A 288,358-nucleotide genomic window follows, 5' to 3' on the forward strand; every position below is an offset into this window, starting at 1 on the left:
GGGGTATTGCCTAAGAAACTTTGCTCTTCGATAATCTGGATTTTGTGCAAATTAAGTTTATAACCTGAGAAGTGGCCGAAGTGAGCCAACAATGATAAGAAAGACCTGATATTCAACATGTTTTTATATATTACAGGGTTTTTTAATTGTGAGTACTGTTATTGTACTGTTTATTTTAGAAATTAGCTCAAGTTTCTCCTTTGGTTACCTTTTTAATGTTAACCAAAAATGAGATGATTTGCCCTCTCAGGATTTCAGGGTATCCCAAACTTTAAGCTCAAAGTTCCAGAACAATATTTAGTATCAAAGAGTGTTGTATTTGCTCCACTATAAATTGTTATCTGAAAGTAAAGTGGAGTTCAATCTCTATTAATATTCACATGATACAGGGAAGTTGGTGAATGTATTGTATTTTGAAATTATTTTGAATAATTGAGGCAGATTTACCCGTGATGACTGGACATTGACAAGATCTGTCTTGAACAGATTCAAGGGGAGTATTTAATAGATCACCTCCTAGTATTAATGATAATTGTTAAGATCCGGCAGAGCCCTCCATTCATGCTCCACACCAGAAGACAAGCTCTACAAAATCATCACCTGTTCCATTTTTCTAATTCTAAATTTAAGGAATGAGAATATGCAGTTCTTTTATCAATGATGTATATTATGAGAACACAACAAGTAACAGAACATTTTACTAACAATAGGTGAGACAACCTTGTTATTTATGTCAATGTATTGTTACGGAACGACGTCAAGTGGCTGAATCTGTATCAATTTCGTCACAGTATTGCCACTATCCATGTTAATTGCTAAGATGGAATATTATCCACTTACTTTTTCGTTTAGACTTGAATCGTTCCTCTGCATTCAAGAGAGTGTGATGGAGAGCCGAGCCGGGAACTGTAGTGATGGTTTGAATACACGGTGTTGGAATGTAGTCCTTTACCACTCAAATAAGCTTTCCGCTGTATTTCAAGTTCCCCCTCCAGGGATCAGAAGATCTCTGTGAGATGTGCTCTCTCTGTGTTTTCCAAAAGGCCGAGGATATGAATGTTTTGGCATTTGGTCCTCCAGATCAATTATTAGTTTATAGTTAGCCCAAGGCAGGCTGTGTTGAGAGCCTCTGACTGTAGTCCTCCACAGTAGTTCGATTTTGGACCATTTTTGACTCCATCTAAAATAGATACTCTAACTGCACTGGGAATCTTGGATGTTCTTTCTAAGATTCCACTGGCCGAAAATGGCAAAACCTATTGAGGAAAAATGGCTAAGTTGTGTAAAGAAAACGGCAATATTAGAGAAATCATTGAAACTTGTTCACATCAAAGTTAATAGTCCTCTTGAATTAGTATGCATTGCTTTTCTGACATTGGAACCTGAGACAAGGGACACTCGAAACATCCTACTGCTAACTAAATAATCTAAAAACTTAACAAGCTTCTGTGTTATTAGAGAACTTGAAGAACATGACATTTTGTTTTCCCCCAAAAACTACATAGTGATCAAGGAGCTTGTTAAATTACTTAACTAAGAGGTGGCAAAGCTTTGTAACTTATCATGAATCTCCAAACGTTATATAAACTACTCTATACGATTTTCTGCCCCCACCCCTTAAATCATAGAAAGCTTAGAGTGTGTCTCATTTGAGATATTTTCTCCCCCGCCATCCCTCTGCAAGCCACAATGATGCTATATTCTAGAATCAACATTGAAAAACTAAAAAACTGAATAGTCTTACTGTTCAGGCCTCCCTTGAAGAAAGGGGGTTTATAAACAGTGACTGAGAAGTGTGAAACAAATGTACAGTTTTGAAAATATAATAGATTTATTTTAAGATTAAGATTATTTATTTTGTACTTCACATTCACGGTAGGTTCACTCAATATGGATTGTGTTTGGCAAATTGAAGCAGTCTTTTCTCTAAAGAGGCTGAATTGCCACAACATAATACATTTTCAAAACTAACAGACAAATAGAAGAGTTTCTCACGTTTACTTTTATTGTAAAGGTGATATTATTTCAAAATATCAATATGTTAGAGGAACAGAAGAAAAAAAGACAAATACATCAACAAAACATATACACGACTTTGGTAATAATCTAAGGACACCATTTTATTCTAAAAAAAATAAATCCACTGCAAAATAATGCTAAATATTATTTGTGGGGCTTGTCAATGTACAACAATATAGAAATCCAACAGAGCATTAAGTTTCCTTTTGAAACAACCAAATGATTGAAATCCATATAAAATACTGGAATGGCTGGATACCTGTGCTCTTAAAGTCTTTAACACACTGTTCTACTAAAGGATACCACAATATTGAACAGAATTATTGTTATTTAATCAATTCATATTTAAGCTTTACCACAACGTTTACTATCATCCTGTGAGAGCTGGAGCTGGCTTCAAAACATACGAGATTCAGCTCAATAAACCCAAAGTGTTCACTTCCTCTTGAAATGGCTTACTTCTAGATTTAATCAATTTGATTCAAGTGCCTTAACAAGACTGCTTCAGATCATCCAGGGAGAGTCATGTCTTGACCTTCCACTGCCTTGACCCCTCTCCAGTCAGGCCCACCACAGACTCTCTGTTCCGACTTAGCAGGGGTGCACATTACAAGCCCTGATCTCCTTTCTGTCTTTGCAGCTGGACAGAGTGGTTTTTGACTTTTGTTTGACTGTCATGAGCCGCTCTTGTATCCCTCCACCACACAACTTGGTACATTCCGTCCAGCTTGACCAAGGCCTCATTTTACAACCTGGACGAGAAGAGAGAAGGAAAATGTTGTGCGATGACTGATTAGTTACAATGTATACTTAAGGTGCTTTCAAACCAAATATGATTTTGCAATTAGTTGGAAAGCAGATCTTAAGTGAAGACTAACACAGAATTGTATATCATATGTAAAATAACAAAAAAAAAACAGAAGAGAGAGATAGAAAATAGGGATCTTGGAAAATCACCATGTTGCTGGGACTCAGTTTCCAAGCCTATGCTTGGTAGAAGAAGAGGAGATCTAATAACATTTGTTAACATCTCTAATGATCCAAATGAGTAAACTTTGTTTATTCAGTTGGTAGTTTATTTTAATGTAAATGATTTTTCATCAAGTATCAAGTATATATACCGTCTGTCTAAGCAAGTGCATATATATTTATTTTGAAAATATCTGTAGAAAAGTATAAATGTGTAATTATTGAATTTATTTATTGAAAAAAATACATACATTGATATAAAAATCGGTGCTGTCCAGAAGGTAGCGCTAATTTGTCTTTACTTACTTTCCACCTGGGAACAGACTATTTTCTATGTTCAATTATGTGACTTTTACAGCAAAATTAGATATAGACTTCAACAGAAATGCACTTATATTTAAATGTAATTTCTTTAGATGGATAAAAGTGTCGCGCTACATGATCCGAATCAATCTCGGGCGCTCTGCTTCATGTGGACCTGGATGGATCTACCTGGATGTTCAGCAGCAATTTCACTCCGTCCCAATTTGCTTTTCCTTTTTTCACGCAGCTCTTTGCGGCGTCTCTTCTCCTCATTGTTGGCTTGTCCTCTGCTACATTTCCTGATCTTACACTTCTTCCTTTGAATGGTCTCAGGGCAGTGGTCCCCGCCGAACTGGGGCTCCAGCTTAACCATGCGTGTCCGGATCGTGTGTCCTTTCCCGCAAGACTTGTTGCACTCGGACCACTCGCTCCACTCTGACATGACACAGTTGATGGCTGAAGAAGCGGGAAAAAAAATCAGCTTATTGGCACAAATGTTGACAAATGTTGAGTTAATGCTGAAATGTATGTTTTGCGTAAACAAAGAAATTCAATTATTTAAAATGTTAATTTAAAATTATTATTTTATAATGAACTTTACTGATCTCAAATCAAAGAATTCACTTCTTAAATTTAAAATAAGGTTTTCAAAACTAACGTTTTCATCTGTAAATACTTGTGGTTAAACAAGTCACTTTATTACTTACGGCATTCAGGTAACATGCATTTCTCCACTTGGTCTAACTCTTCAGTGCAATCTCCCAGCTCCACCGGAGACTTAAGCATTCGCTGTCTTGTTCTGAGACCTTTTCCACAAGTGACGCTGCAGTCACTCCAGTCAGACCACAGAGTCAGCATGCATGGGATCGTGTCTGTCAATGCAATGAACAAACAAAGACGTACACATAAGACTAAAATAATGTGATTCATATATGAAAGTACAACCACGTTATGTTTTTAATAAAATTATGTTTAAAAGCTGCTTGAAGACCAACAGAGATTAGTAGTTTGGTTACTCACGACACTCTGGCATCATGCACTTTTCCACCTCCAACACCTCGGCTCCACAAATGGAACCATCAGCAGGAGGCATCTTCACCATGCGCTCCCTCCGCCTCATCCCGAGACCACATGTTGCGCTGCACAAGTCCCACTCACCCCACTCTGTAACCAAGCAGCTGCTAGGAGCTGAGACCGAGTTGTGTAGTTAGATAGAAAATGGCTTCCCTCCACAGAAAATACTCACAGCATTCTTCGTTGACCACACAGTCCTCTGTTTCCTCCGTAGGCACTTTGCAGATAGAGCCATCATCAGGAAACTGCTTTACATAACGTTCCCGTGAACGTGTCCCTAGGCCACATGATACACTGCATGGAGACCAGGTGATCCACTCGGACATCATACAGGTGGAGGCATCTGAAGAGAAACATGAAGTAAAACTTTTGGTTTCTCTCACTTTAGACTCTCTGTATGGCAGTTGTATAAGACCTTCTAAACCATGACAGATTCCACGTATCAACTAATTACAGTTCCTTAACCGCTGGATAACAACACAGACTTTTTTATGCTTTATATACAATCAGATATCATTTGACAAGGCCTTTTCAAATAACCTTAACTTCCCTAGGGTTTATCGTAGCTAGAAATGTATCGTCAAAAGGCAGTGAACCCTTCCTCACTGCAGTAGCTTCCCTGCATTTCTGCGACCAAAACACACCAGATTGACCTTCTATGTCCAGAGTTATTATTTCTTATTATTTTTCTCAGGACAGGATGTCAGGAACAGTTTGATGCCATTAGTAATGTCCCTTAAAGTAGCAAATTAGTTGTGATGTATGTAATCGATTCAGCACTTAGTTTACAGGTGCGATGAATGGAGCAGTGTCGGAAATAAAGTTTGTTATGTGTATTTGGTAAAGTGTTTCTTTTTTTCCGGTAGTTGGGCAGTGTTGTTTCACAGCTTTTGTCTTTGTCAAAATCTGCAGCTGTCAGCGAGTGTGGGATGATCAACAAAAACTTAAGTAAACAACTAACCAGGACCAGAAATATGTAAGGGAAATGCTATATTTAATACATTATAACTAAAGATGATTTCCAGAATTCCAACTACTTTGGGCAAATGGAAGGACCACAATCGACTTGAACTTTTATTTACATAATTCAACCCTAAACTCGAAAATAGAACCGAGCAGCTTGTATATACGTAAGAAGCAATGCTCTACTATTCAGATGTTGACAACAGATGGGATAATTATGGATAAAATGACAAATAACATCACTCTGACTCATAAAAAACAAATTACCTTCTTGTAATTCCTTGGTGCACTGTCCCAACCCTTTTAAACATCATAAGCATCACTCTTTATATTGTAATAATTAAAAGAAATGAAAGTCCTAAGCAAGACCCATTACACTCTGTCTTTCTGAACTCAAAGAACCCCTGAATTATAATATGAGGATCATTCTTCAGTGGTCCCACTGGAAGAAATCCCGCTTCAATGTGCCCTGCTCAAGGACAAACTGACATCAAGAGTAAAGATTGTACTCTTTACTCAATTCCACTAAGAGCAATGAATATTCTGAGCTACAGAACAAAAGTGATAAGTCATAATGTCACAAAATAATTAATCAGTTCAGTCATTGTAAAGCTTTCTTTCTTTAATCAAATTTTCCAATTCTGATTACATTTGAACAAGCTCATGAAACATATATTGATTCTTATTTGATCACTTTTTGAAGGAAACATTGATTAAAGATATTACTTTTTTAAATGAAACAATAACGTTTAACTTTGAAAAAATGTCTTCATTTTACATATGAAATGTCTTTGGTTATTGTGTGTTGTTTTAATTTCGTTTATATAATTGACTTAAAGGCATCACTGTCTCCACATCTGCTGCTCGTTCTGCTGAGCCAGCAGTGTTTGAGCTAGAAGTTTGTGAAGTGAGGCACACATCTGTAATGAAGCGTTTTTCCTGATTCAACCTTTTCTGATGAAGCCACATTTCAAGAACCTTGTTTCCACTCATTTGATTGAAACAAACACAAGTGAGCCTGCAAGTAAAACATAATCCCATGAGGATTCAACACCTGAAGACAACAGGTGGAGTGCCTTGGAAGTATTACGACAGGGACAGATGTTTGTTACATGCTTTAACTTATTCATGGCCATGTCCCATTGAGTACGTTTGGATACAGGGTAAATATGGGTTGATCCAGTTGACCATTGGAGATGAGAATTCTACCCGTGTCATCCACCTTTGAGGAGAAAAAACAGATGGACTGAAAGAATGTGCTGTGATGCAAGAACCAATTTGCTGACCAAGACCCTACTTGAATAAGACTCATTGATATGTCCTTATGTATGAGTGTAAGTGTGCACATTTGTGTATGGATCTTTGTAAAAAAAAAGTTAGGGATTACATTATAAAAGAAATCACAGAAGAATGAAAACTAATCTGGTAAACATAAATGATATGATGCCTAGCCATATAATACCACATATAATAAGTGTTTTAATGTACTCAGTCCGGTGGGAAATAATCTAGATAGAACAAGTAGATTAGATTATCCCAAGATTAGATTATTCCCGGGGAATGAGATGTCGAAGTGAACCTTTCATCTTGCCCCTCTTCATTGTCAGCTTCACCAACTGCCTAAACCCCTCGTTGAAAGAACCCATCTTTCTCCTCATCACTTCCATTCTCCTCTTCACTTTCTACCTCCTCCATCAATTTTCAGAGTAATAACCTGACATTTCATTCCTTAAACAGATCGATTGTGTCTGGGGTTTTTAATCTGTTTGTGGTATGTTGGTAGGACTTTATGTAAGATTCTTTCTCCGTTTCTAGCAGTTACCAAACGTGCCATAAGTTCATAATTTTCTCTTGTTAGATGCCTGAAATGATCATCCATCATCCCATTTCTTTAATAAATCTATAAAACGTCTGGTGGTTGTACGCATATTCTTTTTGGTGTTGTAATTATCAATTTAAGAGCCTCTTTTTCAGTAAAGAACATTATTCGCACTGAGGTAGTGCTTTGATCAAAAATATTTAATAATTAATTAATAAGACCATTTAATTAATTATGAAATAGTTTCCTCTGTACTATAAATCAAAGGATGGTTTTCCGACATCAGGTATACTTATCTATAGGCATTTTAAAATTAAATCTACCAGAACTTAGACGTTCTGAAATGATAAACCTTAATATAGAAAACTACTATCACTACACATCCTCACTCAGAGATAATTTAATCTGAATAAATGTACACTCCTGTGAAAAGCTAAACCTTCAGGGAGAGAAATTAGCAAGGTTCAGTCTCACCCTCATCACTGCAGCCGGGCCCCATACATGGCTCAAAGTCCTGTGTGTGAGGACAGGGGACGCTTAGGTCCAACTGGGCCTTTAGCATCCTCTGCCTCATCCGTTTGCCCTTTTCGCAAGTGGCCGAGCTGCAGGCCGACCAAGGGGACCAGTTGGAGTAGATGCAGGTCTCTGGAGTATCATCTGTAGGGTGAGGAGACACTTGCTGTTATAGCATCTTGTCATCATACCTGAAAGAGTGCAGGACACACACCTTCCTCTTTCTCCTCCTGGGCAATATCCGCCACAATGTCATCCACGTTGTCGGGCACAATGTTGCATTGTTCTCCCTGAAGGGACACATAAGGTTTAGGGATGGGCAAAGGAACTTAGGATATGACATTACTAGCACCTACAGACAACACGTTTGTTAAATCGAGATAAGAAGCAACAGTTCCATGAGATGCCCGTAGGTGGCACTAACGAGCTGCTTTCAGCTACAATCTCTGATGCACAGGTCTTCTGCTCATCATTCATAACGTTTGATTAGAAAAAAAAAGGCACATTGTATTATTCTCTATTCATACAAAGATCATGAAGTCAAATGCTTATGATTGCATATTTCAATGTATCTATACTTAAAAAAACACTTACATCCCATTACCAAGAAAAGGTATAGATGTTAATTTGCAACCTACCACTTGTATTATATGAAACTGGAAAACAAGTCATTAATATTTATAATACAATGAAACTAAAAATATCGTTCACTTCTCCATTGAGGCTGACAATAATAGCTAATGTTTAGTTTATCAAAAACAGTTTTTAAAAATGTATTTGAATGAATTGAATCAAACTAAAATAACCTTTCTGGCAATGCGCTCGATGACCAGCTTGGCCACAGGAGTGATGGCTCCCCCCTCAGGGTCATAGAAGGGGCTTTGAGGGTGGTCCAAGCTTGTGAGGGGGCGGATCTTATCCTGAGGCGTAGAGGGCTTGTTGGGAGACTAAAAAGAGAAAGAGCAAAACTTTCATAAGCATTTGACCCTGAAAGCACTCAACGAAGTACAATTTTGGAAGTCAAAGTCACGAGAAGGACATCTCCCAACAGAGGGTCTCTGTGGTGAAACTCTTTTGTTTTTATGGTAGGTGCACTGGTTAGTCAGCACTAAAGGTCTACCAGCATGAAATCCATCAAGCACCAGCGCCAGAGGCTGTCTCGAGCAGACCAACATCTCATTGCTCACCCCCCCACTGAGACAGAGCAGTGTAGAAAGCAGTCAGCATTTGTTACAGAGGGGGTAAAGAGGGGTGAGGAATAATGAGAAGACCCCAATCAAATGATACTGTAAAACTGTTGCTGCACATCGACCAGTCATTATTCTGCAACAAGCATCTTCTCTGAACAACTTTGGAGAAGACACCTAAAGACACACTCCAAAATAGTACCTGTGTCTCTGATACGTTGATGCCAAGTCACGGACTGTCATGTCATGGCTCACTCATTTCAATGAAACTAAATATGAAGACAAAAACATAAGAAAGTATACAAATACAACTCAAAACAATCCAAATGCCCATTTAATTTATGTTGGTATGTATACCAACATAAATACCAACATAACATACCAATATGTTAAACAATTTCCCAAAGGAGACCTCCTGAGGGATCAATAAAGTTTTACCTTACCTTATACATATTTCTGTTTGTCTACATAATCATGTTTTCAGTGTTTGTGTAATACATTTTATCGGACTATTTACTATGTTCGCTTCAATTTATCATTCACTCAGATTTTGTGGCTCCGTGTGTTTTAATTAGACAGGCTCCTTATCACACAATGAAGATTGCAGATCCCTATTTTAAACTTAGATGATTATTTGGAATGTGCACCTCGTCATTTGCTGTAATTTAATGGATGTGTATGACCACTTGTGGTATTAATGTAAAAATTCTATTTAATATATTTTTATAAATTGCGTTTTTGTTTTACACAAATAATCACTTAGTATCTTCGTATTAATATTTTTGCATGTATTAAACATGGTCCTCTAAAGGTATTGAGTGCAGCAGGTTGAACCATTCACACTCATGGATTCAAGTTGCTTTTAGGGGAAAGACTTCCGGGTTGTCCATCATAAGTCAAATGGAACACGAAGGTTCTGATCCATGTGTCTGTTCTTAGTAAGTCAATATTTAGCTAATGTGGTCGCCACACCTGGGACCCATACACACTTTGGGGGTTCATCTGGGATCTCCCATCTTCAATCACCGAGGGAAGATCCAGGGATACCAGAACCACGACACAGCTGTGACCAGAATGGGACTGGCCAAAGTAGGTGGGTGCCCAGGAGTAAGATCAAGATAAAAGGATCTTTGTGGAACCATACTAGAGTCAGGAAAGTGTTACATACTTGATACTTGAGATCGATACAAAGCTGTCATACAAGGATCAGCAACGTCAGCCACCTGTACAATAACTATTAACAAAGAAAGGAATTCATCTGGAGCTTAGAGGGAGTTTGTTTGCACAATTCAGTCAAAATCTCTCCAAGCTATAAAGAGCTTACATCTGAAAATAACAATTCAGATCAACTCAGCCAAGATTATGAAAATGGTTGCATGGACTTCTTTTAATAATGAACAATTTAGCGAATATTTGATGAATGTGAAGGGCCCTCAGTACGCAGGCCACGACCCTCCAATGCACCCACTCCAAAATCCCTGACAATCGACCAGATATTATAGGAAATATTAAGGAAAGCTTTGTTGTTTCATTAGATTGAGGGTGTGTGTGCTTTAATTAGCTCTCTATCATCGCAGAACTCTGACTCCTCGCTCTTCCCTCCCTCGCCATTCTCAGGATTAAAGGCAAACAAAGAAAGCGACCATTGTATGGATTGAGATTTAATTTTAAAATTAAATATGTTTTGCGGCTCCCAGTGTTGTTTGTTTTTTTTCTGTAGGAAATGGGTCCAAATGGCTCTTTCAGTGTTCAAGGTTGCCGACCCCTGGTGTAGTGAGATGAGTTTTGATGCAAAATCGCTCAGATCCAATGCTGATGATGAAGGTGCTCCTTTGGTGTTTCTGATCCATGGCTACCTTAGATGATGTCTCCCAGGCAGCAACTATATCTACGTCAGAAAGGCACCAATCAGACTCCTTGGCTCTTATTCATGAGTCGTGAGCAGAGCTAATTTGTGTCAATATTTTTTTCTTGTGATAGAATATCTACACCTGCTCCTGAGCATTTGTAGAGTTGGTGTAAATTCAAGAATGCACTAATATAATGTTTGTCACTATTGTAAATAAACATTTTAATTCACATTGCGCTTTGTGATGTAAACAATACGTGGATGTGTTTGAAAAACGGGACTTGAACATTAAAAAGAAAAAAATACAACAAATTTACTTAAATTAGTGGGTTTCAAATCCAGATTATATTCATGAATAAATCGTTTTAAATGGACTAAACATACTACAATTTAGTCTACATGTTGAATGTTTATACAATAATAATTTAACAAATATACAGTAAGCCAGGCGCACGTTGATCACGAAGCGAGTAGATCGCGTGACACAATAAAATATCATATAAGAAAATAAAGAAAAGAGCTCAGTTTGGCTGCTCTGCATGTCAATCAAATGTTTTTTGATTGACATCCACAGCAGCCAATCTGAGCTCCATACCTTTTCCATTTTAATCTCAGCAAAGTTTATATGTATCAAGAATGAAAAGAGCAAAAAGTGAATGTTATAATGTTGTCTGGGGTTAGTTTTACTCAGGCAGTTCTTGAACCACAAGGTTCTCTTTTAAGGGCCCTAGGAGAGATAGCAGTGCTTGATTAGCCACACATGAAGAAGCATTGAGTTTTGAACATGCTGAGCCACATCACCTAAATGATCAATAAATGATCAGATTCCTGGAGCAAGTGATTTGTCAAGACTTCACTTTATTACATCGGCGACGAGGATAAACTAAACGTCTGAGTGGAAATGGCGACATATGGAATATTAGAAAGTTTGATCCGGACTCTAATGACTGGCAGCAGTATGAAGGGCGTTTGGATTTCTACTTCGTTGCAAATAAGATCGTTTATTATGGGTTGAGGAGGATCTCTAGTCCGCACAAGCAATCATTTTTGGTCTTAAAAAGTTTCACCAGTACTTGTTTGGCAGACATTGTACTATTGTAACTGATCATAAACCACTTCTAGGTAATCCTGCTAATATAATGAACAAAATCATGTGCGTTTGATCGCTTCAAACCTTTGCTACAAGAGTCACAGAAACAACATAACTTCAGTTCTATCAAACTCAGCTGCAGGTTAAAATTAAATGTGCAACAAAAGCTGGTTCTACGTCATTTGGTGCTCCGCCCTCTGACTGCTTCGCTACTGGTTTATCCTCGAGGCCCTGCCTTGTCTCTGAGAAAGCTTAATAAACTCGCCAACCAGCTGGGTGCAGCCCACTTTGGAATCCCAACCACACTTCCACTTCCTTTTCAACTGAGCAGAAAGCTCCTGACAGTGAAAAGTGAAAAGATCACATTGGAATGTAACTAAGTAAGTAAGTAATTTGTATTTATATAGCGCTTTTCCAGACCAGGGTCACAAAGCGCTTAAACAATCAAAACAATATTCAATAAAGTATATACTTTAAAGGTCAAGATAATACTGAGAACAACACAGGAGTTCCAGAAAAACAAGGAAAAGCCTGCACAAATAAAAATGTCTTAGGATGTGGCTTGAAGGAGTCAGTAGACTCCATCAATCGCAAAGAGAGAGGAAGATCGTTCCAAAGTTTAGGAGCAACAGCCTGGAAGGATTTCTGTCCTCTGGTCCTGAACCGTATGCGTGGAGAAGTAGATTCTGATCCACAGACCTCAGAGCCCGAGCTGGGGTGTAAGGCTGGATCAGATCAGTGATGTAAGGAGGAGCTTGACCATAAATAGCTCTGAAAGTAAGAACCAGAATTTTAAAATTGATCCTGAAAGAAACTGGAAGCCAGTGAAGAGTTTTAAGTATCGTTGGATCAAAAGAGCAGTAGAGCTGGATGTCATCAGCAAAAATGTGATAAGAAACAGAACAGAACTTTGAGGGACTCCACACAACAGATCCACTGATTCAGACCTAATTTGATCGGCAGATACACTAAAACTGCGCCCAGAAAGGTATAATGAGAACCATTGTAACACAGAGCCAGACAGTCCCACTTCATCCCTCAATCTGGATCAGTTGATCAACTGTGTCAAATGCTGAGGACAGATCTAAGAGAACCAGAACAGTGTATTGACCCGAGTCAGCCGACATCATGATGTCACTGGACACTTTCAGTAAGGCTGTCTCCGTAAAATGATGTTTACGGAAGCCAGACTGAAACTTCTCATGAATGTCGCTCTGATCTAGAAACAAAGACAGCTGCTCAGACACCACCTTCTCCAAAACTTTGATAAGAAAGGGAGCTTAGAAACAGTCCTGAAATTACTGAGGTAAGTCGGGTCAAAGCCTGGCTTTTTGAGCAAAGGCTCCACAATGGCATGTTTAAATACATTGGGAAAAACTCCTGTGGAAAAGGAGAGGTTCACCATATTGGTTACCTAGGGGCCAATTACATCAAATACTTGATAAAAAGCCTACAAGGAAGGACGTCATCTGAACAAGAGTAGGTTTTCTTCTTGTTCACTAGTGCCTAATAATATCACCCAGAGATACAACACTGAAGGAAGACCGGGAGGAGGAGAGAGGCTCAGAGACAGCAGGGGTTCCACACAAAGAGGGAGACATTTTCTCTTTGATCAATTTAATTTTGTCAATGAAAAAATTCAACAATGCATTGCTGTCAGTTTCACAGAAGAAATGCGTGATTTGAGGAGCAGGAGACACGAGAGAATTAATCATGTCAAACAACACTGTGGGTTTTTTTCTTATTTGCTGCTACCAGTTTTCTGATGTAATCAGATCTAGCAGTATCTGTAATGTAATGATGGCGAATGAATATTGAAGTGTACAAATCAAATGTACAGTATGTGCATGACGTGCTAAGACTCCCTGGAGAGGGGACACACACATGTCCTCTGCTTCATTTGCCTAGGCCCAAATCACACTATGGCTGATTGTGTGGCCTGCCGACTGCTTCCCACGGCACTTGACAGCAACGAGAAGCGTATAAGGCTTGTCGACCCACGGCGCCTCATCCTCAGAGATCATGATTATGATTATAACATCATGGCCCGCTGCATTGGCCATGAGGTATGCGAGAGCGATCCAGGTAAGTATCTTTTGCAGACAACATGGCCCTCCTGCAGTGCACTTGACGGGCTCACTTCTACAGTGTACTGCAAATGAGGTCAAGGAGAACCACAGAGGCTGCCCTGCTCAGGATGACGCATGCATATGCTCTCCTGGAGGAGATTCAGGGACGCTGCTCGGCTGAAGCATCGACATCTGTGGTGATATGAAACGGATTATTCTTCTTTGGTTTATTACGAGTGTTTTTATTACTAGTGATTTTCACTTCCCTGTTAACGTTTCGACCAACGTTGTGAAATCAATCAATCAACCAAAATGTCACAGTCCAACATCCTAATGCTATCAAGCAGCTCCACCTCTGTGGAGTACGTGAATCCCCAGACCTTCTGAGTGTGGTAAAGAAGATTTGGCTGTGGGCAGACCATCATGTTGGGTCAGATGAACAGTATAGCCCTGAGCTCATTCAGAAGAAATTCTTGAGGACATTAAGTACTGGACTGTTGAGTGACCACATCAAATTTCAGCTTAAGTCCTATCTTGACGATCAGCAAGTGACAGATGAAATATTTATTGACAAGATGAATGATGCAGTAAGTGTGGAATCAGAACAACAATTGAAGCAAAAGAACACAAGTAGCAAAGTTGCAAAAGTCAATGAAATACAGACAGGAATGCAGTTCAATCAGCATGGTCATGGTGTAGCTGAAGCTAGAGTAGGTATTCAAGAACAGTCGGCTGAGGTCATGAAGCCAAAGAAACTGACCGTCGTCCCTCGTTCAAGAGAGTCAGAGCTTTATGAAACGGTCAGGCTGCAAAGGGAAGAGATTGCTGACGTAAGGAAAAGCTTAAGTAACCCCCAAGCGCCTACCCGCACTATCAGAGCAAATACCAGGATGGGATGCAAAGCATGTCAGGAGCAAGGGAAAAGTGATCAGTGTGAACCAGACGGATATCCCCTTTGCAGGCTGGGTGGAGATCAAGTTCAGACTTGGATCAGTCTCAAGCCCACAACAAGAAATAATTGTGCCAGTGCTAGTCTCAAGAGAGCCAGGAATAGCAGACCCACCAATGATTCAGCATTTAGTCCTAAATGGGATGGAGCTTCCACAAGTGATACCTGATGTGGTAAAAGATGATTTCTCCATTGACTCCAAGAAGGCAAGTGATAAGTGTAGTTCAAAGTGGTGTCCTGCATGACAAAGAAGGGTTAGCAAGAGCCGGAAAAACAAAGATTGTGATCCCTAAGAGGTGAAGTGCAGTGTGAGGACAGGTCCCCTTTCCAATAAACAGGAAGGCATTTTAGAACCAGAGGAGCTACCTAAGTGGCCAGAGGGCTTAAACATCTTGGAAGCTGTCATCTGCCTGCAGAAGGGAAGCTGGTCCAAGGTAATGAAACCTGTCACTAATGAGAGTAACCATGCCATTACTCTCAACCCCCGTACAGTGCTGGGACAATTACAACAAGTTAAAGCAATATATACAGCAGATGTAAGACCAGCCACAGTGAATGGAAACAAAATCAAAACATCTAGTACAAGTGAGAGCAGAGCAGACACAGTCAGCACTCCTGGAATGCAGCAAAAGTGCTACAGACCAGTGGACTAATGCACACAAGATCTATGGGACCCTCCAGTGGCAGTTGATCACCTGACACCAGACGAGCAGGAAAAGGTGAGACAAATGTTGAGGGAAGAAAGTGCAGCATTTTCTAAAGATGACCAGGATGTGGGCTGTATACCATCTATACAGCTAAAAATCAGATTGAGTGACACAACTCCAGTCAGATGCACCTACACCTCTGTACCCAAGCCACTTCAAAAGGAGGTAAAGGAGTATCTGAAGGATTTACTGAACAGAGGATGGATTAAAAAATCCCAGTCCCCATACTCCTCACCTATAGTCTGTATCCGCAAGAAGGATGGGAGTTTGCGCCTATGTGTGGATTATCGTGAACTGAATCAGAAATCCATTCCTGATTGCCACCCCATTCCCCGAGTGCAGAACATGCTGAATAGCTTGACTGTTTTGGACCAGGGCAAGGCCTACCATCAGGGTTTCTTGGAGGAGAGTAGCAGTCCACTCACAGCCTTTATAACACCCTGGGGTTTGTACTAGTGGGTAAGGATCCCCTTTGGCTTGTCCTCGGCCCCAGCCGAGTTTCAGCGCAGTAAGCCTCTCAGGTTTGAAAGACAAGACATCGCAATGATATTTGGATGACAATCTTGTCTACAGCAAGACTTTTGAAAACCATCTGAAGGATATGAGAGATGTCTTATGCCGTTATCAGGCACATGGAGTGAAACTTACACCAAAGAAATGTGAAATGTTCAGAGACAAGGTCAAATTTCTGAGAAAGCTTCTATCCAAAGATGGCTATTACATGGACCCTGCTGAAATTACACCAGTACAAACGCTCAAAGACCATAAACCTGAGACTGTGGGAGACCTGAGGAAAATGTTAGGCTTCCTCTCATACTATCGACAGTATATAGCGGACTTCTCAAGGACTGCCAAACTACTTTACAGTTCGTTATGCACAGATAAGACTAAAGAGAGCAATGTTCAAGGATCAAAAGCAAGTAAGGCCAGAGGAAAATGCAAGAAGTCAGAACAGCTACCCTCTCGACAGCCGGACACCTGGACAGAACTACACCAAAAAGTGCTCTGCCAGCTGCTTGACTATCTTCTGCATCCACCACTCCTTGGTTACCCAGACTTTGAGAAGCCGTTTGTACTGCATTGTGATGCCTCCCAGGAGGGGCTGGGTGCAGTACTGTACCAGAGACAACAAGGTAAATTGGTCATCATTGGGTATGGGTCAAGAACACTTGACTGCTCCAGAGAATAATTACCACCTTCACTCAGGGATGTTAGCGTTCTTAGCAATGAAGTGGGCAATTTGTGAAAGGTTTCGTGATTATCTGTACTATGCCCAATCATTTATAGTGTACACGGATAATACCTTAAACTATGTGTTGACCACAGCCAAGCTGAACGCCACAACCCACCGGTGGATTTCAGAGTTAGCGAACTTTACCTTCTCAATTAAATACCGGCCTGGGAAAGTTAATGGAGACGCAGACGGCTTGTCGCGGATGCCACTTAACATGGAAGAGTATATGCATGCCTGCTCACAGGAGATGGAACCAGAGGTGATCGCCACTGTCACACAGGCACTTCAACTTGAGTTTGACAAGCATGAACCTTGGATGTGTCCAGTCACTATTCAGGCAGCATGTACTCATGTAGAGCAGGAACAAGTAAAACCCCCAGTGGCAGAAATCTCCACAGAGACACTCAGGAGAGCGCAGGAGGATGATCCGGTCATTGGAAAGGTACTAGAGTACCCGTCAGAGCAAGGAAGTGGCCTCATCTGGGAGAGAGAGACTAGCGTGATGACATATCTATACTGGTGCAGCTCGAGCTCAACTGGTACTGCCAAAATCTCTCCATCAGCTGATCTACCTGGAACTGCATGAGGAAATGGGACACCTCAGGGTAGAGCGGACACTCAGTTTGATCCATGATAGATAGATAGACAGACAGACAGACAGACAGACAGACAGACAGACAGACAGACAGACAGACAGACAGACAGACAGACAGACAGACAGACAGATAGATAGATAGATAGATAGATAGATGGATAGATGGATAGATATTGGCCTCGTATGCAAAGAGATGTGGATCATTACGTCACCAAGTTGTGCCGCTGCCTAAAACAGAAGCGTCCAAATAAGACAATGGTTAATGTGGTAACTAAATACCCCTTTGAGATGGTCTCAATAGATTTCCTGCACTTGTAAAGCTGCAAAGGAGGATACGAGTATATCTTGGTAGTCATGGATCATTTTACGCGCTTCGCCCTGGCCTATGCTTGTACCAACAAATCAGCTAGGACTGCAGCGGAGAAGATCTTCGGAGACTTTGTGCTCAAGTTAGGATTTCCTGCTAAGTTGCATCATGATCAGGGCAGGGAGTTTGAAAACAAATTGTTTTCAAAGTTGGAGAATACTGCGGTATAAAGGGCTCCAGAACAACACCCTACCATCCAGCTGGGAACGGTCAGGTAGAAAGGTTTAATCGGACACTCCTTTCCATGCTGAGAAATCTGACACCAGAAGCCAAATCAGACTGGAAGAGCTCCTTGGCAAAGGTTGTACACGCGTACAATTGTACACGTAGAGAAGCCACGGGATATGCCCCATACTATCTCCTGTTTGGCAGAAACCCCCGTCTCCCAGTCGACCTCATGTTTGGTTTGACACCAAGTGAACAAAGCAAATCTCACTGTGACTATGTCAGTAAGTCGAGCAAACAGATGCAAGAAGCATATGCGTTGGCATCAGAAACAGTCCAGAAGGCTAAACAAAGGTCGAAGAAGCAGTATGACAAAAAGATGCATGGAGCAGAACTGCAGCCAGGGAGTAAAGTGCTGGTGCGGAACTTCAAAGACAGAGGAGGACCTGGAAAACTTAGGTCTTATTGGGAGGATCAAGTCCATGTAGTGACTGAAAGAAAGCAAAATTGAGTCCAGTATACGTGGTAAGACCTGAGACAGGCCCAGAAAAGAATAGAGTGCTGCACATAAATCTGTTACTGCCCTGCGACTATTTGCCAATCGACGTAGATGAACAGAAGGAAAAGGAGGGAATGAAAAGAAAGGCTAACGTGGACGGACGGAAAAAAGACAAGTGGAACAGAGGGAGAGGGACATTGACAGTAGCTCAGAGGATGAAAGCAACTGGAGAGTCATCACCGCACATCCAGCAGAGCCATTTAACCTGGTCAGAAGCCAACTCAGAGTGGAAGCAGAGGAATTCCAGCCACAAGAAGCTTACAGAGAAATGGTGCTGGAGGTGGATGAGCAAGAGGCGATAGCTGGTGAAACAAGTGTGCCTAACCTTGATTCATCATCAGATGAAGCAGTATCAAGACCTCTCACACGTACTATCAAGACCTCTCACACGTACTATCAAGACCTCTCACACGTTCTACCAAAACCTCTCGCACTTACTATCAAGACCTCTCGCACTTACTATCAAGACCTCTCGCACTTACTATCAAGACCTCTCACACTTACTATTAAACCCTCTCACACCTTCTATCAAACTTGCTCACATCTACTTTCAAACTCTTTATTAGCACTTAATAGTACGTGTATGAGTACTTGATTGTACGTGTATGAGTATTTGATAGTGAGTGTAAGAGATCTTGTACATAAGTGCATGAGGACTTGATAGTACGTGTGAGAGATCTTAGAAGTGCGTGTGAGAGAACTTGATTACACAGGATGCAATCTTGATTACACCGGATGCCGCCCCTTTTTTTAAGCAACTTCAAAATAAAGTTGTTCAATCACTACTTAATCTACGGCAGTTTAATACAAATGTTTGGATTGTTATCATGTTATTTTTGACATGATCACTTTATTTAATGATATCGCAGCATTAATAACACAATTATTAAACGTTTCTGCTGATGTTCATCATTTCCTCCTGAAGTCCGTCTAAGCGCCTGACTTGTTATAAACCAGTGGAGCCTGAAGAGTGAATTCAACGCTCAGAAGATGAGCATGTAAGTTGTTTTATTATTATCAGCTCTCGTTGTGCACATCAACGTTATATTGTCTCTTTTTAATACACTATTGCAGCAATATTATGGCTTTCGCTAGGAACTGTTTGATAGTCCGGTAGGACCGTTACTTGTGTGACACCAGTGAAAACAGTTTAACAAGCTTTAAAAGTTTGTTTCTCCAGTTAATTTTACACGGTTGGATCTGAATTTGTTCGTGAAGAAGTAAGTGTCATACAGTACCAGTGTGTGCTTGTAGAATGTTATTGAGGTTTTAATATTTAATATAGAGTGTTTGTTTACGTTTGTTTAATATTTAGACAAGTGTTTGTTTACGTTCGCTCCGGTGCATTAAGTCGAAGATATTTCCAAATGTATCTTTATTTCAACATCCATGTCTGTCCCTGACGTGTCTGACGTGTTTCTGATGTTTAACGTCGTCTCTCATCCCTCGCTCGTCATTTATCATCAATCTAAAATAGTATAAATAATAAACTATAAAGTCCTAGTTTGCAAATACAGTATTAAAACGTGACTTCAACACGGAAAACTAACTTCTCATCCTTTTTCCTTTTTTTTTTCAGATTGATGTCATTTGAAAAGAAAGAAACCAAATCATTCATTAACTAAAGGCAGATATGAAAAATGTAGAAAGTTTAGATCAGTCCTATTTCTCCTTAGGTGTGACACATGGTAATGTTGTAAATATTAATACTTACTGATCCTGGGACCACAATGTAACTCATCTGGTGCTGGATCATCTCAAGAGTCTCTCAGGAAACAATGAACAATTTCAAACACACACAAAGGCAGATAAAACATAAACATAAACTAAATTGACCATTTAAATGTTTAAACATCAGGTGATTATTGTGGTTCTCTCTGTTGAATTATCTTCAAAGTGTGGTCACTTCCAGAAGCTCATTTGACTTTATCTAAATATTCTGAACAATAAATAACTTTCACTTCATGCACTTTTAACTTTTACAACTTGAATTTTGTTCACAGTCCTTTATACAAAATAATGTGTTTTGAGTTGTGTTAAACATATATTTTGTAAGTACTGCAGTACTTTTGACAAGACAACTAGCAAACATCACTCATAGTACAGACATAGAAAAACATGACAAAATTGTTGCTGTAAATATTTTCTTCTTCACAGTGAAACATGAAATGTTTTGGAATTGATTTGTCCCAATAGTTTGACCCCTGACCCTTCAGAAGTGCTTCACCAGTGTGACATGATCCCGGTAAGTAGGAAAAGCCAGAGAATCATCCAGGAATTCGATGAACGTTGCGTCAATCTGGGGGAAAGAAGTAATTCTTTTTGTAGTATTTTCGTACTTACTATAAAGGTCCAATAGGCTCAACACTCAAACGTTCTTATTTGCTTTGACTATATTTAGATTTCAAATAGGCAGTTCTGTGTGTATAAAAAGTGAAGCACAATGTGGAATTATCAATTGATCAATTATCAATCAAACTTAACATCACCTTCCAAGCATTGAATTCATTCTTCAGAAACTTTTGTTAAAAGTCCATCTGTGATTTATCAGGTGTTTGTGCTATTTCCACTGAATCTAGACGCACTTCAGGCAGATGTACTTCATCAGAAGTGTAAACTACCTTAAAAAAAATATTGTTTTAACGTGATGTATTAAATAATGTGATAATATAAAAAATAACGTGATACCAAACCAAACATTTGTATTATACTGCTGGCAGCTCTGAAATTCAGTAAAGATTAAACAATTTTATTTTTAATTTCATACAAAAAGGGGCGGCTTCCTGTGTAATCAAGTTCTCTCACACTCACTACCAAGATCTCTCGCACTTACTACCAAGTTCTCTCACACGTACTATCAAGACCTCTCACATGTTCTATCAAGACCTCTCACACGTACTATCAAGACCCCTCACATGTTCTATCAAGACCTCTCACACGTACTATCAAGATCTCTCACACTTACTACCAAGTTCTCTCACACGTACTATCAAGACCTCTAGCACTTACTATCAAGACCTCTCACACTTACTACCAAGACCTCTCGCACTTATAAGAGACAATATAATGTTGATGTGCACAACGAGAGCTGATAATAATAAAACAACTTACATGCTCATCTTCTAAGAGTTGAATTCACTCTTCTGGCTCCACTGGTTTATAAAAAGTCAGACACTTAGACAGACTTCAGGAGGAAATGATGAACATCAGCAGAAACGTTTAATAATTGTGTTATTAATGCTGCGATATCATTAAATAAAATGATCATGTCAAAAATAACATGATAACAATCCAAACATTTGTATTAAACTGCCGGAGATTAAGTAGTGATTGAACAACTTTATTTTGAAGTTGCTTAAAAAAGGGGCGGCATCCGGTGTAATCAAGATTGCATCCTGTGTAATCAAGTTCTCTCACACGCACTACTAAGATCTCTCACACGTACTATCAAGTCCTCATGCACTTATGTACAAGATCTCTTACACTTACTATCAAATATTCATACACGTACAATCAAGTACTCACACACGTACTATTAAATGCTAATAAAGAGTTTGATAGAAGGTGTGAGAGGGTTTAATAGTAAGTGCGAGAAGTCTTGATAGTACGTGTGAGAGGTCTTGATAGTACGTGTGAGAGGTCTTGATAGTAAGTGTGAGAGGTCTTGATAGTACGTGTGAGAGGTCTTGATAGTACGTGTGAGAGGTCTTGAGAGTACGTGTGAGAGGCCTGATAGTACGTGTGAGAGAAAAACTGAATTTTGTCTCAAACGGCCCCTCATACATTAGGTCAACCAACACTCACAAGCCAACACCAGTAATGACTATAGTTAAGAGTTAAAAAGGCACAAATACAGACCTTAGTGTCTTTTTGGGTCCGTTCGGCCTTAGATTCATTTGATGAACAGCAAGCATGTGGGAAGCAGCTGAGTCAAGTGCTTGTGTATTTCTGTTTGGTAATATAATGTCAGTGATACGCAGAAATTGTGATAGTTGTTCATGTGTTAGGCTGACAAGAGGCGTCTGAGTTTGTGCATTACCCGAGACAAGTATTGTATTTAAATTAGAAGTATGTATTGTATGTGCGCATGTGTGAGAATGTTGTGAGTGAATGTTTATGGTGAAACTGAGAATGGAAGGTTTGATAATATGTGTAAATTTAAATATTGGTCCGTTCAGCTCTAGATTCATTCGAATGAACAGCGAGCATGTGGGAAGAAGCCAAGTTAAGTGCTTGTGTTTTTTTGATATTAAATATTGCTTCAGGAACCATCCAAGTCTTTGTCAGCTACATTCCCAAACTTAGCCACTGATCACGGCAGGTCAAACTTCCAATAGCCTCTTTAGCTACAGCATTTTATCTTTTAGGGACCTGATTAGATTGTATATATATTTATCGCCTCGTATGACAGAATTAGGATGATTAACGGCATCTGTCACTGCCCTGCGCTTTGACTCCACAACTTAAAGAGGAAGAAAAAAAAATCTGAACTCCACCTAAAATGCATTCAATCTCCGCTTCAGAAAAGTTTGTTTCTCTCTAATTGATCTGCTTTCACTTTTAGGATTCATCAAATACTCACGTGTTTACAATCAGACCTGAGTGTTCAGACTGGTTCATGAATCTGGAGTAGGATTCTCATAGCGGAGACCTGTGTGTGAAATCTGTGCAGGGATTTACTCGAGCTTCATGAATGAGACCCCTTGTGCATATTTTAAAGGCTTTTCTTGACATTGAAGACTCAAAATAGCAAACTAAGTTTTATTAGACCTTAAAAAATAACTTACATGTTGAACGGTGGCCTGTTTTTAGATGTACAAAACGATGCTAAAATAGACACACTCAACTAACTGGTGACGGTGTAGTGGTTTTGTGCCTCTTAACATATAGAATATTTAAAAATACACTTACCAGCAATGCTGAGCTACTTTAAGATGTATTAATCTTACTGGTATTAAATATAAGATTGATTCATACTCTGGTTTGTTTGGGAGTAAATGGAGCACAGTTGTAATCCATGCAAATGATGCTAACAAGAATGTGTTGATGTGTATGCAGTGTTAGAAAAATTTGTACTTACTGTCAGGTGAAAGAATGTCATAATTTCTTTTTGCTTAATTATGCAAGAAGATGAAATTGGTTTGACTCACACGTTAAGAGCAAAAGTCAAATGTTTCAGTTTTTGTTTTGCTGTACTTGATTCCCTTGGTTTAATGATTCAAAGATGTCCTGATGTTTCTCTGCTCTTTTTTGCTGATGACATTCAGCCTTACTGCTCATTTAAACCAACTGGGTCCCAGAGGCTGAACTGCTTAGTAAATTGAGAATCTTCTGATGGTTCCTCGCACATGCTTCCGGACCAGAGGAGAGAAATACTTCCAGGCTGTTGCTCCTACACTCTGAAACATCTCCAACATGCCCTACTGCCTCAGCTGCCCAACCCCCCACAGCCACCTCTCTCTGTTACATCTGAACAGGTGAGGAGAGAATAAAGGCGACTGAAGATCAGGAAAGCTGCTGGACCAGATGGACTCAGCCCCAGACTGCTCAGGGACTGTGCTGATCAACTCTGTGAGCTGGTCACACACATCTTCAACCTGAGCCTCAAACTGGAGAAGGTCCCGGTCCAGTGGAAGACCTCCTGTGTGGTTCCGGTTCCCAAGGCGGTGCACGCGAAGGAGCCAAGCCACTTCAGACCAGTCGCCCTGACCTCCCATCTGATGAAGACCTTGGAGAGGCTGGTACTCCGCCATCTACGCACGACGGTGAGCTCTGCGTTGGATCCGCTGCAGTTCGCCTTCAGGCCAAAGATGGGGGTGGATGACGCCGTCATCTACCTGCAGCACCGGGCACTGTCTCATCTGGAAGCCGCCGGTAGCACTGTGAGAGTCATGTTTTTTGACTTCTCAAGTGCTTTCAACACCATCCAGCCGGCGCTGCTAAGGAAGAAGATGGAGGACACAGGAGTTGGGACACAGCTGACAGCATGGACGATGGACTACCTCACCAACAGGCCGCAGTATGTGAGGCTGCAGGACTGCAAGTCTGAGGTGACCATCTGCAGCACCGGGGTACCTCAAGGGACAGTGCTGTCACCTTTCCTTTTTTCCCTCTACACGGCGGACTTTACCTATGACTCCAGCAGCTGTCACCCCCAGAATTTTTCTGACGACTCGGCCATTGTGGGCTGTGTGTCTGGGGGGGGCGAGCTGGAGTACAGGTCAGTCATCAAAGACTTTGTCGACTGGTGTGAGAGCAACTACCTCTGCTTAAACACCGGTAAGACAAGGGAGATGGTGATTGACTTCAGGAAAAAGTCCCCACCACATCAACCGGTGAGCATCCAGGGCTCGGACATTGAGCTGGTGGACAGCTTCAAATACCTGGGTGTTCACCTCAACAATAAACTGAACTGGTCTACACATATCAACGCCGTGTACAAGAAGGGCCGAAGTCGCCTCCACCTCCTGGGGAGACTGAGGTCCTTCGGAGTGTGCAGACCACTATTAAGGACCCTCTATGACTCCGTGGTAGCCTCTGCTATCCACTACGCTGTGGTCTGCTGGGGAGCAGGCAGCACGGACCGGGACAGGAAGAGACTGAACAGGCTGGTCACGAGGGCCAGCTCTGTCCTGGGCCGCTCGCTGGACTCGGTGGAGGAGGTGGGAGAGAGGAGGACACTCTCCAGACTATCCTCCATCAGGGACAACGCTCTTCACCCACTGCACCTGACCGTGGAGGAGCTGGCCAGCTCCTTCAGTAGCAGGCTCAGGCAACCCCAGTGTAGGACGGAGCGTTATAGAAGGTCCTTCATCCCAACTGGTGTCAGGATATTTAACTCTCTACTTTAAATATCCTGATGCTAATCCGTAGTGTGTTTTTCTTCTTGTGTGTTTTTATTTTTTGTTTTTATTTTACTTTATTTTATTTTATTTTTATTTTATTTTATTTTATTTTATTTTATTTTATTTTTTATTTTACTTTATTTTATTCTGTTAATAGTGCTAATTTTCTAATACTGTAAATAATTTGTATATTTTTAAGATCGTTTTATTTTATTTTATTTTATTATCTCTTTTACTATTTCTTTTTTTCCATGCACTTTATTTTCATTGTCCTGCTGCTGCTGTTGTAAAATTGTGTTTCCCCTCTGGGGATGAATAAACGTTTTCTATTTCTATTTCTATTTCCTCTCCCTCTGCGTTTGATGGAGTCTACTGACTCCTTCAAGAAACATATTAAGACTTTTTTAATTGTGCAGGCTTTTTCTTGAATATTTTGTCACTGTGTTGTCCTGACCATCTAAAGTGTATTGTTTTGTTGTTTAGCGCTTTATGACCCTGGTTTGGCGAAGGTTCTGTACGAATAAAAATTACTTACTTACTTACTTACAACACTGCAAACCAGGGACAGAGACTATCAAGACTACGAAAGGAGATCTAGGGGTGGTGTCGTCGCTGAAATGATGCGGTTTGGCAGCTTGTGAGGAGAGGAGACATTATACAAGGAGACGTGCGGGGTAAAGGTGATGTGATAACAAGGTCAAAGAGTGAATGTGATGACTGCAGGTGACAAGCGAGAATAGAAGGTTGTTCAGGAGGTGGAGGCCGGAGAGAACATGGTTAAAGAAAATGCCTGTAATTGCTTTGACACTGCAGGCTTCAAATTAGAAAAGAGTTTCTATTTTTGTGTGTTGTTTTGTGCAGAACAAACCAGCCTATCCTGTTCTACTATGGAAGTTATATTGATGTGATGCTCAGGGCTACAAGAACTACCTAAAGAAAATTGTAAGACACAATAGCTTCTAATCCAATTAACAATTTCCCAAAGGAGATCTCCAGAGGGATTAATAAAGTTTATCTAGTCTTACACACTCTTCTGCACTTCTACCACAGCAGTCACCTGCCTTTAACCACATAGAGACGGTGAATCCGCCCCGTTTAATAAAACCAAGAAAAAATGCCTGCAGTAGAAGAGTTGTCTAATTCAAATCTAATTAAAATATATACTATTGTGCAGGACAGCAGAATTAAGTGTGGATTGTTGAATATCCGATCCCTGTCCTCATAAGCTGCACTTATTAATGAACTCATATGAGATAAAACCATTGACTTATTCTGCTTTAACGAAACCTGGCTGTCCATAGATGATTACGTATCCTTAAATGAATGAAACACCACCCAGCCACATTAACTTTAATGGCCCTCGACGCTCTGGTCGAGGAGGTGGAGTCACAGCCATCATAAACTCATGTCTGTCAACTTTTACTAGACCACAATCTGATTTCAACTCTTTTGAAAGTATTATACTTGGCATATCTAATACAACCTCGAGATCAGGTCAGTCACTTCTCTTTGCTGTACTCAATCGTCCTCCTGGACCATATTCTGAATTCTTGTCTGAGTTCCCTGAGTTCTTGATGAATCAGATAAAAGTTATTATTGTTGGTGACTTTAACATCCATGTCGATATGGTCCATGATAGCTTAGCTAACAGGTTTAACTCTATCCTGGAGTCATTTGGTTTCTCTCAGTATATACATGAACCGACTCACTGTTTTAAGCACACATTTGATCTTGTCCTAGCATCAGACTTGAAATTAAAAATGTTATTGTCTCTCCTCAGAATTCAGTTCTCTCTGACCATCAATTAATAACCTTTGATTTTATCTTAAATGACCCAAGTCTACCGAGCAGGAGCACTCTCAAAAGATGTCTGTCTGAAAGTGCCAAGAAGCTAATAAGAATAACCCCAAGTTCTTATTCAGCACTGTAGCCAGGCTGACACAGAGCCATCAGTACATTGAGCAGTCCATCCCTCCTCATCTCAGTAGCAGTGATTTCATGAACTTTTTTAATGAAAAAATTCTTCTAATACAACCGTTTCCGCTTCACCGGACACAGACACTATAACTGATATATATTTTTACTCTTTTTTACCAGTGAGTCCTCGACAACTGTCCCCAATTGTTTCCTCTTCAAAGTCCACAACATGTCTTCTGGATCCTATTCTGGCTACTTAAAGAAGTGTTCCCCTTACTTAGCACTTTCATACTTGACATTATTAACTTGTCAATAACATCCGGCTATGTGCCTCAGATTTTTAAAGTTGCAGTAATTAAACCTCTGCTTAAAAAGCCCACTCTTGATCCAGAGGTTCTCACTAACTATAGGTCTATCTCTAATCTTGTCTTCATTTCTAAGATTCTGGAGAAAGTAGTTACAATTCAGCTCTGTGATTATCTCCATGACAATGATCAATTTGAAGTGTTTCCATCCGTTTTTTCTAGATCTCAGTGCTCCATTTGACACTGTTGACCACCAAATTCTTCTACAGAGATCAGAAAACCATATAGGCATACGTGGAACTGCTCTAAACTGGTTTAAATCCTACTCTACTCTAATCAACACTACTTGTCAATGAAGCCAGATGAAAGAAATCAGCTAACACAACTACAGTCCTGTATTACAGATATCAAGTCTAGGTTCTACTAGTTGGCCCACAACGTGTCAGACAATCATTAACTAATGATCTAGCTTTACAGAATGGACTTGCTCCTGCTACTAGCACCACTCTAAAGAATCTGGGTGTCTGCTTTGACGAGGACTTATCATTTAACCCACAAGTAAAACAAATGTCGCGGACTGCCTACTTCCACCTTTGTAACGTTTCAAAAATCTGGCACTTCCTTCCTTTAGATGCTGCTGAGAAACTCATCCATGCATTTGTTTCCTCCAGGCTGGACTATTGTAACTCTCTTCTGTCAGGATGTTCTAAAAAGTCTCTCAGAACTCTTCAGCTCATTCAGAACTCAGAATGCAGCTCGTGTTCTGACTAAGACTAAGAGGCGTGATCACATTTCCCTGTACTGTCCTCTTTACATTGGCTTCCAGTAGAATTAAGAATACAATTTAATATCCTTCTCTTAACCTATAAAGCCTTACATGGTCTAGCACCAACATACATTAAAGATCTAATCCAAACTTATCAACCCTCTAGGACAGGGGAGGGCAAACTCGGTCCTCGAGGGCCGCAGGGTGTGCAGGTTTTTGTTCCAACCGATCAAGCATTCACATTTTAACCAATGAGGTTTCAGCTGAAACAAGCAACACCTGACTGTTAATCAACTGATTACACTCCTTAGACACCTGATTGGTCAAAATGTGTCCTCTTGATCGGTTGGAACAAAAACCTGCACACCCTGCGGCCCTTGAGGACCGAGTTTGCCCACCCCTGCTCTAGGACTTTACGATCCCTAAACTCAGATCTATTAGTTATACCACACATCTCTAAATGTAGATATGGAAGGGCTTTCAGCTTTCAAGCTCCTCTGCTGTGTAACCAACTACCAGCTTCAGTCTGGAGGGCAGACACCCTCTCTATGTTTTAAAACAATATTAAAACCTTACTTTTTGATAAAGCCTATAATTAATTAGTTTGTTTCTCTTAGCCCAATCCTTCCTCCCAGCTGGTCACAGCAGGAGGTCGTCAACAATGAGTCTGGTTCTGCTCGAGGTTTCTGCCTTCTAAAAGGAATTTTTTCCTCGCCAACACCACAATGTGTGTTACTCATTGTTGAATTCCTGGGATCTGTTTTTCCTTTCTCCACTATAGTCTTTCTTCAACTGTAAAGGGTCTTGAGATAACTATATTCGCAAAAAACAAACAAACATATGACTGAGGCAGCAGCTCACCATATACCTGTTATTAAGTCTTACTGACCTCATATGACACGCCGCTGTCAGTCCCAGCATCCCAGGGTATCAGGTCTTGGATTACCCTCTGTGCCCAACCACATTCCTTGGTGCACAAGTCCTCAGCAGACAGACCTACGTTCCAATCTGGACTGGGCCCCAACATGGTCAGGAAGGACATCAGGTGCCTGGTTCGGTCCACTGAGAACTCTGCTGAAGGTGCAGCACGTCTGAGAATGAGAATGTTCTTTAGATATAAAAGTTAAGATTACTTTATAATAAAATAGGAGAAACATTTCCAGAAGATAAAAAAGTAAGTAAGTAATTTATATTTATCTAGCGCTTTTCTAGACCAGTGTCACAAAGCGCTTAAACAATCAAAAAAATAAAACCCAAAAGATCAAGATAACACAGAGAAAAACACAGGTATCCCAGAAAATCAGGGAAAAGCCTGCACGAATAAGTAAGTCTTAAGATGTTTCTTAAAGGAGTCAGTAGTGTCCATCAAGCGCAAAGAGAGAGGAAGATCGTTCCGAAGCTCAGGAGCAACAGCCTGGTCGGATTTCTCTCCTCTGGTCCTGAACCGTGTGCGAGGATCCATCAGTAGATTCTGATCCACAGACCTCAGACCCGAGCTGGGGTGTAAGTCTAGATCAGATCAGAGATGTAAGGAGGAGCCTGTCCATGAATAGCTCTGAAAGTTTGTAATAATAAACTGTAATACCACTTCACCACAAAAAAAAACCTGTTTCGTTTTAAATTAGTGGCAATCACATTCTCATTCAAATTATGATATGTAATTGGTAAAAAAAAACACAATTTTCAAGGTACTGGAAGGACAAGAATCTGACAAATTATTAATGGTCCACTCTTATTTTGTATATGTTAGACATTGATACTGTGTCCTGACATTTATTGTCTTTATTCTAGGAATAAAACAGCAATAACTAGCATTGCATAAATATAACATTTTAAAGACACCTTTAGTTTTAAACTGTTTACTAGAACTAGTCATGAGGCAAACAGAACACATTAGGAAGTACCTAATGGATCATTGGCCTTGAGTTTGTCTTGCTGACAGACTCCCAGAGGCAGTTGAGTCTCATCACCATTAATTTGTCCTTGTAGAAGAAACCAAGAGAAGAGATCATTTCACCACCACTGATATGAATTTTGTATTTGAAAAGTAGAAATTCCAGTATAAAACACATAAAAGGTAAAGGTGTAACTCAGCATTCAGACAAACAACACAAGTTCACGCATTAATCCATTGATTGATAGTAATGAAGAGACTGGAAATCTAGAGTTGTTTTTTGTCAAAAACTCTATAATATTTCCTAACATAAAAAACAAAAACACTTTAAGATCTCTGGTTAATAGAGATATGACATAGAGGCTAATGAGGAGCCATCGTGAAGAAAATTAATCTAAGAGAGTATGAAATGTTTGAAAACTTGAAACTTGAAATCCCATTTCTTATTTATTCATTTTTAACAACATTGAAACTGAATGCGTGTAAGATTTGAGACTCTGACTTGACCAGCAGAACGTCTTCCACGAAGGCCTTCTCTCCCTCTTGTTTCACCATTATATCTGAACCTCAGGCTCGTTCCCTCCAACATTATTTCATGTGGACATTCTGATAGCCAACAACAGCTGTTTTGAAAATGCTGTGTACAAAGATGCCAAATATGTTTTGGCATATATATATATATATATATATATATATATATATACTGTATATATATAAATAAAACACAGTAACATACATCGGTACGGAGTCTCATTTCATCTTTCTTTTGGGATTTTTCCTGTTGGATATAGCAAACCCGAACTTTGATCACCATTTTCTTTCAGACTAAGGTTGGACATAGAAATGAGAACTTTGATATTCTTTTTTTGGGTTGATCATGTTTGTTCATTTGTTTTAAAACAATCTGTTGATGTACAGTTTACCGCCATTAAAAAACACTTTCAGTTTATTAAAAATCAAAGAATGATGAATATATTTGCCTCTAAATGGTCCTTCATTAAGTTGTGTCACTTTGTGTCAGCGGGACTGCACCTGAGCTCCGTCCATTTGAAATGCGTTTCTGCACTTGTCTTGTAACATACCAGATGTCACAAGGAATATATATATATATATATATATATTATGGTATATACAAGCATGTTTTTGGTTATTGTTGATGCTCTGTAAATTTGTTATTATATATTCTGTTTGTGTTTGTGAATTTGTATGGCGGGAAAATTCGGGGGAAGTTTTTTTAAGGGGTTGAGGGGAGGGGAGAGGGAAGTGAGAGGTGAGTGGAGACACCTGGGGAACCAGAGGAACGAGAGGAACCAGCGACAAAAGCCCGAGGCAGGTGGACAAACTGTCCGTGTCCTTCAACCGGGGAATTCTTTCTTCATCACGCCGGCAACACGGATGAGTAGTTTGCTTTGTTCCACCTGATCGTAACGCAGTGATTGCGCGGATAAACGCGACTTCACGGCGGGCCGTCCTGCGTCTCTGCGGGGAGTTCACCTAGGATTCACTTAACGCGGCCTTTTTTTTGGACAATAATGGACTTGAACATTGGACACTGATCGCGGGGGATTTGACTGTGGGGTGTCGTGAGTATTCGTTGTTTTGTTCATGTTTGTTTGATCCTCCTTTAAGGAGCGCTTTTTGTTAAATGTTATTAAGTAAATATATTTTGATTAACTTCTATAACGGCTTCATGTGTGGTCAGTGTTATAATTAATGCTTTCACTCTGGAGCGTCACCAAGTCCGCACCAGAGTTCCCATGAAGAATGTGTGTGTGACGATCTCTCGAGGAGTTATGTGAGAAGGTCCGTTACATAGTGGTGGCCCGTATGGGGAAGGAGGATATCATTCTGGTGTAGCGATTTAGATTTTGTTGTAAAAAAGAGAGTAATTTAAAATTGTTTTGTAAACCTGTTAAATTGCGGGGATTCTTTTTTATGACCGTTTGTGTTTGTAAATGTTATAATTCTGACTCTATGAACAATAATTAAGAATTTCTAAGTTGGTTCGCTGAAAGTTGATCAAACAAAGTATTTTGAACGCTGTATCGTTTCTAAAAATACCATAATCTCATTTTAGAAATTCTTTCATTATCAGAAAATTATGTCCTTCACTGATAGACAGACCTCTCTCAGGGATGACTCCTTGGTTGAGGAGCACTTTCCATCTCCTCCTAGTGAGTTAGACATGGACATACGGTCAGTAGAAAAAGACGCTTTCCGCCATGTTACAGTCAGACAGGCAGGACTTGAGGAGCTGTGGACAACCGACTACATCTGACGACCAAGACGAGCTCCCTCTCCATCACGGACAAATTCAACAATTGCATGAAAGATGTGATGCAATGGAAAACCACCTGAGGGAAGTGGTGGACAGTGCTCTAGGCCGTGAGGAGGGTCTGAGAGCTTCCCTAGATGCTGTGGCTGCAGGTGATCAAGCTTATATTGATGCCAAGCTAGAGCATCATGACAAAACTATTGTTTACTGCTTGAAGAGGCGTGACGAATTGTGGAAAAATGAATTAAAATCCAGCCTTAATAAAACTCGCATCTCATGGAGACCGGTGGATGTCTCTACTCCAGCACCACCCCCAATTAACCACCGGTATCAAGATATTACCTATCCGGATGGAGTTTCCACACTTCGAAGAGAGTCCCGTAGCTCAGTGGATGTCACTGATTTTATAGATCAATGTGAGAATTTTTGGACGCTCAGGCCATTGAGTGAGCTAGAACTTGTCAGCACATTAAACTCTGTCCTAAAGGGTCCTGCACGTAGCTGGTGGCTAGCGGCCCGAAACAAAATAACGGACTAGGTCAGCTTCAAAACGACTTTCTTTGAAGCTTTCCTGCCCACCGACTTCCAGGCAAAGATTGAGGAACATCTGCGCTCAAATGTCCAAATTCCTTCTCAGTGTCTCAGAGACTTTGCGTACGACCATCGAGCACTTTGTCTAAAATGGAGACCGGAGATGCCTGAAGAGGAGATTGTGCGCAGGATACTAAATGCCTGTAAACCAAAATTGGCTAGCGGTTTGCGTGGGATCGTCTCCACTGTAGAACAAGTGGTTAAAGTTGGCTCACTCATAGAACGACATTGGAGTAATTCAAAGGACTACTGGAATCGAGTTCAGCAAGCAGGTTCCTTGAACGCACCTAAAAGATCGTCCAGAAGGCCAGAACCAGGCCAATCTAGGGGCGCTGGGGCTGAAGTTGGGGTGGTTTCAGGGAGGCCCTCTTTATTAGTTGTTCCTGTCCATATTAAGGGCGCTCAGGGGGATGCAGTCCTAGATTCGGGTAGCACTCACTCATTGATGAGTAGTTCTTTGTGGAAGTGTATTAAAGATGCAGAAGAGTGTTTGGGCCAGAGTGAAATACCCCGATTCATTATGGCTAATGGTCAAGGAGGCAAGGCGTTGGGCAAAACCATCCTGATGTTGAACCTGCAGGACTCTAGAGTTGCTGTGGCCATCCATGTGCTCGACGATGACCAGCTCTGCATGCCATTAATCCTCAGCATTGATTTGTGTGCAAGTCAGATTGTTTTGAAGCCCCACCTGCAGAAGTACAGCCTACCGGGGGGGAAAGAATATACATTTCTCTTTTAAAGGAAAGGGAATCACTGCACTGGCAACCAACCGGGGCAGCAATTCACTTGTACATGGCCGAGAGGGAACTTCTCCCAGAGATAAAGACCAATGCACTTTATATGAATTCCCAAGCTGAGGTAGTCAGGCCACTGCTGCAGAATTGGACTTCGGTTTGGTCCCTCAAGAAGGGCACGACTTACTTAGTCCGACACAAAATCCTGACCGTTGACGAGGTGCCAGTGAGGAAGAGAGCCTATTGAGTGTCTCCTCAAAAGCAAGTAGTGATAGAGGAAGAATTAAAAAAGATGTTGGCAGACGGGGTTATAGAACCATCAATGTCAGCCTGGGCCTCACCAGTGGTTTTAGTCCCAAGGCCGGATAACACACCACGTTTCTGTGTGGATTACCGCGGTGTCAATGCCAAGACACACCATGACGCCTATCCCACGCCCTTGGTCCACGAAGTGTTGGAGTCGTTGCAGGGATCCAGATACTTTAGTTCATTGGACTTAAAAAGTGGCTATTGGCAAGTAGTAATGGACGAAGGAAGCAAACGTAAGACCGCCATGATAACCCACATGGGGTTGTTCCAATTTAAAGTCATGCCATTCGGACTGAGGAACGCCGGAGCCACCTTCCAGCGGCTGATGGAGTCTGTATTGAGAGGATTACAGGGAAAGTCTTGCTTTGTTTACATAGATGACATCATTATCTTTTCCAAGACTAAAGAACAACACCTGCAAGACCTGGAGGCTGTGTTTGAGAGACTGCACCGGGCCCACCTGACCTTCAACATAAAAAAATGCCATCTCTTCCAGACAACTCTACATTTCCTTGGCCATGTCGTGACCGGAGAAGGAGTAGAAGTGGACAGGGAAAAGGTTCAGGCCATCTCTGCTTTTCCAGCCCCCAAGGACCTTAAAAGCCTACAGCCCTAAGGTTTTTGGGGATGGTGGGATGGTACCATAAGTTCCTTCCTCGTTTGGCTGACATAGTAGCACCACTCAACCATCTTAAAAAGAAAGACGTCCGGTGGGAATGGTCCACTAAATGTCAACAGGCCTTTGAGCAACTGAAGGATCTGTTGCAGTCCCCGCCTGTGTTGGCCCAACCAGATCCCCATCTCTGCTTCCAGGTGCACTGTGACTCCAGTGATGTGGGTCTGGGCGCAGTCCTTGTCCAGACCTTTGATGGTCAAGACAGACCAATCGCCTTTGCTTCCCGAGCTCTTCAGGGTCCTGAGTTGAGATACTCCACCTCTGAAAAGGAATGTCTTGCGGTGGTCTGGGCGGTGGAAAAATGGAGGCACTATCGGGGGGGCGTTTTTTTAAGGGGTTGAGGGGAGGGGAGAGGGAAGTGAGAGGTGAGTGGAGACACCTGGGGAACCAGAGGAACGAGAGGAACCAGCGACAAAAGCCCGAGGCAGGTGGACAAACTGTCCGTGTCCTTCAACCGGGGAATTCTTTCTTCATCACGCCGGCAACACGGATGAGTAGTTTGCTTTTTTCCACCTGATGGTAACACAGTGATTGCGCGGATAAACGCGACTTCACGGCGGGACGTCCTGCGTCTCTGCGCCTCACCGGGGGGAGTTCACCTAGGATTCACTTAACGCGGCCTTTTTTTTGGACAATAATGGACTTGAACATTGGACACTGATCGCGGGGGATTTGACTGTGGGGTGTCGCGGGTATTCGTTGTTTTGTTCATGTTTGTTTGATCCTCCTTTAAGGAGCGCTTTTTGTTAAATGTTATTAAGTAAATATATTTTGATTAACTTCTATAACGGCTTCATGTGTGGTCAGTGTTGTTATAATTAATGCTGTCACTCTGGAGCGTCACCAAGTCCGCACCAGAGCTCCGCCCCATGAAGAATGTGTTTGTGACGATCTCTCGAGGAGTTATGTGAGAAGGTCCGTTACGTCTCACACAGACAATGAATGATCCAGTTAATGTAAAAATCTCTTCTATGGTGGTTGGTGATGTTTATATTATAGTCTGTGTCAAGTGTAATTCAACGGCAATAGTGTTTTGTTTTAAAAATTGAGCGGATACACGGACTGGTAATGCTTCTCCCCACTAAAAGGTGAAGCTCTACCCTACTGATGATGTGTGGCCATGGATTTTGTTCGTACGTTTTTTTTTTAGAAATAACATTATGCCCTATTATTATAAATATGCTTTCTTTTATTATTATTATACGCTGGACAAAAATATAATCCCAACACTCTTGTTTTTGCTCCCATTTTCTGTGAGATGAACTTAAAGATCTAAAACATTTTCTACAAAAACAAAAGGACCATTTCCCTTAAATATTGATATAGTGAGCACTTCTCCTTTGCCGAGATAATCCATCCCACCTCCCAGGTGTGGCATATCAGGATGTTGATTAGACACCATGATTATTGCACAGGTGTGTCTTAAACTGGCCACAACAATATTTTTATGACGTGTCATTATTATTTTTCCTTCTCTGTTGTGATTTACACTCAATATGTTTAAATGACATTTTTTGCAAAATGGATGTTATGGCATTTCTTCATATGGAAGAAGAAATTGAGATACGATTTGAATCAAAGATCATTGTTCTAAAAGTAATCTGGATACTATGCACTCATACAGAACAAAATGTCCATGAAGAGATTTTCATGAAAACATGGCAAAATTAAACTTGTATTTTATTTGTTTATTACATTCATACCAACTAACACTAGTGAAAGTTAGACTTAAATTAGGCTTTTAGTAGAGCTAACAGAATTTTGACCTAGATCTTATCTATTAAACATCGCCCCCACTAAAAAAGAAGTAAGACCTAATAATATTAGCTCAAGTTCTTTTTTTAAGGGTTTTTTTTAAATACAAAAAAACTGTTGAGTTATTTACCCACCAGTGGTTCTCATTAAAAGACCATTATAATTTTAGTACAACATCCACGTCACCAAAGTTTCTTTTTCTTTTTACGGCTGTAGAATTGCAAACCAGTCCCTTTTTATTCTTTTTATGATAAGTTATCATTTCATGAAGTAGTTTCTTATATTTTGTTAACATTTAATGAACTGCACAGTTGGGGAAAAGAAACAGAGAGCTTCTAGATGCAACATGCGTCTTGTTCCCCTCATGAATAAGAGATCAAATAAATTTGTATCAGTGGAGAATATACACCGCAAGCATATTAGCAGAATATTTGGCGTATAAACACTTAAATAATTTGACTTCACGCTAAACGACAGCTTAAACATTTTGAAAATAAAGACCCATCATCTTTATCATCATCATTTAAGTCATCTTTATAATACTAATATGAAGAGACTGCCTCATGTTGGCAAGTCCTGAGAGTGTCATATGATAATGTCTCAGGGATTGTAGCCAGAAACGACATAAGACATCTCACTTTTGTGTTGTGTCATATGGGCTGTTTATAGGCCTATCTAGAAGGTTTGGCTCAAGAATAGATTGGATTGAAGGAGTTAAAAGAAGATAGACAATATTACCATCAACACTGACTCATTGACTCTTCCAGACTGTTGAACAATTGCATAATTTCTTTCTTTGATAAAACCTGGACAACCATCAAACAATCATCTGAAGTAGCATCATTAATGAAAGCTTTCAAAACCAATTCCACTCAGGTTTGTTCTACAGCACACTTTGGAGAACACAGAAGAACCTTGAAAGAAAAATAAATTATTGTGAAGGCAGGCAGGTGAGTTTAAGTCACTTGTGAGAAAAATCATTTTCATTTTGCCTTCGATTTTAAAAGTGCTTTTGCTCTTCCCTTGACAGGTGTGTGGAGGAGAGTGAACGATAATAGAGCAAATACTCACACATTAAGTGGCTGCCAAGCTGGCCACTGTGCTTTCATTTTGATGACAGTAAGGACCTCATCACCCTGTTAAACAAAAAGACAGACAGGACAGAAAATTCAATCGCGAACCTTTGAAAGAAAGAAACTGACATTCAGGCAAATTAAAATACTAAAAATGCTAACCTTTTCCCTTTAATTCCCTTTAATTTATTTTTTCCTAAAGAACTTGATATCATTAATGTCCTCTCAGTGGCAATACGCTTCAATTTTAATATTATTATTAAGAGAATTACACTCAATATATGTGCTGATATAAAGAGTGTTTGCACAACCAATCCTTGAGTAAATATAACAGAAGAACATTGAAATACAATTTGAATTGAAGATAACAATAACAATAAAGTTCTACCTAACCTAACCTAAACTAACCTAATTTCTCCAAAAGTATTACCAATACGCTGCATCTTTAAACCAGGAAAAAATGAAAAGAAGAGATTTTCATGTTTTAAACATGGCAAAACTACATGTTTTAAAATAAATGTTTTTGGGACATATTTATCATTTGACTGGTTGTACAACAAACTTTGTCTCACCCTGTACTTGTATCACCCTGTTCTTTATAAACATAAGCATGTTTATATACTTACATTAATACATTCATATGTAAAACTGTCAGACCTGAACTGAAGTAAATTTCAATCAACAGTGAAATAAATAAGTGTAAATTTCAGTTGACGTTTTTTTAAAATAGCATTAACATTTAGGAAGTCAAATAACTTGTTTTGATTGTTTGAGCGCTTTGTGACCCTGGTCTACAAATATTAATTATTTAAAATTGTGTTATATTTAAGGCAAAATAAAAAAGACATTTTGATTCAGATCCCTGTGTTTGTCTCTGCCTTTTAAAGTATATATTTTAACTGTGTATTGTTTTTGATTGTTACAGCGATTTGTGACCCTGGTCTAGAAAGCACCGACCGACTGACCGACCGACTGACTATCTTGATCAGCATCTATAGACACTTATCCTCGCCATGCTGTCATTCATCACATCCAGCATTTGATGGTTCTATTCTCTTTTTACTTCATACCTCCATCTCCAACATTCTCCATCTGACATGTGAAAAAAACTTTAATTTTTGAACTCAAACAAATCAAGGGCACAGAATAATTTTGACATTCTACGACAAGAACATAACAGTCACACTTTAACAAAACTTACATGTGTTGTTATGTTTAATGATCTCTCCTGCTAACATTTACTGGCTTAATGACAAAACGGGTCACAGATCATTACCTTGCCACAAAAAGACGAGCTTCAAACAGCCTTTTCTAAATGAAGCTCTACTTTGTTAGCATCAATTCATCGTATCCCACCATTAAGAACAGATATAGAGGGATTTGTTATAATGATTTACAACCTGACATCAGAGGATGACAAAAGAGATGAATGTCTAGGATCAACTTTCCTAAAAAAAAAAGGTTGATTGAAGAAACACATTTGTGCTCTCATTTGCCTTTTTCAGCTGACAAACCAAAAATGATCAGCTGCCATACTTATCATCTCCACATGCTGTGAAGAATTCCACACTACATTTAACTGATATATAAATAAAGCTGCATGAAAAGCTTCAATGTTTAACAATTCCATGGCTTTTATTCAAATGGATCCTTTGATCTTGAAGCCATGTTTGCTTCTTCTATGTTATTATTGTAAAATGTATGTATCTCCTGAATTGAAAATAGTTATACACCGGTAATAACCTATATAATCTATATAGAGTAAACAATTTAAACTACACCAGATGATATTTGTGTGCACCTTTACAAATGACTTATTTAAACATGGCCTGGAATATAGAAAATATTCATTACAGCTTTTCTAATGAAATATTAATTAGCAAGATTACTGATTATGGTTTGTATTTTAGAAGGATTATGTTTTAGTCAATCTACAGCACCAGGGCACTGCGGCCAAATATAGCAGCTTTAAATGCAGATCTTTGCCTTGAGAAAAGGATGTGGTTTGACATGATAAAGACAGTTGAATATCAACCTATGACCAATTACTTGAAGTTACATGCACCGAAAAGTGTCTGTTGCAAACAATGTGAACAAAAAGACTAAAAGTAATTCTCATATTCTATTCTATCCGATAATGTATATATGTATCAACAAGAACAGTAAGCCTAGGTATTGGGGCATTATTTACATAACTTAACTAAATCACAGAGACGGACAAAGAATATATGTTGATTTATGTGTACTTCAACAAACATTTATTCTATCTACCCACAACGGTTTTCAACTCTGACATCTTGCGTAGATTACTTTGACCTTTGTGAGAGCTTCATTTACATCATGGTTACCAACAAGATATTGATTCACTCCGGGACTTGGTTTAAAATAGACAAACATACACATGTTTTGCTCTAATTTCATCTTTGCGACTTGGACACATGAACAAAATTGTCAACAATTTCATTTTCTTGCTTTATCTTGACACACAAAAAATCTCACTGTAGCAAGCGCTGCTAAACATTAACTTGATCTGCTTCAATTTATCTCTCTTGTTAAATAACCTTACCGGCAGAGTCTGATGCCAGAGTCATCTGAATCCCACAAGGCCGAGTTTATGCTGCTGTGAAGGAATTGACCTGTCGTACTTTCTCACACTGAGGAGATCAACCATGAAATTAGCTTGAGGCGAGCTCAAGGTGTAGCCTTTAAAACAGTCTCAGAGAGATAATGCCCATAAGCACAGGAAATGAGCAACTCTCAAGTCTGATATTTGTCTTCTACGACCACAGAGGCGGGAAAGAGAGGCTGTTTTCCACACCTGGGTGACTTCTGGGATCAGTTTCAACATCCAAGGTTCAATTAACAACAACCACACTCTTGAACAAGCTGATATGGTTGAGTGATATTTAGGTCTTATCACGTACGGGCTACTGGACTACAATTTATCAAAACTTTTCAGCATTCATTCTAACCAGCTTTAATTGGGGGGAAACAGATAAAAGAGATTCTTAAATGTTGAAAGTAGAACAAATCTTTCAGCAGCAGAGAATCTATTAAAACTAAAGACGGATAAAGATGCATCCCATCCTTTTGTCATTATCGCTGTTATGTATGATATAGTTTTATGTTTTCACTTAAGCAGTGAAAAAAGGTGCCACATTACACAAGTCCCTTATTTTCACAATGTGTTGAATAAGAATGAGAAACTTTTGTGAAATAATATAAATCGAATAATAAAAGATTATAAGATATATACAATATATAAAAACAAAATATTATATATTACCATGAAATAATTAATACCTAAAAATTGGTATAGTAAAATTGTTCAACTCCTACTTCAGCTCTCCAGTGAAGATAATGTCATCTCCACTGTCTTCTAAATGTCGAGCTGAAGGTTGATTCACACTGCACTTTCTGTCTGACAGGATGTCAACGACCCAACTTTTCACAGTTGGTTGTGTATAGCTGGGAGAGTTTGTCCTGGAGCCAGTCAGGGACGACTGGGATAAACGCTGAAGAATAGACTACATACAGGATCTTAGCGTAGTATCATGCTTTGTCCATGTTCTGCAGGATGTAGAGCAGGCCCAAAATCAGAGCACTGTCAACAGACCTCTTGGCTCTGTGCAAACGGCATCAGATCTATGAGGGTCTCTGTAATCCTATTTAGGTTGACAGCACAAGACGCTCGAAATACTTCATGACCACAGAACTCTGAGCGCCCTGATGGTCCTGTGCTTTTTGGCAGCAGGACAATTGTTGAGGACTTGAAGCATGCTGGCACATGACTAGGTCTCTAGTGAGATTTCCATGAACACAGCAGAGAGCTGAGCTCGAGGTTACGGTGAAACACAGTCGGGTCCTGGGGCCTTCCTGACCTTCTGCCTGTTGGATATTCTCCGCACATCACTCTCCTGAGTGCCTGGGGCTTGTAGTTTGTAATGTTCCCCAAGCCCCTCCATACAGATTCACAGTTATTAGTGGTTTATATGAAAAAACAAAAAAACACCTTTATTATCTTGGTTTAATCAGCCGTAGATGATTATATGTGTTAGTGTGCCTCATACAGACCAGATGCATCTTGACAATGGGACAAAAATGTTGTTACTCTCTGAGTTGGACAGAGATTCAGTGTTGGCTTCCTACTGTGTGTTGTATCAGTGATTCCTGGATGGCTTCTTCCACATCATATAGCTAATGTAAGATTTTTTAAAAGCTACGCAGCGGGGGTCAGTGCTCACTGACTATGTTCCAGTTCAACACACAATTTGCTTAAAGGACTTGGCAATGAAATAAGACTGAGTTCCAGAAATGTAACAACGAATTTTGTTTCCATTGTGAACCAACAACTTTTGAAGACAGTTGATCTTTTCATAGTTTATTGTTCATCATATTATCAAATAGGGAATAAAGTTGTTTTGTTTGACTTTGCAAGAGTCTTAATTAAACCTCACAGTTTTTGTACTTGAGCCTAAAGCTGTTTCAGTTGAAACCCTAGTTCACAATAAACTGCGTTGCCAGCAAACATAAGTAAAATAATTGAATACCATTATTGAATTTTTGAGTTTGGATTAAACACTAACAAAGCAGCACTTATTTAAACAATTAGAAAAATACACACAATTAAAAACATTATGTTTAAAAGGTAGATATAAAGGAACCACTCAAGACTTCCACGCAATCCTAACACTGATTAATATCTTGAGAAAGGGGATTCATATTTGAATCACGCTTGTTTACAGGGGCAAAGACGACACACTTTCTCATAACAGAAGGCTGAGATTCTTACTGCCGTAATGATTTCCATCTCACCCCCCGAAAATGCTTTGAACACTCATTCGGGATGTGAGACTTAGCATTTGTAATTTCCTCTTAGGCAAGAGATGGCATTTAAACTGGCGTAATCAAAAATAGGAAATGGCTGTGAACTGAGTCATAGTTTTAATGTGGCCTTATATCTGCTGCCTGATCCACATTTCTAATCGCTTAATATGAACATGTGGGAGGGAGGCCATGCTCTCTGAGCTTGCACAAGGCAGACAAACACTGGTTGGTTTGATGGATGATGAAGTCTGTCATCTTAAATTGTCTTGGAACTTTTTAGAAGAACAATAAAAACGAGCATGCATCTCCGTAATTCAAGCACATAAACAAGTCATGATAACTCATATGCTGAGTGTCTTCTGTGTTTTTCGTTGGCACTTCCTTCATTTATTGTGTTTTTATTACGACACGCTGCATTCTAATTTGAGATATTATCCTTTTATGGTCTCACAAAGTTTTAATGATGGTCGACAGCATTTTCATGTTCTGCACTGAGGGGTCAATATTATGTGTATTTAATTGAAAGGCTCTGTAGTATCTTATTTTTAATAAAACACAATTATTTATAAGATACAATAGTAGTCTCTTCCTCACTAGTTTAACGAAGAGTGAGTTTCCAGTCACTGTACAAAAACAGTGACTGTCATTAATTTCTATTATCTATCTATTAAAAAACCCAGAGATGGTGTATACTTCTGCCAAGGCACTGGACATTGTATTTTGTCATCACAGTCCCGTGAAAGTTAATTTATTTTGGTGATCCGACTGCATGCTTTATAAACACTAAATTTATTTTGATTTGACATGCGTCTCCGTAATCTGGCTGAATATTTAGTAAATGATGAACACCGTTACAATCAAGTGATTTCAGTTTTGGAAGTATTAAACAAAAACAAACAAACCAACTACACAGTGGCAGGCCGTGCATTTCACACATAGGCCTTGAGTGGTGCACGTTTGAATGAATCCACCTCTCAATAACTACGTTAAGGTTCTTTATACACCACAGGTATCTGAGTGGGTACTGTTATAGGTCATTAAGATGTTTATCATCAAATGAACACAATATCAGTGCATTACATCAAAATATCACTCCAACTACAGTCTGTGTGGTTTCCATGGCCACGACACGCACGCTCTGCCACTTTCTTAACAAAGTCCTTCTTGAAAATGGCTTTGCAAGTATATCCGCGATCAAGCTCTGCAGCCATTGTGTTGAAAAAACAAACAGTTTAATTAACTCAAATCATCGTTTCAGCTCCATGTGACTTGTCTCAGTGCTATCCAATCAGAGGACATGAACGTGTCACGTGTTCAATGCGTTCAGCGTCATGGAAGCTGTGAGAAGAGTAGCTTCCATAGCACTGACGTTGTGTAGCCAACTCGAATCTGATTTGTTAACACAATACATCGGCTGCCGTTGATTTCAATAGACAGGGCAACGTCTGAAACGACTGAAGGCCTCGGGTAGATTTCTTCTGGCAGCACGTGACAGCTCAAATATGATTGGATGAAAGCTCTAACGTGAACATACAATCCTGGAAGCAGTGCACAACTTGCGCAAGCAGAAGGAAAGAAATTAAATGAAGAGAAAAGACTATGAGGAATAACTTAATACATATTTATGAAAAATAAAAAATAAAAAATTTAAATTTATTTTCTGATTATGTTTAGGCGAGCAGAGAAGGCCTTACTGGCACTGACGGCCCGCCACTGCAACTACGTGATCTTTACCACTTCTTTACCACTAATAATCATTTACAAATTAGAAACTGGGTTACTACAAACAGGGATTTCAGCGTTTTCTTGTTCTCTAAAATTCGTTCATAAAGTAATTCGATTTATATGATAGAACAGATTTAATACGGCTTTGTAATGGAAATTTCTGCAGACAGGCACAGAATTAAAATAATTCTTTGCTCACCTGCACACAGCTTATCCAAGTCAGTTTTGTGTTGATTAAGCATTTGGAGAAGTCTCCATTTCCAACATTTGAAATGAGTTTGAGCCAGGTAAATTCCCACTACACCTTTCAATTGACAGGCCTGTTCACACATGCCTTAACTAATCAGTTCCCCAGGTGGTAAAAACATGTTTTCTTGTTTGCCAAATGTTTATCATACACATACGCTACATTGAAGGTACAGCTGTTGTATTATACCCAGATTAGACTGTATTGCATTAAAATGGGTGATTAATCACCAATGTTTTTTCTGTGCCCCTGTCCTTGGGAAAACAATACATTTAATGAAATTCTAATCATGCCCTGCAGATTTAAAAAAAATCAAATGTTCAAAAGCTGTATTGATCCCAAATAAAATACATGGCTAACCTCACAAATATACTATTATTAAACAAAACAGCTTATATGCAATTCAATTGATGTTGTTCCCTGGTAATGTGTAGAGAAGAGGTGCTTGAGAATGAATCCACAACATTACAGTAGTTTTGATGTTACCATGGTCGCGGCTATTTCTTCTATTCTGTTTTTTAAAACGGTTATTGCCACACAGTGTGGACAGAGAACTAATAGCTAATCTCTTTCTTCGCTACGACAAAGTGAAGACCCTGCACTGATCTGTCCATTAATCTTATATTATATTATTTTATATCTTAATCCTTCCTTCACTTGTCTAAAAACCTCAAGCTACTTGTCATGACAACCAGAAATGAAGGATCCGATCTTCTTCCCGAACGCTTCATGCTTAGCTGTGAACAGTGATGATTGTTGGTTCCTTCTTGATGCAGCCAACATAGAGATCAAGAAACAGAAACTTATTTTCATCCCAGCTGCTTCTACAAATCTTTACCCAGAACCCGCTTAAACTTTCCCATACATCTGATAGATCTATGTGATATAGAAATTACTAGATATCTCACACAACCTTATGATTTATGATCCATTGATCCCAAGTCACCTTTGTCGCAAAAAATGTCCAAAACACAGTAGGGTGACACTGTAAAGGTAAGGGAGAAAACACGTTGACGGGAAATCTTCTTTTCCTGCAGCAGATGAGTTGGTAAGTGCTGACTACATGCAGACTTGAGAATTGATTTGCTGACTCCAGTCGTCCTCTGAGGCAATTTTACAAGCCAACAGTCTACAGGGGTGCTGGAAACACGCGTACCACAGCTCACAACCTGAACTTGAGCGGATGAAGGCTTGAGGCGATGAGATATTATTAGATGAGAATCGTGGTAACTGCCTTTAATGACCCAGTTCATCCTGGTTGACTCATTTTCTAACTCCCAGAGTTATTAAGTTACACGGTCGTTGTTCTGTTGGAAGGTCAGTGCTCCCTGAGTTTTATGCCCTGTGTAGCAGTGGGATCATACCACTTCCAACATCACACTTTAGAGGAGGTTAATCATTTTACAGTACCATTATATACGATGTTAATTTAATGAAATCCCTTGAGACATAAACTCAACATTACCTCAAGGATGCAAAACAAAAACCTGCTGCTGGAAGATATTTGGCATATAGTTAACAACTTGAGGATATTTAACATGATGGAATGTAAATGTAAGAATGTTTAAAAGACGAAGAACAATATATTGCACAAAGTACTCAAGGAACATGTGGAAAAGAAGACAGAGACTGTGTGGATAATCGGTCAGTAAAAATAAAATTAAATAAGGAAAACTAATAATAATAATGGTTTTGCTTTACAATTATTTATAGTATTAAACAGCTGATTCAGTGTTGGTATTTGTTCATTGTTGGGAACAAAAGCTTTGGCAGCTTGAAAAACGACAGCAGACGATGTTAACCCCTTTTAAATCTAAAATTATCTGTGGTTATGACCAGTGAAACTGTAGCCTGTATATGATTCACGGGTTAAGATCTTAAGATCTAGATTTTTTTATGGAGCCATTGGCAATAACAGACATGCTGGGAGTGTGGTTATTCAAATTCAAGTCTAGATTATATTAAGTTTACTTTATTAATCCCTCTGGAGATCTCCTTTAGGAAATTAGATTTCCAGTTCAGAGCTGATCAAAACTAATAATCTTCGCTTGATCTATCTTATATTTTACTTGTTTGAATTTAATAAGATACTGTATGTGGACAAGCAATGTTTTCCCATTGTCAACTTTTACTCCAAACTTTTTGTCATGAACTGTCCCTCTAAAAGAACTTGTCTTTCGTAGTCACTTCCAATGAAAACCTGAACTCCTTCAACTCTGACTCTTCTAACTCTTTGTCTTTGTGGCAGAGCTATTGTCTCTAAAGAATACAAGGTAACTTACTATAACTATAATAAGAATTGCTTATATACCACCTTTTAGACAAACAGAAGTCACAGTGTGTTGCATGAAACAGAAATAAAAAGATGATTCAGTTCTACATGACATAGTACAGTAAAAACGTACAGTAAAGATGTTCATTAAATTATCTGTACATTGCTTTATACTATAATTAATTCATTATTTTGTATGCTGTATCAAAACTATACTGGTGCCTCAGCAGCACTTCTGTTACTTTGCCTGGCAGTTATTGTGTAGTTTCCCTGACAGACTGACAAATTATCAAAGCCACAGTCATGGGTGAAAACATAACCTCTTTGCCAGAGGTAATGAATAAATTCACCAACATCTATATTAAAAAACACAATTAAAAATTAAAATGTTGGGCATGCATTTGCATTACAATGACTCTAACTGTGCCACTCTTAAATCACCATTAAATCAAATGTGACATATGTAGAGGTGGAGATGGAACGCTAAGGTATATCAAATAAACAATAAAAAAAAATAAAATATGCTGAAAAGACACAAAAAGACAGCTGGAATATTAACAGCACTGTGCTGGAACCATGTGGTACTCTTCTTACTTCTTTCTTATTCCTTCTCTCAACACTACCTCTCTGGACACTGCAATGACTTTTTCAAAGTAGCTTCTGGCCAAGATGTGGAATTCAAGAATAATCCATCTTTTATCCGTGTGAATGTGTATGCAGCCCTGAGTTCTGATTTTGTCGGATGCTGAAACCAGTAAGTCAACATTAGTGACTACTAGAGTATAGTGCACACACACAAACACAAAATACCAGTCTGAAAATGTCTTCCAACCATTCAGCTAGAAACATAAACACCTTTATAGATAGCCAACTGCATGTCCCACAGGGGGCGACGGCCAGAAGTGCATGTTCGTTTTGAAAGTCAAGAAGAGTGCCAAGATGCACATTCTCAAAGCACATATTGGCAAAGGATAATCTATTGAATTTCAAATATAGTAGAGTACTGAGCAGGACATGGGACAAACAAAGAGGGACGTGTCATCAGATGGTTGGTGGCAACTTCCCTCCCACAGTGTTGCCAGGAGTAAAACTGGGAATGTTGGCCTGGTCTTTCACCCTCTGTGGATTTGGCACAGTCCACATTGGATTGGCCGACTGAGGCACAAAGCTAGGGTCATGACTTCACTCTCTGGGGGGCCCCATTGTAACTAATTGCTATCCCACCGTGGCAAACTTGACCTCTTGCAGCTACAGAAACTGAATGATACACGGCAAATACACCGACAATAATGGAAATAAATAATGTTCAAAAACAAAAATAAGGTGCTGGGAATGAATTTCTTTAATTTTATTTTATGAAGCCCTGTTTTAATAAGCTGCAGTGGTCAGAATCCATTCAAGGCAAAGACACAATTCTTCAACACCTTCCTGGATCAAATTGTAATCCATAACACAACAGTAAAAGACGGACAGATAGAAACACATTAGAACACTACATTTGCACTGTAGATTTATTTTGTTTCTTTTTATTTTATTGATTCATAGTTTTAACTCATCCTCAAACAGTAGTCCCCCAACAAACACGCTTCATCTGCAGCGCTCCACTTTAACCTACAGGTGACCCAACTGCTCCCACCATGAGATGAGTCCAGATTTGATCGGTACACACAGAAGAAAGGGAAACACTGGTAGTAGGAGTAGTTCACTGACTCGTAAACGTGATTTGACCAGAGGAGCTAAAAGGTATTTATGAAAATGGAAACATTGTTTAGGACCTGGCAAAGACGATAAATTACTCTGAGAGGACAAATGAGACCAACACAAAAATATTTAGCCCTAACAATACAAACGTGCTTTTGACCAGAAGGTGATGGACTGTGGTTTTATTTTAGATTCTGTGAAGGATCGCCACTTCATTATTTGTTTTGTCTGATAAACACAAATTTCCTCCCTTTTATAGCAGATAGAAAACCGCTGAAAGACCCTCCAGTCCGCTGGCCAAAAATGAACCTCTGGTGGTCTGTCTTTTAGTGTTGTGTTACAGATTACAATCTGATCCAGGAAGGTGTTGAAGTTGAGTTTGCGACCTTTGATTTATATCACTGTGCTGCTTGTTCTTAATAACACTTTGAGCTCCATCTGATACATTTTATAATGCATGTATTTTATATGCGTTAAGCCATTGGTTGTTTTGAAAATGATCCTATGTGGACAATAAAGCAGAAACAACCAATTTCCAAATACCACTCTAAGAAACATCAATATTCAATATTTACATGACAAGTTTGCATGCTGTTTGTCCACAGGAAAATACTGTCCATGTAACCTCTTGTTTCAACTGCTGGCATAATTGCTTGTGAAAGTTGAGGAGGTGGAGTGGCTGTGTGGGATGAGTGCTCTTACATGTAATCATATCTTTATTACCAAAGGTCTACCCATCTAACAACAGCTACAAGCTTTCATTTATAAGTCATATAGTACCATATGTACAGAATATAAAGGGTGTGCACTCCTGAACTCTTCTTGAATCTGTGATTCCTTGCAGAATTCCTTGTGCCCGATCCCAAGCGTTCACACTCCCTGAGGGAATACACATGTGGAACATATCTCACTGTGCCACAGATGAGCAGAACAGATGTTACATGACATCCACTCCCGGGTCTCAATAGTGACATGCTCCCATTCAAAATAAAGTCATCCCATTCTGATCTAACATGAATAGAATGTGTGTGCATGTTCACGTGTTTGCGGCATTGCAAATGAAACGCTGTATGAACACACTGATCAGTGTGCCCCTTCGCTGGATTGAAGTCTGGCTATGAATATCAATTTTGCCTTCATTGCTGCTCCTGCTGACGATCCCTACCTGACACAAAAGCCAATCAGCTTTCCATTTGTGTCAGCGTATCTTCAGAGGACCTGTAAGCCTCAAAAATGAGAGACTCCTGGATCCTCTAAATGTCCTTGACATGCCCAGGATTCTTCTTCACTACTAGTATGTAGTTTGAGTATATTTTGAAATCTAGTCGAGTTATTGTCGCTTGCTTGTATTTAAAATAAAACAGATACAAATTTAAAATGAGCCAGGACTCTTGACAAATTTAGAATTCATTTGGCAGTTAAAACTACATACAAACAACGTCACTGTTTTTATGGATAACATGTAATAAAAATAAACAACATTACAATGATAAAGAAAAACAGTGATTAATGAGTATTTAATGAGTCAGTAAGAAATTACAAAAAATAAAATAAAATAAATCTGACAAAGTGACATATGACCAGTTTTGAATTTAAGCCAGCCATTTTCTTGGTCAGTAATTAAGAACTCTAAGGAAGAAAACAGTACTTTCCTGTTGGCCAAAGATCAGTTTAGTATCTAAACTCGAGTATCTACTTCCATCCTTTCACGTGGTTAAAAATGTTTATCATGTAAACTAATTTAAGTCCCCATATTTCCTTCCTGTCTCATCAATAATTGCGTGTCTTTTCAAACAATTTATGGCTGTCATTTAAACTGCTTTAATCGAAAATAAGGCCGTATTTATATCCAATTGTGATGTACTTTTGCACTAAGACTGGGAAGACACACATTCAAGCGTAGAGGTAAAAATAATGGAAAACGATGAGGCTGTAATTGCACACAGAAAGCAGCTATGACAGAGAGACCCCATTGTTCACACTGTGCTCTCATTATCTGCTGTGACTCAAAGTCTTCAATATTAGCTAACAATAAGCTCTGCATGACCATCTGTTCTGCCAGCAGTGCTAATTTTAAGACAGGATAAGGGTCTGAAGGAGGATATACGGTGCCAATTATTTGCTGCAGGAGGACAATGTGAGGATTAATATGTGGAGGTATACGGTGAGTCCTGTAATGGCATTTACCTTGTTACAGTCTCTCCTGTGGTGAAAAAAGAACCACAACCTCTGATCATCTGTACAGCAAATCAAAATAAAGAAATGAGTCTTTATCTGACCCAAGACAAACAAGCTCAAACTAAAGGAAAGAAGGAAAATCTATCTTCCTTCCTTCCTTGGGCAAAGTAACAATCTGTCAAGCAAAAGTCAGACGCTGAAGAAAGTAAAGAAAATCTAGCAGCTACAGTCAGACATTAAAAAACCAGGAAGTAATATATGCAACTAGGAACTGCTGTGAGGTGTTAAGATGTGTACTATCCAATTTGTGATTCTGCTAGTGCACGCTCAATCTGTGTCTTTTCATAGCCTCCCTCCCTCCCCTACCTTCTTTCCTTAAGTAAAACACAACATGCAAACAAAGTCGGAGATAAAAGTAGTATATACACATTCAAGCGAAGAGGTATATATATATATATATACTGTATATATATTTACTTTTGTTAACTACTAGATATAAAAGTCAATACAAGCTTCAAATATGGAAGCAATCTTTAGGAGTGATTTAAAGAACAAGATTAAGACACTATGAAACTGTTGTGAAATTGCAACTTACTTCTACATTATGCCCTGCATCATTGTAAAAGCACAGAAATTCGCCATTAAAAAAAATTGTGTGGTTATCTTAAATGTAATACCGCTGTATTTTACCCTGCAGGATATGGGTCTTGAAGCAATCACTGTTGCTTTTTATTACACTGAATCCTTTTATTAAACTAGTTGCACAGCTATATTTTTTTTACTTTTTTTCTTTTTTTGTTATTGTCTCTAGTTTATTGTTAACAAATACACTCTTGATCTGCTGAAATACATACATGCTTTTATTCAAAGAGAAAATACATTTTCTAAAACTCATAACAGTCCCTTGAGGAGCTGCAACCATCGCACTAAGACTACCAGAATGTTCAGAAAGAGTGTTCATATTGCTCACATTACATGCCTAACAGAGCACAGCAGAGGCAGAGAACAGCGTGTGCTGAATAATCTCTGTCCTGTGAGTGTTCCAGCATCTGTCATGTCTGAGAATGGACACATATTACCTTCTGCCGTATCTCCTCCTCCATCTTGACTGGCGATCCCAGTTCTGCTACCTGCTTGACCCCATCACTTGCCAATCCCCCGTATTCCCACAGTACATACTCCCTAGAGTGGGATGCTCCGATGATGGCTGACCAGTGGTTTGCACGACCTGTTAAATCAGAGAACAAAAAATTCAGTATCACAACATCAAAACCAAAACCTCATTTAATTTAATTAATCACTTTGCATCTTGACAAAAAAACTGCTAAATTGACTTTGAGCTGAGCTTTTGCTTTTGTTCTGAACTTTTTTTTGGGCGTATAATTTGAAAACCTTTGTCGTTGTTTTTTCTTCATGTGCTGCTTTTTCCAAAAAGATTAAATATAGATGAAATCTGTCCAAAAGTGAATATTGATATACAGTATATATTGATATTGATGTAAATAGTCTACTTGAATTTACTAGTGCAGTTCATTATGGAGATAAAAGACAGCAACAAACACATATTAAAGGCAATAGTAAATGCAAGGAAATGGCAAGAGTGGCAAAAAAGCTCTACAAAAAACTTTCTGGTACATCGACGCTCTCAACATCAAGAAACCAGGTTTAAAAACAACCTTCTGGACTCAGTCTTCCAGATGAAGGGTCTACATGCGATGCTGGGATTGTCTGAATATGTGCTTTTTGTATAAAGGTGGATTTTTGCATCCCTGTGCTGCACCCTGTAGGATCAGGGCAGAGATTACTGTTTTTATTCCCACCATCTGTCTTTCCGCATGTTGTTCTTTCTCATCTGCAAAAGGGAGCACCACACGAGTGGCTGCTGCTCCAGCCTACATGATTCTTCTATGTTTATATGGGAAGGAATTCCCCTTATTTAATTGTGGTCACTGGAGGCTTTTCTGTAAAAGCTTTGAAAATGAAAAGACCTTGAATTCAAACCGACTCAAAATCTTTTGGAAACTTTATTAACATGAAAAGTGTTGGTTAGGTTCTTTCTAGTGTGGTCCAGCGAGATTATCACACAGATTAACTTCGATATTAATAAATGCAAGTTCCGACCACAAGGTCGACAGTAGCTACTGGTGATTCCACCAGGACGCCTGAAAGTAGATGTTTCTGAATCTGATGGACCATCAACCCAGAAATTGTGAAAAAAATATTAATCAAACATATATTTTTATAATTTTATAATTTACTTTCTCCTGTGACTGAGTAAGAAAAGGGTTAAGGTAAAGTATTAATTTAAGTAATAAACCTTTTTAAAAGTGGATATTGTTAAAAAATAATAAGGAAGACACATGTAGATATGATGACTACTTTAATGTAAACAGTGTGTTTGCAGAGAGTATTTAACTTATCTGCATCAATGAAGTCCGCCTTAATAAGTATATAATAAATGCAAACTTAATATAAAGACACTCTTTGTCAGCCCACACAAAAAATTAAAGAAAGAACATTATTGAAACTACTAGAAGTTTCGCTCCTGATACAGAAAGATGATTTTGGATTCAAAAATACAAATAAAACTCAGAAAAAAGTACTTACTCTACATAAAAATAACTTTAATGAATCGTGGGACACTACAGAATAGTTTTATTCGGATGATTGCATGAGAGCTTGAGTGTCTAACCAGACACAGTTATGAATATCATGATGTATAATTTATTTAAGAGCGTGGTGAGAACAATCTACCAAATATTCAGTTGTTTATTAGCCTGAGTCAGGTGCTGAAATCATTGAAATAAACATTAATTGTGTGTGTCTTAGGTCAAGCAGTTCCTGCGTAATTTGTCATTAAATGTGATGCATAGTAACTATATTCATGTTGTTTGGCTGGATTGGTATATCACCCAAATCCATATATTAAAATTAACCAAATATTATAATTTCTTAACTGAAGATATTTTATATTTCAATCAAATAATTTGTTCTTTTTGGATACTTAAAGATATATTGAAAAAGCGAAGTATATACTGTATATATTCCGTAATAACACATGAAAGCTCCTCTGCTGAAAACTGTCTTTCACTTTTGTTGAAAATTGCCATGGCAACTAGTGCAGATGCAATCACAACAGTGCACGCATGGCTTTGGGAAGTGATGGGACGATTAAGCTTCATGAAGCATCTACTTTATTATTACCAATACGCAAAATGTCCATCTTTTCTATAGTCTGGTTTTAATACCACATGTAGATGTTACTCACTTTAGACCCATGTTGGTGTAAATGTGGTTCAACTGGCTCCTCCACCGACAATTCCATTGAAAAGTCAGTGAATTACAGTCATTAGATCTGAAGGTCGATTTCGTCTCTGTATTGATCTGAGCAGCATGGGCCGGGATTAAACAAAGGAGCCAGAGTAATCCAAGTCAATTCACAACCTGAAAGTCGTGGTAAGAGGTTCACACACGTTTCAGCGTATATTAGGTATATTATTTGCAGCTCGTCACAGACGACGATTTTAAAACAGTGATAAAGCAACAAATCTCAGTGGTTCAGAGTAGAGCCGCACAATCAAGATCAACGGTAAGATATAGCTGAAGTGACTCAAAAGAATTGATCAGGGTGGTTTGTGCTTACGAGGGTAGTCTTTGGGATGAATCTTCTCCGACCAGTTTCCGTAGAAGGTGACTCTGTACTTTGCCGTGCCGCAGGAGCAGCATTCAAGCAGAGGTTTGTCTGTTGTGTCCCCGTAGATGGATTCTGTGGAGGATATTGATGTGCATGCAGGAGAGGAAACACATCAGATCAACAGAAGGTGATTACTGGGGAATATAAGCAGTCAGAACCCATTATTACTGCTGATAAAGGTGCAAGTGCAGAACATGACAGAGGAGAAAATGCTAGGTAGGAGAATAGAGAGTATGAGCAACGTGTTCTTTTGATCTGTAGCTCAGTGTGGCATTCAATGTCACACAGCCAGGAGGTTCAGACTTATTTATTCCAATTCACATGCCACAGCGCGACAGAGCGGAATAAGTTTCCTGCTCTAAAACCATGAATGGAAAGCAAAAATGGGAAATCACAGAGATAGACAGTACTGAGGTCTGTTCATTAAAAAATAGTACCTTTCTCGCACATTCTTTTGGTGAGTGAGCCTTCATCCTGGAAATAGATTATCCTCTTTTGAACAATACTAGCCCTGTATAGAGAAGAAATATTGACAGTGAGTTGGAAACCATGTATTATTCTTTCATTCATCTATCATTTAATGCTTATCAGGTCACATTGTGGGGGAACCAGATGGAGCAATGAGCACCAGACTTTCCTTTCGCCAGAAGGCTCCTCAGGTTGTTCTGAAAAAGTACAGTGGCATTTCCATGCCAAGTGGGAGACATCCTCCAATTGGCTTGTGTCTGTCAGTTGGACCAAGGGAGGCTTCTCTCTTGACTGACTGAGCTCCTCTCTAAGGGAGAGCCCATACACCCTGCAGAAACAAAATGTTTCTGCTGCTTGTATCTTGGTTTCGACAGAAACCTGGATGGACTTGTAAATGCAGTGCTTAGTCTTTTTGCTGAGCCTTCTTTTTTTCAACACAGATAGATAATCACCACAAAAACATTTAAAAATAAATCACTTGAGCCAGAAAATCTATTATAAAATGTTCCCTCCTTAAACTACACATGGTCCATTCATTAATAATTTTGAATACTTGTTCATCCTTCAGCTTCTCCATCTTTAAAAGTGACCTGTTTCTATTATCGCATCTCTCCTTCCTCTATCATCTCACTCATTTCAAATCTAGAAGTGTCTCATTCACAAACTGCACTGTCCGCGACACCCGTGAACACTACAAAATGAAATCCTGAAGACAACTGGTCTCACTGTTCATTTATTAAATTCCTCAGACAATCTCCACTAATGGAAAGTTCCTGCTTGAATTTCTTTCGACAGATAATCCACATGGCTCCTCTCCACTCATCAGTGCTAGTTAATAAAAAAAAATTGAGCTGTTTCTCAGCTAACATGTGCAAGAACCTTCATTAAATTCACGATAGAATAGAATAGTTACATTATCTTGACTTGTCTTGTATAAGATTATTTCTTTTTCTGACCACCTCACTGCTGCCTTCATCAACTCCCTATGGTGGACCTCAATCTACTGTGTGTATTTTATGTCAAAATGTAATTTGAGTAATTTCCTCCCTTAAGTCATCCAGCCATCCAACTGTTTTCACCTTAACCACCAGTCAATGGTGCCCAGCAAGATTATTCTTCATCAGAGAACTCAATCATTACGTTTACATGGACTCCAAATTCAAACCAATTTTATGAGACTAATCTTTGACTTATCACATTTTTATTCGGCCCTAAATCTCTTACCATAACTCTGTGAGCAAATCCCAAACTATCACAAACTCATTTTCTGTCACTCTTGTTATACTCAAAACACTTATCTGTTCCACATGAAATGACAATGCCACCAGCCATGCTACACTTTCCAAGTTCCTCAGTCACCTACTTGCCAGTATTGAGCCGGATTTCATATTATCTAAACAGCCCTCCTTAATCTTAAAAAGCTCTGCATGAATAAAATGTATTCCTATAATTGCTGTAAACTCCTCATCTGTTGCCACTCCCCTCAACTTCATCTCCCTCGTCCTCCAGATTGAGCAGTCTAATGCACTCTAGAGCAGTCTTGACATGTAAATTAGCCTAAAATTAATCTTTTCTTAAGGCCTGAAGACCTGAAGAATGTCAAGCCCACTAACTTATTTTGCAAGACAAGTCTTGTTCAGGGTTGCAGCAAGTTCCCATGGCTATGAATGCTAACAATCAGTGAAGTGCTGTACTGCTAGCTGATTGGATATTCTTTATTCTGAAGTATTAAACTCCACTGATTCATAGAGCTGACAAAGTTGTGATAGACCGCATCGTATTTTGTTATAGTCAACCCTTGTTTCTGAGGGAGCCAAGAGCTTGAAAATAAAATTTGATTTGATAAGTAAGACTTTATTGTGCCATATCTCATTGGGAATGCTGGAGGGAGTTAGATGCTATTTGAGCCACACATTTTCTGGACCCTGGACTTGAATGATCTTGCTCCTGGCTAAGGTGGTTATAATCATAAGATCAAGACAAAAATGTAATCTGTGGTGCTTCTAGCGCCAAGGAAAGGGTACCGTCAGGTTGATTCGTTGGAAATACATTTTACACACCAAGAACTCATATAACCTTTTAGTCACATTATATCTTCTTGCAAGAAGTTGCTTCTGGCCAAGAATCATTAAAATAATCTTTATTTCAGGTGGAAGTATAAACATCTGGTAAAAATGTGTTTATACACATATCTGTGATTAGATGATACAGGTGATACAATTGTAGTTTTTTTCATAGCAATGAGTTTTGCCATTCCCTTATGCTGTCTAACCACCGCTCTAAATGCATTCTGAACAAGCAAATAATAGAGAACTTGACTTAATTGTTTACATTATTTGGTAAAATACGGTTCAATTTTGACTCTTCATTTAGACTCTTCATTTATTTTTTGCATCATGAAGTATTTATATTGATTAAATTGACGATATATATTTTTTAAATCAGGTTAGCCCAACATCTGTAGCAGATGTCCAACAAAAGAAAGAAATAATAATAAAGTGAACCTCTGGATTTAAGAACATGGTCATAAATTTGGGGAGGGGTAAAAATTGTAGACTTCTTTGCTACACACAGCATAACACACAGATACACAAACGGAATTGCTATTCTGCTTTTCTGGCCATATAAACTGTCATTAATCTGTTAAACTGATACTTTTATAGCCAGGTATCTTTATAAATGATAACATGATTTTCCACATGAGGGACCGTACAGTTGATTTAGGGATAAAGTGCCCTCATAGCAAAGACCTGCACATTTCTAATTGGTCATGCTTTAATTCAATCTCACCCCAATTTCCCATATCATATTGAGCGAAAGTACAGCCTGCATTGCACTCGACCACTTTCCTGGGCTGACCAGACAATCTGGAAGAGTAATGCTTATTTAACATCCAATTTATATTCTATCTCACTTCGTGGGATCCACCTCGCCACCGATTCCAATCACCCCTGAAGTGATCCCATTTGTGTGTATCTGGGAGCGTCAGTGGACAGTAGGAAGAGGAAAAGAGAGATTAGAGGTCAAGGATAAAAAGGATTTGTCTTTTTACTCGACATATTAAATTGCATTTCTCACCACTTACACACTACAATGTAAATGTTGATCCAGTTCAAAATCCACTCAAGAATACAATTAAATCATAAAGATGGAATTATGTTTTCCCTGCCGTCGCTTCAAAGACTTCTCTTATCAGAGTTTTGAAGTAGATGGGCAGGTCCTGACAGCTGACCACTCAGGTGTCACTCCCCTTATCACTGATACATTTCCCGAGCATATCAGATTGCAACCTGACATATCATACGGGAAATAGAACTGACTGAGGAATGAAGTTAGCATCTTCAGTGGTCATTGCAATATAAGATGTTATGTTATGACTAAAAAAATAAACTGTGTCACTGTTGTGTCTGCCAAAATCCTTGGTTTTGGAAATATACCAGTCGGTTAGCTAAACCGTCCTGTAGCTTCTTAGAAGCAGCTTTAAGCCACATTTTTACAGTTCTGTTTGTGGTAAGAGCACTTTTTCTGAGAGTAGTGCATGCTAGCATTAAGAGCCTGGTCATTTGGTCTGCCTGACCCAGATGATAAATGTTTTAGCCCTGAAGCCTTGTTTTATGCTTGGATAGACGTTGTCAATCGTGTTTTTTCCCATGGTAGCAATTTAGGTTGGTGGGATTTAGGGAGTACTGCCTTTATATCTGCATGGTTTAATTCCCTGATGTGTATAACCTCGGAGGAGAATAATTTGGTTTTAATAGCCCGCTCGCTGTGTTAACCTGCCGATCCTGGTGACTGTAGATGGTGCCGAGTAGGATTTTTTTTATCTGCTGGTAGACAGAACAGCCGATAGACCAACCTGTGTGCTGTCTGGGTTAAAAAAACGTTATCCTGTATCCTGAGTGTCTGAAACTGTACACAGTCAACAAAACTCTAAGGGCTTTCATGTTAAACTCAATGAGGCAATGGAATGCCTTGGCATGTAAAACAATCTGGAATGTAACAGTCAGATGCCGACCATAAAGAGGCTGATTTGATAGCAACAACAGCCAAATACCTCAAGCAAGTAAAGAGTCAGCTCAATGGCAGAAACAAGGTCCAGGCAATTAACAGCTATGCCATACCAGTGATCAGATACCCTGCTGGAATATTAAGATGGCTAAGTGTAAGTGAGCATCAGATCCATTATCCAATAAACATCCAAGCTCCATTTCAGGAAGAAGGCCCCAAGAGATGAAGTGTTAAGTAAATTTTTCAGACAATGTAAACTTACAAGGGAGGAACCAGGTGACCTCTTGGGGATTAAACCCCGGTCACGACATGTTCTTTCAGTTCAAGTTCAATCAGGATGATCTTGTTGGCCCCCTAGGAGGTTTAGAAGACCTGGGGAAACTGCAGCTTCCTCCCCAAGTCCACCCTTATCTCCCATGATGGTGTGGTCTGCAGGAGGCACTTCTTGGTCATCTTGGGTGCTGGTGGTTTTTCCCCTTCCCTGATTAACTGTACAGATGGTTTTGGTCCCACACATGCTTGACGATTTTTCTGTCTCTCCTGCGCCAAGATGTCTGCCAGTGCTGTAAGAACCTTTTCGTGGCGCCAACGATATCTCCCCTGGCTCAGAGCTGACTTGCACCCAGCTAATATGTGTGCCATTGCTCCTCTCTCTCTACATAGCCTACAAAGCTGATCCTCTTTCAAACCCCCCTTTGCAGGTTTGCTGGGGATGGAAGTGTCATAGACAGAGCAAAGTAGGAAAGACCCTAGACAATCTCCCTTTCTCCTCCAGCTGTCGGACCTCAGTTTGGATCATGCAACCTTAAACTCCTCAACAACAGATGATAGTGGGAGTTTTAACTGGCCAGACCTGTTGTAGAGCCCTACTGACATGAAGCTTGGAGGAACACCCAACCACCTCTGCAGTTGCCTTTTCACTCGCCTTTTAATTCCTTCTACTTATGTCATTGCCACTTCGTAGATTGAAAGTAGCCACAGAGTCCTAGAGTGGGTATCAGGCTGTGCTGGAAGAGCCAAGCCTTGAACTTGCCTGGTAAGCCTGATCCATCAATCCATCTTTCCTTTCCTTAGCCTGCTTTTCGATCCTGGAAACATTAGTTTTGTCGTTGAGTGATGTATCGTACCATTTTCCAAGGCATTTGATAGGGTTCTCAGTAATTGATGGTATGGCCTCCCCCAAAGAGTTGATATCCGTCCGCAACTTTGCCATTTCTGATCACAATGCTCATGACTTTTTTCGTTTGAACTTAATTCGAGCCCACGTTGCCATGTCGTCGAGCGCCTTCCGAATCCATCTTGCTACTACGTTCTTATGGTAAGGTCATCCATAAAGCTTCTCATTGAAGATTGGCGGACACCAGGCCCTCTAGATTCCTTACCTGCAGCTGATATTAGCAGGTTAATTCCCATATAAAACAAGATGGGGGAGATGGTGCACCCTGTTACTATTCCCTTGTCCAGGTCCTGCCATCTGGTTGTTAATTGGTCAATCTGGAACTGGAACTTCAATCCTCAGAAATAGCCGGCTATCATTGTCCTGATGTTGTGTGGGATGTGATAGTGTTCCATAGCTGCTTCAATTAGGCTATGCGGAATGGATACATATGCATTGGCCAAGTCGAGCCAGATTACTGTTAGGTTCCCCTTTGCTCTCCTTGGCCTCCCAGATCAACTGACTGAGGATCCCAGTGTGCTCCAAGCATCCAGAGAAGCCTGGTATAACTCCCTTCTGTATCGACGTATCTTTTGGTCTCTTCCAGTATTATGCCTTACACCCATATCCTCCTCAACGCCCTCCATAACTTGCAGATCAGGATAGGGCATTTCTTGTATACCTTGTAGGGTATGTCGCTAGTTCCCAGGGCAGACGCGGACCGGGTATTTTGTACAATGTCCAGGACTTGTTTGCTTCTTGTTTGCGTCTTTCAATCTTTGTGTTTGCAACCAAGGCTTGGTCCCTAAGAGCGTCCCTGTGGCTGTCTACCAGGAACTGCTCCACAACTTCCTTGGTGCTGGTTAATCTCCTAGATCCTGTTTCACCAAACAGAGTTTCGCCAAACCTGTATGGGTCTCTGATGAGCTAAGCTCGCTTCGCCTCATTCACTCAAATGTTGCAATAGTGTGCTAGTATGACCCCTATCATAACACCAGCTGGAGTGAACCAAGACTCACAAGGTCACGCTCTTTAACTGTAGGGTTGCATTTGTCCCTCTTTTAAACAGAAGCGAACCAGAAAATATAAGTTAGAAGAGTAGGAACATATTATACTTGTATACAAATATTATGAAAATTACTGTAATTATTGCAGTTCTTTCTGCAAAAACCTCCCGTTATGATGACTTTACAATCAGAGGCTTGTTAGCAAAGTTACCTCATGTTTCATTGTTTTATTACAGCCTTGTTGTTGAGATGGCTCTACCGGTAGCAGGCCTTGGGGAGGCCCAGGTAATGCCGGAGAGACCATGTCTTACCGATTAATTTGGAACACCTAGGGCTCTCCTGGAAAGAGCTGTTTGATGTAGCTGGGGAGAGGAAAGTCTGGGCCTGCCTGCTGAGGCAGCTGCTCCTGCAATCCGAACCCCGGATAAGCAAAAGAAGACCAGGGTGTTTCACTTGATCTCTGCTTTCTATACCTCTCGGCTGTGGCCTTGTGTTCTTGTATAGCTAACGAATTTGCTCATCACGTAAAAACTTTTACTCGACTCAGATTGCATTAAATGTTAATCATACTACAATCAGTCACAAGGATAAGAAACTTTTGTAGTTCTATGAATTTTAATTATATCAGGGACTACAGTATTATATGGTACATGCAAATCTTGACTCCATGTTAGAACACAGGTTTTATCAAATACTGAAGAATGCTGATTAAAATATATTTGTATTCATTTTCTAAAAATAATTATTTACACACACACTTCTTTATTCTTGCCAAGTCATAGAGGAAGCAACCTTCACGTTCCAGCTGCTTTGGGCCAAAGGCAGGGGACAGCGTTGTCAGGTTGGCAGGCCAGCACAGGTTACACAATCATAATTATGAATATTTAAAATGAAAAAGGTTAAGGTTACTGTAGTTACGGCCTCCTGGGAACTTTAGATTTAGATCTCTTGACCCACAGCTCTAAAAACTTGACACTTTCAAGTTGATATTTCCCTACCTGCAAGCTAATGTGCTCCCGACATTCAAGGACAGATTATTCATAAAAAGTAATTGTATAAATTGAGGTGGCTGAAGGCAAGAAGATGAAGATTTAAGGACTCTTTATTCAACAGAGTAAACGTCACTGTGCTTTCACTCAAATGGCATGACTTAAAGTCCCAGTCTGGGAATGTTGATTATCCATGAACCAACACAATTTTCAAGACATGTATATTGTATACTTGATGTGATTGTTTGCTTGGTATTTGTAATTTCATGTGAAAATATTTTTTATTCAGGTAAAGTTCTCCTGCCCCTTAAAACCTACACTGAGAGCAGTCTAAAGGCAAATTTTTAAGATATTTTGTCAATGTTGCCTTGTGCGTGCTTTCCTTTTGGCGCCATCATGTAATCAGAGGTGTTAAACCTCTTCAATTAATTTATTGAAACTTTTGCAGAATGTATAGAGTAACATTATCATTATAATGAACACCCATGAGATCAGGGTAGAAGCAGGTACAAATGTCCACCACCAGACTGTAATCATGATTTTATGAGTTTCTTTGAACTGTTAGCCCTTCTGTGTCTCAAGATGTGTTTTATTCACTTCTTACATCTTTGGAGTCTTTGCACGTGTGCTAAAAGGGTGGGCAGCAGTCTCAGGAGGAGACCCCAGAAACTGAGAAAGTATAGATAAAGAGATAGATCACCCGAGAGCAGAAGAGTTCTTAAGATTCATGAGGAATGTGCCAATGGAAAAAGAATATCAGAGACATGGAAAAGGGGAAGCTCTTCTCATCCCTTTGAACAATCAAGATGAAAGTACATTTAATGTCGTGATGCTCTGGACATGATACATTAGATTTTCATCTGCTGGTGTTTCTTTCCTGAGAGGTGATAATATTGACTTTCATTGAAGTGTTGTGTCCGAGCACTCCCAAAAGAAAAACAGAGAAGCAATGATTGGAATCGATAAAGTGTATCATTAATGAGGTTAATGAGCAGAAACTTCCCACAAGCCAAATGAACATAAGATTCTGCAGTGGGCTGCCATTAATGTGGTGAATAGAAGATGTAATGAAAGCCATAGATCGGGTATTTTAGGTATTTGACCAACAGAACTCTTGCCAGTAAGAATGTAATGTTACACTAAAAGTGATGGATCTTTAAATTATTCATGGATCCAGATGATCAGAACACCACCAACTGTTTATCGACTGTTCTTTTACATCTTTACATTTTCTGAGGATTTCAATGTAATCTTTCCTTGTTTGATTTATTTTTAGAGACTAGCGTAGTTGATCATAGTCATCTGTGCTCTCAACAACAAGAAACAAGCTTTTACATGTCAGACCTAACTTTCAAGATGAATTGTCAACAGCTCTTCTCTGCTGACTGATGCCTGCTTTCTTCTTCAATCCTGCTCTGTGATGTTGCTCATGTTTTGTATTATTTGATGTGCTGTTGTATTGCTATCATTCCCAGGCCTCAAAACTCATCATGTCATTGAATGAAATGCAAATAAAAAATCTTGACATGTCATGAAATCATTACATGAAGCTGTCAAACATATACTGTAATTATAATACTAATGAAATAGACCTGTTTATTTACTTCAAAGTAAAATTTAAAAAAAGTTATATCATCAGATGTCAACGCAATGTTATTAAGATTTAATGTTCTTGTTGTTAGAGTAGAGTTTTGGATCTAATTTTGCTGCCTGCTCCCATATTAGCAGCAGTTTTCTCTGCTTCAAAGTAGTTTCGTTGTTCATGGCTTCAGATAGTTTTACTTTACTTTCCAGATTGAATATTCTTGCTGCCAGTGTACAGACTCACAACTTCCAGGCTTAGAATGACACCAAAGAGAAAATTTTGTTTAAACCACATTAAAAATCAGATGATTTCACTCTACAGAATACATACTTGAGGGAGATACATCCAGTTCCACTGGGGGGCGCTGTCCAGAACACCTGGATGCTAGTGCGCCTGCGAGGAGTGCTCTCAGTCACAGCAGGTGGGCAGTTGGTCATAAACTGTGTTTCCTCTTCATCAATTATCTGTGTAGGAAACATACAAACACTGATTAACTCAGGTGTGTGAACATCCGCTGGAACATCTGCATGGAATTTCTCAGATTCGTTTCTGGATCAGTTTAAAATTATTAGCTCTTGTCAAGTGTTGGAGACATACTCAGACACAAAAGACACAAAAACATAATTACATATTATCAAGACGGAGTGGTTGACAATGAGTCATATAATACAAATCAAACAAAACAAACTAAGAAAGATTAGTAAACAGAATGCAGGCACCAATTTTTAAGTCAGATGGGTTAACAAGATTAGAACTGTTAAAACAAGGAAGGAAACTGAAAGGATCAAACGTTTTTATCAATGAGCATCTGACCTAACAAAATGCTGATATAGCCAGAAAGCACGCTTCATGAACAAACAGTATTAGTATTAGTATGAGTATTCATTAAACTAAACGGGACACCGGAGCAAGTCAAAGTTCTGGTGATCAGGGATATTAAGGAACTGGACAAGTACGGACTATAAGGTATGATGACTCATAAACAACACACCACCATGACACAGTCTGGAAGAACTTATTCATCTACATCTGGAGACAATAGGAACATAACTCAAAGGGTCATGAAAAACTGGAACTGAGAACATTTCAATACACGGACCATAGTTCACTAGACTTGGAGCATGATATAGACCCGGACAATAATTTCCTCTCTAACATCAACGACAATTCTTGCTATTACACACATGAACAATACAACCAGACCATCAAAAGGGACAGCAAATTATCAATCATCCATTTCAATAGTAGAAGTCTGTATGCAAACTTCGATAACATCAAGGCATATTTCAAAGGTCGATTAAAAAAAACATTTAAGGGTCAGAAAATAAATATTAAAATATAAGAATATAAGAGTTTACCAATATTATAAGGGTATGTAGGAAGGAATACTACAGTAAAATAGTATAATTAAAAATGGTGCCAAACCACAGAGCTCTCCTAAATATTTAATTGATGACAATATTAAAAAGGAAAATATGAATGATGTGGTCAGCGAAATTGAAATCAAATTAAATTGACATGAAAGTTGAAAAACATATTGATCAATAAACTTGAACAGTATGGGATCAAGGGGTTGGGGGGCAAAATGAAACTGTGGTTTGACAGAAACAAATTATCATTAAACTTAAGTAAAACCAAATTTATGTTATTCAGCAATTACAATAAAAATACACAAGTATACAAGTAGATGGTGTGGATACTAAAAGAGTTTATGAAAATAAGTTTCTTGGGGTAATAATTGATGACAAAATAAACTGGAAGTCTCATATAAAACATGGACAAAGCAAACTGTCAAGAAGCATTTCAGTTCGGAGCAAAGCAAAACACATTCTGGACCACAAATCACTCCACATTCTCTACTGTTCACTGATTTTACCATATGTTCATTATTGTGCAGAGGTCTGGGGCAATACTTACAAAGGTACAACACAATCACTATCAGTACTGCAGAAAAGAGCCATAAGAATAATTCTTATTTCGGTTATAGAGATCACACAAATTCAATATTCTTTAAATTAAAAACCTTAAAATTCAATGAACTGGTTCACTACAAAACAGCACAAACCATGTACAAAGCAATAAACAAGATACTTCCTGGAAATATTAAAAAAAAAAAAATGTTAACAGAGAAGGGGTTTATAATCTGAGGGGAAAGCTTAACTTAAAACATCAGCAGGCACGTACAACATTGAAAAGTTTCTGTGTTTCTGTTTGTGGAGTGAAGTTGTGGAACAGATTGGATGAGGAGCTCAAGCAGTGTCCAAGCATGAGCCAGTTTAAAAAGCAGTACAAACACATGATTTTCACAAGGTACAGGGAGGAAGAAGGGCTTTAACAATTGGGTGTTACTCATTTATGTTTTATTTGTATACTCTATGTTGTAAATATGTTTTATGTAAATATGTCAATTTCTGTTTGCTGTTATTTATTAAGTATTGAAGAAGGAATAGATTTAGGAATAGTATCTAAAATTAGATTTATGTTTAGGGTTTTTTTTGCTGGGGGACTCCTCCCTACCACATTGGCTCGAAGTATCAAGACACCGTTGTGTACTGTATATAATTATATTGAATTTTTGGCTGACTGAATAAACATTTACTACTTAGAAATGTAGCAAAAGGTTCCATCTCTCTTGGGTTTTTCTGTGGTCTGCCTTTGGCTTAAAATCTTCTCAAGGATAGCAAACTCTGTGACCTTTTATATACTATTTAGATGCTGTCACTGTGCCTTGCAACTGAACAATTGTGATAACACAACATTATATAAAAAACTGTGTTCAAAAAAGAAAATTAAAAAAAAACAGACCATTGCCTGACCAACACAGAAAGACTAAAGGGACAACATTTAAAATGGAACACATGAAACAAACCATAGAATAAATAGTTTAAGACAAAAGTATTGGCCTCAAAGAAAGAGAAAAAGTAAACACTAACTCTACAAATGAAACAGAAACAATGAAATATGCTATTGTAATACATTATCATACTATATTCCTTGTGGGAATTATAAGCGAAAATCAAATAAATTAACTCTTGTCTAAGAATATACCATTTAACAGTTTAAAAAGGATTTACGAAATGCTACGCAAAGTTATGACAACCATTTTTAAGCAAAATATTTAAGATAAAATCCACTGAGAAAAAACAATAAGTCAAAATTAAAAGACCACAAACTATTTGTTTAAAAAGAATAATACATCTGAGACATTCCCCAAAAAGATACGGTAGCGTGTTATTGTTTTTTTTTTAACCCAAATGAATGTCCATACATTAGAAGTTATCTTTATAATACAATGTTTTTTTTATTTTTTGTATCAGAAAGAAAAACCCATCCTTGCCTATGGTAATAGACATTAGACAATAGACAATAAACAATAGAATAAAGTGGATGACAAATCATAGCCCCTCGCTTTTCAAGGGTTCATGTTATTCCAACAAACTCCCCATATTGTTCTTTCTTGAAAACAGACTAATTTAGCTTCAACGTGTGATGTGAATGTCTTTTGCGGCTTAATTCTAATGATTGTTCTCTGCTGAATAGAGTGTTCGATTTGTGATGGATCACTCGGAATGCATTTTAATGTTCATGGTTCAGGTCTGAGTGGGGAAAGGTGGTATTAGGAGGATTAGATTAGGTAATTCAGCAAAGAGCTGTACAAGTGAGTGACTTTTGTGTGGATCTCAACATGACAGATTCTACCCCCCACACCTTGTAGCGTTTCCATGGCGCCTCAAAAGAATGCTGTGCTGAGTCTCTTCAACTCTCTGTGACCCAAAATATTCCAGCCTTAAATTTGAAAATTAAGGTAAACTTTGATGACCAGGAAATTAATGTGATGATGCTGTAGCGTGGGATCTGTTTGACCCTTGTATGAGAAGCAATTTCTCCTGCTTCCGACAAATCCTGCTCACTCTGTCAGTCTGCTCCACAAAAGTGCTTTTCATTTGGTTGGGATTTTTCCTGAGAATGCAGAGTTGGGGCACACCCACTGATTTTGAATGAGCTGTCTGTCAAATAAAGCATGACGTGTTCTATTGCAGTCTTTACGCCTCTTTATTTTCATGTCTGGAGGCCAGCCCACCCAACAAGCCTCAACTTTCTCAATGGTGAGACATTGTCTGTTTGGTCTGCACCAGTTTTGGAGGTAATAGTTCCATATATCAGAAATAAAAGAGAGTGTGAATTGAGCAGATGGAGGATGTTCCTATGGGAAGCAGTATTTCTTTGTAATGAACTATTTCTGTCATACATTTATTGGTAAAGCTGGATTTTCAAAACTAATACATAAAAAGAAAATACAAAACCTGCAACCGATAATTATTTTAGGTTACCTCCTTCGAAACTGAGGAAATGTGTATTATACTTCAATGTTATATGCTATAGATTTGTCATATTTTGCCTATTCTTTACAGTAAACAGTACTTCAATGTTTTGGACTGTTAATGGAAACATTGTAGTTGTATGTGTGTCCGCCTGATCTTAATGTCTCTGACTTTATAAATGAGACCCATAGAGTAGAAATATATTAATCTAAGGAATGGAGTAAAGGGAGATAGGCTATGATGGAAAAGGCTGACTAACCTTGACTGCACTAACATCGTGGGGTATCTCCTCTAAGACGAGACTATCTATCATCAGGCTTATCATTGTGTGCAGCAAAGTGACTAATAGTCGCTAAATGGGTTGTTGTTGTCCCAACTTCTCGCACTTGTTTAGTCCCCGGTTAGACTATGCCAGCGTTTGCCATCTGCCTGTGCAGCGTTCTCAAGGCTGGCACTAAATAACAATAGTATTCATCAATTACAAGTACAAATAAATCAAAACGAACGTAGTCAGAGAAGAGAGGTGGACTTACAAAAAAGATTCCTGTCATACTCTGTGAGTCTATAGTGCCCCACTTGCGATAAAACCAACTATTGACTAAAAGAGATCTTTAAAGTAAATGAGTATTATTATTATTACACCCATGACGGCAAGTTGTCAGTTGTTTAACTTTACCTAGGATTGTAATTATGCACATTTTGTATCAAAATCATTTCTGTGCCAGGGATGTACGAAACAAGATCTCACATTTATAGAAAATAAATGACCTGTGATTATTACTAACCCATTATCCCCTTTTCTGAATCGGCAATGCTCTAATGTACCGTCAAGGATTGTTCCTTCTCTCCCTGCACGCATTATAATAACGAATGGCCCATATGACATATTCCAGTGCGATCACGTTCAGTAAAAGCACCGGTTTGCCTGCTGGCTCCTTCTCTTCCTCAGTTAAATGCTAATCAATCTTTGTAGCTACAGCAACTACACATAACCTTAGCATATACGCACCCACAACTTCTATTATGAAGCCAAGTGAAAGTGCTCTTTAAATATGCTGTATAACACATATTTAAGAAGGTGAAAATGTTCAGAGAAATTAAGTCAGACTTGTAGGCTGACAATAAGAATCTACAAGTAGTTGTTTTGTGTTTTACTTTGTTGCGTCCATCCATCTATGTGTCTGTCTATCCACCCAGCCACCAAAACTGCTTCATCAATCCCAGAATATTATTATTACGTCATCATGGACTCCATTCTCGTAACCTCTTATTCACTTTTGGATTGGGGAGAACTTCATAAAGTAATAACCTCAAAAGATAGTCATAATGAGGGACTTTTTTGTTGAATTGTTGAGATCTTGAACACATCTTTAATAACGTTGTGTATTAGTGTATGTTGTGGTTTAGCCCACCTGGAAACTCCCGATATAGTCCTCGTCCTTGTCTCCCACGGTGCCCTCCTTCAGGGCAATAAGAGTGAAGCCTCTGAAGTAGGAGGGGCTGGATGCAGACACAGTCACTGGAAGACAATCAGCAGCTGTCAGAGCTGAAAGTAAAATCTCCCACCTATGCTGCCAATTAAAAAAAAACCTGCATGTGCATGATAACAATAATTACAATTAATTATGTCTACAATTTCACGAGACATATCAAGATTACGTTGTGTCTACCTGCAAAATGAAATGTTTGTACGACTTTGCAGGTAATCACTTCTTTAATTGGTTTGACTGATAATTGCTATTAAAGCGGCTCCTTTGTCAAATATTAGAGCTAATTAAATCGTTTAATAGGTCAGGGGATGATTTAACATTTAAGATTCACACTGCAGATGATACATGCACGACAAGGTGATACAGTATCACATCACATTATTACTTTATACATTAACCCTGTTGTTGATTTTGAAGCAATAAATCATATTTTCTCCAATTAAATATTATTTCTAATAATCACAACATTAACTTCATCGATAATTGATACAAGGACTGATACAGGGATGATGAAAAAACTGGCTCCTGGAAGGGTGACAGTGATAATCTGATGACTATGATGTACCTGGTGTTTTACAGGACACCTTATATTAGAGGTTATTATGTTGAACAGAAGGGTGGGCTTTAATCCACATTTCTAGAAAACTCCCTTTTTAAAATTATAAATGTTCATTACATTAATAAAGGGTATCTATCTATCTATCTATCTATCTATCTATCTATCTATCTATCTATCTATCTATCTATCTATCTATCTATCTATGTATCTATCTATCTATCTATCTATCTATGTGTACATTAAAAGGACAAGAGAAATGAATGCAACCTCCAATTAAATATGCAGATGTGTAAAATGAAATACAACACTTGCTCTTCTTCTTGAATGTATTTCCAACACAATAACAATGTTAGCACCCATGTCTGATATGTTGCAGGAGCATCATTAAGGGGCTCTCTACTGTCACCCCCAGGTTGGTCATTATAATAACAAGTGAAATGCCAACAGCTTTTAACCAAGTCAATCAATGACATACACATTAGACACTGACATATTCTTTAATTGAATTTTTTTTTCTGTGCAGAACTTCTTTTTAGGAGACAAATGCCGTTTTTCATTGAAGGATGACATACTTTCAAATAGCTCATGTAAAACCATTTCTGCGCAGTAAACAGCCAAGTACTTTATAACTAATATATTTTCTCTTTCTCTTCTATGGTGACCATTATTACGCACACTTACCTCTGTATGTGCTTCCAGGCTGGTAGCTCTCCGGGTCTCCTTCTACTCGCAGCCGAAACTCATTGTTCACGTCTTTTCTATTGCTCTGCGCCCGTAAAATGGGGCTGCAGTAGCCGTCGGTCCTGCCGGTTCTGTCGGACGGTTCCTCGGTGAACGCTTGGCTCGCTGCGGTGGAGAAGAAGCAGACGAGGAGCACCAGGCTCCGGCGCTGCTGGCTCCCGTTCATCGCTGCAACACTTGCCAGTTTAAACACGAAAAGCAGACGTTTTGGGGGTAGAAAAAGGTTCGATCCTTGATTGGAAGAAAGTTGGAGGACAGTTGTTGTCGCCTACAGATCCATCCTCTTGTGAGAGCGAGAGAGCGAGACTCCGCAGGGCAGCGGGGGTCCGGCGAGAGAGCGTCTGTCTCCCAGACCACAGCTATTTACAAACCTGCGGCCGAGGAGAACCCACAACTAACAAAGCAAGGACAAAGACAAACATGCCCACCAATGGGTGCTTCGAGGAGGCATCACGTTTGAGATATTTTAAATGCGAGCAGAGACGCACAAAAGAACCGATGTCGCGCGGACTTGTCAAACAAGCGATTAGTTTCTGATGCTGGCAGATCTGCTGGTGGTCCACCTACTGTCTGTTTGTGTTGTTGGTGGTCCACCTACTGTCTGTTTCTGTTGTTGCTACACTTCCCCTCAGTGTTTCATCTACTTATACGAACATGGAATTTGAAAGGAGATGTGGGTTGTTAGACTGTACATTCATAGAAAGATTCAACTTGTTTTTAAATTTAAAAAGAAGCCCAAATCCAGCTATACATTAAAGATAGATAGATACTTTATTCATCTCCTTAGAGAAATTCACGATTATTATTATTCATTATATGTATATATATATACAATAAAAACCTTAAAACCCAATTTCCTACTTAAGTCAGTCGCACTTTCTTGTTAACCAGGGTATCAGATATCTAAGAATGCAAGAAAGTTTGGATTTTTTGGTTATAGTTACATATGGATGTGTCCATTTGATTATTGGTAAGATTGTAGGAGAAAAAATAATTGTATTAATCTCCCTGTATTGATATAAACAATTGTGTGTGAGGCTTCAGGTTTTGAGCGGTGGCTTGGACCACAATTTGCTGATGATTAACTAAGATTGCTTTTACAATAATATAATTTAATTCAAGATTTTTGGGGGGGGGACTGGGGCGTAGAAGTAGACCAAACAATTAATAAATGAATAAACAATCCAATACCAGTCAATCGTCCACTGTCACTACAGCATTTGTCAGTGTTATAAAACATCGAGGCCAAAGTCAGCATGAACACATGGAGACAGAAGTGCTTTCTCACACTCTGCTGGTGAAGGTACAGAAAGTTTCTGCTTTTCATTTGTCATCAACAATTAATAAGTATCAACTTCTTAATAGCCAAGTATGTGCCACAAAATATATTCTTATGACGGCGAAAAATTAGAATCCGAGAAGGTGATTCTCACTATTATTGAATCTTTCAGGGCTACTTCAATAACTCCTGTGATTGGCTGAGCCATAGTCCACAAACCATGTGAAAAAAACGATTTAAATAGTAAATATTTACATTTTGAACATCTTTTGCATTTAGACGCCTCAGTGATGCATGATGCATCATGTGTTGCACACAACTCTATATTAAAATACATGTTCTTTGCTGGGAAATTATTTTTGTGTTGGTGTTATTGTAATTAAAAGAGATATAATGGTCGCATATGAATTATTACTAGTCCCGTGTTGTTGGATGAACTGTGGAACCTCACCGTATGTCACTGCAGTATTAAGACGTTGAGTAAATAAGCATCTTATTGCATTTAAACAGGTGTTATTAATATCACAGAAGGATGCTGGCAGTCAGGTTTTCAACAGCTTCATTACTGGTATAGAGATGTGACACATGCGACAACATTTCTAATTGGCAAAGTCAAATCTCCCCATGTAATCCGTCATGTTCGTTAGCGTCTCAATCTTGCTCACCAGGTAGGCTTCAAACTATCCCTGATGGGATTTTGTTACACCCACCCACAGAGTGTATTTCAGTCCTGAAAAGGGTCAGCGAACATGTAATGAGAATGCAGCTGGTTTTGATGGGCACGGACAAATAGTAAGAGGCTGCATCCTGTGCTGCTGGATTGATGGATGAATGGATGATTGGCGAGGAAGGAAGAGTGAAGATCGCAGGAAACATGAAGTGTGAATACATTTAGTCTAGCAGGGATACTGAATTAAATCACTTTAGCTCAGAGGTTATTTTCTGCAATTTTTATTTGTCCTCAATACATCACATTGAATCCTTTAAATGATCGTTTTATATACAAGAAAAAGCATTGAGAGAAGAGCTTTCAGTTAAATTCCAACAACATGACACCGTCATAAAAACTGCTTCTTATTAATATTATTGTTATTTATTGTTCATTTCTATCTCATCTTGTCCTTTCTATCAGTTTACAGTATAAACCGTAAAAATATTTTATACCACTATACACTTCAACTCATACATTTTTTTATTATCACATGCACAATTCTAGAATCCTAACCATTTTTTTTTTTTTATTTGACAAAATTTACAAAATATTGTCATTTAAAATGTATTGGAAGATTCACTGGGTTTTGCTATGAGAAACTGTTTCTGCTTGATGACATACTCTGACCAAACACCTAAAGTCTAGATGCTGAATTATGGGTTTGGATGATAATGAAAACATTATTTACTGGATCCACAGCAGCAACAGCAGCTGCTATATCAGTTGAACTTTTATATTTTCAGCTGCAACTGCATTTTTCATTGTCAGATTGTGTTCCACTATGGTGCTGAATGTAAATCTTCACTATGACATTGGCCTACTCTGACTCGTCTTTTTTTTCTTCACAAGGGAACTTTCCTAAGGTATTGATGAAGTAACATTTATCTATAAGTAATGTATAACAATTTCTATGAGAGTGATTCAGGAAATCAACCTTTTACCTGCTGTTCTCTCCATTATCCGATTGTTATCCAGAACCCCACCACATTTTTGAGATTTTTCTAAAAGGCAGAGGGCACATAAATAAAAACCTCCTCAAAAAATATCCCTATTGTTTTAGACACATATTAGTGTTAATATTACATCTTAACTATCAGTATAAGATTATCTCATCTGATACTTAGACATGGTTAAGAAAATAGAAATAATTTGTTACTTACTTAGTTATTTGTTCCCTGTAAATGTCTTTTGTGCTTGGAAAATAAAATCAAGAAGATCATGAACTCTGCAACAGAGCCCAGATGTTAAAATGGCGACAGTTATTTTAGTTTATTGGTGGCAGCCAACATTGCAGCTAAATGTAAGATAACAGCCAAATATTATATATTTTAGCCATACTTATATCGCTACTTAGTGTCTTAAAGCAGCTCTCGGTAGTTTTGGGTACATCAATATTTTTGTACTAAAATAACTTGTGATGACACTCAATATAACGATCAACTTAATATAACGTGACTTGACTCGTGTTTTGTGTGATTTTTATGTTCACTTTAAAAGTTCTTGGGGTTGGTGTAAACATGCTACATATTGAGCTGGTTGCGGTTAAAGTTAAAGTTATTTTATTTTCAAAAAAAAGAACACATATTTTATTCATATTTCATTATCCACAATCTGATTCATTATCTCATCGGTATTCATCCTTCATTCAGAATGGAAGTCTAGAAACAGAAAATTCGTCCAACTGCTATAAAACTGGGACATGGGAACTTTAACAAGTGAGTGCTCATGGGTAATGTGTTCTCCTGTCGGGCTAAACACTACCACTTTAGTCCACTGGCGTCGCGCGACTAAAAATCACATAGAACTGCTTAAAACACCAGTGTATAGACTATGACAACACATTTAATCACAGTGATATTTTTCCCTTGTTAGTTTTGTTTCTTTTTTTTATGGAAAGCATTTTTGTAAAATATTATTACTGTAATTACGTTTAGATTTATAAGTCAGCATAGAATCCATACATGCATATGACAAAAACGTCAAAATGTTCTTCAAACTAAACGTGAACACCAACAAAATCCTTTATCATTATGATGCAATATTTTGTTTTTGAGGTAGTGGGTTTACAACAAATTAAAACACATTACTTATTATTTAATAATCGTTAATAATTAGTTACAATTATTTTTAAATATCTAGACTTTATTAATCTAATCAGAGATGTGAGAACATTTAACATATCTCTTTAAATTGATCTGTTTCTTTTTTACCCTCTGGGAAGTGTAGATGGACAAGAATATTAACAGCACACATGTGAAATGTTGGCTCGGGAGCAGATAAGACAATCTTAAAAAAAGAATAGTTTCTCGTTTTCTGCTGGACATTTAACAGAAATAATTCCATTTGGTCTCGCCAGAACTAGTTACACAGCAATTCATCACTGGAGAGAAAATGGTCTGGCATAGTCATATTACTCATTCTGTTTCTGCCCTGGCTTGTTTGTCCTTCTTTAAAGCAATCACGATTGTCTGGGAAACTGCTAAGCCCTGGATGCAACCACAGTGCTGCTGGCAAATCTCTGCTAAATCCACCACAAACAGTCAAACATATGCTGGCAATCCAAAATGACTCTGTGAGTGGAGGTTGCTCTTTTTTTGCAAGGAAATAATCTAAAACTGAGATAATGGGAGATGCTAAATGCCAACAAACAAACAAGAAACGAAACAGACAAGCTGAGAAGATAAATGAGTCGTCTTAAAACAGAAAGTGGATACTATCAAACATCTTTTAAAATAACTGAAACTGCTGCTAATTAAAATGTTTTCCCAAGCTACAATATTTTGTTAAAATAACACATCATTAAGAATGAGAGACAAACAAATGGGTTCACTTTCAAGAATACAGTTGAAATGCTGACCAGCTGAAAGCTCATCAATGTTCTCATCACATTCATCCGACCCAGTATGCTACATACATAATTCCCAGAAAATATATATATAATTGTGAATTAATTCTATTTGTTGGCGGTTTTCGTTGAGATTGGACAATTATTCCAGCTTTGTGAAAAAAAACATTCCAGTAAGTAAGCAAGTCATTGTTTTTGAAAGTAATGTTTTTACATTTATTTTGATCAATGGTCTAATCATTGACACTTTATAATGGAAACTTAGGGCCAGTGATAAACCATTCAATGAAATTTGTCTGAACATGTATGACTGATGTTGACTCACTCTGATATTACAAAAGTCACATACAGGTTTATCTTTCTGTCTTGAAAAGTTCACCAGTTAAGTTAGTAATTATTATTTGTATAGCACCTTCCAAGGACTAGGGTCACAAGGCACTTTAACAACAAAACAATAGACGATCAAACAGGATTTCAATGGGTTGTTCTTCTGAACATTGGTTCTCATCTGTGAACCAACAAGGGTTCATCAGGCCTCAAGAAATGTTGCATCCTTTATTGGACCCTCTTTCCATGAAAGGCTTTCTAGTGAACCCGTGAAGGTCCCTTAAGACCTTCTACTTATGTAATTACTCGTTCCAGGACGCTTCCGCTTTATGATATTATTTGTCACATCACAGCCTTCAGCCAACCACCACACCCGTAGTTCTATGCAATCAGCCCAGCATACTTTAGCTCCAGCTCCACTTACACCATTTGCCAGATCGTCTTTGCACTCATTTGCACTCCAGCAATTTGTCTTGGACCGATCACCTGTTACAGACCTGCTTTGTTCCCATTCATTCGCCTTGCCCTTGTATTGATTACAAGCATTCAACCTGGTTTAGCTCCGACTATGTCTACTAGTCTGTTCCTAGACAAACCACCTACTCTTCTGTCCCTGACATTGAGTCTTCAGCCGTTGAATGCTAATCCGGACTGCTAAACACTTGGCCCAGAGGTAGCCTCGCTGGCCTTTTTCCCGGCAATGTAGGATCGAGCTGTAACTGCTGCACTTTTACCTGAGAGTTGAATAAAGACCATTGATTGCTACATGATCTGCTGCTTCGCCTCTGGGTTCTTTCCTGTTAGTCTGGATATGACAGAAACACCAGAATGAATTATGAGGGTTGGATCTGGTAAAGTGCTGAGGGAAGTTGTGCTGCTTGCATGTCCTCAAGAATGATAGATATAAAGGGCTTTGAACAACCTCCTCCTGTACTCTAATAAAGGTAAGAGATCGAGTTGGTATTGTTCTGCAGGCAGAAAGGTATATTAGATATACAATGTGGTCAACCACAAAGATAAGTCCTGGGAAATGTTTCTGCCAGTACTCTCCTCATTTCCTTTTTTTTGGTCTGGGTTTGTTGTAACAATCTATCTAGCCTGTCATGGGCTTTCAACCGAGTTCAGCTCACATTTATTTGTGCAACTATTGGGCATAATTAAGTCTAAATTATAAACTCCCATTAAGTTTAAATATGTTTTAGTTTTGTAAACAAACTTCATTCACTGGGCTTAAGAGACTGATTACTTCCTCTTATATAAGGACTTTGTGTCCTCCATCATGAGTCATTATCAGCTTGGCTTATGTTTCCATGATATTGTTGTAGTTAAATTTTATCTTCAATCTGAGAAAACGTACAACTTACTTACAACCGCTTTATCGTTGGTAAAGGCTGTCTTAAAATATTGTTGGACAAAGATTTGCAGACAATGAATGGACAGTGCAAAGTATTAATCAGATTTTATGACAACGATACGGAGCTTGTAATCAATGCATTTGTGTCTTCTCGTTTAGACTATTGTAACAGTTTAATTTTGTGTCTAACCGAGAAGGAGCGGTCCCACTTGCAGTTAATACAAAACTCTGAAGCAAGAATTCAGACCCGCTCTAGTAGAAGAACTCATATTTTTCGGATCCTTAAAACTCTTCACTGGCTGCCAGTTTCTCACAGGATCAATTTTAAAATTCTGGTTCTTACTTTCAGAGCTATTCATGGTCAGGCTCCTCCTTACATCAGTGATCTTATCCAGCCTTACACCCCAGCTCGGGCTCTGAGGTCTGTGCATCAGAATCTACTGATGGTTCCACGTACACGGTTCATGACCAGAGGAGAGAAATCCTTCCAGGCTGTTGCTCCTAAGTTTTGGAATGATCTTCCTCTCCCTCTGTGTTTGATGTAGCTTACTGACTCCTTCAAGAAACAACTTAAGACACTATTTTTCGTGCAGGCTTTTCCCTGATTTTCTTGGACTATTGTGTTTGTCTTGTGTGTCTTGGCCTTTAAAAGTATACATTTTAACTGTGTATTGTTTTTGATTGTTTAAGCGCTTTGTGACCCTGGTCTAGAAAGGCGCTCTAGAAATAACCATTACTTACATACAACCGCTAATCTGAGCGCTTTTTCCAACAGAATCAAATCCATCTCCTTATTAGGATGAACACCTTGCAAATAGAGGGGCTGAAGTATCATTGGATTTTTTTAAAAAGTGAAGGGATATTAGTGCATGAAATTGGTGATATTTACAGTCATATCCATTCATTAAAAAAGGGAATTTCGGTGCTATTTAATATATTCACATGGTCATGATGTGTTCTTCTGTATAGCATGTGTAACAAAAACAAACACACACAAAATGACCAATATATATTTATATAAATATATTTTCCAGATTCAAATTCTGTCTATTTTGATGTACTCCCTTTTTTAAATCTGTAAATTTTCTTCTCCAAGATGCATTAAGTCCCTCATCATTTAAAGGTTTTAATTAATAAAGTTCTCGACAATTTAAAATCTAGGCGAATGGGAGCCCATTATGACGGAATAATGGCCTTCATTCCTCCTCCAGCCCCTTTGGTAATACAACAAGTCTCTTGATGATGCATCGTGGTTTCAGTGGGCACCCTGAGAATAACATTTTATAATGAAAATATTTCGATGAAAAGAGAGTTTTGTACAAACAGACATATAATCATGAGTACAATAGAGGTTCAAGATCAATTTAAGACACACTTAAATCAACACATTAGTTGCCCTATACAGACAAATGTGCCACATTTCCGATGCTGTTGCCTTTCCGTGTGTATGTTCTCCACGTGTTTGTATGGGTGCACTCCGTTTTCCTCCCAGAGTCCAAAAGCATACAGAGGTCGATGGGAAACTCTGGAAATTGTCCACAGGTATGATTGAGTGTAAATGGTTCAATGTTTCTAGGTGCCTTGTGACAGAGTAACAACCTGTTCAGGGAGTCCCCTGCCTTTAACTCAAAGAAGGCTCCAGACCCCAACTTGCAGCAGAAAGCAACATATTTCTATCTCCTTCCGGCTTTCCACTCTCAATGTCAGCGGTCCTTTATAAGCCCTAGAAGAGTTCCATGTGCTTTGTTGTTTTCTAAGAGGTATAGAGGTCAAGAGAGAAAATCAAATGAGGTGCCCATTTGATTGCAGTGAAGCTAGAGTGCTCACTGATTAAAAAGCCGAACCTCCTGCCGATAAGTCATTAAAAGCCATATTGACCATGTAATATGAAGAGAACTTTGGATTTTCTCTACACACATTGTCCCTACACACAGATGAAAGTTATCTTAAATAAAAATAGACTTTGACATTGTAAACTTCAATTCATGACTTCATTTACATTTTTAAAAGGCTCAAATGTCACTCAGCATCTGGGGGGAACCTCAAGGGCAGACTGAGTCAACATCTTTATTTCCACTTTATATTCCTGTGCCCTGGCTTCTTGACTGCTTGAGGTCTAATATATTTTGATGCCCATGTAAAAGCCTTATGAACCACATGCTAACGGGGCAGAAAGCGTGTGGTGGCCATCACAAATGATTACAGTCAGCCACACGGGTGACGAGGATGGCCAGGTGCCGAGGCCTGCTGAGGCAGTGCTTATTGAATCCTGTTACGTGCTCTGCAGAGAGCAGGCAGATCGAAATGGCTTTGAGGAAATCACACACCCCATCAAGAACTATTAGGGTGAAGTCTCTCACACACACACTCACACACACACAATCAGCCAGAGTGTTAGACAAGTATTTAATAGAAGACATTTTTCAATTTGTTATTTTCCACATATCACCAAACATTCAAACAGTAATCACCAATTATTTATGTATATTATTGTCAGGATATCTTAGCTGGCTAATCCTGGCTTAATGTATCTGAGATCCTGTTGTACCAAGACAAGATAGTAGATAGCATTACATGTTATGACATAAGTTACCATGAGGATTTATTAAATCTCATTCTTCATCTCAGCCAGTAGACACCCCAAAGCCGATAGTTTTTCCACTGCCCCACAACACAAGGTTTTAACTTCAACTATACTCACTATCATTATCTAACATTGGTTACAATACTGAAAACGTAATATTTCTACACACAATGTCAATGTTAAAAACATAAAGAGTAACATGATTTTTCTTTATTGAATAAGAATACATCAAAGATAGTAAACATCTTTCAAAACTGAACTCTGTCTTTACAAGACAGAAAGCACAAATTCATAGCATATTATATAGGACATAAGAATGGATGCACATTTGCAGAACAAATCTATACAGATATGAAAAGACAAATTAATGGATGCACATTTCTCGCAGCAAGTCTGAAGGCATATAGTATACAACACAAACATCATAAGAGACCTAATGTAATGAAAATGATGAAAACGGACACAACTTTCTTTTATTCTTTTTATTAATTATTTAAGTTTGTGAGTTGCTACTAAAATATCGGAGCTACTAAAATATGGATGAATGCGTGAATGCAATTGAGCCTTTGGCCTAAAGTAAGAATAAATAATGTTCATCGTGTAGCAGTAACCTGTATACTATATGCGTACTATGTAAGTAAGTAAGTAAGTAAGTAATATTTATTTATATAGCGCTTTTCAAGACCAGGGTCACAAAGCGCTTAGACAATCAAAACAATACTCAAAAAAGTACATACTTTAAAGATCAAGATAATACTGAGAACAACACAGGAGTTCGAGAAATTCAAGGAAAAGCCTGAACAAATAGAAACGTCTTAAGGTGTTTCTTAAAGGAGTCAGTAGACTCCATCAAGCGCAAAGAGAGAGGAAGATCGTTCCAAAGCTTAGGAGCAACAGCCTGAAAAGATTTCTCTCCTCTGGTCCTGAGCCGTGTGCGTGGAACCATAAGTAGATTCTGATCCACAGACCTCAGAGCCCGAGCTGGGGTGCAAGGCTGGATCAGATCAGTGATGTAAGGAGGAGCCTGACCATGAATAGCTCTGAAAGTAAGAACCAGAATTTTAAAGTTGATCCTGAAAGAAACTGGAAGCCAGTGAAGAGTTTTAAGGATCGGAGAAATGTGAGTTCTCCTACTTGAGCGGGTCAGAATTCTCGCTGCAGAGTTCTGAATCAACTGCAGACGAGACAGCTCCTTCTTGTTAAGACATGAAAACAAACTGTTACAATAGTCCAGACGAGAAGAAACAAAAGCATGGATTACAAGCTCCAGATCATGTTCCGACAACATTTTCCTAAGTTTAGAGATTTTTCTCAGTTGAAGGAAACAGTTTCTGGTCAGTTTTCTGCAGTGTCGAACAAGAGACATGTCTTTATCAAATACAACACCCAGGTTTCTCAGGCTCAGTTTGACAGACTGACCTAAGTCACCCAAGTACTGACTCAACCCTGGAATCTTATCATCAGGAGTTTCAGTTTTGTCCACATTTAGCTGTAGAGTGTTTTCACTCAGCCATTGTTTGATTTCTAGCAAACAATTGACTAAGCTGTTCAGCCTTTGGGGCTCAGTTGGGTCAAAAGAGCAGTAGAGCTGGATGTCATCAGCAAAAATGTGATAAGAAACATCTGGAAATCTCTGAATGATTTTACCGAGGGGAATCAAGTACAGCAAAAACAATAAAGGACCCAGAACAGAACCTTGAGGGACTCCACACAACAGATCTGCCGATTCAGACCTCATTTGATTGGCAGATACACTAAAACTGCGCCCAGAAAGGTAAGATGAGAACCATTCTAACACAGACCCAGACAGTCCCACTTCATCCCTTAGTCTTCTCAGCAGGATCTGGTGATCAACTGTGTCAAAGGCTGAGGACAGATCCAAGAGAACCAGAACAGTGAATTTACCCGAGTCAGCCGACATCATGATGTCACTGGACACTTTCAATAAAGCTGTCTCCGTACTGTACTGTGCGCTGAAGTCGGCCGGACGTCATTTCCATTTCAGAGATAAATAAAACATGGCATAGTGAAAAGGGGAATGGTAACTGGGTGTATTGTTTTTGCCTTGGGTGATCCTCGGGTGGCGCTTAGCTTCTAAGTAGGATCTGACCGTGGAGGAGCTGGCCAGCTCCTTTAGTGGCAGGCTCAGGCACTCCCAGTGTAGGACGGAGCGTTACAGAAGGTCCTTCATCCCAACTGGTGTCAGGATATTTAACTCTCTACTTTAAATATCCTGATGCTAATCCGTAGTGTGTTTTTCTTCTCGTGTGTTTATTTTATTTTTTGTTTTTATTTGATCTTATTTTATTTTATTTTGTTAATAGTGTTAAATTTCTAATATTGTAAATAATTTGTATATCTTTTATTTTTTTATTATCTCTTTTATTATTTATTTTTTCCTTGCACTTTATTTTTTTCAACTGTGCTGTTGTAAAAGTGTGTTTCCCCTCTGGGGATGGATAAACATTTTCTATTCTATTCTATTCTAGATGCCTATTCGAGTCTACTGACTCCTTCAAGAAACATCTTAAGACATTTTTATTTGTGGAGGCTTTTCCTTGATTTTCTGGAACTCTTGTGTTTTTCTCAGTCTTATCTTCACCTTTAAAGTACATACTTTATTGAGTATTGTTTAGATTGTTTAAGCGCTTTGTGACCCTGGTCTGGAAAAGCACTATATAAATACAAATTACTTACTTACTTACTTACTTATTAAGGCAGGTTGATTAAGCCTAGCAGGTATTCTGATTGTTAATTTGTTCAAGTTGTAAAAATCGTTTAAAGCGTTTACTCGGCTCGTGTCTCTTTCCTCACCCTGCCACAGTCGAAACAACAAGACAGAAACCAGAGTTAGCCTATTATTCAAGGTTTAGTTATTGCTCAAAACAACGTCTCTTATTGAGACTTTAAGCCATATATATATATATACATATATATATATATATATATATTGTTACATCCCCCAAATTTTTTTTATTAAACAATCATGTAAAAATGTTAATAACCAGACGGGTCTCGGACCTAGTATTTCGGCCCGAAAGCCTTAAGTTGTAGTCATGAGCTATAGCAGCACGTCTTTTTTTTTTTTACCATGTCATGTCCGGGGCCCCATACATTTGTCTATCATCAAGGCGACATAAACAATACTGTATATGTGTCCATTGTCGCAACTGTGGACAATGACTACTGTATAATTATTCAATGTGTAAGAAGGTCTACTAGATTGGATATTATATTGTTAAATGGAACATGTGACACATAAGCTTTATTTATATTTTAGTTAAATTATTTAATTAACCTATCACAGTGGTAACAGGACAAACAATAAAAGAAGGTTTACATTAGTCTTATTCGGTTGCTTTTTTGTAAGATGCAAACATTTTTTACCTGCTGATCTGATACAATGAGAAAACAAACAGAAAATAAAATAAAATAAATGTTTCTCTAATAACATTTTACAATTTCACCGAAAACTTAAAACAAGCTCCCATTTGTTGACGGGATATCTGTGCTGTTAAAACAACTGATTTATCAGGCTTTCCTGTCTCCTGTAAATGTCACATTAACAGTCAGAAGTAATACATGCCATAAGTGCATAAACGCATGCAGGAATATTTGAAGTCATTATTTTTGTATGATTCTTCTCTCTTAAGGGTAGTTTGTAATTGACCTTTTCCTAATCTTGGCCGTCCATTTGCAACTGACCTTTTCGCTGAAAGCTAAATGTAAGTACAAGACATACAGTAGTCATGTTCTGTCTAATGTCAAAGCCAGAAGCAGGTTAGCGTAAGAAAACAGTGGTCTAACTGAAGCAGAGTAGCCTGGCTGAATATTACGGAAGTTGATGATGACTTGTATAAAAAAGACAACATAACAAGAGTGTCTAGAGAGTCAAAAAGGTCAAGAACAGCATAGGTAAGGAAAGCCAGCTGTTTAGGACTATTGTAAATTCCTGATACCTAGATGTGTGTTTTTATGTACTTCCCTTTTCAACTGACAAAAGCCTAGAGCAAAAATGTGTATAAAAGACTACAAAATATCTATCGAAATTATTGTTCGAAACAACTGTTAAAGAAAAATGAAGTGACTATAATTACTGATTTTTACCTTTCTGGGAAAATGTGTAGAAATGGAACAATAATACACAGAAAATGATGTAGGAAGAAAATGGAAAAAGGAAAAACAAAAGGATGACTGAATTAATGTTGTGAAATTCAAATAACAAATGTGACTGGAAGATGTGAATGAAGAACAAAAAACAACTGATGCATACAAGCATGTTTCACAAGGATAAACTGTAAATGTTTGTTGAGACAATGATACACTTAACTTTAACTCTTTCTACTTGGGCCTGATTTAAAAACATTATTAACATATTCACACATTATGTTGCATTTATAAGACTTTATAGAATATGTTTTGATGGTAATTGCTGCTGTCTGCTTCACCAAATCTTGTTATCTTGTTATCTCTAATAACAAGGTTTATTATGTATTATAAATGGTGGACTTAATAAATTATGATACATAATACATACTTAATACATAACAATCTATGTGCAGTATATTAAAGTCTAAGTGTGTCCATATGCAGACATTTTGATAAGCTGAGTAAAGCCTGTTTCTGGGATAAATTGAGATTATTTGCTCCCATACCCAAAGACATTGGGCAAGGAACCTGTTGTGGTGTCAAGGAGGTAGGACTTAACAAGGTAGGGGTGGGGGACTATGACATGGTGGCTGAGATCTCTTCTACTGGAACAGAAGCAGCCAACTACCCGTTGGAGTGGGCTTTGAGGACCAGCATGTTCGCAACCAGCTTATGCCAAGTCATGGCTGAACTGACCTTAAAACAAATGCGCTGCGCTGACAGCGCCTCTCCTCTTATATTGCTACCAAGAAAACAAAAGTTTGTCCATACGTCTGAACCCGTCCACTCACCGAAAGCTTAGAGTGTCCTTGCTGGACACAACCGATGGAGAAGAGCCAAACTTGAGTCCTTTTGAGGTGGCTGGAAAAAAGTTCAAAGAAATTCAGCAAAAGGAGGAAAGGCAAGGTTAGGACGCAGGAAGACAGACGCCAATTCGACCAATGACGGGCAACCTGGGCTAGTTGAGAGATGTACAAATCATTTGCTCTCTTGGCAGAGGCCGGGGTAAATAAGAGCAAGACCCTGAATGACAAAAACATCTAAAACTAGCTGACCCAACAGTTCATTCTTGGGCACAGAGGACAGCCAAAACCAGCTGGACATCTTACTAAGACTGACAGTACGTCGAATTCTGAGAGCCCCTGCAGGTAATTGGAGCATGGCTACTAGCAGAAACCCAAAAGCCAGTATGGTAGGCTGCAATAGTTGCAGCAAGTCCTTGAGTGTCGACAATGCCTGGCCCTAGTACGGCAAAGACAGAAGAAAAGGACAGAGCATTCAGAAAGAAGTGCTGAAACTGAATGTCAGCTTGTTTGCTTATTTTAGGGAGCATAAAGGTGTATGTATAGTCGGGCATGCTCTATACCAGACCTGGGCAAAGTGCGGCCCGGGGCCACATGCGACCCTTGACTGTATTTATGCGGCCCTCGTAATGTCAAAGTATGATCATGTAGAAAGGGTTCTAATGCATTAGCAAATGTATTTTGTATTTATTATTATTTTCACATAACACTTATTTACTATTTTAACATCCATTTTGTGTATAATTTTACAATATATTAATCCCTCTAAAAAAATGTTTTAAGTTAGTTGAAGAAATGTTTTGAAAAAAAATATATATATATATATACAAGAATTAAATTGCAGCTTATTTAGCTTAATAAATGTCACGGCCTAATGACGAATGTCCTTTTTCTTTACGGATTTTTTCATCTTTCTTTTTGCTTGACAGCCACTAACAACAATACAGAATTGAATGTGGCCCTTGAAGAATCATAATTGTCCACCCCTGCTCTATGCGCTCTCCCTGGAACCCCTTCTTCACAAGATACGCTCGAGAGTTCACGGTCTGTTTTATCCTGGTTTTAGTGGGAATATGGTTTTATCGTCTTACTCTGATGATGTTGTGGTTATAGTAAAAGATCAGCACGATGTAAACACACTTATCACTTTATCAGAGAAATTCTCGATTCTTCTCAGAAAATGGAAATGGATACAAAAATAAATATCTTTTAGAGGGAAAACACTTGTTTTAAATAACCTCGTAGTCTCTGCTGTGGCACCAATTTGCTTTTTTAACTGTGTTAATATTTTAAACCAAAATAACACTTTTATGACGACCGACCAATACATGGACCAACAGACTTGGGTACTGGGGACCACAGTGGAGGATTTTACACAGCAGTATCAAGCAACTCCCTATTTAATATTTTCAACAATTTTGAACATCTTGGCTTCCCACCAATCTTAAAACAGTCCTGTTTATCATGTTCCACATATTTCCACTATAAAAAATTAGAATACGTTATCAAAACAGACAGCTCTTGCCTCTTAATGTATTTATCAACACTAGTACAAGAACTGCATTTCTTTACTCCGATTAAAATTACCCTGGCTGCAGTTCACAAATCTTCCTCACATCTCTTGGTACATTTCAGTTAACTTCAGACCAAACAAACAACATGTCAGCGAAGACTGTTTGGAGAAGAGCACGCTTCATCAGAAGCGATTGCGGCTTGAAAGGTTTAATAACTTCAAAAAAGGTTAAATTGATGATGATCTCAGAGGTTTGCCAAATGTCAAATGATTTCCACTTCTATAAAACTGCTGCCACTTCCTCTCAGTAAGCATTTTTTTTGTAGAATAGATGAAGGCTTTACTGCTCCGAAGAGGGTCACTATTGATTCAGGGAGGAACTGTTTTGGATTTTCAGAAATGATTTCAATTCAATTGGTTTGGTCTTCTGCTGCTGCTCATCTGCTTAACACTTCAACATGGTCTGGTTCAATGGTCGTAAGAAGTGGTTATTTAAGTTGTGGTTAACTTTTAATTACCTTGGACAAATCTTTTTAACAGCGAGGCATCAAAATCTCATCAATGTGTCCGCGTATCTGTTTCTTTTACGATGACAAACATAGTTTTTACATTTTTATGGACTGAAATAGGAATAATGTTTGAGTGAAAATGAAAAACATTTAATAACATTTACAGATCATAGCTAATAAGAAATCTGTACCGAGTTGGTTCAATAAATAGAAATGTTTATATGTATGTATAGCAGAACAACATGTAAATTAACGCTAAGAAAACAGTGGAGATGATCGTTCAATTTGATCGGAGAGTTGCAGCCACCACCTTCCCTCTCATCCCAGTGGAACCACAGTTGACATGCTGGAGTGTATTCATCAGCTGGGTATTGTCTTCACTGGTGACCTGAAGTGTGAGAGAAACATTGGTCTAATCGTGAACAGGGTTGGGGACGAAAATGTACTTCCTGCATCAGATGAGGAAATTCTACCTCCCACGGATGATGCTAATGCAGTTCTACACGGTCATTGTGGAGTCCATTAGCGCCTGATGGAGTCTACAGACTCCTTCAAGAAACAGCTTAAGAAACTTTTATTCGTACAGGCTTTTCCTTGGTTTTCTGAGACTCTTGTGTTTGTCTCTTTGTTATCTTGACCTTTTAAGTACTTATTTTAACTGTGTATTGCTTTGATTGTTAAAGCGCTTTGTGACCCTGGTCTTGAAAAGCGCTATATAAATATAAATTAATTACTTACTTACATTATCATCTCTACAACTACTGTGTGTGTGAACTCCGCTGCAATATTTGCAGACCGTAACACACTGAAGCGTACTATCCGTTATGCGGAGAAAGTGTTCGGCCATCCTGTTGCATTACTACTGGACCGTCACCTGGATATAGAGGCATGCAGGCAGGATTGCACCTGATGCCTCTCACCAGAGACATCCCCTGTATGAAGGGCTCCCCCTTAGGCAGGAGATCAAGATCACTTATGCATGTAATTCAATTTAAATTAATTAAATGTATCTAATACATTTCAACTTTATTTTATTATACATTTGTATATGCTCCATTTAATATATCATTCAGTTATTTCTTTCATCTTATTTTTTTTTATTACTCATTTACATTTATACTGTCATCACAACAAGCATAACCTTCCCTTTCATATACGAATTTGCATCAAACATAATTTCTTTAATAACAGGAACACTCTACTTTCTACTTACCACAGAACATACTTCTTCCACATGTGATTGTTGTAGCTCCAGAAAAAAAATGTAGCTATATAGATGTAAGGATCAACTATGATCAACTATGAAAGATCCCACTATCCATAATAAACATTATCTTTCACTACAGGCCACAATTATTATTGACTTCTTACAGAATAAATTCACCAACTTTTTGAAGTGATCAAACAGGATGATGTAAGCATGGCAGTGGTGAGAAGAAAGCTACTTGAAAACAGTGTTTAATCAATTATAATAATAGGAAAAGGTCCGACTGTGTGGAGTAAAAGGCGAGTTTTGAAGTGCTAGACACTGAAGTGAAGATCGGTGTTGGCTGATGCCACAGAGACTGGAGGCGTGGAGCTCTGTGGGGAACATTTCAGATGTTTTGTCGATGGTTGCTGTATGAAGCATGAGAAGAGACTGAAATACACTTCAAGTTCAACATTTCCCACTCTACTGGAGGTGTGCGTGTGTGTTTGTGTTGCTTGGAAACACATTCTTTACAGCGAGATGTGTCTTTGAAGAGCATTGTTGGCCACCCAGGCTCCCACTCACTTAGAGAGCCCTCAAGAGTGCATCTTATATACAAGCTCAATTACTGATTACAACATTGATTTATCAACATACTTAAGAATATTGATCACCAGATTATTAGAATGAGCATTTACCTTCTGTATCAGTTACATTATGAACAAGAGTGCTATAACTAGACATTAAATATTCAAATCATTCTCAGAAAAGGAAAAAAAGAAAGAAAGGCAAATGAAAATAATTAAATATAATAAAAAGTGTATGCATTACAAGTCCCGGTCGTCCCGAGACTTGTCGGCGGATAATAAGGTAATTTTTGTGTGGTCATGTTACTTCTATTGTCCTCGCCGTAATATACAGAAAGAGCAAGTGGATTTATTGCACTCCATACATAACTCACAATTCCATATTTTCATTTATATTAATCATAATATTATTTCACTAATGTTCCATAGCATTCCACTGTACACGATCATTCATATCTCTATGGCTTTTACTAAAACATTTCTGTGTTCTGTTCTCTTTAACACATAGATTAACAGTCTTTCAAACCTGTCTCTCTCTTTCTCTTACACCTACTTTTTTCTCCTCGTTACACAGAAAGAGGTCAACCGCAACGCGACCCGCTCTGTCGCAAACTTTGGTCAGTGCCCGGCACATTATCACCCTGCCCCCTGCTGCTCAAAACATGAAATTAAACATCTACCTATGAAGCATCATATTTTGACTCCACCAGCCATAAGACAAAGACACGTACATTTAACATGTAAATAAAACAAAGTAAATATTACCATTGTGACTGCACAATGGGGCATCACATATGTGTAGGAAAATTAAAATTGACAAGGTACAAAAAATGAGTATAACTTTGTTAAACTATAAAAATAAAGGTTAAAATAACTGCGTTTTGCCTTTCAAATGGACTTTAGAAAACTTAACAAAATCCTTTTGCTGTGATGTGGATTCAATTAATTTAATTAATGATAATGGTGTCGTTTTATCATTCTTGCATTTTCAAACCAATAATATTAGGAATGATATAAAGCTTTCTGCCTGACATTTACAGACCTTGGAAGGCGTAAATGGCAAGATGGAAATCTAGCCTAACTCAAGTTAAAAAGAGCACTTTTCCATAACACATGATTATTAAAAGAGAAAACATACCCATTTTAAGATTCTTTTATTTGTTTCTAAATCCTTAAATGGCCTCGCCCTGTCTTACTTCTCTGAGCTGCTCCACCATCATGCTGCCTCAGGTCGGCTGATCAACTGCTCCTAGCAGTGCCAAGGTCCAAGAGGAAACTCAGAGAGGACAGAGCTTTCTTGGTTGCTGCGCCCCAGCTCTGGAACAACTTGTCCGTGAGCACAGTCCATTTTTAAATCTCGTCTTATAACACACTTTTATTCCCTGGCTATTAACACAGCATGAGACTTGCTGTTTAAAGTCATTTTATTTGTTTTATTTGGTATCGGATTATCTTAGCATATCGTGTTTTTAACTGTTCTTTTTTTAGAGATGTTTTTAGGTTCTTGTACAGCACTTTGTATTAACTGCTGTTGTTGTTGCTTTATAAATAAAGTTGAGTTGAGTTGAAGAATTGTCTTGGAAGGTATTACAAATAAACATTAATTCTCTGGAGAGATTACAAAGTAAATAGAAAGAAAACATAAAGCCGAGAGGTCTAATCTTCTGTTTTCTAAAGTACAAAGTGGTATAATGGTATAATATGCAATTCTATACCATTGCTCAAAAATATGGCTCAGTGTTCCTCCTTTTGGATAGTCTTGGGGCCATGTAAATTGACTCCAAATTAGCTTTAGTTGAACACAACGAGATAGAATTAGAGTAAGAAATATTCTGAGAGGCTCAGATTAGAGATACATTTTGACATCTGACCAGGATGTCTCCTGGGCACCTTATTGTAAGGTGTTCAGTGCATGTCTCCCAATGGAGTCGCTGGGAAGACACAGGACAAGCAGGTTAAGAACTAGAAGATGTGGTCAGGGAGTGGGAAATATGGGCATCTTTTCTGCTGCTCCCACAATTTCCTGAGGGCAATAATCAGTACAGTTCTACCACATGATTTCCCAAATTTTTTTTTAACGTCTTCATTAAAAAGAAACCACAAAGCAATACCCCTCAGAGCGATGATAAAAGTGAACCGTCACCCAAGCCCCCCATCTCGCTCATCACATCTAAGATGCTAAATTAGATTCATGAGAAAATGTGCAGAGAGGATAAAGCAATCAAAGACTGCAGCTGTTCCATACCAACAAGGGGATGTAGTGTATAGCTCAGTATACTTGGGGATCCAGCACAGCACTATTGTAAAAGCATTATCGGTATGCCCATCATGCAATGACATTGTCTTCTGTTAGAAGTTAATTCTAGTTTCTCATTCAGATCAAGTGCACTGCTTAAATACTAAATATATGGGAAGAAAAAGTGTTTTGTGATTTTTATTTGCAGAAACATACACTCTCCCTGGAGTTTCCAACAGTATATAGGAATCACAACAGAGACTGAATCATGAGATCAATTCAGAGATAGAGAGTATTTTAATCTAAATCTTATCAATTTCTTTATAATTGCATTCCATTTTCAATTCAAACATGACATTTTTCATGGAACTTAAATTTCATTTGAATCTAATGATAATGTCTTCTACCTGGGACAAATGTAAGTTGTTGAAATCATTGTGAAAGAACAAATCTAAACATTTTCCTGATGCAACCAGTGTAATCACTACAGGGGTGAATGATGAAACCGCTAAAATATACGAAAATACAATGGTTTTCTCTTTGCAGCAATTCGGATGAGTGACTAGTTGCTGCATTTGTTTAAAAAGTAGTGAGACAATCAAGTCGTGAGAAGAAACACAAAAACATTAATGTCTTGCCAGCACAGTGGAGCAGATACATCTCTTATATCTATATCCTTCATCTCCTGCTGCAATTCAGCAATGTCAACATTTGTTTGAGAAAAAAGATAAGGGCTCGTGTCCCTGCACCAGCAAGGACAAATCACTTATACACCTACAATCTTCCGACGCTAGCTGCTGTGTACACGGCAAATCATTCCTGTACTTTGAAGAACTAAAGTACAAACAATGTGTCAAAAGGGAAATCATCTCCCCTCTTGCCAAGTTGATCAGCTTTGAAGGGCAACTAGATTGAATTAAAAGGCCATCGCGTTGTTGCTTTTTTTGAGACCAGCAAGACCTTTAAAAAAAAAACCTGTGAAGAGTAACTTTGTGTCTAAAGATTAAAGGCGTGTAATGACGTGATCTAAAGATTTTTTTGTTTGTTGCAGTATTTTTGTCAGATTTCACCGCAAGTTTCCTTGATTCATCTATAGAAAACTGTGTGGGCTGAGAGGTGCAAAGAACATAAACAAATTACAAAGTAAAACATTAGATAAAACCAATTACAAATTCACAAAAATAAACACACAATCACTGAAACAATTTAACCATTACACAAAATAAACAATCGCTGAAACAAATTACAATTTCACAAAACGAAAAAAATCAATCGATCTTTTTGTAAAAAATGTTGTCCACTGGGCACCGCTTCATTAAAATGTATGTACATTTTTGTCTATAACTCCAAAGAACAAATTACACTAAAATAATACAGTAGAGTAGAAAATTAGTGAAGTTTGAATTTTGGGTAAACTAACCCTTTAAGCCCCGCCCACTGGAAACATATTTCATGAGAGGAAATCGTTATACAGTGATCACTTTGAAACGGCCCAAGCACACTTTACAAATAAAATTCCCAAAGTATTGATAAGCTGACCCCATTTTAATGCTGGAACACAAACGGTACGATGCAGTGTTATTTATTCACTGAAATTAAATTACGTCTGATGTATTCTGTTCCACAGAAGTCTCTTGTGACTTCCATAAGCCTGGTTAACAGCAACAATGTTATTTAGATTCATTCCTGCACTAGTGGTTTCATTGTTTTTGAGTGTAATTCAAATATTGTTTGTCACAGAAAAGCTGTATAATACTATTTAATATCAGCATATCATTCAAATTAATTTCCTAAAGTGTGTGTTTTGTTTTGTGAATTAGTTAAGTTGTTTCATTGATTTATTGTTGTGTCTTGTGAATTAGCAAATTTCTTTCAGCGATTATTTGTTTTGTTTTTTGAATTAGTTTAATTGTTGTGTTTTGTGAATCTGTCATTTATTTTATTTATTGTGTGTTTTTGTGCACATTTTTTAAAAATAGTTCAGCGGTTGTTTGTTTTTTCTGAATAAATCTGTGACTTTGACATGTATTATTTTATTATTAATAAAAGTATGTAAGTAATTTATATTTGTAAAGCCCCTTTTTAACCTCACAATGTCTTGCTCCTTGTCTTCATTGATTTAAAGTACAAAACATTTCCTGTCAATATTTTCCACATATATACATATGTCTATATAGATGGTTTACAGATTATCTGGACTTTCATTTCTTCATTTTTTTTTCTCTCATGTTTTTTTTTACAATAAAAAGAAAAACGTTTTATGACAATTCTTACCAGATGAATTCAGACAAATGGAAGAATAGCTCAGTCACACATTACATTCATAACAAACCTTCAACGCATCATTTAACAACACATGTTTCTGATGATGCTCACATCAATTTAATGATACACATTTTAATATGAGGAATAATTCAGCTGCAATGTGCAGATTATCCGAATGCAAAGGAATCAAAATGTGAATATTATAAGGCAAAGCAGATTCTAAGCAGTGGACGCACAGTCAGAGTTCATTAACTAACTACGCTCGTCTAATGAAGCTTTATCCGGTTCAGGGGTTTCAGGACTCGTAGTGAAGCCACTGAAGCGTGAGACGACTCTGGAGCCCAGCTAAAGCAGTGTCAGCTGGCACACAAAGGCTCTTCTCAAGAGAACAGTAAAAAAAACGGATAGTCAAACAACATGATCATTTATCGCAAAAATAAGAACATTTTCTTTAAACATTGTCCTTTTCTACCAAAGTGCTACTTTAGTTCTTTGGAAAGCAGGAGAACCAATGAGTTTCATGGACACTGAAATGAGGACAGTAAAAGATAGTTACTTCAGAGCCTGATAAAGATCACTGTTTAGGTGGAGGAGGGCGACCGTCAACACCTGTTGGGATATGCCAAAAGAAAAAAAAAAAGCATTTAAAGGTCCTTTATGTTGTCAAGAAGGAATGGGTGAGTAAATGAAATGTTCATGAAATTTTAAAGTAATCTAATTTGAGGAGCACAATTTCCTCAATCATTTCCAAGTTTCTTCCACAGGCAGTAGAGAAACTCATGGTGTGGCCCCAATCTTCCCCTGACCTCAACCCTATTGAGAACCTTTGCAGAATCATCAAGCAAAATCTCTATTAGGGTGGGAAGCAAATTTGCAGTTCATGTCAAAACAGCAGCTCTGGAAGGCTATTCTGACATCCTGAAAAGAGATTAAATTATTAACTCATGAAAAACTCACAAGAGATATAAGGTATTTTGACCACAATATCCAGGTTAAATAAATATTACCTCCTAATGCTGCAAAATCTATAAAAGTTTACTTTGGAATAGTGCAATTTGGTAGGAAACAGACAGCACACAATGGTGTTCCGTTACTGTCAAGTGTATAAGTGTACATTGTTGAATTGCTGGGATCAGTTTTTGCTTTCTCCACTATAGTCTTACTTTAACTGTAAAGTGTCTTGAGATAACTTTGTTATGATAAGAAACTTCAAAAATTGAATTGAATTGAATAAGTGATTTGTTCTTGCTTGTGCAGGGAATCTATGTGTTTTTAAGCGCCAATGTAATGCATTGTGGGTGATATCTAGCTCCAGTGTGAACATTGTTGTTCACTCACTCCTTAAGGGTGGATGCCCCTAAGAAGAAGTGCTTATGACAAGTGAGTGAGAGCACATGAACCGACTACTGAAAAAGCAGCTATAGTGTGTTCCTTGTCAAACTTCATACACAAGTACAATTCTTTTTGGAATATTTTTGTGTTGTTCTTCTCCTGGTGTTTTGCTACCCTTTTATCTTCGCCGTCCAAATCCTGTGGTTAGGACGACTCAGCTAGGCCTGTGAGTTTTCTGGATTTGTTTCACGCTTTTGTTTCTACTGCTGTTTTTCCTTGTTCAAAGTCTTGTTGCTCACAATTTAGCAGGAAATAAAATTGCCAGAGTAAAAGAGTAAATCAGGAACTGACACAGTTGACAAGATTGTATTAATGTAAAGACAATTAAATTCCACTATAACTTTTTCTGTGCATGATGTTGGCAGCGTCAATTCCAATATTATACTTGGGCACATTTCCTTTTAGAACACTGATGTTTGTAAATAAAGGTCTATTAGAGATCCCTCTATTAAGGCGATGTTGTTGATAAGAGAAGCCATATAAAAGCATGTATTACCTTTAATAAGAAGTGGGTCACAAATCCTATAAAAAAGTTGCGTCTGAACAAATTTAAAAGGATTATTTTCTCAAAATGTTTTAGTATAACAGTACATCGGTTTAACCACTCTGTGATTGCTTGCATGGTACTAGGCGAGAACAATCTATGCTGGGGCAGTAAGCTCAGTTGGATTCATGGTCTGAATGTGTGAAAGATCTTTGACTAGTATAAATGAAGGGGTTCCTGTTGCCTAGCTACAGGCTAACTTAGTGATATAAGAAACTAGAGTTTGTCTCATTTAGCTGTTGTCATGGTATTTCTTCTTGTGAAAAGTGTTGCCTATCTAGTGGAGTATGAACTTAAAGAAAAATAACCAGAAATCAAGTATATATTTTGTATTATGTCAGATACTATCTAACTCGGAGAAAGTCACAGTCTTTGGTTGCAAAAGTCCTTCAGTATCTTCATGCTACATCTGAAATAATTCAGTTGGCTTCCAAACTATTTGCATATAAAGAGGAAACTCTACACTGACAGTATATGGAAAATCCATTTCATGATATGCATCTCAAGGATCTTGAAATAACAAGAATTCCAATTATTTTTAGGGGATTCTTGGATGTTGTGATTCATATAAATAAGGCTTGTATAGTAAATGATAGCAGCCTCTTATCACTCCACTGTGTTGATCAGAAAGTGCATTTATTCAGAATTTGGGGTGTTCTGTCTATTATTGAGCATTGGGAAAGGTACATTTTCCACTAAAAGACACTATTGTTGTACTGCCTGGGAAGCCTCCTTGGTCCCAGGGAGGCTGAATTGTCTCAGGAGATAAATAAAGAGAATCAAAAATGAGAACCTTTAAAATAAGTTCTGCCTCAGTGGGGTATGTCTGCTTATGGCCAGTGTGATTTACACTGCAGTAGCACAGACCCATTACCAATGAAAAAACACACTCTCTTTCTGGGAAATGATTTACGTGTTCAATAAACCCCTCTGGTGTTCATTCGTTCATTCCCCTCATTTCACTTCCTTTTTCTTGAAAGCAGTATGAAGAAAAGCCGAGGCATGTGAAGTGAAATCTATCAAGCGTGGCATCCCAGGGTTCGTACAAATGCTGCCGCCCCATGAACCTGCTGTTTCACTGCTTTGCATGGACAGTAAAGTTTACTGCAGCAGAAAAGTTTTAAGGCTCTTTATAAGAATCAGTCAACATATATTTCCCCAATGCATTAAAAGTTTTACAAAATACCTGTTTGTGGTTAAGGTTTCATCTTGGACTACTCTTTCAGGCTTTGAATCAGGCTATCAGGTTATCTTGTATATATGGCTTACAAGTTGCATATATGATTATATCATGGCTCAGACGGTAAACTGGTTTGCTTAAGACTGATGGAATACTGAAAAAGCTTAGAAAGCACTTTATAAGAGCACCAATATTCATTTACTATCAAGCTCATAAATAAACACAGACATTAAAAAGTAAAAAAATAAAGTACTTGTACCCAAGCACCCTCCATTAGGCATTGTTCCTTGCTGTACAGAAAGAATAGCTAAAATAGATATAATTTCCATTATTAGAGACAAAAAGGGGTATTAAATTACATTTCCCATGCACATAATATCTGTTGTTATGGTAATTAGATTATTTTATTTTTGCTATACTAATCTACCAATCATGAAGATCAACTTTTGAAAATACTGCCTACATTTAAGATTCTGTAGTACTGACTACTATGCCACCATGTGGCGCGCTGGGTGCGTATTAATCAGGAAGATGTGTATCTGCAACTACATGCAGAAGATTTCTCTAAATAATGCTCTGCCATGGATTTTGTGAGAAAAGGTCCCATTGGGACATTTTGAACCTTAGCCAGCAAAAAGTCTGTGCTGGAAGAATGAAAAACAGGGCTAAATGACCAACATAGGAAAAAAAGAGTGAATAATGTAAAACCCTGCAGCAGTGCAAAATAAAGACCCTGAAAACAGGTTGCCGAGTTATTAATCCCGGTAAGGCCGTCGATCTTTGCCAGCACAACTGCTCCCATTTATGCCGACACACTGCAACTGCAAGCCCTTACCCAGCCTTCCAGATGCTTCTAATTAGAACACGGGCAGAGTTTTACATTATAGCCAAGTCAGCTGGCTTGTCACCACAAAACAACCTCCACTCTTCTAACTTTATTCCAAGAGCATCCTCACAGCCTGTGATCAGTAGATATCTATGTGCACTTCATTATAAATAGAGTAATTATGGCTTTTCAGTTGCTTTAAAAAGATATAATTTTGCTTGCAGCTTGGCCCACAGAGGGTATGAATTATGAAGATTTGGATCCCAAAATGAACTGTGGGTTGAGATTTAAGTGCCATTACGTCATGTCTACACAATTAGGAACTCTAATTTAGATTGTTGATCTGTTAATCAGAAGCCGCAGGCCACATCCCATTAGAGTTATTCCACAGAGTCTATGACTGCTTTGACATGAATGAACCTAAGTAAAATAAAAAGTGCATGTCCTAGAGTGGCTTCATTCTATGAAACCATTTACATCATTACTTCTTAAGTGAAAAATATATTTTGATCATTATTTTGAGTTTCCTCTGATATTCACAGACATAGACATTTAAAAATAATAATATTTGTCTCTCTTTGTAAGTGTAAATTGTGATTAACGGGCAATCTTACCTGGGTATCCCTCACTTCTTTCCTGGGACAGACTCAACACTCAATGGTCCAATATAGGCACTCAGCAGTGGAAGATGGATCAACCCGTTTTTATCTCCACTTGTATAGGTTTATTCAAACTCTAAATTATATATATATAAATATATATATATATATATTTGAGATAACTTTGTTTGGTTGGACATTTTAAATAAAATAACACTGAATTATTAAATATGCATGTTTTGGCTCAACTGGCAAAAGTAGGATAAGTTAAGGAATATATTGGGCTCTTTGGCCTCCAGTTCTAGTCAAGCCTTACGCTATCACATACTGTATATTTAAAGTTTGGTCACTTTGCCTTAACGGTACTACAGGTACAAGGACAAAGCAAAGTAGTTTTATTCATATGTAAGTGTCCAAATATGCATTCTGGGCATAAATGTTATAATTTATGCTGACCCACTTGCAACGAAAAACGATGTGATATAGCCAGCGTTTGCAGACTCACGTCAGTTCTTGATGAGTAAGTTAGAAAGTAACAGTTATTTGAGAAGCGCCTTTCTAGACCAGGATCACAAAGCATTTGATTTGGGTTGCTGTAATTAATTTAGCTGATAAACATGTGAACATGACCTAATAGATACTAAACTACAGGGACAGGAACAGTATATATTGCTATGCAGAAGGAATGTTCAACTATGGAACTACACTAAAGAGTTGACAATGACTATTTGCTTCCCTGGTGCAAGTCAGCATGTTCTCCTGAAACCACGTCCTCACCCATTTTTGCTTTATGGCAGTACTATTATCTTGCCACTGCCATCAGGGGAGAGAGCTTTTCTGAAAGGGTGTAATAGTCTACAATGACTGCGTCGTGATATGTGTCAGAGTAACATCCAGATGAATGGCAGGACCAGTGATTTTGAGCGGAATATTTCCCAAGTGCATTCTGGTGCAGGGTGAACGTAGGCACCCATTTGATATAAAAAGAGAGTTTGATTGAGCACAGCCATTTTCTTTCGATGCGACTGAACATCCAGGGATAGTTTCTGTTTTTCACTTATTACTTGCCATTTTGTGGTTAAGACCATTCTGAGACGAAAAATTACAGATAACATTTTTGTTAACTAATCAATATTAATCATATGACCCTCCAGATTTACAGATATTTGTCCCAAAAAAAAACACAAGACCAGACATGGAGTATGAGACCAAACCATTTTCTGAATTAGCACATATTGTGATGTTTGCGGAAGAGGTTGACCCATAGGCAAAATAGTTAGTTAGTTTGTAGAAAGTCCAAGTCTTAATAAGACTCTATAAACAGGCAAATAGATCCACAGGAAAGTTTGAAAACAGGTTTAACTTGTTTTAGATGATCTGATGATCCAAATGGGAATAAAAAAAAGAAACGAAACGGGAGCCGAGTATGGTGCAGGCTGCAGATAGTCACTGACTATGAAGGACGATAAATGATACAAGTATAAATAAATATATGTATAAAGGTATAAATACACAACTTAATATATAAATAAATGTCAAAATAATGTATTTAATTTGTCATTTCGTTGGGTGTATGCAAATGATATGGGCGGGCCTAAAGTCTTTCTGAAGCAGTGATTGGTTAGACAAGCAAAACAAACGATGTCGATCTCGAAACTATCGCTCCTGCAGCAACTAGTCTATAGCATAAACACTGCACGAAGAGTGGAAGAATCTTTTCTGAAATCTTACCAAACCAACTTGATAAATTGCTAGTATGTGTGCATGAGACAGGTTTAACAAACAGAAGCCTCATGAAAGAGAAGTCTGTGGACTTCCTACTTAAAACGGTTTAACACCTTTGATTTGATTTATGGTTGGCCGTTAATCCTTCACCAGCTTATATGGCTCATATTTAGAGCGCAATACCTCTTGACGTGGAACTACTGGTTTGAGCCCCTGATATTGATTATAATTTTTACAGTGATTTAAAAAAAATCTTTTTTTTTTTTTTCCTTTTTTTTGTTTAGACATTGTCTATATTCTCACATAACTGACACCAGAGAATTTATTCTGAAGTTGTACTACCTGAGTATTTATACAATTTGTAGACTTGAAGAGATATTACATTGTGGTTTGCTCACCCAGCTGTCTAGGAAATGAATAACTTGTGTACTCTGATCACAATAACAACGTAGTTTACAGGACACAAACGTAAACGCAGTACAACTAAACACATTATACACAATATTGCTGGACTGTGATCTGATCAAATTCCAACTTCTGATCATAGATCATTAGCAACACCATTTACATGTTTGATCCTCACCCTTGCACCTTTGAACTGGGTTGGGGAAACACCACGTCCTCCTTTGGTTTGCAACTTCTATTGTCCGGCAAGTAAGCAAAACAATTATCTGCAGTCAGGTGTGCGCATCAACTACTTTAGTTTGTTTTTTCCGACTTACTACGCACGCCAACAGCATAGAAATTAAATTGTTCTTCCGTTTCACTCAGAAAATGAAAAAAAGTACAGAGAATAATAAAACAAAAAAAGAGAGAATATGAAACTCATTAATAAAATATTATTTAAACTACTACACCATACCCCAATAAAATCTTAAACAAAGGCATTTTACAACCCGTTACCTCCAATTGAATACACAAAACAATAAATCTAATAAATGATATGATAAAACTATTATTTGTAACACTGCACTAGCATTAATACAGGACACATACAGCAAAATAGTATGATGTCTGCTTTGTTGCTTTGACTTCAATATCTGGTACATTGGTAGGCCTCCCAAGTCCTTGAAGATACATATGTCAAACTAGCATTACAACATACTGAATGTAATTTAACATTCACACGTGCCCAAAATGCAGTAATTTTTCCTACAAAATATTCAGATTTCTGTAATTTCTTCTCAATACTTACTATAGTTTATTCTATTATTGTTCATCAAAAGAAAATGTATTCTTATATTTTGACTATTATATACTGTAGCTGTATAAAATTGACTTAAGCATTAACCCAACGTTTGTGTAACTCTGGAACTAACAACTTAATGTTGTTTTTATTTTTCTTAAGGTTGTAACGCTAGGTTTTCCCAACTCATCGTAGGTAAGGATATGTCCTGGTCGGTGTGATCTTGTTGACCGGATTTCCTCAGCTTCTTGGTCATCTTCTGAAGACATCCCCGCCTCATCTTCTCCATCAGAGTTTGAGTGGCATCCTTCCTTGGATGTAGTCTTCTTCAGGTTACATACCCAAAAATTGGTCTTCATCCTCCTCCCTTCTTCTTTCATGAGGAGCCTGAACATGTATGTTTTGAGGCCTGAAGACTGTTGCTTTGGATTTAGTGGTTGAACTGGGACCCACTTGGTGTAGTCTTCTTCACTTGAGGTGTCATCTTGAGGTTCCTGATCCCTTTTCCTACTACTTGTGGATTTCTTTGTTTCATTGTAGATCTGTTTCTACATTTTACTGTCTTTCCGGTCGATCCACAAGATAAGAACAGGGTAGCATCGAAAGGCTTTACAACATTCACTGGTCCATTGTCTCCTCTTCTTTCTTTGACAACATGGATCTTGTTTTCCCAATATTTTCGGATCTTTCCAGGTCCTCCTCTTTCAGTCAAGTTCTGAATCAACACATGATCTCCAGGCTAAAGAACTGAACTTCATGCTTTCTGGTTGTAGTGTTTTTGTCCTCTTTCTCACATTTTGTTCATGTTTTCTTTTGCAATCTTATAGGCTTCCTGCATTGCTTGTTTCCCTTTTTCAGCATATCCTCTGTGCGTCTGCAGACTTGTCTTTTCCGATGAAACATGAGATCAACTAGCAATGTTCACTCTCTTCCAAACAACAAATAAAATGGGGAAAATCCTGTTGACTCATGAATAAATGTATTATATGCATAAACCACTTTCTCTTCAAGTGTCCTTAATATACTCAACAATGTTCTGTTGAACCGTTCTGCTGGGTTGGACTGCAGATGGTAGGGGGTTGTTCGATTCTTCAATTTCATATGCCACTGTAGCTTTCAAGTTTCTTGAACAACTCATTCTCAAACTCCCTTCTCTGGTCATGGTGAATTCTACGTGGGAAACCAAATCGCTGGATGAAGTCATCAAAGATCTTGCGTGCATCAGTCTTTCCAGATTTGTTGGGAGTTGCATAAGATTGTGAAAACTCTGTGAAGTGATCTAAGATGGCGAGAATATACTCAACACCATCTTTGCTTCTTTCCAGATGCAGATAATCAATTGAAATCATTTCAAACGGCGCTGAAGTGACAATGCTTTGCAAATGGTGTCTTTGTTTTTCTGTTTGGCTTCTTTTGTTTCAAACAACGGCATACTTTTGTCACGTAATGTTCAATTTTTGGCCAAAAGAACCTCTCTCTTGCTAATGATGTCATTCTGCCACCACCTAAATGACCCATTTCCTCATGTAGTTGTTTATAAATTATTAATTTGAAAGATTGAGGCAACACTAGCTGATTTCTTCTCTATCCTTTTGTCTCTATATCTTAAATTTTCACCTTGTTGTTTCAGTGAGATGACTCTGCTTAGAACAACATCTTTTCATTGCTCTGACCAAATTTTCTCAGGTGAAATTTGTTGCAACGTGATTTCATCTGGGTTGGTCAATTCACTGAGAACAATGACATTACATGTACTTGCAGAGATCCAGTTACTCTCTCCTTCTAGTGCTCGTACAGAGAATAATAAAACCAACTTCAAGTGCGACTACATCTTCTGGCTTACATTCTTTGGTACATTCCTCCATCCATTTTAACTGAGTGATCTGAATACAGTGCTCTTGCGTTTTTCTGTCCAACTTGAAGCGCTGATCCAAGACTGTGCACAAATTTACTTGATACTGTTATATTTGTAGACATATCGGTCTGGGCTAACTCCTCGATCACATTGAACCCAATAATTGTTTTTTTAAGTGTTTGTGAATTCACCAATATCGGTACCAACAATTCACTGTTCTCTGTTGCAGGCAGACAAAATCCAACTTCGAACCAGCCTTCATATGGTATTTTGGAACCATTTGCAGCAGATAGATCCAAATTGTGTTCTTTGAGAAGTTATTTTACTGGTCGAATCACAGCATCAGGCAGGTTTCTCTCTTTCAAGTCACTGTCAACAATCCACACCTGGGATCCAGTCTCCCATAATACTGTCGTTGGTATGACTCCTAAAGTGCATTGACAAACTTACATGAATGTGCTCCCATAAAGTTAAATGTTCGGTAGGAGGATAATGTTTTATTCTTTCTTTTTCCACCAAAGCAGTTTGATCCAACCCTTTGTTCTTTGCTAGATAGGGTTGTAAACTGTAAAATAATATACTGGTGAGCAGAATAGGTAATAAATCGTATTAAGTGACTTATATAAGTGGAATATTAATTATTTGGGATCTTCCACCTGCAATCCTGATAGTCCCAGTTGGTACTCATGACCCCTTCAACATTTAAGCTGTTCAAGAAGTGTATAAATAATATATTAATGTCATAACTGCCTTTATTTACCTTCAATATGTATTTAATTGACACATCTAAACAAGTATGTTTATCTCTTGTTATAAATGTAATCAGATAAACACTGTAAAAATGTCGTTACATTACCAATTTTCATTTTAGTGACACAAGACAAATCATCGGTGATCTTATGTTGGTCCTTTTCGAAAATCATTTTGCCCGCAAGAGTTTGGGTGGTGTAACACTGCAACCAACTGGTAAGTTATTGGATGTGCATGCTCGATTCATAGTTTTTTTATTTGGTGAAATGTGACGTTAATTGATCTTTTCAACATTTAAACAGGATTGGATTCAATCAATTCGATCAGACCACGCACACCAAATGAATCGGGGTTGTATAAAAGTCGCAATACACATTTGTATAAAAAAAAAAACCACAAACGGATAACAACTCATCCAATCTCTAATTTTTTATTATAGGTCAAATAAATAACTGGATGGATAAGGATACATTTAGACTGATAAAGAATCTCTAAATAAGTGTAAAACTTATGTTGGGGCAGACACAGGTTCTTTTTTAACTGACATGAGTATATTGAGAAGAAGTGGAGTCTGAACTATGACAAGAGTGGGGACTTCATTGTAAGAAGTGAAAATGGCGTCTTATTTCACTTTTCATCCAACAGCATGTATCTGTGCTTCACATCATTCCTCTTCCAAGAGCACTTAAACCAACAGAAATGTCCTACAAATAATGTATTTTTTAGAATTTGATAGAGCATTCTCTGTCCGCACCTGTCAGTTCACGCAGAGTCCCCTTTTTTCAACCTGAGGGCCAGTGAAGCACTGTCACTCAATTCAACACAATCCATGATTATAGTAAAAAAGCCAACGTAAAAAACCACAACTATTATGTTATTACATGATACTGAAATATTAAGTTATCACATAATAATGAAGTATTACGTTATTACACAAGTCGAGTATCGCATAATAACGTAATAGTTGAGTATCATGTAATACAACGATAGTTGCTTATCATGTAATAACATAATAGTTGAGTATCATGTAATAACATAATAGTTAATCATCATGTAATAACATAATAGTTGATTATCATGTAATAACATAATAGTTGAGTTTCATGTAATAACATAATAGTTGATTATCATGTAATAACATAATAGTTGAGTATTATGTAATAACATAATTGTTGATTATCATGTAATAACATAATAGTTGAGTTTCATGTTATAACATAATAGTTGAGTATCATGTAATACAACGATAGTTGCTTATCATGAAATAACATAATAGTTGAGTTCATTTAATAACATAATAGTTGAGTTTCATGTAATAACATAATAGTTGAGTATCATGTAATAAGATAATAGTTAATTATCATGTAATAACATAATAGTATCATTGAGAACACTACTTCACACATCAACATTGTCTTGTGACCTTAGCTTGTCCCAGACAGCTCTTATCAGGATGTTGTGAACATATTAAATATTAAATAAAAACATAATATTTATGTTTTTAAAGAGAGGATAGAAGAGCTCAGCAAACATGGTGGAACTGGTCTGATCACAGGCGTGGTCATCTGGAAGATCATCTGGAAGATCATCTTGTGCTTCTCAACTGTTAATGTCAGTATTAACTCTGTGGTGATGTTTTTAAAAGACGGACAGGAAACACATTTTATTATAAATGCTTTATTGTTCAGCCAATGACAATAAGGATGAATCTTTGGAGATATCCACAGCCATGAAGAGCACCTGTGATGAAATATAAAAACATAACATCTTTAGAGTACATGCAAATAACACACAATCATAATAATACAAAACAACGTGTGTTGTCACAACTGGCTGTAACTGAGCAACATTTGCAAAAACACTGTATAGTTCACGTCACTGAAGTTGTTTAACTTATTCACGGGTATATGAAGGATTCACATCATAATGAAAAATAACATAATATATTTATGTACGAACCGATATAAACTGCACGGCCCTATTTGCAATGTAACAATCATGCTCGCGACTCGACATTAAAACGGAGGTGTAGAAAAAAATAATGAGCGACTGGAGCAGTAACATTGTATTTATTTAGAGCAAATATTGATCAATTGGCCTCAATATCCAGATAAAACTACAGATATGGCGAATCAATCTTACCTGTTCGCTGCTTCTGGTCTCCGCCTCAACTGTGTCACCTGGAGTCGAGTGAGCTGCTGAGATTCTCTGACAAAACGGATGAGAACGAGGCCGATGATCCGCAGCGTTTCAATGTTTTTCTGATCTAATGTTTTGACTTCTTCACCTGTCCATCACTGTCCATCACTGTCCATCACTGTCCAACTACTGCCCGTGCCCGAGACCTATAAAGCTACAAATGCTATCAAGAAATTGCTAGGCGGAAGTGTGTCTGCACTGTTTCCGGGTCAAGTTATTGCGTTATTACATGATAGTTGAGTATCATGTAATAATCTAATCCTTACTTTTTTGTACTTTTTTTGCTTTTTTTTTTTGTTTGGTTAAAATCCACTGAAGAGGTCCAAACCTTTTTTTTCACCTTTTTCCTCACCTGCCCCTAATATAGAGACACCACTGGTTGCAGGTATTGACTGACGTCAGCCAAAATGTGGAAAAGCTTCCGGCTGCTCAGGAAATCATTTGGGTGTTTGTTCAAATTAATGTTCACTAGGTTCAATGCTTGTCATTGTGGCCAAATGGTGAGCTGCAACAGTTCTGAATTGTATTTTAAAAAACATTTTTTTGAAATGCGAGAGCTCGTTTGATGATGAGTTATAGAGTTAGAACATCTTAATTGATGTGTAGGTAAACAAAAACACTTAAGAGTTTCGAGTCATTGACTAGCTGCTGTTTGTTTGGGACTGCAGCATGAACCAAAACATCCATAATAATAATTTAAAAAAAGAAAAGATTCTACTTGATTAAAATAAGCACTTTTTCTTTCTTTTTTTTAGGTGATTCCATGTGTAAATAATACATTTGTCATTTGTATAAGGATTATAATTATTATATTATTTATTTAAATTAAATAAATCATAAAAAAAAATTAAATAAAAGCATAACAAAGATGAAACTGAGATAGGCTCCAGTCTCCCCGCGACCCCGATACGGGATAAAGCGGTAGAAAATGAATGAATGAATGTTTATTTACACAATGCCAACACACATTTTTTTCTTGATATGATGTTAAACTATTATAACATTAAAATAATCATTACATTTTATAATTCTACTAACTTTCTTTAGAAGTGACAATGTCCTTCCTCAATTATTTTTATACTTAGTGGTCCCATCTGTCTGAAGGAAATCCTGTTTTTTATTCTACATCTAATTCATAAACATAAGGCCTATAAACAGTTATGTTAACATGCCAAACTGATTTGGAAGCTATATAAACTTACTCACCAATCATCACATTGTATCCTCAAGCTCTTTATTACAAAACACAAAATGCTTTTTTTTTTTATTAAAAAAAATCCTTTATTTCACCTAAATCATGAAGACCAATAAACCAGTTTTAATTCCATCAAAATGGTGAATAGACTTGTATGACAAATGAGGAATATGTTTCAAACAAAAAAGTCGTCTTTTTCTTTCTCTTCAAACAAGGGTGGCAGTAAAGAGCTCCTCATGGAATTGAAAGAGCCATGCTCCAGCAACATAACAAAGATGGTGTTTACTTTGATGAGGTTAATAGCTGTTTGAGTGAAGTCAAAAATGTTGCTGTTGTTGTTTTAGTAAACTTTAGTAAACTAAAAAAATTCTACTAATAATATTTAAATGATAATTTGGCTGCTTCCATGTATGTATAATTGCATTTCTTCTTTTCACAGATCTTCTTTTAACATACCTTTAAACATGTCTGATGACATATGATATTTTCTGAATTTTTTTGTGGTCAATGCATCACTGTCATATATAATGATAAAGGCCTGCCGAAAGAAAATCTGTGAAGGCAACTTAAAAACTTTTTTAGAGAATTCAAGTAAGAACCTCCAGAAATTAAAAAATCCTCCCATTTATTTTACGTTTTCTCTAAGAAACCGGTTTTACTTGACTATTTGGATGACAAGACTTAAATGTGCAGATATTTGAGATAAATAAAATGAATGTATAAACAAAATACGTTAACAATTGATTTAGACTCACTGCATCACAACTTAAAAAAGGCTTCAACTGAAAAACAGACACATTCAAAAATGTCTCAATTATAAGTCTCATCACATTATATAAATGTCCTCCTCACAGAGTCCACCGACACATTAGCTTTTAATTGACAAGATGTTGTTGTGTATGATGTGAAAATTATGGTTAGACGCTAAAGACGAATGACAACATCCGCTTCACCTGATAAAAAGCCATCAATGTCCTTAAACATATAGGGTTATAATCTCTAATACGTATTATTGATCATCTGACAGTGAGTTCAGATGCTGCTACTTTGTATGGCTGAGGAACTGAAAAAATGTCTGAAAAAAAAACAAACATATTTACAAATTTTCTATGAACATATCTACAAATATTATTTTAGTCATCAGAAATCATCAGATTGAGTTGATGTTAAAAACATTTACATTTAGTCCATGTGGCTTGGCAGCCTTGCAAAAAGTTCCTGATTATAGGAAATGAAAATTGCAGAGTACAAACCTCAAAAGCGCCCAGCTTATTATCAATTCATTAGGGGCGCTGTAAGAGCTAAAAATCAAACATGTTGTTCTGCTTCTTAGCCAGCTTGGCCACTTCGTGCCGAATAGCCTGCACCAGAGCTGAGGTGGACAAGCTGCTCAGATTCAGTCCGTCCATGTCCTTCAGGTTCGGCTGATCAGTGGAACTTGAATGTTTCTGATCCAGAGTTGGGTTGTACTGCAGGGGCAGACGAGGTGGGCTCCCTTGTGGGTAACGTGGGTGAGGAAAAGCCTCCACGTAGCCAGGTAATGGCACCTGGGAAAGAATCACATTCAAAACAAATTACTGCCTGTAAACAATACTGTACATGTTTCATTTATTTATGGACGTGGATTCATGGAGTTCTTGTTGTTGACTTAGGAACAACAAACCCCTTAACTCAACAATATGGAGAAGCAACCTGTACTAAACAAATCACTTGGCTTCAGCTTTTGTAATTGATATGATGTATCGTCCTTGTGCTCACTTACAAAATAATGTTGTTGGCCAAGGCAAAAAAAAGCTTCATGACAAATCCTAACTGAGCCACATGATGAAAGCGCATTTGATTGAACACTGTGTTTTATAGGTCAAGCTTCCTGTTTTTTTCCTGTTTTTGTACAATAGCTGCAGCTAATACATCAATAAACAATTCCCTCTGAATCCAGATTAAACTCCAAAACAGCTTTTAAACGTCTACTCCTCCGCCCATGCTGACAGTTGCTGAAAGTTTCAAGGTAATTAAATACAATTGCTAGATCAGTAGACTCTGAAGTGAGGTGCTATTTTTAGTTGAAACATTGTTGTCTGTTACCGCATCATCCCACTGTGGAGTCACATCTTCAGGCTCTGGTGGATAGGACATCCAGGATGGGCTGTGATAGGAAGTGGGTGGAGTGGAGACCACATAGTCCTGGTAGCCCGTTCTGGATGCTGGGATGGCATAGACAGCTGTGATTGGGTTACCTGAAGAGTAAAGATGTTTTAATTGAAATTCCCTTTGTCTGGAAAGTATCAACAGCAAGCACATATTATACAAGTCATTTATATACAAAAAGTTAAAAGATGTTCGATAAATATCAATTCTTGAACTGCTTTAGGGCCTTCTTGGGTTTCATTTTCTTAACCACTGTTATGTGTCCGACATTCAGGAATTATCTAAACTCTTTATCTAAACATTTTTTCTATGACATTTAAATAAGCACTTCTTTAATATTCAAATAGAATTTTCATCATAATAAAAACAAACCCCATTAGAGTAGTGTTGAGGTACTCTCAGTATGTCACAGGCTCTGTCTGTTATGCGCTTAAAACATCTTACAACTGACACCTCGACTCACCTGAGTAGTTGGTCAGAGGTGGCTCTGCATTGAGTGCTGACAGTGTGGCCCTCTTTGGGAGCCCATACGGATTCTTCTCACTTTGTAGTTCAACAATTGCGGTCTCAGAATATCTTGATTTTGGCCCCAAATCAGAAGTAGAGCTAAAATGTAAAAAAAAAAAAAGGAGAGAGATTTCAGAGGAGAATGTTACTATAGACTAGTGACCACTAGAGGGAAGTGACGTTCTATGCACTCGATCAGATCCTCATTAAAATTCCTAACGTCTCTCACATGCACAGGTTCAATATTAAAATGTATTCATGTCCTGAAATTACCCTGAACACGAGACATTAGCTGGCGAAGATAAAATCCCACTTTACGAATTTGTGATATTCTACCAGCACGGTGGATTCAGAGAAATTGGATGAGATTATTTCAAAGCTCACCGTCTCAAGGATTTCCCAGGGGGCGCTGCAGAGCGCGGAGGTAACGGGGGAGGCGGGCTCATCGTCATCTCAGGGAGCTGCGTGAATCTGAAGGCCTGAAACAAGAAATGTGTTTAGTGTAACCCTCTGAGATATGAAGTCAGACACTTACAGGCTTGGGTAGACTGTATATGTCTGAGCCATATGCTGGGACCCACTGCAGACCTCCACAGCCCAGGGTGCCTGGAGTGCTGGACAGCACCTCTGAGTAGGAGAAGGGTGGTGGTTCCTGACTGTATGGGTCAGGGCTCTGGTGGTGGTTGTGGTGCCGGCCAGATGTGGACTGACCCCCGGATGCCAGGGTGAAAGCCTCCTCCAACAGCAAGTGCATCTGCTGTCTAACCTCATCGATGGATGGCTGTGAGCTCAGTGTGGAAGTCTCAGAGTGACCGTTCAAGCCACGGCCGTACATGTGACCCATTTGACCCACTAAACGGTCAACGTTTGTTTCTTGGATCAGCTCTGGCTCTGTCTGAATAAAAGAAGAAACACAATCCAGAGATTAGGTTTTAAATTTGGATTCAGTAAATAGTTTTTAATTCATGTTATCTATTTTCTGCCAGTATCTAGGACAAGGTCGTAGATTTTTCAACAGACTGCCTTTTCTAAAAATAACAACACCTATGGGAGTACAGAGAGTAGAGATAATGTGGTCATAATCACCTGGGATCAAATTTATGATCATTTAATATCCACACATGTAATTGCAAACACGTGAAATTTTCTGGCCAGTTTGAGTGTCTCTGATGTGAACTTTCCACCATGATCACTGTGGTTAATGGTCGCAGCATCAGATGCGTGTGTACTGATGTACTAGTGCTCTGATGTCGGCAGGAGGCACGTTTCCTGATTTCCTTACTGATACATCTGAACATTGCTGTGATAAAGTAATATATTTTACGGACTACATCTACTAGGTTTACTAAGTCGCACTTAAAAGAATTTAAATTTCCCAAAAAACAACATTGCGCCTTATAATCTGCAGCACTGTATATATGAAAAAAGTCTATTTTTCTTATTTTAAGTCATTGTAACAATGAACAAAAGCCATATATTTCCATCCAGCAATGGAGTCATTAAGTTACCAATCCATTACTTACATCATATCCACTGTTGCGGATGCCTTTTCTAGGTCTCTCTCTCATCACCAGCAGGTCCATCTCTGTTCCCCCGGGACTGGGACTGCTCAGGCTCTGCCTGCTACGATAGGCCATCTGTCCCACCTGTGAATATCTGCCAATTAGAGGAGCAAAAGCCTAAATCAGCAAAATCACAGGTGCAGTGGTGTCAATTGAAATGTATTTCGGTATTGATGGAGAGGAATTTATGAGACAAACTATGTTTTATGACGACACTGAATTAGGAGGGATGGGGATCACATAACCACTCGTGTTCAATTCAATGAAAAGAGCTTTTAGTTGATGGTATCTGTTCATTTAGAAGATGTTCTCAAAATGTCACTGGAATGGCCCGGTCAGGATCAGCATCAGGTCCTCTTTATGTCAATTCTGAGTTTGGGGGCAGGAGTGGAGTGGAATGATGGGTCTATTCTATGTTAATCTTTGTATCCTTTGTCTTTTTGTTTGTTATCTTGCACTTTCTTTCTGAGAAACGTTGTTCTTGTTCTTGTTATTTATGAATCTATCATCTGTGTTGCTGTGTGCTGACTGGAAAAACAATTTCCAGAAGAAGACTTCCAGAGGGATCAATAAAGTTTATCTATCTATCTATCCATCTATTAACATGGTGGCTGAAAGTCAAAGACTACACAGCAAAGAGTGCCATCTAGCGGGCAATGAAAATGAGGTCAATGCCTCATGAAGCTTCACCAGCCCATCGCCTAACAGACTTTGCACAGAACCAAAGAATATGGACAGACAAATGTAAGTTAATCTGAAAAGAAATGAGCATCTTTGGAACTCAACACTGATCCTCTTAGCCCGCCATCATGAATCAAACCAATCACACGAGGATGATGGGTCTTTCTTGGATGGAATCAAGTGACATAAATACTAAAGTAATGTCTCAGCAGTCAGATGTTTTCTCCTTCCTTCTCACCTGCTATTGGACTTGACATAAGTAGAGCTTCTTTCGTCCTCGGGCTCCAGCCCTCGACTATTCTCACACACCACTGTCTCATAGCAGTTTTGCTCCCTCCGTGAAGAAGAAAGGCCTTCACTGCTGACGTCAACAACAGGAAAGTCACAATAGCCTTTTCTCTTTCCCTTCATCCTCAACTTGTCTCTGTAGTGGTCCACATCTGACTTCTGCTTCAAAGAGATGTCCACCTGCAAAAATCCAAAAAAACATATGCACTTTAAATGACCCATTTCTTGATATTTGTGTAATGTAGTAGTGGGAACAAATCTGGAAAATAAAAGGTTTTACACACAATTTTCTTGCATTTTTTTTTTTTTTTTGCATGGTTGTATATCTTTTATAGCATGCAAAGTGTTACAGAACTCATTGCAGAACACATAGTAGACACAAATAAAAGTTGTTGAAACCTTTAAAACCTCCTTAAATCCAAGTAGAACTCCAGGACATCTCCAAAACAGTTCCTTGAATATTTTTACTAGTCAACTTCAAACAGACAGATTAACATTTATTCTTACATAGCCTCCTTGGCAGAGGCAATCAAGTCTTTTGTAGTTACTTAAAAGTTCCCTAACATCTTTTAGGGGTTCACACACTAGCTTCATTAGAAACTGACAACCGAGGTAGAAAAAAAGCGAGGGCAGTACACATATAGGTTTTGCAGGAAGTAGGGGACAGCGAAAAGGTTATGTCAACAGGCCAGACGAAAGAAGTGTTTAGAATGTGTGTAAAAATTGAATGAGGTTCATTAGCGAACAATAAATTGCTTTACCAGAAATGATTGGTTTGTACATTGTTTTACAGGGCATCTAGAATATATTTCAAACTGGTTCATTGATTTGAATTACTTTTGAATTGAACTCGAAGATGTTCAACATAGAAACGTATCGTCAAGAGATTAAGACCAATTTATGCTTTCCTAGTTGGATGTTCAGATCAATGAAATTACCTTAAATATCCTAGATATTGGATGTGCTTTTTATTCAATTTCAACCATATGTACTGTATTTGCAGAGAATCGATGTGTCAGCGATCCTGAGATTGATAGTTACCTCTCCGTTGACAACGGCTGAGTCGTAGATGCGGTCTGATGATGCTGGGTGTAAGTAGTTGTGCTGTGCCATTAAAGGCTTGATGGAAACCAGCTGCAGTGACCCGGAGGATGAGTCATACGGATCTAAAGCACAGAGAGATTGTTCAACCCGAAAGGCACATACATTGTGTTATTATGCTATCACACCAAGGGAGATGTTTTCCTTCTCATATTAAGTATGGCCTGTGGGTCTACTTGTATCTAGGTTTAATAAGATAAGAGATGTAGGGTGCTGTAAGCTGCTGAATTTCTATCAAGATAAATAACCAGTTTAATATGGCATGCAGAGCAGTAAACACAACAGACGACAAGATGGGAAAGTGGTTAAAAACTGAGATTATTGTTTTCATTGCCAATTTTTAGGATTAGTTTGGTTGTCTCTTACTGAAAGCCAACAGTTTTCATCCTGCATCAGTAATACATTAAATATAAATATTGTATGTATATTTATTTTAAAAACAATCTAAACAGCAAGAAAGAAAATAATTTTGTTTCATTCATTTTGTGTGAGCGTGTTTTACATGTCAGCGTCTCACTCAATCGAGTCTTTCTTGCTGATTATTTCAAACAGCTGCAGAGGCGGCGTCTCACTAATCAACTAATCGGAGACAAAGAAAGCACACTGCTTATACAACACACCATCACTGGGACTCAAAATTGACGTTAACGACATACCTGACCTTGTCACTGAAGGTCAATGAATTAAGTGCATGTGAGTCTCACCGCCCCGCTTGTGTTTCTCCTCCTTCGGCGCTTTCTGCTGAGCTGTGTCTTTCGGTGCCGTCAAGCCCCTGATGGAATTCTGCTTCTCTGATTCGTTACTGATGACGGAACCATCATTGCTTGGCAACTTGCTGAAAGTAACCATAGCAACATGAGGCAGTGAGTTTCAATGGCAGCCAGGATGAATTTGTTCTCTCAGCTCATTCATACTGAACCCAGACAATTCTATATGAAATGCCTGTATTTATTTTATTAATCAGTTAAATAAACATTTGTTCACAATATCTTAGGTAAATGATCATTGTATCCAGGTCTTGTTCCACCAGCTTCAAACTCATAGTTGGATTAGAGCTGATCAAATCCCAGCACAAAAGACCTAAAGGCTGCACGGGGCATTAAAATCGCTGCTGTTCATCCCCTAATTTTTTTCAGGTGAAAAATCATAACAGTACACATACAGTACATATGACTATAGAAACCCCAACCCAAGATTTTAGCCGCAAAACTGATGAGCTCTGAGGAAAACCCCTGAGACAGTGAGTTTGATTTCCCGCCATTCTTGTTAATGTTATATACAATGTAAAGTTATTAATGTATATACAAGGTTATATTGCAATGACCATATTCATTTTCTACTACACTGCACCAATGTCATTTAGATTTATTTCTAATGAAATGATGATCCTTTGGAGCCAGTTGTTATGAGGTAATCTGATAGAAGAGGTATGCTAGTCTCAACCTAGATCAAACATTCTGTTTGTGTTGTTGAAAATTATTAAATTAATTAACAAAAGGGATACCACACACAAATTTGTTTTCGGCCACAGGGTCAACTTGACCCTGAGATAACACAAGGGTTAAATGAATATGTTACATAAAATCTTGTGTTATTTAGTCTTGCATCAATTACTTACAGTATACTATATTGTTATTTAATAAATAGTAAATATGGCCAATGACTGTGTTGTTTGATCAAACATATCAATATATGAAATACATTATTACTGTTGCTAAACTAAAATATCTGTGTGGAACAATGGAGGATGTAATTGTTTTACTATTGTCCAGCTGCATACTAAAGCTCTGCACACTTATGTTCTGATTTCACTGCCAGTGAATGGAGTGGATGTTTCAACTCGTCAGCAGTTGTTAAAATGCCCAAGGCAGTTGTGGAGAGCTGTAGTACAGTATATACTAATAGAACATAACATTAATTTACTGTTTCTCCTTTACTCTGGGACATTTTGCAAGGAAGATAAAGAAAGTGGGGGGACATGTTTATTAGAGTGTTTGAATAGCACATAGTCCATTAAATACAAAGTAAATGACCCATACATGAAAAGGTTACTTCTTCCTCGAGTCTTTAAAATCAATTTTGCCAGACCTTCAGCTGTTCTGTCACATACATCTCATATGATCTCATTATCCTCGGTGGCTATGAGAAAGTGTGCCCTTTTGGGTTCTCTCGATTAAATAATTCAACATGATTTGACATGGCAATTAATTTCAGAAATGGTGCGGCCAACTGTCAGATTAGAGAACCGGTCAATTACACCTGCTTCGACTGAGATCTCTCTTCGTGACTGTATATGAGTCGGCTCCGGGTAGTATGAGGATAAGACTGCAAGGATCTCCGTGATTTATCATCCTGCTGCTCTCCTGATGTGACTCCAGAGCTTTACCAATGAGTTGGTGCATTGCTTCAGATAGCACGAATGTGAAATTGCAGTGCCTTTGGGCAAAAGTCTGGTGCTTTTTTAATATTGAGACATCTCTGAATTATTATTATTTTCATGTGCGCTCAGATTTGCACCACTTCAGTGCAACTCAAAGCACAATATCATCCACGACAGGTTCTTGTCAAACCATTCAGTAGAGCTGCTATTGATCCTGCTATGAGATATATATTAATAAGATAAGAATAACATGACAAAAATAAATGATCAGATGACACATGTACTGTTCACATGATTAACATTATTTTCACATGACACACGTTCATAATCAAAGGACATAGATGAAGTTAATATTCTAACGTCAATAGTAAAAACAAAACATTTAAGTATGAAGTAAATCTGTTCAGTGAATTGTGAAAGAATGAATTGGGACAGAAAAAAATAATATCCACTCCACTTCTATTTGAATTTTGAAGAGCATCTTGTTTGTTTGGGGGTTCACGGTGGCCTCACAGCAAGTAGGTTGCCAGTTCGCTTCCAGGTCGAGAGAGGGTCAACCTGTGCCCTTTCATTGTGGAGTTTGTATGTTCTCCCTGTGTTGCGTGGGTTTACTCCGGGCACTCTGGTTTCCTTCCACAGTCCAAAAACCTATAGAGGTTGATGAGGAAATTGTCCGTAGGTATGAGTGTGTGTGTGTGTGTGAATGGTAAGCGTTGATGTGTCTTTGTTTGTCCAGCAATAGTCTGCGACTTTTCCAGAGTGAAGATGAAAATTGTTTGATTACAGATGAAAAATAATTGATTACAGATGAAAATGGTTTGATTACAGTTAAAATTTACTGGATTATAGGAAAATAGTTAGATTAAAGGTTAAAATAATTTGATAACGTGTATGATATATACAATCTCATGCATATATCATACAAAGGTTGTTTGTCTTTCATGATTTTAAAAGAGATGTCCAACATGTAGTCACATAACAATATTACAACCAATTAAATCCAAATATATAGCTTAATGCTTTTTCTACTGGGGGGGGGGGGGGGCAAAATGTATTTGGGTAATTTCTTTTTTTAGTATCGGAAATATAAATAAATATCCTTTTTTTTTTTTTAATCTTTGATGGTGAGTTCCCCCGTCTAGTTTGAGAACAAAAACGTTCTGTTTTTTCTATGTCCCGCTCCATCAAAAGCAATTGGAAAAAATACTCATAAACATAAACTCCTACCTCGGTGTGTTAAGCTCACCAGTTTTTTCATAACTTGGAGAAATAAACTCATCCGTCTGTTTAATTAAGGGGAGATGAATGTCTTGATTCAGGACCAAGATTTGTATACCTTTTGTATTTTTTGTCAGCGCTCAGGCTCTTCTTGTTGACAGAACCCTCTTGTTGCAGGACCTTCTCCAGGGACAGCGGCTTGTCCCGGATGGTTAGCGACATCATTAATGTTTCTTGACTTGCAGGCAGCGTCTCTTCGTCACCTTGCTGGCCCAGATGCTGCTTGGCGTAGTCAAAACCCTGGACAGGCTAATGGACATTAAAACAGAAGTAATTTAAAGTTAGTCATGAGATAAACAACTCACAATGAGCAATGACAAGAAAAGATACCTTAAAGGAATACAACTATGGTGGTAGTAAACATGAGAACATATTAGAGCAGGGGTTACAAAAACCAAACCAGCACTTCCAGAAGAATGTGTGGAATTAAATACATGTGAATCAACCTGTCTATAAATATTTCTGTAGTGTCTAGATTGAACAGAAGAGAAGAGACTGATAAATGAATGGTGGTTGGTGTGAATCTTCCATGGCTGCAACTTACTAACTTAACTCTAATTGCCTTCAGACTCAATAGAAAATATTTATTATTTTTCAGCAAGTCAGTCGGCTAAATTAAGAGAAACGAGTGACAATCATTACTTTAACAAACGAAGGTCATCCAGAACGGAAAATTGCAAAAACTTTGAATGAGCCCCAACTTTTGGCTAATTTTGTATCTATCCCTATGTTGGTACCAGTAGACCAATCGGAAGTTTGAGAGTGAGTGAATAGTCCCTGAAAACTGTGACTGATTACGACAGACTGTAGAAGATTAGCTACCTGGTGATAGTAGCCAACGTCTCTGCGATACGCCATCTGAAAACAAAGAACACCAATTACAACCTTGTTTCTCGACTGATCTTTTGATGAACTACGCAAAAGAGTGAAGAGTAATACCTTTGCTCTGGGATTGAGATTACCTATGGCGTCTGATTTAAAGTCATTTTTATTCTTCCTGCACAGCACAGCAGTAATTATGATGATAATGAGCGTCACCACGGCGATGGGGGCCAGCACTGCAGCAATTATCCAAAGGTTGTTCGGAGGGTTCTTGACCACCGCTGCGGAAAAACAGCAAACACTTACTCACCATTTCATTTCTCTAAACATGCAGATTAAATGTCAACAGTTACCTAATTGATTATTTGTTTTTTTGGTCGGGTATATATTACACAATCACCTTTTTCCTGCTGGTACATGCTGATGCATCCATCTCAGCAGCTCTGTGTGACAACGACTACAGCACAATTTGATCTACAGCGCCGCTGATTCAGCTCAATCTATAATAGAATGCAGCACACATCCTCTTTTACCCCCTCACTCCATCCTTCGTAAATGTCTACATTTATTCTCACTGCAGCATCAGTCTTGTGTCTCTGACCTTAGAGTGATTTATGTGTTGAGCATCTCTCTCTGCTACTTGTCCAGAAGGACACCACTATGCTTACGTTCTGCTTGGAGCTGAACAAAGTAGCCGAGGGTCAGGGCCATGGTCTGCGAATCCACCGTGTTAAGCACCTTAGCTGCTGATGTGCCCAGCAGAGGAGCACTATTTTTCTGGATGTAGTACGTCATCTCTGCTGGGTTCTTCAACCCAGACACTCGGTGGATACTCACCATCTGAGCAGACAAAAACAAAGAAGTCACAAGTTTTCCTGAAGCACAGAAAACAAGTAGAGTGAGAACCATAGTTAAAACTGAACTACATAGAGTCCAAGACAAAAACAGTAGGCATTGCAGGCCTCTTGTCCAAGGGATGTCCAGCAAAGAAATTAAGCATGTGACCTAACGCTGATTTATCATTGTTTCTGTGATGAAGGGACTTACAGTGGGAATAAAGACTAAGCTTGAAAGCACACGTTAAGAACTCAACACTTTTTAAAGGGGCGTTGCACAGGGAAACACAAATCCAAACAATTCACATGCAAAAAGCATCACAATAAAAGCATTAATAATGGTTTAAAGAGGAGAACATGAGAAGAAGAATGTCAGCCAATGTAGGAGGAAAATCACCCACGGAGTTGCCATGACAAATATATATAATAGTAATAGTATTGCGCAGGAGGCTATTAATGTAGTGTCGAAGAACAAATGTTTTAGAAATTAATTTTGTCTGTGACTCTGTGTTGCCAGGTGGATGAATATGTTTTGAATATGGTAATATGATAGTTAATATGTTAGACATGTTTAAACTGCTTAACTGGTAACCTTAATGAATGACTTCATCACAGACCTTTGCAACACTGTTTGTTTTTTTTAACAATGTTTAAGGCATCATTATTGATTTAATACTGTAAATATAATATTTTTTTCATATAATCCTCATTTGAATTGATTAATTGAAGTGTCAAATCATAATATTTATCTTAAGACACTTCACAGTGTAAATAATAACTATGTATGAAAAGGGAAAACATTTAATCACAATGAGGGACAGTGTTGAGAAAAAAATCCTTTTAACAGGCAGAAATCTTGAACAGAACCAGACTCTGTGTGAACAGTCTTCTGCTGTGACCAGTGGGGAGGGAGAAGAGGGACAGGGGGTAGAAGAAGAGGGGGAGGAGAGAAATCCAAAGCCCAAAAGTCGTATTACCATTTTATAGCAAAAATATACACCAGTCAATTGAGTCACCAGAGGACACTTTGGTTATTTACAGGTGGTTCAGGACCATTGGGTTTGTCCCCTACCTGGACGGTGTAACTTTCTACAGATGTGGCTCGTTTGAAGCGAGTTCCTTGCTGACCGGCCAACACAAACAGCTCAGCAAGTCTTTGCTCCATCAGACTGGCAAAGCTTTGGTACTGGGCCTCCAGGCTGGCGTCTTCAACGTCTAAAATCACTGAAAATTAAATGCAAAGTAACCACAGATGTTTGATTTAAGACTCATCTCCTTTTATAATCAATGATCTAGTTATATCGACTGGCTGATAAACATTTGTTTTGGGCACTTCAAAGAACTGAGTGCTAACTCACTTCATCTCGTCATTTGACCATGTGCGTATCTGCATAATTTCTTGGCAAATTGCAGTTTTTAATCAACTGGAGAGCTGGACAGGCCAGTATCATTTCTGTTTCAGGCAGCAAGGTAGTTGATGGTTACACTTCTTTTCACATCTCAAATACAAGATTAACATTTAAACAACATGTATGTTTCGAATCACTCTCTCACTCTCTCAGAACCTTTTTGAAGTTTCCGTAAGTTCAATTACATTATCCGGATTTGCATTGGTCACTTTCCAAAATCTGAAGCATTTGAGTGCCATTGGTCACCCAATCAAAAAGAAAATTGCAGTCATGAAAGAACAAAAAACAGTCCTGCATACAAATATAAAAACATTGTGTATTACACCAAATAGTAAATATATCCACTTTATGTTATGAGGTTAATTTGATAGTCACCATAGAAATCATCACCTTAATTCAATATTTTAGTATTATTATGATGATTGAAATTTCCCTTGGACTCATTTATGCCTTACCTGTGATCACCCAGTAGTCTCTAGTTGTGATTGATGTGTTCAGACTGTGATACTCCAGCGCTGAGAGAAACAAAGATAATGTGTTATGAGTGGTAAATGGTAATTTACCATGTTAAAGCTTGATTTAAAAAATCCACACATCTCACCTTGTTGATTAAGTTATCCACGTATGATTGCTAATAGTGTTTGTTTTCGTACACTTCTATGAATACACTTTAACATTCCGTCTAGTCCAAAATCCAAACCAAACTACTTCCTGCTGTTTCTTAAGTCACATCTAGAAAAGTAGGTAAATCTGCTGTGAGGCTGGTTAGTCAAAATGGCTCGGTAAGGATAAAAAGGGGGAAAGATTTGGGGTCAAGCAGCTCCTTCAGAACAGCTATACGTTTGTTAATTTCTTCTTCTTCTTCTTGATGAATCTTGGGTCCCTGCATATGTCACCATAGAATCTGGGTGTGATTGATTAATGCTCTTTACAGCAAGATGTTTTACTTGAGTAATTGATGCTACTAGTGTGGCCTTAAGCATGTTGTTATAAAATGTTGCATTCCCTATCCCTGTATTGTACCGCAACAGTTTGTCGCATGAAATAGTGCATCTGCATTGACTTCACTTGGCGATATTGCAACATACTTTAAGGTTTCTGGTACTGAAGTTACTAGAGAGAGATGTATTTTACAATAGAGCGGTCAAGTTTTTTGCATGTTGGCATTCAACACCAAATTTATTTTACACCCACAGCCACTGAAAAAGGGATTTTATCCACATGTGAGCTAAAATAACCAAACTTCAAGCTCCAGAAAATAAGATGTCAGAAGCAGTCGTTCGTCGTCTGGGTCCCCATAAATGTCTTTGCTGCTTTTAAATTATTTTGCTGCAGGATGTTGCAGTGTTTGAGGGAGGTTGGATTAGCGACCGGCACAACCTAAGCAAAGAAACACACTCGTGCATGACAACTGAGAGGACAAAAGAGTAGTGGTGAGCAGTGATGGAAGAAGGAAGACATGAGGGACCAGATTCAAAAGGCCAGAGCTGGCAGCGACATAATTGAAGCATGTTATCACAGGAATATAAAGGTATGTCTTTTGGAGATTGGGTTGTTTACTTAGATTGACATGTCATGCTTAGCAGGGGTTCATAAAAACAAGTCTATCAAGTGCAACAAGACAAATCCATTGGGATTGAAAAGACATTTTTTGTGATTGTTAACTTGTGAAGTAAACGTGTCAGAATCAAGAAGGGAGTCATTATTCTATCATATATCTGCTGCAACAATGAAAAATAGCAACTAAAATAAAGCCGTCTTTTGAATTCATTATTCAACAGTTTAACCGTTTGTAGAAGGTTGGATTCTGCTGGGTCTCGATATAAGACAAACCATCAACACAGACTTCCGAGGTACTCAAAACGGAGCATAATTTAGGGTTTATTGAATTTACATGAATTCGTTGGTCAGTTGTTTGTCAGTCCTAAGTCCAATGTTTGCTATAAAACGCATAAAGTTGTCTTTTTGCAACAAGATTCTGTTATAGTTTTTTTTAATTAAGTACAGTTGGTCCATCATATTTAAACAACGTCGGTTCAAGTGCTAGTATAATAAGAGTGAATCATTATTTACTATGAACTGTTTGAGTAGTATGACATTAAGACTAAATGCGAAACATCCAGCTTAATGAAGAGATTTCCTAACACAGTTATGTGTTATGCAGTGGCAGCAGAGGCAGAGAAATGATCTTGGACAGAGTGTCATTGATCATCTTTCACGGCTATCACACAACCTTGGATGATTGGGAGGGGTAGCTGAGGCAATTTGAATATTGATTTTGATGGATAGATTAACTGAGGTGAAAACAAGTTCAATCTTCTTGAGGTTTAATTTATGGTGGTGTCCGACTCTCTGCCGTAAATAACAAAACATGCTGGAAAAATTTGAGGCCCTAGGTTGTTACCTTTTATCCAGACTTGGTGAAACAGGTTACAAACCTCCATCCATATTACTCGTTTTCTATCTCCATTTAAACTGTATTACGAGATAATGAGTTCAAAATGCCTTTAAAACAAATATAGCAATTCACCATTCAACTAAAACATGGCTTAACAACACATTCTCAGTTTGAACCCAACAATCCAAATAGGAAGGTAAAATTGTGTAATAAATTCTGCTGTTCATAACATGTAATGCTACAAACGTATTCAAATCAATGCCTTTTAATTAATATTGACCCATTATAGCCAGTTTTCAACAAAACCCGAATGGATCCCTGTTTTTTTCTTAAAGCTTGTAAATAAGTTTTGAACAGAAAATCATTACATTAGCACAGCAGACGAGAAGGAAAGCGAACAAATTCTTGTTTATCAAATTTGGTAGATTAGATGATAATCTCCACTACTACTTTGGGGGATGAAGGGTTTTCTCAACAGCAAAGAATTAACCACCAATTGACCCTTAATTTGACAGTAGGAAAATGTAACCAAGGTATATTTTCCTTCCATGAGCACCTTGAACCACAAACTTTCTCGACAGTAAAATTCATTGAAATCCTTGAATCAAAAAGCCTGTTAAAAGCTTCTCGTATCCTAATAAATAATACAAATATAAATAAAAGAAAAAAAATCTACAGTTATTATTATTATTATTATTATTATTTTACATGTTTCATGAATGAAAGTAATATCTACGTTTCAAATTGATCTGATTTTGTAATACTATTTTTATCACATGTATTTCATTGTTTGGCTTTAAACCCTGTATCTAAAACAGCTTCACACAAACTCTACATAGAGGAATTAAAAATCAGTGATGCTAGCAATTTTAACAAGGTCTCATTGGATTAGTGCCTACAAAACGCCACAGGACCTGTAGCGCTGAAAACAGGAACCTCAGAGAGGTGAGATCTTGGACGGAGTCTGCGAAGACTGAGCCAAAGGATGTCTGCTGACAATAAATATTAAATACAATAATTGGCTTAAATGTAATTTACAGATGTAGCTTGCTTGTACTGGCGGCTTTTGTGACAAGAGTTTGTGACAGAGAAGCCAAGAATAATAATACATAATTTTCAAAAGAAATTAACACAGTTTCAAAATTTTATATATTGCTTCTTGAATTAATCAGCTTGGTTACTCTCTCATGCGTGCTACAGGGGTCCTACAGAAATCTTCTTAGACTCAAAATGACCACCATTAAAATTATGCTAGTAAGTAAGTAAGTAAGTAATATTTGTAGAGCTCTTTTCTCAATAAAACTCAATAAAATATATACTTAAAAGGTCAAGACAACACTGAGAGCACCCTTTTAAGTCCTTGCAAGCTTTTATAGGGACAATAAATTGTTGAAAACTATATGACATGGCCTTCTAAATTGATTACGCTGTTTGATTCTCATAAAAACATTCAGCTACTTAAGGAAGTCATATCCTATTTGGACTTATTTTGAAACTGACTCGAGGCAGTTGCATCTCTCTTCTGCTGCAGGTTAAACTCATAGGTAGACAATAAATAGTCTTATCCTGCCAACTACATGCTGATATGTGGGCGGAGCCATTACAAAAGGACAGAAAAGTAATCCCAGGACAAGAAGAAAGTTCCGAAGACAAACATAACCTGACATGATGGTTTGTTCTTTTTGATGCAGCCCAACTGTAAAAGAAGTGAGACAGCTCACAGGGGGTCTTATTAACTAGCAGGGAGCAATAAACAGAAGCTAAGATCATAGGCAGTAGCGAAGATGACAGCATCTTGTGTGCAAGATAAACTTTTAAGTCAGTGTCGTTTCAGAACTACATTTGTTCTCCAATGGGATAACAAGATCAATAAATTATTCTGCTAGGAGAAAATAGACATTACGTGGCCTAACCAGGATTTCTTTATACATAACAGTAACATAACGTATTTTATACCAATAAGAACCGTAGTATCATCACTTTAGCAACTCTTAAGTGAATTTTGGGTCCTTTTACTTTTTTAAATTTTATTTTAAATTAAAAATGTAAAAGTTGTAAAGTTTAACGCCAAAAACACTCCCTGATATATAAATCTGCTAAAATGACCTACAATCTACTTAATACTATAAGTACAGCGTACATTTCTTCCTGCCAGAAAGTAAATGTACATCTAGCATTCCAAGTCAGTTTATAACAAAAACTTCAAATATGTCTAGTTGTTTTTTTTTTAAATTAATTATGTTTGTGCTTTAACAGATTTTAACCATCTGAGTTAAAGAAATGTAGCCTTTCAGAGATTCTGGATTACAGCATGAAGTGTGTAAATAAAATGATTATTTGTATGCTCATGATGAGGGAGGATCTGTTCTATAAAGATAAAGAAAAAAAAACGAAGCTCCCACTCCAAGGTGTGTGATACTGTGCCTTTGTAGTATTACAATTTTAAACAATAACCAAACTTAAACTTCCTATTAAATGTTTGGTCATTCATTCCCAGTAACACACAGACTGGGCCTGCTATAGAGACTCCCACTGAATGTATCTTTCATGGTCACCAGCCTCAAAAGGAAATACGACAAAAGCTGAGCTTCCACAACTTCCTTAAAATAAATCATTTTTTTAAAAGATGATTAACTCAGCAACCCAATTAAGAGTGTAAGAGAATTAAGTCTGTGTCAGACTGGACATTTTAACTCGGATTAAAAATATATTTTCAGACAATCATGATACACAGCAATAAATTAAGAAAACATGTTCTTTAACGTTGTTGAAAAGAAAGTATGCTCAACAAATGTAATATTGCTATAGTTCTTATTTTAACATCTGGTTATTCACTTACGCTCAGCAATGATGAGTGGCGGGTAGAAGAGGAAGTAGCCAACCAGCTCGGCTGACAAGCGGCCGAGAAGATTTGAGGCAGTGGTACCATTGAGGAAGACCGTCCCGTTCTTTACCACATACACCAATGAAACTGCAGGAGAACTGCGGCCCTGGGTCACACTCAGAATCTGGGTAGAAGCATGACACAAACCATGGTAACACAAATAATTTAGTTAAAACCAGAGTTGGGAAAAGTGTACTGTGTTAAAGCTTGGGCAACAGAGGAGCGATCAAAGTGTATTATACCTGCACAGACAGTCTACTCCTGGTGTGCAGCACCCTGGACTGAGCTTCAGCAAAAACCTTCTCTAGTCTCTGCTCAATCATTTGAAAAAACCTGCAGGAGCGTGGATCATCTCCTGCTCCTACAAACTGCAACACTGAAAAGGAATATAAAATAAAATCAGACATTTGTCCTGACACTCCTCAGTCATCATGGATCTGCTCACTGACCTGTTTTCAGCTGGTACCCCATAGCAGGACTTGGTCTCCACAACGCAACTGGGATGGGCAAGGCTGTGACTAAAGGCAGGAACTGTCGCAGGTCTGCGATCAGTTTATCCCGACCGTAGGCCTCCAGTCCATCAAGCACAACAGAGGGGGGGTAGACTATGTCTCCTCCGGTCACATGGTATGCCACTGTCATGTTTGGTGAACCAAATACAGTCTCCATCTGTGAGAGAAAAGTTTCAACAAATTGTCAACCATTCTGAAGGAAAATTCCACAGAAATTTGGATTCAAAAATGAAAAGTGACTACTGAGACAATGCCTCTGCCAAGTAACACATTGTACATGTAAAATAGCTTTAATGATTTATATACATTATATATAAATATTTCATAAAAATGTCATTGAATTAAATTGAGTTATTCTGATAACAGACAGATGACGACCACAATAGCATACCTTAGATAGAGGTAACAATAATGTCAGTAGATGTATTATGATGAAAAAAAAAGATAAATACCGATAATTTTAAAGATTAAATATTTAGACACAGATTTAACAAATATATAAAAAAAAACATGACATTTATTAACATATTTTTAATCAAACGCCATTATGTATGTGTTATTTGAAAAAGTTGCATTAAATGTTGTTGTTTTTTAACTATTTTTGCCCCTTTAATAATATTTTGTTTGCAACATAACTGTGTTTTAAAATAATTAAAATGTGCATTGGAAATTCATTTTTATCTGTCACAGCACAATGCTGCTTGAAAGACCATTGACTCACATGGAGTTGGTGATTATCCAAATGATTAAATCCCCAAATCAGGCACCCACACATCAACAGATGGCGATCATCTGTATGTATAATTGCTCCATCAGAATCTGCCAATGCACCAAAACTGTCAGAATGCAGCTGAAATGAGTGTCATATAAATCAAACCAAAGGTTTATTACTTGGCCTCTTCACAGACGATAATGTGACTTGGTGTGCAGCTAACACACAACACAAGTTGGTGTGTAAAATCTGTGTGGTTAAACTCTGGCAAATCGAACTTTGATTTTAAAATGTCAGGTCTTCAAAGAAAGAGTAGAGGCATGCGCAAGTGCCTCTTGAAGTGGTTTTGAACGTTTTTCTGATAGTTTGAAGCTTGAGGAAGTTTGTTAGAGCAGCTTAATGTAAGATTCATCCCTGCTTTGATGTGATGTCAGGGTGATTAGCTCCTAAACATAGCTGAGAATTTTAATGTTTCCAAGAGTGGCACTAGAGTTTTTAAATAGAGTGTTTGGAATTATTGTCAATACTTTGACTCTTGTAAGTTATGCTATAAGAGCAACAGTAAATTACATGGTTTTTTTGGGTCACTCTACAAAGATGGTGCCATTTATACTTCAAAGAAAAGTAATCTAAAAGTTGTAAATCCTCCTGAATGCATTTTGATATCGATAGACTCTGAAAATCTCATGAAGTGGACTGGTTCCGTAGAACCCTCCTCATATCGCGAAACAATTTCAGCACACAGACCCTTTTCAAAGAGTAATATTTGTCATGATGGCAGAAAAAAAAAAAAAGCCCCCCCACAGGGAATGTGAGCATAATTTGGTCAAACCACGAAGTCGGCAAAGGAGAGGCTTTTAACCATTTTCGGATGATGGAATTGTAGATCGTAAAATAAACGTTTGTGGGTGGGGAGTAAAGAGGGCTGAGCTGTGCTTGGCGGAGACTGTTAAATTGGGACTTTGTGACAAAGGCCTCTGTTTATTTCCTTTTCACCCCAAGAGATAAGGTATTACCGTGTTCTCATTCTCCTTCCAGACGAAATGGAATATCTGGTGATATCTGTGTTTGAAATTCTGAAATATGTATGTGATCACAGCAGGGACTTTGAGCTGCACTAGGCCCAGGTGGAAATGGAAAAATAGAAGAATGACAGATCCATTGTGAAAGAAGAGACCATCAAGATTAGTTATCTAAACCCCATGTTGACAGGATATCTATCGGCAGAAACATTGAAAGTCAATAGCGCGTGGAGTTGAAAGTCACTGCTCTGTCTCCTCACAATCTCGCCTTGTCGCCAGAGCTCTTTATTATCACTTCTCAGGCTTCCCCCGTGTGAAGGTTTTAACAAGAGATTGCATTTCCAGTATTGCTCTGGATAACTTGATCCCTGATCACACTTAATCCGATAAGCACGTCGGAGAATTTTGACATTCAATGTTGATCAGTTCATTGATATCACTCATATGCTGAGTTTTCAGTCCTATTGATCTTCTGGAGGCATTCAGTCTCTTAACATTGCTTAAGCATCAACGCACTGCACTCATCCATTCATCTTATAACCCATAACTAAACACAGAGGCCTTTTTCCTGCCAATAGCAGGCTACCTATTTTAGGAAGTGAGTGTTGCTTTAAGATACCAAAACCACGTTGAAGCCTTTAAGGAGGATGTGAAGGAGAAAGTAAAGAGAGAATATTGACCTTTAGACTGTAGAAACAATAAGCAGGGAAGACCTCTATGTCAATTATGAGGATTACAACACTAGCATGGATAATGTCTGCTGATGATTTCATAATAGTTGCAGCTTAAAAGGTGGAGTAAGCTTGGCAGAAGATGAATTCAATTCAGTCAAGGTCAGACAAATGTATGAGTGAATAAAACTGAGAGCGAATTAGTGGTACAATAGTTGAAGTTGGCAAAGTTAAAGATGTTCAAGGTTTATCCAGAAAGGGCTAGATAAGAAATTAGTTCCAGATCACCCTCTTCCTCTTCATCTCCACTGTAGCCCCAGTCCTCCAACTCCTTTCACTGTACCTCCGGAACATGATGCTCTATCCAGGATCCCTGCCATGACAGTGTCAAAAGGTCAAGATTGCTCTTGTTGGTCCTCTTTGGACCCTGCTGCCCCTACTCTCCCTGTCTCTCTCTTCTCCTTCAAACATCACAATAGAAGGCTGTTCACGCGAAGTCTGGTTCTGCTAAAGGTTTCTGCCTGTTAAAAGTGTTTCATGCCAGTGACACTCATTGTATTTGGCCAGGACCTGACTTTCTTTTTTCTTATTTTGTGTCATTTAAACTATAAAGGCCTTGACACACCGTGTCTGGCGCCATCAGGCAGTCCTGTGTGTAGAGCGCCCTGAGTCCCTTTGGTGTGTATTCCCCGGGAGTTGGCGTCCTCGTCGGACAAAAAAAGAGGTGGGTGCACAAGTTCAGTCTGTAGTCTGGAGTCTGGCTAAATGGTCAATCTGATTGGTCGAGTGCTAGGTTTAAGCACAGGACAATGAAACGGAAGTGGTAATTGTCAACACTAGATAAGCAGCGATGGATACTACGTCAGACCACACAGTACTAGACGCCCCGACAGTCGGCGCGGTGTGCCAATCCCAAAAGTGTCTTGAGATTGATATAATGTTATAATTTGACACTTCAAATAAATGTTAATTTTATTTAATTGACTTTAATGTATCTCATCAGCGGCTCTTGTTAGGAAGGGCAGACAAAGACAAGGGATGGACAAGAAATTTTGAAGACAGAGAAACCAGGAAAAAAAAATACAACTTATTTAGTTCATGGATGTTTTAGGAGGAAATTAAACAGACCTGTGCCTGCGCTGAGCTGTCATTCAGGGCTTTTCGGAGGCCTTGAGTGAGTCCTCTTCGAAGATTTTGTCTCTGGATGCTGTCAAGTCTGTTCCGTCTAACATAGATTGAGACGACTGTAGGAGAAGAACATTCATAATATGTTGTTGAAAGGCTAAATAAACATGCAAAGCAGCAGTGAGAAAATACAATATGGAATGTTACCTGTTCTCAGCCACATACGCTCTGTAATGTTGCATTGCTGAGGTGGAGACTCTGTCGTTGTGGTGAAAGGTGAAATGAAGACGGTGGTAGCAACTCTGGGTGCAAGAGTTCTTGGGATTTGTGGAGTGAAGGTCCGCCTGGTGGTCGTTACTCTCCTGGTGAATGGTGACTGCTGTGTTGTGGTCATGGTGGTGGTCCGTGTGGGTTCAGGGGTGGCTCGTTCAAAAGGCATGCTTGTGCTAGGGTTGGTTGTTTCAGTGGTTGATGCTATAGCTGTAGTAGTTGTACTGGTGACCGTCACAAAGGCTGTTTTAGTGTCCTCATGAAGGGTTAGAGCTGATACCTGAGATGTCCTCTCAGTGGGCATTTCAGGAAGAGTTGCTTCAGTTGACAGAGAGGGCGTCAGACTGGACTCTTTTTCTTTGGGGAGTCTTGGTGGGATCATTCTTGTTGTTCTAGTCGTTAGCTCACCTTGTTCAGAGGCTGTAGGGATGAAGAATGTTGTTGTCATTTTATGTCCGTGCTCAGGATGAGGTGATGGAGTGAAATTAAGACCAAATTTGATGGACAACGTCGATTAATTAACAGTATCCCTACACAACAAAGATACTGATGATGATGATGGTGATGATGATGATGATGAAAACGACGACGACGATGGTGGTTTCGGATCCAAAAGTTGTACAATGTTTATCTCTTTGGTATTTATATGTTTCTGAATCTGGGCTTGTGTTATTTAATTTGTGGTCTTAGACTAAATCAGCTAAACTTGGCAGTAAGTTTACTGGCTTAGACAAGTTAAAAATTGACCACCTGATCTATAAAGTAGTGCTTTGAGGAGAACCTAGATCTGTGGGGATGTACAATGCTAGATGAAGTGTTGAATATTTGGCTAATTTTGAACATTCAGAGGAAAGATTTGGTAATGGCCACGAACTTGATGCTATTAAGAGTTAAACGGTGGTGAAGTCCTCAACTGTGACATTGTTTTATTACAATTGTTGTTCTACAATTAGCACTATTAAGGTGTTTTTTAGTTGTGTATCTAAAGTGATACTATATGAATCCAACCATTGCAGTAGAGATATTGATGCACTTTTTGTTTTGCAAAATAAATCCTGAAAAGATATTGGCGGTGAAAATCTCCTAACTGCTGAAAAGTCTACCAGATTTCTAATTTTATTTAATTTTATTAATTTCTGATATACCTTGTTATAGAGGTATCTGTAAAAACAGTGACATACCTGTAGTTTGCATTGATGCACCTTGAAGTGTTAAAATTGTTGGGAAATGATTCTTTGATGGCTGGATTGTTTTAAAGATTGATACCTTCTGATACTACCTTCGATAAGACAATGAAATGCCTCCCGTCTGTTTGTGGAATTAGAGATTGTTTGACACACAGTCAGTATTATCAAATGCTGTTTAAACAGCCTGAGTATTTTCTGGTTGGGTTAACATTTGTGGTAACAACAGTGATACTGTTTGTGTTTGACATACCATCTGATCTCAAGGCTATGTGTGCTTTAGGCTATTGGTGGTAATGAAATAAACCAGAGACAGACATGAAGAATACAAGATGATGGCATTGTTTCTGTAGAAGACATCTCAGCCTAATTAAACTATGTGTAAGTTGTATTAATAGCATTTGCAGAGGTAAGGTTAGCAATTAACACTTGGCTATCTCCTCAAAAATGGATCTGGTTTGATAAGAATTGACTGTGATAAAGTTGTTGACAAACTTGTGTGTTCTGAAACATTGGAAACATTGAACCAATGACGTTGACGACAACAAGATTCTAGGAACATTCAAGTCAATTGGTGACAACAGCACCTGTTTCGTTGAGAGTTCATCTTCTAAATCCTATTCTGAATGCATTACCCTGTGGTTCTGATATTATTCTAGATTCTGCTGTCCTTTGAAAATATGAATTTACAGTGACGATTGAATCTGTAATAAATTAAATTAAACTCCTTCAAGAAACATCTTAAGACATTTTTATTCGTGCAGACTTTTCCTTGTTTTTCTGGTTTTCTGGGTGTTATCTTGACCTTTTAAGTATATATTTTATTGAGTTTTGTTTTGATTGTTTAAGCGCTTTGTGACCCTGGTCTGGAAAAGCACTCTATAAATATAAATTACTTACTTACTTACACACTGTATAATTAAATTTAGCCATATTGGGCTGCTGTCGGTCTTCACACTTTAGATCTTTCTACGTTGGTCCATCTGCATGTGAATTGGAATTTGCTCTATCAAAGCCTACAGACATTTTGGGTAATGCAAAGACACTGCTTTGAAAAGAGCCAGGCTTGCTAGCTTTCCACTTTGTATATGGTCCCATTAGTTCCGTGCCAAAGCCGTAAATAGCACTTAATCTCTCAGCGCCTTTTTGCTCAGCTGCAGTAGAGGAAATAGTGGTGGGCATTATTGCACGCCTGTCTGACTAAAAATAAGATTTATCACTGCGTACACTGGTGATCTGCGCAGGAGAGCAGGGAAAATAGTGCATCTTCTGCGTGATTAATGTCAGAAATTAATACGATAGATTGGAGCCGTCCACATGTGTTGTGCCATTTTTATGAGACTGACCTTTAAATACAAGCACAGCATTAAAACCAACAGCAAGAATCTCTACTCTTGATATATTTTGTGGCAAGAAAGGCAGATCCATAGGAAACCTGTTTTGGGAGTTCCAGTTACCTGGTCAAATATGAAGGAGACAAAGCTACTAGATACATGTTTTACTCATTTTCTGCCAAGTCATTCAAATTATTTAGTGACAGTACTGTTGATTGATCTGGGAAATTAACTTTGTAGAAAAATTGAGTTGAAATTGATGGGAAATCATGTTGTTAAGGGTTAAATGGCGATGTTGTGGCTCCATGGGAATAACTATCTTCAGGAGGAGAAAAGCTTCTTGAGCTTTCGGAGCTTACAACTAAGTCTTTAAATGGAGGTGTGTTCAAGTCAATTTTCTTCTGTTTGTCTTTGGTTCTGCTCTCAGTTGTTTACTTATTGACTGTGACGTGAGTTGAACCCATGGTTTGGGTAGACATGGTTGGTCCATCTCTGGTGATAAAGTAGAGCATCGAATTGGTGGGGAACCCCGGGCTGTGATCTGACAGGAAGGGGAAGATATTGGGGTGAGCTTCAAAGCAAATATATTTGATCTCTGCGTCTGCATCTCCTCTAGCTGTAATTCATATTGACCCTAAGTGCTAAGATGCCTCTGTGACCTGAGGCTTTAGGTAAACCTTGAACACCATTCCAGACTTGATATTTGTTTCAAAAGAGATGAATGACCTACTCTGTGGGGAAGCTGTGAACATTGTGGGTTCAGTGAAGCTTACAACATGTGAGTAGAAGGAGGGTTTAATAGTATTTTTGTAAAATGATGTTCGGCTGCTTTCCCCTGTTTTGTGTAATTCGATCAAGCATCTGCTCTCGTCCAGAAACTGTAGAACTTTTAGGGTAGGCTGACTTGAGATTTCCCAGGTTTCTAAGCTGTGTTGGAACAGCTTGACATTTTTGATTAAATTGGAATGAGTCTCCTGAACCATGAGTGAGTGGCTCCAAGTGAATACGTCAAGAGGACAAAATCCTATCTCGTGTTTTGCCGTTTGCTGATAAGAAAGCCAGATAAATTGGTATCATCACCTTGGTAGTTGTCCGTTCTCTAAGTTAGCTGTTGATTTAAGAAACGCAAGTGTTTTCCCCAAGAGTTGGAGTCTCAATTAAACCCAGATATGGTGCAGTCGGTTTTGTGCTTCTTTCTGTTCGGTTTTCAGTGTTGGACTTCATCTTTCCATCATGAAAAGTCACTTTTTGGTTTCACAGAGAAGAGGATGATGGTGTTGATGAAATGGTATTGAAGAAAATAATGAAACCTTAATGTTTTCAACCCTTGTAAACTCAAGTAATAAAAAGGTGAAATCCATAGCTGATGTGGTGTGATGTCGAGGATTGATTGACATCTGACCTTCTCTGCCTTCAAGGCCCCTAGTGGCTCCCAACAATATAGGCCCCTCTGACTCCTGTCTGTAGCTGTGCGAAGGCCATTGTGTGGTAAGAGTGTCACCTCTGGTGATAGTGGATGAGGTTTTGTTGTCAGCAGGATTCAAAGGTGCACTGATGGTTCCTGCGAGGACCGTTAGGACAGACGAAAAGGCAGGCCGGCCGGACAATCCTTCCCCCTCTCGTCCTGAGTCACCATCTGAGCGAGCGACTGAAAAAGGCACCACGTCTGATGATGAGTGGGCGTATGACGGATAAGAAGTCGTGACCATGGGCTCACTTGGTAGATATGAGGACCCAGAAGCATCATAGGAGATTTTCTCTGTCAAAATAAAAGAGAGGAAGACAATTGAAAAAATGAAATTCATTTGTCACTACTGCTTGATGGCACCAAACTTAAGTACTACCAAAACCTCATGACCTTCTGCCCAATATATTGAAAATCACAAATGTTAAAGTACCAGAGTCTGTACAATCAAACTCTTAAACAATGAAAATCAAGTGAAATAGTTTTGGTCCATTTTCTTTGGGACCAAATCTGTGATACTCAGTTGATCATTAGGATGCAGGGCGGATGAGCCAGCAAGGAGTTCTGCTCTTCGTATTCAACACCCATCACCATCACATCCATATAGGACTCCTTATTCATAAAGCTTAGCAGTCATGTCACATCTCTTGCTCCCGCTGCATGTTTCTCCTTGAAGTGGCTCCTCGTAGCAGTTGTGTTGAACTTATTCTGTGTTATAAAGTCATGCACCTGGATCAGAGAGAAATATTCCAACATGCTCGTTGTAACATGACAACAAAGACTACCCTAAAACATCAAAAGATTGACATTTTTCAATTCTCTCCTTTGCTTCATCACACGCCACACACTGCAAAAACTGAACTGATGGGAAAGTTATTAAATTGTCTTAGTCAATGTGTATCTAATTTATCATTAATTCATAGTGAGGCAATGTTTACCTTACATAAGTCATACACATACTTGGATATAATCCTGAAAAACATTAAAACATTAAAACATTCAAGGTATTTAGACTAAAGCTAATCCAACATCAGCACTATAATGTGAAGCTCTACATTTGCCACCATGTGGTTTATCTAAAGGATTTAGAAGTGATAGTTGAAAATAAAAGGTTTACATATCTATTCATTTCATATTCATCAAACAAAAGAGAAAGACAAAAAAGGTATGACTTAAAACTGGCAAAGCCATGCAGATCATGTGGTTTAAGATTTGAGTCAACGTTTAAATTTATAGGTTCATTCCTTCATTATGCTTTGAGGGTTCGAATACGGCACCTGGATACGGTAAGGATCTGCTTTAGTATGTTCTTCTTTACAAATAAATATTACTTACTTACTTACGTATGTACTTACTGACTTACTATGAGGAAAGAACCTCCCCTAACCCTTCAGATTCTTGTTATCTATAAACCAAAATATATAATTAATTTTAGAGTTGCATCACGTGAAACATGTTTGAATGATCAAAAAAATATCATTTTTATCAGATGAAGCGGCTTCGTTGAAAAACATTTGTGGATGACTGATCTGAATACGCTCAAAATATGTAATGCACCAAAATACAAATGGGAAGAGTCTAGCTGGAATGAAGAATGACAGTATCTGACGTGCTTTATCTGCCTCCATCCATGATTCACCATCTTCTCTAACACAAGTGAGCAGAGGTGAGAACATTGATGGTTTGTGTTGAAGGACAGAGTGTGCAGCTAAAAGACAAATGGTTTCTTTAGAAAAGGGATATTGACATTTCTTTGGCAAGAGGAGTATAATTAGCAGAAGAAGAATATTGATGTATTGGATCTTAAGTCGTTTTGGAAGGAAATTGCGATGAAAGATGTGCAGAGGAAGAAGATAGAAGTGTGCGGTCCAGTTAAAGGAGGTAATTTATTTCCTTGATTGTGTGCACGCCTTTTATTTGGATATCCCGTTATCACGTGTCTCAGGTAATGCTTGTGGTCATTCAAAATACTAGTTATAAAAAACAAACCATCAGCAAGATGTGAGCCTGAGAATTAGAGTTTACGTGATGGCATTTCATTTGGCTTACATCTTATACATGCATGAAAAATAACTAAATTACTCCATAAACTATTGTTGAGTCTCAACATGAAAAGTCTTTTGCAGTCACAAGAATTTGTCAAGCATTCTTTATTAAAGCGCTACAAATTTGAGGAAAGAAACATAATTATCACCAAAAGTTAAAACCACAAAAGTTATTTTGTCTTGTTCCTGGCTCTTTTTTCAAATGTAGCATTAGTCCCTCAAAAACGTGGTTAATGGTCTTATAAATATTGGCCCCAAACTCTGTAAATGTAACGTGTCTGAAGTTTTGGTTGGTTTTACTGTCAAATGAAAAGGAAGGTAATTTTGTGCAGTATACAATGTTTGTCCAGCAACCTGGAACATAGACACAAAAAACAACCCACGGTAGAGTTATACTGTTTTACAATAGTCAGTAGACCCCCTTCATAAAAGTTGGAGGGAAGAGCTTGATAAAGTATCACAGGTAAGTTCAGATGGGAGACAAAGACTCGTCCATGGCATTTTGACATTAAAACTGATTTAATTTTGATGTAGTCATTTGAGAATAATTATTTTCTATGGGACATAAATACAATTGTGATGGATTTAGGAAAATCATAACCGATAAATGATCCTCTTAAATATTTGTTGAAATTGTTTGTACACATCAGAAGAGTTCAAGTCTACCTTGACCTTTCTTGATCATCCTCATCTTCATGTCTTAAGTCATCACCTACCAAGGAGTCCTTCATTTCTCCTCTAAATTTCCTTCTCTGTTTTGGTTTCAAGGGTTATGGTCGGTTGTCTCTGGAATAATGGGGCGCAGGAAAAAAGACCTCATTCTCAAACATTTATCCACACAGAAGCCAGCTCTATCTTTGCACAACTAGGACACGAACACCCTGCTAAGACTCCTGCTGCTCCTCTCACATTTCACCCTTTTTTTATTCCTCTCAGCCATTTCTGTGTCTTTGTAGTAACAAATTCAGTAAACAGAAGAATGAAATTCAGTTGTGCTGGTGGAGACGCTGTTAGCGGAGGGACAAGTCTGATGAGTAAAAATTGTAGAAATGTTTTTGAATATTGGTCGAATATTGTTTAGACGTAAACAATTGCTCAAGGCTGATGTTCTTTAATATTCAACATGAACATGAAAGAAAGCTGACGAACCTGTCTAGTGCTTTAGGGCTCAAGGTAGCCTCTGGGATCAGGAGTGACGGTCTGGTGTTGTTACGGTCTGAAAAGTATTTTGAAAATTGGTTTTATATCCTGGAGACATGTACTCAGTACTGTTCTCTAAAAGTTTCAGTTATTTTTTCTTCTGTAAAATATTGGCTTTATCTTTGTAACAACCATTTCCTCTTTCAAGGATTTTGGTTTAATTAGTAATTTTGGACTTGAGCCTTTGTTTGTGTGTATGACAACCCCCTTAACCTTTGTGGAAGGTTTTAAATATTTCGCTCATCAGTTCTCGAAACAAGAATGACTGGGTCAGATCTAGGTTTCATTTGCTAAAGGTATTGATCTAAATCTTGATCTTTAATGTTAAAGATCTTGGTCAAAGTGTTTTGACTTACCCTAAACTGTTTGGTCTTGACATGATGTTGACTTTTTTTAAGTAGTGCATCCAACCCAAATTACTTTTAGTCCAACTCAAAATTTCAATCATTGCTCCTGGAAGACTGAAACCAACAAGAGGTTTTAGTTACTTCAATGTCTCGACCAGGAACAGTGCTGATGTCTGTCAGGCTAAAATAAATAATGCCTCTCTTCCATGTAGGGGCAGCTGATGATAACAACGATGTGCAAATGGGACACAGACGCACAGCAGGATGAGACACGGCCGTTTGGATAGCAGCTCAGCAAACACTAACCCCTGCAACCACGCTGAGATGTGAACACACTGTTAAGAGACGTTCACTCTCTCATGAACTAAGAGTTTCACAGCCAGTAGTAGTAGAGTCCAGTCTTATTTCAACTTCAAACTAACTCCAGATTTCACTTCAAGTCACTTTCCTAACATGAACTGTTTTTATTTGTAAATATTCTTGAGTAATTAACACAGCTAGGGTTGCCCATACTCCATTTAACCAAAATTAGATACAATAGAGAGAAATTATATGAATTAACTGAAGCAATTATTTTAATAAAGCTTGAATGCTATAATTAATAATTGTCTTTTTTGAAGTTCATAATAAAATTGTTTAACACGTGATCATTAAACATAAAAATGTAACAATTTGATATATTGTTTGCTTATTTAAAACACAATAAATAATAAACATAACTTTTACTTAAACGACATACTTGAGGACATGCAAAGGTTTTTGGTTAATAAATGCTCAGTCCCAGACTAATTGTTTTTCCCTCTTTTTATTGGATCTATGTATTTTTTTTTAAACAGCTGATACTCTACACACTTTACATCAATATTTCACAGTCGACTTGGTCTATTGATTCTTGCAGATCTGACCTGACTCCAGGGTGATAAATAAAAAAGAGGGCGCATTCACACTTCTACCTCATCATATTGTGTCCAACTATCGGAATCAAAATCCTTTTTATTGCCATTGTCAGTGAAGGGTTCCACCAACTATGAATTTTAAATGGTACAGTTTTGCAAACATGAAGTGTTGAAGTGTTCAAAAACTAAAATACAAGCAAGTTTTTGTTTAATTCTGAATAAAAAGGCCTTATTTTACTGAATAATGAGAGTCCAGAAAGTTATCTAAATTACTTTAATATAGTAATAGGAAAATCTACCTCTTGAATGGTGAGTGCTTAAAAGGGCTTAAAAAAGTGTAAACAGGAAGTTTTTACCTGAACCAAGACGACAGTACTTATATTTAAGTTTTTCCTGTATATTCAGATGGTAGAGTGGTTGACTGCAGTCCAAGAGGTTGCAGGTTCAATCCCAGCTCCAGACAAGATTGTGTCCCTGATTTGACTTTACCCTGATTGCTCCTGATGGCACCATGTGTTGCAGCCTACTCCCATCAGTATGGGGGAATGCATGACTGTCAAAGCGCTTTGTGACCCTGGTCTAGAAAAGTGCTATATAAATAGACAGTATTATTATATTTCAAGAAGGGTAAATACTTTTGAAAGTGGCTATGTTAAAATGGAGGTGAAAAAATAAAGCTAAATCAATTTATTGTGGTTGAATTTATATTATTTTCCTCACACAGAACATTTTTTAAATATTTTTTCATGAGTAGGTGTAGTTGTTTGTCTTTTTATGCCCTGCAACTGGCGTCGTTTCTAGCCCAAAGTAGCTGGTATAGGCTCCAGCAACCCTAGTGTGGGAATCAGCGGTAGAACATGAATGGAAGTGAACATGCTGCTCTCCCTCTGTCAGCAAACGTTGTGTCCAGATCTGGTATCAAGTGTCCATCAGATCAAGAGGCTGTTATTCAGGGGTCATATTGGGAAGGTGACTTCCTCAAATGTAACATGAGAGCTGTACTTTCTGATGGTTTCGGCTCTGTTGGTGAAAACAGACAGGCAGCAGCCAGATTCAGTTTTTCAACATCATCATCAAGTTTAGTTGGAATGAAACTTTGTCCTTAACCGTTGGGTTGTCTCTAGGTCAAGGTGACCCGGAAAAAAAAATACATATGCAGTGGCAGAGGTCGTTTACCATGACCCAGGGACAACACAAGGGATACCAAAAACACTTTTATTTTTGGGCACCGGGTCACCTTGACCCAGTAAACTTACAAGGGTTAAAATGTTTAAACAAATAAAGTTTTGATCATGAAATGTGCAACAATAGTAAACCTATTTACTACACTATTACTTACTAAACTACTAATGCTAACCCTTGTCCTTGTTTGGCCACTAATGCTAGCAGCTGACGTCTGATTAAAGTGTGTAGCCCCGCCCACCAACCTTAAACCACGCCCACAAAAAGTTATTATTAGTTACTATAATTATAAGTTGATTTGTTAGTGTATGTTATGAATTATTTTCTGACTCCTAACGCCTTTATTGTGTGTAAACGGCAGATTCGAATTTCTAGAAAAGCGCTCTACAAATATTACTTACTTACAGTTGTGGAAGAAAGAGCAGTGAGTTAATCACTTTTTGGTGTGATATAAAGCAGCTCACAGAAAACACTGACACACAGAGACGGTCTCTGTCGTGGGTTAATTTAGAGACAAGTTGTTTTAAGATGCTTCATTGAAAGTTTTGAATTGTTATTATAAGTTTCAACAGCATGAAAATATAATATAATATAGATAACGGCAGGTCAGAGATGATTTATTGAAAATGCTGAGGGCGTTGGTTTCACTATGTAAGGAATTAACAGCAACATCATTATGTCTTCAGCTGAATATTGGGAGAAACTATCATATTTTCCTTTAAGCATCAGACTTGTGCGGTTATTTGAGCTCATTTCATTAAAAAATTATGCGTTTTTCATTAGACATTAATGGTACATGAAAGTGTGAGAGCATTTCCGGGTGGTGGAAGCTTTGACGCATGGAGCGATCAGACGAAGCCTCGCTTAGTCTCATACAGCTCAGCGGGATCCAGCAGGCGAAGAGCAGTCCCATTAGGAACGGCCAAAATAAGTCATTTTCAGTTCACCGTCGTGCCTTAAGACAACTGGCTGCCGAGGTGCAAGTTAAAGAGCAGATGAAAATTTTAAATACACGGTAGACACGTCATTCATTCATCACAACAACATGATGGAATAACCATGATGATGTCAAGGTTTTCAATGATCACTTTGATTGAAGCATCAGGGTAGAAACACAGTCATGGTGTGTGTTTTAACCAAGGAGCAAGCAACCGTAATAACAGCAGCTCCAGACGTCTCTGGGGAGCAGGCACATCAGAGAAGAACATGACAAGACAGAGACTCGCAAGGATTATTGCAGCCCCTTGACACTGCAGTGATGACTGCTGAGGGTCCTGAGGGTCAAGGGAGGCCACCAGATATTGCTGTGATGGAATCACGTGCTGGTTGAACTTGACCCTGAATGTATCCTCTGCACTCACAAATTTCTCGTCTCATTGGATGGTGTTCAGGGGAACACAACAACACACACAGAACACATGGTTTTTCTCCACGGGCACTCAACATTTTGGAACCATTTCAGATACGAATAGGTATGAAGACACTATAGTTGTCATAAAAAGATCCAGTTTTATTGCACATCCTTGGTCATGTAAAGTATCACATGGAGAGACTATCATGACAAGGTTTAGAAGGCAGGGAGACTTCAGTCTCAGGGCACATACACACAGAAAACAACAAACACAGTCAAGTCAGATAAGCAAGAATCCATCCTATGTTTTTCACTAATATAAGAGATTTGCTCTTTTTATTCGCGACATGTCCCGAACGAATCATGAGGCTGACAGCTCTGTGCACCCTTTATTAGGTGAAGACACCTTTTTTTTATCTGTTCTCCTGCCCCCCCTCCATTATTGCCAGACACAGCATGTTTTGTTGTGTCAGTTACAGTTTTGTATCTTGCCAAGAGCAATGTTTTAAATCATAGTGAGAGGGTTCTACTTTTAAATAACTCCTTTAAATGTGGAAAATAAATAACTTTAAAATTGTACATAGTGCTGCTTTAATACATTTTATTTTGGTTGCCTTGCCTGAGATGATTTGCTTTGCAGTTGAACTTGAATGTAATTGTTGTATGTGGTTATCGTATTCAAAATTAACATTTTTTAACATTCTTTCTTCTCCACTTTTTTAGTGATTCCTGAAATGTTTTTATCACAATATTCCAACAAAGCAATAGCTGTCAAAGCTATTTTGCAAAAGGTCAAATAAATGTTTGTGTGTATAAAATTATAATGTTGGTGAAAGATAGTGACTTGGCCGTGGTCTGCGCTTTCGATTTGCTTTACTAGAGTGTAAATTTGTGGTCAATCTCATTTTCATGTTGCTCACAGTCTCTCTCTATCCCTCACTTCAGACACGATCTCTCGAGGAAGAATCTGTTGAGCCTGAAAAAGATATTTCCAACCCAGAATCGACTGAAAGAGCTGCTCCCAGACAGCTGACATCATGTGAATTATTGCCCTCACACTTGCATGCACTATCACAAATTTAAACCCAAATAATATTTGGTGGAGGAAAAGAGAAATTTCACCAAAAATTGAAATTAAGACTAATTTTCTACTCACCCTTATGTCGACTAAGATCTTAAAGAATGTAAGGTAAGAGGTAGAAAGGTATATTCATATGATAGTCATCAACAGGGAACTTTTCTTTGTCCTCCTGGTACAAAAAGGACACACTTCAAAAAATCCAAATGCCACACTGCATGTCTTTAATGTCCCTCTTGTAGTTGAAATAGAATTTGAGGTGAATTATCACTTTAAGACTGACTAAGCCTTAAATGCAACGGTTTTTTTAGGGAATCGTCTGGATGAATTTGGAGGAGAGATCACTTGTCTCTTGCTCTTCACAGACTAATTGGGCCCTCAGAGACACTTCAGAAGAAGTCAGCCCTTATTCCACCAAGTGACAGAGTGAAGAATGAACCTCCTGACTCACAAGACCCAAAGAGTTACTCAACACAAATTAAGCTTCTAGTCCTCAAAACACTTTAATTCAATTATGCTCAGTATTCATTTGTTCATCGAACCACATCTAATGCCTGACTTGAAAAATATTAATCTGCAACAAGAAAATGAAGAATGTCACAGGTTGTAGGTTCAAATGCAGGTCAGGCTGAGTCTGATGTGCTCATGAAAAGTGGAATTTTTTAATTGCCGTTGGATTATGAACTAATTATTAACCTTTTGATAATTTCTAATCACGAGTTAACATAACAAGTCACTGCCCCTCAGCTCAACCTATCTTAAGGACCTCTGCTCCTCAAGTCTCCTTTTTTTAATCTCCAACACTCTTCGTCCATCACTGACTGACTCTTCCCCTGAACCAGATAGATTGACATCGATGAAATGACATTGCAGGCCTCTACCAAGGAGCTCATTTAGGTAGGTCGCTTGGTAGGTAGAACTTTATTGAAAATATTTTTTTTCCGATTAGCCACAGCAATACAGCAATTATTCATAAAAATAAATAAAAATAAAATAAGAACAAGAACACAGAGAAATAAAGAGAAAGAACAAGATGATACAATCTAAGTCTAAATATTAACCACAGCATAACTCAAAACACAGGATTTAAAAATTGCGTTGACTGACCCGGAACTTAAATTTGTATCTCTTGAATAAACTCGTTGTATCCAGAGTATTCTGTTATCCAAGACTTACCTAGCAAACTTCAAATCCTCAAAATCCAGGTCAAACTATAGAAAACCACCAAAATACGATCACTTCTAAGTAAGCCAACCGATCCTGAAAACTAATAAGATTAACAGCATGTCAGAAAATGACCTAACTATCTAACCACAGCTGATGTTTCTCAGACAAATAAAAGATAAAACAGCTTACTGCTGTCTCTCCCATCTGGAAAGGACACTAGAACACAGACAGACAGATGGTCACAGCAGTCTTTGGATCATTCCTGCCCCGTGTTATGACAGGTGTGATGGGCGGAGTCAAGTGAAAGCAGAGCAGACACTGTTGAAGGCAGACATCGGACTGGCAGCGAGGTCGGTGGAAACCAAACAAACAAGCTGTGTGACACGAGTTACCAGAATTCCTGATGTGAATCTGAATAAGTCGGACTAATTTACACAAAAATATCAGTTTCAAAAATCAGTTTCTAACAAAACAAATTAGTTTTTTTTAACCAGCCGCAGTTTTATCCTCCTGAGATAGTCATCTGCATGTTGTATGATTACTTCAGATCCAACATCAGCTGCAGCAGGAATGGGATTGGCTGTAATGGCCGATCATAAAGGCAGAAGCAACAGAAGGAGAAAAAAAGAGGACAATGAGGGATAACAAGGTGGCAAGATCCTGTTAAGCTCCCGGTATCCCCTCTGACATCCACACTGCAGGCAAGCACAAGAAATGTGTGTAATACTTCCTAATTCTCAGTAATCCATGGTCACCACAAGCTACTAATGAAAACAGTTTTTAAATACATTTTTAGACTTTAAATCAATTAAAATACATTAGAAAGGTAACATTTTTTCACAGCATTCTGGCTTTATTTTCCCTGCAGAAATATATATTGACTCCATCAAAGAGACCATATCAACGTTCAGCCTTAAATCAACTTGAGAAAACAAATATTGACAGACAGAGAGACAGACAGACAGACAGACAGACAGACAGACAGAGTTATCTGTGGCCGGGTCGCGGGGGCAGCAGCTTCAACAGGGAGCGCCAAACGCCGTTCTCCCTAGCAACATCCGCCAGCTCTGACTGAGGTTTCCCGAGACGCTCCCATGCCAGTGAAGAGATATAATCTCTCCACCTGGTCCTGGGTCAACCCCTTGGTATCCTCCCAGCTGGACGCTCCTGAAACACCTCCAAAGGGAGATGCCCAGGGGGCTTCCTGATGAGAAGCCCAAACCACCTCATTTGACTCCTTTCCACGAGGAGAAGCAGCGGCTCTACTTCAAGTCTCTCCTGAGTGACAGAACTTCTCATCCTATCTCTAAGGGAGACAACCGCCACCCGTCGAAGGAAACTCATTTAAGCTCTTGTATCCGAGATCTCGCTCTCTCTGTCATGACCCAAAGCTCATGGCCGTAGGTGAGGGTGGGGACAAAGATTGATCGGTAAATAGAGAGCTTTGTCTTTTCGGCTTAGCTCTCTCTTATGCACAACAGTGCGGTAGAGCTAATGCAATACCGCCCCTGTTGCACCAATTTGCTGACCAATCTCCAATTCCCGAACACGAGAACAAGACCCCAAGATACTTAAACTTCTCCACTTGAGGCAAGGGCTCAATCCCAACCTGGAGAGAACAATCCATCTTTCTCCTGCTGAGAACCATGTCCTCAGATTTAGAGGTGCTGATCCTCATCCCAGCCGCTTCACATTCCGATGCAAGCCGATCCAGCGAGAGCTGAAGGTCGCAGCATGATGAAGCCATGAGAACCAAATCATCCGCAAAAAGCAGCCATCGGATCTTCAGGCCACCAAACCGCAAACCTTCCCCACCAGAGCTGCGCCTCGAATCCTGTCCATGAAAACCAGATACAGGATTGGAGACAAAGCACATCCCTGACGGAGACCAACTCTCACCGGGAATACATCTGATCTGTATCCAAGGATCCGCACATAACTCCGGCTGCAGGAATACAGTGACTGGAGGGCCCTCAGTAGAGAGCCTCTCACCTCATACTCCCGAAGCCCCTCCCACAACTTCGCCTTGGGCACTCGGTCGTAAACTTTCTCCAAGTCCACAAAGCACATGTAGACAGGCAAGTCCCAGTGAAGAGTTGGTCCATACTTCCACGGCCAGGACGGATCCTGCATTGTTCCTCGTGGATCTGAGGTTCAACCATTGATCGGATCCTCCTTTCCAGGACCTAAGAGTAGACCTTACCAGGAAGGCTGAGTTGTGTGATGGCTCTGTAGTTGGCATACAACCTCTGGTCCACCTTTTTAAATAGGGGGACCACCACCCCCGGTCTGCCACTCGCCAGGTACTGACCAAGACACCCACGCAATGTTGAAGAGACGAGTCAGCCAAGACAACCCTTGAACACTCAGAGCATTCAGTATTTCTGGGCGAATCTCATCGATTCCTGCAGCTTTGCCACTGTGGAGCTTTGTGACCACTTCAGCACTAGAGATCAATGAAGTCCTCCCATCAGCCGCCAGGTCTGTCTCCACTAGAGAGGGTGGCACATCCGGCCTGAGGAGTTCCTCAAAGTACTCTTTCCAACGGCCAACAACATCCTTATTTTTAGTCAGCAAAATTCCGTCCTTACTGTAAACAGCTTGGACACTCTGCTGCTTCGCCCTTCTGAGGTGTTTGACCGTTTCCCAGAAGCGCTTTGGTGGAAGGTCTTCCTCCATGGATTCTCCAAACTCTTCCCATACCCGCTGTTTAGCCTTTGCAACAGCCAAAGCAGCAGTCCTTCGAGCCAGACGGTACTTTGCAACTGCTTCAAGAGTCCGTCAAGACACTAGGTCTCGATAAGACTCCTTCTTCAGTGAGACAGCTTCCATGACATCTGGTGTACACCAAGATGTCCTTGGGTTGCCGTCCCTTGAGGCACCAATGACCTTGAGACCACAGCTTGCAACTGAAGCTTCAGCCATGGAGGCTTTGAACCCCCGACCACTCATGTTCGGTGTACCCAACCTCCACAGGGATGTCGCCAAAAGCTTCTCGGAAGTGTGAGCTGAAAACTCCTCTGACAGCTTCGTCCTCCAGACCTTCCCAGTTCACCCGAACTACACGTTTGGGTTTACCTGGTCAGTCCAGAGGCTTCCACTGCCATCGGAGCCAGCTGACAACCAGATGGTGATCAGGTGACAGTTCTGCTCCTCTCTTCAACCGGGTGTCCAGAACATACCGCCTCAAGTCAGATCATACGATTACAAAATCATTTACCTGCGGCTTAGGGAGCTATGGTACCAAGTACACTTATGAGCCACCCCATGTTCGAATTTGGTGTTTGCGATGGACAAGCCATGACAAGCACAGAAGTCCAACAACAAACAACCGTTTGGATTAAGATCAGGCAAAATGTTCTTCCCAATCACGCCTCTCCAAGTCTCTCCATCATTGCCCATGTGTGCATGAAGTCTCCAAGAAAGACGATGGAGTCCCCAGGTGGGGCCGTGTACAGGACCCGTCCAAGGACCCCAAAGAAGGCCGGATACTCAAAACTACTGTTTGGTGCATATGCACAAACAACCGTCAGAGTTATACCTCTGTTCAAGCGGAGGCTTGTGAGTATCCCCACACCCGCCTGAAACCTCACACCATGAGCAACACCGGAGAAGGACAGAGTCCAACCCCTATCCAAGAGCTGGGTTCCAGAGCCGAAGCTATGCGTGGAGGTGAGCCCCACCAGATCCAACTGGTAACGCTCCATCTCTCGCACCAGGCGCTCGCTGTCGGGCCCATCACCCAGGCCAGGCTCTTGGTGTGGGCCCCGTTGTCCCTCCGGGCAGGGTAAACTTTGTTCATGTTCATGGAGTCGATTTTGGACCATTCTTAGTCTGACCTATCATCAGGGACTCGTTTGCCATGGGTACCCCTACTAGGAGCCTGGAAATTATTTTAAAATGATTTCTGCAAATACGCAACAATATTCAAAATTATTAGTTTGATGTTTATCAGCATTTTCAAAAGAAAAAGAAAGTAAGAAAAAGAATAAAGTTAAAATCTAAACATTGTTTCCGTATAACCTGAAAAATACATAGACAGTCTGTGAAGTTGACAAATTGGTGAAAGAAAATACAAAGAGTGACAATGAGGAACAACGTGAAGATTATTATGTGAAAAAGTCCAGAACTAAATAATAATTACACACTTAGAACACAGAGGTCTGGATGACTTTTATTATTATATTATATTATATTATTATATCATTATCTATTATCATAGTTTTAAACACAATTTTAATACTTGAAACACTCAATAATAACATCAGTATTGACAGATACTGTGTCATACAGAATTTATTGAATAATGATGAGATATTTCTTGGATCATCATTTGATCTGTGATCAACACGATTTAAAAGTAAGTTAGTAAAGCTTTTAACTGTGTTATGACTAAAATAAACTTGTAAAATGTATTTTTGTGACATAATTGATCGTCCTGAAGCTTGTGAAAGTTAAATTCCGCTCGCTGATGTCACCTACATTGAACTCTGCGCTGTCAGCCTTTATTCAACCAGTATAAAACACAACTTACTATTTATTGGATTGAGGCAGATTCAATGTTGAATCAACATTAATACTAACAAGAACGTTTGTTAATGTTGACTTTCACGCAGTCGACAGGGCGTTTCTCTTGTCTCTTCAGAAAAGAAAAGTTAACTGCTTCATTTTGTTTCGTCTTCCTTTTTTCTTTGATCTGTTTTCTCAAAGTTTCCAAGCAACCTCTGTATGTTTTTGAACTGTGTGAGCAAACCAGAGTGCCCAGAGGAAACCCACACTACAAGGGGAGAATATACAAACGCCACATGGAATTTCACACGTAATTAATGTATTAATCTAATTAAATAAATATATATCTGTTCTTAATGTTAAAAAGCAGGTCTATATAAAGTGTACACATGAAAAAATGTATTGTTTTCATCCCAAAAAATAAACACAAGAAGACAACACACCCACACAAATATTGGAAAGAAAAAAGACAGATGAGGACTTCTAAAATCTAATTTAAAAACAAAGAAACAAGTAAAAGAAAAAGAAAAAATTAATTAAAATAGGTGAGAGGAAAAATATGAACTTTTTTTCAACATTATTTTTAAAAATAATATTATTTTTTACTCAATGGATGAAATTAGAATCCGGTTATAATATTAATATCAACATGAAAGGACACTTAATATATTAGGAAAATGAATATGAATATAAAACATCCTCAGGTTCTAAGTCACCTTGTGTGTCATAGTTTCTTGGATAGATCTATTTTGTGACTTGCTTAAAAAAGAAGCAGAAACGTGTATTGATTACAATTTGTAAAGCTCTTCTTTCTTCACCTCAACCGAACGTGAATTTGTCAACTTAATGAGTTTCACTGCTGCTGTTAACGACACTTTCGAGCAGCTGCATCTCCTGAGGGATGAAATCATTAAAGAGATGCATGTCCCCCATAATGTTTCATAATCTAATCCAGTCGACCTTCATTAACCGTGTGATGCCCAGTGACACCATCACGGAACAAAAGCCTTACTCAAGAACAAAGTCATTCAACCACCATACATCTTGAATATAATTCAAAACACACACATATGGAAGCGAAATATTTCAGGACCCCTAAAAACAGATCTGAATATTTGGGGAGGCGACAGAAGCTCTGCATATTTGTTTGTACTTGAGTGTATGTAAAGTGCTGCAGAAGCAGCGAGGAAACAGTCATACTGAGCCGATAATGAAATCAGCCCCCGATTTTAAGACTGAACAATAGCATAAATCAAACAAGAATAGTCACGTAAAAGAAAATCTTCTGTTGGCTTGTTTTGTTTGTCCTGTGTTATTCCTCCTGATGGAAATAAATTGTGGCCGCAACATCACACCTGAGCATCCCCTGCAGAGGACTTTAATCTGGTGTGTACATTAATGAATTTGGCAGCAACGAATACTTCAATGGTTCAATTTTAAATTCTTCAATAAAACTTTTCATTAGTGAATAATTAGATTGTCTAAAGCTGCGTTGTGGTCAGCTCGAAAATTCAGAGAAAAGGGAAAAAATAAATTACTCTCACCGTTACTCAATTTTGTATGTGAATGCTTTATTCCCTAAACAGAGTAAAAATTTGTTTATTGAAGAAATGTTTCAAAAGAACGTAGAGGAGCTAACAATCTTCCTTATGTTGCTCGGTTGAAGACCAGCTGGAGAAATGAGTGTTAACATTTAAACTACACTGTCTTCAAGCCTTGTGTCACATGTTTAAGGTAAACTGTTTGTTCTATAATGTCCATCCATGACAGACAAAATTATCTGTCTCTGTGCTAATCAGAGCTACAAGTGTCAACCTGGCAACATATGGAGGATTTAAGGTGAAAACCAGATGGCAAGATAAAAATAAATCAACTCAATTGTTGAATCAACAAACAAACAAGGTGTTCTCTATGTTCTCTCTGACACTTCTGTCCCTCGTGTTGCTCTTGCTGTGGTTGCTGGTGGAGAAGCTAGGGTCCTTGGACTCATGATTAAGAAATGCAAAGTTGCTTTTGATTTGACGAAAAAGAACACAAATCTAGCCTGTTAGAGACATGATATCTTCCTGAGTCTAAGTTGTAACAGTAAACGGTTAATCCCAGAATACCATATCCTGATTGCTCCACTCAGAGCTATGATTAAGGCAGCATGCATAAGACACTAAACAAAAACTTGTGTGATCAACCGATGCAGAATTCTATCTTAACAAATTAAAACTGACTCTGTCTAGGTCTACTGACTTGTCACCTCTATACTCAACCATTCCATCTTGATGTGAGTGAAATTTACGATATTGTTGTACTGTAAGAGGGAATGTCAAAGAAAAAAAATGATTAAGAGATCATTTAAAAGAAACACTGAGGCAAATAAAATTTAAAAAAAGGTTGAAGAGCCTTTAAGTCTCACCGCCTGAACCTAAGAAGCCACAACTGCAGCATCTATGAAATAATAAAACTAAATATGACATTGTTATCTCTAGTTAAATAAACCAAACATCTATAGACCGAGAGTAAATCTCCTTGAATGTGAATGTGAATATTAAATAAATAAAATATTTAAAAATAAGCAAAAGAGTAAACTGGTGAAATAGTTAAGATGTTGAAATTACCAAACACAAGAAATAATTATTTGAGATAAATCCAACTTCCCCCAAACTAATAAGACTTTACTTGATGCTAAAAGAAGGAACATATTGGTAATTTATATTTAAAAGGACAATCAAATTGGCTGGAAATTGTCTAAAAATCGGGGGAGTTCCAAATAATGGAAAACATCTTGTTATGATTCCAACATATTTTCAGAATTAATCATTTTAAGAAGACTTTTTTTTTTTTTTTATTAAAATAGAATACTTTTACAAAACAATACAATACACAATACGAAAAGCGAAACTTGGGATGAAAAATTAAATGAATAAATGAAAAAGTTAAATAAGAAATGAAAATATGTCTCTCGAGCTGCTTCTAACATTCTAAGGCAATTATAAACATTTTATGAAATAAATATAAAGCAGGTAAAAGAATTGACTCCGAAAAATGTAAGACCTAAAAAAGATTTTTTTTTTTTAAATGATGCCTTCAACAAAGAAAATAGTGAATAATATATTTAGGAACTACAGATTCATATCAGTCTTTAAATTACCTGTTAAAGATACATCTACTACAAATCCAAGTTGATAAAAAATAAGAACTAGAGCAAGAGATTGATGGAAAATAAACAAGTTGAGTTCTAAATTGACAATATATGGACTTGCAAGTGTCATTTATTGAAGGAATTTAATTATATAAGCATAGGAAAATACTAGTCTTCATCCACATGACACAATGATTTGATTGAAGTCTTAAAACAAAGTAAACCTAAAAAATAAACACCAATTTGAAATACTAGAGTTTAATAGTAATCAGTGAAAGTGTCACAGATTGCTCTGTTTTAAAAGCAGTATTGTTCACGATCACTTAATGCGTCGATTACCTTGAATGTCCGGATCGAAGATGAGCCAAGCGACGCGTCTGCCTTGGTAGGTCGCGCGTGATTAGCTTAGCCTTCATTCATTCCTCCGTCAACTAATCAGTGCCTTTTAATTCCAAACTTCTCACTATATAAACATCTCTGCGATCCGTCTGTATATTGTAAAATGCCTCTCTTTATAGATCTGTTAGGAGTTGTGACATGAATCAATGAATTATTGATGAATAATTGATATCATATTTATATTGATGTATATTGTTGTAAATTATTAGAAAAGAAAAGATGAATAAGGATTAGAATTGAATGGATAATACAACCTGTGTTATTAACAAATAATAGTATGCACACTGAACTATAAGACTAAAATATAAGATTAATGAAAATAAGATTGAGACAATACTTAAGCCTGGAACCTGTCTTTTGTACAGGCCTTGATGGCGAGCTATTTGGACCTCCCTGCTGTGATCGGGCTGGTGAAAGGCTCCTGTATGCTCCTTGAACTATTATTTATTTCCCTCCATTTCCAGGAATGAACTGAATAACTATTATTATTTTGTCGTTATACCTGGTCATCTTTATTTTTGGGTATTATTGGTAAATGTTGTTGTGAATGTCTGTCTATTGCACTTAAATATATTTGTGGTACACCCAAAACTTTAAAGTGAAAAACTTTCTTTATTCTCCACTCCTAGAGCTGAACTTTAATGAAGAGCCGACATCAATGGTCGAAAACTATCGGGGCTGCTTCTTCCTTTTTAATTCGCTAAAGAGGTTTTTCAAAAAAGTGGATACTAGCTCTATATCAGTATATATTTTAACAAAATCTTTACTTCAATATAGACTTATTCGATTTTAGTGTAAACGTGTTTGTTTTGAATATTTGCCATTCAATTAATTCAGTTCTAATACTTCATTTGCAATGATCTTTATTATTTTTTATTTAAGAGAAATGCTCACAATTTATAACCATATTCATTAAATGAATTTGTGTTTGCTCTATTGCTTTCTCACCAATGTTATCTTTGTGTGGCACTATACGAATGCCAGTTTAGCTCGTGATCAGTTTCGCAATTATTTTGTAATCAGACTTGTCTTTGTTTTATTGCATCATTATTTCATGATGCAATCAGGGGGAATGTAAGGGTATGACAACTTTACTGTAATCGATGATATAGATTTAAGACACATTTCAAATAATCACTTGATTAAATGATAATCTTTCATATTTAATTCATATTAAATAATCATTGCTCTCTTGAAATTCATATGCTCAGCTATTCTTCAGGTCAGGTCTCACTGAGAAAGACAAAACAATCTCTCAATGGTGCCAGCTTGACTCTGGTCAAGAACATACATCTGCACAATTCAACTGATAAAGAGATTCTCTCTAGAAGCTCAAACTCAAGTAACTTTCAATGAACACGTGAGACGGTGTTAAGAATCACGGACCAATCATAATGACTAGAGGCATTTACCCGAATATTCATACTAGAAAATATCCGCCATTTCGTTAGAACTTGCGCTCGGCATTCAAAGACATCTCTGCGTTAGACTTTGCTTTTCCAAGGCCCATGAATCATGTAAGTTGTGTCTCTGACTTTTGCAAATTTCACTCAACAAGCATCAACAATGTATAATGACATAAACAGACTCAATAGTGATATAAACGGACTGTATAGTGACATAAACAGACTGTATAGTGATAGAAACGGACTGAATAGTGACATAACCGGACTGAATAGTGACTTTAACAGACTGTATAGTGATAGAAACAGACTGAATAGTGATATAAACAGACCAAATTGTGGCATAACCGGACTGAATAGTGACATAAACAGACTGCATTGTGAAATTAACAGCCTGAATAGTGACATTAACAGTCTGAATAGTAACATAAACAGACTTTATAGTGACATAACCGGACTGAATAGTGACATAAACAGAATGTATAGTGACATAAACAGTCTGAATAGTGAGATAAACAGTCTGAATAGTGACATAAACAGACTGAATACTGACATTAACAGTCTGAATAGTGACATAAACAGACTGTATAGTGACATTAACAGACTGTATAGTGACATAAAAGACAAACCCACCCTATCATAGAAACATGTACACACCCACAATCTCAAAACACGAACAGAAACGCATACCTTTCCAACAACAACAAAAATACATTCAAATCAAAAATAGTTTGAAAGCACTACAATTATATATGAGATTTGTGGGAAACGAGTGAAAGGGAGGAGAGAAGATGGGAACTGGGTGAGTCACAGGCATGATGTGTTCCTTTGGCACTGGCCTCCACAGTGCTGTGCAGCATATGTCAGGACAAACGAAGGAACCTGCAGTGGAGCCAAACCTGTGAGTTCCAAATCACAGAGGAACCATGCAGAGGGAACCCAAAGGTACACAAGCATAAACCCACAATCACAGACAAACACAATGTTGCCTGATTGCTGTGAACAAAATGTCGAGCAGATGGTGGAGCGAGCCAATTAGTGGCTCGGTTCTTTCTTAACGTTGCATTGGTGAGCATTGAAGGAGGGCTGGACGCTTGTTTGCATGAGTGAAGCAGAACCCATCGTTTTAAGAGGCACACGACATGATACACTGGACATTACAGCCAGGATCAACACAAAAATGAACAAGCATGAGTTTCCGTCATGTTGTGCGAAGAGAAGACCTGTTCTTTCTCTTCTTTTATTTCTTCTGTTGCAACACCCCAATTAGGAAACACACACACCACCCCAACACAGAAAACCACACACCACCTGAACACAGAAACACACACAATAGCCAACAAAGAAAACCATACACCACCCCAACCCAGAAACACGCACACCACCCAACAAATAAAACCACCCCAACTCAGAAACACACACACCTCCCAACACAGAAACACACACACTACCCCAACTCAGACATCACCCCAACTCAGAAACACACATATCACCCCAACCCAGAAACACACACACCACCCCAGCACAGAAACACGCACACTACACCAAAGAAACACACACACCACCCTAACACAGAAAACCACGCACCACCTGAACACAGAAACAAACACAATAGCCCAACAAAGACAACAACACACCACCCAAACTCAGAAAAACACACACCACCCCAACTCAGAAACACACACACCACCTGACAAAGAAAACCACACACCACCCCAACTCAGAAACACACACACCACCCCAACCAAGAGACACGCACATCACCCAACAAAGAAAACGACCCCAACTCAGAATCACACACACCACCCCAACACAGAAAACCACACACCACCCCAACACAGAAACACACACACTACCCCAACTCTGAAACACACACATGACCCCAACTCAGAAACACACACACCACCCCAACACAGAAAACCACACACCACCCCAACACAGAAAACCACACACCACCCCAACACAGAAACACACACACACCACCCCAACACAAAAGAACACACAGCACCCCAACACAGTTACACACGCAAGAGCACTAACCACCCCTGTTCAGACACAAACTACAATGAATCAAAAATAAATTATGATGTGTAGCTGTATAATTGTTTTCACTTTAGAACCCCAACACAAAAGCAATTGTCGTGCAATCTGCTGCTATCTGATGCCCAAACACTCTAAGACACCAAGTCATGTGTTGAATGCACATCCATCCTGTGTCTCTGTGACTGCTCAACACAAAGCAATGATACACCAGCCACTGAATCACTGCAACAAGAGGAGACGAGGGAAATCATGTTGCAGCAGTAACCAGAGAGTTCACTCAGTGGCAGGTCATCAGAGCAGTCATGAGTCATTGTCGCCCTTAAAATCAATTCCTGGAAATCCTCTCCACAAAGGCGACAATGGCGGCAGCACAGAAAAAAGCTGGGAGCAGATTAGACAAGAAGAATGATGATTTCAAAGAGCGACAATTGTTTGCTTTTCTTCACCTAACGCACAGTGATGACAGGCTGGGACAGCAGCAGGTCACTCTGGGGTAACCGCTGTCAAAACAAGCTGAAACCATTCATGAGCATTAGCGAGTAGTAGCGTAGCTGCCGACAGGATGTTGTCGTAACAGACCGAACGTGTTCGTGGAGTGTCTTGAGCTTCACTCAGTCGTCTGATGCATCTCAGCAGCCACATGTATGAAGTAACACCTGCAGCGACCTTACACACAAACGCTCTGCTGGCGGTTTTCAGGGCGAAATGTTTTGGATTAGATATAAAATGAGGTTACCATGGTAACCACACGCTCGACCAATTAAAGACAGAGGTTCAAAGTCAGGAAATTTCAAGGGGGTGAACAGTGATGGACGTTAGCTCAAGGAAGCACAACACACAACTGAGATTCTAAACATGAAGTGGGGATATTTTCTATTGCACACAAAAAATGTTGATGCACCAAATATTATATTGTAATATTATAATTATTCATACTACTCCCATCCCTTAGACTTCACATCCCATAATGCCTAGTAACGGTGAATGTTTGAGGCTTTATTTAAATGACTGTCTGATTACAATAGTAGTCTTATCTAGTACGAACTGATTCAAGTCATGATTTAGGATATGAAAGCAGACAAATACGACATGCGTGTAATGCCAACATTAATCTATTGCATTTAGATATGTCGTCCTTGTAGTCAGAACTGCACAACTTGTTAATCCACCCGCCACCGCCAAATACAGGAAGTAGTCTGTGCTCAAGATTTGTTTTAGCAAAAGAAGCAGGAAATTGCTATTAAAATCAAGTGTCTTTCATGAAAAGTTTGAAAGGTGATGCTAACAACGCAGCATGATTTGTATTACTATTAACTACCTCAGATTATTAGCTTCTGTTGAAACTTGTGACTCCGTGTCTTTAACCTAAACCTATAAAAGTAGATGAAAAATACATTTTTATTGTAATTTAAACAAAACGTTGACTGTGAACTAGCTTTTATTTTGGTACATCATCACTCAAATGTAATGTTAACTTCCTTCTTTTTGCACTTCACAGCTTTTATTCAAGATCAAACCACAGAGCTAGCTGCATCATGAGAGGACAGATTATGACCACATGAAATACAGATTTGCACAGCGTCCAGGTGAGTGGCCAAAAACCTGAGATTTCAACTAGTGAGCCAAACGACATTATATCCATTAAACTCGCCCCCTTAGCAGCAAGTCTGTGACAAAATTCAACACTAATGTACGCAAAAAGCCTTGCTTTGGTTTGTGCAAAAACAGTGGAAAGTTTTTAACAAAATATATCTATTATTAAGCGGCATAAAATGACAGGCAGTTCCAATGCGTCCCTCATGCCTTGAGTTCAAAACCTGTTATCCTTATGGTTTCAGGGACGATGGCAATGTTTGATTTGGGATTCACCCAAGATTAAATTGTCGATGTTTGCAGCCTACTTTCTATGAAAGTATGCCGTTTGACATTCGAGAGAGCAGATAAAATTCCCCAAAACTAACATATTTGCCCTCCAGGGTATTTATTTAGTCTTTCAAGCTTAACCCTACCACCCAGCAACACATATCAGGTGGAAATGTTTTTTTAAATGTTCAACTTGTATGTAAAGTGAAGACAATTTTAACAGTGTATTTGCTAGCTAAGATAGCAGTGCTAGCTTAATCTGAGGCGACATTTCCTCATAACAATTTTTATATTTGAATTATTAAGATCTATAATTTGTACATTTTTAATGCAATAATAAATAGTGATGAGTAAGTGTGAACATTGTTTCTCAAATGGAGAGTGTTGTGTGTTAAGGGGTGGTCTAGATTAAAGTGACACCTAGGATACAAGAAAACAAGAATGTTAATAATGATTTAAGACTGAGTAGTGGAAACTATTTCAGGGTCACATATGATGGGAATGTCTGGGACCAGGTTAAAAAAGAAGATACAGTGCCCACAGAAAGAACATATGCAGATACAATCATCTTGTATGGGCTTTCACATCCGTGTTCAAATCCTCCTCACACTTAAGATAATTTGTTCTTCCACTTTTCTTCATTGATTCGTGATCGATGGACGACAGGCGTCATAACAGAGTCACATAGTGCCACAATCAGGAAATAAATGCAGGATTAAAAATGAAAGGATGACCTGTCTAGACAGGATTAGCATTTAATAAACTGATGGAAATCCATGATTTCACAGCTCTGCAGTAGAAAGGAAAAGGCCCAGCAAATGTGTGATAAAGCCAGGCCTCTGGCAAAAAGAACGTCCGCACTCAACAGTAACATGTTTCTCATTTCACTCTACATGCTCTGAGATCCAGGTGCTGCTGGCTCATGTGTTTAAGAATGGATGTGCTGAGGGGGGCGAAGAAGGGGAGGAGGAAGAGGAGGAGACTGTAGCAATGCATCAGCAAAGGTAATAACCAGAGTTGCAGAGGAGGTGTACTCTAGCAAGAGTCTTTTCTTTGTCCAGCGTGTCAACAAATGATGTCATACAGCAAACAAATGAGGTGAGGGAGCAAGTGAGGGGGACTTGTGGAGGATGAGTCCAGGCATCATGCCACTGGAGACAGAACATACAGTTGGACTCATGTGTCATTAGCACTGACCCAGATGCTCTCAAACACCGACTGATCTGCTGCAGTCCCAGAATAACTCGCATCTAAATTCTGTTAGAGCCCAGCAGGGGCAGGTCACACGAGTTGGGATGGAAGGTGAAGTTGAGGTGGTGGAACAACAGCAGGCAGCACAGACAAAAGAGTTGTTGACTCCACAAAGACCGAGTGTTACATCACTGCAGCCACACTACTACACAAATCACGTCCACTGACGGCTACCACAGATCTCATGTTGGACCACAAGTTTTTTTATTCCAGATGAACAGAAGCTGCATGAACCAGAGACCAGAAATCCAATGTGAGATGTATGCTCACCCTCCGCTGCTGAGGTGCACTGAACGAGAAGTATTATCATCCCTGCCAGCAGCAGCATCCGCACCGGTGTGGATGGACACCTGCTTCTCCAGCATCCCTGCTCCCCTGCTGCATCCTTCCACCGGGTGACGCGTCCTCCGGCAGCCGCGCGGGTCTCTGCTCCTCCGGGGTGACCGCTCTGCCCACTCCTCACAGCGGGAGCCATGTCCAGCGCATAAGTTGCTGAAGTTGAGCTCGTAAATAATACATCGGGTCAGTAGTCTCCGTGTTTGAGCGGCGATCCAGAGACCTGGTCGCGAGTCCAGGGCTGGAGGGAGTGGGGGTCTGGGGGGGTAAGGGTGGTGGGAGAGAGGGAATGCTCTACCGGCCCGCTGGTCCACCCACTCAGTGTGGTGCAGGGCGGCGCGACGCGCTACAGCTCTGACACCGAGCGTCTGCTAGCGCGCGAATCCGCCTTCAGTCTGTCCGGTTTAGAAAAATGCAATTGTCCACCTCTGAATCTCAGTTGTGTCTGCTTATAGTCTGTAAGTAAACAATGAGCCCATTGGCTGATTTATTGATCACATTTTAACGTGACCAAAATCATCACTTTCATTTTGGCTACAAAACGAGCGACATGGACGACAGGTCTTGTTGCAGTGTTTGATTCTTTCCACGAGATGGCGCCCTCATAAAATGAATTCATTATCTTGCACCTTTTCTGGAGACGTGAGAAAAGCAACAACATCGACGAGGGACATCCTCGACCAGTGTTTTAAGGAGATGCTTTCTAAAAACAACAGTGGCGGCTGGTGAAAACTATTCTCGGTGGGAGTCTTAGTGCCAGCATGTATCTGCCTATGTCATTTCAATAACAACGGGTGGTCTGAATTAGACAATATTAATTCCATGTAGAAAACACAAAATCATTAATGTTGATGATTATTTTAAAATATTTTAAATAAAAATATTTGAACATTGAACAAAAAAAAGCCAGGTTGCCACCCACTGCTGAACAAATATTTTAAATCGCATTATATGACATCTATTTGTTTATTTTTAAACATACAAAACCATTCGTTTTTATGATTATTTTAGAACTGCGAAACACTTATAAAAAGATTTGAACATAATAAAATAAATAAATAAAAACAGCCAGGTTGCAACCGAGCTACCTCTAGCCTCTGCTGAACCAGTATTTTGAATCGCATTATATGGTCTATTTTTGTTTATTTTCCACACATTACATTACTATTTTATTTGTCTCGTCTGCTGGAGATCATGGTTCCTGCAAGTCATAAGGGTGGTATGTAGAACTTTGGGAGTGACATAAATCATGGTTTTGATATTAAAAATAATATATTTATTTTATTTTGTTTACACATGGTAGACATTGTGGTTCAAAAGTTACATTTAGAAATAAATTTTATGCGTCACACCTACAGGGGAATTTCAGTAAATATGGAAAAAGTCTGTCGACATTAAAAATTACTAAAACATGCAGAATACATAAAACAAAACTTTTCTTTTGATCCTTGTAAATACATAAACATTTTTGACAGCCTATCAGAATCAGAAAACCCTCTATTGCCATTAATTGTAAACATAAAACTGGAATTTGTTGTAGTTATGAAATTAATCAAACACACAAAGTCTGAGTATTAAGTATTTAGACTTATATGCGTCACAAGGTCGAATCCTGTAATTTCCTGTGGCCTGTAAGAGTTTTAAAAGCAACTTAAAACCAAATCACATATTAAGCATGTTCACATTGCAGTCAAGATAAGAGGCTGGTTGGCAAGAAGTTTCTAGTAAGTACGAATTAGAAATGTCAAAAACTAAACGGGAAACTTTCAAATATCATTCAGGGAAATTGATGAGTTAAAAGAAGGTGTGTGCAACTGCGTGAAGAAAGAAAACCCTCTCCTGTCATGAAGATCTAGAGAAAATGAGAGCTGTGTCATTTGAATCTAACCAGCAAACTGTGTGTCCAGTTGACTTTTTTTACGGTCCTAAATTACAACAAAGTTTAAAAGAGAAAAATGGCTTAGTAATAATTAGTAAGACCTACAACTGTGCAAGCATGAACAAAAATACCCAGAGATAACAGTAATGTTAAGTAATATCAAGTTCCAAAACATTTGAATACGTTTTATGATTAAAGGATAAGTGGGAAGAAAGATTCTTAGTTTTAGCTTTAATTTGACCTCACAATGGCAGTTTAAATACAGGCAAAGGACTATTTATGGCACTCGAACTATTTTCTACCCCAGATATGCCTTTGATGAAATAAGTGGAACAGACACAAACACAGAAAAGACTGAAAACGTGCATTGATAAGAGTTTAATTCAAAGTGAATCTTAACAATAATACACCATAGTCTTATTTTGACACTCACCAAAAGAGTCACCTGGAAAACCCGCTTAATGTGACAAAGTAGAGAAGGCTTGGTCACACCTAAATCACTGAGAACTAGAGAGGAAACACTATCACAAACTGTAGAGACATCACATCCATAGTTAGTTTTCCCAGTCCTCATTCTGTAAATATTGCACAGTGCAATTGCTACATGGCAAACTAGTGTAGCACGTAATAGAAAAGCAAATGAAAACAAGAAAAAGCCACACACACATAAAAAAAAAAAGACTACAGGTATCAAAACAGTTCAGATTTCAAGATCAGAACGATTCCATAACATGTAATAACACCAGAAGATAAAAGATGAGCAGAAATAAGCGCCAAACAACCTCAAATCAAACTTGTGGAAACGGACCCTGAATGGATGGACTGGACAGCAGAAGGTGTTTATTAACAGTTCAATTTTATCTGTTAAATGTTAGAAAAATATGTGTCAGTTAACCAGCATCAGTCACATGGAACATCGAACAACAGTTCTCTCCTCTTGCATCCATTCTTTTCCTACAAGAGTATGGGAGAGTTGATGCAGGCGCATTGCTGGTGAATACCTTTGGAGGCCTTGAAACACAGATTACATTTCACATGCTTATTATTGGGGAACAAGCGCTTATCTGCCAAGTGCATGCCTTGTTGTCAGAAGAAAAAGGTGTAGACATGAAGTTAATATAGAAAAGATGATATTTTTCAAATGTGGACAATCAACAATCATTTTTGGAAGCGACAGATGGCTTCGTCAGACAGTGTCGCTGAATGTGCCGATAACTTCACTGAACAGTTTCCAGGCAGAGTGACTATCGTGGACATGCAGGGTGACGTCACGCATTAATATCTAAGAACACTTGGTGGTGCAATGACCGCACAATGTTAAGTATTGCATCTGCTGTTCAGCGAAAGTGACTTTGCGAAAGGTCAGCAACTGTTGAATAACTAAATGTGTTTCACGAGGCTTTGATGGTTTGTCTGTTTTCACCAGCTGATTAGTGAAGAGACCCTGTCATGACGTTATCCGGTTTGGTCAGTCTCTTGTTGGTCTAGACAAACATGATAGGGAAATCCCTTATTTTAATTCTCACTTTCTGAATCTCAAGGCACAAACACAGTGCTGCTCACACTGTGGCAATTTCAGTCAGGAACCATTTTTGCATTCACAAATCAATAAACAAGTCCGATAAAGGGGAAGCGATTGAAACACAAGGCAGTCCATAGTGACCGGATATAACATTGAACAGATAAAAATAATTTAACTGATAATAAACATTCTTTTTGGAACTCATCTGGGGGTAGCTGTTGGGGTTTAGTGGATTAGACTGCCCAAAAAAAACCAAACAACCCGTCTGTGGTTAAAACATTAAAAAGCATTTTCTTTCATGCAACCAACAGGGCCGCTGTAACACTCACCAGCGAGCTGGTGGTCTACCCTCTATACGAAAAGATGAATCCGCAAGCTACACTTCTTAAACGTATACAAAACGCCAATATGAAAACGTACAAAAAAATTAAGTTACATCAATACATCGTTTATATGCAGTGATGAGCCTGAAAAGGTTTAAAAGGATAAAATACTGATGCAAAAAAACACGCACCCAGAGAAACAACAAATGCAACTAATGTTCATCATCAGCAATACAGTAGTTACAATGACACTTCAAATATGAGCACGGAAATTTAAAAACCACTTCCATTACAGTTAATTAGGGACCCACACACACGAAAAGCAACGGCAGGTTTTAAACTCAAGAAAAATAACCTATTTTCACAGCTATTGAAGTGGCAATCGTTAAATTTAGCAGCGTAACTACGATACATTCAAGAAAGAAATGATACAACGTGTTAATTGCCCAATAAGATAGACAGAACCTCAGCCATTTTTTTTAAATACTTTCTTCTTTTTTTTTTTAAAATCAAAACCCCATACTATGTATATCAGAGGTTTATGCAAACAGATCAGCTACCTTAGTCAGAAAACAAATTACAGTCTTTGGTGCTGCTCAAGCAACATTTGAAATTAAAGACAAAAGTACAAACAAATCCCTAACAAAAGAAACACAAACCCACACTCGCACAGCATAAACAACATATATAAACATATATGATGTATGTGTGATTGGTGGATCCACTAATATATACACAGATATAGATATACATACACATCTATATCTATGTATATAGACTCCCTGACGGAATGTATAAATAAGATGTTGACACAGATTAAGTCTCAAACAAATGGTATAATGTAAAGGGAAAAGTTAACCTTGTCACACATGCATAAATGAGAGAATTGCACACAATTAACTCACATCTTAACAAGCATCTGTACTAAATAGTCTAGCTCTATAATATATTTCCATATATGTGTGTATATTGAATACTGCATGGTTCACTCAGGCTTAGAAAATTCCATATCATGATTTAATTTGCATTTTTTTCTTGCCTAGCCAAAGCCATGCCCAACACACTTCTGCAGATCTTAGGAACAAAGTCAAAAAACACTCCAAACCAAAAACACAAAGACAGAAAATAAAGTAAAAATCAACAACTATTCAGATTGTATTGCAGTTTCATCAAACAGTACAAATACTGTTAATAATAAGAGTTCCACTAAATAGAACGTGATTATCAAATATTAAGCAATACTCAGTACTTGCACTTTGTACACTATTTCATTCAGAAAAGAGGAAAACAACTCATAATAAGAAAACAGCAAGCATTAGCAACAGCATAAGCATGCTGCTTTTCAAAAGAATAGAAACACTACACGCTGAATCATACACTGAATCTAAAGTAAATTGCCAACAAAACAAAAGCACCACATCTTCACGATACATCACATCCATGCAGGCTATGCATGGACATAGACACATGTGCATATATACATCTATATATAGATATAGAGATATATATGTCACACATAGGATGCATCAACTGATTGGAATTTCAAGTGCTGCAGTCCTGTACATTGATATCCATGAATATAATGGTATATAAGTAGTAACATTACAACCTTGAATATGTAAGGCACTATGGTTGGGGACAGTTATACAATGCAGCGAGTCTTGTGACACACATAAGAGCGACGCAGACGCATCTTTCCGTTTACATTTTTGCTCATGCAAGACCACATGCAGCGTGAGGAACGACCCTATATTTTTAAATCTGTTAATCAACTCGACATTGCTAACACTAACAGACACCGAGAAGGTACAAATACTTGTAACGACATACACCGTGGACGACATGTGCGTTTTGTCAATCTAGAGCTAGAGACTGGGATGGCTTTACAAACATGGATGTGTCTTGCACATGTAAGAAGGCAATATAGAAAAATAGCTGGGATCTGGGGTGCAATTCTTACTATTAACACCACCCCAATTATTTACCTGTTTTGAGGAGTATTCGTAGAAGATCCAATGCAAAGATATATCAAATGTGCAAAACACATTAAGTGTGAGTTTAACTACTCATTCATTCAACCACTCATACGTCATTTCCTTCCATTTTTCCTCTGAAAGAACTCCTGTTTTTAAAGCTTAGTTCTACCACACCCATGACTATGTGATTCAAAAATAGCTTGCTTTATCTGTGGTTGTGCCATGGTTTTGAAAATGAAAACCATGTTGATGGTTTCAGGTTAGCCATCAGGTAGCGTGGAGAGCACCTGTGCGCAGGCGTTCACATAAAGGGGTACTGGTTTATTTTGGTGGGGCTGAGAGGGAAACTGGCATAGGCAGGCGAGGCAATGTAAGAATGCGGGGGAAAGAGGGGTTTGAACTGCCCTTGGGGGTGCAAAGTGGGGGAGGGTAAGAGGCGGGGGTTGATGCCCACCGTGACTTGATGAACGATGCCACCTGGGTGGGAGATACTGTAGGTCGGCTGAAGGACGGGCCGTGAAGACCCAGGCGAGGCCAGGAGGTGGGCCATTGGTGTAGCAGTGACTAGAGGGCCAGATGGGGGATATGCAAGTAGGGTGGGCTGGGAGTGCTGGTGGCCCCCAAGATGTGGGTGGGGGCCTGCAGAGTGGTTTGGGCTGTTGTGAGAAAGGGTGAATGGGTGCCCGTGCATGGTGGGCGGGATATAGGCCTGCGGTCTGCGGTGGGCGAAGTTGCTGTTCCATTCCTGATGGCAGGAGGTGAAATGTTGGACCTGGCAGGAGACAATTGAGTATAAATTAAGATATTTATTTATGGCCACCAGATGGTGTTGTGCACGTTTTACTGAAAGTTTGTATGTGCAGAGTGTCTGGAATATTTAGCTTATCATTCGTGGCTCTTTGAAACTTAATCATCTACATTTTTCTGTTTCAGATCCAAACTCAGTCAGCTAAAGTCAGTTAAAGCCAAACATGAACATTTCCCGAACATGCGCCACATTTTATTTGAAATTTTGAAGCCAAAAAAGCCCAAAGGTTAAAAGAAGTGCAAGTACAATTTTACAACTACTTTTTCTCTTGATATCTCTTATATTTAAAACATTTGAATTGTTGTAATTAAACAAGCCACTCAACTTCGTGGTCATCTATAATTGAACCAATACATCACAGATTTTATTTTTTACCTGCCCAAAGCCTATAGGCTGTTGCTGCTGGGGCTGGAATGCAGGGGGAATCTTCTGCCGGCGGTTGGGGAGGGGTGTGGAGTGATGATGTTGTCGCCCAGAAATGGCTCGCCCTTTGGACTGGCAAGACGACTCCAAAGCTGAACGAGGTGATCATGTTTTGGGGGGCGGATAAGATGAGAGAAACAGGTGTTAAGGACATATATGTAAAAATAAATGTAAAACTTAATTGAAATTACATATAGCTGTGGCAAAAAAAGTGTACTGCGCTGTGTTTGATTAAGTCAAAATCATCTACTCAAGTGTTTGTCCACTGAATATGATTTGAGAATATAAATAGACATTTGAGAAGAGTTTGTAACTAAGCTACTTTTTCAAGCTTACAGTGAGGTCAGATCATCAGCTATAAATACAGGAGGTAGCACTGGAATAGTAAGCAGAGCCCTTTTATGTAGGGCCGTCAAGCTCTTAAACCAGAGATGCGTCTGACAGGAAGGGTGATGGAAAGTGCTAGCTTTTACTAGGAATCCAAACCAAGTTGATATTTTAGGCTCTAAGAGGAGACTTTCTTACCTGTACGGAGGGTTGCTTCACTGACAGAAGTGTTGTTTTTGTTGTTCTGAACCCTCATTGGAGGCACGGTAATATTCCGGACTGTTGGCTTGCTGGGCTCCGTCTCCGGGGCGACACATGCAACTCGTGGCTCACAGTTCTGATTACCGTCTGTGATAAAGTGGGGTTCCATGAAGGGATTGTTGCTATGGTCGTCTGAGCTTAGTGAGGGGTCCACTGCATCACAGCTGCTCTCTTGTTCATCATCAGACATGCTGCAAGGATGGAAGAGGAAAGAGGTACAGATATAAAGTTGATACGTAATAAAGGATTTTTTTTGTTAGTTCATTTACCTGTTGGGATGTTTACATGGGGATGTGCTACATTGGGCCGAAGATGAAGAGCTCGTGCTCAATGTGCTGTCCGGACTACTCAGGGAACAAACCCTTTCCATGCTAACTGTGCTTTGACATGCCTCACAATCAGCACTCCCTTTGCACCTAAGACCAACAGAGGAACCATTACTTGAAGCATCAAAATAGATGTTGTGTTGTTCGACTATTAGCTATGAGCAATCGGCAAGGAAAAGTCCTTTTGTTTTAATTTGCATTTCTTTATTCTGCAGTTTATACTTACTCGCCCATTGGGTGTCTCTGTGAACTCTCCTCCTCATCACTGCTTATACTGATGACACTGACTGACGGGCTAGTTAGGTCCGAGATCATCATTGTATGTCGCTGCTCTTGAGAAGCTGAAAGGTCCTCGCAGTCTCGCTCGATCTTACAGCAGTTCTCATCATCGACTTCAACATCTCCTTCCACCTGCTCTTGTGTCTGAACAAGGACATGTCCTTCTGGGCACCGGGCCTCCTCTTCCTGGACATCCACCACATTCTTTGCCGTGTCAGCCATCTTTGGGGACTGGCATGTTGCATTTTGGATGTTGGTGTTTTGGGAAAATATGCTACCTCTGTGGAGAGCATTGGTGTCAGTGATCCGGAAACAAATGTTGATTCAAACAAGTGAACAATAAATAAAAAAGGCACACCTGTTCGAACAAGGCTTCTCTCTCTTGTTGGCCGCAGCCTGTGGCCATACCACATGTGCAATGCCTATGTTGATGGGCTGATGGGTGGGCATGGTCATTTGGTTGGTTAAGAATGATTGATGGTGTGTAATCAAGGAGCTGTAATGGTTGCCATGGGAATGTACTTTCCTGCATAAAGAAAACAAAACATTTGCACCATTACTTGTAAAATAGATGCAGTCTTTCATCTCAAAGGAAGAGTATGACTCATTGATCATTTATATTCATGGGCGGACTCATCCTGTAGCAGAGCAAAGCAACCACAGGTGCATAGCGGCTCTCAAGATACTAAATATGGTTTTAATTGTCCGTGCTAAAATTTTATTTTGGATTCTACGCAAAAATTGCTTTTAAAAAATAAGTGATTTACCCCCAGTCGCTTAATCTCCGTGAGCCAGCCACATTTTCAGATGCCAAGGTGGGTGGAGGTGGCGGTACCTGCTGCCATGTGGGCACCAAGATCTGCTGGGCTCGGTTTGACCAGGCCTGCTCCAGTAGAAAGAAGAACAGATATACACAAATATGATCAGGTCGTTATTGTTTGTACAGATCATGGAAACCATCTCGGGTTCATCCATTACAGAGTGGAAGGCTGCTCCTCCCCAGATGCAACTGAACTTAAACTGTATAAAGCTTCATGTGAGAGCAGAGGTTTATGTCCATCCTTTGTATCCTGGAAAACCTGTTTGCACTTAGTTTATTTTCTGTACACTTTGGTCTTTTACTTCACTCCAGACAGGACATGTGTAGTCATATAAAAGCCGAGTAAACTTAATTTGACACAAGGTCTCCTCCAACTTCAGCTGTAAATGCCGACATAAAACAAATGTAAAAAGTCAAACTTTTTATGCCCACTCCGTTTGTTCAGTAATAGGGAACATAGACGACTTGATCACCATAGCAACACCTTTGGCACCAGTTTCAACTGTGGACTTAAATTAAAGTTTTTTTCCAATTCAAACATGTAACCTCACACACGTTTCACAGACATGTGTCAATACAGTAAGCTCTGCATGTTTCATCACACCAAATTATTTATAAGCTCTGAACATACAGTATATTACTCAATTATATAAAATCTATATACGGTAAGATAAAACTTTTACCTGTGTAATAACTCCTGGTCTTATTTGAATGGGCTGGATTGGGGGCACTTGAGTACCCAGAGGCATAGATGCTTCCATTCGAACAGAGTAACCAGGTGGTTTTGCGGTGTTTGGGGGTATTCCTCCTGCAGGGAAGAAACGGGTTAAAAACATTCTACTGCAACCAAATAATAATGGTTATTTCTTTTAACCTGGTATTGTTGGGGGACACAAAATGAGTGCCTGCTGAAATGATTCATTGCCCGCAAACTGACCACTTCCTGCCTGCAGCGGAATTCCAGGGTGGATCACAGACGAAGCAGATGGGGCCAATGCCTGGTGTATGACATAAGTACAATGAATAAATCTGACATCAAGCAACTTTTACATTTTAAAATGTCTACTACATATACCAATATCTCCGACTCAATACAGCTCAAGTTTCCTACTTTACCAGTTAAATAAAATTAAATAATAAAAACCTTTATAATAATAAAGGCACAAAGAGAACGCGTCTTCTCCTCAGCAACAACTTAATTTAACATGGTTGCCATGAACTTGGCAAGATGACGTAATTCTGTTGTCATGACAGCGAGGCAGAGACAGATGTCGGCCTACATAAAGGCAATAACGGCCTTGTTATCATCAATATGACTTGACAAAGGAGATACAATAAGAAAGATAGTATTTTATTATTCCATCAGTCAGGTCGGTCCCAGTGTGCAGCGTTAATGAAATTATTTATTTTTTCTGAACAACTTACTTGTGTGTGAACAACAGCCATCTTTCTAAATGGATGGTTGACTGTGGCAGCAGCAGTTGTGGTCCCTGGTCTCACGAAAGGGCCTTTGTTTCTGTTAGCAAGCTCATACGCACTAGGACGTGTGGAGCAAGCATCCATGATGTGGAAACACGACTTCACACTACAGAAAGACAAACGATGACAATCAACTATTTTCTAATATAGATATGAAATCATCTGCAGGATAAGGAGATATGTATTCACTGGTTGCTATGTGGAAAGTCAAGCAGGTGTTGCATCGTCACAAACGGCTGGGTAAGAGCTTCTCCTGGCACGATTCTTTCATCCGCATCGATCAACAGCATTTTCTTCAGCAGCCCTACGAACTCCAGACGATCAGCCTTCTCCGCAAGCAAGTCACTTCCTTCCAGATTCAACACCAAGTTCACCTACGACATCAATGTTATAAAATAAATACAAAGTATTTGTTTGGTTTAAATGCACGTATATTTTATGTACTTTCATGATTTATAGTGATACAATTAGAAAGGCCCCTCATTTTACATTAATTAAGTTGATTAAATATGTGAAACAAAGAGCAGCTGAAAAACTTGCCAAATTCCCTTGAATGACTTTATTATTCCCCTTTAAGAGGTGAAAACTAAAAACAAAACTTAAGCTTTAATCTCTTACAGTGGGGGAATGTTTCTGAGTCCTAGAAAAGTAAGTAAGTAAGTAAGTAATATTTATTTATATAGCGCTTTTCGAGACCAGGGTCACAAAGCGCTTTAACAATCAAAACAATACTCAAAACAGTACATACTTCAAAGATCAAGATAATACTGAGAACAACACAGGAGTTCGAGAAATTCAAGGAAAAGCCTGCACAAATAGAAACGTCTTAAGATGTTTCTTAAAGGAGTCAGTAGACTCCATCAAGCGCAAAGAGAGAGGAAGATTGTTCCAAAGCTTAGGAGCAACAGCCTGAAAAGATTTCTCTCCTCTGGTCCTGAGCCGTGTGCGTGGAACCATAAGTAGATTCTGATCCACAGACCTCAGAGACCGAGCTGGGGTGTAAGGCTGGATCAGATCAGTGATGTAAGGAGGAGCCTGACCATGAATAGCTCTGAAAGTAAGAACCAGAATTTTAAAGTTGATCCTGAAAGAAACTGGAAGCCAGTGAAGAGTTTTAAGGACCGGAGAAATGTGAGTTCTTCTACTAGAGCGGGTCAGAATTCTCGCTGCAGAGTTCTGAATCAACTGCAGGCGAGACAGCTCCTTCTTGTTAAGACATGAAAACAAACTGTTACAATAGTCCAGACGAGAAGAAACAAACGCATGGATTACAAGCTCCAGATCATGTTGTGACAGCATTTTCCTAAGTTTAGAGATTTTTCTCAGTTGAAGGAAACAGTTTCTGGTCAGTTTTCTACAGTGTTGAACAAGAGACATGTCTTTATCAAATACAACACCCAGGTTTCTCAGGCTCAGTTTGACAGACTGACCTAAGTCACCCAAGTACTGACTCAACCCTGGAATCGTATCATCAGGAGCAATCACCAGAGTTTCAGTTTTGTCCACATTAAGCTGTAAAGTGTTTTCACTCAGCCATTGTTTGATTTCTAGCAAACAATTGACTAAGCTGTTCAGCCTTTGGGGCTCAGTTGGGTCAAAAGAGCAGTAGAGCTGGATGTCATCAGCAAAAATGTGATAAGAAACATCTGGAAATCTCTGAATGATTTTACCAAGGGGAATCAAGTACAGCAAAAACAATAAAGGACCCAGAACAGAACCTTGAGGGACTCCACACAACAGATCTGCCGATTCAGACCTCATTTGATTGGCAGATACACTAAAACTGCGCCCAGAAAGGTAAGATGAGAACCATTCTAACACAGACCCAGACAGTCCCACTTCATCCCTTAGTCTTCTCAGCAGGATCTGGTGATCAACTGTGTCAAAGGCTGACGACAGATCCAAGAGAACCAGAACAGTGAATTTACCAGAGTCAGCCGACATCATGATGTCACTGGACACTTTCAGTAAAGCTGTCTCCGTAGAGTGATGTTTACGGAAGCCAGACTGAAACTTCTCATGGATGTCGCTCTGATCCAAGAACAAAGACAGCTGCTTGGACACCACCTTCTCCAAGATCTTGGACAAGAAAGGGAGCTTAGAAATAGGCCTGAAATTACTGAGGTCAGTTGGGTCTAAGCCTGGTTTTTTGAGCAGAGGCTCCACAATGGCATGTTTAAATGCATTGGGAAAAAACCCTGTGGAAAGGGAGAGGTTCACCATATTGGTAACCCAGGGGCCAATTACATCAAATACTTTGATAAAAAGCCTACAAGGAAGGACGTCATCTGAGCAAGAGGAGGGTTTCATCTTGTTCACTAGTGCTGAAATATCACCCAAAGATACAGCAGTGAAGGATGACCAAGAGGAGGAGATGGGCTCAGAGACAGTAGGGGTACTTGTACCCCATATTTTGTTTAGTTGTAGCTTGTTAAAACGCAACGTTGTTAACTTTGTTTTACCTGAATACAACCGTGTTAAGCTACATCCTCTTTAGAAACCTTCCAAACATAATTAGTAACTTAACCACCCCCACCCCCAGGCTTTAAATAGAACAGTACTTAAAAATATACATACATGCACTATGTCATCCAAACAGCTGAAGATGTACTTTCTCGCTTCCTTTGACTTCATCCCAGTCTCAGTCTCATGTCCATCTGTTGACTGGATGCAAATAGAATTTAAGTTGTTTTGCCTGTAAGCGTCACAGTAATACTGGTAGGTTTTAAACTTCATGTGAGGGCGTGGAATTGTTGTGTACCTTTAGTCTCCATGCTGCATAAGGGGAGTCCGAGTCTCTGCAGAAGAACCTTGTAGTCTTTGTCCCAGAGTTTAATATGTGTTCTGCTGGCAAACCTTGAGTCTGTGAGATGTAACGAATCTGGATGGAAAAAATAATTCTGGGTAAGCATTTTTGATAAATACAGGTCATCTTTTAGCCAAAAGAAATCCATAAAAATCAACAGTTTTACATGATTGTTTGTAGTCAAACAGCAAAGCCACTTGATTCAGTGCATTTTCAAAATCAGTTGCAGTCTGTCATATGACAGTCGCTCCGTTGAATAAAAGACACTCCCACTGGAAGTGTGTAACCCTGAGTGAAAGATAAGCTTGTAATCTATCGATTCATAGTCTTTTATGTGAACACCAAATCAAGTTAGTATGCCTTGCCAGATGCTAGGCTATACAAAGGCGAGAGGGTGTCAATAAAACACAGTGCTAACGAAAACAAGCATTAAAGGGTTAATGCTTAGAACAAGGCACCAAGAGCAAAGCTTCAGTTGTCAACACTGATTCCACACAAATGTAAAGCTAGATTGTTTAATCGATAGTAAATTATAAAAAAAAATAACAACGCATTATTTACTTTGTAACAGGATGTAGTAAGAGCCGAACTAGTTACTTTTTTTTTAACTTGTAAAACTTTTAAACCCTCAACAAAAATTAGAAAATCATTTAAAAAGTATAGCTAATATGAACATTTGTTATGTGGGATCTATTTACACATGCTAGGACAGCAGGTCGAGTGCTGACAGCACAGCAAGTTCCACTCCAAGTGAGAAACATGAACACATTATTTAACACCACTGAGGCTACCGTGTCTTGATAACCGTTTACAGTTTTCATGTAATCTTGCCAAAACAAAACCAGAGCCAAATTACTAGGAGCTGTGGGAGGGTGTATCATTAACCAAAATAAATGGATGCTCCCTTTAATTTAAGATTAAAGCCTCCAAAATGTAATTTTAAAAACAGTGTCACACAGATGCAAGCCTGTATATAATTCTTAAATGCTGTGTTTTTTTCTTACATACTCCTGACATTTAAGATATCCAATGGAAACCTAGCCAACATTTTTGTAGAGGTTTTCGTAAATTGTATTTTACTCTCAATCAGACACTTGGGTCTCAACTCGCGAAAAACTGTTGAAAATATAAATATTTAATATATAAATTATGGCATCTATGATTAAATCACAAAAAAAAACCTATATAGCTATATAACACAGCTAGTTTATCTAACGATATGAATCGAGAGGTTAAAGTGGCTAAACAGAGAAAATACTAATGTATTTACATATTGTGTCATCATGAGAGGTATCAACTTTGATATGGTTCTTTATTATCTCACAATAAGTTTTTTCAGGTAGTCCCTAACCACCGGGCCTGGTCACTCGGTACCAGGACACCAGTAAAGCCATTCAATTGCGTTCTGCCACTTTAAAGTGTTATGAAAGCAGAAAAGTGTGTGAGGTCCTATCACTCTTAACAACAGACTCAGTTATTTACATTTATACTTTTTTATATACATTAATTTTATGCAATATTTAAAAACATTATTTATGAATTCTATTTATACTATATTGCAATATTTTTAACTTATTAATATTAATATTTATATTTTTTGATATACATTCATTTTACACAATATTTAAAAACATTATTTATTTATTCTATTTATACTATATTGCAATATTATTAACTTATTAATATTTATATAAATTCATTCTATGCTGTGTTTTTAACGGTTAAATTTCGTTGCCACTGCGGTGTTTTTCTGTGCAATGACAATAAAAGGAAGTCCAAGTTAGGCTGACTTGGAGTGAATATCAACAGTAGCCATGATGCTCTGCAGCCCAGTCAACCAATACTACAATGGGTTTTTACAGACAAACAAGCTCTGTGCTGACAGGATTATGCCTTGTCACATCAGGATTCTATGCTTTTTTGGGACACACAGACGCTTTATTCACAATGTTCTTATTACTTTATTTAAACGGCACATAAACTAAATTACTTCTAGAGAACTTAGTGGGAGGCACTTATTATCACACCCACCTTACTTCTGTTGCCAACAAAACAGTGAACTCCCATAATTAAGTTCTGCATATGCTCTATTTTCATGATGGCTGATTGGTTGCTGCTGGGGCCCTCACAATAATCACACTAATCTTTTGGTTTACTTAATATAAATGAAAGCCAAAATATGGCCAAACATCAATTTTAAAAGCAGTGGGGCAAGCTCTCGCCCTCAGTCCTCAACAAAGATCTTTCGAGATTTCATTGTTCCTTTAGCTGAGGTGGTTTTCAAATCACAAATTTCAATCTAATTTAATTCTATGTTCGTTTGACTTTCGGCCTGAAACGACAAGACTCTCCAGCGGTGGCAAGCAAAACAAGCAGAGAGAGGCAATTCACTTTAACCCTTGGCTCAATGATTTCGTGGAGTACTTTACCAGCTGATTCTAACGCCACTTCCAAACTACAAAACATCAAAATGCAACGTAACCTATAGCGACCGCCTGTAGAGGGCATATCATGCATGTAGTAGAACTGTTGTTTTTAAAATGAGGAGAAAAAAAAGTAGACTGTAATACAGTTAAAGTGATAGTTCATCCAAAATTCAGGAAATTGAGAAATTGTGCTACAGAGACAAGAAAAACTCCAGGTGAATCTTGCGTGACATTAGACGCGGGACAACAAGCTTAAAATAATACCAACCCATAATCGACATGAGATTAAGTTGAAAATGAGTGTCATTTAAATATTGGGAGAACTGTCACTTTGAGCCATTTTCATTATTCAAGAGCAGATTCTGAATCAAATCAAAATGAACAGACTCAGAACCTTAAAGATCAAAATTGATTTGGTATGGAAACTGGAAATGATACACAGCCTTCATAAACAGATTGCTGCGTGAGGACTGTATCACTTTGGTTTTTAATTAAATGTGATGTAATAAATAAGCAAATTAGCTGTGTTAACTAACAGAAAAACCCAGATATCGATATCAGGATGATAAAAATTGGATTGGTGCATCCCTATTGACAATCAAATTTAAGCTTTAGTACTAATACATTTACTTTTTACTTATCATTGCTCTGAATATATACAAAAATAATTTAGATCTGCCAGTGACAATGAGGATGAATTTCAGGATTCATGTTCAGCCAGTTATTCTAGGTAGAAGAAAACGACTTGTTGGTACAAAATGCTTGCCTAAGCCCGCGCTCATAGTAACTAAAATCAATCACTTAGAGAGATCTTTAAACAGCTGACTTGATTTTTCTTTACACAAAATGATGTCTAAAATCTTTGACAACAGACTGATTTTCAAGTCATCAAGTTGAAAATTGATTTGATTTCTCATATATCTGCCTTGAGAAGAGCACAGAAAATAATGCTGGGTCACAGAAATACTTTGGCATTAGAGCTGATAGGGCAAAGAGGTTTAATGCAGGGTGTGCGTTGGGACAGTGCAGAATATGATTCAGGCTTTGCTGGCAGGCTTTGAGTAGAAAAGGCCCAGGGGCAGTAGAAAGCCGCTCAACGTAAGCCCAGATCAGTCTTGTCCTAGGAAGACAGTAACTGGGAGGGGCAGCTCCTAATAGATAAGCCATCAATCAAAAGAACAACCTTTTATGCTTACTAACTCAGACAAGAGCTGAATCAAGTCGCATAGTGACTCTGGCTCCAAAATGTCTTTGTATAATTAACTCCTGGTCATATTTGTCCAGCAACAAAAATGCATCAGTCTTCCTTCAAGCACAAAATATCGTTTTTTTTCTTTTCACTTTCCCACCATTTGAACAGAAAATGTTTGTACATCTGCAGAAGCAATATTTGGGCACAAAAAATAACGGTTTAACAGTTTATATGTTGTTGAAAAAAATATCCATCTTATAGTCGTTTCATGAGCCATGTTTGTTATGCCAATTTTAAATTCTGCTATCCACAGTGTTTAAACTGTGAAGCTGCAGTTGGCCAATAGATATTGGTTTCAATTTTCAGACTGACGGCGATGACTCTCAAGCTTTTATGAACAATTGTTTAAAGATATGACAAGTACAATACTTTAATTCTTACATAAGTGTTTATTGTCATTTTTATAAAATATCGATAACGAGATATTGGCACGTGCGATATGCATATCGGAAACATGTACAATAATTTATAATTGTTTATTGTATAAATCAAGCATTTCTTAAATGCGCATTTTGACCAATCAGTGTCACGTTCTGTAAAGTTGTCAATTTGTACTTCTATGTCTTGTTGTTGTTTACATATTTACAAGTCTTTCTGTGAGCTGTGTGGTGCAGCTTGCTAGGCTCGGTTGCTATGGCAACGCGTCTTGCCGGCGATCTGACTTACTACTCAGTAAATACACGGAAGTAAGACTAACTTATGAGCGCTACTCAAACAGCAGTACAGTAACAGAAACTACCATTGTTAAGTTTGATGGAAAAACAAACTTTTATGTAAAATGTATTATTGTAAAAACACTACTGATCAAGATTAAATTCCATCTTTGTAGCACAAATCACAGTCTTTTTTGTCCATTTCTTTCAATAACATTTTTTTGGAAAAGGAATCAGAAAACCACAAAACAGGATGGAGGACAAAAGAAGCAAAGACATGGTTGTTTACCTGGTCATACTCCAGAGCCCCGGGGTAAAGGGGCCAGCCAAGAAAAAGCTCAGCTATTACACACCCGAGGGACCACATGTCTATGGCTTCACAAAATGGTAATCCCAAAATAATCTCTGGAGCCCTGTGGGGAAAACAGAAAGATACAAATAATTTATTAACAGAAAATATCATCATTATTAGAAACCAAGGATGCATTATTTTCTACTAAAGCAGTTTTTTAATTAATTGGATCGTTGATAACAAGTCTGATTTGTGCATCTGCATTTGTAAGTGACATTTTGTGCGCTGGACTGGTAAATCAGCAGGAGCTAAACCAGTGGGTTAGCAGGTCAACCACTATGGGATAAGAGAGTCTGCTCAAGCTCATCCAGGCAGGTTTAAGTTACGTTGCCACTTCTTTAAAAAAGTCTTGCACCATCATGGCCCAAAACTGCCACTTAACAGAGAGGTGACTCACATATGTTGAATCAAATAGACTTGAGCTAGATGACAATTGCCAACAACCATTAGTGTTTGTGAGACAAAACAAAGACTGTAAACTACATCAGTAATGAGTATGAGTGACGAACATGCAAACCGTCGGTCTAGACAATTATTTAGAACAAACTGTACATACAGCACTACTTCAAGGGGCAAAATAAAGAAAACAGTGGATTTCAAGTGCAAATTTAATGGATAAATGGAAAGTTAATTCAGAAAAGATCAAGCACAATACATATATTTATAGTATTTGATAATCAAACAAAAGCAGTTTGCATTGACATTGTATTAAGCGCTTTGTGACCCTGGTCTAGAAAGGCGCTATATAAATAGACATTATTATTATTATTATTATTATTATAAAATATATTTTTACTTTAACATTTAAATACTGTATATTTTAACTTCATTAGAATTAATTATTCCCTTACATTTTTTGAAATGTTTGCTGTAGAATTGAGGCCTGATTATTAGAAAAATGGGAAGAAATTAAACATAATTTTCTAGATATTTTGTTAAAAGTAATTAAGACAAGAACGTAAGAGCACAAAGTTGGAGAAAAGGTTTGAATAATTTTTATCCTTAAGACAGTTTAGACAACTGATACGAAATATATTTTTCTTTATGTATCACTATCTTTGCATTCCTTAAAATACAGTTGGAAAATAAAGATGGAAAATTACAGGAACTACACTTGAAATTAGGGCTGCGCGATTAATCGTATAAAAAAGAAACGTGATCTCGATTCCTACTTATAGACGATCTAATTTCACACAATTATTCAAAAAACAGGGCCGTCACCTGCATAAAAACAAGCTCTCCCGGGCTGAGAAAACAAGAGATGATATGAGTCTGAACAGTTGTGGAAGGAGTTGAGACTGAGATAAAGGAGGAAAATGAACCCAGCCGACCGTGGGGATGATAAACTCACTGTAATGCTCCTTCAAAAAAAAAAAAGAAAAACTTACTTATTCAAAGAAGGCAATACAAACCAAAACGAAATACAATAAGTATTTCACAAAAAGTCACTCTTCCTAACATGTTGCCATGGTTGCCGTTCTCATGGCCTTCTCTGCGCTCCAATGAAACCAGATCTATTTTCCATCCTGACAACATGGCATACAAGTTAAGGTACTATGGATAGCAAGATGAGAAGCAGCCTTGTGATAATGCCAGGGCCAGATGCAAGAAAATAACTTTCATTTACATCGTCTGCTCCAAGAAATATGCTAGACACAAATTCCCAATTAATTTAATTCCTCCCTGATAATGCATACAATTAAAAATAATTAACCACACATGGGCTGCTGTGTCTTGGGTAAGATCAAACCTAGCTGTGAAGAGTCACAGGTAAATTGTATCTGTAATGAAGGTTTGCCGAGCAGTAGGGAAAAAATAGAAAAGATGTCTTTGGTTGCCCCACAGTTTACTTCGGATTCATTCTTTATATTATTTTTATTGTGGCCAGAAGTCTACACATGCACCTCCTTCAAACCCATGCTGCTTTCTAGTCTCTTCTAAGACTTAAGATTCAAAGAAGCAGAAAGTTCTACTCAATTCTTTCTCAATTGTATTCCCTCTTAATTCAAATTTAGAACGACATTGGAAACATTAAGTATTTCTGGCATTAAGTGCGCCCTCATGCAGACTCGCCAGGAATTACAGGTTAATAAAAAAAAAAAATTGACATTATTGACAATTAATCGATAATCTATTTATTGTTTTCATCCCTAGTTTGCACAGTTTTGTAAAGGTGGAGTTATATACTTGGATAGTTTTTATATTATCAGGCCAATGATAGCTTGTTAAAAGCCACTCTAGTTTGACTGTGTAGGTCAGTGCACTTGTTTTAAAGATGCAGGTTACTTTTTAAAGATTGTGAATTTAATTACATTTTGAAATTAATAGTTTGGAAGCAGCTGGGGGTAACAATACTAGGTCAAAATATATCAGTAAAGAAAATAAAAATTACAATAAACCAAGCGTATGGTATGAGTGTGTACTCATATATTTAAATGTAACATTTTAGGATATGGTCACACATGGCACCATCTGATTTTAGTGCAGAGTTTTAGGTTTTAAAACGATATAGTATAAATTAGTTGTCCCAATGATAACCTTTCCATGGACTTCTTACTCAAATTAACAGTATCAAGTGTATTTTAAATAATAAAATACAAAATAATTCTAAAAGTTGAAAAATGCACTGCCGAAACACTATTAGAATTGAAACATTTCCAGGAGATAATATATAATTTTTTCAAACTTAACTAAACTTAAGTCTAGTTGGGTTTTCATTTTATAACGACACAGGATAATCGAAGTGCTGACAACTTGCAGAAAAAAGCTAGCTCCAACATATAATGAAAATGTAAAATGTGGACAGCAAGGACTTCATGTATTTGCCAGTGTACGGTTGCAATTCCAGACATTATCTCACAGTCCAGAAATAGATCTTTGATCCTCCCATTACTGCCCACTGTGGCCAGAACAATATGTGAGAAGGCATCCAACCAGCCCACAAAGGGAACAGAAAATAGAGGCAACTTGTGAAAAGTGTTTAGATTCAAAGCATGTAAAGGTGATGCCTTTCTTCAAAGTTAGTTAATTGGGTCATGTAAACAGTGTCAAGTACATTGCCTCAGGCTGGTCTAAGTCAATATAAAGGCTTGAAATTGAATTTGTTTTGCCTGATCGCATGACTTACAAGTGAAGCAGTAAGACACTCAACTAGGGCTGCGCAATGTACTATTCATTTATCGTGGAGCATTTGTGGTCGATCGGCCGTCACCTAGTACATCAATTGGAAACGCCCCCCTTGGGCCACCAGAGAGGTCGCCGTGTCCTAAATCTGACAGATGACAGTGAATAGTGGACCATATACAACATATTCCATGTGCATTCCATGCTACTCATGGACTGAAGTCACACATCCCAGCTGGATATTTGAAGGAGTGGACCAGGTGAAGATGATTGCAGAGTGGAGTTTGAGTTACATAGCATGATTTAAAAAAACTTAAATTTTTATTGTCATCAATTAAATAATGTAAAATACCTCACTTCATAACCATTTCTTCCTCGTTACTCCATCAAAGTGCTTCTTGGGTCCTTTGCGGTCCCCTTTAGGGACAGGGGGTCTTACCCTAATTAGACGAGTTATTTTGGTGTTAGATGTCTTGAGTTAATGATTTTGTCTACATCTGACCGGATTCAGTACATTTAATATAGATGATGTTAAGCATGTAATAGCATTGAATGTTTACTATGCTATTATTTTTACATCCTTTAAAAGAAACAATATGTCGTTGCCCCTGCAGTATCGCAATACATTGTACCGTCACACATGTATCGTGATGCGCATCTTATTGCCAGCTTCTTGAAAATACACAGCCCAACAAATAAACTTGATATCCATTCTGGTTGCGGGTTACTGTCCTATAAATATTGAATACTGCATTAATAAGAAAGAAAAAACACCAGAATACAAATCCATTGGATGTTGATACAGCTGGTTGTCCTTGAATGAGCAAAATGAGCACACATGTATTTCAAGCTGCCCCTAGTTCATCCTGCCTGCCATGTGCTTCACCATCTATAGATGTCAAAACACACTCGTCCTGTGCCTCAAAATTTATTTTGGGCAACTTCACTCTCAGTTACAGTATCTCTGACAGTGCTCACAACGCTGTTTGAAAGAGTACAAAGTTTTCTATTTTGGTTTTGGTCCCAATCACATGAAGATAAACTTGCAAAACAGAACAGATATAGATATGGCCTTTGTTTGAAACCCAAGTTAAAACATGTCACGAGAAACTTCATTATAATCTTAAAACTACTTTGTGAAACTTAGCGGTTTCTTGGTTTCTTGGTTTCATGTACATGTCATGATAATAATGTATAAACATAATGTTAAATATGTAAAATAGTCCACATGATACATCAGTAGATTCCCTGCACATTCACAATAAACTTCTTCTCTGAACACACTATAGCTTGAAATAATTATATTTATGAGTAATCCAGCTGAGAGGTGAGGATATCAACTGTCTGCCGTTGAGATTTGATTGGAAAAAAATGTTAATTAGAAGGGAATTACAGTCATCTTTTTTAATTATCTTTGACTCTCTACTATCTCATATTCAACATTGTTTGTTTAGATAGTTTGGGATTTACAAACATCATTTTCAAGCCATTGTGGTGTTGTAAAAGCCAGTTCAAAATCAGATGTACAGGCAAAATCAGAAAAAAGAATCACAATTATAGATCTGACAAAGTACAGGTAGATGAAAAAATGTTCATGCCATGGTTTGACTGCATTTTAGAGAGGTAATGCGTCACCGAGTTTGTTATCTTGGGAGTTTCTTAAACAGCAATGTCGAAACGAGCAGAAAAATCAATGCCCTTTCTCATAATCATGTGTTTTTACCTTAATCAAGTTTTCAACTACGTGATCAATAAAAACGTGCTGTCATAACCCTGACCTAAAGTGGACATCGATTAACAAGTTGAGAAAACAGCCATTGTTGACTTTACTTAAAGGGAAAATGTTAACTATGATTTAGCAGCTAAAGCTTGAATCCATTTGAGATTTCACTGAGCAAAGTTTGGATTATTTTGACGAGATGATTCAATGTTATTCATTTAAGTAGGCAACTATAAACACACAACAATAATTTATTGTTTACATAAACATGTCATCTTATTGTCAAAGCATGTTTTGTTCCCAAGCAGTAGAAACAGGAAGTCTGATATTTGGCTAAGACACTGGTGGGTCACATGTTTTAAGTCTCTGTGGTATGTGTATCTTAGGTAGACAGGATGTTGTGGAGCATGGGAGACATTTTCTTGTTTTTCTCAAGGAAGGACATATTTACCCCAGCTGTTGCAGTTTGGAGACACACATTGAATAAAACAAAAGCCTTAACTTTACTCAACACTCATACATAAAATGTTTTACACTTACCTATAGTACCGAGACTGCAGGTACGTGGAACAAACTGCTTTGGACACATGACTTGCTGAGCCAAAGTCAATCACCTTCACCCTGTAGGGTTGCCTCACTGGGTCCACCAGCATAATGTTCTCTGGCTTAAGGTCTGCATGTATCAGACCCATGCTCTTCAGCTTCTTCAGGGCTGTGGCTACCTGCTGCAGCACAGGTCTTATTACTTTCAAGGGCAGTGGGCTGAACTTATTCTGCTTTAGAAAATCATACAAGTTTTGCTCCAGCATTTCAAACACCAAACAGGTGTGGCTGCGGTGCTGAAAGCACTCAAATGCTCGCACCAAGTTGTGCTCGTCCGCATTTTCCCCACTCAGACGAGCAAGAATACCCACTTCAATTTGGCCCTGTCGTGCATATGAAGGGTGGTTTTTTAAAATCTTCACAGCTACAACCTCACCCGTGCCCCTTTTCCAGCACTTCACAACTTGGCCGAAAGTGCCACGCCCCAAGAAATCCAGCACTTCATAAGTATTCTTGATGGAACATAGGACTTCATGTTGTACAACCTGATAGTCCCCATCACCCCCTGGTGCTCCCCCTGCTGCCCCCGGTTTGGAGGCCTGCCCTCCACCCACTACTGCTGGAGGTGCAGCAGCCGCTGCGTTCCCGACATTCGTTGTTTGCAACATAGCAGGCAACATTGAGAGTTCCTCCACAATCTGCATGGTGCTCCCTTGATTATCCAAGTCCTCGCTTTTACGTTTCAGCCCACATCCCTGAGAGCTGTCATTTGAGTTCAAACCTGCACAGTTTGTTTCACTGCCTCCTTCTTTCCCTTTGCTTTCTTCACCCCCTCCACAGCAACCCTCTCCCCTTCCCCCTCCTCTTGCTCCTGTGGCTCCACTGCCGCTGCCTCCACTTGCCGAGTCTGTCTGCTGTTGCTGTTTTTTTATTTGTTGTTGTAGTTGTTCCTTGCCCTCGGGGTGAACAGCCCCTGCACCCTGGGCAGCAGTTGAGTCTGGTCCTCCTCCTCTCTTCCCAGGCTGTTGTCGCTGTACACCACGTACCACAACTGTCTGAACAGGGTAACTCTGTCCACCACGCCCTTTCACACCCGCTTCCAAGTCTCGGTAAAAAAGTGAGTGGGCTTGTTTTGTTAGGTGCACGATGCCAAGGCTTCTTCTGTTTAGATAAGTCCGCGGGTGGGCCCTCTCATGGTACACACAGCTGCTGGGCTCGACTTTGAGTTTCTTCACACTGCTAAAGGCACTTGTCTGGGTTGGATAGATGTGTGGTGGGTAGACCAGGACTTTTGAGGCCATACCTATAGAGATAGAAATACATGTTTTAATTACTCCAGCATGAGAAAAAAAGAGAAATTATCAGGACTTACAATGATGATAGAACAACTATATGGACCTCAAAAACAAATTTGCCGACATGCTTAGGTAAACATGGTTCAAACTATTACTGAATTTGTATACCCTGTCGAATGGAAGTTAAAGCTATTGTATAAACCTCAACTTTTGACAACCGTTTACAGTTTTTCAGAGGCTAAAAACACTGAATATAGTTGAATAAAAGGAAAAAAAGAATAACTATCCCAGTATTTTTTTTTTTTTTTCACTGAATCAAGAATCTTCCCCCTTAATTATAGGTATATAAGATATAGTACGTGGCATATCGGTTGAGATGCATCCTGGTATTATCTCCACAGAGAAAATGATTAACCTCGTAACGGTCTGAATTGACCTTTCACTGCCATTTCAAAGCATCCAACTGTGGGTCTCTAAGCAACCAGTGAATAAAGAGAGACAAAACAAGCTACGGACAAACAAACCAGCATTCAGTCACAAAGCATCAAAGTGTCCACGTCTCCAATTACCTTAAATGCATTATACCCATTGTCACCATGCTCACTAAGCCACAGTAGATGTTGACAACTTTATTATTGGGAAATATTGTTAATTTGCTAAATGCAACTTTAACACACCACAAACATTGGTCTGATTAGTCCGGTCTACTCAGTGTTCTGCTTTTTTTCCTTCACATAAATTGAAAGAAAACTGAACATAAAAAGGAATAATCAGAATGTTATGATTCTGCGATTAACATCAGTGACTCTACATGTTTTTTATATGGTCCACGTGTCATCTGGGAAGAACACAATACATAAAAGTATACAGAACATCACTCAGCAATGGCCAAAACAGAAACAAAAATCCATAGTGTAAAGCACTAATATTTTGCAAACAGACAGATGATGAAATATAACAAGCCAGCTAACCTAAAACGGAAGTCAATTTGAATAGCTCTTTACACTATTAACAAATGTTACAAAAACGGATTTTTGACTAACCTGAGAATAATGTTTTTTTTACTTAAAAAGTGAAATACAGTTAGTGCCGTTGTAGGGTACAATTTCGGTCATTTCGGTTCAAACACTTCCTGCGTGATGACATCACACGCCGCAAATGTGGACATCTTTTTAGATAGATCGATCGATTTTAAAAGCTTTTTTATGAGCTAATGAAACTTCAACTGAGCTATTACAACATTGAACATGTTTTTTATTTTTAAAAAAACACGTGTCTTTTGCCCAAACTGAATGTTTTGGGGCTACAAGTGACGATGACGCTGATTGGCAGAACCTTGTCCTATTCCACTTATTAAACGTACGAGTAATCGATTCATTTCATTCGATTTCATTTTATAATTTCGAACATATATTTATTTGGTAACCCCTAATAGTCATTTAAGTGTTTATATTGCATTGCACAGTAAGAAGTGTGTTATTTTAGTCAAACACAGTTCAGCAAATCAGCCACACCGTCACATGTAGCCCAAAAATTCCTCTGGGGTGAAAGTCATGCGACACGCGTCTGTCACGTCAGACCAACAAGTGATAGACGCATAGATGCTTGGACAATGATACGATTGACGAAGATGTGTGGTACAAAGTGTCCTTAAATAGCCAAGTTTGATTTCTGATCACTCATAAAAAAAATGTTAAAATTTAAAAGATGTTTACATTTGTGGCGTGTGACATCATCACGTAGGCAGTTTCCGAACCAAAATGACAGGGCGGACCGAATGGTACTTACACTGTGTTTACATGTTCCACACTAGAGCATGCGACACATGTACCATAGACACTTATCAGTAAGGTAAAGCATTTAGAACAAATACTTTATTGAAGAAGGCCGTTTTACATTACATTCATTACATGGTTTAAAATAAATGAAATGCAAAATAAAAACTTGTATGATAATCAGAGTAAGATTGCATACATAAAAATTAACCATAACGAAATTACAGTATCATCTATACAGTAACCTTTATAAAAGGTGTTTTTAGACACCATTTTTATGCCCCATATGATACTAGTTATTCTGGGTAGCATACAGAAACTTTATTCAAGGAAATTCTTTAAAAAGAACACTTTAGTACTGTTGGTGTCTCGTGAGCTCCTGAACTCAAAAGCCCTCTTATTCCTCGGCCATGTGACCCGTGCTCCTGTAATTTATTAACATGACTGTCATGACAACCGGTTTGATATTTGATTAGATGGGAGGCCAGATTTTAAAATCACAGGAGCAATATAGAAATCTTGTTAACCTTTTTCAAAGAAAACTCACATTAATAAAGATGTATCTATCTATAAAGCTTTTTTTTCTCTGCAAATGATTGTGTTCAGCAAAGAATAGAAGTTTTTACGTTTTGTTTAGTTTTTTAAAATTGAAAAATGAATCTGGATAAGATAATTCAACTGGAACAAATGAGAGTAGATATTAACCAATAAATTATTTTTATTTTTATTTTTTTTTTTAACTTTGTTGTAGAAACAGATGAGCAAGCCATCAGGAGGCGGAACACTTACTTACTTACTTAAATATGCAAGGTTTGGTGTTTGGGTGGTTTTAGCTTACCGTTCTAAATGACATAAACTAAGTGAAAGTAAAAAAAAAAACTTTAAAAACATGATTAATAGAAACAAATAATGTTAGTCAGACAAAAAAAGAATATTTACTTAACATGGGTTTGATGTGTAATGTAATAGCATACTATATATAGTATAGCCCAATTATAGAGATCTTGTTCGCTGTATACATTGTTTTTTTATAGTTATAATTATTTATTACTGCATTTCAAACAGTCAACAATGAGCTTTGCCGGCCACTGTTTATATGGATATAAAGTAAAGGAGAGCAGTACATGTCCAGGTATGAGGAGGTTATGACTACTCTCAAGAGAATGAGTGGTGAAGTCCTCTAATTCAAGGGAAGGATTACACGTAGCGGTTTATCACAATGGAAATAGCTTGGATATTTTTACATTTCAGTTACACAAGCAAGGCCTTGTTAAGTATCTTAGCAGTTGGAATTAAAAATATGTAGTACTTATCTCTTACTCCATTTTATTATGCTGTGGTCTCAGGTATTCAATACGTTATAGCCCATTTGAATTATTCTTAGTCGATTGAAATTTGAATTTTTATGATAATTGACAATTCAAATCTAAACTATACACCTCGTTGTATTTGTTGACGTAGTGTTTGCTTGTAAAACGAAAAAGACAGGAACAGTCGATACATTGGAGAGGTCGCAAAATAAATCATCATATTTATTACACCAGAAATATAGATCATAAATCCACATTTATAGGTTAGTTTGTCTCTCAATTGAGAAAGTTACCAAACCGCTTCTTAACCACGAAATTGCATTTGTTTCAAGTTACACAATCGGCTAGCTAGCTAACTTTGTTGATAAGTTATGAATGCATTACGTCACGGCAAAAATACAGTCTTTTAGTACAATACTTTCCACATGTAAGGACCCACAGACAAGTATGTCACTCACCTTCACATAGAGTCACCTAAAATATAATCCAGGGCTTCTCTGAACATGTCATGGACTTAAAAATCCATAGCATGCACAGTTCGCCTGCACTGCTGCCATCTTGTCCTAGACGACAGGAAGGGAGAGCTCGCCGCCACCACCATCTCCAACATTTTAAACGACTATTCACTCCGACATACGAACATCCAGCAGACTCCAGGCTGTAGCCACACGGTTCAAACTCGCCTTTCTCCTCTAAGAGCTGGGCTACCCATTTGTGTGGGGTGTCCGTTACACCGTCAGCAGGAACGCTCCTGCGGCCCTGGCAGCCTCGAACATGTCTCTCCCTGTTCTACTGCAAACCAATGTTTTTGCGCTGACGGTGAAGGACAGACCCGATCAATCGAGCGCAGTGCATCTTTGCTCGATCCAGAGCGAAATACAATTTGAGTCATATCACTTCAACCCACTTGAGAGTTTTATTTATATAGATAAAGATTTACGAAGAGTGTGTTTGATATTGTGGCATGGTATAAATCGTGTAACTGTCTATTGCAGATCATTTCAGGCTGAATCAGAAACTACATTGTACCATTTGTGTGTCACAACAGTGAAGCTGCTTGAAATGTACTTTACCGACAAGGAAAACCTGCTGTTAGTCTGCTACTGAAGCAATGCAGTAAGTGTCAATGTGGAACTTACATCTACACAGAGAAATACAGTTGAATTCCTAGCTGTTAATTGTCCACTAAAATTCTTCAACAATCTATTCACATCAGAAACTAATGAATCTAATATTACTACTTGTATTTCACAACTATTTTACCAGCTTATTTTGCATTTCAGTTGTATTTTATGTCCTTGACTGTTTAATGAATCAACATTAAGTTGCTGTAAAAAAAAAACAATTCTACATCAGATCCACCTTAAAGCATGGTCGCTCGAGCTACCAGGTGAATACACGGATCCAGAATATAAAGCGAGCCGTTGTAATACGATGCTTTCCTGTTAAGTGGTGAGTGGAAAAGCCCAGACAGACAGAAGGCCCCCAGCTGACAAAGAAAGCTGCTCAAAAGCCCACTGTGTCTGCAGACACCAGCTGTAATCTAATCCATAAAAGACATTTGTCTCGCCCTGTCCTTATGACTCTTACAGACGCCCTGGTCAGCTGGAAAGTAGGTGTGAACCCCTCTTGTGTTTAGTAGTTTCAAACATCTGTTGAAGTCACTTTTAATAAAGGCTTTTTTACCTGTCTTTTTGTGCAAGCCAAGTGTTTGAAAAACTGGAGATTAAAAAATATATATGAATGTATTTTAAAAATACACGGGTTAATTTTTTAACAGAGTTGTTTACTTGGATGAACGATAACTCTGTGATGTGTTGTTCTTGCCTGCTGGGCCTGATACGAACAAGCGCGGGCTCCCGGTGAGTCAGCTCCATAACGCCCCCCATCGAGAAGCCAACGAACTACAGTCTAAAATGTTCACATGACACGTTTCCTGCACTTGGTCTTTTTTTTCCAAATAAAAATCTGATAAAATCTATACATTTTTATATAGCGATTGAGATAAAGAAAAGTTAAAATGTAAAATAATATAAGCGTTTTTGGATTACCCACTAGAGCAGTGTCAATACATAATGTGGAAATATATTTCTAGTTATTTCCGAAACTTAAACTTAAAAAATTAGATGTACTGAAAAAGCGTATGATGTGTAATACTACATGAGTAACCACTGTGTTTTAAGCGTCTGGGGTTTTAATACGCATTATATCATTGCTAAGACATAGGTTAACCTTCAAAATAAAAGACAATGTCTAAGACAAATACGTGATTACGCCTTGAAATTGGTCATTTAACAGACGAAACCAAAGTCATAAGCCAAACAATTAAATCCTTTTTTTGTCTAGAACATCGAAACGTAAAACGTTTAAACCCGTAAATGATTTGGTCGAGACTTTTGTTGTTGTGGTTTATTATAGAGGCGGAAGTTGTCGCTTACACCATTTTGAAAGCACAGGCCCTTGTTGTTCGTTGTTCGGCAGCAACGTGACCGACTCCGTGGGAATGAAATGCGACTTAATTGAGTCGTTAAAGACACGTATCCCATTTTATCTCAAGTCACACCATCCTTAACTTGCATTTGTAGATCTGAACACTGTTCCAGCCATGTCCGTCGATCCAACAGCTGACCAGGTAGATGACGACAACACGACTTGTAGCGCAGGCCTTTAGCACTAGCTTAGCATTAGCTGTTGCTTGACGACTTTAACATGGTTCTCAAAGCATCTCATGTGCTTTTATTTGTTGAGTCGCAGTGTGTTTCGATCATTACTATTTTCTTGTTTTACTTTAACACTGCGTCAAAGTGTGTGTGTAACGTGGTTTTATCGCAATCCAAGAAGTTTTGTCGCAGTTTTTCTTAGGTTTAAGCAAATTGTAAGCTGACCTATGTTCAATGTTATTGTATTAATCGAATTTGTAGCATTATTATCATCAAATTATTTTGGTACTGTGTGTTCAATATCGTTCGTGACCCATGGGTAAATCTCGACCCTCCACTGTAACGTTAAATCTACGTAAAGTTTAGAATGGAAACTATTACATTGTATGTTTTCATACATCTGTAACTTGATCATGACTACTACTGCCGTTGTATGTAATATCCAAATGTAAATATCTAAACGAGAGCAATCTGAAAAAAGGTCAAACAATGTTCAAAAGTGCAAAACTCCACTGTGTTTTCATGTATATTTTTTCAAATGCAAAATAAATTGCTAATTGAATGCAAGACTGTAGAACTTGTGTATTTATTCACACTTTATCAAGCTGAGAACCATTTGATAAGTTATTTCGTGGATGTAATTGTTGTGTGTTGTCCTTTGCAGGGAGCACCTGAGTATGTCCCGGAAAAGGTGAAGAAGGCAGAGAAGAAGTTGGAAGAAAATCCGTATGACCTCGACGCTTGGAGCATTCTGATTCGAGAAGCACAGGTTTAGTGACTCAGAGTTGCATTACAGGGGTTAAAATAAATGATGGGTGGGAGTGGTTGCTGTCAATGTTCTATTTGCCAATGTCCTTTTTTGAAATCCTTAAACCTACCTATTGTGAATGTATATGGATTTTCCTTCTCCAGAACCAACCTATAGATAAAGCAAGGAAGACGTATGAACGGCTTGTCACACAGTTCCCGAGTTCTGGCAGATTCTGGAAACTTTTCATTGAGGCAGAGGTTTTAATTTTTTTTATCTATTTTCTTCAGTGTGCATGTTTGGATTCTATCTTGAATGATCAACAATTTGAAATTTTACATAAGAAAATGGTCTTGTAGTTCAATGACACGGTTCCTGATGGGGTAGGGGGACAAGCCCTGCCATTTTCTTATTCTTTGAGTATGTACTATAAAAGTACAATGATAAAGTCATATATAAATAGTATTTTAAGTTATTTCAAACTTTCTGAAGGTATTTCAGGGGTGTGCCAGTAAACAAAAATGGGAGAATGCGTAACCATTTCTTTTGTAGTAAAAATGTGACTATTTCAAGGTATTTAAAATATTTTCTATCCACCTTGTTTATTTCAGGTAAACTGCATTGTTGCATGTTTTGATCTGCAACGGTATTAAACATTTTAAATGGTATTGGAGTGCATTAGCCTTTTATTCACTTGTCGTGTCAATTTATTGCCTCCTGTGTCATTTCTTTTAAATAATACGCAGAAGTTAACCACTGTGTGGTATCTTATACTTGAAACCCTTCCCCTATTCCAAGCATCGATCTTAATCCCACTTGAAATCAAACTCCTTTAAGTTTTTGTCTTGGTCATTCAGTCCAGATTCTTTGTCGACACGTATTCACAAGTTTTTGGATGAATTTACTTTTGTTTGATCTAACTTAACTCTTTAACTTTTAGTTATTGCCTTGAAAACGGCATGTTGCTGAACTTAAGCTAAACCCTGAAATTGGAATATTTTAATTTCATTCAAGTGTAGATTTGATTCCTTTTAATGGCCAGTTTTTAAAGCCAAAAACTAATTTTGAGTGCTTCTTTCTCTGGAGATCAGTGGATTGTGGACTTCACATACTATATTCAAATTTTGAAGATTAAATTCCATTTGTCTTGTTAATTTGTTTTGTTCTAACAGTAGTTTTGGGGGGGACAAAGGATCAATACAGAAGAGTAAAATGAAGTAATTTTGGGTCTATGGTTTTAAGAATCAGTGGCTATTCAACTTTTTGGTAGTGGATTGAGTGAACAGAGGATCAAACCACAATGAAGTTTGGGTTTTTTGGGGGGGGGCGGGGCGGGATGACAAATCATTACCTTTTGTAATACAATAAATGATTATCACTAAATAGTCCTACAGCTTCTTGTTCCTTCTTAAGTTCACACCAAAGTACAACGAATCACTGACTTACCAGCACGTGTACCTGTATTTTTCACCGATGCTAATCTTCTGCGTATTGAGTTGATCACTTAAAATTATTGCCAGTGAAGAAGACTAATTGTAAATTCTAAACAGCATATGTCATGAAATGGTTAATATGTTTTGCTCTTTTCATACTAATTAAAATGGTATTATGTAATTATTTGGTGTTTTTATGTAGTGAATAAGTATAAATAAACCTCCAAATTGTTAAAAATTCCACTCACAAAAATAAGTTTACATTTGGATGGAAAATAATTTCTTCTTCAACTTGAGTATGGATCACCCACAAACTACATTATTGCCATTATTTTTATATAAGACCTCGTAAAGTAACATTTACATAAGAGAATACTTTTCAATTATTCAAAACTCTGCTGCATGAATTAATCGATTACAAAACTAACTGACTTTTGAGGTTGTGCGTTTTGTCATGTTACCCTCTCCAAATGCCCTGCTGTTGCCCCACATTTTTCATTTGAAAAATCATGTTTTGGGACGTAAAACCAATTCTTCCACCCCTAATCTATAACCCAGTCACACACTTCTGTTCCAAAAAAATCCTACTTTATTTTCTTTATAGCCGGGTGATTAAAAACAATTATTTGTTTTGATGTATAAATAAATATAGTGGGTTACCCAAAGGTCAACACATGACTATATGCACCTGGATAGAGTAGCCTTCATGGGAAATCCAAAATGATCATAAAATATCATCTAGGATTTTCATCAACATCTGCCGCACCTAATGGCTGTGATAAACTATAGAGTCTGAATTAAATCTTTTGCCTACATAGCTGTGTCATCCCCTTTTCTCCTCAACCATCGGTTAAACTTAAGAGAAGAGCTTATGGCCAAATTACACATTGTGTAGAAAAGAAGCCCAAGAGTGTGACATTATGACGGGTATATTTTGTTCTATAACATAATAGTAAGGCTGCCTAAACATATCAACAAGGACTCGTTCCTCTCAGTTCTAGGGCCATTATATAAATCTCAGTGCTTTTGAGCGAATAAAAGAAAATAAGAATTTGAGACTGGGGCTCATGTTTTTATTGTATAAGTTGAAATGAAATTGGATGCTTGGCATGCCTGAGGGATCAATAAAGTTATATCTATCTATAGTGTGAATGTTTTAGTTGACATGCAATTGCACCCTTAAATGCAAAACTGTAATTCAAAACTATCACAAAAAAATCACATTGATTTAGGAAAAGTGTAAATTGCTTTTACATATCCTAATCATAACACTCCGACCGTATAATTTCTCATATTTAAGAGGAAGAAGGCCTACAAATATGCTCTTCCTCCTTGACTAAAAAAAAAACCTCAACTAACTTGTCATGAATGAAATGAGCAGATCCTACTGTCTTATCAGTCTGAAAAACACCCATAAATGTTTAAAATTATCCTTCTGTAATATAACACTAATTATTTTTTAAATACAGGTCCTTATTAAAAAGAATAAGTTAGAAAACACATTTCGATTATCTTATTAAGAACAGCCCTACAGTGTAATCCTGTATTTAAAAGTTAAGCCAAAACTCAGTTTCAAACACCATTTTTCAAGTTGGCAATGTTTGGACACAACAAAGCAGATCAAGAACATGAAGTTTAGATGACAATAAAAAGTTAATTACCAAGTTAGTCAATTTATAACCAGTGTACATTAAAATTAACTGTGGAACACGGTTTTGGTTTTATGTCTTGCTATGTGTTTTTTTACGCTGTGTCTTCTAGGGAAATAAGTTTGAGGGTTTCAATTTGTGACATAGTTGGGACTTGTTTTTTTTAAAATATATATATATATATATGTATATATATATCAATGATAGTCAGACAATTTGCAATTGACTTTTCAAAAAAACCTAACCCACAAATAAAATAAACATCTATGTACCTACAAACTGATGTAGGATCAGCTGTGCATGTTCCAAATATGAAGTAATAAAATGACGAGTCATCAAGAGTGACAATAGATTTGCATATTTGTCTATAACCTTTCAGCATGTCAGTATAATGACATTCTTTGTTTCCCATTTTCTGCTTCTATTCAATTTCTGGCTGTGTACATTACTAACAGTGTCTGTCTAGTCATTGTTGCAGTTGTGGTTTCACAGTGTGTAGTCTGTGTGATCTCTGCAGTCTTTTTTTCTTTAAACTTGTTCCTGTAGTAGAAACAAATTGTTGCCACATCCTTCCTCATGAAAAACCAAAATCTGCTTTTGTTCATTTTGATCTGTCATTTACTATACAAAGAAGACTCACACTATACATTAGATATTGTCTGAGAATTTGTTTTATAACAAATATGTTCACACTCGTTTATATAGAAAAAGGTGGATTTTCATGAAGAGTTTTGTTTCTGGTCGCACATATTTCTTGTAAAGAAAGATTGTTTGACTTCCTTTGTGTTGCAGTTATTTCCAGGCATTCAAAAATCAACAATAAACCCCTTTTTACGACACATTTGTCCTTTATGTGCAAATTTCACTTTGTTGATCTTTAAGAGTGTGCATCTGTGTGCAAGAATGGACGATTCAGGCTTCACATTAAATCACATTCTTCAATAACCAGGTTATTCAAACTCTGATTTTCAGATCAAGGCCAAAAACTACGATAAAGTGGAAAAGGTAAGTGTCCCTGTAATGTTTTTTTTATGAAAACTGTGGTTAAACTTGGTGCCTATTGTCTTCCCCTGTGACGACGAGGTCTCACCCACTCCATGGGTGTGGTTGAGTTGCCCCAATATGTCTTCATGCACGACCTGTTTTCACCTAATCACCTACAAGTGAGAAGCAAAATGGGAAGGTTTATCTAGCTGACGAAGTGACGGTTAAAGTGGTCTTGAAGGCACTTCTAATACAATATGGATTTAAGAAAAGTAGGTAGGATGTCAACAAATACTCTTGAACACCTAGTACATCTCAGTGGCGGAGTTATACCCAGGAGACCCTTGGACTTCACTCAAGTAGTCCGGTGTACCGGCCTTGTACTGTAACTGGTGTAAAAAAAACGATGAAAGGCTGAAGCAGCCAATGTAGTTGATGGCAGTTTTTAGAGTCACTTTAGATTTAGACACTTAAAGGGCCCTAAGATAACCGTTTGAGGTCTAAGGGCTAGATGTAGTCTGCATGAATTTTGGTAAAAGGGGCTCTTAAAGGAATCCTCCAAAATTGTAGATCCCTATTCTCTAAAGTTGATCTGTGTCATTTCCAAAACAATCCAAATGTAATGCTGATTAGTGGCATAAAGGGTCCCTTGACGGTAATTACTATTGTGTAGTAGTTACTTTGGGTATCTTGTGCTAGACTCACCTGGTAGCCTACTTCGGGAGGTTTTGAAAGTGGTTTTGTTTTATACAGTGGTAGGTCACTGTAGTTCTGTTCCCTGTAAACACACAAGCAGGTAAAAATGATTCAAAATAATAAAAAAAGAATGTCTTGTAGAGAAGGAATCACGTTCCTACAAGTTAGGCATATACATCTTTAGCTTGAAGATCTTTGACAATGAGAGTTGATCATTCTTTGTCTTTTCCACAGCTGTTTCAGAGATGCCTCATGAAAGTTCTACACATCGACTTGTGGAAATGTTATTTATCATACGTGCGAGAAACAAAAGGAAAGCTGCCAAGCTACAAGTAAGTAGAGCACAGAGAACAATGATCCCGATCGCTCCTTTAATAATGATTTTTAACTGTTTTCAGAGAGAAGATGGCACAGGCCTATGACTTCGCTCTGGATAAAATCGGCATGGAAATCATGTCTTATCAGGTATCCGACAAGTATCAAGAGCAATGATCCTGGATGTGTACAATCTTATTATGCCATCTTTAACTGCTGACAATTTCTACATATGTTTTAGATCTGGGTGGATTACATAAACTTCCTGAAAGGAGTGTGAGTTTTTATTTTATTTTTTTATTTCATTTAGTCTGATGTTACAATTTTTTTTATTTTTCCTGGCTAATCAACTATATTTATTTATATTAATACATTGTAGTATGTTTTAATATAAAATTATTATAAATTCTTCCTTTCCGCTGCTTAGGGGTCACCACAGCGAATTAACCTTGATCTCTGTACCCCCCTCTTTCACACCCAGCATCCTTCTACTAATATACTCAATATCCCTCCTCTGTACATGACCAAAACATCTCATTCTCGCTGGCCTTATCTCCAAAACATCTAACATGTTCCTCTGATTGACTCATTCCTGATCCTATCCATCTTCATCACTCCCGAAGAGAACCTCCACATCTTCATTTCTGCTACTTCCAGCTCTGCTTCCTGCCTTTTCCTCAGTGCCACTGTTTCTAGACCATAGATCATGGCTGGTCTCGCCACTGTCTTGTAGATCTTTCCTTTCATTCTGGCTGATACTCTTTTATCACAATACTCCACTGCTCTGGACTGTTGACCCTAAATACTCAAAATCCCCCACCTTCTCTATCTCCACGTTGTTTAATAGAGACAATATTAAACCTTATTAACCTTCTTTTGATCTTAAATTTTGTGACCTACTGCATTTTTGACAACCTTCTACTAGTAATGAAGTTTTTTCTTTCACAAACATTTGTCTATTTTATTAGTTATAGTTTTATTTAAATTACAATTAAAAAATATATAAAGTTACACTGCTTAACAATTATGTTCAAAATCACGATCTAAACTATGATTTATTGAAATGTATTTTTGCTTAAATAAAATCTTTATATTTGATCCTTTTCACTCACAATGCTATCATTCTACTATTATTTGACTGCTTAGTCTTGTCTATTGTGCCTTCAGTGAGTCATATATGTGTAATATTTAGAATTAAATGTTTGTTTTGTGCCTCCCTAGTGAGGCTGTCGGCTCATACGCAGAGAACCAGCGGATCACTGCGGTGCGTCGAGTTTACCAGAGAGGCTGCGTGAACCCCATGATCAACATCGAGCAGCTGTGGAGAGATTATAGTAAATATGAGGAGGTGAGACTAACGTGACTCACGTCAGGTTCACTTGCATTGACCACCTTTTCACTTCTCCTCCAGGGAATCAACGTGCACCTGGCTAAAAAGATGATTGAGGACCGAAGCAGAGACTACATGAATGCCAGAAGAGTGGCGAAGGTGATTTCACTGAGTCTGATCACAAATGCCTTTTTTTCCCTGACAGTAACTGACACTGAGCTGTTTAATGTTTGAGTCGCAGGAGTATGAGACTGTGATGAAGGGCCTCGACAGAAATGCTCCCTCAGTTCCTCCACAGAACTCACCCCAGGAGGCCCAGCAAGTGGAGATGTGGAAAAGGTACATCCAATGGGAAAAAAGTAACCCCCTGCGCACAGAAGACCAGACGCTCATCACAAAGAGAGGTGACTATTTTGTCTTTCCTGGATCTTTTCTGCATCTTCCACTGTGTTTGAATCATCTACACTAGATGTCACAACTTAGTACTTCAGTACTTGATAGACACTCTTTGTGTTGCAGTGATGTTTGCATATGAACAGTGTCTGCTGGTTCTGGGTCACCATCCTGATATTTGGTATGAAGCTGCTCAGTACCTGGAGCAGTCCAGCAAACTTCTGGCAGAGAAAGGGGTGAGAAAATCAGTGATTATGTCTTTTCAATGATAAATACATTTCTCTGTTTTCTAACTCCAATTGACATGTTGGTATTTCGTCTCAAAATAAAGACAATTATCCCAATAAATCAGTATCCAGGCAGCTTTTGTTTGTGTGTGTTGTGGAACTAAAAGAAACAAGTCATATTAAGTTGACATTTTCCATTTTCAGGACATGAATAACTCAAAGTTGTTCAGTGACGAGGCAGCAAACATCTACGAGCGAGCCATCGGTACACTACTGAAGAAAAACATGCTTCTTTACTTTGCATTTGCTGATTATGAGGAGGTGAGGCTTCACATATAAAAAAACACATTTGAAGATTTAATTTATAGCTTTTTTTTTTTAAAAAAGAGATGGAAATTGTCTGAGGAAAAAAAAAGAATCAATCCAGTCAAATGTTATGTTTTTAGAGTCGAATGAAATACGAGAAGGTCCATGGTATCTATAACAAACTATTGGCCGTCGAGGACATCGACCCAACTCTGGTCTACATCCAGTACATGAAGTTTGCCAGGAGGGCCGAGGGCATCAAGATGGGTCGTAACATTTTTAAAAAGGCCAGAGAGGACTTACGCACACGCCACCACGTATACGTGACGGCAGCGCTGATGGAGTATTACTGTAGCAAGGTAAAGATTGAATTATCATTGATGATGAATTTTCTGATTTTAACCGTCTAATCTATTGACAGGACAAATCTGTGGCCTTCAAGATCTTTGAGCTTGGTTTAAAGAAGTACGGTGACATCCCAGAGTACATTTTAGCTTACATCGATTATCTCTCACATTTAAACGGTAAGTGTATTTCACCAATAGATTAGTGTGTCAATCTAGATTTAGTTGCTCAATGTTTCTTTTTCTTTTAGAGGATAACAACACCAGAGTTCTGTTTGAACGTGTCCTCACATCAGGAAGTTTGTCTCCGGAGAAATCAGGGTAACTACTCATTAATCCTGTGTGGAAGGTTTGAGTGGATCTTCGTGTAATTGATGGAATTCTTTTTTCAAAAACCCTCAGTGAGATCTGGGCTCGTTTTCTGGCTTTCGAGAGCAACATAGGAGACCTGGCTAGTATTTTGAAAGTAGAACGAAGACGCTTCTCTGCCTTCAAGGAGGAGTATGAAGGCAAAGAGACAGCCTTGTTGGTGGACAGATACAAGTTCATGGACCTGTATCCCTGCTCCAGTAGTGAACTCAAAGCTCTCGGATATAAGGTACTCTTGTTGTTTTCTGCTTGAATACATGCTCAATGCTTATTCTGTGTGCAGGATGTGTCTCGAAGCAAACTGGCATCCCTGCTGCCAGAGACTGTGGTCACACCATCTATACCAACACTGAAGGATGACCTCGACCGTAAACCAGAGTACCCTAAACCTGACACAAATCAGATGATTCCTTTCCAACCACGACACCTTGCTCGTACGTCTTTCTTTTCTGTGGCTTGAATAAGAAGCAGAACTCATCTATGACTTCATGAGGTTGTGAGGACCAGACCTCCATTCTTTCACTTTTGTTTCCCATGCAGAGACAGTTCACTCATAAATAACATGAACACAGTAACATATTACTATTGTTGTACGTGAATATATCTTGAATTTTCAAGAAGCTTACCGAATATCCTGTCATGTGATTTAGCTCAAGGATTACACCCAGTCCCTGGTGGAGTGTTTCCAGTGCCCCCTGCTGGTGTTCTTCTAATGAAGTTGCTCCCCCCTCCTGGCTGCTTCAACGTAAGTTCACCTATTCAGTCCTTTTCTCCTGCTTTCCAAAAATGACTTGTTTGATGATGTATATTTCAAGAGAGAGGGCTACATATTTTTCTGATTTCCTTTACCTGATGTTTTGTTCTTGCTTATCCTGCAGGGTCCATTTGTACAAGTGGAGGAGCTCTTGGAATCGTTTAGGAGATGCACGTTACCTGAAAGTAAGTCTTTACATCGCCAACCTTTGAAAATAAAATACCCATTTTTAAATAATCAGAACTCTTGTTGTAAATGAGCAAAAATCCAATTATTGCATTGCATTCAAGTATATGTTTTTTTTTTTTTTAAATCACTTAATCAATATATTTAACACATATTCCTGATGAGTGGTGTGTGGAATCTTAATTGCACAGCATTTACATATTACATTTTTGAGTACAAAAGGAACCTTGCTTGCTTTAATAACTACCTGTTTATAACCTACAGCTGTTGAAGCTGCTGTCGAGCTCATCACAGGCAGACCACCGGAAGCCCCCGGAGAGGGAAATGGATCCATGGAGAACCATGCTATCACAAAGACACTGAAAAGGCCAAACGCAGACTCTGACGAGGAAGACGACAAAGGGGCGATCGCGCCTCCCATCCATGACATCTACCGTGCACGTCAACAGAAAAGGATTCGATGAAGCCAAGAAAGTGATGCCTAAATGAATGTAACGTGACAACTGGTCCACTCTGTAAACACTTCTGGTTTAAGATGCCACTCTGTCCTAGTATCCTTTTTGTTTTTACTTTTGAAGACTGTTCATCATAACATACGAGATTTGTAACTCACCCGTTGATCTTCAGCGCACAGCTTAAGTTTGGCCTTTGTGTGTTTCATGTGACGGTGTTTTTTAGATAACTGGTGGAAACTTTTGCTCAATAAAGTTTGGAAATGGTTTTGGTCTGGCTTCATCATGTCATGATATTGCGCTGCAGCAGAGGGACGACAATGTGAACATTGGTAGATACACTTAATTAATAAAAAACTAAAAAATCAAAATACATATGTTTAGCACAATTGTTTTTACAAGTTTAAATAAATGCTGTATTATATTAAAACAAGTGGTCATTTAATCAATATTCCTTTTATTTTTTTAAATTATAGCTAGCAATGAAACACACATAGGAGTCATGGTTCAGTCTAGGAGCAGTTTTCTGGTCACATGAGCCTGATTAGAAACATTTTTCTGAGACATGACTCAGCATGGTCTTCAGTTGTGAACGCCTTCAATTGTCTAACAAACACCACTGACAGACTGTCACATTAGTGTTGTGGTTCGGCTCTCAGACGTGGCCTGTGATCAATAAAGCTACACAAACAAAAAAACAGACACATGTATGCTTCTGAGGCAGTCCTTGTTGATTAAAACCACTTGACTTGGACAAAGTGATTTCTGTACCTTTCAATTGAATATTTCCTCCATCAAGAGGATTTCACAGTTTCTGCAACAAACTGGCTAATACACACCAGTCGTCAATTATCTGCTAGACTTTCACATCAGTGTTACAAAGTGTTTATCGTCGATAATTTATTCCCAAAGTACTGAACAAAAATTTCTGGATGGCCTTTATAAAACTGTCCTAAAAGTCTTTTCTTCTCCTTTCCTGGTAGTTTGGGGTTTTCATGAATTGTCCGTAGTAACGACCAAAGCTCTTCTTTGGTTGTTTTTTGTGCATTTTCCGAGTACTTCTTCGCACTAAGTCTTGTGCAGTACGAAGCTCCTGAGGGACACAGACGAGAAAAAAAACTCACTATGAGTTGACATTGATTTGAAGTAACAAAACCTTTGAAAGCACCTACCAGTAAATGTATTTGCGTCTTGTCCTTTCACTATGTTGATGATCCTGTCACTCACCATCTTGTGCAATGAAACAGGAATCTGGAATATTTATTGCAATACATTTCAATTTACAGTATTATAATCACATATATTCTAAAGGTTGTCCTCACTAGGATTTTGTACAATATAATTCCCTGAAAGAAAACAAACTACATCAGTAATCTTCTTAAAAAAAAAGCTTCGGCTCCATTTTTTGGCATCAAAATCTTCTAAAGTTGGTCAATGCATTATTTTTATTTTCATTATAAAAACAAAATATGGTATTTCTCTTATCTTTTTTCCATAATCTACTGATGGGAAATGCATTTTATAAACACAAAGACAGAATATTTGGACATGGCTTTATGACGAAAAGTAGAAAGAACTCACTTTAAACAGGTCACAGTGGTTATCCATCATGAACAGAACCATCAGGTCAACTTTCCCTTTAGAGAGTCTTCTGCTGTAGACAACGGCACTAGAAAAGGACCTCTTCACTGCCATTCTGTTTTCAATCTGAAATACACACAGACTTACTTCCCTGTAATGCCACACTCAAAATACATATGTTTAGCACACTTATTTTTACAATTATAGCTCTCTTTTGAATCGGTTGCTTGGATCATACTGCAACATCAGGGTCATGGTGGAACTCTGGTCATACTAGTAAATACCTGCTATATATTCATTTGGTAAGTTAAAATAAATGCTGCATCATATTGAAACAACTGGTTGTGATTCGGAAGAAGACTTTTAAAGATTCGACTCACATGTTAAAGCTTATGTATCTTATGAGAGTAAAACGTTTACTTTCCAAATCTTCTCATTGATGACCTCTAGTGGCGAAATGGTATAAGAATAGATGGATCTGATTCCATCAAAATAAATGCGCCTATTTGAGCAAAATTGACATGTTATGGATACAAAAATGAATCGCCATGTTTCTAAATATTTTGTCAAAATGTGAAACAAATCAAAATGTGTTTTTTTTAAGTTTCCTTTTGTTTAAACTCTTTAATACATGCCTCTGGAATAGACTTTAATTACATGACGTAAAATTGATCAAATGGAAAAAAGGACTAAAGTAAAAAGCAAGTTTAAAATGAATTTTAAGAACTAAACTGGACAGTCAATGGTCCCATTAACAAGGAACATGTCAGCAGCTCAGACTGACCTCTTCGTGCAGTTTGACTTCTTGAGATTTCCCTGCAACGGACATGAATCTGAGCAGTCGGTGAAGCTCTTCTCTGCAGCGAGAGTCTTGTAGTTTGAGGCAGAGCTGCAGCGCCTCCAGAGCTTGTTCTTGTTTACCGTTTACTGTACAGAACAAACCCACAAGTATGAATCTAGAGTGAAAAAATAAGTTCTTCAGTGAATGTCTTCTCACTGAGCAAGTCTGAGATGCCAGAGTGGATGTCGAACACGTGGTTGCTGAGCAGTGGTGGGTGGTCTGCCTTCCCGTAGTGTTGGGTCAGGATGCTGTAGAGCAGCATCTTACAGCGCAGTAGGTCCTCAGCACAACCAGCCAGACCTCGACTAACCTCCACCACCAGGTCATCAGGCAGAAACTCCAGACAGTCGACTGCTCCGGACATCCACTCGTCCGTCCTGAGAGGTACGAAAAGTCATGTGACCTCCACAAATTCATTACGTTATGATAGAAATGTAACACTATGGACATTTCATGTTACGGTAAATGTGACCAAAACGATCAAGGTTTTCTTTATTATTGTCGCAACATGCTCAAACTGTAATTACATCTCTTATAATTGTTTTATTATGCAAAATTAAATAATATGCAGTTGAATAGAATAACACAATTTCAAATTGCAATAAAAGCACACTTATAGTCTTTCCTGCTTCAAAATAAATTAGATTTTGCAATTAAATAAAGATATACATGAAAGAAACACACTCAAATGTAAACATATTAACACAACAGAAATCATGTTTACAAATCTAATAAAGAACACTATCTACACCCTACTTTAGAAGTCTGGAGGACTTCTGTTCATGGTCGCAACATATTTTAAATACAATAAATATTTCATAATCCAATAGTGCAATAATTCATCATAAGCTAATGAGTTTTCAGTGACATTGCCAAGCTTCTTCATCTGATTCATGATCAGTTTGTATGACTTTATCCAAGTTTGATTTTTTGTTTTCAACCTTTTTACCTTATGAGAAGATATTACTTTATTATTCCCAAAGAGGGTGAAACAGAAACACAATAGAAAAGGAATACATGTTTTAAAAAGTTATTATAAGTGTTTATGGGGTCTGATAACTAACAGAAGGGAATTCATTGAATTAGTCGGGAAAGGGTTACTCACTGTGCTTCACTGAAAGCCTTCAGAACTTCTCTGTCTAAGTAGCTGGACGTGTACAGCAGGTTTGGGTCACTCTCTCCCTTTAGAAATCGCTGTGTCACGTCTTTTCCCTCCAACAGTTCCTCGAGCAGGGGAAGTTCTATCAGCTGCAGCAGACGACTCACTGCCAGCTGGTGCCAAACATCATCAACAACTGGGGGAAACATGACATTTTCAGCATCAGCTCTCCAAACACTACTTGTTTCCTCCCTCACGTACCTTCCTGTGAAAGACCCAAATTCCTCATTTGTGGCGTGACAGTGGAAGTCAGATTGAGGTTTCCAAGCACTTCCTCCAGAGGTGTGTCTGGTCTGACCATGGAGTGAGTGGGGCAGCTTAGCACCTCTTGTCTGGAGACAATAATGGGCCATCAGTGAAGTAACAGCAGTGTGAAGATGCCATTGTGTAACATCTGAAGCTCTGTCACGTCAACAGAGATCACAAAAATTGCACTGGTATGAGTAACTTTCTTTTCGTTGAAGTGACATTTCATTATTTTAATATATAGTGTTTTAGTATAATCACAAACATTTTATATTTTTTTCAATGCTATGTCCTTAATTTTTTTAATCATATTCATGTTTTTTCTAATGCTGGCAAAAGTAGGATTCATCCATACAGACTTGTCAACATTTATAAACTCTTTATAGCAAAGCTTCAACACTTGTCTTTGTGTGTCTCTTGCATCTGGTGGACTTTAAGCAATTAATTCAGAGCCAACTATGCAATTAAAATCATTTGAAATGTCTTGTCGTGCTGGGTCTAATACCATGAGCTCAGATGATGAAAGCACACATAAATACGTTGTGTCAGGACATTCTTACCTGTCGTTTGATGGACTGTGGTTGCTCTTATTCCTGCTGGTGCTTGGTGAATCGTAGACACGTTCTATAGTGTAAGTGGACTGTGACTTGTTGTTGGTCAGCGAAGAGGAGCCTATCACTGGACTCAGGAATCTGTACAGGCTGCAACTGCTGTCTTCAAACGTAACCCGCTTCTTCTCCTTGGCAAAACATTTGACTCCCACCGCCTCAAAGACCCTGGACTCCATGAGAGCCTGGCAGAGTCGCACCGCCTTGTAGCGTGGGACGGCCTCATCGCCGAAGAAACGGTTGAGTGTGATGTGGCTGAGAACGACGTCCACGGCCTCGGAACCCAAGAAGCAGTCGTGGTAGGATTTGAGGTTGTGCCGCCGTCGTTTCACCTCCACATGAGTGTGAAGGTTGGAGATGATGCTGCCCCAGATGTAGGTGGCCCGGAAAGGCTTCCCAGCCATTCCTGGTTCTGTGGAAGAGAGCAGGGGATGTGGTCAGCACCAGGGATGTCCAAGCCACATTTAATCAAGCGGAAACCTATCAGTGGCCAATTGACATGTAACTTTGACCTCACACCACAAGTTTTCTCGTTCAAAAGACATTTAAAGCACATCTGCTGAACATCTTCATCAAGCTGGTCGCAAGATTGAGATATTTTTTACAGAGGGACAAGAAAATATTTTAGTAACTAAGTAAGTAAGTCATTTTTATTTGTATAGTGCTTTTCCAGACCAGGGTCACAAAGCGCTTAAACAATCAAAACAATACTCAATAAAGTATATACTTTAAAGGTCAAGATAAAACTGATAACACAACAGGAGTTCCAGAAAATCAAGGAAAAGCCTGAACAAATAAAAACATCTTAAGATGTTTCTTGAAGGAGTCAGTAGACTCCATCAAGCGTAAAGAAAGAGGAAGATCGTTCCAAAGCTTAGGAGCAACAGCCTGGAAGGATTTCTCTCCTCTGGTCCTGAACCGTGTGCGAGGAACCATCAGTAGATTCTGATCCACAGACCTCAGAGCCCGAGCTGGGGTGTTAACTAGACAGAAAGAAGCTTAAACAACAGATTTAGAATTGTCCCGCCAAGATGCTGGTGTCACTCTCCTTTAACCACAGGACCCATTTGATGCTGTTTGAAGTGTCACGGTGGATGATCCCAGGGTCTTTCAGGACATGGGGGGTTCTATCAATCAGGTGCCAACAGAAGCTTCAGTCATTAGTGTTACCACAACAATCACTGTTAATGAGCCATTTGTAAACCTTTTTAATAAATATCTACAAGTGCTTAAAAACAGCAAAAGAATGATACAAGAATGAGCAAATATATTTTTCACTGCTAATGTTTATACAAGTTTTATCATCTTTAATTTCACATGTTACGAAAGGTAAGTGAGGCCTTTTCCTTAACACTATCATCTGCCATTGTCTTTTTGTTCAAAATATTCTAAAAGTAGTAGTAAAATAGTTGTAATAAATACAATAATAAATTAAAGAGCATTTTACATTTCACTTTTACATCTGTTGATGCTATTTAGGTTGTTTCTATCTAGTCATTTGGTGACCTAGCAGGGGGTTTCGGGGGAGTACTTTGGGGTAGCACAACAAACCCATGGTAGAAAGATACAGTCCCTTGCAGGCTGATGTGGATGAGCTAAGGGAAAGTCAGACGCAAACAATCCAAATCTGGGAGCAACAATTGGTCCACTTTGGACTTCTGTAATTTAGTAAAATAAATCCTCGACAACTCAAACATACAGTATATTGAAATAAATATATGGAGCTCAAAACAAAAGTGAAATTAATTGTGTTTATCTGTAAAAATAAAGCTTACTTACTTACCTGGGGATTAAAGAGAATTGCCATCTTGATCACTTGATCTCTAAAAGCCAGTTAGTAATATTTTCTAACTAGATCGTTTCATAAGCCAGAAAGCAAATAGGACATTCAAATAAGTTATATTATCAGGTCGTGTTTTTAATTCAACTAAAACTTGAAATTGTTATAGCAAGATGAAATTATTTATCAATCCACAGTGGGGTTCCTGGGGTTACCTGAACAACCGTAATGGGTGTTGAAGGAAAAGGTGGTTTTTCAGGGTCGAAACAATCCTGGGAACTGTGTGATGTCACATCTACCGTGTTGAAAAGAGTCGTCGTTCTTTGTTATTTGGTCCTGCAACATGTGCAACAGACTCAAAGGGATCTGACCTGCATTTCAACCTCGAGCAACAGTCTCGTCATGTTTGCACACATCAGGGTAAATAATCCCAGCGGGAGCTTCGATGTCCCCCGTGAACCCCACACACCATCTGATGTTTCCAAGCACACGTCAACATAAAGAAGCATCGACACCAACAACTGCATTCTTTCACACAGAAACAAGTGCAAAAAAGTCGCCAATAAAACCAGGGGTTCATGAGAGGTAGACAATGATCTCATTCTTCTAAAAACAACCGTTTCTATCAGTTTTTGTCTGACCTTTGTGAAACCTTAACATGCGCAAAGATCTGCTATCGATAAGAAATGAGTCCTTGTCGGTTTAACTCACGTCAGGTGCATGAACTCAACTGTTTGAATGATGAATATGTCGATAGAAAATGAAAAACATGTGCGTTACCTGGTGTCCGCAGCATCGCAAACATCCTACAGTGATGGATGAACTATCTGCATCCTTCTCACTGACTGATCCACACCAGGACGACCCTCCCCGAAACCGTCTCCTCCCACCCCATCCATTATTCATGAAGCTTCTGCTCCATGATCTCGATCACTCACTCAGTTTCTCTGATCCGACTTTAAGGAGGGAAACATAAACAAGATGAAAACAAACGAGAGTTGAGTCTCGAGACTTCTAGTGTATGAACACCGAAACTAAATCCCCCCAAAAATGAGTTCCATAAGACATTTACACCTCGTCATTTCCTTAATTAAGCATCAGTTTGATCTTTAATTTGTTTAATATTATGTATTTAGTTTCCCCATTATATAAATATATTGTTTCTCTTCTTCCTAGCCTTGTTTTGGCTTGATGTAAGTAAGTAAGTAAAGGTTATTTGTAAGGCGCCTTTCCAGACCAGTATAGCGCTTCATAATGCACATGCTTTTGCTATCTATCTATCTACAGTATCTCTCTATCTACCCAGCAATCTATCTATCTAATGTATAATACTCTGCCCATTCCAGCTCTAGAGCAACTTCAAAGGTACCAATAGGAAAGATAGACAGCCTTGTTCATTCGACCTTTCACCGAACATAAGGAACGTTTAAGTCTGAATGCTCAGCCTTATTTGGCTCCGGTTCTAGTAAACTGCATGAGAATTAAACAAAAGAAACTTGAATTTGGACTCTGTGCTGTTTGAGAGATACTGTGTTGCTTGATCTGTTTATGAGGTATGTTCCAAGTATTAGAGATTTTAGAAACATAAAATGTGATGGGTAACTGCTAAATCTTCTGGGTCGTAGAAACTCATAATTATATTCTAATAAAATATTTTTTATATTTTAGGCCCAGTACCTCTGATTCTTCTGTTTCAGCTTTTCGTCAGTCTGCATTTATCTCTCTTTAGTTTCTCTGCGTAAACAACCTGAACTGCCAGGACTTGCCTCCGTCATCAAGTGTGACGTGACAGCGGAAAAACAGAATGGTGACACTGTTGGTCCGACTGAAGTGACAAGTTGACACCATGGTGCAACAGGTGAAACGTGCAAAGGCTGGAGCAAACGAGTAGGATGACTGTTGTCTTGGCTATAGTGTGAAATTCTAAGAAACGTCACTTATTGTGAGCTGAACAACCTAAGACCCGTTTATTTTGTCTTGTGGGTAGCAAGGACTTTTGTCAGATCCCCTCTTCCACATGTGATCGTCACATCATAAAGAGGGTTAAATATCTTCAGTTGAAAACACAGGAACCTAATACAATGTTTTCTGATTCAAAAATTCCCATCATAAAATGTGTTTATCTTGAATTCATTTGGACAATACCAAACTCAAGTCACACAATTTGTGTCATTTGACTGACTCCATGTTTCCAAAAAGAGCTATTGTGATGATAGTAAAACAGCTTCCTCCTATTTCTACTTCCTGCACTGTATGTTCTGTGTATCCACTGGTGCTAAAGACATCTGTATTTCAATGTAAATATAATTCCCTTTATCGCCAGTGGTAACTAGATAAATGACTCTGATGTACGAGGCGGAGGCTGCAGGCCATATTACATGGGATCAAGCCTCTGAGGCACACATGGCGCCCATACGTCAGGCGACAAAAAAGAACTATGGCATAACTACAGTATATGACACAAGATCATTTCACAAACAGTTTGGTTTAGTTATTGTAAAAGAAAAACATTTCTTAAATGATTAGAGTGCAAAAACAGACACAAAAAAAGGATTTAAAAACCATATACCAATAATAGAGCGGTGATGTTTTGCGTGGAGAATATTAAAACATTTTACAGGAATAATTCGTTTTTTGTTTCCTTTTAAAAAAACAGTGTAATTGTGGAATCCAATCGATATTGTCTAGAAATATTAGAGACATGTCTAACCTTTACAGTAAAACAAGTAAAATTGACAGTGTCAACATCGGTTTGTGCTTTAGTCAACACGTTGATGTGATCAATTACATTGTAATAAGTAATAATCTTGAATGGGAATTGTGTTATTGTAAGTTAACAACCTTCTCTCAAACTAGGATTCACCCATGTTAATCTCCACTTCGAACGAGCCACAACCAACGTCAATTAGAGGAAACTAGTCTTACATGATCATCGTCACTGGTCACAGATAATCTTAAATTAACCCCTTAAACCTACCTCTTAATATTGATGGACTCCTGTGCAGCTATCGTGGCCTCCCGAGAGAGTTGAAATCCATGTCTGACATGAAAGTACCTCACAGAGAGAGGAGCCGAACTGGTTCTACGAGTCTTCAAGTGTAGGCGGACCACACAGGTGTGCTGGTATTTTGACAAGTTCTGAGAATTCTGACGTCAGCTGTTTAATATTAACCTAAAAGAAGGCGGGTTGACAGAATGAAATACATGTCTGGTTGGGACTGGAGGTCCAGGAGAGGTGGAGAAGAAAAGTGGGGTTTAAACGGCACAGGTGATGAACATAATGGGGAAGGATAGAAGGATAGAGAGAGAGCTCGGTGTCTTTAAACTCCTCCTCCAACAATGATCTGTGTGAATGAAAGACGGACTGGGGCCATGTATCGCGAGATTTTGAGTGAAAACCTTCTTCCATCAGCAGAAATGGCTTCATAAGAAGCAGGTCAAGGTCCCAGAGTGGCCTGGCCAGTCTCCAGATTTCAACCCCATAGAACCTCTTTGGAGAGAGTTAAAGTCCTTGTTGCCCAGCGACAGCCCCAACACATCCCTGCTCTAGAGATCTGCGTGGAGGAATTGGCCAAAATGCCAGCAACAGTGTGTAAAAGCCCCTGACCTCTGTCATTGCCAACAAAGGGTAACGTATTGAGATGAACTTTTGTTATTAACCACCTCTCATGTTTGAGTGATACCTGTGACTGACTACATGTTCAATTTCCCCACTGTGTATATACCTTTTACCATCCCTTCAATCAAATAAAACGAATGTTTGAAAAGTTTGTCGACAAATATTATTTCGGCCTGTATCGGCATTAATAAATCATTTTCTTGATAAAGTGGTAGTCAATTAGTAAAGAACCCGCAAAGTGAAACCAATGTTAGAACGATAGACAATTTATAAGTCAATAGCATTCAACATCAAAATAGAACTTTTTTTTTCTTTATCTCTCTCAACATGTATTATTATTAATAACAATTCACGGGGAAGAAAATCTTTTGTGCATATGTGTTCAAACAAGAGATGCAAAATAATCACAACACACAACCTGAAATCCTTCCCAGCATCAGCTCTACCCCGAAATAGCCTTTTTCACACAGAAACTGTCCAGTGTCCATTGCCTTGCCACACTGCCTCAAGCATTTCATTCTCCCACATAAGGAACAATGGAGTTCATTAAAATTCAGATGCCTTCCATATGCCCAGCAGACCATCAGCGTCTCTCCCAAACCATGTGTCCAGCAACTTACCCGACGGCCTGTCCTCCACCCACGGTCACTCCAAAGGACAAGAGGATTTTATTCAGAGCAACACAGAGACGCGTTTGTGTTTGTGGGGGTTGTCAGTCATTTTGCTTTGTGGCATCATATTTTATTCTACAGACTCTTCTAGCAGACGCAACAATGTCGCAAATAGTTTGGTCATGAGAACATGGTGGTCTCCGATCAATGGAATAATTTAAATAATGGTAAGTAAGCTGCCTTGAAATCAAGAGAAATTGAAACCAATTTTACACATTGTATTTCTGATCTCAGAGAAAAAGTCAAGAGTACCCAACTTAGATAGGGATGCCAATCAAACATTCAATGGCATTGTCAAATTATTGAAATAATAAATAGAAGTTCTATTTCTGTAGAAAATAAATTGCTTATCAATAAAATATAGGACAATACAGTTTTAAAAAAAATCAATATTTTCTCAAAGATCCAATGTCAATCCATATTTGGTAAAACAAATCTAATGCAATGTATGCTATTTAAGGAAACATATTCCCCCAAAAATTAATCAAATCTGAATATCAAATAAATCTATGTAACTATTAATCGCAATGATTAGAAGAAAATGGATTTAATAGATTCAATTTTACCTAGATTTTAAACAGGTATAAGCCAAGTCAATTTATTAATCCTACTCTAGTAGAATTGTTGACATGGTGACCTTTAGATGTCAACAATTATACAAAGACTTTAAGCAAGTAAACCTGAATGTAAATAAAATAAAGTCACCTGCCCTCGTTCACTCACATCCCAGAAAATCACGGGTCAACCACACGTTGCCGGAGTAAAAACATAAATATATATGTATGAACCAAATTAAAAAACAGAAAACAGAAAAAAACATGTTTAGATACATGTAGCCTTATCTAACCGTTTTTTCCTGACACAATATTCGATTACATTTAATTTGAATGAAACGCTTATAAAGGTTAACATAATGACAAACTATAACATGTCCAGAGAGAAACTTTAATGACATCTGCCGGCCATTAGGCATCATTACAGAAAATGTAATGGTAATAAATTATTGGGAAAAAAAGAAAATTGAATTGATGGAGAACAGACAACAACCACACATGTATCCTAAAAAGAACGTTTATTTTATACTAAACAATTGTGATACATTTCTATCAAAATCATAATTAAAAAAAATACAAATATTTTAATAATTTATTTATAACATTTATTAGTCTTGCCCTTTACATCAATTGATCTCAAGGGTAGAAGTGAAGGGTTTATTGAAAATAAATGTATTTATAAATTTTTTGAAAATGAGGTGGATTGAGTTGTCCTCAAGTTGTCAAGTAAACACTTCACTTTACAGGAATGTTTTTAAAAAAAACCTGGGCTTTGTTTGTGACATCAGTAGTATTATCTACTTCCACTGCAACAAATTAGGCCTCATTTTTTTCACTTTTTAATATACTTTCTGATCACATCACCAACTGCTTGAGTTGTAAACCCTTTTTGTATTCTGCTTGGAAGCCAGAAAACACAGTGGATGTCTAACTAGCATCTAGGGGCGTCATAGATGGTAGAGTGGTTGCCTGCAGTCCAAAAGGTTGCAGGTTCAATCCCAGCTCCAGACAAGCTTGTGTCGTTGTGTCCCTGAGCAAGACACTTCATCCTGATTGCACCTGATGGTGAACTTTGCGCAAGTGTGCAGCCTACTCACATCAGTATGTGTGAATGGTTGAATTTCCCCTCGCGGGACTAATAAGGGATTCTAACTAACCACCCATTGCTTTCAGTAAAAATGTAAAACCGATAAATGTCTAAACGTTTTGATTTAAATGTGTATTTGAATGTGCTGTTTGATGAGGCTAGAGGTCACAATTTCCAGACATTAGATGAGAATAAAAATCAACAAAAACAGAAAAGGATGTTTCTTGCAGGACAGCCAAACAGCCAGTATTTTTATTTGGACCACTTACGGGTCATTTCCTGCGCTTTATGATGTGATCAGCAGAAACATTTCTCTTTTTTCTCTCTTAATATATTAAAGCTATTACAAACGCTGTAGAGACGCATTCTTTATGACAAATATCAAATCAAAAAGTATCTAATGGCAATTCGAGGATCAACAACTGACCCAGTATTCCCTGCATTTGTTGAATACTCAAATTCAGCGATGTTTAATTTATCAAATGTCAAAAAGGTGTAAAATCATAATAATCTGAATATGCATCTGTGACACAGATCAGTGTAAATTATTAGTATAAACTGAACTATTTTTACATTTTTAGCAACGTCATTCCCCAGGGTCACATTGCACAGCCTACTCTCTTGATTTCCCAGCAGGGAATAGTCTAGTTTTTATTATGGCACTGCCTGCCATGATCACACGTCACTGTGGCTAGAACAATAATGCTTTCAAACATGGACACAATATATGAAAACATGCTTTATTTACAAACTGCATATGTATACAATAGTTTTTCATAATGTTGCTCACAGTATAAAGAGTCTTTTTTTGAAAACCACCAAAAGTTGTCATAGAAATATTATTTAACAAAATAAGCACTCTTGTGAAAAATATATAAACTCTGCAAAAAAAATAGGGGACCATCTGTTAGGAAGTATAAACCTTAATAGTTTTGTTCTCCACCGCACAGGGAGTTATTTAAAAAGAACTGGGTGAAGCTAGGTGAATCATTTCTTTTCATGGAAAAAGAAAAAAAGGGGAACAAGATACCACTTCTCTGAAACCACCGCCACATTTCTTTTCTTTCTTTCATTTCTTTTTTTTTTTACAGAAACACAATATGTAAATGTTATTGTTGATGTCTAAAGAAACGTAATGGCCAACTAATAAAATACGGGTTAAAAAGTACACACTTATATGAGCATATAATACACAGGATTTTTACAATAAAATCATCTGTTTTGGGTTATCGGTGATTGATGAAGCCTTGTTATGACGTTTCAATTCAGCCACAAGATTTTCATGTTTTCTATTTGCTAAAGTGATTGACTTCGATATAGTGCATGTTTTTATCTCTGATACGAGACTAAATATTAAAACGTCAACACTACCTCTCAGCTATTAAACTGCATTCAAAAGAAAAATATCTTTCTTGAGTTGCTGCTGAAAATATTTTTCTTTAAGATTTCACAAAAGTCATCTGACTTCCCTGATTCAGCGTCTGAAGCTGGAGCGGTGGCTGACACCACCTCTAGAGCCATGTCGTGCCAAAACCATGTTATTGTCTTCCATACAAGACATAGATGTCCTTCATCTGCTGGCTTGACGGTTGTTCGTGGCTCATCGGCAGACCTGCTGCACCTGATTTACCAGCTCCTTGAAGCGAACAAAGAGTCGCTCTACCCAAGTGTCGTTCTTCAGACATTCCTGTACCGTCTCTTCTTGGCCCAGGCTGCCTGTGTGCAATCGGAGTGATGCTATCTGTGAAGCACAGATACAACATGCGTTCAAACACATCCGCATCTTGGTATCGTGCGAGTCATTTCTGACCTTGTCTTTACACATCAGGAACGTGTGGTACTTGAAGTGCTGCATAGAGTGATACAGAGAAAACAACTGCGTTCTCTGCTGGTCCACATTATACTCCTGGAATTGGGATACAATAATGGAAACTGTGAGAAAACAACGCTATTGCGACCTCTGCTGTTTGTTCATTAAACCACAAATGTAATGTCAAGCCCATTTCTTGTAAGAAATTGTTCTGACCTGTGGCAATTTGTTGGGCATCCGATACGTCTTCATATTTTTCTTGTTGTATGCCCTTCCACTCAGACGCACTTTGTAGGCCAGAGTCTCTCCGTCCCCATTCAGTTCTGTCACTACTGACATTTCTGGGAAGTTGTCCAGAGCGGTCTGGGGAGAGATATTCAAGTTCAGGAGGTGCATTTCAAGTCTTATAATGTTTTGAATTGTGACTATCAATTCAATTCAATTCAATTTTATTTAAAGTGTCTTATCATAACAAAGTTATCTCAAGACACTATACAGTTGAAATAAGACTACAGTTGATTAAGGAAAAATAGACTAATGATCATGATGACAAATGCATTCACAAACTGACCTTTCTCTAATCTGAAAAAATGTATTTAGTGTTCGTACCTCTGCAAGTAATGTTGTGATCATTTAATTTGTTAGCTAAATGAATTAAAAAGAAATGGGAATACACTTTCCCACATGCATTTCCTATCAAATCTGGTTTCTTATATTTGTGTTGGCATTCATGCAGGATTCCAGAATATTCACAATTTCATACAGATTAACTTTCAAGAGCGGCAAAAGTAATTAAGTAAGTAATTTATATTTGTAGAGTACTGTTCCAAAACAGGGTCACAAAGCAACAGTCAAAACAATACTCAATTAAATATATACTTAAAAGCACACTGCGATTATGTTAGACTTAACAAGTTGAGCACGTTCTTCAACATAAATGTACCTTCAGGACTTGTCCAATGTGTAGTTTTTGCAGCAGATGCTTCTTTTTGTCAGCGATCAGTCCATCCACACTTTGCATGTGAGGCAGCAGTAACTCATCTGGTACAGGTCATGATCAGTAGATTAATGTCAATAACCATTTCCCTGTTTTCATTGAAATCCCGTCTCTCACCATTTGAGTTCTCTAAGGCAGACAACGCGTCCTCGTCCAAAGCCACGCCAATCAGCAGCTCCACGAAACTCTTGAATGTATCTCTCATTGTCCGTGTGTCAAGGATGCATGACGCAGACTCTGATTGAAGAAAAGATATTCAGAGGAATTCATTTCATAAAGAAAGAGAAACACATTCTTTCTAACCGCGATCACCAGCGTCTTCTGCAGATGACCCAGATGCTGGTGGTGAAAACTCCTCTTTCCACTTCTTCCTCTTCTTGGGCGGAGGCTCAGCTCTCATCTTCACTGGTTTAGGACGTGGCTTTTGAGAAAATGTTGCAGGAGAAGCCGTCAAGCTCAGCATTGTTTTCACATTGAGCCCCCTGTAAAAAAGAGAAAAGCTTACAACAAATGTACAATAAAAGAAGACTTGAACAGTGTGCACTGCGTACCTGAGAGATGTAATGGGTTTGCAGCGAGGCTTTCGGCTACAAACACGAACATACTCCCTTTTGTTTACAGTGTCCAAAAACTTCACATATATCCTTTGGTACATGGTCTTGGCGTCTCCAAAATACCCTAAATACTATTTTTAAACAAAGGACAGTATTTTGTTAAAACCACTACCGTAATAGAAAATATATAGACGGCAATCACTTCAGCAGATCAACATTTTGTTAAGAAAACAGGGGACACTTACACTGTTTGTTGCTGAGAAGACTCTCTTTCCATCTCTAAGTTCAGGCACAAACTTCTGCAGGAGTGCCTTCTGGACCTTCCAAATTGCTGGTGGTTCACTTCCTGTTGTCATTGTTACCTGACAAAAAAAATTATGCACACGCATCAGTCAATATTTGGAGCTAGAGTTGGGGGCGGTTTACTGCCTTAAAGTTGTAGTTGCCGTCTTAGAGTTAAATATGGAAACCCTAAAACCGTAACTAAAAATTTGGGTCACGTTAACTGACCATTATTTTAAGGCATCCATCAAACAATGAGAATATCTGTGAAGCATCTCCACCTTTTTTATTAAACACATTTTCTGCAATGACTAGTTTAATTTTGAAAAGTAAGTTTGGTGCAGTAGATCTTGTTTTGTAAACAACTGTACATGCAGGCATTGCAGTTTCTACCTTTGAACGCTAGGGGAGCCACAGAAAAAACGACTTGAAATCCAATGGATAGTCAAGTACGTTTTCTTTGCGAGCATTTTTAAAAGGTATTGTCAAGATATTCCGATATAGATCCAATTATAAAGTGATTCCCAACCAAATGACATAATATAGTGTCCTTAGTGGGCAGCTAGATTTAGTGCTGGGCCACAAAATCATAACTACTTATATTCATAAGTGAAAGACAGACACTATACCTTGAGGCTCTCAATGTCTTCATTCCTCACAACAAATTCATCCCGCTCTCTGTACATCCCTTCTCCTCCACTGTCCGACAGTTCTTCATCAGTTAGCCCCTCGATGGCGACACTCTTCAGTTCTACAGCTAATTCTTCTTGAGACAAGTCTCTTGTCTCCTCATTGGACAGCAAAACGGGTACAGCAGGAACAGTGATGGTCATCATCTGTACAGGAGCTACCACTTTTGGCAAAAATCTCTCTGGGACAGCGTTTGGCAGAGCTGGTGCAGATTCTGGTTTTATCATCATGACTGAAATGTGGGAATCTGGATTACAGAAAAAAATAAATAACATGAAATAATGCAGTCATTTCATTTAAGAAAAAGTCTCACCACCTGTCTTGACTTTACGATCTGTTGTCTCATCCAGAGCAGAGAGTGCAGATGAGATGCTGTTCCTTAGAGCTTGATTTCTTCCAGTGTTTTCCTCCTCATCAGAGCTGAAAGACGGTAAGGTCTCCAAGTTCTTCTGCAAGTCTTCGTCTAGTCGTTTTTGATTGACTGTGGCTTTGCTATCCTGAGCAGTATAAGATGCCGGTAGAGTCTGCAGGTTCGGAGGGAGCTGATGCAACGCACTTGCAGGAGGTTTTGCGGAAACAACCTTTTTGGTTCTGTTGATGGTTCTTGATGGATTTGGGGAGAACTGTTGTTTCGGGCCGGATTTAATGAAGTCCAAAAAGGAGCCCATAAAACCAGTTTTGACCTCTGGTTGTTTCTCTTCCACCTCTCGAATCTTCTGCCTTATTCTCTCCTGCTGAGCACAGCCGTCATGAGAGCTGTGAGGAGCAGAAGGTGAGCTGACATCAGCCCCTTTCAAGATCTGCCGCTTGGGCTGCCCACTGCGCTTGCCTGTTTTTGGTTGATCACAATCCTCCTCGAAACGAGTTGGTGTTGCCCTAGGACAAACTTTCTTTTTTGGAAAGTCATCCACTAGGCACTCAATAAGGCCGTCTTCAGTTTTGCACTTTCCTTTATCGTTGTTTTGAAGACCTTCTGAGGTCTGCCCAACTGAATTTTGGACATTATTTTCAGTGTTCCCAACATCACCATTTCTGTCTGTATCAGATACACTTTCCGAGGTCATTCCGAGAGCGCTGTTTAGCGTAATCACATTAGAGTTCACACGGATAGCCGATGCAGCACTTGATAAGTTAGGCGAGCCTAGATCCACACTTGAAACAACAGTTTGAAAGAAACTCTTGTCAGTGGCAGGACTCACCATCACTGTTGCATTAGATTCAGTTGACAACGGACTTTTGGCAAATTCTTGTGGTGCAACACCGCAGGCTGCCACAGTGGCAGCTAAGATGTCATCAACATTAGAGAGCATATGACGGTCATCTGCCAAAAGAATTGAGTCTGGAAAGCAAATGGAGTTGAGAACAAACTGGTTCTTAGGGTCGTTAGAATGCTGGTTTGTGTTTTGAATGAAGTGGTGCTTCAAAGAGTCTGTACTTTCCAAGTTTGTGCCTGACACACGCTGGATCTGCGTGGTAATGCCCAAGATTTCTCGAGCCATTTGAAGAGCAGGTCCAATGTCTTCTCCTTGTACTAATGTGGTCTTCTGAAGATCATGATGGATCAGTGGCTGCTGAAGAAGGATCATCTGGTTGGGTTCTAGAAGCACCTGAGAGCCTGAAATGAACTGGCTGTGGGTTATTGATGTCAATGATGGGCTTGGATTTTGATAGGATGTATCAGTAGATTTGATTTGAAGTTCTTCCGAGTTTGTGAGCACACCAGAGTTAGACACTTTGGTGTTGTCCTGCCCATTGACCAGAGAACCAATCTTATTGTTTTGTGTCGTGTTGGTGTGTCTGTTATCATCAGAATGCAAGTTACCTCTAATAACACCATCGCCCTCTGTTTTGAGAACAATATTATGTTGATTGTTGACAGTACCATCTGAGGATGAGTTGTTAAGCGCCTGAAGGGTCTGACCAGCAAGCTCTCCAAGTTTGTGTTTATCGTACAATTGTTGTCGATAGTCTTGTTGCGAGGATGAGGCACTGTTCTCTAGTGGGAACAACTTGGTCTCATTAATATGTTTCACCTGAACTCCGTGCCGCGATAGTGTGTCATGGGATTTAGTGTCTTCTGCAGTGTGCACTATTGAAAACGCCTGTGTAGAATTGGTAGTGAGGGGAGTTGTGTGTTGGTAAGACGGGTTAATGGAATGTGCTGTAGTGCAGGTCTGAGGCTGAGTGGCTGAAACTTGGCCCTGTGAGTATGGAGTACTTGCTACATTCAGGACACCCTGAGCCTGAGAAGAAGGAAATCTCTCAGAGGGATTAGCCTGACACAACCCCTGGATCTGGTACTGAACCACCTGCTCTTGGCTCAGTCCTGGCCTTGAGGAATAAGCAGAACTCTGACTTACAGGTGTTGCACTGTCAGAGGAGCTGGAGAAAGAAGGCATTATTTTATACAGAGCAGGTAGCTTATCTGAGTTGACGTAGGATGGCTGGGGAGAAATGTAAGGTTGTGAAAGACCATTGGAGATTAGACTGGAGATTTGCATTGACTGCTGATGTGCAATCACAGAATTTGGCTTATGCACCGTTGAAGTATAATGATCAGAAGACTCTGCACTGAGGTTCTGAGAAGTAGGTGAGCAGTCTGTTGTCTTCAGCACTGAAGTGGGGGGATATGCTTGAGTTGAGATCGTTTTGGATCGTGGGGTGTTAAGAATTGCTCCTGTGGAAGATCTGCAAGATACAGACGTCTCACTGCAGGAAGCATGTTGGTACGAAACCTCCTCGCCATTACCGGAGCCAAAGTACCCGTGCAATGAGTGCTCTGAATTGGATAGTTGCTCTGAGGCTGCATGGCTGCTGGAATGCCTCTGTAAGTGTTTTATGACGCTACATTCTCTCTGGAGCGAGAATGTAGTAGATTCATATGGGTGCGTGGCACTATGTGTTACAGGCAAAGTCACAGGAAGAAGGCTGAACTGTGGTTGAAGGAGGTGAGGGGCTGACTCCTGTGCTGAGCGGTATGTGGAGGACTGCACAGGCAGAGCAGAGCCCAACAATGGTCCAGACAGGTGATTGAGCGTCAGCGCAGATGGAAGAACCATTTGGCTCGACTTCACATGAAGAGGAGAGTCATGGGGAAAAAGACCATTGGCAGAGGTGCTAAAGGTGGCATCTGGGAGAGTAACGGACGGGTTTGAGGAAAAACCCCTGGTGGTGTACGCAACTGGGTGTTGATATGAGGAAAGAGCAGCAGGGGAAGGGAACGTAGCACTCGAAGGCAGGGCACCAGTCAGGTACAACTCAGTGCTGGAGGAATTGGCACCTAAAAGGGAAAACAAAGAAGACGTTAGTGTTGTCCAACTACTGCGAACAGGATTCAATGGTCTTCTGTTCAAGGGAGGGTCGCAGAGAGGCTGGAGGAAACCAATGCCATTTAATTTCCATTAAAGGGACGAAGTTAGGACAGAATGGTTGGAAAATAGTAACAAATATAAATATAACATTTTTAAAAATTAATATTATTTTGCTATTCGACCTTCTACCATTCTGTCATTCTGTTGTGCCCGCCCACCCCTTAGTTGTGGAAAGGACTGCGCAGCTAATGCTTTGTAATACTTTGATAAACATTTTATAAAAAGCTTTTATGCTGTTATTAGTGTGTGTCACAGCTGTAGCTGCAGTGTAAAGAAACTTGTGCACTTGGATTTTGTTTCCTCACTAAAGGCATTTATTCAGGCCACATGAGTTATCTTTCTTTGCAACAGCAAGAGCTCTTTATACTGCCTTTTTGCATAATGGTTTTAGTGATAAGCTGATGTTGTGCTCATTTGATAAACTTCTTATTATTTACCTATAACAGTACATGTTCGAATCTGCGTGGTGCATAAATAACCTTAAAGTAGTTATTAAGAGGTGGATTCATTCAAACAAGCGCCACTAAATGCCTATGTGTGAATTGCAGGGTGAACCACTGATATTACACTACAACTAGTTGGAAGTGAAACAACAGTGCAATATTTTATAGTCCTCAAAAGACATTCAATGTGCACAACTGTACTGATGAAAAGTCCTAGTTTGTACAGTATATACACACTGACTTGACTGAATTGACTGAATTGACTTCCGCTTCCGGCGGCACCTGTGATCAGTGTTTTCACAACTATTTATGCTAATATTATGCTCATCTCTCAAAGGATACGTCTCAAGAATTACGGATCTTTTATCGCGACTCTCTGTTTAGCATCAGAAAGTCCAAGACACAGGAATTCACTTCTCTTGAGTCAGATGATCTTGGTTGGTTCTACAAGACCTTTCTATTGTGTTTCAATCAATCTGTTCTTATTCTTGGAGACTTTAATCTTCATGTTGATGACGTCACATCTTGCTCTGCTAAAGAACTTTTAACATTAAATGAAGCCTTTCATTTTTAATTAACATGCTTCTGAACCAACTCACCAAAAAGGCCACCTTTTGACTTGGTTTTTAATCTTGGCCCAGACATTTCTAATGTGTCTATAAATGATGTCCATCTGAGTGATCATTCTCTTGTCTTGTTTAACCTCGACTTCCCATCCCTGAACCTAAGCCCTTAAAGGTTAGGTCTCAGAGACGTGTTATCTCAGCCGATACAGCAGTTTTTCTGCTATTTTGGACCCTCTTTTCTTCACCGACTTCCTTAACATGGACAGTATGCCATGGACATTCACTGTTTCACTAATCATTGTGTTGAAATACTGTGTCATGTGTCCTGCTCCTCAAATCACGCCTGTCCTCTGTAAAGCTGACAGCAATGCTTTGTTGAGATTTTCCACTGACAAAATAAATTGATCAAAGACAAAATCCCTCCCCTTTTTTGTGGAACCCCTGCTACCACTGAGCCTGTCTCCACCTTGTGGGCCTTCTTTAAGACTGTAACTCTGGCTGATATTTCGGCACTGGTGAGTAAGATGAAACCCTCCTCTTGCCCGTCCGACGTCCTTCCGTGTAGGCTCTTTATTAAAGTGATTGATGTAATTGGCGCCTGGGTTACCAAAATGGTAAACCTCTCCCTTATCACCGGGGTTTTTCCCAATGCATTCAAGCATGCCGTTGTGGAGCCTTTAGCCAAAAAGACAGGTTTAGACCTCAGTAATTTCAGGCCTATTTCTAAGCTTCCATTCTTGACCAAGATCTTGGAGAAGGTGGTGTCTGAGCAGTCATCGTTGTTCCTGGATCAGAGCGACATCAATGAGAAGTTTCAGTCTTGCTTCAGCAAACATCACTCTAGGAGACAGCCTTACTAAAAGTGTCCAGTGACAAGAAGAACTCACATTTCTCCGATCTTTAAAACTATTCACTGGCTGCCAGTTTCTTTCAGGATCTATTTTTAAATTCTGGTTCTTACTTTCAGATCTATTCATGGTCAGGCTCCTCCTTACATCAGTGATCTGATCCAGCTTTATATCCCAGCTCGGGCTTTTAGGTCTGTCTTTGTTTGTTATAGCGCTCTGTGACCCTGGTCTAGGAAGGTGCTTTATAAATAACCTTTACATACTTACTTACTTACACAATGGCAATACAAATAATTCTGATTCTGAACAATTTCACTTATTAATCTGCAAGTTCTTCAGATCTCCAGGACCTGTCACAACTTAATATTGCCTGAGGTACTAAAAGTTCTCTTTGAGGAAGTTTTTGTAAATGTACACTTGTACCAAGTCTTCGTGAATGTTTTAAGTGACACCAGCTTTCATATCTTTGCGTCTAGTGGACGTTGACTCATGTCAATGTTCAAGCCAATATGCTTTGTTTGTGATGTCTTAGTCTTCTACTTGTTCAAAAACGGTCTGTGTGTTCATTTTAAATGCTTGTCTACCACAGATCTCCTGCCATGATATACAGGGGATGTCCAAGGTCTGTAGTAATTCTGCCATAATAAGAGTTTTTTTTTTTAATCCAAAATGGTTCCAGAACTCAGACCTCGATTGGGGTCCCATCATCCCAATTTGACCATCGGCTGCCATGCTCCGTGTATGGCATGTAGCTTCAACTTGACCTAAAGACCTTAAACCACCGCTGGGCCATGACATGCAAATCGGTTTAATACCATGAATTGATCATGTTAAATTTAGATTTAATTAATCCAGTGAGGTGGCAGGTAATTAAATAACATTCATGTCATGCAATAAAAACTAAATTTTGTGGGGTTTTTTTAGATTTCTTTATATTTTGTCTTTCACAGTTGAGGCGCATCCATGATAACAATTACAGACCTCTACATGCTTTGCAATTAGGAAATGCTGCAAAATCGGCAGTGTATCAAATACTTATTCACCCCACTACACATTCAAATACTACATATATATAATATATATATATATATAAATAAATAAATGTACATGTCCTCATATTAGGCAAGCAACACTTAAACCTTGAGAAATAGATCAATCTTCTCACCAGCAGACCAGGACGTAGGTCTAAGAGGAGGAAGCAGTGAGGCACTAGCAGGACCAGACTGAAGGGTTCTTGACTCCATAGCAGACAGGAAGCTCATAATTGAAGACTCTGTAGAGTTACCACTTGTATCAAGTGATCCTAGTGGTTAAATGAGAAAAGCAGAGCATAATTAAAAAAAACACTCTATATTCAGCTTTGAAAAGACCATAACGGTGCACAGCCATAGCCGTTTCCCCCCTTTCTCTTTTCTACAAAATACTAATAACATTGGGTCACTTCATGAAGCACGAGTAGATCCCACGCAGATTTGCACATAAAAGGTCTCCACTACAAGAATCCTATTCCAGACTCCTGAACCACACAACAGTGAGATCTGAACGTAAATGCGTGAGTATTTGATGAATCCTAAGAGAAAGAGCAGCTCATGGTAATTAGTTATAGAGAATGATCACCATATAAGCAGATCCAGTTCACCTGTCAGACATGCTGCAAACAGAGAAACAAACTATTCTGAAGCAGAGATCAAAACACTTGTGTAAACCGGAGTTTAGGAAAATATTTTATTTTTTATATTATATATTTTATTAGTTGTGGAGTGGTTACAGGACAGACAAAAGCTTAGGGATGTGACAGATGTTGTGAATACAGTAAACTATCCAATTGGTGCCCTAATGGATGAACCACTGTAGCAGAAGAGGCTCCTGGTACTTCAACCTGCTGTGATCTTGTTTAGGGAATGTCCAGATGTAGACAACTTGTAATGAACTGCTGTGATATTGATATTCAGTACTAAAATAACTTTACTACGGTTCATTAATCTTGCTTCTGTATAACATGGAACATATCACAGGTGAGACGTCAATGATTAGACATGAAATTGGAGGCAAATAAACACACAGTCCAAACATCACCGCTTTTATTCTCAGACCTCTATGTTTGGAAATATACCAGCTGATAAGTTTATACATTTCAGCCTTTAATTAGGCTATATTCTTCTTTATTATTTATATTATGTTTCTTTTTATAAACACATATCGCATAGAAGAAATGAGTAATCTTTAGTTGATTTACATCATTTAACAGTTATATACTAGTCTGGATTTTAAAACTTCTTATTGTAAACTAATTTGACTAAATGTGATATTTATTTATTTTTATGTTCAATTCACATTTATAAAGGCATGGACTATTGTTCACATAACAAAGTGCAACATGGATTCAAATGTGCATTTCTAAAAGTGACAAACATTTTTTTTAGTTCATTCTTGAATTTACACAAACTCTACACATGCTCAGGAGCAGGAGTAGATTTTCGGAGAAGTCATGGAAAGATCAAAGATACTAAAATATTGATTAATGCTGAAATCCCGTAAATATTTCCGCAGTTCAGGTTTTACACGTCATTTTTTCCTGCCCACGCTCCATGAATGAGACCCAATATGTTGTGTAGCTATGTACTTCTATCTACTGAAGTAGATGCAAAACCAAAAGCGTTAATGTTAAGTTGGTTAGCCGGATGTATATGGCGATAATGACTACATAATTAAAATAAATTAAACTGGAGTACAAGATTCTCACAAAACCTAGTAGAGGTTTTTCACATAGACAATGGAAACGAAGAAAGAAACTGAATTAAATTGATTCAGATTCTAAAAAAGAAAGTCTGTAGCAGTTTCTACAATTTCTTGTGAAAAAGAAAGACCCAACTATAACTTTGGTGGGAACAATAGTGAGAGTGCTTGGTCTATCATTAGGAGGCAATGGCAATTACGGCATACAGTATATATCCCAATACATATTAGAGCAAAGGAAAGCAGAGAGAGAAACACTCACCTGCAGCAGAAAGCTGTGAGGTACTGTATGAGGGAAGCAGGTGTGGGGAGGTGTAGCTCTGCCGCTGAAGGAGTTCTGTGTCAAGATGACCAGCACCATAACTGGAACTGTGGGAGAGAACAAATGTGTTCGAGAGAACAAGCGGAGTCATTAATACTGAAATAAGTCTCATCACACACAATAAGCTTTACACTGTCGCTTTACCTACATTTCACCCAAGTTTGAAGAACTAGAAATAGTATTGGTATTCTTTTCATGCTAAATTTATTTATAACCATTTTTCCATTTATTTTTTTTGTTTGGTAACACAAGTATCAGATACACATGTTCTTGGTAGAACCGAAGGGGGCAGTATTTATGCACTGCGAGTGCCTACGAAGAACATCTGCCTTCTTCAAAACAAGGGCTTCTGCTATTTTGAGCAAGACGCTCAAAAACGTTTAATTGATAAACCTGCCAGCTGGATCCAAGGCTGATGTGGAGTCATTATTAACCCTTAAAACTAACCAACACTTGAAAGACATCCTGACTTGTTTAAAGAATTCAAGGCCCGTGAATTTCAGTTTGATGCAACTTATGTCACGTTAAACTAACAACAAACACACGTTTTGTTATTTGAGCGAAAGAGACACTTTACTACAGCTACACACAGATGTCTATGTTTATGATACTTAACATTACATTAACAAAATGTTAAAGATACAGTTATATAATGTAACACAATAATATGCTTTCTGAGTGTTGCTGACGTAATGTTATTTTAAGTAAATGTTATTTTTCCTTTTTCTATCAGTCATATGACATTGACTAGCAGCAAGAGAGACTGCACGCACATTTTTGAAAGGCAAAGATAATATGAAAACACATTATTTTTATGCTTGAAGGCTGATCATCACCACTGTTTGAATGAATAATATTTGAAATTACCTGGGGGCATATAAGCTACCAGCTTTGATGAGGGTGTCTAGCGTTAAAAGGCCGAAAAAACCCTATCAGTTAAAGGTACACTGCTGATTATCTGTCCCAAAATGTACTTCCTCCACCACATCTCCCCATCAGCTCCCATGCCACTCTCAACATCAACCTCATGTGAATACCATCAATTGGCGCGATGGACAGTTTAACATTTACGTCCCGTGTTTTATGAATTCGAAGGTTTTATTATTTATTTACACATTTGAAGGCCAAGCGTTTCAGTTTGTTATGATACTTGACAGCTGCTCAACACTGTTTGAATGTATAATAGTTGAAGGTTTTATTATTTATTTACGCATTTAAAGGACAAACGTTTCGGTTTGTTATTGTACTTGAAGGCTGCTCAACACTGTTCGAATGTGCAATTGTTGTTGGTAGTTGGTTTTGTTCATTTTAACATCTATATGTAAAATAAATCTTACAATCACGAATCTTCGAAGGTAAAATTATTGATGGAGTTGTTTTCTTAATTTAATAAAGGTTTTGTTTTTTTCATTTTTGAAGGAAAAAGATCATTTTGACTTGCTCATTTTACAAGTAGCTTGCATGCTGAAAATTTGTGAGCACCCATGGGAAAGACGTTTGGTCCCTTTGCCAACTTCCAAAAAATCGACTTTACTAAATATTTGATTATTTTAACTAAGCGCAATCAGGACAAGAAAGTCAATGCTGTCATTTCTAGTGAGAAAAGATAGTGATAGTAGAAGATAAGTGATGCCGATGACAGAGTCAAAAACAACAATCAAAATGATAAGCAATTAAATAAACCATCTTATCTTCATCATCTCCTCACATACTGTATATTGTGATCATTTTTTTTAAATGATCAGAAATACATACTAACACCTCATTTTCTAAGAAGTCTTTGTTTAAACCTGCTGTAGAATATATTCTGCATGTTTAAGAAACATGTTAAAAATAAGCTTAAAGAGCAAAACAGTTTCTTTTAGGTGATACTACAACGACCACAAAGATGAATTACTGGTTTTGCTGACTTAGCTGGACTACTTATCATATTAGTCCAAAACTATTTGAAATCATGAATCCCAGAGCACTCAAATAGCTAAATAATATTTAGCAAAAGAGTGTGCAAGTACAAGTGGATTCTGAGCCGAGACCATGTTTAACATAGCAAACTGTGTATTTAATCTAATGTCAGATACAAATGAGTCATGTCCTCTGGTCCATAGCAGACCAGAATGTGAAAGAAAATACTCTTTTTTTTTCCTCAATAAATTAGTATTTACAGATTCTCATAAAATATGCAATGCATATTGTACATTTTGTTAACTTTTTTTTATGCCTCCCGTTTGATTTACTTTTATTTGACATTTAATATTTTTGCTTTTCAAGTTAATTGATTTATGCACAAACACAGACAGCATATTTTGTAAAGAACAACGCCCTTTTTAAAAACACGTATAAAACAAACCAACTTTCGTAAACAAAAATCCCCATCTCAAACTGGCCTGATATAAATGAATATGTAGAAAAGGGATCTCCAAAAAGTATTTTATTGGCCTAAATCTCATTTGTTCGAAGGGATTGAGGAAGGGCACGTTTGTAATCTTTACTGAAATTTTATCAACATTGTGACAATGAATAAGACTTACAGAAATAATAAATTAATATAAATACTTGTTTGTGAGAATTTCCTCAAACTCGTTTAATAATACCGTATACAAAACGTGTTTATTTGTTGTGCATTTGACGAAGAGAATTCTTGAAGACACTGAATTAGAAAGAAATCCTTCTCTAGTTCTGCGGCTGGTGTCGTTATGGTGCCGCCGGTCACTAACTGACCGATCCACGCTAGCAGCTAGCTTAGCTCAAACTTTTTTAAATTATTTTTTAATTAAGTTTTTAAAAACCATACAGACAAGGTTAAGTTCGGTCTGCAAGGGGGGGGTATTTAACGTAACATTAATGGAAACCACGATGTGTGTAAGTGCTGAGCACAAAGCTTTTAGTAAACTCAAAACGATTACTTTTCACGAAGCTTCTCCACTTTTCCACACAAGTGAGTCGCGACTTCTCTCCAAACTAGGCCCTCCATCACCGACGTTTCCTTGGAAAGGTGATCCGCCCTCCCCCTCATCTCTTACCTCGCTTTGAGACTAGCACTGTTGCGTTCATAAGCCCATGAAGCGACGACCTGTGCTGGGGGAGCCAGCGGATCCGCGAAGCTGGATGTCGGGTAGTTTGTGTCCATCATCCGGTGAAAGATTGACATCCCCGGCGGAGCTTCATGGAGCAGCCGAGACTCATGGTAGCAGCGAGCCGGGGTCCGAACCACCGAGCACGGTCGGAGCCATGCACGGCTCGGCTAACCTCGGTAAATCTGTGGATGTTATCAAATAAGGACTCGGCTCTTCTGCGGGGATCGTCTGTTGCTGGTCCGCCTGCAGTCATGGAGCCCACAGTGAAGTATGCATGCTTTCACATCCCCATGTCAGTGGCTCTCCCAGGATGCACCGCTCACTTCGGCTGGAAGTTTTCTTGTTGTCTGCCTCAACTTCACACACCTTCACCCCAAAATAAATACATTCGTAGAAATGCTTCCAAATTTATCATGATGGTTATTATTTTCATTTGCGTTATTAATATTATATTAATATATGTTTTAATAATAACAATAATAATGCAACACATCCCTTAAACTAAAACAAATGGTATTAGTTATTTAAATTAGCTAAAAATCGAAATTCTTCCAAGCTGCTTATTTACACCCATATTAATTGTCAGCAAGCCATATTGCCCGACATTTACCTTCACTACATAATGAGATACTCGTTTCCGAAATCTGTCCATGCTCCCGTTATCCTCTTTATCTCCACACAGAACTCGTCTAAAAATCCATACGACTTGTTAACTTGGACGTTGAGCTTGTACGTAATGATTAGATGATCTAAAGGCTGAATCCTCTTTGATCGTCTTCGAGATAAAATTCTTGGTAAACAAAGCAATTCAAGCCTGGAAAATGAAAATATTACCCAGTTGACATTTCAGGACAAATGGATCAAATACTCTTCTGACAAACGTCAACACAGAGAATCCTTTATACATAAAAGCCACTGGAACAAACTCACAGCTTTTCCATTAAGAAGCATTTTTAATAACATTATACGTGTGTTGTGAGGTTTTAAAAATATATATCATCATTGCTGTGGGAGCAATGTTTCTTAGAGACCTACACCAAGTGTGTTAGATCTACTAGGACATGTATATTGGTCACACTGAAGCTGTGATTACAGGCTTTAAAACATTTTTTTAATTTCAAGTTACAACCTGAGTCTTCAACAGTGTTAACACATTATTTTGATAAACTCTGCAGTGAACAGATCATAATACCTCCATACTGAAGTGACACCACGTTCTGTACATGACAATGAATACATTGTGGGTGAAAACTTTATGTTGATGAAATATCAATCAATCAATTTCCGTTATTTCCTTTCCTGTAAATAAACTTTTGTTGGTTTAAATGATTGTTGATGTTTACAGGAAAATTACAATGTCACACATCAGAAAACAATTTTCTTCTCCACACATCCATACCCAAATTTTTTTTTTAAAGAATCTAGCAAAATCTATAAACTATGGCAAAAAAAGCAATGGTACATTGAGAAATGAAGGCCGTCAGTAGACAAAGCAGCAGACATTTTAATTACAATAAATAGTAACTACAATTTCTGCCAACACCCTCAAAATGTCTTCATGTGAAACAAACTCAAAAAGTACCAGCACGTTCTTATTGTTGTCGTTTGCATATTCAGATATCACATTAAAAATGCAAAGAGAAGGATGTCAGGCATGTTAAAAACAATGCAGATATCAAGTCAGCTTAAAGAAACTACCGGCGAATACTTCCAGGTCTTGACCTACAGGTACAAAAGGATTTTTTAATCACTCAATGTTGTACAACTTCTTTACCAAATCATTTATTTGTTATTCAACAGCTAAAACATATTTTCCCCCTGGATAAAATAAGTAGCCTATGAAGAAATTCTGTACTATTCAGCTTTGATCGGCATCAACTTTGTTGAAGCTAGATCATATGTATCACTAGTGGCCCAACTGGTGACTTAAAGAAGCTGGAATACTAGAGATTTATGGTAGCAGATAATTATTGTTTTATTGCATCTTTTTTTTTGTTGACACTTTTGATATGATAAAGACTTATGATATTTTCTATTTATAGCAGCACAGTTGGAATTAAAGCCTTTAGTTAATATCAAATATTTTAACGATCTCTCATGCCCTTCTGCTTTGAAAGTTGCTATCTTATTAATGATTTTTACTCCATCAAACAATCCTTTTCTTCAAAAATGTACTCATTCATTCAAATCTGCTTGTTTTAACTTCATGATATTTAAACTCTATTTCTTTATTAATGATTAAAAAAGCCCCCCCAAGTTATTATTTAGTGTTTTTCACTTAGATGAAACTTCAGCAGAAATAGTTTACTTTCTTTATTACAGGTGTAGTTTTAGAACCTTGAACACTGAAATGTGAATAAAAACAGCACGTATCCCTACCCTGGATATGGAGGGGGAGGGGCATCATGTTGTCCACTTTTAGCAATAGCCTGTTCATACGTGGGCAGTCCTGCCGGCTCGATGTCATCCATTGGCGGCATATTACCAGAAGAACGCCTCGGCTGCAGTGACACTTCCTCCAGTCGATACATTATTAGAGAAGCGTTGCTTCTCCGAGGGCGAGCCCGAGCAGTACTTAAATTCATATTAAGGACAGCAACATTATTATGAGGTTCAATATTATAGAACAACACAGAAGATCTGAAATAAATAAGTTAATTGTATTGAAAAAAATTAAATCATCTTACTTACCCTGCGCGGCTCAATTCGTCCTTACATTTGCCTTGACAGAAATACCATACAAGGAGACACAGAATCACCACGGCGATACCCGCCACGATCAATCCCACAAGAAGAGAAGTCACATCCACCCTTGTGGGTCGTTTGTCCTTTTCTGTCAATTATTGTAGCACATTTTAGAGCAGAATCCAGTTGCACATGATATAGGAACAGTCAGTAAAACCGTTCCCACATTCTAAACATATACACAAATTTACATATGTATATTTATGAGTGCATATGTTTGTGTATTTGTTCACCATTATCTTCAATAATTTAATAATAATAATTTAAAATTGATTTTTTTGGTTTGTAAGTAAGCCCTTGTCCTTGATATCATGTCGCTTTTTTTATACACAAATATAAATGTTATTTTTTATAAACATTCTGATAATTCTTGATAAATTATGTTAGAAAAATAAATATTTTACCATTATTAAACAGACCTACCGGTTTGTGGTTTGTGGCGATTAATACCGTTTATAACAAATAAATATGAAGCACATGCTTTTTTTTTTTTTTTTCCCAAGGAATTTAAAACCAGTTTTCTGCCTTATCTCCTGTGTGTTGGTCAGTTACAACAGGCATGTCCATGTATCAATCAATAGGCCGTTTGCTGTGAGTGGACTTCTTTTTTTATTACATTATGTAATACAAGAGCTGTAAAAAAGAAATAATTGAACTTTGGTCACTAACTACATAATGTAGATTTAACATTTAGATTGCATTGTTTTTTCTACAAAGCTGGTCATTGTTCAGCTCAAACCAGCCCTCTACCTGAGCTGTACCTCTGATAATCTACATTACATTTCTTCTCTTTCACGTCACTCACTGCCAAAGAGCAACCCTCACTGTCTTCTCCACATGCCGAGCCCTGTCTGCAACTTCTTCTTCATCGGTCTTGATGTCCGCAAACCTCTCCAGCTTCTCCTCCACCGCTGCCTCCTTACTAACGTCTCTGTATTGTTGGCAAACACCATTTTCAAGCCCTTGTCTGCCAGGATGGCACAGCCGACTCCTCTACTCTCACATTGAATCCACGTCAACACTATCAGTGTGTGCTGCTGCACCGTCCTCACATACCTCTCAGATGCTCCCGAACTTCCTCACTTCGTGACTTCATGAGCCTCTGTCCTAAACAACACACCTCAAATATCCACCAACAATAACTTTTTTGTATTTTACAATGATAAACAATAAAACAAAATGAAGCTCAATATGAGAGCATTGGAAAGATTTAAATCCACAATTGTCTTCAGTAAAACAAGTTTTATAACCTCCAAGAATAATTTTAAACAAGAATTGGGAAATTGATTATTTGAATTATATTTTTTGCAATGATTTACTTCTTACCTGCGGTGTATTTCTTCCAAAAGGCATCCTGAAAACAAATCCAAAAAGAGTATTACTGACTGTGTGGATTGTTTGACACACTAGTTTGCCGATCACTCAACTGTATCTGGGATGTTTTCAAAGACCTCCCTCGCCTCCTCGTAGTTACAGTCCTCTTCTACACACTCCCTTTCCAAGTCCCCAGGAACAAATATTTCGAAGTCGAACCGGTTGTACAACAGATGGCGACCCAGGAACGCGTTTGCATCCCCTTCCTCTACGAACACTGTCGCCAAAAGTCTCGTTGTTACAAGCAGTTTAGGGGGTCACTTCACAACACTGTACCGTCTTCTGTTCGTGGTCCTTCATCTTTCTTCACACACGCCAGGTCTCCACAGGACAGAGTCAGAAGGAGAATGAAAACATTCAACATGGCCGTGAACGCACCTGCGATACAGAGACAGCACAGTCACCACCAACGCCCTGATTTCGCGTAACTCAGCGAAAAACAATACAAAAGTGTGAGTTACCTAAATTTAAACCATTACGGAAAACATCGAATATGTGCCCAAAACTTTGACGCCGACACGACGAACTCGATCAAAAGTTAAAGCAGGGACACAGCACGCGCCAACTGTCATGCTCCCCAAAACATAGAGTCGCTCCACGTTTCCGTCTGTGACAATATATCTATGACATGTATGCTTGAGATCGCAACGCTCGCTTTTCTTCGGGCGGTTGAAACAAAGTCTTGTTTACCTCCAACAAAAGTACTCAGTGTGTTCCAATAGTACCTGCACAGACTCGACCAATCGATCCTCGTCTACCTGGACAAAGATCAGTCATGTTCCGTCACATGTCGCTTGACAGGCGACATAGATTTATAACAACCAGGTCAGCGTACAAATGAATCATAATAAAACAAGACATCAATTGTAGGAGAAATGCAGGCTTCTCATTTTCCTTTCCAATGTTAATCTTGAGCAGCCAGTTAACAAAAATAGACGTTTTCTCTCTTTAAAAAACTTCTAAAGTGCTGGAATCGGATCTTTTCTTTTCGAGAACATTAATGTCTTTATTACAGTTACAACTTCACTGCTGCATCGTAGCCTTTCAGAAAGTTTATGTATAAACTTTATTTATTTTTTAATTAACAATGTTAGTTACTGCAGTAACTCACTCAAATGTGTTGTATTTCCCTTTTTTAATTGTCTTTTGATTGTACCATTATTCAAGAAATGTTTATTGAACAACACATCAAATTAACTTCAGACAAACCAAGAATATGTGTATATGTCCACGTGATTAAGCCAGGACCAATATTAATGTATGGGAATGTTGGAATGAAGCAGAGAAGAAAAACCCCAGGTTATCTAAACAACCTCGGTTCTATGAATTCATGTGGCGCCCTCTACAGGGTTTCACTATGGGTTAAACTCCAGGCACCTGCCAAGGGGCAGTGGGCTGCTCTTATATACGGCCTCGCCTTTTTTCAAAATGGATGTATTAGACACTAAGGGTGGCAGACTGTTGCATGGTGCTGATCACAGAGTTGTGTAATTATTTTACCAATATAAAATCTTGAATTGCACTCACTCACTCACATTGGAGGAGTCCTTCAGCGTACCACTCCGAAACATGGAGTGAGATCAGCTTGGTTTGGGGGGCATGCATAAATGAGTAAGTGGCCAGGTCCAGGGAAAACAGTGGGCAACCAGAGGTTTCAGGGGCCTCTAATTAAGCTCATCCCCCAGGGTCTCACTCTACTTACCGCAAGACAATGAGGAGGGGATGCTGTGGTGGAGGAGCATAAGACACCTGTGTGGCAACACTGCTGTTCCAGGGCGCCCCTTCTACTCATAGAGGAGGGTAGCCTGTTTGATGCAGGTAAAGACACTTGGCACACAGAATGACATTCATTTACCTGCCCCATATCAGGGGTGTCACCATCACAGACAACGCTCAATGTTTGAGGAACAACAAGAATTCACTGTTCGCCCAAGTCTACTCCCGCTTGGCCACGCCGTAAATTGTAGGGGACCATACACCGTCTTGCCATACACTAACCACAGTAAAACAAAACATGCATGTGTAACAGCCATGCGGCAAAGTGTTTTAACATCTCGTGGATGACCAGCAGGTTAAAAAGTGAGCACATTGTCACACACGACGACTTTGCTGCCACACTGACTTAGAAGTGGAACAAAACTCAAGCTCTAAGAAGGTGAAAAGATGAGTCAACATGAGACAAAACCTAGGTAGTGTAATCCACAGCCCTATTTCCTCATAGTCCTTTTGAGGCTGAGTTAAGTAGCCACACAAAGAGGCACACCAGTGCCTCCAGGAGGTGAAGAAAACTATAAGAGTTGACAGTCAGTGATATCGAATCAAACCAAATAGGGAAATCACCCTCAGGGCTGTCTGAAAGACACCAACAGGCACCTCTGCACACAGATGGAACTTCTGGAAAAAACGTACAATGGTCGTAAACTAGTGACTTTGAGGAGTTAAACTCTCATTTTTATCCAGCTTAGCTAACCGGCTGGATTGTCACAAGCTAGATAACAGCTGTCATAGGTGGCTTGGGCTCCGAAAAACATGTGAGTCCAGAGACGAATCACGACAAGTCGGTCCATAACTGAAAGTTAAGCCATCCACTTTGATGTGCATGGATGGACAGAGTATTATGGTAAACCATTAGATTAAACCATACACTGCCTCTGTGTCCCTTGCATCATTAACGCCATCTGAAGACTGTTAGTAACATACCCAACAACAGGAGGCACTGCAGAGGAGGGTCGGGTCGTCCCACTCTCCACAGGGTTTCCAACCAATTGTAGTTTCTCTAGAAGACAGTCCTAGAACGCCAAATTTGAAGACTCTGGTAGAATCAGACTGCAGGTGACGTCGCTGAAACGCTGGAGGGAGCCAAACCCCCATGCAATCAATTGGAGGGAGCCAAACCCCCATTCAAAATCAATAGGAATCAGGAAAATGTTTCGCATCGCTTCCTGGACTCAACCAAAGCACTGGCCAAGAGTATCAAGAGACGCATGATCAGCTTAGGAAAATGTTGTCACACCATGATCTGGAGCTTGTAATCCATGCGTTTGTGTCTTTTTGTCTGGACTATTGCAACAGTTTCTTTTCATGTCTTAACAAGAAGGAGCTGTCTCGCCTGCAGTTGATACAGAACTCTGACCTTCTCTAGTAGAAGAACTCATATTTCCCCGATCCTTAAAACTCTTCACTGGCTACCAGTTTCTTTCAGGATCAACTTAAAAATTCTGGTTCTTACTTTCAGAGCTATTCATGGTCAGGCTCCTCCTTCCATCAGTGATCTGATCCAGCCTTACACCACAGCTCAGGCTCTGAGGTCTGTTGATCAGAATCTACTGATGGTTCCTCACACATGGTTCAGGACCAGAGGAGAGAAATCCTTCCAGGCTGTTGCTCCTAAGCTTTGGAACGATCTTCCTCTCTCTCTGTGTTTGATGGAGTCTACTGACTCCTTCAAGAAACAACTTAAGACATACTTTCAAGTATATATTTTATTGTAAGTAAGTAACTAATTTGTAATTATATAGCGCTTTACCAGAAAAGGTAGCGCTTTCAAACCAAGTATATACTTTAAAGGTCAAGATAACACTGAGAACACAGGAGTTCCAGAGAATCAAGGAAAAGCCTGCACGAATAAAAACGTCTGAAGATGTTTCTTGAAGGAGTCAGTAGATTCCATCAAGCGCAAAGAGAGAGGAAGATCATTCCAAAGCTTAGGAGCAACATGAGTATTGTTTTGATTGTTTAAGCGTTTTGTGACCCTGGTCTGGAAAAGCGCTATATAAATATTACTTACTTACCCTTGCTGTGTGCTGACCTGAAGCAGACAGTGTCAAGCCACAAGACCACACACGTGCGGGCATCAATTTCCAACAATGCTTTTCCTGAAATCAGTGCGCCACAAACTTTGGTCAAAGCAGAGTGAAAAATTATGGTAATTTCTATGGAGATGAGAACATATATAGGGGTGGCGTTGAGTGCAATAATCTCGTTCAACAGTCTCTTGTTTCTTGCTTCCTGTGTATTTGGGGTGATTGTTTTGTTGAAACACCCATTTCCTCTTCAGCATATGGCAACATGACTTTTTAAATAGGACCAACACCATAGTACAAAAACGTCACTGTATCGTGATACTTGCACCACCGTACTTCACCGTCTTCACTGTCTATTGTGGCTTGAAGTCAGAGTTTTCAGGATGTCGGAAAAACTATGGCTCTCGGACCCCAAAAAAACAATCTTACTCTCACGAGTCCACAAAATATTGTACTGTTCTTTTAAATCGTAACTAGCTTTAGGACACACCTTTTTTTTCTTTTTTTTTTACAATGGGACTTTGTGAGGCCTTCTTGCTGGTAGCTTTGCTTCACATAGATGTCGTCTGATCATTATAGTTCTCACAGGCAATCGTAGATCTTTCTGGAGCTGATCATTAGATGAGCCTTTGACATTTTGATTATTCTGATACATTCAGTTTTTCTTTTTCTTCCTCATCTTTCTGGTTTTGGCTGCCATTTAAAAGCGTTTATTATTTTAGCTGAACTGCACTTGTGTGTTCTGCTATAATTATAATCATTTAAAGAGACCCTAAATTCCAATGTTGCTCTTTAAAAGATACTTCATATGACAGATATTCCTAATATTGCGATTAGTCAGATCACTAAAGTTTATGAAGAAGTCTGGTGGTTTATTTGAGTGATAGAAGAGTTATTACAAAAAAAAAGGATGAACATAATTTAACTGTGCTGTGCTTCTTCTACAGTGGATTAACAATAAATAACATATATGCACAAATGCTCCTCCCCAGACGCAACAGTAATAGACTCGGGGACTCATTCATTCCTCGTGCTATTAGATTGTTTAATTCCGAGTTTGGGGGAAGGATTGGTGTGAAAAGATGAGTCTATTCTGTGTTAATTTTTGATCTATGTTCTTTATCTTTAGACTTAGATTGGGTAATCTTGCACTTTTTATAGAAACCTTTTTCTTGTTCTTATTGGAAAAACTATTTCCCAGAGGAGACCTCCAGAGGGATCAATAAAGTTTGTATCTATCTATATACAGGCCTCATGATCACTATGGAGCCTGGATATCTGTAGTACACAGGGTCAAACCAACCACACTTCTCCCAGAAGTCATGATAAATAAACTCGAGCCTTTCTGGATTTACAGTCAACACAATTAGCCATTTCAGTAGAAAAGTGATGCATTATTGTCAACTGTATGTATCATCTTTAACAAAAACCAGATGTTTGCTAGTGAGCAAACAGAAATCTTCAGTTACTCCATAATGACACATCAATGGTCAAAATATTTTCTATAAACAAGTCATAACTATATAAATAATAGAAACCCTCACTACGCATCTCCAATCTTCTTTTATTAGATGTATATAAAAACTGACCAGGTCAGTCACAGTTTTAAAAGAAGATATATGAAAGAATCTAGGATGAGAAGGTCGGATTTTGTTGGGAGGAATTTCAAGCGGAAGGTGATAGAGTTTGCAGACTGGTCTTGACAGTTGCGAGCTTTGCTTTCCAGGAGGTGAGGGTGTCATACAGCTGCTGCCACTGCTGCTTGCCAAAGGTTCGGTGTGTGCTGTGGCTGGAATAAGAAAAATATGGGGAATTAAAGTCACATCTGGGTAAAACTGCAGCAATGTACCTTTTCTGTTGCATCATTAAACACAAAATAGATCGTTACCTCACAACCACTTTTTGCTGTGTCTGGTCGATCTTGCAGTACACCATTTTGGTCCGAACAGCTGAAAAAAGAAAACAGACATTCAGTGCACTAATGGAAATAAAGTACCAACAGCAGCAAGAGTAAAGCTTTACATTAGGTAGAAATGATTAAGACAACAAAGTTAATTTAAGAAGAATAAATGCAAAAATGTAGACAGAATATATTTAAAGTTCATAGAAATAAGTCTGTGGCTAATAATGACCCATGGAACAAAAAGACAAAGAATCTGACCATCAAATGAGGCCAAGTACATCTTCTATGATAAATTATATAGTTTTCAAGAGAGTCATTTACTGTGACAGTTGTCACTGACCCAGTTAATAGTGATCATCCATTAGCAGTAACACATCTCCCTGAATACAAGCTGATTTTACCATCAATGACAAAAGCCTCAACATCTTCTGCTCCGATCTGCAGCTCCTGTTGCATGGTGTCGAATGAGATCTCCTTGAACTCCACCGCCATACCCATGAATGTCAGCAGACGCATCTTAGCCATGTTCTGCTCGTGAGACAGGCCTGTCGAATCATTACGCAAGAAAGAAGGGTCCATTAGTCTTAAACATCCTAATCCTTTACAAGTTTCATCTAAGAATCAACCAGTCAACACCCAGTTTTCAGAGACACCCTACACACTAATCCTGGCCTGGGTACAATGCTCAAATGCTGACCGTGGCACATTCCTTTGCTCCACTAACAAACACTAGTGAATGTGACCAACAGTGGAATTATGGTTGGGGTGATGGTTACAAGATGCACTGTGAATAAAAAAAAGGTAAAAAAAAAACCATCTACTTACCTAGAGAATCAATAAAGTCTTTGTTATTCTGATAAAACTTTACATATGATGCTAGTTTTCCACTCACGAAGATCGTCAGTAGCTGCAATACAAAGAGTAAACAATTTAAATATTAGTTTGTGTTAAATAAAATGTCCAAAACACCAGGAGAAAACGTAACTTGATTTTACAAAGAAACCAAAGCTCATACTGAAAACTATGTATACCAAACGATTCTGTACAAGAAAACAGCAGCATGACAGCAACTTTCTTTAATAAAAGTTATTTTCATGGTAAAAGAAGAAAAAAAACAATACAGGATCAATATTGCTCACATCATGGATGAGTTCTCCTTCAAGAAAGCGGACTGGCTTTAGGGTGAGTAGATGGTCAAACAGGAAGGTGTTGGGGTCTTTAAGAGCACGGACAATGCACCTAAATTATAAGGATACAGTGAAACATGTTTGAGGTTGAATAATTCAAATTGAAATAAGTCAACCAGAAGAGAGTTTACCTGTGGGCATCAACACGTGCTTGAGATGCATTATCTTCTGTGTAGCTTCCCAGTAACTCCACCATCACCTTTGCTGCGGTTTCACTGAAGAAACGATCAATCATATCTTATAGTTAATGACAAATAAAAAAAAGCATTTTACTCAGAAAGTATTCCAAATTGGTAGTTAATGTAAAGGTTAATTGAATGTTCTCAATGTTACATGCTGTGAAGAATAAAAAGGCCAAAAAGCACAAACTAGTAACATTTATTTGGGACCATGAGGCGGACCTGATTAAGGTAAGGTAAGGTAAAACTTTATTGATTATAAGGTGAAATAAGTAAGTAGTAAGTAATTAATGGTTATTTCTAAAGCGCCTTTCTAGGCCAGAGTCACAAAAACAATTAACAGATATTCATGGGGTTCACCAGATGAGAAGGTGAAAAAGGAGATTCTTTGGTTTTGTACTCCACGTTTCCCTTTTCATTTCACCCCCACACTGGATGTTATCCCAAACAATTTTTCCATCACTTTGTCTAGTGCTGGTCATTTTAATGCAACTTGATACATGCATAGCAAGGTGAGTTAGACTGGGATCAATGTGACACCAATTTATTATTGGGTAGCTTTATTTTATGGATTAATTGTGTCGGCCAATTAAACATCCTACTAATGTTGACTGTTATGTTCATCTTCTTCTCACAGTAGACTTGAAGTGACCAGGCATGGTGGAGCTGCTGGACCTGTGTTTACTGTATAAAAAACTCTGTCTCTTAAAAGTTTTCTATTGTCGTTTGTACTATATGCTGAGACACATTTAAGGTGAAGCTACCTCAGTAGTGGATCTGGTCGTCAACGCTTTGGTCTCAGGGTTAATCTTGGTTGTGTGAGGGCAAGTTGCAGTTGATGTAAAGGTAGGTAAAGGAGAGTCCTTTTGTATAAACACCCACTTACTGATTAATCAATTAGTCACCTTATCACAGGTGAGGCTGTAATCTAGGACTGGTGTGCCAAAACATGATTTTAAAAGCCATTTTAGCCGTTTCTTAAAAATGTATTAGACATATTTAAGGGGAACTTCGGCTGAACTTTGAACTTACAGCTTTGTGCAAATAACGGTATTAATTGAACAAAGCTGGTTATGAATGATGAGGAAGTTACATACATGCTCATTCATAAAAGAAACGCAAACTTAATTTTAAATATTTACCTTTTTTTGCAGTCAACCAAAGCTTCATATACCAGCCTCAGGAGTGTGTGCTTCTTCTCTGTGTTCAGATTCCAGTCAATGATCCACTTCCGAACCTGATGACAACAAATATTCCCTGTAACAGTGCAGCACAGGTCTACAAAAGATTTGGTGTGAAACATACCTGATCAAGATCAGTTGGAATGAAGGCAATGGCATTACACGTGGCTGCAACCTTAATGAGACCGCAGAAGACAGTGTACCGCACTGGAGCATTCTCATCCATTCCGTGGAACAAGTTACTCAGGCTGAAAAATGTAAACACAATGTACAGACTTCACACTTTACCCAATCATTTTTATTAAACATTGCAACAGAAGTACCAACTCTTCTCTGCAATATTATTGGCAACACATTCAAAACTTACAGCTGCATCCTAAGGGAGGGTCTCTCTCCTTCTCGAAACTTGACCAGCTTTTCACAAAGACTCTCAATGAGAGCTTCTTGCTTCTCCGTCTCCAGGATTAACAGTAGAGACACAATGCTGTTCATTACACTCTCCACTTCTGCAAATATACAATGAAAGTATCACTTGGTATTTGAACACACAATTTAATTATCTGAAAGTACCACTAGCTTCAACTATTTACATACAGAAGAAACATTTCAGAGATCCACTCATCAACCTGGGGAAATGAATGCATCATCACCTACCTTTATCATCATCCTTCAGGCAAACGTCACATGCCTCAATGATCTGTGCAAGATCCACATGAAGTCCACCTTCGGAGTTTTCTTCTGAGATTTCAGCACCTTTGGATTTCATGTATGCTCTCAACTCTGACGCCTATGAAAAGAACACAGTAAACATCAAAGTAAAGATTTGAATGCAATGCAAAACATAGACCCTGATGCCTTCTTTCTATACCCAGAGAGTGGTAAACTATAGGTATGTGTGTATTGTCCTCTTCCTGGATATCGACAGTGGTCAATCAGCACGTTTCACAATTGATCTGAATAGCTGCTGGATCGCTGTATTCACTGTTAAACTGTGATTGCCTTCTTTAAGTCACCACTATTTATCAATACCGATGACATAAAACACAAGTCATAGTTTATCCACGATATTGCATTTTTTAGATTGATCTAGAAAATTTTCCAATTTTTCACTCAACAAAACTCCCTCGCCAAACATCTTAAACGTCTAAAAAATTATTTGGAATCCCCTTTATATAATTTATTGAGTATTGTTTTGATTATTCAAGCGCTTTGTGACCTTGGTCTGGAAAAGCGCTCTACAAATATAAATTACTTACTTACATTATATTATAAATGACCGCAAGTTTGCTAAATGTTTCCATTATTTTATATTAAAACAACGTATATTTAAGTTATATATATGTACACACTCAATACAAGTTGCTTAAATATACAGTATACACATTTAAACAATTTATGGTGTGTTTTTTTAATCTGGAATATTATTTCCTTTTCTGTTGATATTTTTAGAGCCAATGTCAACTTGAAAGTCAATTGATTGATTTGCATCTTTTTTACTTAATTAAACATTTAGAAAATATTCCGCAAGTTATGACATATTTAAAGTCGGGTTCAATCGAATCTAAAATATTTACCCCCAATTACTTGGTATTGAGGAGGTTGACCAGAAAATACTGCATTTTCACGGGTTATAATAGTCCATAACTTTCTTAAAATGCATCGCATATGAAACAATAATCTGTTTTACACACATACCTATATACTAGTTATACCAGACAAATTACGAACAGCGAGTAACCTCAGTTAAAATTTTTTATGCATCTGCCCCTCACAGCTTTGTTTACTCTGGTTGTGGACTCGAAATCCAGCTAGCTCCATATAACAAGCAACTAGTCTGACGTTGACTAAGTTGACTAGCAGGTCACAAGAGTTGTCGAACATAACAATAATAAGCAAGGCATTTGTATATGCAAAAGCCATTGCTGCACATTGTCGCGCTAACTAGCTACTCCCCACTTTAGCATATGCTAACAATGTAAGATGGCCGAATCCTTTGATGAATAAAAAAAACACCAGAGACATAAACTTAAAAATATGTTTGTGTTGCGTTGAATCATACCTGGTCTTCTTCGGTAATATCAATAAATGCCGGTACGCTCATGTTGGCTGATTTTCGGAGGCTCGATGATAAGAACCACGCTCCGACTTCTGTGGTGACCCGGAAGAAAGGGAAGTAACGAGATCACGGCAAAGAGTTTGCATTTCCGGGTTGATTTGTTAAAGCGACAATGTCCTTTAAAGAGTGAGCGCCAAGTTGTATTTTTCTTGTTATAATTTAACACAGGCCACCAAACGCTATTGAGCATTTGTTTTTTTAGGGTTTCATATTTTGAAATAAATAATGGTATCTATCTTTTTGTATTCTCTGTGTTTGACAAATGGCCCACACTGAATAACTAGCCTCACTATTTCCCCACGACCCCACATCCTATAGTGGATTTCATTTTGAAGAGGCAAACAGCTTAAATGTGTTTCATCCACCTGTATTCATTCTCAAAAAACAGTTGAATAGAGACGTTTGTCTTCCCTTTGCTTGAGTCCCAAAACATTACCTAATTATTTGACAAATTGAAAATGTCCATTGAGCGGTTGTCTGTCCAGATATTCCCATCAATGAACCTAAAACACATCCAGGGAACCTCCTACCTACTACCCCAAGAAGCTGGGATAGCTTCCAAAAACATGGCAGGGTTAGTGCATCTTCATGAGTACTGGATCCTCAAACATTCTTGGAAAATGGTTACCGAATTCAGTTAAATCCTAAAACTAAACGTGTGAATTCAGTTTTGCTATTTGTGATGTGACTTTTTCAATATGATTGTACACCGTCAAGCTTGTGACTCACTTTGTATTTCAAAACATTTTTTGTAAAACTGAGCAATAACAAATGTAATTTTCAAATCTACACAAGACATAAAATACTGAACTGAAAATAACTTGAGTCTGTAGCCTCTATAGAAGTTTTGCTTTAATTATGTCAAAATATGTGAACATTACCTCAAGAATTCTTGAATTTAATGAAGGCAACTTTAGCCAAAAAAGAGGTCTCGGTTCATGAGGTCACAATTTGTCTTCTCATAAATTTGATCACTCACCCACTCTTCCACCTCTAAATCAAAATACGCCACACTCTTTTCTGCAGATCGACGCCTCCTCTCTGAGGGATTAACCTAGGATGACTTGGATGATAGTTACTGAGGTGAAACTGATCCCCAGGAGGAGGTTATCTGATCAGGCTGCAGCACATCTGCGTGGACCACCATAACAGGCCTGTCACGAAAGCCGCACAACCCCAAAACCCCCTGTCAGTGTCAGAGGGCAATGGGCCTCCATGAAGCCACAATGACCTGTGGGGGCACATGCTCCAGTGGGGTGCTGTGTATTGTTAATGTGGCAGGTCAGTGGGTGACAGAGACAAGCGAGGTGAAGAGGGTAAGTGAAGCAGCAGTTAAAGTCCAGAGTCAGGTTACAATCATCTAAGGTGTTGACAGCATCCCAGTATGAAAATGTCTATTTATATTTTTAGAAGCAACATTTGTGATGACAACACAAGCATTACAGTTACAAGAGTGTAAACTATAGCTGAGCCAATGACATCATGTGATGAGGCACCTCAGTCTTACGATCATGTTATACGTCATTCTGTGGAGAAAGCAAGTGCCTGGTACCAAACTCCAGCTCCACTCTCTCCCTGCCCTGAAGTTAAATTTATCACCGCGTCCATGCAAGTGAACTTGTGCAACTCTCAGGCTTTTATTATCTGAGTAACAACTCTTGTCAAACGGCAGAACTGGTGCGAGTCCAGAAGAAGCGTTCTGGGGCTTTGAAGCACCAGGTGCAAGTGAGCCGTATCTTTGCCTTCTGGAAAAAAGGACTTTAAAATGCCACTGTGTGTTATGTTTAATGATAATATCTACTGGAGAATGTCACAGAGAGAGGATTGATGTAAAACTACCTTAAACCTTTTAGCTGTGAGTAGCTTGTTGCTGGTTTGTGTCATTTTAAATCAAGCCTGGCAACGCAGACTTTGCCTTATCTCCTTATAATCTTACTGTGTGTGTGCTCGAAGTAACTTACACCTGACAGTGTGGTTTATTTTTGCATCACTCTAGAATTTATTGAACAAGTGGTGCTGCTTTAAAAGTGTATTATATCATTTACACAAGTTATTTTTTTCTGACCTGTGGACATTTCTATTTCAATTTCATGTATTGTCCACAATGTGGACTCAGCAGGCAGGCAACAACAACAACACTCTCACACAGTATCTTTTGGGTGAAAATCAAGACAGCATAGCTTACTGCTTACATAAAAAAATAGTTAAAAAAGACAGTGGTTAGCGCAAGAAGGTTACCAGTTACAGCTTTCAGGTCGAGAGAGAGCCAACTTGTGACCTTTCTGTGTGGCGATGTTCTCCCCATGTTTAGTCGGAGCACTCCGGTTCTCTTCCACAGTCCAAAAACATCCAAGAGCTTGATTGGGGTTGAGCTTGACTGTCCATAGGTATAAGGGTGTGCGTGAATTGGTGTGTTGTGTGACAGACCGCGTCCTGCCCAGGGTGTCCTCCGCCTCTCGCCCAATGAAACTGTGTATTGTTGTGTGCACGCATGTTCACTGTGTAGTCCAGTGTGTATCCACATAGACAGACATTAGATTATTGCTTGATAAATGAATGTCTCTCTGTCAGCATGAATAATTGTGTAACACAACAATTGGGGGTCTGATATCTCTTTCAACCGGCATTCTGTCAAACAGATAAGGTTGCACAGACCGCACACCGTTTTCATATTAAACTTTAGGGATCAGTCCTTTAATTGTACATTTTGTTACTGGTGGAGGAGAGAGTAGAGAGGTAGAGGGTCGTTTGTTTGATGCTATTGAAGTGCTACCAGAGAAGTGCCATCAAAGTTTGAATCGACCTTAGGGGAACATGAGGTTGGGGTGAACCTGCTTTCTTTGTGTTTTCCCTGCTGATTCAAATTGAACTATATATTGGTATTAAATCATAAGTTCTTACCGACAGCAACGAGGCCAACTCATTCTCTGGCTAATTGCCTGCTTGGCCTCGGCAAAGATAAATGACCGTGTGTCAGAGTGAATAGAGTCCAGGTGTCTGCTCTCTTCCTGTCAGCTGGCCAAGCGGTGAGGATCCATGTAAAGCAGACTCATGGTCATCGTCCAACATGGCTGCCTACCTTCCACCCACTAATTGTCTGGTTCTCACAGTTCTGTCGGCCTTCACAGGCTCTCCCAAAAATCCCCTCGGTCAGACTCATCTATCAGCCGGTGACCTTGTCAGGATGCATCGCATGAGTAAATTCCCCACTATCCTGGGTGTAGTGAGTGGGCTGTTAATTACAAAAGAGATGACCCACCCGTCTGACACACACACACATGTACAGACACACACACACATCAACACAATTCATTAAAATCTCCATTGTCATGACACAGTAGAACTTTCTAGCTTTTGTTTGAAAAATGCTGTCTGATCACTCTTTAAGTTTGCCTGAGTGACCAGCCCGGAGTCCTGCGTGTCACATGACTCCTTAACTGCTTGAGAGTAGTAGGTTAAGACAGTGTTTTCATATGAAGTACTGAGAGGCTTTTTCAACTCACTAGAGGATAAAATGTAAAAAAAATGTATCTTAATTTCCACTCAAATCAGTATATCATGATCTTGTCCTGTGAAGGTTACAACGTAAGAACCATCTGCTACAACAGTGCTAGCCGAGGTGTTCAGCCAATCAGCTGAGATTCAATTGTTATGTTTCTATGAAAATTTAAATGATTTGACACAGTTACGAGACATAAGCCAAATCTTCTGGTATACATCCTTGTTTTAAGCTGAGCGTATAGTGTTCAAAAATACCGTTGTTATCTCATGTTATCACTTAATGACCAACTTCATATCACATAGAAGACCAGAGCAATCAATCAAAGCAGCAACCACAGTGGGGCTGTTAATCCCAGTGTGGAATGTGTGCGCTCTGTTTCAACCTAATGGCAGCTGAGGAAAAAAAAAAGTCTTCCAGGAACTGTGAAGTTTCTGTTGGGGATGGATCGAGTCACTGATGTTGGGCTGAAGCTCAGCTCATGATGGAGTGCTTTTTTGTCATCGCAGTGTGTTTATCTAACACACACTCGGAGACCAGCAGGAGCTGTATGAGTGTAGGGGGGGGGGGGGGGGGGGGGTCCAAACCATTATTTCCATTCAGAGAGATGCTGAGTGACAATGTGAAAATATATAGTGTTTAATAATATATAATAATAATTGTCATTGTAACTCATGCATGTTTCAGACTTTAACACATTCATTTTATTAACCCTAGATTACACCTCACTTTGAATGGATGTAATAAATGTGACATTGCATTCTATAAACAAAACATAATGTCAGAGCTTGTTTGGGATTTCTAGTAAAAACGAGCTGATTGCTGCTGTTTCTTCTCCATATAAATATTTCACCTACTTTGGTCAATAAAAGAGTAAACAATAACTGTACTGGGTCCTCTGACGAATTAAGTCCAGTGTGGCTCTTGACTTGCCATAAAATGATCAACATATAAAAGACATTTGTTTGTCGCCACATCAATGTTTAGAAACAAAGGGAGTGAACTATTTATAACACAAGATAGCGTACAGTATTAATAATTGTGTCATTTCAAATTTTGCATGTCACCCTGGGCTACAATACACATCATCTTGGATTTGCTAAATTCAAAATCATATCTTGCAGGATTGAAATGAATCTGATCTCTCGTCCATAATTAGGGCTTCTTGGTTAGATCAAGAATTGTTATGTGGAAACCTAAGTTTACACGTTGATGCATCTGTAGGTGGAGATTTATGTTTGGATGGAGATATGTTTCTATCCTTTACTCGTCAGACGTTAACAAGGTGGTTTAAATATTCACTCAACTGTACCCAAAACATCCAAATAAACCAGAAGCTTCATTCAATAAGCATCAATGTTTACCTCTTTATTCTATCACTTAACAGATATTCCACTTGTGGTTGACTCGCCTAGATAGCTCAAATGTTAAGGCAGCTTGTCAGCCACAGCTGTTTAGGGTGTGACGTTACATAAGCGGCAACAGTTTACTGTAAAGAGCAGATAAGGTCCGGCCTTGATGCTGACACACCAACACCTGCAGGGATGACTCACAGAGCATTTGAGAAACACTGACATGGACAATGTAGCATGTTCATAAAGAAGTGACGGTCAGGAGGACTATCACACTTCTTCATTCAAGGTTCTGATTCATATGTATACTTGTTTTCCAGGAGCCATAGTGGTGGATATTTAAACATCCCTGAACATCCAGCATCCCTGAGAGCAGCACCTTCAGCAGCCAACTATTGCTGCGATACATGAAAGAGAGATAACAGCTCTTCCTTCCTGCTACTGAAACACTTTACACAAATGTGTACTATAGTGACCAAACAAGCATCTGTGAACATTTTATACAGAGTATTTTTTACATTCATTCTTTTTCATTTTAGTTTTTTAGACTTTCCAATGTTGCAATATCACAGCCGTGATACAAATAAAGGATAACAGTATCTTATTATGGCTTTTTTGTAAGGTAGAAAATAATGACATGTTGTTCAATATATTAACTCAGGTCGGGGGACTGTTAGTCATGTGTCCCATTGGAGGTTATTATGTTTAGGTTGATCAGTAAAAGCCACATTTGATCCCACACCAAAATGTATAGAAGTAGTTTATCTTCTTCTCCACATGCCACAAGCAGAAATGCTCACCAAACAAATGCTTTATATTTGTAAATATACCAGAATAACATCGTTATTTGTCCAGTTTTTAATTCCTGCTGTAAGTAATAAAAATAAGTTATATTTAACATTTAAATGTATTAAAAGGGCAGATGTCTCAAACAATAGTAATGAATATAGATATCAAATCCAGCCAAATAATATAATGTTCCATCACGAAAATATAACTTTCTGGACCCCTGCAGTACATACTATCGTGCAAATCAACCGTCTAATCATTTAGTAATTAGCAATGATATGTCAAACAAACTCAACTGCCGTTTGTCCGGCCCCACGTTTTGTGAAAAAGCCATTATAAAATCTTGGTTTTAGGTAACAAAGTGGACAGAGGGGGTTGAACTCTTGCTTACATTGATTCAACAACATTGTAGCAGTTTTTCCAGTTAGCCTTGAAAGTATGGAACTGGGCATTCCTGATGATATCTGCCAATCCGTGGACACTCTTCACCATTCCTGCACATAATAGGTGTTCCCTTCTCACTTCTTGATTTAATGCCATAGAGTGGAGTTACCAACCAAGCTAAAGTAAACACCCATTTTCAAACGAATCATTCTTCCTGCCGGTTATTCATCCTTTCAATATTTTCTTCGGATTAACTTTGTCAGTAAATCACTTTAACAAGCATAATAGGAGTGTCATTTGTTTGGACAAAGTGAGACATAAATAACTGAGAAGGATATGGCCAGTTTGGGTGAGAGGTCACCAGGAACATGAATAGTGTGTGTGAAACATCAATGGGCCAGTGTTTTGTGTGATACATGGACCCGAAGATGCCCGCTCTCCCACAGTTCTTCCCTCGGGTTCTTATCACACCTCTGATATCAGACTCACTCAAGATGGTGAGGCAAAATTAATAAGTAAAGACACAAAGACAAGTTGTTTAAGTACCAACCCATGTATCAATTATCAAATCAAGGTTTTTTTGTTTCAAAAGGATCCCTGAATAAACAGTAACACAGTTGACTGCAAGACAAAACCAAAATAACTTTCCTCTCTCCAAACAAAAAACAGCTTAAACATCTGAAAATGAAAGAAATGTCCAATCCTGTTTAAAATTTAGGGCTGAGACTTCTTTAAACACAGGTCAGGCGTAGTAGACGACCGTTCCCTTCCACCTCCACTCTGTGTTGTTTTAAACCCGGAGTTGACCACAGATTGATCTAAAGAATGGCTGTATTTGGGGACTGCCATCCATCTTCAGGACTGAGAGGGTTGTTTTCTCCCAGCTCGCTGTCACCTTTTGATGAATCCACGCTAAAGACTCCACTGGGGAACGCAACAGCCAGGGTTTGCCTTGGCTTAAATCCGGTGCATTGTTTTCCAAGATATTCCCAATCATGCCACAACCTTCTGTACTACATTTCTGTTTGTTTGTTATGGGCGGATTCAACTATTATTTGAAAAACAAACATTAAATCATGAAAAGAACAGCATGACTAATGCTGCCTACAGAGAACATGAGACAAAACTGTGCAAAAGGGTTTACTGACAGATTCAACTAAAGCGCAAATGTCTGTTTTAACAGAAAAAGAAGATAAAATTGACTTCAATATCTGAATATATATGAGTGCAGATCATCTTTGATACATTACTTTGTTACACTTTAAGGGGCAGTAAAATGCATTTTAAAAGTTAAACTAGGAAAAAAGATTGATACAAATGTTGTTGGAGTCCTAAATTATGGTCATTTTAAGAGTTTTCTTGACATAATAATGCTCCCATTAAACAACACTAAACCTGTCTCTCAATCTGACAACAATACGACGCTGCATTACATAATCAGCATATACACACAAATATGCAATGAGACAATTTTTCTAAATCAAATTTAGGAAAAAATTAAAAATATTAACGTGCAAAAGCAGAAGAATACATACATGAAGCAAAAATGCACATCAGAAAACGTTGATACTATACTGTATGATACAAATACCATGTGGTAAATAATTAATTTACAAATGAAGTATAATTATTTCCCTACACATAAATGCAGGACATTTTATGTTGAAGAAGATAACATTATTTTGTGCTGTAAAAATCAGGTTTAAACAATGATTAAAAAAACTAGGAATATTTGACCAAATCTAAAGTTTGAGTTAATCTATCAACAAGAAAATTAAAAAAAATGTGGGATCATTTATATCATGTTGACGAGATGGTTGAGGAATGTGACACCATTCAACATTCTTTTTGGTTATTTCTGTGGAAGGCAAACATACAGAGCTTTTACTTCAGAATAAATTGGAGTTTTTTACTCAGAACAAAATAATCTGTTCATGAGTGTATCCAGGGAAAGGAAAATTAAAATTCATCATGGACTGTTGCGGTGTGATTCTTATCTCAGCTGCTGGAACAGTTTTAAAAATCATATAAAAAAGAGGTTGAGATGTACGATCAGATTTATCTCTTCAACTATCAAAACCAAACATCTCTTTTAACAAAGTCTTGTTTAAACAAACTGTATCTCCGTGGATCCTTCACAGTCAGAGATGATGTCATCAGATATTTTAAAAGGCCTTTCGTGTCTGTGCTCCGCCCACTCACCGGGTCACCCCCCTCACCACAGTTGAAGTCAGGGTCACTTACTTTCACTGGAATTCTGGACAACAATTCCAGATGGTGATGGCAGGAAATGACGAAGACATTCTCTCAACATCTCACTGAAAGGTGCTGTGAAAATAAACTGAGTCATTATAAATTAATAGAACAGACCGCAAGGTCGGACACAATCACATTCACCGTGGTTAGTGTCATTTCATAAAAACATCCACGATGAGCTGAATCAAGTAGTACATCCATGTTCTTCCACAAAAAGCTTCACGACGGCGGAAGAAAAACAAATTGGCCAAAGGTCGTTGATTTACATGCAGTTGGGAGGTGCTGGAGAGGAGCTCTAAATCCAAATGTGACACAAAACCAAATGCATCTGGAAAAAGCAAGTCCAGAAGTTTAAATAATGCCAGAAAACAAGTGATAATATAGAGTTTCTAAATATTCTAGTCCGAAGATTTCATGCAAAGCAATGTTAAGTGTACAGGTATGTCCAAAGATCTGCCTGCTGAACGATGAGGTCAAGTACGAGAGATGAGTCTTGTGATTTGCTGTGTTAAAGCTAGTGACACTCTTGCTCTTCTCTATGTTGTAATTACACTCAGTCATGGTTATTAGATTAGCCTGGAATCAGGGCTGTTTATGAACCATTTTTTTCCCAAGCTAAAATATTTTCACCAAATACACAAAAATTGTTGATATCCTTCAAAATAATAATATCACTTAACTTCTCACACTTGAATCCACATGTTAAAATAACTAACTTTAAATATTTTATTCCTGTGGTTAGTGTTCCTTTCAATTTATCAATATTTTTTTTTTGTACTTCATCTTCAATTAAATCAGGTTTGATTTCACAAAAACATTTGAATATTTAATGTCTTTCAAACCTTCTAATTTGATTCACTGTATTAAGATCAGTAAGGACACAGGACGTTTGAAATGTTGTACAATCGCACACTTCAAATCACCAAACACAATTTTAAACATTATGTTTTGATAACATATATCATCATAGTAGATAATTTAAACTGAGGCCGTATGTGGGTTTTAGGTTTAAATGTTCTCCATGAGACTCCGTTTTCCTCCCACTTCCCAAAATAGTTTAACTGGTTTGGTGACAGTAAGTTTCCCTCCAAAATCTGCTCATAACTCATAATGCAAGTTTTACACTTATCTGCATGTCTCTCTGTCACAGTATTGATCTAAGATTCATCCCATATTCAAACACTCATATGATTAAAACACTTTTCTTGTTTCTTTACTCTAATGTTATTTTTCCCACAGTTGTCTAAATCATTGTCACAGTGAAGGCATCTCACGTTGGCCTTTTACAGAAGGTTATTAATTCACTATTAATGTAAGTTTTTGTTTATTTTATTGAAAAAATATTCCTAAATACTGATAACACGAATATCATTTTAAAAGATCGGCAGCAGCTGCTCTGGATTCAGAGCGGTCTCTCAACCATAGATCATGTTTGTGTTGTTCTACATTGTGAGGTCAATAACGAATCATGCTCCAACACAAATACACACACACACACACACACACACGCACACACACACACACACACATACGCACACACACACACACACGCACACACACACACACACACATACGCACACACACACACACACACAAACACACACACACACACACACACACACACACACACACACACACACACACACACACACACACACACACAAACAAACACACACACACACACACACACACACACACACACCTACACCAACACACACATACACACACACATACACTTTGCTATTAATTTGTTTTATGGAAATGTTTTGAGGTTCTAGCTCTAAACATGTATAAATAAACATAATTTACATTCCAACTGTTAAAACTAACAACGACTCACTTTACTTAGTTTTTGTTTAAACATAGTGTTGCTTCTTATTTCGGAAATATTTATGATCATAGAAATGAAATATAATAAGTAATAGTGAAAGTGCAACAATTGGACCACAGCCAGACTGTGTTGATGCTGTGAGGACAAACATTTAAACTAATCAAAAAAAATTCCAACAGATAACAAACAATTGTATTAATTATCATTATGCATTCATTGTTAATTTGTTGTCCTGAAAAATAACTTTTTATAACCTTTTTTGTATTTCTGTTTTTCATTTTTCCTTGTTGAAATTTTTTTTGTCCCTGAAAATGTTGTTTAAAGAAAATGTATAAAATGTATTCCCTTCTTTATTTTGGCTTGATTGTCATCCAGTCAAATGATATAATGTGGCCCTGAAAGTGTGTCTTTCACCACAACGTCGCCCTATGTTCAGTAGGTGGGATATGTTGCTTTCATCCTAAAACTCCTGGGTATCTCTAAATATTGTCATATGCCCAGATAAATAAAGTTGATCTATTTATCTGGGCACATAATATTATCTTTTCTACTCTCCAGACACTCTCTCTCAGTCCAGTTTTTTTCAGAAAACAAAAAATTCAGAAGTCAATTGTTGACCCTTAATTTCTCGTATTGTGAATGGTTGTAAACGTCATGTTTTAGGTTCAGAGTAGTCAAAGTTCGATCTGCATCAACTCATTACTGAAGAAACTTTACTTGATCCATTTCCATGACAAATCCAAACTTGAGTTTGGCTGGAGAGCAACAGTGATTCCTGAGAATGTGTCGGTCAGAGGGTCAGAGTCTTCTCCTCGCTCCTCCCACTGTCGGATGAGTCGTATTTGAGCTAAAGAAAGCCAGACATTGAGAGACAAGGGGACACACACTCCAGCTCCCTGCAGCTATTAGTCTGACTTCTGCTCATCTCTAGTTAATCAACAGTTTATCACACATGCTCTCCTGCTGATTCTTCCTCTGGACTACCCTCACTCTTCTCTGGACATTTTGCCCTCCTATATCACAAATGCTGACAGAACCGTGCGGAACCATGGCGATGGGGTCAGAAGTTCGAGATCTGGCCCTCTTAACAGGACCAACGTTGCCTTCACTCACCGGAGTCAGCGGCGGCTGCGGCGTGTCAATGGGCAGCGGTCAGTGGACGCAGCTCTTGGATCTTCACGCTGGTTCTACCTACAACTCCCTGCCTTCACACCACTCCATCATCAAGCAGGAGCCTGGTTGGGGGAGTGGTGAGGTTGTGGAAGACCCTCATTGCGGTCTTGGGGCATTCACCGTGCACTTCTCTGGACAGCTCACAGGTTCAGGCCCATGTCGGGTGGGAGCTTTCGGAGAATCCACCGCCAACCAGCCAAGAGTTTTTCCGAATGCAACCTACCTTCCGGGTTGTGTGGAGAGTCCACCTGCGGGCAGAAACCAGGGTAAACACTCCGGCCTTCGGTGCAAAGATGTTTCAGGGTGAAAGAGGTTTTATATGTTTCAATAATTCCTTAAGTTTATTTGTCAAACGCTTCCAGCTACTCTCATTATTCAACTTTTTATTAATGGTTCTTCTGCACTGATGAGACTGAGTGAAACACTGTATTGTATGTCGTCCTGCTGCTGGAGTAGGACTCTAGCTCATGCCAGGGTCACTTCCAACTAGACAATGAAAATCCTTACTAGTAATTACTCAAAACAGCGATGAAAGAAACGTTTTTTTTCTCTTTTAGATGAAGCAGTTGGAATCAGCTGAAAACTTGATCAAATATTGAGACAAATTTTGTATATATATTTGTACCACAAGATCAATTGCGGAATTATCTATTGAGAGTATTTTGTGTTTCAGTGGATATTTTAATTAATAATTTAAGTGTTTAACTATCAAAGTTATTATTACATGGTATAGTTTGTAATTATCATTGTTATAATTCAAATGTCATGTCATTTTAAGTTAAATTTATTTTCATAAAATTTCATAAAATATAACTAAATTAATATTTTATTATTAAAGCATATTAACACCATATTGTTACTTTTTTGTATTTACCGATTTAATTATCTTGCAAAATGAACAAACTACTAACTATTATGTGAATTAAAAGTGAAGCTTCTATTTTCATCTTTATAGTTATAGTAGTGATTGTGTAGGTTGTGTGGAAGAACCTTGTCAAAGTGTAACTTATTACTTATACTGTGAACTTTACTTGTATCTGTTCTTGGAGTTACTTAGACGTTTTAACCACCATAAGCGTCTGATAATGCCACTCATGGAAAGTCAAATTCTGGACGAACTGACAAACAGTCTCAGGAGATGAGTGATTATACGTGAGATATCTTAACATTAAATAAGAGTTATGACTCAGTATGGTGAGGAAATTAGGATGAAAGTTAAAGATGTGTAGTTTCATGAGTATTGACGTTTTCATGTTGGCTGTATGAAACCATTACATTACTTACTACAAATATTTCAAGATCAGGCCAAAGACAGATGGGAGGGAAGAAGATTTCAGAAGCAGAATTAGCCACTTTGATTTACCCCTGCATGGTCACCTTGTTCCTGCGAACACTGACGACTTAAGAATTCATTCATAGATTAACCTTTTCCTCTATCCTCAGGTTACGGAGCGATGAGTTTGGAAAGCAACCCCAGCTACGGTCACACAGCGTCTCACCACTCCCCTCCGTTCTCCAGTCTGTCCTTCAAACACGAGGAAACGCTGTCTCCGACCAGCACCATAGGTAACTACATCTGGACGTGCCTTCACTTTGAGCGGTGCGGCTTCTTGTCACAGCAGGGTCATTTAAGTAACCCATCATTTTACATATCAAAATAAAATCACCACTTTCCCCTTCATCTCTCAGCCCATGCTGTCTTACATAAACACTCCAGCTCTTTGTCCGTATGCTTAATGAGTCTGGAGATAATAACTGGAGGAAGCACTTTATACGTCTGGACTGGAATGTCTGAGAAGCGTCTGGGGACCAGTATGGTAGTTGAACCTGAAAAGAGACGCTGTGTTTGATTGATTTGCAAGTGGAGATGTACACATCAGGGTCATGACCCCTGCTCAAGTCTGTGCAGGAACAAGATAATCGTCGATAATGTAGGCACGCTCCTAAAAACCTAACCTTTATTTGTCAATTTATCAACATCGTGTGTAGCAGTTTATCCATACAACATGTAACTTAATATCATACAATAGTACATAATATTTTATAGTATAATATAATGTGAGGCAATAAAATGTTAAATAAGTCAGAATGTCTTCTTGAATTAGATCAAATTTGTTTCTTGGCATTTTATTCAACTAAGCGCAATGCAAAATAAGCCATTTCTGACATAATGATTTTTTTTATAATGGTGTCCGATCTTTTGTCCTCACGACAGTTGGACGACAAGAATAATGAACACAGTATTTAATTTTTGTTAATAATATATATACATTTTCTAAACAGTTTAAAATATATGAATGTATTATTTTTCATTTCTTACTTAAATGTACCTTTTGGTCAGTTAATTTAAATTGTATTTTAAATGATTCTGTTAGTTTTTTCTTCATTTTTTATTATAACATTTATATATATTATATATATATATAATTTACCTAACATATGAATCATGGGAACATTATGCGTAATATAATATAATATAATATAATATAATATAATATAATATAATATAATATAATATAATATAATATAATACGATATATATTTTTATATTTATATCTACTATATATATATATATATACATTATTTGTCAACCTTAAACCAAAGATGGTCTTCTCCAGGTGACCAGCAGTACCCAGGACCTCCTCCTATGTTTGGCTGCCACAGTCCTTCAGAGTCATGTCCGAACAGTCAAGCTCTGCTGCTGAGGAACTACAACAGGTGAATGTTTTTTACACAACAAAATCGTGGCTTCAACCATGTTTCAGACAAGGAAACACACATTAACTAAACATGTTCAATCAAGCAAGTTAATGATTAAAAACAGGTAAGTAATGACTAATAACTGGTCAACATCTAACAAAAGAAGTAGCCAGTGTAGCCTGTGCAGGGCTAACATTTGTAAATGGTCTTTCTTGCAAGGAACCCCTGCGTCTGTCCATGCACCCTCAGGGTCATGAGTTTGTTCTGAGGTTAAGTACTGCACACCAGTGCTCTGCAAGCCTAAACAAACACAAGTGAAATACATCTGATGTCCTTGATTCTACTTGAAAAAGAAATGTTCACTCAGTACATTATTGAGGATCAAATTTAAAATTCTGGTTCTTACTTTTAGAGCTATTCATGGTCTTGCTTTATTTACGCGAGTTTGGTTCGCGTGCTGTTCCGCCATTTCGGAAGTATGCGAAAAGGATGCATGCGGATTGGATAATTGAATTTTGGTTCGATGAGTAACACCTGTGACCGTTGAATAACTCTGTGATGTCATATTTGACAGGAAAGTGATTTGTGTTCGTAACTTTGATTCGTACTCGTAATATTCTGATTCATACTCGTAATTTTTAAAAGTTTGTAAAAAAAAGTATTTATACTTGTATTTTTTGCAGAAAACACGCACACATTTAAAAAGTACGCACAGAAACTTAGAATTATGCACACAAACTTGTTTTTGGCACGCACACAGAAAGTTAGTCTTTACCTTTTGAAGTATATATATTAACTGTATTGTTTTTGTTTGTTTAAGCGCTTTGTGACCCTGGTCTAGAAAGATAACCTTTACATACATACTTCCTACTATCCAGGTGACATGAGAACGTGAGAGGGGGAATCACAAAAATAAATGAAAATGTAGTTGGGATTAGATCTCATACAAGGAATGTCGTTAAATGTCTGTGTTCTATAGGTGATCCAAATGACTTTACATGGTGTTTTTTACACATTTCTTTGTAAGAAAGAACTACTGAACCACTGTTGTCCTTCAAAACATGTTTCAGATGTTTTCTGATATCTGAGATGATTTGTTCATCATCAATAGTTAAACATATCAATCATAGGTTCTGTATGTTCCTTGAGTGTAGTTATGAGACCACCAGTAGTTCTGTTTGAAAACTCCAAATACTAGCATCAACATGGTTATTGTTTTGTTTGTTTTCTTGGAGCACAACAACACCACACACCAGTGGCTTGACTTCTCACTCACCCGCTGTTGTAAGGTTCTTAAAAATACTCAAGCATAGCTTAGGCTGCAGTTTAGGCTCAATCCCAACTTCAGGCGTGTTAATGTCGTTTTGTGCCTGAAAAACTAAAAACATGATGACATTTATGATATGCGGGTTAAGGGTCGAGGTTGAACAGAGGTCCAAAATGCAGCTTGTTCCCAAGGTTTGAATATTTTCCTCCCAACCTTAAACAAGAGCTACCAAATGTCACACTTAGCATCAACTTGATCCAGATTCATACCACAATCAGAAGCAACATAAGGCGGGTATTGGTGTCCTATTTTTCATAAAACAAAAGTGTGTGGTCATATCTAAACAATATTTTGATACAAGTGCTGACTTCGTACAGTGGTCAAACTATCCGTTCATCCGTTTTCTCTGCAATTAAATCTTGAGTTTCTCATTTCTTGAGAATCTATCAAGTTTTAGTTGCGATAAATCGTTACAATTATTGACTGCCTTAGATCTTCTCTAGAGAATGTTGATTACAATCTTAAAAAACAGCTTTTGAATAAATATTTTAGCCAATTAAAACATAATATTATAACTTGATTGTCAAAGATGAAGGGTTTATGATGCTATAAAAAAAACAATATTCGATCAATGACTCTGATTGCTTCCAGAGGATAAACATTACAATGTAGACTTTTTGATAAATGAATAATTAAATCATCATATTTTAACCATTGTTGACAAAGATGACTTTGAAGGGTATGAAGGTTTATAATGCTATAGCTTGCATGATGGTGAGAACATCAGTTGTATAAATTCACATTAAAAGGCCAATTTCTGTTTTTCAGTCAAATTTAACTCTCGGAGAGGAATAAGGCTAGGATGCTGTCAGTTTTTAGTTTTTGGTATTTCAGAAATATTCACTTGATTTGCATCACAAATAATGGAAGTGCTGTTGATAAGAGAAAACTTCACTGTTGTTACAGTTAATGACAGGAGCTGGAAGCTCTCAGACAACGATACAAACACACACACACAGACACACTGTGTTTGTCACATATCAGTGAGTCTTTCCACAGTCTTGCATATTTTGAAGCTGATTAGAGAGCCATCTTTCCCTCAAGGACTCCTCCAAGAATGTCTCCCAGAAATCCCCCAAAACTGTTTCTGCTTTAATGATAGAGAGGACGGAGTGATGTCATGCACTGGACCATGGCGTGCTAGGCACGGAGAAGCTAACCCCTACAAAGTTAACGATCACATCTGAATGTGTGTGTGTGTGTGTGTGTATGCTTGTGTGTTTTGGGTACTGTATGTGCACACTACAGCTCCCTGCCAAGTTAAAGAACAGCTCCTTTTTTTAATGAAGCCAGTGAGCAGTTAGACAGCTTGTGTTTATACGTACCGAAGTTCCCTCCTCACTCAAATGTCTTTATAAGTTGTGCGAGTAGGAAAATATCGGAATAATAAAAATGAAGGTCAAATATAAGTCAAACTTAAATTAAGGAAAAATCTTTCTCTCAGACACCCATTTTATTTACAGCCTATGAAGGACTCAGAAACCCTTTTCCAGTATTAAGAAATTATTTCACAAATATTATGCTTTTCTGCAACATACAAGTGTTTATATATTTATTTTATAACTTAGTTCTGTCAGAGATTTTCTCCCAGACAATCGGAATGAGAACAGAGACAAGCGTTAGAATAACAAAAGAGTCAGAATACAGTTTTATCCACCAACAAGGAGTGGAGAGGCTCTTGGCACGGCTCGTCCCAAACCACTGAAGAACCTCTCTCTTGGCTCGCTTTTTATTCCATAAGCTTCAGAGGATGACATACTTGAATACAAACATTTTGTTCATTTGTTGCTGGACGCAGCCAGCAAAGACCAGTTTTCTGTATGACTCAGTGAGCGCGGCATAGATCCTGCACGGGCAGACCAACTTGCTTATCTGTGGTGAGGTCACGTATCTTAATGCACAAACTGTCATTTCTCAGGAAACTAAACTCTAACTGGGCACATTCCTTCCAGCTTTATTGTGATAAGACTATAAGCAACGTCAATTCTTTAACAGTTTTCAGTTTCACAATCAGAGTACACTTGCAAAATATTGTTTTTGTGAAACTTGTTATTGTGTTATATATTATTTTTATATGACATGTTATTCAGGTGACACTCGAAAACAAACATTGACAAAGAGAAGCTCCAATAAAACAGGAGTTAGCTGAAAATTTGATTAGGTCTGCACAAGGATTTTCCCAGTAGCAGATGAAAATGTTTTTTTTTCAAAGCATAGCATAAATATGTTTGATGTTTAAGAGGTAACAGAACATTTGACTTCATCATCTACTGTGTTGTTGGTGTGTTTGCTCAGTGACAATCTATACCAAAGGGCCTCCCAGCTGGAGTGTGTGACATGGAACCAGATGGCATCGTCCATGAAAAGGTAAAATCACACCTGCACACTGGACTCTTGACACTGGACTATTGTTTTGCACTGAAACAGAGGAGGAACAGGAGGTGGAGGAGGAACCGGGCCAGATGTCTGCTGGCCCGACGCCGGCTGAAACTAGAGATTAGAGAGAAGTGTATAAGTGGAGCACTTTTATTAGCTTTCGTGATCTCTAAAAGTTGATTTGTGCCTATAGTTTTAATTAAGTTTGCATTTATAGAGATTTATAGTTTATTCAGAGTTACTCCCAATGTTATTGACATAGAGAAGCACATATGGGTTAGATAGCTAGGATCATAGCTATCATAACCTTCAAGCTAATTTATTATTAGGAGTTCGAGACTTACTAACAGTTACCTCTTACAAATGTTTAGTGGGAGTTTATCCGCTTTCTTTTTCCCACATCTATGAAGGAAGTGGTCATTCAACAGAAATAAAATGTAGCAGAATTATTCTTTTTTAATGAACTGTTTAAAAGCACATTAAACAATACTTTTAAAACCAGAGAGCAGCTCTAGTAAAGCAAGTGTTTGCTCAACTTTATCTATACATACTCCTGGACGTATCTATACATACTCCTTTTTACACTCTCAAGTGTAAAAAGTGGCAAACAGACAAATGATAAGAATTAAATTCACAAAAGTACAAGAAAACCAAAGATCAAACTGAAGATGCCCCCAAAACTGAAGATACAAACACAGCGGTCAAAATATACTCACGGGAGATTTCACTTACAAAATCATGGGCCAGGGAGAACATGAAAGAAAAAAAAAACTGTTTTATAACCGTGCAACTGAGTTTTAGCCCATATTTGTTCATCATCATGTGTGTTTTTATTGTTACTTTAAATCATGTGGAACTTGGATCTGCAATCTCAGGAACTAAACTCATTACGTTTTTATTTCCTAAAATGATGTCTACAATGTTGGAAACTTTTCAAAGTGCAGGAACATATCATGTAAGCAGAGAACCATGACCCAGACTCATCCAACGATGAGCTGAAGATGGTGAATGATGTTTGAAATTACAAACTGTTTAGTTTATTGTCGGTTTGATAATAGGTGGCGCTCTAGAGAGGTGCTCTTAGACTTTAGTTTGGGTTCCAGTAGTTGGACTGGAGGAATGTTTTACTGCATTTTTCATCCTGTGAGTCAAAGTGACCACAAACGCTTTCACCAGAGAGATTGGATCTCCCTGTAGGTGCCACGCTTCACTGCAGCTGGATAAGAAGCAACATTCATCTAACATTAACTTTAGAACCGTTTTAACCGAGATTTAAGATGAAACGTGAGGCTTTACTCTGCTCTTACAAGTATTCCTGTATATCTTCACAGCACTCACCCCCCTCCCTTTGACAGTGACCCTGCTGCTACATCGCCCATGCTGGTCAGCACTCAGTACCACATCCACGCACACGGCGTCTTCAGAGGACTGCAGGTCAGCGAGGTCACGGTCCCCGGCATATTCAGATCGATAAAATAAGCAAGCAAGCGTTCTTCCTCCTCAGGATGTCCGACGAGTCACTCCCTTGGTGGGAAAGTCTTCAGACAGCATAGAGAAGCGTCCGTTTCTATGTCTTCATCCAGGCTGCGGCAAGAAATACTTGAAACTGTCACACCTGCAGCTGCACGGGCGCACCCACACAGGTACGACAACGCTTACAAGAGAAAATCGATTACAAGGGACAATCATAAAATCAATTTGATTGTGATCGTAATCTGTTTGGCTTGGCAGGTGAGAAACCGTACCCTTGTGACTATACGGACTGTGGGAAACGATTCTCCCGCTCAGACCAGCTAAAGAGACACCAGCGGAGACACACAGGTGAGATCATTGAGTGAACATGTTGTGTTGTCCCTCAAGGTCCTTGAACATGCCTCCATGAGGTGGCACAGGATTTGTACTTTATACCCCAAATAAAGGTTTTCCTGCTTTTTCGCCCTTCAGTTTGTACAGTTAGTGACCTAGATGAAACATAACATTCACTAAGTTTGTGTTCATACTTCAAACAAGCACCAGCATATGCATATAAAAACATACCAAAACAACCATTGACACACCCACAAATACAAAACAAAAAATAAACAATTACAAAGAAAATCCTACAAAAAACACAGCAAATATACAATTACACATGAAAAACAATCCAAATTGCATCCCTACATTTTTGACAAAAACACGCTGAAACATACAGTTTATTTATTTATGAAAAACAGTTAAATAGCAAAACATAAAATGACAAGACTTATCTTTTCTGTCAGATATAAGTCGATCTATTTTGTATGAAGGGGTCTGTAGGATTGTGTTTACGTGTTACATGATATGTGTAACGTGATATGTTTAAAAAAATAATCCTATTGTATTTAATAGTTATTTCTTGTATCTCTCACCTTCTCTTCATGACTGTGGGCACAGCAGCTCGCCCACATGTTTCATTTGGCACAGACTTGGGGCCAGGTGCACTTCCTGATGGACCCCTTCCCACTTACCTGGGTTTGGACCAGAACTTAAACCCTTGACCTCTGCATGGCAGATGAGCTCTTTAAAGAGCGAAAAGGAGGCTTTCGGCTTCTAAAAGAAAAACCAAACAAAATATATAAAAGTATATCAAAATCCTATTTTATGTCGGCCCAGGTCTATAAGAGGGAGTGAGATCTACTGGAGATGATGTGGAATGCAATCTGTATCCGATGAGACTCCTTTTAACCTTGTCTGTGTGCAGGAGTGAAGCCTTTTCATTGCCTGAACTGTGGGAGACAGTTTGCACGGTCAGACCATCTTAAGACTCACATTCGGACACATACAGGTAAAACAAGTGCGTAAACTTTTATTTTCTATTTCTTCGTCCCGTTCCTTTATTTTCCTTTCTACGCTGGCCTCATTTATTTAATTCACCACATCTTTCTTTCCTCTTTGGTTGTAGGTGAGAAGCCTTTTACCTGCAGGTGGTCCGACTGTCAGAAGAAGTTTGCCCGCTCAGACGAGCTGATGCGCCACCACAGCATGCACCAGAGGAACCAGACCAAGCTGCATCCTGCCATCTGAGCAGTGAGCGGAGGATGAGGAGGAGAGAGGAGGGTGACCAAGTGCCAGCTCCTAGAGAGAGACACTTGGAGCCCGGTCGGCAGTCATGGTTCTTTGCCAGACCTGGAACAGTGGAGAGCTCAGCTGAAGCTGCCAAACACCAGGATCCACTAGATCCTAAAAGCAACACCTCAATCAGCACTTGATTTTTTTTAATATCCTGAACTTTTCTCAAGTTGAAGAACTCAACTGAGGAGGCCGGGTTCACGGTTTTACTACCGTACAAGTTTCAAGGTTTATTTCAAACTTTAGATTCAGTAAGTTAGATGAAAAACTATCTCTTAGCCCTTCACTTTCTAAATGTCAATCATGGAATTGGATTTTTTTCATGACCTGACCCGGACCATAAAGTATTCTTTTACTCTCTAACTTTTACAAAGTTTGCACTGGCTTTTTTCTTATAATCAAAAATGTAAGATTTTCTGGACGTGTGTACTGGACTTAAGAAACAGAGCTGGTAATGTGCTTCGAGCAAGGGTGTATCTTTGCTAACACGTGTTGAACAATACACAGCAGTTTGTACAGATGAGTTTGATATATGCATTTGTACTTCCATAAAAAAAATCTTTGCCAATTATGAGAGTGTTGATGTACAAATACTGAGGTTTGATTAGTACCCAGGTGCAGATGGACACACAGAGATGAAGGGTGGAAGGACTGGGAAGCAGCTAGACACACAGTGACCGAGAGAGGTCGAGACAAGAAGACAGAGCCATAAAAAGTACTTTTTACATTTGCTAAACAAACAAAGTTTGTACAAGTGTGTGTGCGCATGCGTGTGTGTGTGTGCATGCATGTTGTTTATGCTTCTGCATAAGTGTGTGCGTGTGTACGTGAGTGTGTGCTTGTCTGGAATGAGGGTGATAAACAGTGCAGCAGGCCCTTCGCAGACTTGACATGTTGCAGGTCTCTGTCTCTTAAATCTCAGACTCACATCTACATAGCAAGGAACATCTGGAGCTCAATAAGTCTAATTACTGAAGACACATACCAAAGTGTCAGAGTCTGGACTGCACTGACCGGACCCTCCTGTCTGCTCTGACCCCCAGCAGGAAGACTCATCCAAAGCCCTCTTTGAACTCAACAATTGACAACTCTCAGCCACACGATGGCAGTGTCCGCCCGTGAGTCCTGACCACGAGCGTGAGTCTGCTCGTCTGAGAGTGACCTGTGTCCACTTTACTGTCCCCCCTGAGCTGCATGTTGACCACTACCAACATGTGGACGTTGGTGGGAGGATTGCAGCATCAGGACCATCAAAAAAACATCAGGTAGTTGGACGGATGGTGTGTGGTTCCTAAGCGATCAGAGATCTCAGCTACAGCAGGTGAGTTAATAAAACATGACACGATGCGGAGCACGGAGCTGTTGCATGACTCGTGTCGGCTAATGAAGTTCATGTACCTGGGACAGCCCGGCATACACGCACATGGAGGCATGGTATGTTTAGAGGTTCGTGTCATGACTGGAAACCACACTTGCAGAGCGGACTCACAAGAATAGTTCTCAGCTCACACACACACACACAAAACTTGATTCACTAAAGGATGCAAAATAGTTAACGAGTATTAAAAAAAAAGAAGATATTAATGCATTAAAAAAAACATTTAACAAGAATTTAAAAACACAGCATGGCGGTATGGAACTAGATTTGTCCCACATTACTTATACATGTACAGAGGGTGATCTGCAAATATCCAATGGTACAACTTGTGTTGTGATATCCACACAGCTAAAATTAATATTTGTAACTTGTATTTTTTTTTTTTTTTTACAAAACATTTGTATTTGTAAATATATCATTTTGATTTACAAAATCAATTCATGTGTAAAACCTGAAATTGTGAGTGTGACATTACATTTGCATGGATCAGCAATTATACAGATTCTCCCTTTCCAAGTCTTGTTTATTTTGAGACAATAACTGAGACTCACTAACTAAATGTCCTTGCGATTCACATGACAGCCACTAGAATGCAGCATTGTTATCAACATTGACTCTAAACATCCAGTAGCGTCCATCACCATCCTTTGTTAGTACAAAATAGTAACCTTGTTCTGAAGTAGACCTGTTTGGTCAATATTCAAATCGCTATTAAAGTCAACTTGACAGTTTTATTTGGTGTAAAACTATCTTACGTTCTGCGATCACAGTCAAGCCATCAGACGCTAAATTTGGAGTGTGTAGAACATGAAGGTGGAAGTGGACAAGCTTTGAAGAAATGTCTGGGAAAAAACAACTCTCACGAAAGTAAAATGATTAATCATTTATTCAGGTTTCTGCTTCTTCTCTTGTGTTTACGTAGCTGAGTTCATGAACTGTAATCTGCTCCCATGACGTCATTAGCCTGGATGGCTCATGGCTAGAACAAACAGCTTTCACCTAGGACTCACTTCACTTCGGCATCACAATAAAAGTGACGTCATGGGTAAATTGTCCATAGGTATGAGTGTGTTTGTGAATGGTTGTATGTCTTTGTGTGCCCTGCGAAAGACTGGAGTCCTGTCCAGGGTGTCCCCCGCCTCTGACCTGAAGAATCCGGGACAGGGTCCAGCCCCCCCACGATCACCATAAGGGATCAAGCGGTAAAGAAAATGAATGAATATGTTGGTATAATAGTTCCATCTAACAATACAAATACAGTATGGAGCTACTTGAACTTTTAGCCCATCACGTTAGTTCTTCTGTCCTGACACATGACACTGTTTGGAAAAAGTAAAACAAGGCCGGAAGCTCAGGACCCAGGAAGATCAAGTTTCATCATGTTTAACCAAATGAGTTATACAGGTAGTGTGGGCGTGGCTCAGGTGTTGTCTGGTGGTACTATTCTTTTTTTAATTGAAAAGGCCACAAATTAAAAAATATCGAATTTGAAAATGTAGTTGGGATTAGAAGATCAAACTCCACGTGTAAAAAAAAGAGATTCATTTTGAAAAAAAAAATCTATTTAAAAAAACGATATAAGTCGGAGATTGAAACAAGCATATTGATGTACGTTTCTCTATCTTTGCCTGTGTGTGTGGAGTGTTGCTCTAGGAGCAGGTAATTGTTTGCCCGATGATCAACAAATAATTCTGGGTTGATCTCTAACATAAACCTTTATTACAGTATGAGGGACCCTGCATCCTCTCAGCTTGCCTTCATGTCTCCACATGTGGATCATCAGCATAAACAGCCTGACACACCACGGCTTGTGCATCATTACAGGGACGGTTTTGTCTACCCTCAGTCCAGTGGGGGATTTCTCTTAAAAACTTGTACCGACCAAAATAAAATAAATATTACCATTCACATGTCATGTGTCTAGTGAATCTACTTGTTTGCCACATTATGACATATGTTGCACTGATGCGTAAGATTTGCCTACACAAAAGCCAAAACGTGCGCCAAATCCTAGCCAGTTGATCATCCTGTAATGCAATTCCAGATCAGAAAATCACAAAAGGGAGACATGTGTCATAGGTGACATGGTTATATTGTGTCTGAACATCTAGAACTAAGATTCAAGTGTGTTACTGCGTGTGTAAAACAACATTTTGGATCATGGTATTAAGTTAATCAAAACATATGTAATGTTCATAAATCCAACATGCAAGTGATTTCAGTACTAATGAACTTCATTAAGGATTCAGAGAACATAAACAAACGTGTGTCGACCGTTGTTATCAAGACAACTGATTCCTTCAATCACTGCACCGATAGTCGTCCAAACCTTACCCATCCGGACTTGAAAGTTACCAGTCCAAAAATGAAAGTTACTTGTCCTTACATGAAAGATACTTCTCCTAACATAAAAGTTACTAGTTCTAACATGAAATGACTTGTCCTAACCTAAAAGTTACTCGTCACGCCGTGACAATTACTTGTATGGATGCGAAAGTTTGTCATCCTAGCATAAAAGTCACTCGCCCTAACATAACAGTTACTTCTCTTAACGTGAAAGTTACTCTTCCTAATATGAAATTTACTTGTCCTAATCCTAAAAGTCACTCGTCATAATTTGAAAGTTACTCATCCTAGTGTAAAAGTTAGTTGTCTGGATGCGAAAGTTACTCGTTCTAACGTGAAAGTTACATGTAGCGTAAAAGTTACCCATCCTAACATGAAAGTTAATTGTCCGAACTTGAAAGTAACTCGTCCTAACTGTAGTGGGACTAGAGGGTAGGAACTATAGAGCGGGAATTTATAGAAGGACGGACCAGAAGTATGTATGGAGAGTTGTTGTAAATGAACGTGGAACACGGAGCTAAGAAGGTTGTCCGTCTGGTTCATTATTGACAGCCCGAGTATGGCATGTTACACTAAGGTGAAAGTTACTCACCCTAACCTGAAAGTTACTCTTCATAACGTGAAACTTACTAGTCCTAACTTGAAACTTACTCGTCCAAACATAACTTGTTTAGACTACTAGTTAGCATCATTTACCTCCTGATTTTCAGGGGTCACAGACTGCTAATGGCAAGTCTGGATTAAGGTTGCTTTCCAAGCCACATAATGGCCGGAGGCAGAAGATCAGAGAAGGAGCCAGTTGAATATTCACTCACTCCACTTCACTCTTAACTGGATGCTGCTGAATCAAGAAATCATGCTTTCAGCCGTGTTAGCAACATCCATCTCACACATGCATCCTTGAGAGCAAGTTTCTGATTAACGATTGCTGATAACACAACAACCAAATGTTGCAGCCAAACTCAACACATGAATGCACTTACACACGCACACACTCTCTCATGCACACACGCCACCAGATGCCCCATCAGCTGTAACGTTGGCTGTTCGCCTCTGAGGGGTGTCGGCATGCGTAATCTCAGGTGACGCACACCTGGTTACACACGGCCCAAGACATCTGCAGGAAAGCTGGCCTGCACAGACACAAACATGAAAATACAACTTTTGATATCGGAAATCAACACAAACACACCAAACAGTGTTTATTAAAAAAATGTAATGGCTAAGAACAAGTGAAATATGATATGAATTAAAATGCAATAAAGTTATAAAGGGTGGTATAAACAGTTTCCTGAATCTTATTAAATACCAACAAATAAAGAAATCAGACTTCCACAATCATACATTTCATTTAAAGAAGACATGTGCTTAAGGCCAATAGTTGTTTTCAAACCTGCTCTTAAAGTAGGCAAACAATTGAAATGCATCTGCTATTTGAGTATGTTTGGCATTTAGTTTAATTAGTTTGTTAAATAACTGTCAATCATTCATGATATTTCATATTTGGGATTAAATATCACAGATTAAGGGATGGGATGAAAAGAGTGCGAACAGGGTAGAAAGGGGTGACCTGTGTGGGCAGAATACAGTAATGGATATTTTCCAAACTGTCTGTAATAGGCTCAATCAGATTAAAAAGTTTCCTGATTAATTATTACATAACATTCCTTTTTAAAACCAAGCACATTTGTTAGGTGAATATGACAACTTCTGCGTGAAACATACATTTAAATAGGTGTTTACATTTCAGTTTATGAAGTGTTCAATCTTTTAATTAAATTGAACATCGCTAACATGGACCAACATGGTTAAGAGAACACCAGATCAGCAGTGTATTGTTCCGACTCTACTACTTTGTTCATCTAATTAGTAAATTATTTCCCCAATATGTTGCAGGAGAGGGTCCCAGGTGCATCCCACATCTTTGAGCTAAAAAGACATTGTTTAACCTTTGGGATCCGGAAATGTCAGCGCACATGTGGCACACTGGGGCCATCCATGAGCCCGAGGGACCATCAGCAAGAACAAGACCCTGGAGAGGAAATGTAAACTGTTATGCTGAAGTCTGCTTGTAAGAATTGAGCAGCAACAACAGGCAGAGCTGTTAGGGATTGTGCTGAAGTTTAGTGAGGCGTGTTGTTAGTTGTATTCCCAGACAGCTCCCTTCTACCTCCCCCAGGCTAGCGCTCTTGAGCAGAGCTGCTGCTCCACAGTCTGAGGGGCCACGGGGTTCTTGGGGTATTCCCTGTGGTATGGCAGGGTGCCTGAGGGGCTCCTGTGTGTCGGAGCTCTGGGAATGAAGAGGCCTTGCGGGGCCTGGAGCTCAGATGGAGCCTGGGGGGTAAACTTCCTCACTAGGGGAGCAGAGACATAGAAAGACAGCGAGAGGAAAACACCTTGAGAGGAGTCTGTCTGATACAGTGGCAGCAGCCGGGAAAAATCTCATGAGACCAACCAATGTACAGACAACAAAACCAATATGTGGGCCGGCCAATAAGGGCAGATGGAGCTTTTAAAAAATTCCATTCTCTTTTCCCTCTATATTTTCTTTCATCTGAGACTTTATTCCACCTCCTGCAGTCCTCCTCATTCCAGTGGAAGATGTTAACTTCTAACAGGATTAGATGAGTCTCCATCATGTGAGTTGCAAGATCACAAAGCAAGCAGAACCCCTCCGGAGAGCAGTGGGATACAAGATGAAACGAGGCCCGGCATCGCCTTCCCTCTCCTCATAGGCGGTGACACAGCGAGAGAAAAGGACCAGAAGAGGGTAATGCTGAGAAATGGGGTGAGAGTGATGATAACATTGAAGGCACCACCGTCAACCTCTCTACGGGTCACTCTAAGCAATATTTTAATTAAAAATCTAAAAGGTTTTCTCCCTTGTTAAGATAAAAATCGGACTTCTGGAATGACTGGTCTGTCAGAATAGAAAAGAAAAGCCATTTAGACCACCCGACTGACCTCATCACTCCTCTGTTTCAATTAGTGACCATCTCACTAACTTTATGGATCTTAAATTCAAATCAATTACTGCTGACTTCTTTCTCTCTAATAGTGCAGTCATTAGGGGCCTATTTCTTATCTGCAGAGTATTAAAAACTTGTGCGGATGTCAACGCTAGGGGGAGTAAAGGTACAAGGTTGGTGAAGTGGCTGTTTCTTCTGAGATGACATGAAAGATTGATGGATTCTTTCAAGCTTCATTTTCCAAACAGTAGAAACATGCAAGACTCTAAATTAGCCTACATTCACATGACACGCACATACAGATGCACAACAGCGCTGCGAGGACAACCCCCCAACACGAGTGTGCATGGAGATTACTGCTCTCAACCTCATAGTGAATTGTGCCATTGTTACTAAGTTAAGACGCTGTACTGTGGAGTGCAGCAAGTAGAGCAGCTACAGTCCGATTATATAGGTTATGTAGAAAGATCGGGCAACTTTTAATGATATAAATATGTTTTTTTAGAGAATATCCTGTCAGAGAAAGCTAGGAACACAATGACAACATGACACTTAGATGTTAACTGTTCTCTCGTCTTGTCTTGTCTTCTTCCTCTTTTCCCGGGGCAGCAGCTCAAGCTTATATAAACTCAAGACTTTCCTTAGCCCAGCTATATCATCCAGCTTCATTCAGGGGACCCTGGACCTGTCCCAGGCCAGCTGAGAGACAGATTTCCATCCATTCCCAACCCCGAAAGGACTCCCAACCTTATTACGAATGTTAAACATAGAATTTTCATCCCTAAAACATCACGAAAAGCTGCGAACCGCTCCACGAGGGCTGAATGTCATGGTCTCATGAAGCCAGCAGGACCAAGTCATCGACAAAAAGCTCTGATGAAATCCTAAGACCATCAAACCGTATGTCCTCAATACCCTGCCTGTTCCGGCCATGAACGTTATGAACAGAATCTTTGACAAAGGTCAGCCCTGGCCAGGTCTAATCCTCATTGGAAATGAGTCTTGCTTTGGGCTATGTGGACCAAGTACACCAAGGACAACCCTAGTACAAAGAACAGCCCCATGTATCCTCAAGGATGCTGCCAAGGGTATGGATCCTTCCAGTGATTAGCTGTAACGTTAATAGGTGGTTCATGTGCATAAATCTATTTACCACTGTGATGGCACCAGCAATAGCACTGTAATGTTATCTTCTCTTCACAGCAGCCTTTGACCCTGATGTAAGTGCCAGCCAGTGTGAATCATGTGTGATGCTATCAAACTTAGCAACCAGGTATCTCTGCGTGCAAGCTTTAACCACACCCTCAGAGCTTTTTCTACGGCTGGGACACCAACAGCCTGGAGCAGGCTTGTCTGTATCCCAAAAAAGCAAACATTTAAATTGTTCTAATGAAAAGGTGCTATGTGAAAAGGCAGTGAATATTAGATCACGTGTTTGCACATGTTCTTTTGCACTATAAAATGTTTATTTAGGAGTATAATTTACTGGAAATGGGTTGAAAGATTAAACAAGGATTTGTAAAACGTACTTACTTACTTGCTATGTGTAATGGTATTTGTTTTGTGTAAGAATTGATCTTATTGGCATCGGAAAAAAGTATTGTTCAGGAACCGTATAAGGTGAAGGTATTGGTACCGGTGGCAAAAATCAATCTGATCAATACTCAGCCCTAGCAAAACGCTAGCATAGCCCTTAAACACAGTGTTGACAGGGCAACTGAAACACTGGATGGTTGTCCAGAACCGCTTCTTCACATAACTCCTCGCACATCTAGTTTTTTCCTCAGTTACTACCAAAACTGCAGCCCATTTGGCCCTAGTTTTCAATTAGCTGTTAAGCGGCTCTCACCGCTAGCAAATCCAAAGTGTCCTCTGAGGAGTAATAGTTCCACTGTGTGTCAAGGTGAGTCTATATCCAGCCGAAACTTCTCCACCCCACACACCAACTCAAGCTTCTTCTTGCCACAGTGGTGAAGTTCAATGACACAAGATCAGTAAGAGGAGTGCTCACGGTTTATTTGTTTGTAAACAGATCATTTAAACATATATTAATAAGAATATTGCGTTGAAATGTTCTTTGTTTAGAAATGCATTTGAAGTGATGGAACTTTGGTCGTGTTCTGCATTTCCTGCCACATGAAAAGCTACACATGTGCAGACTCAAAAGAAGTTGGAGGTAGAGTCTGGCACAGCCAAGGCAAACTTTTGTATAGCTTCAAAGAGGTTCTGGACAACCAGCCAACACTTCAGGAGGGGCCAGCAGTGAACTGTCCCGATAAAACAAAAGGCAGGAATGTTATGTAACTAATGTAAAAACACAAACAAATGATTTTCAATAATCATAATCATATTGAAGTTTATTGTCAAGGACATGACAGGAGTTTCTTACTTTTTAATCATTCAGAAATGATTGGCTTGCTGTGATGTGGCTTGCTGCACAAAGTTCGGGGACACAAATGTTAGCACCAGAGGATCCTTTACTCAAGAGACAAAACACATTGAAATGGGACATCATGATGGCACAGTGAGGAACTGGCTGAACACTGGAGTGTGTTATCACACACTTTGATTGCATGCGTCCACTCTGCAGCACTTAATTGTCTAAATGAAAATGTCGGCGATTTGAGGAAGCCATTTGAAAGCAGATGTTGGTGTTTGGGATTAAATGGACATTATTCAAGATGGACTCACCCCTGAATCTTCCCCAGAGGGCTCATTATTATCAGCGGTAAAGGGTTTGATGCAGTCAGACGCTCATATGAGAACCGTCGGAAGACATTACTGTACACACACGCCCCCCGTTTGAATGATTAGGAAGCCATCCTGAAGAGGGAGGGACATGACCACAAGGCAAGCATCACAGACAGCTTGTTCTTGGCCAGACAAATACACAAATGGCTCTTTTACATCTCCATAAATACTCCATATTCCAACTCCGCTCACACATTGGTGGCGACACATAGATCCATCATGACACATGACAAAGCTTATAATGGATGAAGTGGATTAGTGTTTTGGCCCTTCCAATTATTCAAATGCATGATACAACTCTGACCCCACTAGGTGTTTCGAGAGGCAAGGGAACAATAATTAGATTATCTAATGAGTTTTCCATTAAAAAAAAAAAGAAAAAACAGTCTCCTCCATTTAAGGATGTTTTTTATGTTAAAGTAATACGTTTTAATTGTGAAATGTGAAAGAGATTTAATCCATGGATACGCATGTCACAAACCAGATTATTAGCTAGTTTGTAAGTAGTCGCTGCAGCTTTTGTCTGAGAGCTTGAACAGTCCACACATACATCGCCCCGTCCCTTCCTAATGAGCTTTATCGCATTGGTCCCGCTTGACTTGTCTTGCTAACTGGCACACATATATCCATATGTTCCACATGAGCAGGCAGAAGGGACACGCTGGGTGGCAGATCTGCTTTCTCAGTTACATCCGAGAGTTTTACTACCACAGCCAGCAGCTACAGCCAGTCAGCTCAACTCTATCTCCATTGTGTGCCCAAGTTGCAGCGTGTTGACTGCAATTAGTCATGAGCAGAGGCTACTTGTCTGTGGCGTGAATGAGTGCGGGGGGAGCTCTTAGAGGTGGAAGATACATCAACACCACACATCAAACTCAACTTACCAAACTGCCTGCGAAAAACCAAAAACTGAAGTTTAAAAAAACCTTGTTTGAAGAAATGAAAGTTTACATTTAGTCTTATTCCTCACCCTTTTAATTGTTTGTCCAGCTAAGGTCAAGATGTATTCATCCAGTGAGAAGGTAAAGCAATTCAGTCTCATAAAGTTTCATTTCTTAAGACAGATCTGAACCGGGCTGGGGTCCATACAATGTTCTGAAGAAGGCCCCTTTCCAGGAACAACTAGGATAATGTCAGTAAAATCATGTAATAAAATCAACATATTAATGTTCAGCATTCATTTCCTTTTGTGTAGCCATTATAACCAGACCAAAAAAAAAACCTATTTAATTTTCCGTTGTGTAAATATCTATTTAAGGTTTTTGGGGGAATATGAAAATTTAACATCGATTCAAATCCAAAACACACTGAAAACCCAAATTTTTCAATAACACATTGTAAGAAACCTTAATTTATGTTGTATTAAATACAAATTATATGATAATATATTATATTATATGATGTGCAGGCCAGTGTGGCAACTGTGTCAGACTGACAAAACCCGTGGTATCTATCCTAAGTCATTTTTAATAGAACTGAAATCATCATTCTTCAACTCATCTTATATTATCTTTTTTCCATACTATTGTTCCATCTATGCCAAAGTGCAGTTCTGTCTGTTGACACAATAATCTTTCAGAAAATGTTAATAACAGGACAAGGACAATAGAGTTTTGTTGACATTCCGGACTACCATTTTGTTGCAGAAATCTTTTGAAGGATTGGCACAGACTTGGCTTCTACTGAACTCGGTTCAGGAAGATTTGCAAAATCACAACCAAACAATAATCAATTAAAAAACAAAAGCAATTTGAGGCCCCTCGGACAAAATAGATTTAATGTGGACCTTTATTATTCAAAAAGAGAAAACGGAGCTAAAACCAAAACCAAATTCTCAATTTTGTGTTGAACTCATTCAAGATATAGATGCTTTAAATATTGAACCTCTGAATGAGAAAACTCTTCATACGACTGCACTTTTCACATTTGGCTGTAGCTTTAATGACACATAAACTTGAATTATTCATGTCTGAAACGGTAAATCAATCAAATCAAAATCAAGGTGTTACAATAATGACGACCAACGACCCTTATTTTTGAAATTATTTTAATTAGACAGAGGTGTGCGTGTTCAGTGTAGATTAAGATGATTGTTGAATCGTCACTTACAGTGAAGACAAAAGCAAAAAAGGTTTGGGGACAAGATGAAACAGATCAATAGAACAAGAAGTGTGCTGCTGTCTGTGACCAATAAATACATCTGGAACATGGAACAAATAAACTGAACTTTCACAGGCTAAACTACAACCAAACACGTGCAAAAAACATTTCAACAAAACATTAGTTTCTGTGTTTGGTTAAGAAATGTATTAATAATCATTAAAAAAACTGTAAACAAAGTAGTTTCAGTCAAAAAAAAAAAAACGTTCTGCCAAGTCACAAAGGTCAGGGATAAAAAAATGGAGGAATGAAATAAATACACGTTACTGTATGAGTTGTCGTTTCACATTAGCATCAACATGTAGCAGTGACAGGTTTTTAACTTTCTACATCAACCAGAGGCAGTGTCTTGAAGGCACATCTTGAAGGCACCTCATTCGCGCTTCTGATTGTCAGAAACGTAACCACCAGGATGAACTTCTGGTGTTAGTGAAAGGACCTTGTGGCACACCTGAGAAGAGTCCATCTCTTTGGACTACACTGGTCCTTCTCTGTCACTCTTGAGATAAACATTACAGTTGGTGACAAGTAGCTCAGAGCTCATCGTGGTTCCGGGTGAGGTCTTCTCCATAGTTAGTGGCCTGACTGCCCACAAACATATTCCAGTTTTCCAGGATCTCGTCTCTTGTCAACATCTCATCCTGAGAAGACAAAAACAACAATTATTCAACACCCTGTCAAAGAAGATTTCATTTAATAGGATTTCATGTGAACATTTCACTTCACCGCAACTCCTTGAAGGTTTTATCTAGAAATTTCAAACACCATCGTTATTAGGATCTCTGAACACGGACCATATTCACCAGTGTGGCCCCACACAGGCGTCCAGAGTAACGCAGGCTTCTCAATATGAATCCCAAAAAACGCTTGCAAGATTCTTAAAAACTGGTAAACCAGTGCTTTCCAATGATGCAAAGCATAGATATCAACTATAAAAATATATACTAACCACAAGCAGCTGCTTTAATCAGTTCAATGAGCAAGACAACTAAAACATCTTAATATTGTTCTTTATAATAGGCAGATACAAAAACAACAGGAGAAAAATAGTAAACTAGTAAAATAATTTAAAGCTTCACAACAATAATAAAATATAGAATTACAAAGTTAGTATTAATTCAAATAAATAGTTTGATTTTTAACCCATTTCTGTATAACCTGAAAAGTACGCAGTTGACAAATTGGTGAAAGAAAATACTAAGAGTGACATTGTGGAACAAAGTGCAAACAACCCTGCAAATGACAATATTATTAAGTGATCCCAAAAAGTCCAGAACTAAATAATAATAACACTTTTGTGATAACACTTAATAAACAACTCAACTAAAATTATTTTAACAATACGATATATAATTAAGATAATTATAGTCTTTCCTGCTTCATTAATTAATAAGGTTTTAAGAAAAAATGTAAATAAAAGAAGCATGTTTAATATAATCGCATATTAGAACACAAATTTTGTAAACAAATCCAATAAACTAGTCTGAATCAGATTCACAAAATCTTTCTTTTTCTGTTAAGGTTTTTTTGTCTTGATGCTTCTCTAAACGCTTAATAAAGTTAGTGTTGTTAAATCTTGTGAAGCACTTTTTTTTCCTCTCGTTTCCTTCTCTTTGAGCTCTGCTGATGTTAGCTTTGTTGTTAGCAGCAGCTGAAGCGCAAATTTAGTTAAGGCTTTTTTTCCATTCTGCAAAATTGCACGTTGTTTAATTTTTCTTCGATTTTCTAACTGCAGACGGGTATTTCGAGTTTAAAGATTTATTCAGGTCATTAACCCTCCTGTCGCCACTCATTTTCCGCATACACCCCACTTTCTTTGCATCCGGTCAAAATGGACCGCAGAGTACAGGAGTGCCCTGGTACTACATATGCATTTCTGGAAGCCAGGGAGGTTTTTCAATTTTCACAGGGGATACTCCATTTTCATACTGGTTTTCAGCCACCAGGTCACCTTGAGCCAGAGGCTACAAAAGGGTTAAAATATAACTTATCTTGTAGAAAGGGAACATTTCTTATTGTTTTTAAAAAAAAAAGCTATTTCTTTTAATAATTTGACAACAAAACATAAAATAAACATTGTGTATTGAATTGTAGTCTTGAAACCCTATTAATCCCCAATGTTACTGTTGAGAATTCAGTTGGTGTGTTTTTGTGGTTTATTAATTTCAGCCGTGTCAATCTGACCTTGTCCTGGTCCGACTCGTAGACCAGATGTCTGGCCTCTGCTTGGGCGTGGTCATAGTCTTGGGGCATGATCCAATGGCGGATTTCCTCCAGGTCCATTTTTCCATCTTTGTTCAGGTCTCTGAAGTCCGAGAATTGCTCCCTCTCTGTTCTGACCCAGTCTGGCTCTGGACCACCGTCCTCATGTGCAAACATATCGGCTGAACGACAGAAGTCAAACAGAAGGAAGTCAAAAACTGTGGATGTACTAGTCTTTATCCTTACAGGAATTACACACAACAGCATCAGGGTGTGACTTTGTATAGACGAAGATTTGAAAAGAAAGCCGCCATTGCTCACCGATATACTCATCCTCGTCCACATGTCCGTCACTGTTCTTGTCAATGTCCTCCATGGTTTCCTGCCATCGACACGAGTAAATGTAGTCATTAGGGGCAATCAAGGGGTCAACAACTGTCCGACTTTCTGTTTAAGTGGTAAAACAGTAGCCCGGGGCAGGATGAGCGAGTGGTTCACAGCTGGGCTGGCAGACACTGATGGCACGCTGCAGGAGCCTCTGAGCAGGATGTTCATGTTCAAAGACTAAATAACTACCCAACCAACACATTCATCATTATTCCTGTGACGCAAGACTTGTGGGCTCCTTCATGCAGGTTACAGGCCCTCGCTGAACCTGAATCAATTATTGATGGTCATGTGACTTCTGCCGCTCTACAGCTGACTATTAATAAAAAAGAATGTCCATTCATCCGGCAGCTAATCTCACTTAACCTGTAAAAGGTTGCGTGTAAAGAAGACATGTTCAATCAAAACATACAGCTGCTGGTTGACATCATAAACATTTCATACGCAGAATTGATGCAAACACCTTCAGCTGTAGTTCTCCAACAACTTGCAGTCAGAGACGTGCCAGACACACACAGAGTTAACCAAAATTCAACATATTATTATGCTGATTTATCAAACACAAGAGCCACAAAATGCTTCTAAAATACAATATCTGAAATTCCTGAACATGGAAAAGGCCCAGAAGTTGGTGTGAAGGACCAAAAAATAGTTTATAGTTTTGTAAAACTCTTGATTTGGGGTTGAGAAAATACACATTTCTGTGATCCTCTGCTGAGCATGAGCATTTTCGTCAACATAATTCACTGTAGTTTTATACTTTTTATGAGTTCCAATATTTAGTTTTGTCTTTTTTCAAAGATATTTGTTTTCTTATAAATGTGTTATTTCCAATAAAAAATATTCAAACAAAACAAAATAAATCCCACAGTTATGTTTATAAAACTTGCCTCTATCACTGTGGGGTATTCTGCTGCAACACTGTGGCAAACTATCTTTAAGGTAACAAGGACAATTATCTTCCATTTTTCAATCGCTCCAGACCAATTAAAAAATTCAGGATCAGAACTCTGAGTAGTTCGCAGATGTTATGTTCAGAGAAAGCAGACAGAAACAGCTTTCTTCGTCATTATATTTTTTTGTTTGATTTTAACTAAGAACTCCTCAACAAATTCATTTAACTATGAATGTGACAGTACTTAAATACATCTTGCGGTGCAACCTGGACACATCGTCAGTGATGTTACCGGCTTAAAGGTAGTTTCGGGTCTTACATCAGACAGACCCAGCCGGGCGACCCAGCCAGGGGGTGATCAGGCCCCAACTTGTGTCCGGGTAACTAGGGCAGTATATTGGCAAGAATCTGGAGATACTATACGTATCACGATACATGTAAGTAAGTACATGTGTGACGATACGATATATTGCGATACTGTAGTAACAACAATATATTGTTTCTTTTAAAGATAAAACACTTTTTCTGGCGTTAACAACAAATAAATGAGTATATTCTTTCTCTAATCAAATGTAAAAGTGCTTCTCAAAATATAAACGATGCAAATGTAAGCTTACATTAACAATAAACAATGAAGGGTTTTTATTTTTTGGGAAAAAAAATCATTTGATCTGTGCGCACGATTAAAATATAAGCCATAAAATAACTTTGAATTAAAACAAAATGTTACTTCAAAGGTTAAACATATGTATAATTCAAAGATATTATTTAAAAAAAAGTAATCATTTGATCTGGGATCAGCAAGATTTAAAAGTAAGTTAGTAAAGCATTTAACGTTGTTATGACTAAACTAAACTTGTTAAATGTATTTTTGTGATCATCGCTCGTCCTTAAGTTTGTTATTATATAGATATTTTCTTAACCCCCTACAGGTAATACACTACGCCACGTGTCCCCCCTTAACCAGAGCCCCTGTGAAGCCCTCTAAGCAACTTCCAGGATGTTCTTGATGGCTCTTCGCCTGTGCAGTCCACAAATCCCCACGAGTCCAAGGAATCGGTAAAGGGACTTGCCTGCGAAGCCCCTGCAGGCCACTTCAACAGGCCACCAGTTCAAAAATAAAATGAAATAAAAAAAATCACGTCCATGTTTACAGTACAGAGCATGGACTTCACATTCCCCACAATCGAAAACAAGTTGCCGAGAGCTGAACACTTCCCTGGTAACACTCAGTGACATCATAAAATGAGCCTTTAATTATTCACTCTGTCAAATGGGTAGTACAAGTTTTATGAACATTTCCCACGCAACTGTTCCATGAAGCCAAATTTATATTTTAAGATCCTGCTTTAAATGGGACAGTCGTTCTATCCCACTGGACCTGTTCCAAAAAATATATACACAAACTCAATGATTTTTGGACTCTGTTAACATTTCATGAAGGAATAATCCAAATGAAGCCCATTTATTCAAGTAGTCTCTCTGCAGAAGGAACTTCAACTGGACTTAGAATTAGTGGTTACCTCTAAATGTACTTTCAGCCCCCCCCCCCTTCAGAGAGTGAATAACTTACCACAACCACTATGTCCTTCATGTGCTCAAACTCCTCAGGATGTAAGAAAGAGGTGAACTCCTCTCGGTCTGTTGCCTGGTCACCGTTCAGATCGGCCCGTTTGAACCTTCGCTCGTCACGAGGAAGCATCTTCTTGAAGCTGAACTGGTCCGTTGACTCGTCAAACTCCTCTGGATTAGCTGAGGGTGGAAGACAAAGTTGTGATGAACTTCTGGACAATGTTACTTCTCAAGCGCACACTCACCGAGATAGTATCCATAGGTGGCTTGCTTGTACTCATCCCATGATATCTTATTATCTTTGTCCAAGTCGTAGTCGGTCCACACTTTGGCCACATTCTCATACACGTAGCGCTTCTGCACTCTTTTGATCCAGGCCTTAAGCTCTGCGGTGTTGACATAGCCATCGCCATTGCTGTCTATCCGACTCACTATTTTACTGTTGAAGACAGATACATTTTCCATGAAGAAGAAATCCACAAGGAAGGGCTCAGTTACTTGTTTCTAAACAGAAATACTTGAAAATGAATTACTTTTGGTTTGATTAGATCTGGGCTAACTTAGAAGTGATTTTGTTGTCTGTAGTTTCATCTAAATGTTTGTGGGTAATTTATAAAGTAATAACTTCCAAATGGAGCATCATCATGATGATGATCATCATCTTGGAGAGGAAGGCTTAAAAACTTTTGAAACATGAGAGTCAGAAGAGTTGGTTTAGTCACCCTTTAAAAACAACAGAAAGCAACTAGAAGTTGACAACCGTTTTGCACAAAATGTGTTTAAAATTTTATTTTCACATGTTCTTAGGACATATACTAAGATGTTCAAACTTTGATTGATGCTCATGCAGACATTTTACATATCATACCATTACGCTTGCAATTTTCTGGTTATCACGAATACACCGTTTCCTTGAGGGTCAATCAGACTCACCAAGTAACCACTTTCAAAGAAAGACCTATATTTCAGAATCAGAAATTCTTATTGCCGATGTTGTAAACACAACATAGATTGTTGTTGTTGTTATAATAGTACAGTATAAAGTGCAGAATAAAGCATAAAGTACAGCGATACAGAATAAAAGAATGAAATGAGATACCACACAAAAAGCAATAGAAAAACAGAAACAACCACAAAGTTGCCTAAATATTTGAACTTGTTATTGTATGTTAATGTAAAAATATATGTTAGCCAAATTGTTAAAATGTACGCTTACTGTATCTGTGAACCAATAACTATTGTGGGAAAACACCTGTAAATTTAATCCAAAATAATTTGTTTAATGAAAGAATAGTAATGCTAGCTTGCTGCTCCAAGGAAAGGTGGGACAGGGAGACTTTTTAGTGAAAACTGCCATGTTGCAAGTGAGTATTTTTGGTCAGAGGCTGCCACGTTGTGATGTTACAGTGACACTCCCACTTTCAACACCACTTCTGGAGGAGTCTCAAAGTAACTCCCCGAGATGCCAACTTGTCACTCAAGAGACGATTGACGTGAATCAAATCACATCTGGTTCCATTAAAGCCAGAGACACACATATGCTTTCATGATGAAGACGCAACAACACGCAGTGATCGAGTGCGAAGAGCGCCTGTGGGGGAACATTGCACCGTTTTCTGCAGCCCCGTGGATGTGCTGGCATGCACAGCTCTGTGTGAAACATTAATGTTGTTAAGCTGCACACTTACACGCCACACACCAGCGGCTCCAGATTTAAACACTCGGATTTGGTCTCTTTCTTACCCGAGCCTCTCCTTGCTCTCCTCGGGGTTGAGCTGGTCGAATGTTTTCGCTTCCTCTTTGCCTAGGAAGGCTACATGGTCGTACTGGAAGCTTTTATTGTCTTCTGTTGTTCGCTTATTCAAGTCAGACTCGTGGATGACTCGCTCTTTTCTCAGCATGGGTTTCCCGTCCGCCGCCGAGATGAACAGAAGTAAGATGCCCACGAAGCTGCGCGCGTCCATAGCTCAGACAGGGATGGAGATGTAGCACTGATGAAGCAAATGTAGACTTAGAACTCGGTGGCCGAGATAATGATATCGGTCCTTTAAAACTGTTTACACGTACACTATCCAAACTCAAAATCACGACCAGTCAAATTCTTAAAGTGAACCTCAAGAGAAAGGGTTGCAGCTATATCCGGTATTTCCCTGTCACTGCACGTTCAACCAATCAATGGAGGCGCATGAGTCACGTGTGTCACTATCTAGACAGCGATTGGTTGATATATAATATTCGTAACAGGAGAACATTTAGGCGCCACGTTGCAAGTTAAAGCTGAAAACTAGGGAAGATAAATGTACAATAAAAACGTTTCTGTGACATCTACATCTTTCAAAAGTAATATTTGTAAAGTTTACCACATTATTATGTCAAATGTCCACAATAAAAAAAAACGTATTCAAAGGGCAACTAATGGTGGATTTGGGTCTTAAATTGATCTCGGACCTCATCAGTGTGTGTCTGTTTGTACAAAACTCTTTATATTGAAATATTTACATTAGAAAATGTGCTTAAGCTCCGCTTTAAAAAAAATAATTAATTAACTCGTACCTAATCCACACCTACTCCTCCAGAAGAGTCCACCGCCAAGGGACACATTGTATAAACAAAGCGGAGCGTCATTATAGCAGGCCCGAGGAGAAGCAAAGCCCATTATTACTAATGGGCTTTCACTCTCATTACCTCTCGTTCGTTGAGATTTCGGAGAAGTCAGGAGCTTTATAAAGTAATAATAATTAATAATATTTTTCATCTTTAAATGAGTAACAGGATGATCATCTGGCTAGGATTTGGTGCAGGTTTTGGCTTTATGATCGCAAACCTCGCCGGCTGCTTGACTCCCACACTCCAGCTGTATCATCTCAACAATCACTAGTAATCACAGAACATCAATAAATTATAACAGTTTAAATTCTTATTTTGGTCAATCCATATTTTAAAAAGAGAGATCACCCTCTGGATTTAAAGAGAAAAAACAGCACCGTTTGTGCAATATTGCACCTGCTGCAGTGTTCCAGGCTGTTTGTGCTTGTTCATGCTTGGAGACATGAAAGTAGCGAGCTGCTAGTAATGCATGGTTCCTGATACTGTAATTACGATTTGGGTTAGAGATCAACCCAGAATAATGTGTCGATCATCAGACACCAATTACCTGCTCCAAGTCAGCTGATAATGAAACTGCTTTGGATCATGATATTGACTTCATTCAATACGTGTTTCTTGTCCAGACGAGAAAACTTTTTTACATTTTCTTAACATCCCACTTTAGGGGCTCCATACCATTTTAACAGTCACCACATATAACTTAACCCACACACCTACAGACAAAATAGTCACCAATTAACCATTGCTTTTTTTTCGAAGACTGTGGGAGAAAACCAGGGAGCCCAGATTAAATTTATATTTAAGAATAAATGCTATACAACATAACCTTTAGTTACTGGTTAATATAGATGCATGTACACACTTCATTATGACTATACAAAACACACAGAATTTAAGGTTTTTGAATCTGGTCTGAATTTAGGTGTAAATATTTTGTAGTTCGGTTTTATGACGAGGACTGGGAATCACAACAGCTTACACTACATATACTGTAGCTAGAACACCCTCACGCTATTGGCTAATTTAAATAAAACATGAAATTCATACTAATAACATAACATCATTTGGTCATTTTTAGCATATCTATCTATTTAACTAAACTGTGCTCTTATGTGGTAGTATTTCCTAAGCCGGCATACTTTTTCTGTGTTGCACTTTGTTGACCGTGTGTCTGATAATATTCAGATGTCCTCATATTACATAGCAGCACCTCAACATGACGTTATGCAGACGATCAGTATTTGTATCCTCCAAACAACTTGCTGACACTGCCAAGCCTAATCCTCCGCCTTGGGCAGAGAAAACCTGTATATTGCCATTCATCATTAGCATGATAGGCCAGCACATGGCACATTGTTGTTTTGCATAAGTAGTACACTCCACTTTATGATTATAAAAGGGCCCCGGGGCTAACTAGCCTCTTTATTCAATTAATGAATAGTGCATGTGTTTAAATTAGCATTGCCTGGTCAATTCCGATCAGTGTGGGCACATGGGCGCACACAAGTGTGTGTTTCTTGGGGGATATATCTCTTAATTCACTGAGAAACACTGACATGGAGTTTACAAGGTCAAAACTGAATTAATAGCACTTAAAGGTTTCATCACAAGAATTTGGAGAGTCATAATATTAAACTGCTCTATTTTGCTGCTAATCCTAGTTTCTGAGTTAGCATTTTTGATTGCAGTACAGGCTGTTTTTACTCTCTTATTCAACAGATAGATCTCAGACAATGGGAACATGGCCGAACAGTTCTGGAAATGAACGTGTTGCAGAGAGGAAGTGGACGGGAAGAGTGGCTTTCAACATGAATATTTCACTGTGGTAAAAGAAGCTGGGGCGGGTGGAGGGAATGACTAAAGCTAGAGGGATGTTCAGCTAACCATGAGATTACACACACTCTGCAGAAGGCATTTTGCTAATGTAATTAAGAAATCCCTATGGTGGGAGACACACAGCATTAGTGTCCAGGATGTACACTTGTGTGTGCACTGTTACTGCCCCACACTCACAGACAAAACCTTGTATACATCTCATCTACTAATTCTTATCATTCTGCTACGTCAGCTTCACAGTGTGGAGTATTAAACTGGACATATGATTTTCTCGCTGTGATTCAAGACATTTAAAATGAGTGCTTCTTAACATACTTATGGGTCTATGTGCCAACCAGTGTTTAAAGTGATAGCCTTGAAAATGTTTGTTTTTTACATACAACAAGAAGGAGCCTTATAAGATTCTTTCAAAGACGGTTGAAAGCTGTTCCACATGCACCTGTATAGGTGAGTCGGTTCAGTTTAAAAGTGTGAGCGAGAGCTACTAAAGAAACTTTTGCTCAAACTTCAGATTTAATCCAAAAAGTTTTTTGACATAAATGTGGGAGAATAAATTAAAGTTATCAGTAAGATCAGTAAGAGGGAACTGAATTGACTATTAAGGAACTTGTACAGTGGCTGTATGCAATTGGACACGTTTTTTTTTCCAGTAGAATGTTTCTTTTGACCTTGAAAATCATTAGATATTACTTGAAAACTACCTCTGTCACATTACATACGACTGTCAACGCCCTAATTTCCTCTAACTTTATACAAACACTATCATCTATTCAAATAAAAAGAAAATTGTCCATGATTCAAGAATGTCTGTCTCACTTAAAAAATGTATCTAATCCACTTTCACCTGGACTATAGCGCAGTCTTAGGCCAAGGGTGATGTTAGTTTTGCAGCATTGGGTTGTCCAAACGGAACGTTATTTAAAACCCTGAAACAATAATAAATGAATATTAACAACAGATTCTGTCACAACTGTAACATAGAAGTGGATTCTTTTAGTGATTCAATAGAATTGAGTTTTATTATTATTATTATTTTTATTATTATTATTATTATTATTATTATTATTATTATTATTATTATTTCTCTTGTATATTTTGTAAATATTGTTTATCCCTATTCTAATTCCGGAGTCATTCACAACCACGGAAAATTCCACGTATGTATACCAATATGTACTGGCGAATGAAGCTTGTATCTTCAATCTTGAATACTTTTTTATTAAGTCAACTTTTTAACATCTTTTTTCTAGAAAAAAAACTGTTAGAACACATAGAAAGAGCAAAGATTACTTCAAAACCTCATAAATCACAGATCAAACATCAGAACACCACCAAAATTGTATCATGTCTTTCTTTAACATTATCAACATTTCCTGAAAATTTGAATAAGTTTCAAATTCTGTCTAGTAATTTTGCCCACAGACAGACCGAGAAAGCGGACAAAATCTTGACCTCCTTGGTGGCAGTAATTGTTGAGTTAATCTTTGCTTCAATATGATGTAAACTGCATTACCCATTCAGGTTCGGTAGAACCATCGATCCGGGACAGCTACAAGCCTTTTGTTTGTGTATTTTAATTCCTTGTTGTTGTTAGGAGAATTAGTGAAGTTCTCGATGCCTGGACAGAGTGAAAACAACCAGATTCAAAATTTGTTACTCGCGAGGGGAGACACTCAGACCGTAGAGACCACGCTCAAACAATCTCAGTGACAACCAACGATCTGTGTCTCCCTCCCGCTTTTTATTTAGTTTCACAGCTACATCAGCCACAACCAGGCTGGAACAGGTTTACAGATACGATGAACGTTGATTAGAGAGGGCACACACGCTGGCGGGGGTTGACCTTCGGCTGGCAGGAGCAAGACAAGAACCATCTACAGTTTGTGGGTTAAACGTCATGGTATGTGGTTTCATCAGCCATGATGCACAAGTTTAATCAAGTTTAATCAGAAGGGAGAAATGGCTTCAGAAAAGATGGTGGGTGAGTCACCAAAGCTTTGAGCAAGATGGGCAAAAGTGAGTTCAGTGCCCTGAAATGTAAAGGAAAACCAGAACTGGCTGTCTGGATGAATTGGTATGGACCAAAAAAGCGCTCGACAAGTCAATCACAGAGAAGAATTTTAGAGTCAGGTTGAAAATAATTCAACAAGTGTGGATTTGTCACGTTTGGTGCCCTCATGAGGATGAGACTTCTGATTCAGATTCAATTGTGTTTTTAGGAAACACCTCGTCCTCTCCTCCCCGTCAGTCTTTATGAGACTGACATTCTCTGGCCACATGGCCTTGTTTTATTGTCAAAACCATGAGGACGACGGACACGATCATTTCGCTCCGTCCTTTCTTGATTTCATTTAAAGACATGATAAACAAACAGCAGTCGAGACTTAAATAATTTCAACGGCTAAATATGTTAATGTCATACTTTCATTTTACTTTATTTTTGTGTCATTTAAGTCGAATTAAAGTGTTGAGAACAACACATAACAGAACAATCGACTACATTTTAAAACATATTTTCTGAAGTTTTACTGAAACAAAAAGCTGAGCCCTCACCTTCACACACACACATACACACATGTACACACTCATGCAGCACACAGATGGTAAGATTTTAGTCATGACAAAACTATAAACGTCTAAAACATTCTATAGCTTTAAATAACATTCCTACTGCACTACAATAACACACACACACACACACACACACACACACACACACACCCCCCCCCCCCACACACACACACACACACACACACACACACACACACACATTCTTAAGTTATTTAAGAAATTATTTTATAGTTAAGATTATTATTAACTCATTCTCTTCATTCTCTCTCTTTATTCTCTCTTCTTCCTCCTCTATTTCTTCTCTCTCTTCACTTACGCTTCTCTTTCTTTTTTCTACATTCTTTCTCTTTATTCTCTCTTCTTCCTCCTCTATTTCTTCTCTCTCTTCACTTACTCTTTCTTTTTCTACATTCTCTCTCTTTATTCTCTCTTCTTCCTCTATTTCTTCTCTCTCTTCACTTACTCTTTCTTTTTCTACATTCTCTCTCTTTATTCTCTCTTCTTCCTTCTCTCTCTCTTCTCTCTCTTCACTTAATCTCCTCTTTCTTTTTCTACATTCTCTTCTCTTTCTCTAAAAAAAAAAAAATAATAATAATAATAACAATAATAATAAAAATAGTATAACCATTTTAATAAATGTAAACAATAAATATATCATTTCATATTTCTTTGGCTAATAGATCTGAGTTATTTATTGTAAATGTCGACATAAAAGGTGAATTTATCACGTTATTTATTTCATAAATTCAATACATAAAGGGTGAATTTTTCAAGTAAACTGTTTGTTAATTAGTTAAAAGTAGTTTTAATGGTATTAGTTGTTTTATTTTCTCTTAAAAAATATTTATTCATAGCTCTAGTTGTTCTGTATTTTTGGTCTCGGGGAAGAGGTTTAGTTTTTTCTCTTCTCGGGTTTTGTCTTGTTCATATTATTGTGTCAGTCAGAGTTTCCGGTCTTAGTAGTATTAACGGGGTTCAGGATGGTGCCTCCTGCAGCCCCTTGGTCTTGGTGTTGTTGGTTTTGTCCGGTAAGACGTCTTCGTCAAGTCACAGTCTCATTGTCTTCAGGCCTTACGTAACACACTTCTTCATTGTTTAAACACGTAATCACTTGTTTTTTCAAAGTTGTTTCTTATCCGTCTTTTAAGATAAGCATGTTCATGCCAGATTCATGCAACCTTGATTTGTTTCCCGGGACTTTCTCTAGTCCAGCGACAGCTGTCTGAGCAATTTTTCTGTTTTATTTGTATCTTCGGATGGTTCGAAGTTATATCTTTCTTTCCATTTTTTCAAGTACTTGGTGCAAGCGGTATATCGTTGTTCCATTATCTGAGCAAGTTTTATCAAATTCCCCTGCTATCTCACACCTCAACAAAAGCAAGTTGTGTCGAGTTTGTTTCATTTTATTCATGTCATTTGTTTTTTTCAAAAAAAAAAAGAGACAGTTCTTTAGGTAGCTATTTTAATTTCTGTGACTGTATCACAAGAACAGGCCCCAACGGATGGCTGTAAACCCCACCACCGTGCAATCACCTCAACAAAAGCAAGTTGTGTCGAGTTTGTTTCATTTATTCATGTCGTTTTTTAAAAAAAAAAAGACAGTTCTTTAGGTAGCTCTTTTAATTTCTGTGACTGTATCACCAGAACAGGCCCCAACGGATGGCTGTAAACGCACCACCGTGCAACACCTCAACAAAAAAAACAAGTTGTGTCGAGTTTGTTTCATTTATTCATGTCGTTTTTTTCACCAAAAAAAAAAGACAGTTCTTTAGGTAGCTCTTTTAATTTCTGTGACTGTATCACCAGAACAGGCCCCAACGGATGGCTGTAAACGCACCACCGACGCACCACTCAACAAAAAACAAGTTGTGTCGAGTTTGTTTCATTTATTCATGTCATTTGTTTTTTTTTTGCTTTTTATCAGTCTAGAACGGTCTATTTGTCAAATTTCTACCTTTCCCAACTGTTGGTAAGGCGGACAAATACTGGGTGTTTAAGATTCACTCCCGTAACAAGACTTTTATTTCACAATCAACAAAATGAAAGTTCTTTAGGCAGCTCTTTTAATTTCTGTGACTGTATCACCAGAACAGGCCCCAACGGATGGCTGTAAACGCACCATCGTGCAACACCTCAACAAACGCACGTTATGTTGAGTTTTGTTCTTTGTCAAGAATCTATCGTTTCACGTCTGAACGATCCAACTGGTATGGGCAAGTTTATCAAAAACTTTCTTGTGATATCACTCCGTTTTTTTTTTTTTTGTGTCATTTGTTTTTTGCTTTTTATCAGTCTAGAACGGTCTATTTGTCAAACTTCTACCTTTCCCAACTGTTGGTAAGGCGGACAAATACTGGGTGTTTAAGATTCACTCCCGTAACTAGACTTTTATTTCACAATCAACAAAATGACAGTTAGGCGGCTCTTTTAATTTCTGGGACGGAATCACCAGAACAGGCCTTAACGATGGCTCTAAACGCACCACCGTGTAACACTTCAACAAAGCACGTTAGCTGAGTTTCGTTATTCGTCTATTGTTTGACAACAATCCTACTGACCTTAGTTGGCGTCACTTGTCCGGCAGCTGGGTTCATATCGCGTTTGTCTGCTCCGGTGGTGCGAAAAACGAGGAAGGAACCACCGCTGACGTGTGGGCTTTTTCCCGAAGAATAGATCCTCCGACTGTGCACAGTTTTTCGTCGTCCTCGCACCTCCAGAACAGTCGTAGCGATCCGGCTCGAAGGACCAAGTTGTTAGGAGAATTAGTGAAGTTCTCGATGCCTGGACAGAGTGAAAACAACCAGAGTCAAAATTTGTTACTCGCGAGGGGAGACACTCAGACCGTAGAGACCACGCTCAAACAATCTCAGTGACAACCAACGATCTGTGTCTCCCTCACGCTTTTTATTTAGTTTCACAGCTACATCAGCCACAACCAGGCTGGAACAGGTTTACAGATACGATGAACGTTGATTAGAGAGGGCACACACGCTGGCGGGGGTTGACCTTCGGCTGGCAGGAGCAAGACAAGAACCATCTACAGTTTGTGGGTTAAACGTCATGGTATGTGGTTTCATCAGCCATGATGCACAAGTTTAATCAGTAATGATGTACAAGTTGTTATCAGTCACGAGGCACCGACTTGTGAGGGACAAACATTCTGATCACTTAAATTCTTATAACAGTTGTCGAGTTCATGCTCTCTAATTTTCCGTTATCCCCTTTTGTTCGCAGATATTCTCTCAATTGCAGAACATTCGTGAGTCCCCTGATTCCCACCTCTGGTTTCAAGTTTGTCAAAGACTAAAAGTCCAATATTTGTTTGACTGAACAATAAAGGAAAACCTATGGTTCCTCATCACACAATTACTTCCCACCATTTCCCTCTCCCCTTGTGAGTTCTAATAACTCAGCGCTTCTCACTATTCTGGAGAGATTAATAAACTCTGCAGCGCTGCCACGCAGGAGAAAGGAAACCTTTGCTCTGTTTAATGACAACTGTAAAGTGGAGGCAATCATGGGATTCCTCCCATGACATTTCCCCCGTTCCTGTTCGCTCCACTTATCTCAGACAAATGGCTGTGCCAGGGCGACTATCCAGATGAAGCGCTTTCCCCGAGTCATTACGTCTGTCACCGGGGCCATTTCCATATTGAAAAATCTCAAACAATAAACGACGCTGGAGCTTTTAATAACTGTGAAGGAATCATATTTGGAAAATTGCATTGAAGCAATAACCTTTTCTCCCTGTAATTAGATGACAGAGAGGTCCTGGTTTTAATTAAGTCAGCAATTTATAGCCGAAGAGCCATACCTCTGCCTGCTGATTAGTCAGGGAGGGATCACGAAACAGTGTTGCCTCAATTTGAACAGATTTGATCTAGTAATTACTGTGTTATATGGCAAAGGCCGCGGCTAGTCTGA

The 288,358-nt window shown here is 38.5% G+C and overlaps 10 protein-coding genes across 17 annotated transcripts; 2 read left to right on the forward strand and 8 right to left on the reverse strand.

Moving 5' to 3' along the window:
- Positions 1 to 1,979: 1,979 nt before the first annotated feature.
- Positions 1,980 to 71,030, reverse strand: spon1a (spondin 1a). Its single transcript, XM_087792921.1, has 16 exons — positions 70,481 to 71,030; positions 69,163 to 69,269; positions 63,759 to 63,892; positions 54,653 to 54,726; positions 54,165 to 54,287; positions 51,601 to 51,749; positions 37,570 to 37,634; positions 29,154 to 29,355; positions 8,467 to 8,607; positions 7,875 to 7,950; positions 7,622 to 7,804; positions 4,538 to 4,708; positions 4,312 to 4,479; positions 3,999 to 4,163; positions 3,481 to 3,747; positions 1,980 to 2,771 (listed from the first exon to the last, which is right to left on the reverse strand). The coding sequence occupies exons 1-16, from the start codon at positions 70,704 to 70,706 to the stop codon at positions 2,611 to 2,613; spliced, it is 2,412 nt and encodes an 803-aa protein (XP_087649047.1). The 5' UTR covers positions 70,707 to 71,030; the 3' UTR covers positions 1,980 to 2,610.
- Positions 71,031 to 106,403: 35,373 nt separating this feature from the next.
- Positions 106,404 to 157,411, reverse strand: kiaa1549lb (KIAA1549-like b). The gene is made up of 22 exons (XM_087792920.1): positions 157,070 to 157,411; positions 132,870 to 133,226; positions 128,887 to 129,369; positions 128,683 to 128,798; positions 125,087 to 125,306; positions 124,880 to 125,013; positions 124,593 to 124,761; positions 119,811 to 119,870; positions 119,019 to 119,170; positions 117,779 to 117,950; positions 117,228 to 117,391; positions 117,111 to 117,146; positions 116,347 to 116,537; positions 113,335 to 113,465; positions 112,571 to 112,695; positions 111,480 to 111,709; positions 110,522 to 110,654; positions 109,534 to 109,893; positions 109,383 to 109,477; positions 108,955 to 109,097; positions 108,429 to 108,580; positions 106,404 to 107,890 (listed from the first exon to the last, which is right to left on the reverse strand). The coding sequence occupies exons 1-22, from the start codon at positions 157,272 to 157,274 to the stop codon at positions 107,645 to 107,647; spliced, it is 4,074 nt and encodes a 1,357-aa protein (XP_087649046.1). The 5' UTR covers positions 157,275 to 157,411; the 3' UTR covers positions 106,404 to 107,644.
- A 3,116-nt stretch (positions 157,412 to 160,527) lies between these two features.
- Positions 160,528 to 185,591, reverse strand: hipk3b (homeodomain interacting protein kinase 3b). Of its 2 annotated transcripts, XM_087792935.1 has the most exons (16): positions 185,272 to 185,591; positions 180,431 to 181,736; positions 174,985 to 175,108; positions 170,320 to 170,439; positions 170,136 to 170,222; positions 167,748 to 167,932; positions 167,505 to 167,664; positions 166,954 to 167,077; positions 166,763 to 166,887; positions 166,027 to 166,142; positions 165,616 to 165,785; positions 165,207 to 165,537; positions 164,924 to 165,070; positions 164,592 to 164,845; positions 164,019 to 164,158; positions 160,528 to 163,607 (listed from the first exon to the last, which is right to left on the reverse strand). In XM_087792935.1, the coding sequence occupies exons 2-16, from the start codon at positions 181,732 to 181,734 to the stop codon at positions 163,137 to 163,139; spliced, it is 3,858 nt and encodes a 1,285-aa protein (XP_087649061.1). In that variant the 5' UTR covers positions 181,735 to 181,736; positions 185,272 to 185,591; the 3' UTR covers positions 160,528 to 163,136. The 2 variants fall into 2 exon arrangements, with proteins under 2 accessions (XP_087649061.1, XP_087649062.1); XM_087792936.1 differs by lacking the exon at positions 185,272 to 185,591 and having other exon boundaries at positions 164,019 to 164,200; positions 164,573 to 164,845; positions 165,207 to 165,539; positions 165,618 to 165,785; positions 166,763 to 166,884.
- Positions 185,592 to 187,273: 1,682 nt separating this feature from the next.
- cstf3 (cleavage stimulation factor, 3' pre-RNA, subunit 3) lies at positions 187,274 to 197,929 on the forward strand. The gene is made up of 20 exons (XM_087792938.1): positions 187,274 to 187,445; positions 188,138 to 188,242; positions 188,386 to 188,481; positions 192,276 to 192,308; positions 193,218 to 193,315; positions 193,382 to 193,448; positions 193,540 to 193,574; positions 194,520 to 194,646; positions 194,710 to 194,787; positions 194,870 to 195,032; positions 195,148 to 195,257; positions 195,453 to 195,569; positions 195,695 to 195,913; positions 195,976 to 196,078; positions 196,150 to 196,219; positions 196,301 to 196,496; positions 196,551 to 196,701; positions 196,918 to 197,012; positions 197,146 to 197,206; positions 197,472 to 197,929. The coding sequence occupies exons 1-20, from the start codon at positions 187,419 to 187,421 to the stop codon at positions 197,669 to 197,671; spliced, it is 2,151 nt and encodes a 716-aa protein (XP_087649064.1). The 5' UTR covers positions 187,274 to 187,418; the 3' UTR covers positions 197,672 to 197,929.
- A 216-nt stretch (positions 197,930 to 198,145) lies between these two features.
- On the reverse strand, positions 198,146 to 206,957 carry depdc7a (DEP domain containing 7, paralog a). Its single transcript, XM_087793574.1, has 9 exons — positions 206,852 to 206,957; positions 202,047 to 202,506; positions 201,442 to 201,572; positions 201,187 to 201,376; positions 200,238 to 200,458; positions 200,025 to 200,167; positions 199,241 to 199,366; positions 198,832 to 198,910; positions 198,146 to 198,752 (listed from the first exon to the last, which is right to left on the reverse strand). The coding sequence occupies exons 2-9, from the start codon at positions 202,496 to 202,498 to the stop codon at positions 198,535 to 198,537; spliced, it is 1,560 nt and encodes a 519-aa protein (XP_087649700.1). The 5' UTR covers positions 202,499 to 202,506; positions 206,852 to 206,957; the 3' UTR covers positions 198,146 to 198,534.
- A 3,574-nt stretch (positions 206,958 to 210,531) lies between these two features.
- qser1 (glutamine and serine rich 1) lies at positions 210,532 to 226,097 on the reverse strand. Of its 4 annotated transcripts, none has more exons than XM_087792941.1 (13): positions 225,445 to 226,094; positions 222,365 to 222,471; positions 220,532 to 220,669; positions 214,452 to 217,418; positions 214,078 to 214,385; positions 213,412 to 213,528; positions 213,164 to 213,297; positions 212,916 to 213,094; positions 212,730 to 212,849; positions 212,559 to 212,656; positions 211,832 to 211,978; positions 211,616 to 211,711; positions 210,532 to 211,546 (listed from the first exon to the last, which is right to left on the reverse strand). In XM_087792941.1, the coding sequence occupies exons 1-13, from the start codon at positions 225,570 to 225,572 to the stop codon at positions 211,406 to 211,408; spliced, it is 4,680 nt and encodes a 1,559-aa protein (XP_087649067.1). In that variant the 5' UTR covers positions 225,573 to 226,094; the 3' UTR covers positions 210,532 to 211,405. The 4 variants fall into 4 exon arrangements, with proteins under 4 accessions (XP_087649067.1, XP_087649068.1, XP_087649065.1 ...); XM_087792942.1 differs by having other exon boundaries at positions 214,455 to 217,418; positions 225,445 to 226,093; XM_087792939.1 differs by having other exon boundaries at positions 212,916 to 213,297; positions 225,445 to 226,097.
- Positions 226,098 to 226,382: 285 nt separating this feature from the next.
- prrg4 (proline rich Gla (G-carboxyglutamic acid) 4 (transmembrane)) lies at positions 226,383 to 230,349 on the reverse strand. 2 transcript variants are annotated; one of them, XM_087792945.1, is made up of 7 exons: positions 230,308 to 230,349; positions 229,894 to 229,995; positions 229,671 to 229,834; positions 229,570 to 229,597; positions 228,190 to 228,331; positions 227,878 to 228,072; positions 226,383 to 227,220 (listed from the first exon to the last, which is right to left on the reverse strand). In XM_087792945.1, exons 2-7 carry the CDS (start codon positions 229,979 to 229,981, stop codon positions 227,193 to 227,195), a joined length of 645 nt encoding a protein of 214 aa, XP_087649071.1. In that variant the 5' UTR covers positions 229,982 to 229,995; positions 230,308 to 230,349; the 3' UTR covers positions 226,383 to 227,192. The 2 variants fall into 2 exon arrangements, with proteins under 2 accessions (XP_087649071.1, XP_087649070.1); XM_087792944.1 differs by lacking the exon at positions 230,308 to 230,349 and adding an exon at positions 230,079 to 230,301.
- Positions 230,350 to 234,964: 4,615 nt separating this feature from the next.
- On the reverse strand, positions 234,965 to 240,045 carry eif3m (eukaryotic translation initiation factor 3, subunit M). The gene is made up of 11 exons (XM_087792943.1): positions 239,930 to 240,045; positions 238,525 to 238,657; positions 238,238 to 238,376; positions 237,995 to 238,118; positions 237,832 to 237,926; positions 236,642 to 236,725; positions 236,463 to 236,562; positions 236,149 to 236,230; positions 235,725 to 235,868; positions 235,309 to 235,369; positions 234,965 to 235,209 (listed from the first exon to the last, which is right to left on the reverse strand). The coding sequence occupies exons 1-11, from the start codon at positions 239,969 to 239,971 to the stop codon at positions 235,086 to 235,088; spliced, it is 1,128 nt and encodes a 375-aa protein (XP_087649069.1). The 5' UTR covers positions 239,972 to 240,045; the 3' UTR covers positions 234,965 to 235,085.
- A 10,952-nt stretch (positions 240,046 to 250,997) lies between these two features.
- On the forward strand, positions 250,998 to 261,758 carry wt1b (WT1 transcription factor b). Of its 3 annotated transcripts, none has more exons than XM_087792947.1 (9): positions 250,998 to 251,536; positions 252,714 to 252,836; positions 253,889 to 253,988; positions 257,593 to 257,664; positions 259,005 to 259,107; positions 259,178 to 259,316; positions 259,405 to 259,494; positions 260,393 to 260,476; positions 260,594 to 261,758. In XM_087792947.1, the coding sequence occupies exons 1-9, from the start codon at positions 251,122 to 251,124 to the stop codon at positions 260,713 to 260,715; spliced, it is 1,248 nt and encodes a 415-aa protein (XP_087649073.1). In that variant the 5' UTR covers positions 250,998 to 251,121; the 3' UTR covers positions 260,716 to 261,758. The 3 variants fall into 3 exon arrangements, with proteins under 3 accessions (XP_087649073.1, XP_087649074.1, XP_087649072.1); XM_087792948.1 differs by having other exon boundaries at positions 259,029 to 259,107; positions 260,393 to 260,485; positions 260,594 to 261,757; XM_087792946.1 differs by having other exon boundaries at positions 260,393 to 260,485; positions 260,594 to 261,756.
- A 10,476-nt stretch (positions 261,759 to 272,234) lies between these two features.
- rcn1 (reticulocalbin 1, EF-hand calcium binding domain) lies at positions 272,235 to 279,545 on the reverse strand. The gene is made up of 6 exons (XM_087792959.1): positions 279,164 to 279,545; positions 277,666 to 277,859; positions 277,422 to 277,600; positions 274,888 to 274,948; positions 274,549 to 274,748; positions 272,235 to 273,005 (listed from the first exon to the last, which is right to left on the reverse strand). The coding sequence occupies exons 1-6, from the start codon at positions 279,382 to 279,384 to the stop codon at positions 272,898 to 272,900; spliced, it is 963 nt and encodes a 320-aa protein (XP_087649085.1). The 5' UTR covers positions 279,385 to 279,545; the 3' UTR covers positions 272,235 to 272,897.
- Between the last annotated feature and the right edge of the window lie 8,813 nt (positions 279,546 to 288,358).

The sequence above is a fragment of the Callionymus lyra genome, chromosome 6 (assembly GCF_982586985.1).
Source record: "Callionymus lyra chromosome 6, fCalLyr1.hap1.1, whole genome shotgun sequence".
NCBI lineage: Eukaryota > Metazoa > Chordata > Actinopteri > Syngnathiformes > Callionymidae > Callionymus > Callionymus lyra.

Bases quoted from the DNA above. Each gene is read 5' to 3' on its own strand.
- wt1b (XM_087792946.1), top strand. From the start codon at position 251,122: ATGCTGACAGAACCGTGCGGAACCATGGCGATGGGGTCAGAAGTTCGA. The intron at 251,537-252,713 runs GTAAACACTCCG...CTCTATCCTCAG, and splicing joins ACCTGCGGGCAGAAACCAGG to GTTACGGAGCGATGAGTTTG. The intron at 259,317-259,404 runs GTACGACAACGC...TTGGCTTGGCAG, and splicing joins GCACGGGCGCACCCACACAG to GTGAGAAACCGTACCCTTGT.
- rcn1 (XM_087792959.1), bottom strand. From the start codon at position 279,384: ATGGACGCGCGCAGCTTCGTGGGCATCTTACTTCTGTTCATCTCGGCG. The intron at 274,949-277,421 runs GTAAGTTATTCA...TGTCGATGGCAG, and splicing joins TGAAGGACATAGTGGTTGTG to GAAACCATGGAGGACATTGA. The intron at 273,006-274,548 runs GTCAGATTGACA...TTGTCTTCTCAG, and splicing joins ACGAGTCGGACCAGGACAAG to GATGAGATGTTGACAAGAGA.
- prrg4 (XM_087792945.1), bottom strand. From the start codon at position 229,981: ATGTTGAATGTTTTCATTCTCCTTCTGACTCTGTCCTGTGGAGACCTG. The intron at 229,835-229,893 runs GTACAGTGTTGT...TTTTGGCGACAG, and splicing joins AGGACCACGAACAGAAGACG to TGTTCGTAGAGGAAGGGGAT. The intron at 227,221-227,877 runs GTAGGGATACGT...TTGTACCTGTAG, and splicing joins CCTCCCCCTCCATATCCAGG to GTCAAGACCTGGAAGTATTC.
- depdc7a (XM_087793574.1), bottom strand. From the start codon at position 202,498: ATGGCTGGGAAGCCTTTCCGGGCCACCTACATCTGGGGCAGCATCATC. The intron at 200,168-200,237 runs GTGAGAAGACAT...TGTTCTGTACAG, and splicing joins TGGCATCTCAGACTTGCTCA to TAAACGGTAAACAAGAACAA. The intron at 199,367-200,024 runs GTCAGTCTGAGC...TGTGTATTTCAG, and splicing joins AAGTCAAACTGCACGAAGAG to ATTGAAAACAGAATGGCAGT.
- eif3m (XM_087792943.1), bottom strand. From the start codon at position 239,971: ATGAGCGTACCGGCATTTATTGATATTACCGAAGAAGACCAG. The intron at 236,726-237,831 runs GTAAATATTTAA...TCGTTTCTTCAG, and splicing joins TTGGTTGACTGCAAAAAAAG to TGAAACCGCAGCAAAGGTGA. The intron at 236,231-236,462 runs GTGAGCAATATT...TTTGTATTGCAG, and splicing joins AAGGAGAACTCATCCATGAT to CTACTGACGATCTTCGTGAG.
- qser1 (XM_087792939.1), bottom strand. From the start codon at position 225,572: ATGTCAATCTTTCACCGGATGATGGACACAAACTACCCGACATCCAGC. The intron at 217,419-220,531 runs GTGAGAAGATTG...TTTCCCTTTTAG, and splicing joins ACCTACGTCCTGGTCTGCTG to GTGCCAATTCCTCCAGCACT. The intron at 212,850-212,915 runs GTTAGAAAGAAT...TTCTTCAATCAG, and splicing joins AGAAGACGCTGGTGATCGCG to AGTCTGCGTCATGCATCCTT.
- cstf3 (XM_087792938.1), top strand. From the start codon at position 187,419: ATGTCCGTCGATCCAACAGCTGACCAG. The intron at 192,309-193,217 runs GTAAGTGTCCCT...TCTTTTCCACAG, and splicing joins ACTACGATAAAGTGGAAAAG to CTGTTTCAGAGATGCCTCAT. The intron at 193,316-193,381 runs GTAAGTAGAGCA...AACTGTTTTCAG, and splicing joins GGAAAGCTGCCAAGCTACAA to AGAGAAGATGGCACAGGCCT.
- hipk3b (XM_087792936.1), bottom strand. From the start codon at position 181,734: ATGGCCTCAAAAGTCCTGGTCTACCCACCACACATCTATCCAACCCAG. The intron at 165,786-166,026 runs GTAAATCACTTA...TTCTTTATGCAG, and splicing joins CGGAGATTAAGCGACTGGGG to GAAAGTACATTCCCATGGCA. The intron at 163,608-164,018 runs GTAAAAAATAAA...GTCTCCTGCCAG, and splicing joins AGCCTATAGGCTTTGGGCAG to GTCCAACATTTCACCTCCTG.
- kiaa1549lb (XM_087792920.1), bottom strand. From the start codon at position 157,274: ATGGCTCCCGCTGTGAGGAGTGGGCAGAGCGGTCACCCCGGAGGAGCA. The intron at 129,370-132,869 runs GTCAGATGTCAA...TCATCCCTACAG, and splicing joins GGGCCTTGAAGGCAGAGAAG to CCTCTGAACAAGGTGAGCTA. The intron at 109,478-109,533 runs GTAAGTGTCTGA...TTCTTGTTTCAG, and splicing joins TATACAGTCTACCCAAGCCT to GCCTTCAGATTCACGCAGCT.
- spon1a (XM_087792921.1), bottom strand. From the start codon at position 70,706: ATGAACGGGAGCCAGCAGCGCCGGAGCCTGGTGCTCCTCGTCTGCTTC. The intron at 54,288-54,652 runs GTACTATTTTTT...TATCCTCCACAG, and splicing joins CAAAAGAATGTGCGAGAAAG to AATCCATCTACGGGGACACA. The intron at 4,480-4,537 runs GTGAGTATTTTC...ACTCGGTCTCAG, and splicing joins TGTGGTCAACGAAGAATGCT to CTCCTAGCAGCTGCTTGGTT.